This window comes from Sceloporus occidentalis, unplaced genomic scaffold, assembly GCF_023333645.1.
Source record: "Sceloporus occidentalis isolate IW3139 unplaced genomic scaffold, rSceOcc1.0.p SCAF_2, whole genome shotgun sequence".
In the NCBI taxonomy this organism is placed as follows: domain Eukaryota; kingdom Metazoa; phylum Chordata; class Lepidosauria; order Squamata; family Phrynosomatidae; genus Sceloporus; species Sceloporus occidentalis.
Genome location: NW_028316982.1, coordinates 162562532 through 162850889, shown reverse-complemented (window position 1 = coordinate 162850889; position 288358 = coordinate 162562532). Strand labels below are relative to the sequence as shown.

Here is a 288358-nt window from a genome sequence, read left to right as displayed (position 1 = left end):
TTATAATTTAAGCTGATTAATACTGTAACAAGCCTGTGTCCCTGGTTCAGACATAATGCTAAAGAAATCACTGATGGGATGTTCCCTAACTACTTCTGCTGACTGGAAAAACCAAGAAGAGTGATCCAACAGAGTGCCTGAGAATGCTCACTCATCCTTAGCGATTCTTGCTTACCATGGTATGTGAATTTGTTCAGTCAGTCCAGAGAGTTTTAAGGAATATAGTTCATTCTAAGAGGTGGTTTCACTAAAACTGCATTTTTGGAATCAATTTATTTTGCATTTTCACCTCAAATGATTTGTATAGTTAAAATCACAACTACCTCAGAGTACCTATATGCTGCTTCCAGCTTACGCAGAAGCTGCGCTGCAATTAAAACAATGGCATGTGTGCCCGTGACGCACGTGCCACCCCGAGCCGTGAGCACACACACCATTGGAAATAATGCGGCACAAGTATATGTGGATTTCCCCTTATGCGAGGGGCTCCGGAACAGACACCCCACATAAGCAGAGGGCCCGCTGTATACAGTGGGAAAAAGTGTCATTGACAAATGGCCTGGCAAAGAAACTCAAAAAGCCAGGACAAATTCTCTATAACCACTGCTATTTTTTTCTTAAAGTCAATGGGAACTAATTAACGACTCACTCTGTGCTCAGTATAGAGTACAAGATCTATTCACAGACATAATCTAATCCAAGGTCTAATCCAAGGACACAAGATCCTTTTAAAAAAAAACTACAAATGGCAACCTTTTGAATTGAGCAGGGGAAAAAAGAAGAAGATCAATCCCTCACATACCAAAAAAATACATACTTTTTCTCAGTGCAAACTCTTCTTCTGATGGTTTCCGTTCAGGTTTTCGCTTGGGGAGCAGTTTTTTCATGGTTTTTGGACTTTTGCTGAGATCCTGGTTAAATTAAAAGGGGAAAAACCACATGCACACAATAAAAAACCTATTTCTTTGGTAGCATCATAACAAATGAAATTGTAATTTGTTATTATTAACCCCGACTAACACAGACTGTATGCTTCCTTTTTTGGTGACAATTTCAAGACTCCGTTCCAGAAATCCATCACAAGAGAACTTATCTTTATTGATAACATTCACATTCTGATGGAAAACAGACAGGTGGTTTTGCGCTTTCCTTCTGGCACATGGCCACAGACAGTAGCCCTGGAGCTAACATGCATACACACACTTTGGCTCTAATAAGCAATCATGTTAATTTATAGGTCTGTCCTTAAAAGAGGGTAAGAAAGTGTTTAAAGAACATGGCAGAGGCCTGCCAAACAGACTGAGACTTCAGTATTTCATGTAGGTCCTGCCTCCATTTTCCCTTTGCACGTAACTAGTTCCCACCCCTGCCCTGGTCAAATTATAGTTTGTGCAAAACATAGCTTGCCTGATTCAGCCATAACAATGAATTATAATTAATCCAATCAGCAAGAGGGAGAGAAAATCTGAATAAGAAAAAGGAGAAAGAAGCATACAAACCTAAAACCTAGGGTCAAAACAGGTGGTCCTTAAGGGGCAGCTTGAAGCCACCCCTTCTGGATTGGGGCCACAGCAAACACATGCCGCAGCTCGAATCCACCTTGCAACTAGCTGAAAAAGGAGCAACAAAGAGCCCCTCCTTTTTGGGCCGATAAAAAGGTGGCTTTTCCTGCCTGCCTCGGCCCATGGCCAACCCGGCGGTGTGTGGCATGGAAACACCATGCTGCCCAGGTACCCAGAGGCTGGCCCATGTCTGAGCGCCCATTAGTTACCAATAGTAGACAAAGACAAACAGGTTTTGAAAAGTTAAATGTACATAAGCTAATTACTGTAAAGCTATAAGTGCATGTGTCAGTTTTAGGAGTTGCTGTTACTAACTGGGTGGTACCTTGGACCCAAAATGGACAGGCCAAATAAAGCGGCTTCCAGACACTTTGGGGACATGGCATTTAGACAAAGCATATCCTCGAAATGGGCAGAAAGTGCTCCAAGGCTGCGCAAGGCGGCTCGAAACCGCCAACAAAAGTAGAGGATTTAATCTGATCCTGCCAGCGGCCTATTCAGGACCATGGCAGTGGCCAGCTTCTGGAACGGGCCATCCAGTTACCACGGTCCCAGGCAATCAGGCTGATCGCAGCTGGAGAAGCCAGAGAGCACTCCAAGCCATGCATCTGCTTCACCCTTAATTCAATTTTACTTTTTAAATGCTTTTAAACTGTTACAAATACAGCTACAACTACCTGAGAACTGAGAAATCAAAATTCCATTTGTAATTTTTTGAATAAATAGACAAAAGGTTAAAGTTGAAAACAAAGAAAACCATCGCTATTAAACTAAAACAAGAAGTTATGTCATTTGAATGTAGTCTCCTCCACAGTGTCAAGCAGACACAGACAGCTTTCATTTTCAGGAAATAAAACTGAGAAAAAGTGGATGGAGCTTAATAATTAATACCGACATATCATCATAAATTCTTTTTCTCATAAGCCTCATTTCTGAGAAGCAGTTTCCTTCTTTTAATCCTTTGTTTTGTAATTTCCATAGATGTCTGGAAGCTGAAGATTTGGCCACATTGAGGCAACCGTCACTATGCTTTCACATGTCAGTTTATTTCTTAATCTGTTGTGATATGCATGGCAGAATAATAGAATGCATTCCTAGAGATAGAAATATCTGTACATTTTCTATATTCTGTTCCTGTCCACCGTCAAGTTCTAATATACTTGAAGATCAATTTTTTGATGAGTAAAGGCTAGCTGGCAATATAAAACACCTTGTTAAAACATTTTATTTATCATTCTAGAATAAAACGATCTACAATCCACTTTTCCCCAAATTTTTTGAAAAAAAGAATCATTCAGGAAAAACATTTCTCCCTGGATTTCTGCTGTTGCATTCTTGAGCCTTCTCATGTTTAGTGCCACAATATATAATTTTCCAGTAGGTCTCAGAAAATGTTGCTTTCTCTTTTCAAAGGAACATCTGCTAATTTTGAACTGGAAATTTCATTATTTTTATAAGCCTGCTGATTACTTCATAAATATTCGTTTTAAGGGCCATTTCTGGACTTTCCCTCTTCTTTTGCAAATCCTGCATACATGGCCTAGGGCAGCAAAAGACAGCAGGACTGTTAACAGCGAATGAAGATTATCTTTAGATATGGTAATCATCTGGTCAGATTTTTTCCTACTGTATGATCAATCAACTCAAAGACACTACTTCCCTACTTAGCACAGGTTTCCTTTCTTCCATTCTAAAAAATGTGGTTGCAGAGGAAAGTTGCATGGCAACAGAAGCGACAGGATGTTCAAAGCTCAGAAGGTTCAAAGCTCCCTCTACCCATCCACTAAAAGAATTATTCCTAAATTTAAAAGCACTCCTTCAGTAATTTATTACTGACTCAATGTTGGCTGAAAACAAGTTATAAAATTACATCATACATACTTGCACACAGTTATGAGCTGAAATGAATGCAGATTTCTAACCTGGTTTCTCATTCTCACCTCTTTGTAACAGAGTGCTGCTGAAGGCCGTAACGGAGGTGCTGGTCGTAAACAGCTCAAACTCCATGGCTTAGGAGTTTTAGGAGGCTCCAGGGGTCCCCAGTTTATAGTGGTATGAGGTGTCCCATGATGTGAAGGATGTGGAAGAGTGTGGTATACTGGAGTTAGTGGCATTTGCTTACTATCTGCATGCTTGCTGGATGGTGTTACAGGATGAGAAGGAAGCTGCCAAATGTACAAAGATTATAGGAACAAAGAAAAAGAATGATAAGAAGGAACGGCAATGTTTATTTTTTGATTCTGGACCTTCTCTCATGGGCTAGCATGGATTACTGTGTTTCATTTATGCCAACTAGCCATTATGAAGTTTGATGGAAATCCAAGCAGTACCAAGTTTGTTATAACTTACACAGTTGCCAACACTATATCAAACTATTAGATGTCATCTTGTATTAACAGCATAACATCAATAAACTGAATAGGGGAAGGACTACGTATTTTTAGGTAGCTCTCCTAATAACCATTATTTTCAGTGTCATAGGACCAATTCATATATAACCAGAACCCCTTTGGGTCAGACAAATGACACCACTGGTTTCCACACTAGTGTCACCAAACCCCAGAGAGGATCAATGTTAGCATGAGAAACAGCTGTCTTTATCCAGGACCATGTGGCTCTTGTTCACAGACATTACCAGAGTAGCATGAGGGCAAGTCACATTTGGCACATAACTCTCTAGAGAAATATGTTACAAATGCACATTGGTTTAAAAATTACTTCTTGACTTTAACACAGAAAACATGGTTCAATACACTCACCAATTCTGCTCTATCATTAAATGAAACAGGTAACATACTCCTTTATAAAAATGGGTCTAAAGGCGCATGGTTCTTACCGTGTGAGATGGCACAGAATGGGGTTTAATAACAGGAGTCCCAATAGCTGTTACTTTGGTTTGTTTCTGCAGATGGTCTACCCATTCATGCAAATCTTGTTGGTTATTACAAGATACCAGTATTCGTTCAATCATAGTTCCTAGAATCAAAACAGAAGGGAAGGGCAATAAACATACATTTTTGAACTTCTCATGTGAGCAACTCCTGAAACACCAAGACACTTTATACACAAAGCAACAAACAAAATAGAATATTATGCCCTTTAAAGATCAGTATACTTTGCCTTTGCTCTCTTCTCCCCATTATACTGCCACAAACTAATAATTTTAAAAGTGTACTTCTGGTTAAGTAATTTTACAATTAGATCTATATTATTAGAGTTTTGTTGACACTTTAGCCTTCTTATGTCCCTTCAAAAATTAGCAATAGTTGGCTACTGTATCTATGGTAAGTTTGCAAGGTCATATTTGGACCAAAAACGTAAGAGTTTTACAGGTTTTCTCCCTACTGAACAATGCTCCTCCTACAATATTGATGGCATCTCAGGGAGAACAATCATATGCATTGTGGATAGTTAGGCTTGAGTCAGAGTGTCATGATGATGTTAATTTGCTTGGCTGAGAACACAACTGCTCTTTTTGGGCTGGTGAAGATTCACTGGAATCAGTTGATTTCCAGGCATAATTCAAGGTTTTGGCTTTTAAAGTCCTTAAGGCTTTAAATCTTAAAACAGCATTATTTACCTTAATTAACATCCCCGAAATAATCTGAGAAAACTCTACTCTGGTGACTTCAGGAAGTCTTTCTGCTGGTGTGCTATTTTTATGGAATTTCCTATTTAAGAAATCCCCTGGAGTTCTTTGTTTCTTTGTTTGTCCCAGTAACAATGAAATCGATTTTAGTACTGGACTGTTGCTTGTACTTTTAAGTTTTAATTAAGTTCAGTGGGATTTTTTAAAATAATGAAGTATGCTTAGAGTTCATATTGAAAGAAGAAAATAAACACATGAGTTTTAAAAACAGATTAAATTTAATAATCAATACAATTATTACCAGTTTTCATGAGTAAAATATAAACAACATAAAGGAGAAATTGTTTGAATTGACCTGCTACTCATATAAACAAACCACTAAATGGTTCAGAGCTGGAGTGGGGAATAAATGGTCCTTCAGATGTTGAAGGACTTCAGTTCCTATCACCCTGCATTACTGAATATGATAGCAAGGTATGATGGGAGTTGCAACCCAACATGTTCTGGACAGCCACACATTCCTCACCTCTGTTTTTGGTGTTTCTTATTGTACACAATGACATAAATAAAAGCAAACAGCAATGTACAAGGACATTACCTGAAATTTCAAATGAATTTCTGTGATTTTCACTATCTTCTAGCTTTGCAATGGTCATCCCTGTCAGTGGCAATTTCCCCTAAACACAGATAGGTCACTGTTTAAATAAACTTAGGATATAAAAAAGATCTTAAATGAAAAACAAATATGAGAGATTTTCCTTCCACCAAATGGTGAGGACACTTTCTGAATGATCTTGAAAAAAGTATCTTCGTGCTTAGGTTCCACATTCTAGTCTATAATCCTAAAAGCACTTACAGAGATACCACAGCAGTCCAGGTTGATAGGCATATAATACAGATGACCCAACAGCTGAAGGTAATGGGTTGGATCCAGACTTCATTTTGGCTCATCAAAATCAGTTTAAAAAAACTTAGTCATTCTCAACACACAACCCACTAATCCTAGTTCTGATGGAATATTTTAAGTGTAAATAAGTTTGGATCCAATCCAATTTATATATCAACCGAAAACAAAACTGTATTAAAACTTATTTTACCTGATAAATAAACCCACTCATTCTAGGGCTGGCAGACAACATGAGCAAAATGTTAGGAAAGAGGAGAAGGTATCTTTCATTCTTTTCCTTATTTAAAAAAAAGAAAAGAGAATCACATACATAATAAATCAATAATCAATCACATACATAATAAAACATTAACATGAAATGTGACAAAAATATTCCAAAACATTTTTTATATCTTCATTATTAATTAAATCAAACATCTGACCTTTCTAGAAATAATAAAAACAAGACAAACAGCAGCAGCTTTGGACATTATTTGAAAGAGTGCTGCTACTACTATAAGGATTTTCTCCTAAAGTACTTTACCAGCATGATACAGACTGAGAAACTTTGCTTTAGGAAATGGAGAGAATGTAAGAGGAGCTGACCAGTTCTGCCTCCAAAGGAGCCTGAGTAAATGTGTACTAGATGCATCTGTTAAGATTATGCTAAAATGTTTTCAGTTTTTAAAAGAAAGATCCTCTCTCTCTCTCTCTTTTAAAAACTTTTCTTCAGTAATTACTCTGAGATTTGCCAACCCCTAAGAATTTTTCTTTTTGTAAACAACAGGAATCAGGAGAGTATTCAAAAAGCCAATGGAGGAGGCAGATTTACAAGATATAATTTTTAAGGAATTAGCAAAATACTTGCCAATGGAGTGTACTGCATTTCTCCCTACTACGCAACTGTCAAAATAAATAAAATTTTAGCAACCTGGGGAAAAAACTGGAAAAGTAAAACTGTCATACCTCATTACCAGCACACTGTATCATGACTTGGGACATATAGATAACATTTCCCAATGTTTTAATGTCCTCTCCTTCCCAACAGCGGATGGCTTCTGTTAGTATCTGGAGTTCAAGTTCCTTCCTTTTTCGTACTTCTTGACATTGTGCCTGTTCGATGTAGGGGGAAAACGAACGTTGGAAATGCCATTAAACAGTGTGCAAGCACAAATGCACTAGTCAAGTATCAACATTTGCACATTACTATATCTCAAGGACTTTCTGTATTAGAAAACTGTAGAAGAGTAAAGTTCTACTCAGAAGCAACAATAGCCTGGGCTCTTGAACTGAACTCCAGCCATTCTGTTGATCTTTCTTGCAAGAGATAACCATGCTGGAGCACAATGACAACATAAATAGCAACAACACCATTAGATGCTGAACTAATGTTGTTTTAAAGACTATACCAGCAGCCATCAACTCATGGCCCTCCAGATGTTTCTGAACTGCAACTCCCATAATCCCTCACCTTTAGCTATGCAGACAAATAACAGCCTGAGTGCCAGTTGCCCACCTCTGGGCTAATGCTTACTTGAGGGGATAACAGAAAACTCTGGTCACCTTAGAAGTAGCAAAAAACCTGTTGCAAAATGGATAGCCAATGGTATGTTTTGTTCTATTTATTTTCAGTGTATTTAACTCCAATCCTCAGCACACAAGAAAAGGACTAAAGGGGCAGATTGCATGCAGTCAATTAAAAGGTAGTCGCACCTACAGTCTACAAATACACAATACAGTCTGACCTTTATATCCGTGGACTTGCCATCCATGGATTTGAGCATATGCAAATGGCAAGCTCATGGGGGGTGAGGGTGGTGTTGGCAGAGGAGGAGGAGGAGGTGGCACGGATGAGGCAGAGAAGGGAGAAGGATAATGAGGAAGAGCAGAGAAGAGAAGAGGAGGAGGAGGAAGAGGAGGAGGATGAGCGGTGGCAGGGCAACAGAGGGGATAAGAGGAGGAAAAAGTGGAGGATGTGGGGAAGAGGAGGATGAGGAAGAAAAGGAGGATGAGCGGTGGCAACACAATGGAGGGGGAAAGAGGAAGAGGAGGAAGGCAGAGAAGATGAAGGAAAAGGAGGAAGAGGAGAAGAAGCCACAACAGCGGCGACAGGGAAAAAGTGAAGGAGAAGAGGAGGAAGAAGAGCGAGGAAGAGAAAGAAGGAGGAGGAGAAAGAGCCAGGGTAGCAGCGAGGGGGAACAAAAAGGAGAAGAGGGAGAGGAGGCAGGGAAAAGGAGAAAGAAGAGGTACCCCTGCTGCCTGTCACAGTGAGAACGGCGAGGCTGGCATCAGGGAGTGGGCAGGGGCAAAGTGCCAGTGTCCTCAATGGTGGTGCAGCCATCTGGCGGTGTCACCATTGAGTACTAAGGGACTTGAGCATCTGCGGATTTGGGTATTCACGGGTGGTCTGGAACGGATTCCCCGCTGATACTGATGGCACATTGTATAAATGAAAAAGGAGAGGGAGAAGGAAAAAATGGCTGTACAAGACATCATCTTTTTTCCAGTGCAGTCTCTTGGAAATGGTTGCCAGTTGTGACAGATGAGAGAGTAGTTTCAATGAAAGGAAACCCTCCAAGGAGGTTCGCTCTCCTCTTTCCCCTCTATTTCTTTTTAACCCTAGGTGGTGTTTAAGTTTCCCTTGCCATGCATTTCTTCTCTTCCCTCAAGTATCATGGCTTACCTCAGTTATAAGACCACAGGCTCCTAGGCTATGCCTTGTTGTAGTTGTGTGCCTTCAAGTTCTTAAAGCCTTATGGCAATCCTATCAAAGAGTTTTCTTGGCAAGATTTGTTCAGAGGAGTTTGCCCTTGCCTTCCTCCAAAGTTGAGAAAATGTATTTCCACAGCAGAGCAGGGATTTGAACCCTGGTCTCCCAGAATAGTAGTCTAACACTCAAGCCAACTATACCACACTGGCAATAGCTACTTACATTTATAGCAAGAAGCCTTGAAAATGGGTGAATTCCCTGATAGAAAAACAGAAGCTGTCTCTGAGGAACAGCATTCTTTAACACAGTTAAGTACAAATAATATTTTGCAAGAAATTTTCAAAAGTGTTTTTCAGCACCCTGAAGTTCACCTCACTTTCCTTGGAGATATAGAACCCCATCTCAGATTTGCCTTTCTCTGAACGACTCAATACAACTGTGTGAATGCCCAAAGAAGAGTAAGATTAAATTTAAACATTTAGCTCTGCATTCTAAATGACTGGTTTCCCATTCAAATTCTTATCAGAATCATTGGAAAGGGAAGCTTTTGCATAGGTAGGTTCAGATTGCACTAAGAGAAATCAGCACTCAAGCTAGAAGCTGCTTGCATGGAACATCACATGTGTTCATGTTTATATGCATCACGAACATCATGTTTAATGTAGGCTCAAGACTAGGCATAAGCTAAACTAAGTGTGACTCTATTAATTTTGAATGGACACTACATATAGTTATAAACACACTACATACAGTGCGCCTGCATCTTATGCAGGCACCTTTTACGTAGCTTTCAGCTTACACTGAAAGCCACGCAACAGGAGAATGAATGGCGCACGCATCACGCCGAACATTATGCACAAGTCCCATTATATCCAATGGGGCTCAAGCATATGCACCATTTGCCTTACGGGGGGGGGGGGGGCTGAATGGATCCCCTGCGTAAGGCAAGGGGGCACTGTATTTAAAGCACTTTGATACCACTCAAATTATCATGTTTCTATTTTATGGGATACTGGAATCTGTCATTTGGTGTAGTACTCAGAATTCTTTGCAAGAGAGCTCTAGCATTGTAATAGGCCTCTCTTATAGAGAATTCTAGGTATCTCAGCAAACTAGAAATCACAGGATTGCTTGCATAGGATGGAGCCATGACAGCTAGTGGTATCACCTACAATTTTTCAGTATAGATACTGCCTAAGAATTTGTGCATCCACATTCTCACTCTCAGTTGTGCTATATTAAAGGAGACAAACAATGACAACAGCCAGCCTCATCTCCTCCCATATGGATCCTTAGCAACAGCAATAACAAGTACATTTCTATACCGCTTATCAGTGCAGTTAAGCACTCCCTAAGCAGTTTACAAAGTGTAAGCTAATTGCCCCCAACATCTAAGTACTGTATTTTCTGGCGTATAAGACTACTTTTTAACCCAGGAAAATCTTCTCAAAAGTCGGGGGTTGTCTTATACGCCGGGTGTTGTCTTATAGGGCAGGTACTGAAACTTCCAAGCCGGACTGGAGAATCTGCAGTCACTGCATTTGGTGGGGGGAGCTCAAAAATGGCCGCATCCCCACCATATGTGACGATCATATGAAAGCAGCTGCCACTCTGATAGTCTTGGAGACAGGGAGGGCTGGGCAGGCAGGGAGAGCTGTCCAATCCAAGCAGGCTTTGTATACAACAAGGTTTCCTGCTAAGTACCTGCATGTCATAAGCATCTGAATTAAAATTACCATATTGAAATCAAATCTGATGGTTTTTTAAATTTTTATTTGGTGTGCGTTGGAAGAGGGGTAGTCTTATACAGCAAGTATATCCCAAACTCTATATTTTAACTGGAAAAGTTGGGGGTCGTCTTATACACCCAGTTGTCTTATACGCCGGAAAATACGGTACTCATTTTAGTGACGTTAGAAGGATGCAAGCCTGAGTCAAGCTTGAGCCCCTGGGCTGGTATTGAACTCGCAACCTTATGGTTTGTGAGTGAGTGGCTGCAGTACAGGCATTTAACCACTACGCCACCAGGGCTCTTAGTACTGGACTTCACTTGGCCAACCTTGTACATGTAGGAGTACATGTACCAGTGCTCATGTTGTGTCACACAGATCTTACTATCTTCCTTTACCTATGATCTGTCTTTCTCTTGAACCCAAATCAAAATTGTCAATGAAAGCATCAATTTTAAATTATTTTATTTTTTTAATTTTGAAACTTTTCTCCCACTGTCACATACTGTTGCCACTCTCTTGAGCTTTCATATGATATTTAGACTACTGTATTTCCTTTCAAGCACCTTTTGTTCAATGCATTACTTACAGAAAGGTTTTTGAAGGCTGTCATGGATTTCTGAATGTCTGGTCGATCTGGATGATAATCCTAAAAAATAAAAATAAAAGAGAATTTGTTCTGTCAGCCTCATGAGACAGTGACTAGCATTAACACCAGATTAAATAATCAAGATATAGTTTTCACAGCTACACACTTTTAATACAGGAAATGTCTAGATTACATCATGGAACAAGGATGAGCGAATATATTTAAAGAACCCATTTCCACAAGATTTTTTTTTTCTTTTGAGAGATGCAGATATAGGGATACTCCTTCTGTCATTACCACAAATGCTCCAGGTTTTCTTAATATAGAAATTAAAATTTAAAAACTGGCAATATTCGTGGAAATATAAATAATTGTGTGCTGCAATTCTAAAGTAATTCAAACCATGAAAGCCTTCGACTTCACATGTCAAATGATATTTTGCAACTGAATGTTGTAATGTTTGTTAAGAAATGAAAACTAACATCTCAGCCCATCCATCCATCCATCCCTTACCTGAAATGTGAATCTGTGCTTGGAAGTGAGGACAAAGGATAGGGCCAACAAATCTGATGTATTTATTTCTTGTTCCAAACAAAATGTATAGTATATTCATACACACTGTTTTCTCCAGTAGACACACTTCAACACATGTAAGCTAAAGCTTAACATCCCAAAACAAAGGAATGAGTAGTGAGTAACATGGACAAAGGAGCTGAATCCGTAGTCCTAACCAACACCTTTTCCAGCTTAGAAATAAGTCACAAAAGCCTTCCAACTTGAAGGAAAAAGATGTTTGAAACCAATACTCCACAAGCTCATCCTTGATAGATGTCAAAACCTATGTGGGCTTCTAAAAAGGCTGTTTATATTCACTTTTTTGGAAAGTACAAATAGCACTTGAACTATCAGGTATTCATCCATATTAATAGATCACTGGTAGATTTCTACAGGCTTAAAGCAAAGTGATTAAAGGGTTCAAATCGTTTAAAAATGTGGCCTTGCACCCACACTACTGGAACGTGAAAAGGAGATAGGCTAATACAGCCCACAAGTAGGGCATTTACCCATTTGGAAAAATACAACCCCTGAGGTATAATGGCCTTGAATTTTCCAAAATACGTCTTTTCCAATGTTAGAAGAATGAACAAAATTTGGAAGCAATGTATCCTTGAAATGTACCTTTAAAAAAAGGAGAAGAAAATGCAAAATCATATTTAAACTTGAACATAAATGCTGTTAAAATATACCTCCATGTGTCTTTCAAGCTCTTTGAGTAATGTGGGATATTTATCCAGCCGCATAAATGGTTTGCTCAGGCCCGTTGTCAATACAAGAATCCCAGGACTGTTGGCTCCTTTTGTTTCCATGAATTCTCCTAGCTCTTCACTTTTCATAAATGGAGTGGGGGGAGAAAATAAACAAAATAAAACAATTCAATCCATAAAGAAGTAAATCAGTCAAATTCTTCAGCAACAATTTCACTGTCTGAAAAAGGATGAAGACCAGTCATAAAAATGGAAACATACCTACATACTTATGAATTCTTAATTATTTTAAACAGAAAAACTGATATTCAAGCTTAATTTTCCTCTCCCTGAATTGCAATTGAAAAGAATGTACGGTATAGTTTGAAGTTAAAAGTAGGATTGCTAGTATTCTAAATAATCAAATAGTTCCAGTAACGTTAATCAAACAGCATATTTTTCATATTCCCAACAGAAGCTACAGTTCAACATTAACAGACTATTCCTGTTTATTCACCCAGTATTCTTCAGTGGGGCCTCTTCCCAAGCAAATGAGAAATACAACTCAAGCTTTTGGGAAGCATTTTGAACTATCAGACTACTAAAGTATCACAAGTCACAAAAGACATTCCATCCTATGAAATGAGCATACAAGTGATTAAAAAGGCTGTAAAAATCATTTTATTCCAGCTCACATTTTCACCCTATCACTTATACAATGCTATTGCCTTTTAAAAATTATTCTTAACTGTTTATAGTGGAGTTTTTTGTTGCTATTGTGAATGTACATACGGTGCTCTGAGTATACATTAATATAGAAGAGTGGGATGTAATATATGCACATAAGCAAACTGACTAGTAACTAATGTGAGAACAGAAATTTCTGACTGTTTTAAAGAAGAAACATTTTTAAGAACCACCCTGACAGCTTCATCTGGGCAGACTCAAAGTCTCCCACTGTAATTTTATCTGTCCTAGAACAATATGAAGAATGTCTAGAAAGTATGGCCATTGGTTCATCCCACTCAAACTTTTAGTACTCATGTGCACCATTTCACTGAAAGGAAGTCTCATCTGCCCACACATCTCCACAATGCCATACTTAAGGCATGCTTGAAATAACAATCCAGCACGAAGAACCAAAATTATCTGTCTCCTCCACTGGGCATTAGCAACCAGGAAAATCTATGACCAAACCTCTCTCTTCCAAGAATGGCTGTTAGTTGTATCTTTATTCGCTCAGAGAATATACAACTGTGCTTTGTACAATTTCACTGAGTGTTTAGTAATCTGGCAATTTAAACAACTATTAAAATCCAAAACCATTTAAACAGTTAAGAATCTTGTGTATGGATCATTACATTAAAAAAAAATCCTGCCACAATGACCTATCATGAACACCTCTCTCTCATCATATGAAATACCAAAAGGCCATGAGCTGAAAGTATGCAGTGATGAAAAAATTACCAGATCATCTCAATGAAAACAGGGCCTCCAACTGCTGTAAGATTAAAAAGTAAAGAAATAATAAAAAGAGACACAGGCTGTCCTAGTGTGATATTGTGCCACTGTAAATACTAGTGGAAAAGGTGATAATAGAGGAGGAATCTGCTCTCTCTCTCTGTTCCAACAACAACCAGGAGAAAGTAAACATATGAAAATAGTGCACAAAAAGTACCTTTCTCTCACTAGCATGAAATATTTTGCCAAGTGTGGAAAGAGTGATCAGTGGGGCAGATCCTGACTGGTGCTGCTGCTACTACTGGTTACAGTAAAAGAAGTCTGCTCTACATTTCCAGTGCTATACTTTTCTCCCTCTACACAGGGACTATTCAGTGAAGTCACACAGCAATACATTCAACTCCTCCTCTGCTGGGTTAAACAGACAAGTATATAGATTAGAAACCTGCTTCTAAAAATAAGAGTAACTGCTTTCTCACTATAGTGAAGAGTGGTGCAAAGGTAGAAGTTCTCTGCTCACATTCATATGGCCAAGACAATTCAATATATCCCTGGCTTCTTCCTCTTTAGGAAGTGAAAATGCAGCAACTTTTTAAAGGAATATAGATGGGAGTTACATTTTAGAAAATCTAGCTTTTAATTTTTATTTTCATCTTGAAGACAATACCATAGTTCACGCAACCATCAATATAAAAGGCTGTGCCTAAAATACACACATGTATGTGTACCACAGCTGTGGATATTTATATTTAGGAGAGAGAAAATTCAAAGAGGAACTCTGATTTACCTACACAGCAAATATTAAGAAATTAGATTAAAAGTATAGTCTGATTATAAAATAATTTGCTAAGTTAAAAAAAACTGCTATTAATTTTAAAGACTGTGTACTGTGTAGAGACTATGCATCAGTTAACCTTATTTCCTTAGAGATCATTGCATCTATAAAATCAATGTGGGTCGTTCAAGATCACAGCTGTTTTGACAAACACAATAGCTCTTTATAACATGCAGTTTAGCCTGAATGCTGCAGAGCATTGCACACTGAATCTCTTCTGTATTTAACTGAAATTGTGCATAGCAAAGAAACAAAATGAGATATACAACAGAAAATCATTTAGCTAAGAAACCAGTAGGCCTCAGGAATAATAAAGATCTACTGTAGTCATTAAAATTTGATCATCTATTCAAAACAGATCGGTGAAGTAGAGTAAGTGGGAATAAATATTATTTACAATAACAGGGCATATGTAGAGAATTGGTATAAGACATCTTTCTAATAAAGACAGATCATTACTTTACCCAAGATTTGTGACTTAGTTTGTCTAGATTTCATAACTCATTTAGAAACTGACAACCTGGCTCTAAAATGAATCCAACCTATATATAGTTACTGAAATCTAGGAAGAATGCCCTCAAACGTAAATTAGCAAATAATACACAAACAACTGGAAAAACATTTAAGGCTGCAACTTACACTTCCAATTCCGGCCTATGGTAGATGGAACATGAACTCTCACCGCTGAAGGGTTTAAAGATGTCACATAGACAATGCATACTGAAAACCTTCCGGCAAACCCTTAGCTCAGTTAATGACTCTAAGCCTTTTTACAGTCTCTTGTGCGGCATTTCTGGACAGAATGCCTTATTCTTGGACTGTTGCTTCAAGTATGACATCACCCTCTATGTTAGCAGCCCTTGGGAAACAAAGTGGAGGAGGGACAAAAGGTTCTCTGACTCAGATTCTTATCTGTATTCCGTGCTCTAGTTATCTCCCAGAAGTGTGCTTTTTGAAAGCACAAGCTTCACATTTGGAAACCTGATATTATTTTTAAAAAAGAAAGAGATAATGACATAAGAGCAATAAAGTACACCCAAATTAAGTTCCTGCTGTAGTATCTAACCATTATGCAAACTGTACTTTTTATTAAAAAGGAAGCAATGGTTTTAAATCTGACAGAGAAAGTTGCTAATTTAAAGTCTGCTGGATGAACTGCAACATTAAAACAAAGATCTACCCATTCATTTATGTTACATATTTAGCCATTTCTGCCCTTAGGAAATACTGTGTTATATTAGTGAAATGTCCATTGTTTAAAAAGACACCTGTCTTTCTCTCATTTCCCGATATTAAATTGAGGGGGTTAAAAAAACTATCAGTGTAGTATCCAATTACTGAGAGAGAGATTCTGAAGGTACTTGGCCAGTAAGACTGATGCAGACTCCTTTTGTTTCATGTCTTTTTTAGATTGTAAGCCTGAGGGCAGGGAACTGTCTAAGAATTTGTAAACTGCTCTGAGAGCTTCTGTGGCAGAAGAGTGGGGTATAAATACTTAAATAAATAAATGTAGCTCTCAACCTCAATTAAGGGAGTGAGCTTCAGAATTTCACTTTTGGCTCTCCCCCCCCCCCCCCCCAAAAAAAAACCCTCCTTCTCACTGGCAAATTTCCCCACCACTGTTTTCTCAACTGTGGTTACTGGTTACAATATCAACTACATTTGTTCAGATTCATTTGAGAAAGACTCACAACTTTGTATCAGGCATTTCTCAAATTATAATACCAATACAGTGAAAAAACAGATTGACAACAGTAACTGGTACAAAGGAATACTGTGTACACTCATATATAAGTCTAGAAATTTTAGTAAAAAAATTGACCTCAAAAATATGAGTTGACTTATCCACAAGTCAATGTAAGTACAGTGGGCCCTTGTTATCTGCTGGGGTTTGGTTCCAGGACCCCCCCCCCCCAATGGATAACAAAATACGTGAATGCTCAAGTCCCATTAAATATAATGACATAGAAAAATGGTGTCCCTTATATCAAATGCCAGAATCAAGGTTCACTATTTGGAATTTATAATTTTTTTGAATATTTTCAAGCCGTGGATGCTTGAATCTTTGGATAAAAAAAAATCCTCGACGTATCCATGGGTCATATAAAAATCCTTAATTTTGACTCCAAAATGTGCCCTCAACTTATATATGAGGTCAACTTATAGCTGAGTATAGATTGTAATTTACATTGGAGCCTTCCTATTTGTGAGGGTTCGGTCCTGTCCCCCTCACCCGGAGGATGGGAAACAACATGGTTGGTCGTGCCCAATATTATTCAGTGGGTGATGACATGTGAGTTTCTGCATCATGCCAAAATTGAATATGCAGTGTGGCAATCCTCAGGTGATTCAATCTGTACCTTGCTATCCCACTGATCCCTAGAAGGAAAAATAACAAAACACTTGTTGCCATTTTAGGTTCCTGCTTCAACGCACTTAAAACCTAGTGGGCTACAACTCATCCTGAGCTATTTTCAGGTCAAACTGCGGCTACAGCAGTCTGATAGTACTTTAAATATTATTAGTTCATCCTAGACAATCCTACAATTTGACCTTTTGTGAAGTAGTTAGAATTATCTGCCAGAGAGCTCCAATGCTGTAGCTCAGGGGTCCACGCGGAAGAATTTTAAATACCTCATCAAAATAAATATCCCAGAATTCCACAGGATAAGGCCACAAGTATGAAACTGTCATAACTGTGCAATGTAGATATACCGTATATACTCGTCTATAAGTCAACCTCATGTGTAAGTCGAGGGCAAATTTTGGAGCTGAAATTATGGATTTTGATATGACCCATGGATAAGTCGAGGGTAAAACTTAGGGACATAGAGCAAAGGATTTAAAGGATGAAGCAAAGTAAAACACTGTCAAAGAACTTACAAAATCCCAGCACACATAGCTCTCGATGCTCACTCTTAAGGCTAGGTGGATGAGAGAGTAGAGGGGACCAGTGCTTCCAAGACAGATTATACTGTTACCTTTCACCAGGGGATGGTTTCTTCTTTTATTTAAGAATTAAACTACTGTACGTACATTGACCCATGGATAAGTCGAGTCAGGTTTTTTGGGTCAATTTTTTTACCTAAATTTCTAGACTTATACATAAGTATATACAGTATACAGTGCGCCCGCACAACATGCTACTTTATATCCCGCCTTTCTCCCAATATAGGGACTCAAACAAGTGTAATGTAATTCTGTTTAATGGTTAAACCCATTTCACAAGCAAGCAGAGACACAATTGGAAGAGACAGCCAAAAAAAGACTTATTTTATTTATTTTATGCTTAGCAAAGGACCACAACTCAAAGATATAAGTAAAGGGTTCTGTCCTGGGCCCAGTGCTATTCAACATCTTTATCAATGACTTGGATGAAGGAATAGCAGGCATGCTTATCAAATTTGCAGATGACACCAAATTAGGAGGAGTAGCTAAATACTCAAGTGGACAGGATCAAAATTCAAGAAGATCTTAATAAATTAGAAAGCTGGGCTAAAGCTAACAAAATGAATTTCAACACAGAGAAATGTAAGGTTCAACACTTAGGGCAGAAAAATGAAATGCACGAGTATAAGACGAGAAGCACCTGGCTTAATAAGATTATCTGCTTTATCACACTAAGGGGCAAACAGGATTTAAACAAGAGTTAAACTAGAGAAAACCATGAAATACCTGATGTTTATCACATGACATTTCCTGGTTTTCTCTAGTTTAACTCTCATTTAAATCCTGTTTGCTTCCTAGTGTGATAAAGCAGTATGTGTGAAAGGGATCTAGGAATCCTGGTAGACCACCACAAGTTGAACCTGAGTCAACAGTGAGATGCAACAGCTAAAAAGGCCAATGCAGTTTTGGTCTGCATTAATAGAAGTATACACTTGTCCCTTCACATTTGCGGCTTTGCCTTTTGCGGATCTGATTATTCACGGATTTTATTAATATGTTCTTTCTAGGAACATCTAGGTTCTCCAGCCCAACTCTATGGTCAACTTTAATGAAAGGTCGCACTGAAAGACCTAGAGATTCCTAGAGAGAACACTCCACTAGGCATTTGTAGCTCGTCCAGCGCAATTCCGCCTCTGCCGGGCGGCCTCCTCCCGGGGTGTCGGAGGTGCGCAACTGCGCACCGCCCCAGGAGTGCCGCCCACGGACTGAAAGGGCACCGTTGCGGGACTCTTTTTTAGGCTGCTTTGGCGCTTTGCGGCAGCCGGGAGTGGGCCCTTTAAAGACCTCTGGGGGGAAGACAGGGAGAGTGCTCGCCAGGTGAGAGCGGCGAGCTTAAAAGCCGGCGTTCCGGACCTTCCTGCCACGCCCCCTCCGCCTCCTCGCCGGACTCCGCAGCCAGAGCCGTGCCTCTGCCGGGCGGCCTCCTCCCTGGGTGTCGGAGGTGCGCAACTGCGCACCGCCCCGGGAGTGCCGCCCACGGACTGAAAGGGCACTGTTGCGGGACTCCGCAGCTGCACAGCTGCGCAGTTTTTGCTGGGCTTGGGAGGTTGTGGGTTAGCTTAGAGCAGAGGATGCCTGTGGTGGCTAACCTCTGCTCTTTAAATTGCTGGAGAAGGGTGGGGGGAGGTCATGGATGCGGGGGATGCACGGGCTGGGGAGGAAGGGGATAACATCACCTTGAGCGGAGCTCCTATTGAGGTGGTGTGGGGCAGGGGGAGGTATGGCAGTGGGAGGAGGGACTTGCGTTCCAGGGGAAGGGGAGATCGATGTTTCATATCTATCTCCCTTTCCTGTCCCTCTCCCAACCTAAGGGACCTGAGGGTCACTCCAACCGTGCCACAAACCCTGTCGCTGCTCCTGTGCAATGCCAGATCGATCAACAACAAGACCCACATCCTCCACGATATGTTGGAGGACCGAAGTTGAGATCTGGCTTGCATTATCGAGACCTGGCTTGGGCCTGAAGGGGATGCTGTGTGGGCTCAGGCCCTGCCCGCCGGGTTCTCGGTGAAGGACCAGCCCAAGTTAGGTGGGCGGGAGGGGGTGTGGCCTTGATACATAGGAACACCGTGTCCCTCACCAGGAACCACATCCGACAGACGTCCTATATCGAGTGTATTTACCTGACCCTAAAAGCGAGGGACAGTCTAGGGATTCTGTTGGTGTATCGGCCACCCCGTGCGCTAACGGACTCCCTTAACGAGCTGACACAGCTGGTCGCTGAACTGATGCTGGAGACGCCCAGGCTACTTGTCCTGGGCGACTTCAACATCTCCCTCACGGCCAGCTATGTTCCATCCGGTGCAGCTCGCGAATTCATGGATACCATGGCGGCCATGGGCCTGTCCCAGCTGATATTGGATCCTACGCATTGTGCGGGTAATACTCTCGATTTGGTCTTTTGTTCTGATGCGGAAAATCCGTGGGCAGAAATAACTAATATTTCCCCCCTGCCATGGACGGATCATTTCCTGGTTGAGGCGAAAATCAAGGTCTCTACCCAGATCCCTCCCGGATCCCATCCTATTAGGATGGTCCACCCTCGAAGGCTAATGGAACCCAAAAGGTTCCAGGAAGCCCTAGAGGGACACATGGTTGGAAGTGACGGCGACTCTGTTGACGCCCTGACTGGTATCTGGAATACCGGTCTCTCGAGGGCTATACACAGTATCGCTCCCAAGCACCCTCTCAGACCCGCTTCCAAACGTAAGCCCTGGTATACGGAAGATCTCCGGGCAAGGAAGCGGGAGCTGCGACGGCTAGAGTACCGTTGGCGGAAACACCTTCGCTTAGACGACAAGACTCTCCTAGCCCAACGGTTAGAGGACTATGGAGAGGCGATACGAGCAGCAAAGAATTCGTTCTATGGTGCTCGCATCACGTCCGCGGAGTCGCGGCCAGCAGAGTTGTTCAGAGTAGTCAGAGAGCTAACTCAGCTCCCTCCTGCCCTGAACCAGATCCTTGAACCTTCTAAGGCCTGCTGTGACCAATTTAACAACTTCTTCGCGGATAAAACTTCTCGGATAAGCGAAGGTCTTAACGCTGACATTCAGGCAGAACCTAGGGTAGAGGCATCCAGAGCCTCCGTGGACTTTGTTAAACTGGATCGGTTTGAGTTGGTAAGTACCGATGATGTGGACAAGATCCTCGGAAGTGTTCGGAAGACAACCTGCTCTCTCGATCCCTGTCCCTCGTGGCTAGCAGCCCAGGGGGGACCGGCTGTGACTTTATTGTTACGCCGGATTATTAATACATCTTTGAGGGAAGGGCAATTTCCATCTGATCTTAAATTGGCCATTGTAAAACCTTTATTAAAAAAGCCCTCCCTCGACCCCCTGGTACATAATAATTATCGGCCAGTTTCACTGCTGCCATTCTTGGGGAAGGTGATCGAGAGGGCGGTTGCAATCCAGCTTCAGGCGGTTTTGGATGAAACGGATTATCTGGACCCATTTCAAACTGGCTTTCGGGCGGGTTACGGGGTTGAGACGGCCATGGTCGCCTTGGTCGATGATCTCCGTCTGGGCATCGACAGGGGAAGCGTGTCCCTGTTGGTGCTCTTGGACATCTCAGCGGCTTTCGATACCATAGACCATGGTATCCTTCTGGGGCGCCTGGCAGAGGTGGGAATCGGGGGCACTGCGCTCCAGTGGTTCCGGTCCTACCTCTCCGGGAGGTCCCAGATGGTGCAGCTGGGAGACGTGTGCTCCGATGAGAGGGCCCTTAAAACTGGGGTCCCTCAAGGAGCCATTCTGTCTCCCGTGCTATTTAACATTTACATGAAACCACTGGGAGAGATCATCCGGAGACATGGGGCGCGGGGTTATCAGTACGCTGATGACACCCAAATAATTTTCTCTATGTCTCCGACTGATGCAGTGACTGAGGATGGCGTCTCTCCTCTCGTGGCCTGTCTGGAGTCAGTAATGGGCTGGATGAGGGAAAACCGACTCAAGCTGAATCCAGAGAAAACGGAGGTACTTGTGATAGGTTCCCCTGGTCCAGGAATGGCGGTGGTTCCACCTGTCCTGAACGGGGTCACGCTCCCTGTGAAGGACTCCGTGCGCAGTCTGGGGGTGCTTCTTGACTCGTCCCTTCACCTGACTGCTCAGGTGAATGCGACGGTCAAGAGCACCTGTCATCAGCTTCGGCTTATTTGCCAGCTGCGCCCATACCTGGCCCAGAGGGACCTTGAAACTGTGGTACATGCTCTGGTAGCCTCGAGACTGGATTTCTGCAATGCACTCTACATGGGGCAACCCTTATACCAAACCCAGAAGCTACAAATGGTACAAAACATGGCAGCCAGGCTGGTCACTGGTACTTCCAGGGCCAGCCACATTACACCGGTGCTAAAAGATCTGCATTGGCTGCCGATTCGCTTCCGGGCGCAATATAAGGTGTTGGTGATGACCTATAAAGCCCTAAATGGCTTGGGCCCAGGATACCTGAAGGGCCGCCTCTCCCCATACATTCCGTCCCACACCCTCAGAACATCTGGGCAGCAACTACTTAGGGTTCCCGGGGCCAGGCTTGTCTCCACTACCAGGAAGACATTTGCCATCGCTGCCCCGGCCCTTTGGAACATGCTGCCCATAGAGCTCCGCTCGGCCACCTCCCTGGCCCAATTTAAAAAGGATCTGAAGACCTTCCTTTTTGGTAATGCATTCCCCGATTAAGATGTCCTACGGACCTCCTTCTTCTTCACTGGCAAGAGGATTGGCTAATTCGGGGCTTTTCTGTTTCTTATTGTAATGTTTGTGATGGTTTGATGTAATGTTTTTAAAGTGTTGTAAACCGCCCTGATCTGAGGAAGGGCGGTATATAAATAAAAATTTTATTATTTTATTTATTTAATTCTGTGCTCAGTGTCTGGCAGATGTCAACCACAGAGTTGCACTGGAGAGGTGTCCTCAGGTAAAAACATAGTGTTTTTATTATTTGTAGTTTTTTCACATTCCCATGGGTTCTGTATCCCTAACCCTAGCAAATGTGGAGGGACAGATGTAGTGTCTAAATCAAGAGAAGTAAAAGTGCCACTGTATTCTGCTTTGTAAGGCCTCACATGGAATACTGTGTCCAGTTCTGGGCATCGCAATTCAAAAAGGTGTTGATAAGTTGGAGCGTGTCCAGAGGAGGGGGACGAAAATGGTGAAGGGTCTGGAAAGCATGCCTTATGAGGAAAGACTTAAGGAGCTAGGTATGTTTAGCCTGAAGAAGAGATGGTTAAGGGGTGAAATGACAGCCCTGTTTAAGTATCTGAAGGGATGTCACATTGAAGCTGGAGCAAGCTTGTTTTCTGCTGCTCCAGAGACTAGAACATGGAACAATGGATGCAAGCTACAGGAAAAGAGATTCCACCTCAACATTACTAGGAACTTCTTGACAGCTGGACAATGGAACACACTGTCTTGAAGTGTGGTGGAGTATCCTTCCTTGGAGGTCTTTAAACAGAGGCTGGAGGGTCATCCGTTGGGGGATGCCTTGGTTGTGATTTCCTGCATGGCAGGAAGTTGGACTGGATGGTCCTTGTGGTCTCTTCCAACTCTATGATTCTATATACAGGAACCAGGCTCTGGTATTACTACAGATGCCAACTCAATTCTCCTGTCTCACATCTGATAGGACCTAGGATCTCACACAAAGCACATGGAATTCATTCACCTCCCATTTTCCAATCTCTGGACAAAAGAATAAGGGACATGACTCAACAACAGTTTTATGAGTACCTACTATTAGCAATACACTTGCTACTATCAATACTAAGTTGGTATGGTGACCATGACAGAATTTAAATACATACTATAAGGAACTGCAGAAGAGAAAGTAATGCAAGCTGGTCTTTTATGGATGGCCTTATATAGTCTCAGGATCTACAGGCCAGTGTCAGGGTCTACTAACATATATGAGACATAGGTCCAATCCCAGAACATACAGAATATTCTTTTTATACTAGGCTTAAAAGAGTCTAATTATAAAGATGAACAGATAAGTATTCCTTCCAGTCTGATGTTGAACTTTTGAACAATCTGGTCTTCCAGATGCTGGGCTGTATCTCCCATCATTCCTCAGCAATGACTATGTTGATGGAAGTTGCCATCAAACAATACCTGAAGAGCCAAAAAGCAAAAAAGGCAACATGGTTCATCTGACCAAGGCTCCAGTGTCAAAATCTGAGTTTACTTTCAAATATATTCATTTCAAAAGCAGAATGATTGTGGCATATTAGTTTCTACTGCTTATTCTGCATTCAGCAGGCTCACATGAAGTGAAACATGAACCTCTAAACCTCAGGAATGTAGCAGGAAGCCTAAAGGTACTTAAGTAATTATATGTCTTTTGAAAACAGAGTAGAAAATTTTTGAGAAACGGTGAACCTTGCAGTGTGCTGGCATCAGAGTTTTGAAGATACATGGAGGAAGCTAAATCAGGAAAGGTTTTACTCTCTTTTGATGAGCCACAAGATACAAAAAAGTATCAGAAAAAATGATAAATGTGCTTCCAGAGAAACCAGTGATACGCAAGAATCTATTAAACAAATTTTTCTACAGACTGTCCAAAGCTACACTAAGCTTACAATGTCATCCCATCCAACATTCAGCTGTTCAAGCCCACATGCACACAAACAACTCATCAACGCTTGAAACACAGTTCTGATTTTCTATGAAAAAATATTATTAAACTGTAAAATGCAAGTCCTGCTTCAAATAACCAAACATAGGGCCCGAACAGACAGGCCAAAATAGAGCTGCTTCGGGTCACTTTGGAGGTGTTTTTTAAATGATACACACATCTTAAGAGGCCAGGAGCTGCACTAAAGCTGCGCTCTGGTCCTTAGGACTGGAGCATGGTTTTGGCGTGCCTTCTGGCCTCTTAGGATGCATGCCTCATTTAAACAGCATACCTCCAAAGTGACCCGAAGCAGCTTTATTTTGGCCTGTCTGTTTGGACCCATAGTTTGCCATGGATTCTGCAGCAACAGATTTAACCATCCACGGCTTGATTTTTTTTTTAATTTATAAAAATGCAAACTTTGATTTTGCCATTTCATATAAGGGGATACCATTTTACTCTGCCTTTGTATATAACAGAACTTGAGCATCCACAAATTTTAGTATCCTTAGGGGTCCTGGAACCAAATCTCAGTGGATGCCAAGGGTTCACTGTAGCATGTTGTTGAGTACACTTACATATTCTTATACATGGATTCTGAAAATATTTTCTAATGATCAAAACAGAACAGGAACAAGAGCTTCTCTACTATATCAATCAACAGCATAAATAATTAGCATTCTGCTTCCCACAGCGACCAATCAGATGCTTTCGGACCACCCATACAAAGAGCTTCGGGGAAATGTTGTTTCCAGCTACTGATGTTCAGGGATATACTGTTTCTGAACATGGAGGTGCTATACAATTATCTTTGTTTCTTAAGTTGTTTAAATGACTCATAAGCCATCTTTCAAAATACAGTTTTACACAATACACAATACAAACTAAAATTAAAATAGTAAGTAATAAAAACAATAAGGAAAAAGAATCAAAATCATAATTTCAGCCTGATATTCTAACCATAAAATCTAAAAACACCACCTCTAAAAGTAATGTACAGCAGCCAAGCCACCAGTGTGCCACTCTAAATTAAAGGTAGCCTAAAATAAAAGCATTTTAAGGAGCACCCAAAATAAAACAGGGAGAAAGCTAACCACATCTCCAATTGAAGCATGTTCCACCAACAGGGGGGCACTACCCAGAAGGTCCCATGACAGTCGTCTCTACTATTTATCCTGACAGATGCCTCTATAATGTATAAACTATGTTTATAACTGCTGTCTCATACATATCTTCAAACAATTTGGTGGGGGATAAGGACAGACAAAAGAAAGTACTTCTTCAAAATAAAACCAGTTAAACAATGGAAATTGTTTCCACAATATGTAGTGATATTCACCTATCTGAACAGCTTTGAAAAGAAATTAGACAAACATATGGATGATATGATAACTAATATAAAAGGTAAAGCTAAAGGTTTCCCCTTAACATGAATATCTAATTGTAACTGTCTGTCGGGGGTGCCTCAGCTCCTGGCTACTTGGCCTCAGAGAGAGCTGTATCAGTGCTCATCTCTGTTACTAAGCCAACTAAGCGTTGTCAAAGACGGCTCTGGTGGTCATGTGGCCAGCATGACTGCACAGAACGCTGTTACCTTCCCACCAGGATTTATATCCTTTTTATCTACTCCTTTTATCCTATCTCCTATTTATCTACTTGCATTTGCATGCTTTCAAACTAATAGGTTGGCAGGAGCTGGGACTAGTGATGGGAGCTCACTCAGCCATGCAGCATTTGGGCAGGAGGTTAAGAGGCAGCAGTCATTGAGCAATTAACTCAGTCCAGTACAGTCACAGGTTATCCAACAAGACGAAGGGCAAGATAAGATGGCAGTCATCAGCCAATCCAGGAATCGTTAACAACTCAGCAACTCAGTTACAAGAGCCAACAAGGAATAAGCAAAGTCGTCAAAGCGTAGCCAGCTTAAGGTCAAAGAAACATGAAAGTAACAGATCTCCACCCAGGTAAGATAGTTGAGAACAATGAAGAGAAAACATGTAAGAGTTGCTGGGAGATTTATGGCAAGCTATTTCAAATATACATGGGGACTAATTAATTAGTGTCTCTGGTTTAACAATCTTTGGGGTAGGTGATTCTTTCACATTCAACGAAAGATGCAGGCATGTCACTTCATCCTCTGCCTTCTGGTGGGGAGCAGGGTCCCCACTTGCCTCAGCTCCTGGCTATTGGACCTCAGAGAGATTTCCATTATCAGGAGCTGCAGATTCCTGGCAATCTGCCTCTCCTCTCCCTTTGAATTGCAGAACTCTATAGAGGATGAGTAATGACACAGTATAGACGGTACATCTTAAAATAATCACTTGCTTCAGAATACAAAAGTAGGGCTTGATTACTGGATTCATCTCATACTTGCAGGCTGTCCAAAGACAGCTGATTGGCCATTGTGGGAACGGGACACCAGACTAGACAGTCTGATTGGATACAGTACTGTTCCGCCTTTCAGGTTTTTAACTTCTAAGTAAATCTGCACAGCGTAGGCTGCAATTCTATAAAGACCTACTTGGAAATAAGTCCCACTGAAATGAATAAGTAGAACAAGGACAGAAAGCTTGTTTTAGCTAATTACTAAAAATGTTCATCTGACTATTGCAGTTTCTGTCATGTCATTTTAATCTTCAAAGCTACTCCTTGCAAAATATTTCAAAGTGCATTTTTGTTGTACAGGTATGTAAAGGAACAGACATGACCAATACACTTCTGTTTAGTTACAAACACTATTTTTTTCAAATCAGAGAAAGAGAGATGAGGTGTTAACACATCACACTCCACAGAAGTACAATATGTAGATATGTGAGCACAAAAACCATGTCCCAGTGTTCTCCTGGATGTTTCCACCATCTGGAAGCAGCAGAGACTTTAGAAAGCTTATAACCACATACAGCTGATAAATCTTGGTAAGGCACAGCTCCCAATCAAAGGAACTCTACAGTTAAAAATCCCTCTAAACATAGTCAGTAGAGCTTCATGTTCAACACACAAAGGTCACTGATAATACCAGGTGCTTATTAGTATTCAAGATAGGACTTGAGCATATACCCACCTCACACCAGCCATTTTACCTTCCACACATTCACATTCAGGTGAAAGACTCAATGTATATGTGCAGTTATTCACACCTAACATCAAACATATGTATACTGTACACAGATTGCTAATCTGTATCCAGAAATTATGGCCACACAAAAGAACATATCAGTGTTCAAACAGGTTCCTCTGGTTATGTTTCTGTTCAAACATTCAAATCTGTTGAACAACAGGAATAAGGAATCTGGGGGTCTTGTGTGCCTTTTTTAAAGAAAAGGTTAAGCTATTATCCATAAAAAATACTACACTGCTACACTATACAGAAACGTATCTCAGGATCTTTATTGGAGCTTTCATTGGGCGATGATTTCTGGTAAATTCAGTAGTTCTGCCTGGTTCAATTGTGTAAAGTGTCTTTTGTCTATCCACAATAACTTATAAAAATAAAGTAAGAACGCTAATGAAATATTCTGACAATGTATCTGAGAATGTTGACTGTAATCTACAAAGCCCATGCTAAAATAAACTTGTTAGTCCTGATTGAATGTTACTTAATTCCTCTACCTCACAGCAATATTTTTATAATGAAATTAAAAAAATATTTGGGGGGGGGGGGATTTGCTGAGAAATATTTCATGAGAGGGAAGGAGGGAAGACAACAAATGGACCAATTGAGGTAATTATAAAAAGCCTCAAAACAGAACAAAGTAATAGCACAGAATGGTTTAATAAATCAGATATACATTTAAGGTATAAATCCTGTTTGCTGCCACAAAAATCCAGGCTGGAAGACATTTTCGGGTCTCATTGTGTCAACCTTAAACCTCAAAACAGCTCACAAATGACTGATGTATTTATGGATGGTATGAGCTGTAATGCTGTCCTCCATTGTTTTCTCTAGTTTGTGCTTCTTGGTCACACACTCTCATTGTTCTGCCCTTAGTCTTCTAACTCTTACAATTCTGCGTACTACAGTTCAAGAAGGATATTGCCAAGCTGGTATGTGTTCGGACAAAAGCAACCAAAATGGACAATGGTCTGAAAACCAATGGCAATGAAGAATGGTTTAGGAAGCTGATAGGTTTAGCCTGGAGAGGAGAATACTGAGATGTGACACAATGGCCATTTTTAAATATCAAAAGAGATTCTAAACATTAGAAAGACTTCCTGACAGTAAGGGCTGTTCAGTAGTGGAATATGCTACCTCAGAGTGTGGTAAAGTCTCCTTGCTTCAAAACATAATGCAGAAATAATCCAGTCTGAGACCACTTTAACTGGCCTGGCACAGTGCTAGAGAATCCTGGGAATTGCAGTTTATTGTGGCACCAGAGCTCTCTGACAGAGAAGGCTAAATGTATCACAAAACTACAGTACCCAGAATTCCCTAGCATTCAGCCAAGGCAGTTAAAGCAGTCTCAAACTAGATTATTTCTGAAGTGTGTTTTGGATCCAATTCAACCTGGCCTGAGAAAGAGTTCAGGTGCCTCAACAAACTACAAATCCCAGGATTGTGTAGGATAAAGTTATGGCAGTTAAAGTGGTGTCAGACTGCTTTATGTCTGCAGTGGATGCACCCCTTGCTTGCATGTTTTTAAACAGAAGCTGTACACTCATCTTTCAGGAATAATTTGATTGTGTATTCTTGCATAGCAGAGGGTTGGACTGGATGGTCATTGTCATCTCTTACAACTCTGTAATTTATGTAAGAGCAAAATAGAGACAAGAACAGGAACCAAAGAATTCAAATTACAAGAAAAGGGATTTCACCTAAGCATCAGGAAGAATATAGTTACTGTATGAGATGTTCAACAGAGGAATAGTCAGAGGGTGATGGACTCTCCTTTTTCAGAGGTTTTTAAATAGAAGTTGGATGGTCATCCCTCAGGAATACTTTAGTTGTGTCTTGCTGCATGGCTGAGAGTTGCACTACCTAGTCCTTACTGTCCCAGCCAATTCCATGAATCAAATCTTCCACACTCCCACACCAAAATCCTACTCAAAACTGATATCTTTAGAGGCAAAAAAAATAATAACAACAATAAAAATGTGTTCCAGGCACAGCACAAGGTGCCACACTTCATATGCTTACCCAAAGTGAATGTGTATTAGCCAATGCATACTAGCATACATGTGCTCATTTCCTTCAAATACACTTATACATTTGATCTCTATCCTTGATTTAAGAAAACTTTTGTACTGAGTACTGATCACAAATGAACAGAAACACAAAAATTATCACAAATACCTGAGCTTGTATACACACACTGAATATAGATAATTTAATAGGTGAACATCACTAAATAGAAATAAGGCAATCTCATAAACTCTTCCTCCTCTATAGCATTTCTAGATCTACATACCTATGTTCTGTAAGAACTGTTACTGCTGACGGATGGTTGGCACAGTAGGCAAGGTACAGATTTTTCATTTGTGGCATCAGATTTAGAAAGCAACCACCAACTCTCTGCTGAGTTTCAGGCAACCTGAAATAAAGTAGTATCAATGTAATTTTTAAAAACAATACCTAATTGCAAATGTACTTCAAATTCACTAAAGGTGCCATTGTTTCGGGAGCTTCAAAAGCCAGATACAGATTTTTAATGACAGATGATGGAGAAGTGGGTGAGTTATTTAAAAAAAGAGTGGAGGCATTATATGAAACTGTACACTTTTTTGTTTAGTTTTTACAAAGAAGAACCTAAAGATTTGGGGAAATATTTCATAGACTTTGAGCCTACCGTCACTAAGAACTCACTGTGCACCTGTGTTATTTAGCATGTCAAGTTCTATATATTTATATTGACGTATGCCATTTCCTTACTGCTAATACAGTAAAACCGTAAATGAAAAGAAAGATACTAGAAGCCAACCTAGACATGAGCATCTTTTAACAAATATGCATCAACCACACCAGCTGGAAAAAGACTCTCCTTTTCAGAGGTTATTAAATAGAAGTTGGATGGTCATCCTTCAGGAATACTTTAGTTGTGTCTTGCTGCACGGCTGAGAGTTGTACTACCTAGTCCTTATAACATCCCATTCAATTCTGTAATTCAAATTTTCCACACTCCCACAGCAAAATCCTACTCAAAATCCTACTGAGCACACAGTAAAGTAGAAGGAAAACCAATGCCATTCTCCCAACTGACCTAGCTACTCTTGAATGTTTTCAGACATTTCCTCATGAGCTTGGCTCACTTCTGCAGTCAGGGGAAATACCTTAAGACAATCCGGTATGATGAGGCAAGGAAGGGAAAGATTTTGTTGCTCCTGTATCAGTGTGACATTAAAAGTTGGCCATAAAATCCACTAGGTGAGCAAGTCACATGTTCTCAGCCTCAGAAGAAGGCAATGGCAAACCTCCTCTAAACAAATCTTGCCAAGAAAACCTCATGATAGGCTTGTCTTAGGGTTGCCATAAATTGGAAATAAATTGAAGGCACACAACACTCACACATCACTCCCACTTTAAAGCCACATTAGGTAGCATTCTTATTTAGAAAATGAACATCTAGTTTGGCCCTGCATTTTGTAATAACATCACCAAGTTATATATACTCACATCAGCTATGGATTTGAGCCTATTTAATTTAGTTCAAGACTGATAATATATTAATAAAACAGGTAAAATAAGGATAAAACAAAATAATCTCTTCAATATTCACTAACTCTCAGGATTATTTCCCCAATGCTTGTCAACACCCCACAATGAAAGATTCTAATTAAACAAGAATGTAGACACAAAGTTTCTTGCACGTTCTTTGTTCTATATATTGTGAGGTACCATATTATTGATTCTATCTTTGTAATTGCATAGTTCACCATATAAGGGAAGGGGGATTTTTTTGCTTGTAAATCATGTAATGCCTCTTATCATTCCCCATTATTGTTAAAGCTTTCCTTGGATATATATATATAAATCCAAAATTGGATTGAAACCAATTCTTTTCTTGTGACAGATGGTTAAATCAACATATCAGAGTAAATGAACAACTCCTTAAGGTATATCAGGCATAATTCTAAACAGTTTATTAACTTGTAAAGTATCACAGAGCACTTGATTATGAAATTATACAATACGTACTTGGTGCATTCTTCTAAAGACTGTACAAGCATTTGCTGAAAAGAACTGATTTCTTCTAGATTTCCCATTAAATAAGAAGTATCTGTAGAGTTTAACCTGGAGCCAAGCAAAGGAAAAAAGAAAATGAAGGTTAAAAACCTGTACAAAACCTCACCTCCTATAATGTAAAATACAGTTTACCATGGGGAACTCACTTCTAAACCCTGGTGGCACAGTGGTTAAATGCCTGTACTACAAGCCATAAGGTTGTGAGTTTGATCCCAGGGGTTCCAAGGTCCACTCAGCCTTGCATCCTTCCATAGCAATAGCAATAGCAATAGCAAGTACATTTCTATATCACTTATAAGTGAACGAAGCACTCCCTAAGCAGTTTACAATCTATAAGCTAATTGCCTCCAACAAGATGGGTACTCATTTTAGCAACCTTGGAAAGAGGCCAGGCTGAGTTGACCCTGAGATAGGTCGCTAAAATGAATACCCAGCTTGTTGGGGACAATTAGCTTACAGATTGTAAACTGCTTAGGGAGTGCTTAGTTCACTGATAAGCAGTATAGAAACATACTTGCTATTGCTGTTGAAACTCAGAGAATCCTCTACTTTCTTATGTGCCTTAGATGCATAACCTCTCCCCACATATCCCTGCTGCTTCACATTTGGACTCAATAAGCTGGAGAGCAAGGATGGCATAAAGTAGAGCTTCCCACCACAAGGAATATGCATTTTATATTATTCCCTCAAAACATCTGAAAGCTACTCAACAGCTCCACTATACAAACAAGTGATCCAGAATCCTCTGCAATACAGACATATTTGGAGAGCTGTTTTTGTTGTATTCTTTATCTTGCACAAGAAACCAGTCAGAAAAGTAAGCCAGTTCAGCTCAGTTAGCTAAAAGAGTGGGAATGGGGAATATAATAATTGGGCAACACTAGCAAACCAACTAGAAGCTGGGGGGGGGAGCAGCCAACATGCTACTCAGAGTGGCAGCCTAGTTATATATGCCAGCATCAATGACAGCTCTTCACTAACTGTATAAATCTCTCAACAAAGCTCTCTTACTCTCCCACGCTAAGATGTCACAGAATTTTCATAAACACTGTAAAGTTGCTATTGCATGAAGATGAAGGCCAGTTTAAACACCTGTTGTCTCCACTGTGTTTTCACAGGAAAGATATAACAATCATCAGGTACATCTCAGCCCCAGTGGTAGAAAGATCACCTACAACGGAAGGCCCTTAAAAACACAAGCTGGCTCATATGTTATGTCCAAACTCTTATAATTGCCAGCATACATATGTTCTGTTCAATTGGAAAATGTACTTACTTTTCACTAGCTTGTAATGGTCGCAGGTAGTTAGAAAGCATGGTCTGTAGTTCTTTAGCATATTCATTTTCTGTTTCTAGAATGTTTTGTAGCACCTACAATACATGAAGACTTACAATTGTAATTTTAAAATGACAGTAAAAAAAACACTAAACGTTTAACACCACTATTCTTTGTGGTAGCTTATCACAGAACCTGGAGACTGTAATGGTAGAGAAAGTGGATTGGAAGGGGCATGTTGACAAGAGTAAGCAATGGCAAAATACTGAAGAAATAAAAGAGGATCATGACGGTAGGGAAGTGCCAGAGCATATAATCTGCCTATCAAATATTAGGGCACAATCCAAGGTTAATATTGAGTTAGGCCTTGGAAGGTACTGCGTAAAATCTATGACAAGTGCTGACAGTTAGCAGAGGCAGTACTGACCGGTTTTGTTTACAGGATCTTAATTGTTTGTAGAGAATTATGACTAACTAATGTCAAGTTTAAAACAAGAAACAGTACCATGCTTTGTAGTTCTCCTTCCAGCCTTGGTGTGGCTTTGCCACAATCTACAGTCAGCACTGCAGCAAATGGAGCAATAAGAGAGACCACCATTTTTTATTCTCTGGAAAACTACGTGCACTCATAGTTCTTTCAATATCTTTGTCACCAAAAGGTTTATAGTGAAGCTCCAAGAAGGTTCAGAAAGAGTGTATGTGTGTGTGCACACAGAGAAGCGGGAATTCTCTTGGATACTGTCAATTATGGTACACCCACTGACTCAATAATTCAATAGTGAGTCCATATATAGGGAAATCCCACTGATTCAATGGATTTAGGCTGTATCTGCAGTGCAGAATTAAGGCAGTTTGATACCACTTTAACTACCATGACTCAATGCTAGGGTTTATAGTGTGTCGTGGCACCAGAACTCTGACAGCAAAAGCTAATTATCTCATAAAACTACAAATCCTCAAATTCCATATCATTGAGCCATGGCAATTAAAGTGGTGTCAAACTGCATTATTTCTGCAGTATGATGCAGCCAGAATCTAGTCAGGAGTAAAAGCAGGACTGAAATCAGCTTACAGACAAAACATACATTAAGAACAGGGCTACTCCAACAGTGAGACTTCCCTCATTTTAGATATTCAAACAGCTCTTATGTCAGTTTAAAACAAGATAGTCTGTAGCAGCCAGGACCACTGCATCCTTCAAGAACAACTATCTTTTCTTACTTTTTAAGACACCAGGCTGCTATTCTTTCAAAATCCAATTTATTACAATTATGGTACCCCAATAGTGTCTCTCCTAGTAACCCTGTGATCTTGAGATGTACTAGACCAACCACATTGTCCAATGCTGCAGTTTACAGTCTGTTTGGGACATAAAACAGTTATTCATGCCTGTATGAAAACCTGATGAAACTAGTGACATGCTGAACTATTTAAAACAGAGAATTCACTGCTTCTTTCATTAGTGTTGCCAGACGCTGTTTTATTCCCCTGAATAGGCCTATTCAGTTGAAGAGGAGGGGTGGGGAGGGAGACCATTTCTGAGTTCATTCTTTTGTTGGTAACTTGACTCCTGCCCCAAAGATTAAAATGTCCCTATTCTGTAAGAAGCACTAGGAAGAACAGATGTCACAAAGAACACATAAGCTATTAATTAGCTAGTTTTGAAAGTGTAATACCACACTTTCCACTCAAGATGCAGAAAGATTAATAAATTATATCTTGCACTGCAAAAGATGATGATGAAATGTCAGTAGACTACAACACTATCACACATAAAGCTGAGCAGCGTACAAGAAAATGTTGCACTGTTACTACGCACTACAATCATCGACTAGCAACAGGCAAAAAAAAATGCAGCAAATGCAATGGGGAGAGGATCCTAAGACAATGATCATGCAGAACCATTCCTAATGCATTTGAGTACAGCTACAGAAATATGCTAGACATGTACATCATGGCTATACCATTTTCGCATAAATCATGACAAACTATCTTAATGATCTAATTTCCAACTGGAAACTAAACTTCCTTTTTCAAAATGAAGAAACCTATCAAGAGATCAAAGGAACTATATATGAAGATGCAGAATTATTCTCTCTAACCTGAAAAGACCAAGTATATATAAACAATATCAAACTATTAATACTTTCAACTTTTTACATTTTAACTGACAGTAAACTGAGTTCCCATCAACAAACATGCACTCCAGTTTTAACTATATCTAAATCTATATCTAAACTTTAACTATATTTAACTATATCTATGTCTAAACTCTAGACCTGTGCTTATCAAGCACCCTGGAAACATCACAGTCTGGTATCCATGTGTTAATGCACTAAGAAATATGCATATAAGATCTTAGCGTGTCACTGTCAGTACATAGGCTTCACAATCAATTACCTATCTCCCATTAGGGAAAGCTGCAGAACACGGTATGTTTACAGTATCCTAGAAGGTACAAAGATCCAATTGCAATAATATGACACATTCAGCATAGCTGCAGCTCACAATTTGTTATCTCACTACCATGCTTGTTTGCTCTAATAATCACCTTTCTCTTCTTTTTTGCTTTCTGCAGATTCTGGCTGCTGCAAGACCCCATGAGAGTTCAAAGACCTTGTTCTGAAAACTCCATGACCATTTGATGAAACTAGGTACGAAATGTGAATTGCTTTCACAGACATGGTAACCTTTTACAGTCTGCAGCACAAATGAAAAGCACAGAGGGATGAATTCATCCAGTGTGAGCTATGCCTCAGTCACAAGGCATGGGGGGAAAAATCAAGTACTGTATGTCTTAATAGTTCATATGCATAGGGGTTGGACTGGATGGGCCTTGTGGTCTCTTCCAACTCTATGATTCTATAACACCCAATGTATTCCCTCCCTAAAATAAAAGCTCTCACCCGAGTGTGGTTTAAAGTAGGTTTTAAAAAAAAAAGTTTGTCCAATGTCAGGTGTAAAGAAAAAGTTATTTCAAAATGACATTTATGTCCAATTGTTAAAGGGTGTGTGTGTGTGACGCTATCACAGGTGCAACTAAACTATATAAATAAGGCAATTTATAATGCCAAAATAATGCCACTTTAAATACGATAGCTCCATAATATAGAACCCTAGGATTTGTAGTTTTACAAGGTCTTTAGCCTTCTTAACAAAGAGTGCTGATGCCTCACAAAAATGCAAATCCCAGAATTCTGTAGGATGGAGCTGCCATGGCAGTTAAAGTGGTGTCAAACTGCATGATTTCTACAGTGCAGATGCACCCCATGAAGGAGAATAACACAGCAAAACAGAACTGGAATGATTTCTAATGACCTATACTCTTTCACTCAAGAAGAAGGAAAAGCCACTATCAAATGAAAAAGTCAAGAACATTGTATTTAAAAATAATCCCAACCTATAAATGTCCACCTTGCAAACAAGTCAATGATTTCTGATTCAGTGCCACACACGAGTGCTCAAAATGCAAAAGCTGAAACAAGCCCATGGGAGCTTATCAATAGACCTATTTCAGAAAATACACAGAATTTCTATGTGTACAAAAAGGTACACCACTCCTACATGGCAAGCAAGAATTCCTCTCCCTCCTTTCCTCAGGGTGACAATGCTTAATGTGAAACCAGCTGTTCCTAATGCATACAGACTGAGCCTCTGTGTGATGAACAAGACATTTGCATGACTTGTTTCTCAGAAACCCATGTTGATTTTTTGTGATCATGGCATTCCCTTCTAAATGTTCACAAACTCTCAGTTTAATAATCGACTCTAGAATCTTTCCTGGTATTGATGTCAGACTAACTGGATGATAATTGATGGGGTCCTCTTTTTTCCCCTTTTTGAAGATGGAGACATTTGCCTTCTTCCAATCTGCTGGGACTTCTCCTGTTCTCTAGGAGTTCTTAAAGATTATTGCCAACGGCTCTGAGATTATTTCTGCCAGTTCTTTTAATACCTTTGGATGTAGTTCATCCAGTCCTGGAGGCTTAACTTCATTTAGATTACCCAGGTATTCCTGTACTACGTCTTTACTTATTCTGTGCTGAATTTCCCCTATATCCTCTGCTTCATTTTCCTCAGGTTGAGCACCCTTTGCCTTTTCTGAGAACACTGAGGCAAAGAAAGTGTTTAATAGTTCTGTATTTTCTCTGTCCCCTGTTAGCATTTCTCAATTTTCTACACGCTTTCCATGCAGTGGCCCTACCATTTCCTTCTTCTTACTTCTGCTATAGATATAACCCCCAAAAAACTCCCAAAAAAACCATTTTTATTGTTTTTAACCTCTCTAGCAAAACTGAGCTCATTCTGTGCTTTAGCTTTTCTCACTTTACCCCTATACATGCTATTTGTTTAAATTCCTCGTTGGTGATTCCCCCCTTTTTCCATTTCTTATACATGTCCCATTTAAAACTTAGCTCAATTGAAAAGTTCTTTAGAAACACCTCCCATTTTGCCTCCTCATTGGCAATGTTTGAAACTGTGCCTTCAGCATCTCCCTTTTGAGAAACTCTCGCCCATCCTGAACTCCTTTCTCTTTTAGTATTCCTGACCATGGGATCACCCCCAGTATTTCCCTACATTTACTGAAATCAGCTCTCCTAAAGTCTAGAATGGGTGTCTGACTATGCTTCTCCTTTCCACTGTATAACAAACTCCAGGAGAACATGATCACTCCCACCTAAGGACCCCATGACTTGCACCCCATTAATCAGGTCATCCCTATTGGTTAGGATCAGATCTAAAATAGCTGACCCCCTTGTTGCCTTTTCCATCTTTTGAACAATGAAACTGTTTTTCAGGGAAGTGAGGAATTTACTAGACCTTAAAATTTCCCCCCGGGTTTGACTTAAAGCAAATATCAGCATACTTGAAGTCACCCATCACTACTACAGCTCTCTTTTCTGAGTGTGTGGTCATCTGTTCTAGAAAGGCATAATCCAATTCCTCAGCCTGACTTTGGGGTCTGTAATAGATCCCACAATAGCATCCATGTTGTTTCCCTCCCCTTTAATATTTATCCAGATGCTCTCCACCTGGCTTCCAACATTCAAATCCTGGATCTCTTCACAGGTGTAAACACCCCTAGCATATAATGCTATTGCTCCTGCTTTCCTGTTTGGTCTATTTCTCTTTAAAAGGTTATACTCCATTCCAATCATGAGAGTCATCCCACCCGGTTTCAGCGATGCCTATTATATTGCATTCACTTTGTTGTGCTAGGAATTCAAGTTCATCTTGTTTATTTCCCATACTCTGTGCATTTATGTAGAGACTTCTAAGACCATGAGTCCTCCCCACTAGCTGCCTGTGTAAAGGTTTTCCCCTCCCTCTATTGGGTTTTCCCTTGCACTATTTACCTTGTTCCCTCTGCAACACTTTGAGTATTATCTCCAGCCCTTGATTAACACCTGCCTTCCAAAATACTGCCTCCCTCTGCCACTTAACTCAGTTTAAAGCCCTCCTGATCAATTTTTTCAGACTGTTGGAGGAAAAAAGTTCCTGCCGACTGGTGTGAGGTGCAACCCATAGATGTCCCCTCCCTCCTGACACCACAGGCCATCAATACTTAATTGTTTACACTATTGCTGCATTATTATAATCAAGCCTTGAGGATGGAAAAAGTCCATCTTCTCTGCAAAAACAAGACCAGAAGTAGACTGCAACACAAACCATAAACTGCTAAAATCAAAAATTATTGATAATGGTATCAGTTATTTGGACAGATTAACTGTAGGACTAGCAAACTATCCGGATTATTTAATATTAAATTAGTTGTTATTTTAGAGAAATGTAGCAATTCAATTTTTTAAAAAATATATAATTTAAATAATTATTTTTTAAAGTTCACTTTAAAACTGTGACTTCTATTTAATCCACTCACAGAGACGAAGAAGAAAAGAAAGATATAAGTCCTAAGGCAAAGAGTGATAGAGAGGAAGAGATTTTAGTATTTCCCTAGATAGGTACAAGTAGACTTCTCTAGATAGGAGCCAGTGTGGTTTGAACCACTGCTATGACTACGACTCTGGAGGCCGTGGTTCAAATCCCTGCTCAGCCATGAAAACCCACTGGGTGGTCTTGGGCAAGTCACATATTCTCAGCCTTAGAAAACCCTGTGAAAGGGGCTCACTTTAGGGTTGCCATAAATCGAAAACAACTTCAAGGCACACAACAACAAAAAAGGGTTAAACTGTGTTGTTATACCCATTCTTCCTAGTGAGGAAATTACACTGCAATTAACCTTTATGCACTAAGATGGGGCATTTCATAGTCCTTAAATTTCAGCCACTTGCCATGTCCAGGGTTTGTTTTTCTACAAACAAAAAAAGAAAAAAACTGGAACAACAATACGCCCCAAAATATCTATTAATTTGCACTACTAGAGCAGTATTTTGTCCAAGCTTTATCCCCTTGAGACCACAAATGTCTCATGCCACTTTTCAGCAAACTAAAAGTGCTGCAAAGCAGAAATGACATTGATCCCACTGCATGCAGCTGCACCCTCTTCTAAGATAAAGAGTACATTAAACTCAAATTCTACATGCATTTGTAGATTTGTTCTAGCTAAGTGCAAAACTATAGGTCTGTAAGCCAAAATGAATTTTCCCTTCTACCTTACATCATTCTCTCATTTTGCAATACTAAAAGCAGACAACAAGGATGGCTATAATGAGAAAGGAAGGTACAAGAGGGGGGAAATCAAGATCATGGCTGTGTTGCTTTCAAATATTCAATTCAGTTTTGGTAACTCCTAAAACCTGACTTGAATCGCATAAAAATGAAACAGGTCTAAAAATCCTGAGCATTACTCCATTTCAGATACATAATCAATGCTTGTGTGTGAGTGTGTGAACTGAATACTACTGGATACATGTTTAAGGGGTGGAAGGAATCTCCCAAATACTAACAAATTTGTAAGCATCAATCTTCTCCCATTTAAAATTTAAGGCAGGCTTTTAAGCTTGTGTTTTCAAGCCATATATAGTAGAATACCAGGGTTTCAGCAAGCTCTTCTTTTGTCACCTGCCTTGGAATTACAAACATAGGGGGCATGTGTGGTTGTTAAGTATAAATGGCCAGTAAGCTTCATGCATATTAGCTGAACACAAATTGTAGATGCCTAGTTTAAGATGCATACGTTCTTACAGATGATGACAACCCTTTAGGAAAACAATCTTCCATTCCTGAGCCAGAAGCTACTGATAAATTATGCAAATAAAATTCGGAGAAATATCACTCACCACATTATAATAGCTTTTGCTAATAGCAGATGTGTCAAACCCTTTTGGAGGGCTCTTTAGGGTTCCTGATTTGGGGGAGACAGGTTTTTCTGAAATACATAAAATGTTGTCACAACTGAATGTAATTTCAAAGTTCAAACACTAGAGGTCAAACAAAGTGCTCTTTTTAATGCACTTACGACAAGATTTTGAAGCACTTACTTAAGGTGTACAAAGAGTACTATGGCCTCTGAAGATAAGCATATATTTGTTTAATAAACCAAGACATCCGGAAGTCTTGCCTGCATGTTCTATCTTAAGCTACCCCTTCCCTTTTCAGTAAAACGACCATATATATTCAACTATAAGTTGACCTCAAGTATAAGTCGGGGGCAGGTTTGGGGACCAAAATTACGCATTCTGATATGCCCCATGGATAAGTCGAGAGTAAAACTTACAGGCATGTAATAAAGGAGCCAAAGGAAAACAATACCAAAGAACTTACAAAATGCCAACAGTCATAACTGTTTGTCCTCACACTAAAGATTGGATGAATTAGAGAACAGAGCGGAGTCAGTACTTCCAGGACAGGTTACGCTCTTGCCTTTCACCAGGGGATGGTTCCTTTTTTATCTAAGTGTTAAAGTACAGGTCTTACATTGACCCGTGGATAAGTCAACTCAGGTTTTGAGGGGTCCATTTTTTGACCAAAATTTCTAGACTTATACAAGAGTATATACAGTATGTAGTACAGTGGACCCTTCCCTTATGCGGAGGATCCTTCCTGAATCCCCCCCCCCCCGCATAAGGGGAATTCCGTGTATGCTCACACCCCATTGAAAACAATGGGGCATGTGCTGGCGGTGATGTGCATGCCACAGGCACACGTGCCATATGTTTGATTATTATGCGGCTTCAGCGTAAGCTGAAGCTGCATATAGTGCACCTGCGTGCAGGACAGGTACATTGTACTTACTGTAGGAAGCCTGGACTGCATTAAAACTCTGATTCCAGTATTTAAAAAATAACAACAGGACTTTGATCCATGTTTTGATGTTTTGTTTTTTTAAAAGACCTGTTAACCATAGTTTTGCAGACTGAGAATAAAATGTAACCATGGTTAACTGATGGTAATTATGAAGGACTAAGCCAAGTGCACAGACACAAAGCTCTTCCATAACTTGGGCTATTATGTCCAGGTATGCTTGTGTGATTTGAGTCAAATCAACAGGAATTTTTTTAGAATAGACGGAAATTGTAGTAATTTCCTTGTGAGGACAAATAACACATTTGCTATATTACGTAAGTAGATATCAGGGTCATAAACCTTCCAAAATAGATTTCATTCTAATTATAATGTTAATAAATGGAACAATTGATTAAAACATTGCTTGTGGTAGTTTGAGGGCAAAAAAAATTGCCTTCCACAACTGCCTGCCACTGTACTAAAAGAAAGCTGCACAAAGTGCTGGGGCTTAAATCTGCTCAGAAGCCACACCTATTTCCTAGTATGTGGGACCTACTGAGGTTGTAATACTGCAAGCGTATTCTGTACAGCTGTACATAATGATATACCTTAGCAGCTGTCTACAAAGTTCCAAGAATAAAATAAGCCATCTGGTATTGTGCTTTCATGTACCAAAAGGTAGATCAAAGAATTCATATGTATTATCTATGTGAGTTGGGGTGGGCTGCATAGCCACAAACCTTATGTATAGTTACACAGAAATCCATCATGAAAATGAAGCTAGACAGTATGTAAAGCTTCCTCATAGAACTCACCATTTGATTTCACTTCTCTTACATAATTGCTAGGAAACCATCCTGTCTTGCCATTGTGAGTTCCTTCCCACCAGCCTCCTTCTTCTACTCTTGTAACATGGATAATATCTCCTTTTGTAAAAGAAAGTTCATCTTCATTGGTCTGCTGAAAATTAAATTTTGCCCTTACCACCAATTGGTGGTTGCTGTTATCTGTCATATCCTAGAAGTGATAAAATCAGTGAAATACACAAGTTTAGGTACTTGTCAAAATAATAATAATAATAAAAAATCTTGATCAAAACTAGCCTAATGAGAGGTATAAAATAGTCAATGTAGCTGCTTCTTTACCTATATCTATGTGCAACTGTACAATTAAACATTTAGTGCTTTTGTCCCAGAATACTTATGCCTACAACTTGATTCTAACTCTTTTAGACTTATTTGCTTGCTCTAGCCCACTATATAAATGATAATTGTGAATTGTCATATGTTTAAAATTTCTTATATGAACCATTTAGTAACTGAGTCTCTACCTACCTGAACTACAGCTAAGGCTGAACTAAGCAGAAACAACTCATGTTCTAACTCCATGCTTCAGGCTATTTTAATACATTCTCTGTAAGGGTGTTCCTCATGTATAACAGCTTAAGCTGTTGCTCAGCATGTCATAAATAACATGGTAGGAAAACATAGCCCTGATCTCTGTTTACAGTACAAAAATTCTATAATTCTTTGGCCACAATCCAGGCTGTTGTACAAGCTAACTTTACAGTGTTGGGTTATCAACTGTGGTCCATGACTATGAAGTATCTGAAGGCAGATACTGACTATCAAAACAGTGCATTTTTTCAGAATTTCAAAAGTTCCTGCTACTGATAGGTGAGAAGGTAACTATCAAATATCTGTGAATCTGAGTCCAGCTTCTCACTTTGCAACACTAATTAAGGAGAGTGAAGAGAGAGAGATTTAAAAAGGCTCAACACTTACCAGACTTCGATACTGGCCTTGAAAAAGTTTTGAAGTTCTGCTATGTAGAGACTGGGATCCCAAGGAATCAAATGACTTTATCCGGTGAGAGGATGGCCTTGCACATACAGAATCACTTCCTAGCCCGATGTCTGGGGGGGAAATGACCATGCACCAAGAATTTCAGAAAGGATGCATAAGTAAAATACATGTTTGAGACAAACACTTAAATTCGATTTTGTAAAATCAAGATGTGGATGTCAGGAAGGTGTATATAAAAGTGAAATCCTCTACATACTTACATGGAAATAGGTATTTATATCCCTAATTTGTAAAGCAGATGGCACACACAGGGTGCACTGACCACTAAGAGAGGAAGACACAAGACTGGAGAGGTTCCCTATAGATAAGATAGACTCAAGAATAAAGGACATTCCAAAGAAGCTGCTTGCCTTGAGCCTAACCTCCAAAGAGTAAGGAAAATAGCACTCTGAGAATGCACACTCTCAGCCATTTCTCTGCCTCAAAATAACCTTTAACTGTAAGAATGGAATATTATAAGTGCCCTTAAATACCCAACAATATCTCTAGCTACATTCTATCTTCACAGATGTTAATGCTCTCATTAAGATGCATGATGATGCACATCCAAATCCACATCAGGCTATGCACCCAGATACACATTTAATCTAACTGTAGAGTTCCTAATCCCACAAGTGATATATGCTGCTTTCATGAGAGGATCTCCTCAGTTCCATCAGGCAAAGAATTGTGTGTATGAAGGAAGGGGGGGGAGTTCCTTTCTTTTTCATCTTGCCCTTCACCATCTTCAGGAATGGAAGAACACCAAGAACAACAAACAAGGAGGTAAGAGCAAAATACAATAATAATCAATGCTTTTCTTGGATCCAGCCCACACTTTCAAAGGCCATAGGAGCTGTACTTAGCATTACGTAGCAAATTTTGTGGAGTTCATGCACAATTCAAGACTTAAGTGTTCCTCTAGTCCCACATTGCTCCCAAGAGCAGCTGAAGCATCTTCTGTCTCTCTCCCTAAAGGGAAGAACTCAGAATTGGGACTTTGGTAACAGATGTCAGGAGCCAAAACAGAATACTTCAGAACACTTTCAACACTCAAACCCTAATAAATTACCTACTACTAACTTCATAGTTAGTGTTTTGCCATCTAACTCATGCATTTTGGTAAATTTCCTTTCTTTTGAGGAGGGAGCATTGACTTGCACTGAAATCCTTCTCGTCAATAGCCACAGAACTTGCATTTAGTCATAGAACCATTTAGTTGGGAGCACAAACAAAAAATAGAAAAATAAGAAAACGATAGAAAAGTAACGTATGTCAAATAATTGCTAATGTTATAAAACTGAACTCAAGCAAAGAAATAGCTATATGAATAGAGTTAAGCGCTTTGAAAAGTATGAAATGGATTCTACTTACCTGCTGTGACTTTATTTAGTGCAACTAAGGAGCTAAGCACCTTGTTGAAGTTCTGTCCTTGATACAGGTCATTTGCATCAAAGGTCTGGGGGGGAAAGAAACAAATACATAAGTCACTCTAGAAAGAAAACACAAAGTGTTTTGGGTTAGGGTGGGGTTTTTTTAATGCTAAAATGTCTTAGGTTTCTACAGATAGATTCTCTCTTTCTCTCTCTCATGCATTCACTAACAAATACAGATTCCAATTCCAAGCATTAGCAATGGCCTTTAAAGAAAGTCAAGGAATATAGGGCCTTCTAGATGCAATTCCTAGACCGCAAACCCTACCAGCCCAAGATAGCACAATTAAAGGTGAGGAATGTTATGAAAGGTAATCCAGTAATATCTGAAAGATCACAGGTTGAGCACCTGCTTCAAAGTCTTGAATGGTCTTTGATCTATATTATCTGAATGAATGTCTCCTTTCTCATGGACTTTTCATGCTACAGAGATGTTGGCTTATGAAAAGTAGGATCTGTAAGGATACAGAGTCAGCCATTCTCTAATCCCTTTACAGGACACATTTCCAAGTGGGGTTCATGCGTGTCTTTCTGTCCTACATCGACATGTAAAAACATGGTTATTCCATGGCTGATGAGCTAGTGGCATGGAATTTCCTGAGGGGTTAGTCATGTTAGTCCACTGTAGCAAAACTTGGAGAGGCATCTTGGACTGAAGAGACATGGGCTCAAATCCTGACACTCAGCTGTTATCTGGTGACCTCAGGACAGTCACTGCCACCCTAACTGAAACTGAAGGGCTGGGAAGATGATGGGAAAGTGGGAGCATGCACAAAGCATTAAGCTTTTCAAAGAAGAGTTAAATTAATTACAAAAGATGCTGGCAAAATACTTATTAATCAGTTTGCTTTTGGTTATTATACTGATTCTCTTAGCTGTAGATGGCTCCCATTACATGTCATCTGAACATATTAAACAAAGAGTTTTCACATGTGAGGCCTAAAATAGGGTTGGTGTGCTTACTGGCCAGATATTTTACATCTGATTCAAATTAACTGTAGTGTAGAATTAATATTAAAAAATGCAAAATCTATGTGATGTGATGACCGCTCTTCTTCCATGGAATCCAGAAGGAAACTCTATGTTCATGCACATCAAAAATAATTTCCCAAAACAAGAAAGAAAATGCCCTCTGCTTTAAACAAAGAGCTAGAAGGTTCTTTAGTGTGGAGTCAGCAAGATTACAGACACCATCGAAAATAATTATTTAAGGACATCGTGTGACTAGCACCATAAATTGAACTATTCTTGATTATATTGCAACTGGACCATACCTTGGATTTACAAATGTGCTGATGCAACATGTAAAGCTCAAATAAAATCTAAAGATGGTAAAAATAGTATTTAATATCATTTGTTTTGATTTGAAAATAAAGAATGCTTATGTCACAATATGACAAAATATTAAATTACCAAGAATTAGGTAGAATGTTTACTCATCAAGAAATACAATTTAAAAAACAAAAAGGGCCTCACTAAAGTTTTGCATAAATGCAAGCCAAAGCCTCACAGTCTTCACTTTCATTAAATGGGCATGAATGAAAGAGGGCTAAGTCAAATTCACTGAGACAAATGACACTCACTAGTCATAATTTACCAATTAATTTCCATGGATCTCATCAGGACTAGGAGACAGCATGACGTAGGTGTACAAGTGTTGGACTGCAACTCTAGAGACCAAAGTTCAAATACCTGCTCAGCCACAGAAACCCACTGGATGACCTTGGACAAGTCACACACACTCAACCTCACAAAATCCCATGGTAGATTCACCTTAGTGTCGCCATAAATTAGAAATGACTTGAAGGCACACAACAACAGGACTAAATGAGGGCTCATAATACAATAAAACTATGAACTGGATGGAAGGAGGGGGGAGATATAGCATTACTTTGTCCTATTTAGAGTACCAGGGGGCTGAACAGACCACCCCTTTCAGCGCCGGGTAGGGGCTGTGGCAACTACATGCCGCGGCTCCAATCTAGAATTTCCATGGCGCAAAAAGGAGCCAGAAAAAGCCTGCCATGCAGTTGGGCGCACAGCATGATGGCAGGATCAGGACAATTACAGTTTGCGTCGTGTGGATGCAAATATACGATGGCTAATGGAGTGCACTAAGAAATCCCAAAAGAAAATCTGTTTGTGCTTTATAGACTACAACAAAGCATTTGACTGCATAGATCACAAAAAGCTATGGAACACGCTTAAAAACAAGGGAGTGCCACTACATGTGACAGTCCTGACAAGAAATCTTTACTTAGTACAAGAGGCTACTGCTTGAACAGAATTCGTAAAAACAGAATGGTTCTCAATCAGCAAACAGGTCAGGCAAGGCTGCATTCTGCAAGCCCCTTGAAGGTGGAAGCCCCCCCAGAAGTCTAGCCCTCAGAAGTCCCATTTCCCCCCCCCCCCGGGAAATCCCACCCATCCCGGCACCAGGTAACACTCTGTGCGAAAACGCCTCTGAGTTTGGGCACTCAGTCTCCAAAAGGTTCACCGTCACTGCCCTATATGTTGAATTTGTATGCAGAAAATTTAATAAGGAAAGCAGGTTTAGACTCAGAAGGAGGAGGGAAGTTAGGAGGAAAGAACTTTAACTATATATATATATATATATATATATTATATATATATATATGCATGAGACCATATTACTACCAGAAAACATCATATACTTGAAACAGTTACAAGGAAGAAAGTGCAAGGGCTTAATGCTGAACATAAAGAAAATAAAAATAATGACCACAGAGAAACTAAACAGATTCAGCTTAGACAATGAGGAAATTAAATTAAAGAGTTCCCATACACAGGATCAAACATTGAGCAGAATGGTGACTGCAGCCAAGAATAAGACTGGAAATGGGGAGGGCAACTATGAAAAAGATCCTAAAAAGTAAAGATATACAACTCAGCACTAGAGTTAAAATTGTCCAGGCCACTGTATTCCCCATCACCATATAAAGATATGGAAGCTGGACAGGGAAAAAAGGGGATAACAAGAAAAACAAGTCATTCAAAATGTGGTGCTGGAGAAGAGTGCTGAGAATACTGTGACAACCAAAAAGACAAACAAATGGGTCCTTTAACAAATCAAGCCCACAATCTCCCTGGAAGCCCAGATAACCAAATTGAGGCTGTCATACTTTGGCCATAACATGAGAAGACAGGACTCATTAGAAAAGACAACAATGCTAGGGAAGGTAGAGGGTGGCAGAAAGAGACAAAAACCACACATCAGATGGATGAACTCTATCAGAGAGGACACAGGTCTGAGTCTGCAGGACCTGAACAGAGCAGTGGAGGATAAGGAATATTGGAGATGTTTCATCCACAGGATCTCCATGAGTTGAAGGCAGACATCAACAACAACAAATTGATCTAACAATGAATAACTGCCAATAAATTTAAAGTTAAAATGTTTAAATTTATTATTTTTCAAGTAAGAGGGTTGGGAAATAGTAATAATAGCTAGCGTTTCAAAAATCTATATGAATAATCAGTTTTAAATAAGGGGTGCTTTTAAAGAAAATCTTTTAGTTGAAACAAAGGTTTAAACCAGCCAACACTGTTACATTCTCTTTAAAACTGGACTATTCACTATAACAAATATCCTTTGCTCAGTCCTCACCAATGAACGTTACATATGATTTCATACCACCTGTTAAATTGTTTGTTTAATTCTGTTATGTTTATATAGTTAATAATTTGCAGAATACAATAAAAAAATGAAAATGAGGGGAATAATTTAGGACTATTTTATTTCAATAAATTTATTCCAGGTATGACTTATCCTGGAGGCAACTTTCTGACTTTGAACAAAGTATTTAAGACCTGCCACTTCACTAAAGTCATCCAAAAGGAATATCTGCATATCCCACAGCTATTTCAGAACGAGGTCCATGAAGTGTTATTGCCTTCACTCTCTCCCTTCCTCTTTAAAAACAAAAAAAGATTGCAGAACAAAGACCTCCATAAAAGTCTCAAGCATTGCTTGTGCTCAGAGCACACATACAGAAGATTCTCCACCAGTCCGCAAGCTGTTATACACACTTTGGTATATAAGAAAGAGAATGTATGTGTGGAGATGCAGAACTTTTTCTCTTAACTATAATGTACCAAAAACAATTCCTGTATTCATGCCATCAGTGGTGGGAACAACACACAATTCTCCATATCTGACACAAACAGATAGAAAAACAGAAACAGGCAACCATATTTCATGAATGTGCATACTCAATGACCAGAACATAACATCTTCTCCTTTTCAGTAAGGTTCATACACAAACACACAATTCTCAAGCACTTATATTTTAAAAAACTTTTAGACAAAGTAAATGCATGAAATTTCACCACCGCTAAAGCAAAGCTTTTCTTCCCCCTTGTTTACAGGAGCACTCAATATCAACACTCAAATATCGACAACTTTTAGCCTATTATTTTAACATACTAAATTTGCAGAATAAAGAACAATGTTCAGAAAACAAAATAATCTGTAAAAAGCAGATAAAATTAATATTTATGCTCACCTTCATTGTGGAATTCTCACTGGGGGGGAAAATAGCCCACCAAGCCAGTCCGTTAAAAGAAGTCAAGAAAAACAGGATGCGAAAAGTCTGATGTTTCCTGCCAGACTGAGACTATCTGGGATACTGGGAGCAAACTGATTGGTTCATCCTGATGAGCAAATCATCACCATCTATATATTGTACCTTGCTTGCATTAGTCCACAGGAAGCCAAACAATAGGATGAAAAATACAGGGTGGGGAGAGAGGAATATGTATATTTTTGTGTGTTTTATGGATGTGATTTCATGTCATGTGAATTTTTTAAAACAGTGAAAGTATACAATAGATTAAAATTAACTGCTTAACAAAGATGGAAACAAATGTACCTCTCACAATTTTCTTACACAAAAATATATTATTCATTACAACTAAGTTATAATAACTTTAGTGGTGACATAAGATACCTCAATATATTAGTACTAATGCATAAAGACTATGCAGAGAGTAAATACCAGAAGTATATTTCTGGAGTAAATACCAGGATTCTGGGAGATATATTTTTTTTAAAAAAACTTTTTCAAGCTCTAAAAAAACAAATGTTGTATGTGACCAAGAAAAGCAGCTGCCCCTCAGGAAGCAGGACTAAGAAATGTCGTTGTCCAAGATTCTGGAGAGACACTTACAGTGTTGACAACTCTATTTTCATAAAATGCACTATTAGGACCGACTCCGACTTTGTGATTCCAACAAACACCAGGCAGGTAGAACACCAAAGTGCAGACCAGCTATAGAATTGGTTTACCATACTGAGAGCTATGTTCCTACTGAAACGGGGCAAGCCTTACCTTCTGGCAAAGTGGCACAGCTCCCTCATGAAAAATAGGATATGATTGTGGATTTTTCTGATTTCTATGGCAAAATTCTGTTGGCTGGCATTTGGCACTATGTACCTTGACCTGTTTTCAGGGCTCTTTGACCTACATGTGACATATGTGCTCACGGAAAGATAGAGGCAATTTCAGCAGCGTGTCCCTGAAGTATTTATATTTAAGATACATTGGATTCAATAAATACACAGCACACATCTCAAGGCTTCCTCCTCTCTTTTCTATAAGGAACGACATTTTTCTCTTTTCCACTCTCCTGAAGCCTCCTTTGCAGTGCTATACAATATTACTAAATAAATACAAATATAAATAGACTGAATTTAAATGCTTTATTGCAGTGGTTCTCAATGTGGGGTGGGCCCCAGAAGGGCATAAGAATTGCTCACAGGGGTCTGATCCTTCCTCCACGTCTCCCCAAACTCTTTCTGTCATGGAGGGGAAGAGAAAGGCAAGGAGGGCACTTGGAGCTGTGGCTGTGTGTGAGACCATATGTGTAAAACTTATACATGTGTCCAGTACTTAATTTATTTAACTAAAACTGTTCTAATTTGAACGATGTTGTTTACTTATAAAATTTTAAATAATGAATATACATGAATGTGCAAACAAAATGCACACACTAAACAAAATATTTTTATTCATCTACTACGTTGTCAGGGTGGGTATGACATCTGGTTGTACAGTGCGCCCTTGGTTTATGCTGGGGATCCGTTCCAGACGCCCCCCCGCGTAAGCCAAATACCGCACATGCTCAAATCCCATTCAAGTGAATGGGGTTCGTGCATGCGGCGGTGCGTGCATGCCACGGGCGCGCGCCCCGTTCATTCAAATGGGATACGCCACCCCTTGCACCCCGCGCGCTCCCACGCAGCTTTGCACATAAGCTCAAAGCCGCGTATAATGCGGACGCACTGTAGATGTAAAGGGGATCACAAAGGTGAAAAGTTTGAGAACCACTACTTTATATCAAAGATCAGATTATTTTAAAGAATGAAAAATAAAAGAGTGTTCTTTTCTGTTCCTTTAAAAAATGTAACTATGTTACAGTATGAAGAAGACAGCTTTGTTTAGCTTCATCTTCTGCCCCAAACCCGATTTTTTCAAGAAACTATCTAAGAAGTCCAAGCAAGCTATCTTCTCTTTTCCTACAACTCAGACCATGAAAGAAGTTTGTTTAATTTACTTACAAATGAGTAGACTTCTGTACACTTAATATGCTGCAGACTGCCACCCCCACTGTACATAGAATCCTTATTTTAATTGGTATTACAGGAGGGTCATGGTGCAGCAAAATGCAGAGGAAGGAATGGAAATTAATAGGACAGTGAGAAGCACAGTACCAAAGGAAGCTGTAGTATCCAATGGAGCATGAAGCTAGAAAGGTTCAGGAAATCTATATTTTTCCTTGTAGCTGGATAAAACAGCTTTTGCTCTCATGCTTTCCTCCTTAATATGTCACGGATGTACTAGTTTGCCAAATGCTGCCAATGCACTATAAAAGTGCAGGGGGGGGGGAGTGGACAGAAACAAGTGTCTATTATTTTCAAATGTTATGATGGGCCCTACACATTCAGTATACATGACACTCACACACCCATGTCATGTAAAATGATTTCAAAAGCAACACACATGGGGAACAGGGAGAAGTGCAAAGTGCTCCACCACAATGACATCTTTGTATCTTTACAGAGAAAGACAGGTTCATGTGCAATCACTCTGAAGAAAGAAATCATTACAAGATCTTCAACTACCTATGTGACATGACCTACATAATTATTTCAGCATCTACATGGAAACACAGACAAGGTGGTGAGAGAAGGAGTGGAATAATAACTTGAGCAGGGATATTGTACAAAGAAGCAACCATTCCTATTTTAAACATACACAAATTCAAATTTGAAAGTACTGTATATATTTTACAAGGGTTTCTAGACACTAGAACTGGCAATTTTAGTAAAGAGTTTCAGAATAAACACATCATTCTCTTCTCTTGAAAAGTACAGTATAGCTCAGCCCTAGCCAATGTAGATTTGGTCAGAAGTCCCTCCAGCTTATCCAGTATCAATGGGCACTATCAGGCTGTTAGTCAACAAATTCAGAGGAATGATATGTAAGTAACAGAAACAGACTTGCTGTTGCTTGTCTAATAAAATGGCTTTACTCAAATTTTTAAGAAGTCTCATTGTACACTGAGAACTACAATATAAGGGAGAATTCTAACTAGACATTCCTCATGCACACACATTCATTAATTTAATGGTAAGCATTTTAACAAACAAGCCTGCCATCTCCCCTCCAATGCAATACAACCCCTCAAGAGCTGGACCACAAGACTCCACTGATGATATGGCCAATTATTATTATTATTATTATTATTATTATTATTAGTTTATTTCTATAGTGCTGTAAATGTACACAGCGCTTTACATTCAAATAATCAAATTCATAAAAATACAAAACCTGCCAATGGCATACAATCTAAACGAATCTGTGTAGTTACATGGTTTTTATTGTTGTTGTGTGTCTTTAAGTCATTTCTGACTTATGGTGACCCTAAGGCGACCCTATTAGAGGGTTTTCTTGACATGTTTCTTTGAAGGGGGGTTGCCATTGCCATCCTCTAAGGCTGAGAGAGTGTGACTTGCCCAAGGTTTCATAGCTGAGCCAGGAGTCATGTCTCCAGAGTCGCTGTCCAACACTCAAGCCACTACACCATGCTAGCTCTCTTGTGATATTCTATTTAAACTTCCAAATTAATAGTCAACTATCTTAAGGTGAAACAATAAGGTCAGAATATTTAAATAGGGTGGTACTTGAATCAAAGCAGTCAGTAATATCATATGGAATGTGAACTGATATGAAATAGCAATTTAAATATAATAGGACACTGGTACCTTTTCTCTTAACATTGTCTTAACTTATCCACTATTCTAAGGGCCAGCGTGATTTTGTGGTGTGAGTGTCAGACTATGTTTCTGGAAACTGAGATTCAAATCCCCTTTCAGCCATGGAAACCCATTGGGTAACTTTGAGAAAGTCATACTTTCTCAACCTAAAAAGAATACAAAGGCAAATCCTTTCTAAACAAATCTTGTCAAGAAAAAAACCCTGTGACTGGCCCGCCTTAGGGTCGCTAAAAGTCAAAAATGACATGAAGGCAAACAACAACAACAGTCCACTATTCTACTAACGTATATTTAAGTCTAAGAAACTAAACAGCTAAAACAAAATTAAACAATTTAAAAAATGGAATATGCATGGGACTAAATCATATTTCTCAAACACTAAAAAATTACTGCACTGTTTCTCTAACCTACACAGTCCAGGGAAAAATAACACATTCTTAACACTTTTTGACTTTCTTACAACACTGGAAGAGCTTGGTCTGCATTTTATATATAATGCTCAAACAATTTTTAATTTTATTTATTTATTTATTTATTTGCTAACCATTTTTAAGTTCTTCATCTTGACAGAAACACAAGTGCCGATAAGATGGCAAACAAGCTAAAATATGTCTTCAAATAGCAATACCCTCTCAACAGAGTAAACTACATATTACTTATGCCTGGAATCAGCATTTTTGCACTAAACACAATTATTTCCCAGATAGGACAGCATTACCATCACCATATTCAACAGAATTAAAATCATTATTTATATGTGTATATCTCTGTGTGTGTGTGTGTGTGTGTGTGTGTGTAATCTGTATCTTTCCCCTAAAGATAACCATGGGTGGGACCTCAGCCTTGAGCAAACAATGTCAGAAGTTGAATTGTCTCACATTTCTACTGTTGTTAATAAGCCTGTTTCAACAAGTTGAAAAGAACCTATAATTCTATGAAGGATTCACAAGTAGAAGCATGGTAGGTATAATTCAGGGCCAAACCTCCAGATATTATTCTACTCTAATTTCCATCTTTCCCATCTTTTCTAGCCAATTGGAATACTTGATAATTGGAAATACTTAGTAATTTTTGGAAGGTCACACATTCCCCAGCTATGGTATAAGAAATCAATATGAGGCTACTATGTTTTAATTAATTACTCTTTCATAAAAATTTGAGGGAATTTGCTAGAAATCAAAATTAGCAATTTCTAGCATTAAAGAGTCATGAACCCTAGGGAAACTTAGAAAGCTCAAGGCAAAATATTATATCAAGCATCTGTTAAGGGCGGAGGGGAGTCAAAGGAGTTCATTATGAGCCACTGCCTATGAATCAGCAATGCAGTGTCATTGCCAGAAGAAAGGGGGGAAATGCATGGTTTTTGTAAAAGAACGATATACATGGAAAATATTTGTCCTATTTTAAGTTTCATTATTAGAGCATTAGTTACTACAGGCAGACATCAGTTAACCAAGTCTCTGCAGTGAGGCTTCTTAGAAAAGACTGAATGCACCTGCCCAGCCATTCTTCCTCCTCCTTTGTCTAGTTGGAAGGTTTTTTAGCAACATCAGCATTAGGCATTGAATATTAAAACATGCCCATGTCCATGTTGGCAAAATTCACATGACTGAGATGCATTAGAGTACAGTCTAACAGTAAGGGTGACATCATCTGTCCATATGAGACAGAAAATATGTAAATAGAAAGTAGTCAAACAGAGCAATCCTAAAGCTAACCAAAGGCCAGCTGAGAAGTCTTGGATGAGACAGAATTGCTGCTCTACCAGCTGTATGGTATTTCGACCCAAGATGTTCCAGAAGGCTTGTAAAAAGTTCTGTAGGCGGAGATGTACCATGAAAAGTATGATCCCAAATGAGGTGTTCTTTGCATGTCCTAGGTCTGCAGTTCAGATAGTGGTGACCAGAGGGGATAAGCATCAGGTTCAGCAACCATGACAAAAGTAAGGTGTTAAATAAATAGGCTGATCAAAGCTAACATATTTTTATCTGCCTTTTTTTTTCCATCATGCAGCCATAGAAAAACTGCAACTGCTTGCAGAGCATGCCAACAGGATTCTGGCCATAGGATCCCAGGCCTTTTCATTTCCCACACATGTCCACAAAAAGCCAAGAACAACACTAGCCCTGAAGCCAGCACAATTTACCTTTCCTGTTGTACAGGTAAGCTGGAAAAAGTCACTGAACCCTCACAAGGGCGTGACCAAGTAGAGCAAAGTAAGGGCCACTAGCTTCATTATGAATCCTCCCAAGCACATAGAAAGGCCTTGGTAGAATTGCTCTGTAATGCTACAAAGCTGTCAACACTCATTTGCAATTCTGTGGATTAATCTTGTGACTTGCAGAGAAACAGACTCCCTAGAAAAATAATGAACTGTCAGCCGCATGGTCATCTGTCAGGGATGTTTTAACTGTTGGTTCATACACTGGCAGGTGGTTGGATACAATTTTATGAACTTATGAATTATAGTCCACATGATTACAGTAAACATGCATTGGACAGAGGACTGCATCATGTTAGCCAGTTTGCTTCTGCGTGGCTCCTCTCACCATCTGATGAAGTTAACTAATTTAAAATGTGTTTATTGTGTTATCACATCAGGACTTTTAGGTAACGGTTCCCAAGTAAGTCAGAATTTATAAACCAAGCACAAATTCTGGTTTGTAATCCTGGTTTACAAGGAACACAACAAGCCCAGAGTTTAGCCATGGATGACATGCTATCTTTCTATTTATGCTAAGTTTAGTTGTGGATACAAATGGTCTACATACAAGAGTTTACAACTGTTCAATGTAAGCCAAGTTTCACCAGTAGTGCAGCTTTCTGTTACATGCAAACAAGGCTACCACCTGTTTAACAAAGAGCTATGAATTCAGCTTTAAGAAACACTTAGATTTAAGAAACTATGGGCACAGACTCCAACAAGTACACTTCGCATAATAAGATTGGTTACAATGATTTTAAGGGACATTTTATATAACTTTTTTCATTTTTATATTTTTTTTAAATATTCAGTTTAAAATTGGAAGAAGTCTAATTCATTTGAATCCAAACAGGGATGAAGTCAATGGGGGATGAAGCCACCAGCACAAGAGACAGAGGCGATTTCTACCCACAGCAGCCTCCTGTGGTAGAATTCAAAGATATAGCCATGTTAGTCTGCAGAATCAGTATGTAGAGAGATCCTATAACACCTTTGAGACTTAATGAATGAAAGAGGTTGACAGCATGAGCTTTCGTAGATTTCAGTCTACTTCCTCAGATGCATTCAGTCACCTTCTGTTCTCCCAAATTAAAGAGTTTGGAGATTATTCAGAATTGAGTCTATAGGAAAGTGGGAATGGTGTGTGTGTGTGTGTGTGTGTGTGTGTGTGTGTGTATCAACTCTCTTTCCCACTTCTGGATAAATGTTCTGTTTAGATTGTTGTTGTTGGTGATAATATGTGCCTTCAAGTTATTTCTGACTTATCGTAATGACCCTATCATGGGGTTTTCTTGGCAGAATTTGTTCACAGGGGCTTTGCTCTTGCCTTCTTCTAAGGCTGAGAGACTGATGTTTGCTAAAGGTCACCCAGTGGGTTTCCATGACCGAGCAGGGATTCAAACCCCCACCCCAGTACCCAGACCACTACACCGCACTGGCTCCCTTGAGTCTAGATCCTATCCAGTAAAAAAAAGGGGGGGCAGCTCTCTCTGCAAACAGACTACAATCCTGAGCAACTGCACTGGCAGTGGTAAATTTGATAAAATAATCAATGCAGGGTGGGATTAACTTTTCCTCCCAATCTACTGGAGCTACTGTTAAGACACCTAGCAGAAAAGCACAGGGTATTATTTCACTGAACGACCAACAACAGCTAGGGGGTATCTTAAATTAGGAGATGACACAAGGAAGCTAAGGGCTCACATACATCCAGATAACCCCTCCCATAAAATCCAGAGGTATCGACAGCAACTCTTATATAAAACAACATATACCTCATGGTTTCCCCATATCTCTGGCTAAACAGTGAGGATTACTTTGGGATGGGGAGTGGCACAGAGAAAAATGGGGAGCACAAGTAAAATACAAATTAGGCATACTATTTGCAAGATATACAGACTGAGTCTCCCTTACCGGAAATTCCAAAATCCAAAAAAAAAAAAAATTCATGAGTAGCTGGGATAGTGACACCTTTGCTTTCTGATACTTCAGTGTACACAAACTTTGCTTAATGCAGCCTTATTAAAAATATAATGTACAAAATCACTTTCAGGCTATGTGTTTAAGGTGTATTGTTGTTGCTGTTAACTGCCCTGGAGTTGGCCCTGACTAATGGTGTTATATATAAAACATAAAAGAGTCAGAATGGCATACTGGTTTGTGTACTGGACTATGACTCTGGCGACCAGGGTTTAATTCCTGACTTAGCCATGAAACCCAACAACTGACTTTGGGCAAGTCACACTCTCTCAGCCTCAGGGGAAGGCAATGACAAACCTCCTCTGAACAAATCTTGCCAAGAAACCCCCATGAGCCTTTGGGTCGCCATAAGTCGGAAACAACTTGAAGGCACACCACAATCACAAACACAAAATATAAACAAATTTTATATTTAGACTTGGGTTCCATTCCCAACACATATCATTAGGTGCATTTAAATATTTCTACATGCAGAAGAAAAAAATAACAAAATCCAAAAACACTTCTAGTCCCAAGTATTTCAGATAAAAGAAACTCAGCTTGTGCTGATGCAACAGGCAAGTCAAGTAACTCAGAAGATTTTAAAAAGGAGACATCTAAATGGAGCGCCAGTGTGGTGCAGTGGTTTCAGCACTGGACTAGGACTACTCAGTCATGGAAGCCCACTGGGGGACCTTTGCCAGGTCACACTCTCTCAGAAGGTACAAGCCAAAGCACACTGAAAGGCACACACACCCATTGACCATTTTATGAAACTTACCACCACTACTGCAATGGCTCAGGGTTGTACTCTGTTTGCAGAGAGAGCTGTCCTTTTTTTATTTAACTGAGGTCCAACAGACAATGCAGAAATAATCCAGTTTGATACCGCTTTAATTGTCCTTGGGAATTCTTGGAAGTGCCTTTTGGGAGACATCGAGCCTTCTCTGTCAGAGAGTTCTGATGCTATAATATACAGTCATCCCTCCATATTTGCAGCTTTGATAGTTGTGGATTTTATTATTCACCGATTTGATTAATATGTTCTCTCTAGGAATATCTAGGTCCTCCAGCGCAACTCTATGGTCAACTTTAACTAAAAGTTAAAGAGAGAATGCTCTACTAGGCCTTTGTAGCTCCTCCAGGGCAGTTCTATGGTCAGTGTCTGTCAGACATCAACCACAGAGTTGCACTGGAAGACCCAGAGATACCTAGAGAGGTGTCCTCTCAGAAAAACATGGTGTTTTTGTTATTTGCGGTTTTTCCATATTCATGGGGTCTTCTGCCCCTAACTCTAGCAAATATGGAGGGACAAGTGTACTACAATCCTCAGGATTCCCTGGCACCGAGCCAGGGAAGTTAAAGCGGTTTCAAACTGGATTATTTCTGCAGTGTGTGTTTTGGACCTCAGTTGCACCTAGACTGCACCTCTTTTTTATATCTTTAACTGCATTGCTCTTTTAACATTGTGAAGCCGCTCTGAGTCCCAGTTCTGGGGAAAGGGCGGGATACAGATAAATATTATTAATACTAAGAGAGACAGTGTGGTGTAGTGGTTAGGACAGGACTCTGGAGGCCAGGGTTCGAATCCCTGCTCGGCCACAGAAACCCTCTGGGTCACACTCTCTCAGCCTCAGAGGAGGGCAACCTCTGAACATACCCTTCCCATGCTTACATATAAATAAAATGACATTATTTATTATTTTATGATAAGACTTTAAGACACACAACAACAACAACAACAACAACAACAGACACTTAAACAAAGGCATTTAAACTACACATTTGTGGACTCAAAAAATAAAAGATGATGGAGCCTACCAAAAGCTGAACAGAATGTGTTTCAAAGGCTCTATCATTATGACCAGCCACTTCAGCCCCATTCATTCAGGCAGGGGTCTCCATTCCTTGGTGCACATTCCTCCCTGACACGTGCCCACCCCCCACATTCACACGTGCAAACTCACCTCCAGGCGAAGCGTGGAGCCACAAGCCCTGAGGAACTCGCGGATGTTGCTCAGGCACTCCGTCTCTGTCCGGGGGTCCGGATAAACCTGCAAAAGGAGGAGGAGAAGCCCAGGTCAGGCTCTGCAGCTTTGCAATGGATCTGCTCCAGGAGGGTTGAACCAGGAAGTAAACACGGCGGCAGGAAATGACGTCAGGAGGGAGGGAATTCCTCCACCTCCACTCCTGGGGGGGCGGGTTCCCCCTCTTTCCAAAACTTCCCTCTCTGGAGTCCCAGGATTTCCCTTCCTTTGCAAAGCTGGCCAAAGTGTGCAAAGCTAAGCCCTTGCAAAGGTTTGCAAAAAATAGGAACCAGGGTGACCCTCAAAAGGAGGACAAAGCAGTGCCACCACATGGAGGACGTTGCAGGGGAAATGGAGGACACATGGCCAGATGGGAGCTTTAAAAAACACTCCTAGAAATGTAAATGCATGCATAAGTGTCAGGCTCCAGATGGAGGACATTTTGGCATTCCTCTTGGACAGAAAGGTTGAAATGGAGGACAGGTCCTGGGGGGAAGGAGGACATTTGATCACCAGACTATAGAAATGTAAATGCATGCTTCTTGGTCATCCTCCAAATGGAGGACACTTTGGCATTCCTCCTGGACAGAAAGGGGGAAATGGAGGAAAGGGAGGGGGAAAGGAAGACACCTCATATAAATGTAAGTGAATGCTTCTTATCATGCTCAAGAGGGAGGACATTTTGGAATTCCTCCTGGAGAGAAAGGTTGAAATGGAGGACAAAGTTCTGGGGAAGGGGGGACCTTATATTTATTATAATCATCATTATCTATTATTATTATATTTATTTGTATCCTGCTCTTTTCCCAGAACTGGGACTCAGAGGGGCTCACAATAATAAAACAACAGTACAACTAAAATCACAGAAAAGTGGCTACCTTAAAATGGAATTAAATTATTACAGTGTTACAATAAGAGTGCTTATTAAAAGAATAAAATACAGGTTTAAAAAGATAAAACTGTCCAAAGCGCTTTAAAATGGTACAACACCCCAAGCCGGTCCCTGAGCTAAAAACACTCCTAGAAATGTAGATTTGTACTTCTTAGTCCTGCTCAAAATGGAGGACCTTTTGGAATTCCTCCTGGACAAGAAGGCTGAAATGGAGGACTGGTCCTGGAGGAACATAAAGGACCTCCAGTCACCCTGAGCTAAAAACACTCCTATAAAGATAAATTCGTGCTTCATAGTAATGTTCAAGGTGGAGGAAAGTTGGGAATTCCTCCTGGACAGAAGGTTGAAATGGAGGACCTCTGTGACTGATTCCCAAACTTTGGTCTTCCAGATGCTTTTAACTTCAGTTCCTAGCATTCCTGACTATTGGCCAAACTAGCTGGGGCTTCTGGAAGTTGAAATCCAAGACAGTTGGTGGACCACAGTTTGGGAACCACTGAGTTAGAGAGAAGAAATAGATTTATGGAATGCAATTCTTTGAGGGAAAATTAAAGGGGAAACGTGGCTTCTTTCCACACTGAACCACCCACCTTCACCTTTCCTACAATTGCTCCTTTCTGCACACACACACTTCTGGTAGGGCTCCCTTTACTTTCTATGAGGTGAAGAGTTTATTTTTTAATAGATCGGCCTGCTAGCTGTGGTTAGTGAAGCTTCACCTGTTGAATTTTTACCAACTGAATCAGGCAGAGGAACCTGTCACTATTTTATTTTTTAAAGTAGCAATGTGGAACCTTTCCAAAGAATAGGAGAATAGGACTGATCTGAAGTACAATCACATAAGAAATCTACAAAACAGTGATACCTTTATAGGACCAACAAAAATGCACAAAATATATGTTGCAAGCTTTGGAAGCTCCACTGCAACATGTATTTTGCATTGTATAATGTTGCGTTGGAGCTTGCGAAATGTGTTTTGTGCATTTTGGTCAACCCCATAAAGATACCATTGTTTTGTGGACTCTGGATGTATTTTGCTCCATGGCCAACAGGGCTACCTCTGGATGTGTCATGTGGAGTGATTTGAAGGCTGCCATCTACACTGTAAAATTAATGCAGTTTGACACCGCTTTAACTGCCATGGCTCAATACTATAGAATTCAGAGATCTGTAGTTTTGTGAGCTATTTAGCCTTCTCTGTCATAGCTCTAGTGACACAAGAAACTACAAACCCCAGGATTCCATAGTATGGAGCCATGGCAATTAAAGTAGTGTCAGACTGCATTACTAATTCTGCAGTGTGGCAGCAGCCTTTGTTTCATTTCTTTCAACTTTTCTCCCCATCAGTAGTGCTATCCAGATCAGAATCACAGACTGAAACCATAATCAGAATACCATCTAGTCTGCCATCTAGTCTACACTCTCTCAGCCTCAGAGGACGGCTATGGCAAACCCCCTCTGTAGAAACTTGGAAAGAAAATACCATGATAGGTTTTACCTTAGGGCCACTGTAAGTCAGAAACAACTTGAAGACACACAAGAAACCACCATGGCCAGATCAAATGTTCACATGAGCATTTGAAATCCTTCCAGCAATAAATATTTTATGGCCATTTCTTCTGTTTCATCTATTATTTTACTTCATTGTTTTATGATAACTGTACTTTTGTTGTCTTTTTAACTCATGTCAACACATCTTGGAAGGCTTGTACTTTGGAAAAACAGAGTAATAACGGGTGGTGTATTTCTTTAACATTATTTCTAAATTATAACATATATAATGTTAAATATACCACCCATCATTACATTAATTTATAAATAATATAAATAAATTTATATTTTTTATAAATTTGTAAATAAACAGCATTATGAACTCAGCCAAGAAATGTTCTAGAGATACTGCAGCTAAATAATTTACTGTGCATGTGGCATCTCCCCAAGAACCCTGGGAATTGTAGTCTAGTAAAGAAGCTGAGAATCATTAGCCATGCCTCTCCAGATACTAATTTTCCCAGAGTTCCTTAGAGCAAGAAAGCAACTGTTAAATAATTTAAGCCTGGGTATGTTCCCAGTGTAACCAAAGGAATCAATGTACAATATTTCAGCTTAGCACAATATAGCAACAAGAGGGAGCAATGAGAACATTGCCCCTCCAAATAAGAACTTGGCTCCCCAGATTTCTACTACAGCAGTTGAGCATTTCGAAATACCATGTCAGCATCCAAATAAAACTATACAAAACATGTAAATAAAATTAAAAGGTATTATATAACCACACTTACAATACTAAGAGGAAACTTCGAACCTTTACCACTCAGTCAGCAAGAATTCTTCTCATTGATTATTTAAAGCAGGCACAAAAGAGGAAGAACAAACAGATAGCATTCATTACAAAAAGAGGGCAATACAAGGCCACCATCTATGATAAGTTGATAAAATCATTTATTGAAAGATAGCTCATACTGACAATCATTTTACCATAATTTTATCATGCATCCATATCTGGTGCGAAGTAAAATTCTCCTTATCACTTTGCAAGGCACAGATAGCTAAACTAAGAGATTACTTCTTACAGAATGAGCTCTGTAATTGCTCATTAGCAATTATAATTGTTGCTACAATTTATCTAGCTTTTCAGATGAATAAATCTTTAAAAATGTTTTTATTTATTTAGATCATATTATATTGTGCACGTCTTTTATTCTCTCAAACTGGGATCGAGGGTAGCTTTTCATGACAACAGGAGCACTCCCAGAAGTAGTTACTCATGAGCAGTCCCAAAGAGAGCAGTAGAGACTGTTTATAAATATCTACGGTTGTAAAAGCATAACCCAAAACAGTAATGTTAACCTCTCCATGACCTAAGGGATGCACTTCCTCACACTTTCTGCTTGATAAATTAAATCAAGTGCCAGCATCATAAAATCATTACAGTATACTAGTGACTGCACAAAGCCTTTGTTAATATGCTAACCTCTCCTGCAAGTATCAAGTTCGGAGACATCAAGCAACACTCTCCTCACACATTGGTACATTCACAAGACCACTCATCCTGTGTTCTCCCTATACTCACTGTGTATGGTGACTTTGCTGAGTAGAAAATTCAGGACAGATTTCAAAATGGAACATTGGGACTCACTGAGAATACTAATTTTCAATAGTAGTAGGGAATCCTTGTCCTCCTACACACTCCAAGGGCAAGGCTAGTGATGTAGACTCAAGTCGATTGACTCAGAATCAAGTCACTTCAATGACTCGACTCAGACTGCACTTGGCAAAGAATGATGCATGGACTTGATTTGACTCACAACTTCTATAATTTTAGCAACTGACTTGCTGGCTTAACTTCATCCAGAAACATTACAGAATGGAAATTGGTTTTCTTCTTTTGCTTTCATCTCACTATTTTTTACCTTCCATGAGATGGAAGCGGTACTTCACATTTGACATACAGGAAGACCCCACTTACTGCAGACCCCTGCCAAAAGTCTACTGCTTAACATGTTTGCTGTTCCCCTCTGAGAAACATGATTCACACTATGGGGGCAAGTCTTGCCTGCTGCTCCTAAGGAAAGCTTTACAAAGTTCCTCCAATGTGAAGTGGGGACAGGCTGCTGAGTAGACCTCATTTTTCAAATGCAATCTTAATAAATTGCCTATGACAGTGATGATGGTGAACCTTTTAGAGGCCAAGTGACCAAACTGCAACCCAAAACCCACTTAATTATTGCAAAGTGCCGTGTCCCTATGGCTTTCTAGTAACAAACTCTGGCAAACTCTGTGCTGGGGCAACAGCACATGTGCCGCCACCTCTGGCACACGTGCCATAGGTTCGCCATCACTGGCCTATGACAATTTTTTTACCTACACCCATGTCTTCTTGATTTTCTAGTTTTCTAAAAATTCTAGCCCCTTGACGCACCACCACCTTTTTTTCTGTTGAAGTTGGCTCCCATACTTGAGACATTATTTAGAGGTATCTTGCAGGGACTTGAGATTTGGAATAAAATATTTGGATACATCACTGGGCAGAGCTTCCTGGATAATTAATTAACTTCCTTCACCCTAATAGGGAGAGCTAGCCCCTCCCTCCAGTGAAGAAATACCAAAGTTTCAATCTGCTCCCTAAAAAAGACATGTCACCACAATCCAAGGGAGGAATCTAGAAAAGAAGAACAGCAGAACTCAATGACAATTCAATGACAACAATAATAATGACAGCCAGCAGGGTGGGCAGGATTTGTTCTCCACTACTGCAGAAAAGGAACCTTCACAGTGAGTACCAATGCTCCATGTTTGTTTGTTTGTTTGTTTGTTTGTTTGTCAATGCAGGAATGGCATCCTTGCTGTGATACCAAACCAAGTGGTCCCTCCAGGGTGGGCATAACCCACAGTAAGCTCACTAGGAAACTATCTCCAAGACATGTCTCCCAAAGACCACCTCCACAGAAGCAAACTTGTTGATTCCATAATGTTAAACAAAGGAGATGCCACAGTGGCAGCCTTGCAATTGTCCATTAGAAGCACTGCAATGCTAAACACTGCTGATGCTGTTGCATTACATACAGAGTGAGCCTTGATCTTCTCTGGCATAGTCACAGAATGACACCTATAAGCCCACTCAATACAAAACCTCAGCCATTCAGAGTGGCAGTCAACACTTGACTCCCTGTAGTAGGTTCTTGAAATGAAACAAACAATCCTACTTATGAAAAGTACAGTAGTTGTCCTATCCAAATAAAATTGGAGAGCTCTGCACACATCCATCCTATGCCAATCCTGTTCCTTCTATGTCTTGAGATCAAGACAAAAGGAAGGCAAAATCATCTCTTGAGCTCCATGAAAGGCTGAATTCATCTTAGATATAAACAATGGGTCTAACTGAAGAACCAGAGTTCTTGTGAAACACACACAACTCTCTTAAATTCAGAGACCCTTGGAGCCGAAATAATAGCAACTTAAAATATAACTTTCCATGTCAAAAATTTGAGATCCACCATCTCTAGTGGTTCAAAAGGAGACCTTAATAACACCTGCAACACCAGATGAAGATCCCAAGTAGAAAGCAATGAATTGTAGGAGGACACAATAATGAGACTCCCTTCAAAAAATTCTGAACATGACCCTCCTTGTGTGTTTATATGGGCTTCTACAGACATGTTATCCAGCCTGAATAACATGTCTGCCCTATAGGCTCAGAGCAAAGCTCAACAGTACCCAATGGACTATTTGTAATTCTAGCCAATTGATACTATGGACTCTCGCTGCTGATTACCAAGAACCCTGAACAAACTGCCACTGCAGTGAGCCCCCCAATCCCAGAGGCTGATGTCCATAATAGCCAGCACTTTCTTGGGCTCTTGAATGAATATACCCACCATAATAATCCTGGACAGCCACCATCTCAAGACAATTTGACCACTGGGGAAAACAGAAGCCACTACTGTTGCTTTTCTGATATCCTATCCTAGCAAGACAACAGACACCACTATAGAGCGATGAAATCTGGCCCACAAAACATAGTCTATAAATGCCACCATGAGTCCCAACAACCTGGCTAGTTGCATAAGGTTCAATGACTGACTACACACTGCAACTTTCTTCTCCTGTTTGGTGAAAGGAATACTGTGTGCTCCCTGGTATCTATTATGAACCCACCCAGATGTTGTAACTTCTGGGCCAGGACCAGATTACTCTTTTCCCTGTTGATCCATGGAACTCAAAGCATTCTATGGTGATCCACACATCCCCCTTTCCCTAAGGAAAGTATGCAAATCAACAGGTTGTCCAGGTACGCATCTACTCTGCGTTCTCAGATGTGCAACTAAGAACATCTCGTGAACACCCAAGGAGTAGCAGATAAACCAAATGGGAGAGTTTGATACTGATAATGAGCCTCCTAACAGGCAAGCCTGTGATCTGTAGCAGGGATGTAGGGCAATGTGTAATTATACCTCCTAGAGGTCAAGAGATGCAGATAATTCCCCCTTCCCAAATACTCTCCAGGATCATACAAAGCATTCCAAAGGACCAGCATGAATCTGAATCCTCTTCACTGGGCAAGTGTCAAAGCTTTTTGTGCTTAAAAAGCATCCCGCACACACTCAGCCTATGGCCATGCTAGGCTGTTATAGAAACCACAGCTGCAGCTGCTGCCACTGCTGCTTCCTACCTGTCTCCCAATTCTTGGATCCTGACCGCTTTCTGGGTAATAAGGAAAAACCACCGACAAAGTTGTGGTGAAAAGACTATCCCCCAGGAGTAAGTGGAGGAAAGTAATAGAGACAACTCATGTTGATACACACGTCCACCACAGAAGCCTAGTCAAAAATGGCATCAGATCCCCGCCAGAAGGGTAAATTGTGTAGACTGTGTTGTCTCTGTTTTTTTGTTTTGTTTTTTAAAGATATATAAGCCACTTAAAGAGCCGTTTGAGCTGAAGAGTGGGGTATACACGTTATAAACAAGAAAACAAATAATGATTGGTGGGGTGAGTTTGGCTTGATTTGTCAAAAGCTGCAGAAGCTTAGTGTAGGCCAGGGAAGAGCAAAGTGCAGCCCACAAGTGGCATGCAGCTCCCAGGGTGTCAAAAAAGTTCCCAAATTCCCTCTGGGGTGTGGTTGGCTGGTTTAAACCAGGTTGTTTTAAACTAAATGACTTCTTTAAAAAACATCCGTTTTGCTAGATTGATTATTCATATATTTTTTATTTTATATTTTATTCATATATTTTAAAAGTCTGTCTATATTACTGTTGTCCAAGCTTCTTACTGGAAAAACAATGACTTTTTAAAAAGAAATTAAACGTTTTTACTTTTAACAAAGTTGTTCATTGTTAGACCAGTTCCTCGTTAGACCAGTACCCAGTGTCAGTTGCTTCTTTTCAATCACTTTATTTTGTAGTGCAAGAAATGTCATTCAGAAACTAATCCTTCAGTTAATATGAGTTCAACCAAAACAATTTGTTTTAAAATAACAGGGTTTTTGAAAACAATTATTATATAAGCTAATGGCCATAACATCTGAAGTGCATTTTCCTACATAATTTTCTGATTTAGTCCTATATGGGTGCAGTCCTACATTCCTATATATAGGCTACAAACTTGTCAATATAGTTCCCAAAGTTTTATTGAAAGATGTAAATCATTTCAAAGCCTATTAGCTTTGGATCATTAGTGTTAGAAAGCATTAAAACATGGTTTATCAAACTCTTTAATACATAAAATGTTTCAGAATATTAATAAGCAGAATTTACATATTTTAATCAAAACATTAATGCAAAACAGCAAAACAAAACGTGATTTAAACCAAAATCTCCATTTTAAACAAACCAAAACAGGTTTGGGCGGTTGCTTTTTAAAAACCTGGATTTTTAAAATATTTGAACACCCCTTGCGCCCCCTCCCCCCCGGTCAAAACAATTTCTGCCAAAAATATAATTTTTTGGTTTGCCAAATGTCCTTTGTGGGGAGTAAGGTGCATTTCTATCATGGTTTCTACCCTCCCTAGCCAATTTAGGTTCAGGAGAGGTCTTTTCTGAAATGGGAAATGAAATAGGGCTTCTGTTGTTAATAAACAATCAGCTTCATTTATATACTGCTTCATACTGAACTAGCAGTGTAAAGTCCTCTCCTGGGGCTAAAATGGCCCAGCAAGGCTTTTCCCAAAGCATGGAGAGAAGGACATTTGGGGGCAAAAATGTATAGGATTTGGTGTGGTAGAGTAGTGCTGTCCTCCTGGCCCCTAGCTTTCCACAATTCCTCCCTCCCACCACACACTATAAACCAGACCTGCACAACTTGACTGTAGATGGGGGCCAAAATTAAAATAGGTTAAACTTCTTTGGGCCACAAATAAGTTTTAATTAAATATTAATGTATTAATTATTATTAATAATAAATTAATATTATTAATATTAATTCCATCCTCCTCTGCTCAGCCCTTCCTCTTACACACAACCCTCTCCTCAGGAGGAGGCCAAGCAGTGGAGAAGCCTTTAAAGCGTTCCACATCCTAGCGGCCCCCCCAAAATCATATGGTGACCCGCATGTGCCCCCCGGGCCGTATGTTGTACAGGCCTGCTATAGACTCTTATGTCAGCTCAACCTCAGGGCTTGTACAGTGTGCCCCCATCATATGTGGATGTGCTATACATGGCTTTCAGCTTATGCTGAAAGCAGCGCAACGGAAGAAGCAATGGCACATGTGCCCACTTTCAATGGGGCTCGAGCATACACGGTATTTGCTTTACGTGGGGGGGTCGTAACAGATCCCCCGCGTAAGGAAAGGGCACACTATACAATTACTTTTTAAAAATAATCCAGTATTAATGCAGCTCTAAATCATAACCCTCCCAAATGTAGCCAGTTACTGCCATAACTACAACTTAATTAGAAGTTAACTCTTTGCTATCTCTTGATTTCAACTGCAAGTAAACAAAAATAACTTAGACCAGTCACACCAAAAAAGGGAAGAGATCATCCCCCTCTGTGTGGCAGTGGTAACATAACTTTATTACTACTCAGCTATAAGCTGACCTCGCATATAAGTTGAGAATTCCATCCTCCTCTTTTCAGGGCAAAATTATGGGTGTTGACATGACCAACAGATAAGTCGAGGGTAAAACCTCAGGGCATGTAACAAAAAATCTAAAAAATAAAGAAAAGGAAAATAATGCCAAAGAACTTTAAAAATTCCAGCAGGCATAACTGTTTGTGCTCACAGCAAAGGCTGGATGGTCAAGAGTAGACAGGGGGTCAGTGCTTCCAGGACAGATTACACTCTTGTGTTTCACCAGGGGATGGTTCTTTTTTAAATAAGAGTTAAAGTACAGAACCTACATTGACCAGTGGATAAGTCAACTCTGGTTTTTTGGGTCAATTTTTGATTAAAATTTCTAGACTTATACATGAGTATATACAGTATGCCCTTAGTTACTGCAAAAGGGGATCATCAAGTATTGCACCTAGTTATTTCCAAGCTCTGCTCAGATTTCTGATATAGAACGGAAGTGACCCAAAGACTTCCAAATGATCTACAAAAAGAAAAATTGGTTATCAGTTGAAATTTGGCCCCATCAGCCAGCCATAGTGGAACTCTGGACCTTCAGGAGCAAGCTTCAGTTCACTGTTCCCTGAGCCACCAGGACAGCTGGTGTTAAAATTAATTTGATGCACATTCAGGGTATGTTCATGGCCAGCTTTCAAAGAATTAACATTGTAAACTATAGTTAATGTGAACTATTATTCCCTGAACAGCCCAAACACAGCTGTCCTGGGCAGATTATTCCTGCCATGAGCACATAAATCTCCACAGAAGGCAGCACATAGTGGCTATTGTCAGAGAAAAAGACCATATGTGTATAAATATGTAGGTCACGCCTTGTGTCCCAAATGGAAAGCCCCAAGATACTTCTGAACAACTGTCACAGAGGATACTCACACACTGGCTTTGTTATGATTGTTGGGGAAGTGAAACTGCAGTGTCTTGACAGCAACATCCAATCTGATGCCCTCCATTGATTATTGTTGTTGTTGTGTGCGTTCAAGTTGTTTCCAAATTATGGCGACCCTAAAGTAAAATTATCATGGGGTTTTCTTGACATGATTTGTTCAGAAGAGGTTTGCCTCTGCCTTCCTCTGAGGCTGAGAGCATAAGACTTGCCTATGGTGACCCAATGTGTTTTGGGTTTCATGGCAATGTTGGGAATCAAAGCCTGGTATCCAGAGTCACAATCTGTCAAACCACTGTGCCACACTGGCTCTCTTGCTCTAGGCTGATACACAGGTCAAAGACACTGGAACAACCTGCTACTGCAATCTTTGCTTCATTATCAGCTATTATCAGTTATTTTTATTGCTAAAGCATCCATGTTTCTTCTCCCGATTCCTATGTCTTTTAACACCCAGAACAAACAACTCTATCTGCAAGGCTGTGCAAATTATAAGGCAAGACACGTATACCAGAGGTTCTCTTGTTCTAGTCCAGTCTATAAGTGTAAGAGTTATAAAGAAAGTCAGCTTTTTATTAGACTTCAGACATGCTTCTGAATAAGGCAATTACGCATGTTCCTGGAATGGTGTCAGGTGCTGTGAAACTCTGACTGAGAGCTTTGTGAGCGCAGGTGTTGACTGCCTGTGACACAACATTTTGGGTCAAAGATGGAAATTACAAGCAATTCAAACTAGCAGTTTGCCACAGCAACCAGTGATTCTCCATGCTATTGTTGGAAGATCAATCTGGACCTAGTGAGGGTTGAAAAGCGCTTAGGCTGCATCTGCATTACAGAAATAATCCAGTTTGACACTGCTTTAATTGCCATGGCTCAATGCTGTGGAATACTGGGAATTGTAGTTTTTTGTGGCACCAGAGCTCTCTGATAGTTTTGTCTCACAAAATTACCGTTCTCACAATTCCAAAGCATTGAGCCATGGCAGTTAAAGTGGTGTCATACTGGATTATTTCTGCAATGCAGACATAGCCCTAGATGTCAACTGTTTTTTTTTCTTACCTTTTGACAACTTATCATTCAAGGAGCCATCTGGTCCAAATTTCAGGACCTCCCAGCCTAAGAATCAGATAGGAAAAAAACCCCTCAACACTTATTAGCCTGTGAGTCATCCATCTCTAGAAAAACAAGGGGCTCTTGGTTTGCCTCGCTTTCATTCTGGAATGAATGGTCATACGAACAACAGTAGGCAACCTGTTCTGCTGGCCGGGCTCCTACACCAAAACTAATGAATGGATCAGCAGTTGAAATTTTTCCAAGCTCACAGAGAAAGAGTTGGCAAAAAGAGCTGCATTTGCTGCTGAGATTTGGTGTGTGCAGCTGTTGAAAGAACGGCACTCATGTCAAGGAGGGGAGACGACAAAATTTACATCACACAATAGCAAGACAGTAAAGGCTACTCTTTCATACAGAAATATTATTTACAAACAACCACCAAAGACAGTCAGCAGGGGAATGTGTACTCCTATGAAGAAACTTGCCAAGAAAACCCCATGATAGGTACACCTTAGAGTCGCCATATGTCAGAAATGACACAAAGGCATACAGCAACAACAAAACTCCCAGGTAAATAGGGACTGCAGCCTCCAACACCAGCATTCCACTTTCCTTGCATCAGGATTTATTATTGAAAGATAAACAGGAGATAATACCTTTTCAACCTTTATTGCACTAACAAGCTCTTCGACACAACAGAACATTATGGTTTGCCTCAAGTCTGGAACAGAACAAAGATAAGACTGGAAGAGGGAGCAAAAGAGATATATATTCAAATATGCAAAATTATGTTGGGAAGCCCAAAATAAATGCCACAAGAATGTAAGTTGTCAACATACATTCCCCACACCCCTATGTCACCCTGATAACATGCAGAGGGGAGAGAGAGTGATGTCACATCACTGTTATTATCCTACTATTTCTGCTTCACTAGCTACTACCTGCTGGAAACAGCTAATCGCCTAATGTCACACATCTTCCACCACCAAAGTACAAGCTACAGGGGAGATCAAGACCAGTGGTGCACAGCCTGGGACTAAGCTATCTCTGCATATTCCAAAAAGACGTTCATCTGTAGTCAGTATTTCTTCACTACTATCACCACCATTGGCCTCTGCAGTTCCTCTGAAAATTCAAGGGTCCTTATGAGAAAGTTTTGCAGAGCACAGAAAAGCCTCCTGCAATCATAAACAGCTCTGTCTGGATTGTGACATCTAGTCACATTTACACACAAACTGATCTCCTGACTAATCGACTGCTGAAGCCATTCTTACAGCTCCTTACAAGGAGAGGCTATTTCTTGTCAAGGGTCCAAAGGCTTAATTCAGAACAGAAACTCGCACTCCATTTCTTCTTTATGGATCAGCCGCCCAACCCTACGCATGTTTATAGATTACGCCCTTGCTCTCTGAGCAGATTGCGTATGGTTTACATGTGGTCTACCATCCTGGCAGGTTACTGGAACAGGCTTACTTTGCTTGAAACATAAAGCAGAATTAAAGACTGTGCAGGTTATTCTCTCAACCATTTTCAGAAGCCCCATATGTTTCAAAGGGACTTATTTTCATGTAAGCATGCATACTTATTTTAAAATTTATATTTTGCCTTTCCCCCTGCTTTTACAAAAAGATTTATATTCAAATTGAAAGTACATCCAGAATATAGAATAAAAAATAGAATATCATAGAACATTACTATCATCCACAATACAAGGAGGACCAAGAGATATGTAATCCACTGTTTTTTGTTGTAGATCAGAGATGGAGAGCATGTGGATCTTTAGATGTTCTTGGACTGTAGCTCCCATCATCCCTGACTACATCAAAAGAGCATCTGGAGATATGTATGTTTCTACCCATGTGGAAGATCATCATGACTCACAATTGTATCATGCTGACCTAAAATTAGACCATTATCACTACCACTGTCCAAAGGTTTTATGCTTTTTAAGAGAAGGTGCAATAACAGAGTGTACAGAAGGGGGAAAGAGAGAGGAAAACAAATGATGACACAGAGACAAAATGTGAGAAGAATAGAGCTGCACATTATAAATAAATGAAATAAACATAAGGATGGTGCTAAAATTGGCATATCTAGGTCAAGCTGAAAACCTGTCATCTGATTTCTCAGTTCCCTTGTATAATTTTATGTTGTTGTTGTAATTTCACATTGATATACATGACACTATACAAAAATAAAACAGTAACATGGACATCTGTGCTAAAGGCATACAATCTATTTTTAAGCAATACATGGGACAGAAGGAACTACTACAAATACAAAAAACAGTCCATATATATATATATATATGTGGATATACAAAGCATGAGTAGGTATTACCACACTTTATGTCAATTGTAACAAAAGGTTCTCCCTGATAAAAACTCAAAAGTGAAATGCATTAAGTTTAACAGTGAGCCTTGAGCCTTGAAAAATTTGAAGACTGTTGTCCTAAGCTGCAATATCAGCAAAAATAAAACCATGATGAGCCAATGCCTTTGAAGCCCTTGACTAACCTTCTGTAAACCATGATCAAATTGGCTTGATGAGTATTTCTAAGTAAGAATTCCATAACAAAGGTGCTATCACTGATAAAGCCTTGGACCTCCTCATTTTCATAATCTGAGAAAGGTGAAGAACTCTCAAGTCTTTCTGCATACCAAAAAAACGAACTTTGAATAGGAAAGCACTAGCATCAAGGTTGGATCCTGCTATCAGTACAAACACATCAATACTCTGGTGTCCCCTCTCATGAAGAAACATGACCCACAGGAAACAGCCAAGAAGCAAGAGAAAGGAGGTAGGGCTGCAGTTTTGAAAAATAACTGGCAGGTTGGTGAAGATCCCAAAGTACAAGTGAAACATGTGTCTTCGACTATTCTTGGTTTGCTTCCAGAAATGACCACTGGAAGAATTATGATACAGTATTTGTATGTGCTATAGCTGGCATATCCTTTAGCCACAGTTGCCTGTCCTGATTATTGTACATGGTTTGGACTCAGGATACAATTTCTGTAATGTGAAGAGACCTTAGTCTCCTCTTCAACTGGTGATTGATAGGGTATTTTTAAAAATAAGAATATGCAACATTTCTCAACAGATTTAATAGAAAGAAAGAGAGTTGTGGATTGGGTTTTTTAAGTGGGGAAAAGGGGGAATTTACAGATTCATCCATCCAGGCAGAGGGCTTGGGGTATTTATCAATTCAGAATCTGTTTGTGGTGCTGAATTAGACTCACCACTTCTTTTGTTCTGTAGGCAGGACCAACATGAACCTCTTCATACGGGTATGGCTGTACCTAATGAATTTCACCAGTGTCAGAAGGTTAAAAGTGTTCCTTGATTTTATTCTTATTGCTATTCCAAGAGCAAATCAACATTCTAATATTTATTTATATATTCAATGGAAATTTCTTGAGATTTTAAAAATCCAGATGTGTAAGAATACAAAAGTGCTTTCCCTATCTTTTGTAATCAGCACCACTTGGACTAAGAGAATCTAGTGTAGGAGTAGCACTAGTCAGACTGTTGGATTGAAGCCATATGGTAACCATTCACACTACAGAATTACAGCACTCTTATTCCACCGTAATTGCTATGGTTCCATCCTCTGGAATCCTAGGATTGGCACTTTAGGGAAGAACATGTAGTATTCTCAGCCTTCATTCCAGAGCCTCACCAAACTAGAAATCCTAGGATTCCACAGGACACAAACATGACAGTAAAAGTGGAAAAGTAACACTATTATTTGTGTGGCAAATGGCCCCTGCACTCAACTAATCAGCCCTCAAAAGCCTGCTATACCACCCAGGATTGTTGTAATGATATAAGGAAAGGAATGTAAACAAAATAAAAATAGTTGAAGCCATATATGTGATGAAGCAGTACCACACACAGCACTAGGCTCTAAATCTAGAGACAGGGGCTGTCACAGCTATACAAATTTTTAATAATTTTCTACATGTTTATCTCACTATGTCCCACTCAGCAGAATTCAGTGCAGTTAGTCCTTTATTTCTAATATATATATTTTTCCAAAACAAAATGTTAAGGAGCACTACACACAATGCTGCTTTGAAAAAAATTGACACAAAATGTTTTAAATGGCTCTTGTTTAATGCTACATTTTTCTTTCACTTCACATGAATTAACCATATTTTTCCATCTGTCTCTCATTACTGCAATAATTGGTATTAAAACATTCCTCTGTAAGGGTAGTGTGATTTTGTGTTTACCTCAGAAAGAATTTAGTGGCTTGAAACAAGTTAAAATGACTTGGAGGGGAAAGAATTCTAAAAGCTTACCTGTAAAAAATATATTGGGACCAATTTAGCAAAAGCTAAGCATGCCTAAGTTTAATTAATTCAATGGAAATGAATAAAGACATATTCTGATTTAATTTAGCAAAACACAATCCTTTCTAACTGTTCACATATTGTACTTTTCTTTGTCAGGATTTAAATATTAGTTTAATAGAATCAAGCAAAGTGGATTGTTTATCTTTAAATAAAGTACAAGCAGATCTGATGACAGTATTTCTAATGTGTTTTAGCCACATTATTAATTTCTTCACTGCAAAATACTATCAAATTATTGTCCTGGTAAAGAACAGTACAGTACACTGTTTGCAACCAACATTGGATAAGTACCAGCCCTCTGCCCATTGGCCCTCCCTCTGCCCATTTTTAACTGTTTTATAATTATTTAATTATTTTAACTATGTAATTTGCATTTGATTGTTATTATTTTGTTGCTGGTGGAGGGGTAGGGATTGTCTAATAGTTTATTCTGTTGGATTATGTATTGATTATTATAGGGAAACTAACCTGCAAATTCCTGCCCTAGACCATCATCTGTAATGACTCTTTGGTATTAAAATGCTGTTTGATTGCAGAATTGCAGAAGTAATCTATCTAATGCAGGCAGATAAGACACTACTGGATATTTTAAGAAGGATTGTACTTTCAATTTAAAAACCTCCTGTTTGACAATCCTGCCCATTTCATGGCTATCAATTAGTCACAGGTGGAGAATCAGTGATGAATTGTGCCCCGAATAGCCTCTCTTAGTTGTCCAAGTACCTGGGGTTTTTTTCCTATGGGGAAGAGGCAAACTTTATCAGAATTTCTCAGTTTTTGAGAAAAAAAGCATCTATAATGACTAGCCAGACAATCTTAACTAAGCTTATAAAACTCAAACCACCTGACAAACCAGCCTCCTAGCATATTTTCCCAGAACTTTTTTAGCTAGGGAGTTGTTAATTTCCAAAATACACCATCATATCTTAATCTAATTTTTACACATTTTGTCTCACCAAATTACCAATATCCCCAGTTACCAATTCCTTTCTCCCTTGGGTTTATGCGCCTCCAGTGCAATACCCTCACTATCAAAACCTTCTTCCTTTATTTGCCACTACTTGCCAGCCAAAATCTTTGCACATCTCAGAATAACTTCCTCCTTAACAGAGGCATCTCATCCACCTAAGTATTCCCACCAGCTAAGTCAGCTTCTTTCTCTCAACTTTCACTGTATTCCCCCACCCATCCTTCCCATACCCTTCTCCACCAGCTGCAAACACAAGCAAATTCCACACTCCACTCCTATACTCCCGTAAATTCTCCACACTCCTTGAACACAGCTGTTTTAAAAGGAATATCTATGCCACTAGACATATCAGCTACCCTTCTGTTGGGTGTTTTGTCCTCCAGTGCCTTGGATTGCAACTCTGGAGACCAGGGTTTGATTCCTAGCTCTGCCATGGAAACCCACTAGGTGACCTTGGACAAGTCACACTCTCTCAGCCTCAGAGGATGGCCATGGCAATCCTCCTCTGAAGAAACATGCCAAGCAAACCCCATGATAGGTTCACCTTAGGAGCCTCATAAGTCAGAAATGACTTGAAGGCACACAACAACAACAACAACAACGACATCACTACCTAACCCTAAAAATGACTGAATAATTTATATTGGTTGTGACAGATATGAAGGGCTATATAGTAAACCTCAACCATTACATCTGACTGCCCTGGTCTAAAGTGATGGTCTATGGACCCATATTGGTCTACAAGCCATCAGCTGTCTGCCCCTGGAGAGTACTGTATATAGAAAAGAAATAACTGTAGCCAATGGGCACAAATACGGTCCCTGACATGCTGACAGGACGGAAGTAATTCCACTATTTTGGACAATGTAATAAGTACTGATCTTATGAGAGCCCATATGATGTAATGGTCTGATGTTGTATAAGACATTGGGAGACCCAGATTTGAATCCCCACTTGGCCAGGGTAACCTGTAGGTGGGCAAGTCACACTCTCTCAGCCTCAGAGGAATGTAAGGGCAAACTTCCTCTGAATAAATTCTGCCAAAAATTCCCTATGATATCTATCCCCTTAGGGTGGTCATAAGTCAGAAATGACTTGAAGGCACACAACAACACCTTATCGAAATTATATTGGGCACTGAGTAAGAACTATTTGAAATTACTTATTGTTGGTGACAGTGGATTACTCGGAATCCCAGTCCCACTGACCTCTCCTATTCATTCAGGTGTCATCAGAATATTGTGCCAGAGAAGAAATAACTTAGGACTCAAAGTAGATGCTAGAGCAAATCAAGCCTGGCCTCTCTAAAGGAGCCAAGATTACTAGACTGAGACTGTCATACTTGGCATATATCATGAGAAGATTAACTTTGTTGTTGTTGCTTTTAGCTACCTCTGAGTCAGTCAACCCATGGTGACCCCAAGCATGAGAGACCCCTAAGTTTCACTATCCCCAGCAGCCCTGCTCAGGTCCTGCAGAATGACAGCCTTGTCTTCCTGATTGAGTCTATTCATCTAGAGTGTGGTCTTCCTCTCCCCCTACCGCCCTCCACCTTACCAAGCATTACTGTCTTTTCTAGTGAGTTCTGATTTCTCATTGTATGGCCCAAGAATGACAGCCTCAGTTTAATTATCTTGGCTTCTAGAGAGTTCAGGTTTGATTTGCTCTAGGAATCATTTATTGGTCTTTTTAGCAATCCGCAGAATTCCAATCCAGCACCACATCTCAAATGAGTTTTCTTCCTCTCAGCTTCCTTCACTGTCTTGCTTTCACAACTATACATAGAAATGGGAAATATGATAGCATGGACAATCCTAATTTTAGTATTCAGTGATGTATCTTTACATTTCAGAATCTTATCTAGTTCCTTCATAGCCGTCCTTCCAAGTCCTAATCTTCTTCCAGTTTCATGACTGCACTAGTCTCCACACTGATTACTGACTGAGCCAAAGAATAAAAATATTTAACTATTTTGATGTCTTCAGCATCTACTTTAACATTCTCTAACTACTACGTGGTCATTATTTTTGCTTTTTAAAAGTTCAACTGCAGATCTTTGTCCCTTGACCATCTTCAATAATCATTCCAAGTCTTTGGTATTTTTTGCTAGTACTGTAATCTGCATATTTTAGATTGCTGATATTCCTTCCTCCAATTTTCACACCTCCTTCTTCCAAATCTAATTCTGCTTTACAACTGATCTTTTTTTGCACACAAGCTAAATAAATAAGGTGATAAAATGCAGCCTTGCCTGGCCCCTTTGCCAATTGGAAACCACTCTGTTTCTCCATATTCTGTCCTGACTCACTAGAAAAGACAATAATGCTCAGTAAAGTAGAAGGCAATAGGAAAAGAGGAAGACTGCATTCCAGATGGATAGATTCAATCAAGGAAGCCACAGCCTTGAGTCTGCAAGACCTGAGCAGGGCTATTGATGATGGGGTGACTTGGAGGTCTCTCGTTCATAGGGTCACCATACTAAGTTGAAGTTGACAGCAGTTAACAACAACAAAACTCCCTCGCCAACAGCAGCTCTGCCCTCTAGAGGCCAATGGCCTGCAAAGGATACAGCACTCACAGTGTACAAATCTCTATTTGTATCAAAACTTCAGATTAGGATACCGTTTCCAAAAGAATACCGTTTCCCTCCTATGTCGAGTTCACAGGGATGGAGTATTTTTTCCTCCTCAAAAACTAGTTTGGGCTTCCCGTTCTAAACTCACTCACGTCCACCAATGAACTACTACTGTAGTATAAAGCAAAGCAATATGTAGGCCAAAGTTCACAGTAGTTTATAGCAAGGGAGAGATCAATGAACCAGCATCAATTTTTCCAGAACTATAGCCAGATGAATTAAAATGGCCTATGCCAACCAGAGTATCTTGGTTCTGACATAGAATGAAACAGGCATCCTTTATCACTTGAAAAATATATTGAGCTAATGTTTAAAAAAAAACAAGAATTCAAACCATTACATTTTTAAAATTTTTACACAAGCACAAAAAAAAAAAAAAAAAACCAGCCCAACAATTTCAAGTGCTTGTTTTCCAGTTTGAACAGTGTATTATCTACACAGTATAAAGTCATAAGATACCAAACTTAAGTCATGGAGAATAACATAATGAATCACAAATGTTGCCTTGCAAATTAGGTCAGCATATGGCAACCCCCCACCCCCCAAAGAAACCTGCCATGAAAACCCTGTGATAGGTTTGCCTGTAGGTCTGAAATGACTTAAAGGCACACAACAACAATTTCAATGCAAGCTACCTGAAACACTTTTCAATTAAAAAGGACATGTTTAAATAACAGGAGCTATAGTTACTTGACTCTACCCACCCCACAATTGCACACCGCATATAGAACTGCAGGAATGATTCCATGGAGAGCCAACCAACACAGATCTTGTGAAAAACCAAATATTCCATGCAAAACTAGGGCCTGATAGCTTGTACATGCTGTCATACTCGGCCCTCCCATCAAAGAAATCAGAAATAGGCCTTTGGATTTGTGAAGACTCCAGCAGGTTTCTATCACCCCTGCAAAACCATGAGCTGTGTTAATCCACAGTAAATGGATCCCATTGGAGGATGTTAATTTCTACATTAAAAATCTTCTGTCTGTATGCCTATTAGAGCACAGCAGCTGCCTTAATCTTGTTTCTCTTTACAGAACCATTAATGCATTTTTTAAAAAGCATCTTCTCATTTAGATAAAGGGTTCGTAAAGGGTGGAAGACCTTCCTCTTCACTCCCCCAGACTGATTTGCTGAGCGTGCCTAAGATGTCTGAGATGGGTAGTGACTGATAAGGAGTTAGCTTTTAGCATATTAGAATATTATTTTAATATTCTAGCATGTTATAGTGTTTTTTTAATCTTATTTTTATTGTACAGTAGGCTCTCAGTACCCACAGGGGGCTTGGTTCCAAGACACCACACACACACACACCCGTAAATAGCAAAATCTGTGGATGCTCATGTCCCATTAAATACAATGGCAGAGTAAAATAGTATCCCTTCTATAAAATGGCAATATCAAGGTTGGCTTTTTGGAATTTGTATATTTTGAAAACATTTGCAAGCCGCGAAGTCTGGAATCCATAGATAAAAATCTGTGGGTGTGGAGGGCTAACTGTAAATGTTTGATGTTCCATCCTTTGGAGAACATAGTAATAATAACAACAAAAACAACAATAGCTCATTAAACACCAAGGAAAAGCAGACTTAGCCTCCTTCCACTGTCTGTTTATCAGATGGGGTTTGGTTTTGCTCATATTATTCTATGATTCCAGGGTTCTCTAGTTTCCTTGCCAATAACATTTTTGTGGGTCTCCCATTGTGTTTCACAACTAAACCTACGTGGTTTGGGTCCAGGTTACTTACAGGATCACCTCCTCCCACATAACCCACACCATACGCTTAGGTTCTCTGGCGGACATTTACTCCAGTCAGCCAGGACTAGGTTGGCAACTATCAGCCAGAGGGGTTTTTCTTCAGCCAACCCCAAAACTGTGGAATGACCTGCCAGAAGAGATCTGGCAGCTGAATACGCTGTATCTGAGTTTAAAAGGGTATTAAAGACCAATCTCTTCCAGCAGGCTTCTCCAGATGGTTTTTAAATTGTGAATTTTAAATGATAATTTTAAATGTGGAGTCACTTTTAAATCGATGTATATTTTAACAGATGTTACCGGATGGGGTATGTCTGTTAACTGATATCCGTGGAGAGAAGCAGATAAGAAATAAATATTCCAGCCATCCCTCCATATCCACAGACTTTTTATCCATGGATTCAAGCATCCACGATTTGAAAATATTTTAAGAATAGACAAATTTCCAAAAATAAACCTTGGTTTTGTTTTGTTTTGTTTGGGGGGGGGGGTGATTTTATTCAAGGGACACCATCTTACTGTGCCATCATCTTTAAGAGGACATGAGTTTTGGGTTTGGGGTATCCACGAGCCAAAGCCCAGGAGATACCAAGGTCCCACTGTATAATCAAAAGCAGATGATAAACCACAACACTGTAAAGTGCTAAAATCTGAAAATAATATTCTAAAAGGCTAAAAATAAGCTCCTTTATCAGTCCCTACCTGTCTCTGACACCTTAAGCACACTGAGCAAGTCAGTCTGAGGAACTGAAGAGGAAGGATTTCAGCCAAGGTCCCACTTGATCCATGAGGAGAGGTGGGAAAGAAATAATAATACAATCATTATCATCATCTAAAAATATTTTATCATTATTTTTTCCCAATGCCCAGCTTTGCAAAGCCTGCTTCTTTCAAATTAGAGGGAGATGTAAAGGAGGGTCTAAAAGTGGATCTGCTCAGCTCTGCCCCCAGCTCTTGTCCCTATGGTCCCCCCTCCATCCCTCTCCATCCTTGACAATGGCGCCTTGGCAGGAAGAAGGGGGAGGCTGCTGCTGCTGCTGCTGCTACTAGTTGTGAGGATGGAGGTGGACAAGCAAAGCAGCCTTCCCAAGGAAAAATCATCATTTCATTTCATTGTTTTTAAAGTCAGGCCTGCTTGCTGCCTTTCCAAGGGCTGGGGAGGCAGAGGGGGACAAAGGAAAAGGGCCCAGCTTTGCCAGGATCCCTGCCTCCCTCTCCCCAGGCGCGCCTCCTGACACATGATGCCCCCCACTTTTGGGGGGTCCCCAAAGAGAGAAATGAGGGGGAGTCACTTGCATGGTTTATGATCCAACCCAGGCATTTTATTCTCTTTATCCTCAGGCTCTGGAGGATGCCATGCGGGAGCAAAAGAAAAAGGGAGGAAATGGGGGTGATCCGAAGGAAGGGAGGGAGGAAGGAAGGGAGGGGAGATCTGGAAGAAGGCAGAAAAGGAAGGAAGGAAAGAAGGAAAAAAGAGATCTAGAAGAATGGGAAAAAGAGAGCAAGGAAGGGAAGGAGAGATCTGGAAGGGGGGGGGGGGGGAAGAGTTCAAGGAAGGAAGGAAGGAAGGGGCACGAAAGGGGGCATATATATCTGTCTATGTATGTCTATGTCTGAAATGATGCCTCCGGAGACATGCATCGGCCAGGCTTACTTTGTCGATGGTGCCGGGGAGCAGGCGGTCCAGCAGCCTGCAGAGCACCACCCCGTCCTTGAGGGAGGCTTGCAGGAACCCCTCCGGGTCCGAGATGCTCTTTTTGGGGGACTCCAGCACCCCGAGAGTGATCAGCCAGGTCACCGTTTGCTCCGCCGAATTCATGGCTGCGGCGGCCAGGAGGAACACCCCCTTCCTTTTCTTTGCTTAAAAATACACACACACAAAATAAAAAACAAATCCCCAGCAAGAGGAAGAAGGAGGGAGAGAGGGAGGGTGGCTGCCCAAGAGGAGGAGGAGGAGAACTGGGTCTGTATGGAAAATAAGAATAACAATCGGGGTGGTTGTGGTTCACACCCACACCCCTTCTCCTTGTCCTTCTTCTCCCCCCAAGGATCCAGGGCCTCCTTCCCCTTCTTCTTCTTCTTCACATGGAGGAGGCAGGGACCAGGGTCCTGTCCCCCTTCTCCATCTCCTCCTCCTCCTCCTCCTCCTCCTCCTTCTTCTCCATGGCGTTGCAGAGGATGACGCTCCGCTTTCCCAAAGCCACGGGGTCCAGTTTCTCCTCTTTCCCCCCCATCCTTCCTCCTCCTCCTCCCTTTTTGGCAGCTGGTCAAGGAGGGCCCTTTTTCCAGGAGAGAGAAAGAGAGAGACAGAGAGAGGAACCTGCAGCAGCAGCAGGAGCAGCCTCCTCCTCTCTTCTGCCTCCTCCTCCTTCTCCATGACATCATTGGAGAGCAGCAAGGAAAAAGAGGGGGGAAATAGAGGAGGAAAGGCCTTGGGGGCACCTCAGACCTTGCCCCTCCCTTGCCAGGGAAGGTAGGCCCGCTCCTGGGCCCTCTCCCTTGGGCCTCTTCCCTGTGCGTAAAAAGGCGCGCCCAGGGTGCACCAGGGAAGGAGTGGAGATGCCCAAAGGCCCTCAGGGTCACTTCTATGGCTTGGCATTTTTTTTAGCTGTCAATTGAGGGAGATCCAAAAACACCATCCAAGGGGAGCCCTGTTGGCCATATACCAACCCAGTGACATCCAAATAAGGATGCCTTTACAAGGCCAACCAAAAGGCACAATGACATGTTGCAAGCTTTCCAAGCTCCCCTGGCTTCTTCATCAGGCGAACAGAAGAAAGACATTGAAGGTGTTAGGCCTAGGCCGGCATTTTCTGTTTCTGGTATTGGTTCAGATGGTAGGAAAGGGAGGGCTCTCCACAAGCTGGCATCTCCCCCTATTTTGGGGCCATGCGGTCACTGGGGAAAAAGAAGATGAATCCAGCATGTCTTCTTCCATGATGGAATTCATGCTGGGTTCCAAGGAAACATCTTTGAATTGCAAATGGACATTAAAGTTCCTTGACTTTGAAAATCTCCCAGTGACTGCATGGCCAAAAAAGGGGAGGTGTCAGCCTGAAGATAGCCTTCCCTACCATCTGAACTAAAACCAGGAACAGAAAATGCAGGCCTATGACTGACATCTTCAGTTTCTCCTGTTTGCTTGATGAAGAAGCCAGTGTGACTTGGAAAGCTTGCACATGTGATTGTGCATTGTGGTTGGCCCAAGGCAGAAGATGTATTTGCCCCTTTCTTTTTTCCTCCCAGATTTGCATTCCTTAGGTCCAGGATGACCAGGCATCCTCCTTTTGCAAGGCCTGCCCTCCATGTTCAGCCTCCTCTCCAGGAGGGATTCCAAAATGGCCTCCATTTGGAGCATCACTAAGAAGCAGGGATTTACATTGATAGGAGTGTTTTAGGCCAGAATGACCAGGCATTCTCCTTTTCCAGGATCGGCCCTACATGTTCATCCTCCTGTCCAGGAGAAGTTTCAAAATGTTCTCCATCCAAAGGTCACACAATAAATGTATACAGTGGGTCATCCTTATCCACTGATTTTTTTATCCATGGATTCAAGCATCCACAGCTTGAAAATATTCCAAAAAAGCATACATTCCAGCAAAGCTTGATTTTCCATTTTATATAAGGGGCACCATTTTGTTGTGCCGTTATATTTAATGGAACTTGAGCATCCATGGATTTTGTTATCCACAGGGGCGGGGGGTCCTGGAACCAAACCCCAATGAATAACAAGGGCTCACTGTATACACACACACACATGCATACCCCACTCACTTCCATGCCAGCATTCTCTGAAAACGCCAGCAATAGATGCTGGCAAAACATCAGGAATGAACTCTTATGAACTCTTCCAGAACATGGCCACCTAGCCTGAAAAAACCACAAAAAACTAAGGATTAAGAAGCATGGATTTACATTTATAGGAGTGTTTTTAGCTCAAGGTGACGAAAGGTCCTCTCTTTTTTCCCCACGACCTGTCCTCCATTTCAACCTTCTGTCCAGGAGAAATTCCAAAAGTCCTCCATCTTGAGCATGACTAAGAAGCAATTATATTTATATGAGTGTTTTTATCACTAAGAGGCATTACTAAGAAGCACGGATTTTTATTTATATTGAGTATGTTAAGCTTTTCTTTTGGTAACATGCTACAGTACTTTTTTTTTCTTGAATAGCCTACATTTTTCGGTGCCTTGTCAACCTTCTCAGTTATGACATCTGTTCATCCTGCATAGATCTATTTCCTGTCTCTCACTAAAGCATGGTGACCAGAGTATTTACATTTATAGGAGTGTTTCTAATTTTTCTTTGGTCATGCCCTACATTTCATTGAATGTCCTCCATTTTGCAGTGCCTTGCCCTCCTTTGCAATGAGGGCATCTGGTCACCCTGGGTGAGGCAGCCTTGAAGGCAGATAAACACAGCTGCCAGGTTTCCACACCTGCTAAGAATCCGAATTTTAAAAAAGGACAATCAGCTGCACCAGCTTGCCAAATGGTTGCAAAAAAACCTGACCTCTCCAATTTGGCTTTTAGAAGAGCAAACAGGATCACCTGCCAGAGGAGCACACAACAAGACCATCAGCAGGAAAGGCAAGAGGGGAATAATTTTCCAGCTGTCAAGAGTCTTTTCTCAAACACATAGACTCACACACACTTTTATTTGTGCAAAGGATGCAAAAGTAGGCACATTGCAAAGGTGGTCAGGTGCAGTGAGCTAACAGGAATCATTGGAGCAAATGGCGAAGGACCAGGGTAAGCAGACATCCTCCTTTCCCCAGATTTGTCCTCCATTTCAACCTTCTGTTCAGGAGGAATTTCAGAATGCCCTCCATCTGAAGCAGGATTAAGAAGCATGGATTTATATTTATATGAGTGAGCTTTTCTTTGGCCAGGCCCTACATTTTTCTTGAATGGCCTACATTTTGTGGTGCTTTGTCCTCCTTTGTGGTTGATCACCCTGCGAAGGACAGCCAGGCAGATCTGTTTCTGACACCTGAGGAAAGGGAGGGTTGGCTTTCTCCAGCACATCTAGGGCTATATCTGGCACAAGTCAGATTACATGGCCAGCCAGCAGGCTGTATTTAGTACAGTAGTAGGTTCCCACATGGAAGAAGAAGACAGCTGCTGCATGGTGCGCCCTCCAGCGGTGTGTGCATCCTTTGCTCACAAGAGTGAGCTCATCGCACCAAAATAGCATCAGGGCTCTCGCATCACACTTATGTGGGAGAAGGAATTAAAGGAAAGGGAGGATGCATTTTCCTTTTCCTTTCTCCCTGGCAGCTAGGGGGCAGGCAGAAAAACCTTGAATTGTTTTTCTGGGTCACAGATCTAGGAACAAGTCTTATTTTAACATTAAATTAATAGGCAGTACTTTATCATCTTCTCTTCCCCACAAATAAAAAGCACAGATCCAAAACCAACAACAACCCATTACTGAAAATGCATGGGATCACAGATTGTTAAAACTGTTAAAATAGGCTCCCTAATCTAACAGCAATTGAAAATAGTCTTCAACAAAAACATGCATATTAGCTTACACTTTGTAAACCGCTTAGGGAGTGTTTAAATGCACTGATAAGTGGTATCGAAATGTACTTGCTATTGCTATTGCATATTGTTCATTAAAATGAAAATATGGGCATTGTCCCCTTACTTTAAAATTAAAGCAACTTTTTAATGAAGGTATTCTAATGGATTAGATACATGGGTGTTGCTGTGTGCCTTCAAGTTGTTTCCCACTTACAGCAACCCTAAGGAGAGCCTATCATGGAGTTTTCTTCACACGATTTGTTCAAAAGAGGTTTGTCATTGCCTTCCCCTGAGGGTGAGAGAGTGTGACTTGCCCAGTAGATTTCATGGCTGTGCTGGGATTTGAACCCTGGTCTCCAGAGTTATAATCCAACACTCATGCCCCTACACCATTCTGGCTCTCATATTCCTAATTATCCGAGCTCAAAAATTATATTTTTCAGGGCCCACAAAACTGATTTAAGGTAGGAGGGCTCAGCATCTGAAGGTAGGCTATTATTAATTTTGCTTACTTCAGGGTGTTCATGGTGGAGGGGTTACTTTTCCCATCCATTACTTTTGAAATCCTTAAATATTAAAACTATTCCAAACACAATGTCTACATAGATGTGCCCTCCAGGTGTACATTATAGCTTACTCACAAGCTAGGATGCAATGCAGGCAGCTTTTATTATTCCTGTGAGGGCTGAATGACAGTTGTCATTGTCAATTGACAATGGATCAATTAAGGATCTCTCAAGGCCTAGGCAGGTTCATATGGGGAGATATTTCCTGTAATGAGGGAAACTGTATAGGGCTTCCTAACCACCATTTGAATTGTGCCTGGAAACAGATCAAACTTATCTAGCAATGGGCACAGCTGATACAATAGCATTAAGTGTGCAAAAGCACTTCTGGTCACCGCAGAAACTGGGCTTCTGAGTCTTAGAGGGAGAGTAACCATGGCATACAGTGGACCCTTGAGGGTTTGGTGCCATGCCCCCTCCTGGATACCAAAATCTGTGGATACTCACTTTCCATTAAATACAATAGCATCGTTAAATTGTGTCCCTTATAAAAATGGTAAAATCAAGATTGTCTTTTTGGAATTTATATATTTTTAAAATGTTTTCAAGACATGGATGGTTGAATCCATGGATCCAAATTTTGCAATCTGTCTTTCAACTGACTAGGGCTGCATCTGCACTGCATAAATAATGCAGTTTGACACCACTTTAACTGCTATGGCTCAAGGCTATGGGATTATGGGAATTGGAGTTTGATGTGGCAGCAGAGCTGTCTTACAGACAATGCTAAATATCTCACAACAGTACAGTTCCCAAATTCCATATCATTGAAACGTGGTTATGCCAAACTGGATTATTTCTGCAGTACAGATGCAGCCTAGGAACTTTTTTTTTCTCATCTGGATGAAGCTTCAGTTTATTCATTCTTATTCAGTCCATTACTGATGCCAGACACTGATATAGAACTGAAACAGCTTCCTTGAAACTCCAGGGAAAAGAGTGTAATCAGCACACAATGGCATCAAAATTCAAATCAGATTATAAATTTTTCCACTTGTTCTCACAGGCTAAGGGCCAGTGTTATTGGTGTTGATGGTGCTGTTGTATGCTTTTTCAAGTTGCTTCTGACTTAAGGCGACTCTGGCCGCAGATACTGGGGTTCGGGAGCACACAGTAACCACACACTCCCAAACCCTAGCGTATAATAGCGGTGGCATCATGGCGGTGTCCCATGCAGCGTACAGACATCACTGTGCATCGCTTACATCACCGGTGCGCCAATGGCGCACTTGTGATGTGCGTCTGGTGCATGAAAAAGAACCCCTTTTTCCGGGTTCTTTTTACTGTGGAGGGACGCTGCACAGTTTGGCTGCTGCGGCATCTCTCTGGAAGAAAAACGGACTCTTCCAGTCCTCCCTTTCAGGGCAGTATGTGCCACACCTCTGTCACAGAGTTTTCTTTGCAAGATTTGTTCAGAGAAGGCTTTCCTTTGCCTTCATCCTGTGAGTTTCCATGACCAACAGGAATTCAAATGCTGGTCTCCAGAGTTATAATCAAATGTTCAAACCACTACTATGCTGACTCTCCATACTGAAGGTTATTCAGCGTTATTTCTCTTCTTTGTTAATTTTCTGAATCTCCCTGTGTTTCTATTGTCATCATTTTGTGAGTTGCTTGAGTAACTGAGTAAAACTGGACGGGATTAGGATGTTAATGTCATTGAAGTTCCAAAGATGGAAATAGATTTATTACGTGAAGATTTTTGTGCTGTTTAATTTCTGTGTCACCAATCCTAGAATAGCTCAGGCAGGCACATAAATGGGGCCCCTATTTTGGGAACTATTATTGGGCCCCAGCCATCTTAATCCGTTTAATCTTAATCTGTCTGGGCTCCAGCCACTTTAATCTGTTTAATCTTAATCTGTCTAGGCCCTAGACATCTCAGTCTTTTTTCTCTTTCTTGTTATGTTTTAAAATAATTTTAATATTATTTAAAATTAAATTATTAATTTGAAGTGAAATGTTTTAAAATTATTTTAATATACTGCTTGTTTAATATGTCATATTATTTAATTGTGGGGTTTTTTTTCAGATTCTATTTAGCTTAGCTGGTTTATCTATATTTTTATGTTGTAACTGTGCTGGGTCCTGTACTAGGAGAAAGGAGGAATTTAAATGAAATAAATCATTTCGCTTGCCACTTCCATTAGTTTCCCTATGATTTCACACTGACTACTTTTTCCTCAGTACTGCTAGCTTTCTTCTTCCTTTCCAAGAGATTCTTGTACAGATGAGGTGTATGAATGAGGTGGACAGAATTATCTTTACTCCTCCAAGCAAGGGAGGATTACTAGGATGTGTACGCATGCATGCAGCCCTGGCCCTTGGGAGTCATGGTGGTTAGGAACTATTTTTGGATGTTTAGGTTGTTGTTGTTGTTTTTAAAATAAATTTAAAGCAATTAAAAAGCTGTGCCTTACTAATACATGATTGATAAAGTAATACCTAATGACTATTGGGTAATTTAAAAAAATATTTCCATGCTCTCACTGCTTCTATTTTTCTTTCAGCAATGCAAATATGCATTCTGAGCTGGAACTAACCATAATGTATAGCCTTCCAACAATTCTTTTCCTACCAAAAGCTGATATACAGTGGGCCCTCCACATTTGCTTAATTTAGGGACACTGTGAAAGTGGAAAAATGACTAACAACTCCCCCCCCCTTTTTTTTTTTTTATTTACCTGTTTGAATACCTTTCTATGAATCTCTAGGTCATTCAGCACAACTGCCTGATGTTGTCCATAGAATTGCATTGGAGGACCTACAAATGCCTAGAGACCTACAAATGCCTAGAGCAGACGTTGACTATACAGTGGTGTTGAAGGACCTAGCGATTACTAGAGAGAACATATTAATATGTGAATAATCAAATCCTCAAAAGTCAAAGCCACAAATGGAGAGGACTAACTGTACTCTACTGTGATAAGCTTTATTGGTGGTAAATAATGCAGCAGATAGAAGAGAATTATCACAGTACCTTAGCTGATTGGTTTTCACATCCTCTTACAGTAAGTGGTAGAACTGGGCATCTAACTACCCAAACTATTCCAGGGTTGATGTTCAATATCCCCATGTCTGGTTATGGGTTCCTTGACTTGGGGTATATCCTGCCCAAGAGCTAGCCCAGTGTAAGATGGATTCCTACATATAATACAGAAGCAAACAAAAGAACATTAAGTAGCAGGTGTGCTAATAGCTATGAGAACTGTAGAACAAGTTGCTTAAAGGAAAGTGTGCTCCCCTGTTCCTTCTCCTGCTGCACATCTTTTCCCAGACTCAAACTGCCAAGCTAAAGGAAAGCCACCTCACAAAGGTGGTGTACAGACCGCCCCTTTGCCCAATGGATCGGGGCCTGAGCTGCCCAGCAGCCCCAATCTACTGCTTTTCCTGGCCTCAGGGAAGTGGCAAAAGGCCGCTTCCCTGCGCCTGGAAAGGGGTGTCCTTGGGGCTTCATGCCCCAAAGACACCCTGCCGCTGTCGGGGAGACAGAGAAAGGGGCCACTCGGGCCCTTTCTCTCTGCATCGCTGACGTGGCTGTTTAAAGGCCGCTTGAGTGATACGCATGGCAGAAGGAGATCCAAAACAGAGCTCCTTCTGGCGCAGCTGAAAGGGCACCACAAATGCCCTTCAGCGGCATCAAGTCGTAATGGCCGTGCCACACCGCTTGGACGTGATGCTGACGTTACATCAAAATGAACAGGGCGTCATCATTTTGTACATACTCCATACGTACTAGGGTTGCAGGTGTCAAAAAGAAACGCCCCCAGGCAACCCTAGTACGTACGGAGTACGTACAAAATGGCTCATCTGGACAGGGACAAAGATATCCAAATAGAAATCAACTCTTTCTGTTCCGCTGAACTGCTGTTAATGTTTGGCCATGGTGCTAACAAGAATTTCATAAAGCCCAGCCATGCTCACTACATCATAGCCAGTATTTCATGACAAGCTGAGAAAACGGAATATTGATCCTTCATGTTTTGCCCACAACAAGGAATGCTCTTTCGCCTGCTTCACATGTTATGGTTTTAATGTCATGTGATGCCTGAATGTGTGTGTGTGTGTGTGTGTGTGTGTGTGTGTTTGGGGGGGGGGGATTCAGCTTGCCTGTAAACAGTAATGTTGGCAACTGGCGTCCTTTCATCCAGTGACTAATATATTTGCATTCACTGTGGATGAAGGCAAGCTTGTTTTGTTGTCCAACTAGATAGACCAGAAAATCTGTTGGTAAATGAATTCTGATTTAATCCAGACTAAAACAACAAAGCAAGTTGGTAGATAGATCAAGTAAGGTAGCTCATGTGTAGTTTAAAAAATATATAATGGGCAAGAAGACACGATATACAAACTTGTTAAATCTTATTCCAGTTTAAGGAACATTCCCAGTTGCTCATACATATTTGCCATCCAGTTCAGTAGCAGAATCTCTTTTGGACACAGTTAGTTCTTAAAAAAATAAACCCACCAAATAATAATTACTTCCTGATTATTTCCCTTACTTCTTATTTTCACATGCCCAGGGACATTTCAGATATTTGTTGACATCTTTCAATCATTGCTGTAAAAGGTACCATTATCTTTACATTGTGAGACAACAGACTTGTTTGGTAATGTGCAAAGAATAATTTTTGGAGAATTGACAAACTGCCAAGTGAGCAAGTTAATATTTTTATTTGAACACTGCTTTCGCTGAAGTCTCTGGCTAGAGGGACCAATTAATCTGCCAGATGTAAAGCAAATGAAGCTCCCAATGGAATACTTTGATTCTGGAGGCACTGTGGGTGTAAATAAGATTTTGGAGACACAATGGGTGCGGACAAGTGTTCTAAAAATATTAAGGGACTAATTATATCACAAATTTAATATGGTGCCAAACAATGGGTCATCGTGGCTCAACCGAATTAGAAATCTACAGAGTTAGGTTTCTTACATCTATTTTGGGAATTCCCAAATGTACTCTCTTGGTTCTGCTTATTAATGACACTGAGATTCTACATGTCATGATGAGTGTTTAGATGTCTATTCAGCTGCTCATCAGTAAACTGGGCTATGGCAGGTGACAGATTTCTTATGTTATGCCTACATGAATTCTAACGAACATTTCAAGCTGAGGATGCATGGTGTCAGAGAGCAAAATAGTTAATCCAGTCTTGTGGATGTTAACCATTCATAATTCTTGTTCTGATGAGAGACCGGTTCTACTAGGCTCTTTCCTTCTCCAGCTGCAGGTATCAGCTGCCATTCCAGTTGGCTGCAGCAGAGGGAGAGATGGGACTGCATGGCCCATTCCATAAGCTTTGTTGAGAGACCGACTCCATTGGGCTGTTCCTCTTCTCCCTGAACTACTTTTCAATTTCATTCCAGCTGATCATTATAAGAATTGTTACAGAGAGTTCGGAAGTAAGGAGTTAAAATATAACATTGTTTCCTACAAAAAGTTTGCTTTCGGATGGTTTGGGTAGGAAGTAACAGTCGTCCTTCACATTTGTGGCTTTGACTCTTGTGGGTTTGATTATTTGCAGATTTGATTAATATAATCTCTCTAGGAACGTCTAGGACTCTAGGTCCTCCTGCATAATTCTTCTGGAAGTTGACCACAGAGTCACACTGAAGGACCTAGAGATTCCTAAAGAAAGCACTTCTCTCAGCATCTATAGGTCTTCCAGCATGATTTCAGGGTTGACTGTTGGCAGACGTTGACCAGAGTTGCACTAGCCAAGTTAGAAATTCCCAGAGGTTAAAAAAAAAGTAGCGTTGTTTTATTTGCAGATTTTCTACTTTCATGGGAGGAATCCTGTGCTCCTAACACCAGCAAATGTGGAGGGCCACTATACTTCCCTTTTTTAAATATTATGTTTTTTATTATCATTATTATACATTAAAATTTAAATATAAGCTTTCTGTGAGTCAGATGCAAATACTAATACAAAAATACAGATATCTTCCTTCAGATAACAAAGAACAGGTACCTAAAAACACACACACAACAAAAACAAAATAAAAAAGCACTTCCTTATAGTTTACCATACTAAATAGAATGCTCATGGTACTTAGCTTTACCTCTATTGCCTTACTTTCTCTCATATTCATAATAATACAAATTAAATTGCTATGAGAAATATGTAAGAAAAGATTATATTTGTTCTTTCTGTATATTATTTGAAAGTTATTAGATGGCTCTTTATTTCCTAAAAGTAATGTCATGAGTGAGATTACCACCAACAGATATCCTCTGGTATAATAGGTTATAGTTTTTAGTTACTTTTTCTAGTTTTAAATAACATTTTAGGTACATTCAGAAGATTTTTGAGCAGAATTTTAAGTTTTGATGCCACTTTTTTACCAATTTAAGGCTCCCCCCCGCCAAAGAATAAAAAGATTTTCAACATTGCAGTGACTAACTGGAATTAATCACCTTTGAAAATAGGGGAGAATGAAGAAGATGGCATCTATAACTCAGAGAGGTAGCCAAGGGGGGGGGGGGGGTCCGTGTGGTCCACCCCCCCTTCCGTTAGATATAATGAATGTTGTGCGTCGCTGCACCACCAAGCCCAAGCCCCATTATAATGGTGGCACTTAGTCTGGACCCCCCCCCTTCCCAAAAATATTGGCTACATCCCTGTATAGCTCCCCACACCAAGAGAGAAAGAGGCAGGGATGACAGGGAGCTCATTTTCCTTCCTTCCTTCCTTCCTTTCCTCCCTCCCTCCCTTTTAAATACCTCGGCATGGGAAGAATACAAGAAAATTGTCTTCCGTTCTCTGCAGAAGACACCCACTAAAGCAGAGGCCACTAAATAAGTGGTTCCCAAACTTTGGCCCTCCAGGTACTTTGGATTTCAACTCCCAGAAGCCCCAGACAGCTTGGTCAAGACTCAGAAATTCTAGGTGCTGAAGTCCAAAACATCTGGAGAAACAAAGTCTGGGAATCACTGCACTACAGGAATGATATTTTCCTCCAATTACTTTCATGGCAGGGAGGATGCACCTTGAGTGCGGGGTGCATACCAATCGAAGAGTGGTAGTAATGGCTGCTCTTTTAAAAAGAGTGGGTCCTCTTAGGTTGTGGCCACAGGAGGTGCTACGAGGGCAATTTCTGCTTTTTGCTCCTGGGCCCAGAGATGGATTATCAATGGCTTCACTGGTGCAATTGCACCAGGCATCCAGAGACTTCCTGAGTCTCTCAGTGTTTCTTTTATCATCAGTATTTTGTGAATAGCCAGACTTCAGGGAATCAGGCAGGGGATCTTACTGAGGACACAGGATTAAAGTGGGTCCACACATCAATATTTGGGTCCTGCTATCTATTATACTCTATATTTTGATTTCTTAATTTATTTTTGTGCCATTACTCCTAGTATTACATCTGCCAACCTAGCAGTTTGAAAGCATGCAAATACAAGTAGATAAATAAGTACCATTTAAGTGGGAAGGTAACAGCTTTCTATGCAGTCATGCTGGCCACGTTACCAGTGGAGTAGTCCTCAGACAACACTGGCTCTTCGGCTTAGTAACGATAAGCACCACCCCTTGCAGTTGGTTACAACTAGACATTCATGTCAAGGGACTACCTTTACCTTTTTACCTACTCCTAGTATAGCCAATGGTTGTGCAAAGGTGTGGGGGTATTTTTGGGAAACTGTTCCAGACCCCAATTACTTTAATCTGGTCTTGTCTGCCAGTTCCTAAATTCCACTACAGTTGCCAGTCACACTGAGACAAAGAAAGCCAGTATTTATAGTTCCAAGTGGACACTTTATTCCACCAATATCTGGGAATGATCAAAGTCATGTATGATTTCAGATTTACCTTTTCAGTCTCTTTCCCTTCTTTAAGGAATAGTAGGCCTTGAAGGCCCAGTTCTCTGGTTTGAAATGTAGCCTCATCTTCTCAGCTCAAGAGTTCCTTCATGCTGACTTGAACTGATGGACTTGACACAAGAGTGCAGTTCTCAACTGTGAAGGCAATCTGTTCCTTTGAGGCTACAGATGAAGAGCAGATTAAAATATTGAGCTTGAACTCAACCATGGAAACCCGCTTGGCCAAGTCACACACTCTCAGCCTCAGAGGAAGGCAAAGGCAACCCTCTCTTATCAACAAACCTTGCAAGAAAACTGCTTCCCTCATGAGTCAGAAATGACTTGAAGGCAGACAACAACAAAATCAGAAGTTACTATATGTAGGACTTTTCATAGTATTGCATAAGGAGATATCCAGTACCTCCTTTGGAAAATTTTGTTCCTGGCTATGCAGTGGTACTTGGACAGCTACTATAAGCAGCACCAGCTTCCCAGTTGAAAGAACCACTAATTAGCTGTAGAGACGTTTGTGAAAGCTCCCTCTGTGCCCATTTCTCTCTTGGCAGCTGTCACCATCCCAAATTTCTCCCATTCTGGATGAGTCTCCCACATAAGTATGCTGGCAGAACTTTCTGTTCCACTTAGCATCACAGACTCATCCTGTAATGGCAACAATTTCTTGCTGTTTGTCTCCACATGTTGTATTCAGAGGGATATTGCTATTAAACATGGAGGAAAATTTAGGTATCTCATGATCCTCTCTTAATTTGACCACCCCTCCACCCTTTAAAACTGTCAAAACCACTCACTGGCCATTATGACATTTTGTAGCTGTGGGTTATCTGTTTCAGCAAGTATTGATTTTATCTGCTGCCTCTCTACTGATTTAGAACAACAGTTTATTCACACGTAGGTTGTATAACATCCTTTGATGATTTTCTGTATGAACAGCTTCCAATTAATACATAGAGAGATCCTGTAGCACCTCTGAGACTAACTGAAAGAAAAAATTGGCAGCATGAACTTTTGTAGACTTCAGTCTACTTTCTCAGATGCATTTGAATGCATTTCCAAATGCACCTGAGGAAGTAGACTGAAGTCTATGAAACCTCATGTTGCCAAATTCTTTCTTTCAGTTACTGCTTTATCACACTAGGGGGCAAATGGGATTTAAACCGGAGTTAAACTAGAGAAAACCAGGAAATGTCATGTGATAAACATCAGGCATTTCCTGGTTTTCTCTAGTTTAACTCTCGTTTAAATCCTGTTTGTCCCCTAGTGTGATAAAGCAGTTAGTCTCAAAGGTGCTAAAAGATCTCTCTACGTACTGATTCTACAGACTAAAACAGCTATATCTTTGAAAGCTTCCAATTAAATATCTTATGTCCCAGTAAATGTGAAAACTTGGTCTGTGCCTTGAAGCTATGCTGTCTGTCATCACTTGTTGTCATGCTTTGGATGACAGACATACTTCTGAGAACTCTTAGTGTATATAAAGATACTGAGATAAAATATTTCCTCTGCCCCATCTCGGATTTGCCCCTTTTCACTCACTGCCCCTCACTCCTGGAACCTTCTTCCCCCGTGAGCAAGAGCCATCACTTCTTTAACCAGCTTCAAAATGGAGTTGAAGACCATCCTGTTCAGAGAAGCCTTCCCAGGCATTGCATAATTGTCACTTGCTATTTGATGTTCTTTTGTTGCCTGTTTTATTGAATCATTTCCTATATTGCTATGTATTTTATATGTATTATCCTACTAAAGAGGCCCCTTCCCCACCACCACTCCCTTTGTTTGCAATTATTGATTGTTTGCAATGAGATTGTAAGCCTGAGGGCAGGGAACCGTCCAATTAAAAAGATTGTATGCACAGCGCTGTGTAAATTTACAGCGCTTTATAAATAAAGGTTAATAATAATAATAATAATAATAATTAACCTAAAATTGCTTCAGATATCTCATGAGATGTGCTAGAACCTAGGAAGTACATATTTTGAAATAGAAAGATATAAATTAGGAGTGTGGGGGGAAATTCACAGTTAACAAGATTTTTGTCCAGACAAACCAAAACCAGGACAGTGAGACAACCTGTGGAGGACTCTCAAACAGCTGCAAAAGTTCATTCTTCTAGCATGAGAGTGAGGCACCAATCTCTTTTTTTTTTCTTTTCTTTTTGTGGTCATTGTATTTTCTACAGTTTCCATGAAAACTCTCTCTCCAACACTACCACCTTTTCCATTTTGATAACTAAACATATCCACTCGTCCCTCCACATCTGCAGCTTTGATTATTCACAGGTTTTGATTAATATGTTCTCTCTAGGAATCTCTAGGTCCTCCAGTGCAACTCTATAGTCAACTTTAACCAAAAGTCACACTGAAGGACCTAGAGATTCCTAGAGAGAACACTCCACTAGGCATTTGTAGCTCCTCCAGTGCAATTCTATGGTCAATGTCTGGCAGGTGTTGTCCACAGAGTTGCACTGTAGGATCTAGAGATTCCTAGAGAGGTGTTTTTGTGTTTTTGTTATTTGTGGTTTTTCCACATTCGCAGGGGTCCTGTGCCCCTAACCCCAGTGAATGTGGAGGGACAATTGTACACATAGCATGCACAAATGGACAAGCCGATTGCTTAAAAAACAAAACATCTACAATACATCAAATTCTACATATTTATTTATTTTTTATTTATTTATAATATTTAGTAAAATTTTAAGACGATACACACATATCTAATAGACATACAATACATAGAACACATGACCATATACACTTATAGACTTACACATCAACCCGTTCCACCAGCCCTTCTTAAAACTTGCTTACTTTCCCCCAACTAGCCATTTACCATCCCCTACAACTTCCCCTCTTTAAAAAAGCACCTATTGACTTTCCCCTCTTCTCAGAACATACCTTCATAAATTATTAATTAATATCCCTTGTAATGTTTTCTCATTTACATTTTAAACAAATCCCCAATATTATGCAACCTTGCCTTCATTAACATTACTTTCTATGTATAAATCGAAAAGCACATGCCTCACCTGCTAGTTTTCAAAACCATAAATAGTCACATCTCCTCTCTTTTTTCATACATTCTATAAAAGGGTTCCCAACATCAAGAAATTTTTCTATAGCATTGCCTTTAATCAAGTTGCTTAATTTTTCAGTTTCTGCAATTTCCACCCATTCTATATAATCTGGTAAATTATTTGTGCTCCAGTGCCTTGCTAATACCACTTTAGCAGCTGTTAAAATGTGTTCAATAAACTACCATGCTTGAGCAAGTCAAGCCAGAACTCTCCCTAGAAGTCAGATAATAATAATAAAGTTTATTTATATCACCCTTTCCACCAAAGGTCAGAACATCACACATACACAAAGAGAGGGACAATAAAACATAACATTATAAGGATAACTAAACTGAGACTGTTGCACTTTGAGAAGACATGACTCTTTAGATTGATAAGTGGAATCAGTAGGAAGAGAGAAAGATGGATTGTAGGTGAATAGACGATTAGATTACCAGACCACACTCTTATAGTGCTGCTATTCCACTATAACTGCTCTGGTTGCCTCCTGTTGCATTCTGGGATTTGCAATTTAGGGAGGGGGCATTTATAAGTCTCAGCCAGAGAGTTCTTGGGCCTCACTTTATCACATGGGGGACGGGACGTCATTGTCCCATCCCTATCCTGTGCTTTTTGTGTGATCGTGGGAAGGACTTTCACACTAACTTGCGCTTAACCAGATGTTATCCTGTCCTGAAAGCACAAGTGAAAGTGATTACGTGAAAGGCTTTCTCACTACATCATGCTGATCCCATGAATGAAGTGGAATTTTCCTGTGAATGAAGTGGAATTGCCCCCTCATTTCCCATCATTTTGTATTATCAGGACATCCCGTTAATGCAATTCCCCTTCACTGATGGGACATGACAGGATCAGCACGATGTAGTGAGAAAGCCTTTTGTGCAATCACTTGCGCTTTCTGGACAGGATGAGGACACCCATCCCTGTGTGATAAAGTTCTGAAATACAACCCCCAGAATGCAACAGGAGACAGCCAGAGCAGTAAAACTGGAATCATAGCACTATAAGTGTAGTGCAGTAATCTCCTCAGTCAAAGAAACCAAGGTAGTATTTGCAAGACTGAAGCAGGACTCTTGATAACAGGCTACTTGGATGTTTTTCATTCATAAGGTCACCATAAATTGAAGCTGTCTTGACAGCAATTAGCAACAAGAAGAAGATAAATAAAAGGGAATGGAGGTTTTCTGCTGATGTGTAAATGTCTTGCAATTTATCATATAAGCAACAAAAAGATACAACATTACAATTGCTTCCATTTTCATAATCCCACTTTGGGAAGGGGCAAAGCAAGGCTAGAGAGTTTACATCTTATTTGATGAGAGTGAAAATGTTTGCAGAGGTTTCCAGGAGAAGCAATTCCTCTTTCTGAGTTATTTTGTTTCCACGTGTAGGGAGGTATTCAGGGCCACAGAAATAGGAAGGGTCACAGTTCCCCAGTCCTGTCATAAGGAACTTCACACTTGTTCCTCTTTTATGGCATCCTTAAGTCCCACTAAACTCAGCTGAATTTCTTTTTGAGTAAACATGTCCAGTGCTGCACATCTTATACAAGACACATCTCACGTATTATTCAATCAAATTCTATTAAGATGAGGAAGTTACAGACTACATAGAACACTGCATCCTGGTATCCCATAAAAAAAAAAACACTGGAAGGAGGTGGGAGATCTTTTCTAAAAACATTGAAGACATGTCACATATTTCCATATAAAATAATTTCTGAGCTTTCAGAAAGGCAAAGAAGAGCTATAATACTTGTGTGGTTAACCTTTCTATTCTTAATAAACAATGTAGGCATATCATATTATTGAGAGGCACCTCCGCATTTTATTTGGGGAATATGAGAGGGCACTGCATGGAGAGAGACTGAGTTGAGTTCCATTCTAGGTGAATACATCATGCGCAAGACAAATGCTTTCAGTCAAGAGAGAAAATACTCTTCAATTAATACCTGCTTAGAATTTTAAATTTAGGTGTTTTTTGTTAAATCAAGCTACAAAAGACATTTTTATTCAGCACAAGTTGCCCAGATAAAAAGCATTAGATCTGTTGCAGAACTTGGCATTGTAGCTAGGCCTATGTATCCTTAATGCTTATTTGATATTAAGCAACTTTTAATCTAACCACAGGACATTGTAGGAAGAATGCTGGAGGTGTTGATGCACTCTCACTTGTTTACTTACATTAGTTTTCTGGCAACATATTTAAAGATAAATATAACTCTACTAAATGTGAAACACAGAGTAAAGTGATCCATGATGAGACAGTGTAGGAGGAGTGCAGGAAGGAACAGGGAGCTCATGTTTTATCTTTAAGGCCCCTTCACTCGTCCACTATTTCCCACTGACTTTTCTTCTGACTGATGAGAAAAGGTTTTTAATACATTATGGGCTAGGTCACTGGAGTACAATATAGATCTTTTTTCTGACTCATCTTTTAGCCATGATACATTTCTTAAGAGTTGTCCTCTCAAATGAATTGCTCATTAATCAGACTAGGGAAAAAACTGAAAAGCAATGGTGAGGGATAGGAAGCAGGAGCATCAATTCAGCACTTCTAACACTTGTTAGAAGACAAAAAGAAGAACCATCTCACTCTCATGAAGCCATCTTACCATTGTTCCCAGAAGAAGCAGTGGAAATCTGGTAACCTCACTATTACATAGGTTTGAAAAAAATATGAAATGGAGGATGTCACATGCAATGAAGGTGTGTGTTATAACAGCATGGTGTTGTATGCCAGCACAGAAACAATCCTTATTTCATGATAGTGTGTGAGAAAGATGAATAGAACTTGACACAGACCCCTATAGATATTACTGCAGTTATCTCACATGTGTCTTGCTTACACCAGAAAGGTTTGGTCAAATAGCAGTCTGAATTCTGAGATCAAACAAGCTCTGCATCTATTCGAATGCTTGTAAATGGAGCACCAGCAGATTGCCAGTCCTGGGTAGACAATAGGAATGGGGTAGGCACTGTCACAAGGCTCAAAGAATCAGCAGATTGCAATCCTCACCTGGAATTATCTGCTAAACCTAAATCAACATGGCTAGCATTCTGCCATGAAATAATGCCTACTGTCTTAACAATTTGCTCAGTCAGTTTAACATGTTTACTTACAAAAGATGCTTGAATAGTAGATACACATATCTGGGTTTATGGCAGTGAAGCTGAACTATATATACTAACTGTTGGCACACAAGAGAAGATGGATGAATATGTGATCAAACAGAAGGTAAAGGATGGGGGGGAAAGTGTGAATTTCACCAGCTGTACTCTAGATTAGAGATAAGTCTCAGCACCTAATAGTGCTGTGTCTGAACCACAAGCATACTTGTACAGGGGCTGCTTAGCGTAATTAGGTAATGGAATATTGCTGTCTCTTTACTGTGATGTTACACAGGTACACTCAAGCTAAGTAGCAATTAGTTATCTGCATGCAATTATTTTGGGCAATGAAGTATACAGCTCAGTGACAGAGCTCTGTACTCTCACTCTCTGGGCTAGATTTCATAATTGTGCAAACAGTATCACATTGATCTCTGTGCAGAATGTACTATCCTATTACATTGAAATCGGAACAGAGCATCAGTTTATAAGCGATACAATAAATGTAAATAACAGAATACAGCATTTGAGAGATGTGGATTTACATAACGCATGGCATTGTATTTTCTATTTCTCTTCCTACAGTCCACCCTGATAAAACCAGTTGCAGAGATCAAACAGATGAGTGATCCTCAAATATAGAATAATCTAACTATATATTACACACTGATCTCTGTTTTCAAGGACATATTGTACTATAATATAGTCTTTTTCCCTCTGAAAAGGGGAAGAAACGTAAACATTAAATTCTGCATGTGTATACTAAATGTCATCCTAGCACCTTGATGATAATAAAAAAGCTAACTCTTTACCATATCCAGGCAAGTTAAACCCAAGGCCTTCCTTTGCTCAGTCAATAATCAATTGTCTGGTGTTGTGTGTGTTAGGGTATTGCCTTCATTTTTTTAAAAAAATGTTATTTTTAATTTTTTAGAAGAAAGGAAATTAAAAAGTATAGAGAGTGTTGGAAACATTTGTATTATGTTTGGTTAATGATTTGTTTACTGCTTTTAAGGCCAACCAGGGCCTCTGAGTCATGCACATGGATGAAAACAGTTAAAACAGTAAATACACGACTAAGGGCTAATCTGGACTACAGAACTAAATGCAGTTCGACATCAGTTTAATTGCCATGGCTCAATGTTATGGTATATTGGGATTTGTAGTTTTGTGAGATATTTAGCCTCCTCTGTCAGAGAATTCTGGTGCCATAACAAATTACAAATCCTAAGATTCTATAGCATCTATAGATAAAGACAGTTAAAGCAGGATCAGACTGCATTATTTCTGCAGTGCAGATGGAGTCTAAAACACATTTAAAACTAACTAAGGCCCTGTACACACCAGCCATTAAGGCATGGGGGCGGAGTCGGGGCGTAGTGTCCTCATGACGCCGTGCGCCACTCTACACAGATCATGGCACTCCTTGAGCGCTGTGTCCATATGACTGGGCTGTGGTGTGAGGTTGCCACGGTCCCGATCCAGCTAGGAAACAGGTGGAGCGTTTATTTATTTATATAAGTTTATTAATGCTTAAGCCAAAGGCCATTCGCATAATATATATTTAAAACCAATCACAAAATTTCAGTATTGCAAAATACTACATCAGTTAATTAAATAATTAACATCCGAATCTTATTCCAAATGATTAACTGTAGAACTTTCTTCTGGCACCACACTTAATTTTAGCTGATTCTCTTCCTATTAGCTTTCTTCCCTGTCCATCTTTCATACTCATACACAGAAATAAGAAATATGATGGCATGGAGAATCCTGACTTTAGCATTCAATTATATATCTTCAGTCTTGAGGATCTTATTTAGTTCCTTCAAAGATGCCCTTCCAATCCTTCTGGTTTCTTGACTGCAATCTCCATTCTGATTAATGTCTGAGCTAAGGTATAACAAAGCTTTAACAATGTTTTCCTCAAACGCTTTAAAGTTATGTAAACTGTCTGTGGTCATTCTTTTTGCTTTCTTAATGTTCAACTATAACCCTCCCTTTGCACTTTCTTCCTTGACTTTCTTCAATAGTTGTTCCAAGTCTTCGCTATTTTTTGCACATCTTAAATTGTTGCTGTTCTTTCCTCCAATTGTTATGCCTCCTTTCTCAGAATCGAACCCAGTTTTATGTATGATACATTCAGCAGACAAGGCAAACAGGTAGGCAGGAAGATAAAATGCAGCCTTGCCTGACTCCTTTGCTAATTTAAAACCATTCAATTTCTCTATATACTGTCCTGATGTTAGCCTCTTGTCCTAAGTACAGGTTACAAATAAGGACAATCAAATGTGGCACACCCATTTCTTTAACAACAATCCATAGTTTTTCATGATCTTCACAATCAATTACTTTTCTATAATCTATAAAGCACAGGCTGATTTTTTTCCTGAAATTCTTTGACATGCTTTATTATTCTAAATATATTTACTATATAATCCTTAGTGCCTCTTTCTTTTCTGAACCAAGCTGTGACATCTGGAATTTTTCATCCCTTATATAGTAAATATCTTTGTTATACACTTTTGAGGATCATTTTTCTTGCTTGGGAGATTGATGGAATCGTTTGGTGGTTACTGCAATCCCTAGTGTCTCCTTCTTGGAGAGTGGAGTATATATTGAGCATTTCCAATCGTTGGGCCATTGTTTTATTTTTCATATTTGTGGGCAGATTTTAATTAGCACTTGAGTGGCTTCTGTCCTTTTTAAATTTTTATTAATTAATATTCTTAAAATATACAATACATATCATATTTCTATATATAAATATATTCCTACATTCTATTACAGTTTAAGAAGTTATTTTATATTTGACCTCTGTACTCCCCTTCCCTGGAGCCATTTTCATCCTTATATTCCATCCAAAATTTCAGTTCATCTCAAGGAGTTAATCTTCCATCTTCTTTTCTCAGTACTTTCTCAATAAATTCTTTCAAATCTCCTCAAAATCATTTCTTTGCCATAGTCCTTTTTTTACTTTCAATTTACATGTCAATTTATCATTAATTGCTAATTTCCATACCTCTTTATACCAGTCCTCCATTTCTACATTTATTGCTATAATTAATCTCACTGCTGTAAGTAAATTTGTTACCAAATCCTTTTCTCCTTTTTTCCATTTCTCTAAGTTATCTGATGATAACAAAACTATACTTGGTCTTCTATCTTTTTTTATATTCATAACATATTCTATTTCTAGTATGTATCACTTTTTCCCAATTTTTTAAACATATTTTTACATATTTACATTGCCACCACATATGCATGTATGACCCTACTTCTTGACAACCTCTCCATTGATAATATTCTGATCAATATTATGTAGTTTCACTGGAGTCAAATACCATTTCCAAATCAATTTATAATAATTTTCTTTAATCCGTACCGATAAATTTCCCAAATTCGATCCCATTCCTTATCACTTATTTTACAGCCTACAGTAATCCTTCTTCCCATATTCAGATATAAGTAGAATTAAGGGCAAAAAGGGAGGAGTTGGATAAGATGGAAATAAATTAAGTACAAGAAAATTTGATCTATTTAAGAAGATAATTTTTTTTAATATAGTGATATAAATTCAAAAACGTTGGCCAGGTCCGTACAGAAGAAGAAAATGGAAAGTAATGGCAAGCCCCGCCAGCTCCAGAAAAGCAGTGGTGGCATGGCAGCAGCGCCACAAGCCCCATCAGCTCCAGAGAAGTGTTGACAGTGACGGGAAAGAAAGAGAGAAGTTAAGCAGGAAGGAAGGAAGGAAAAGAAATGGTAGAAGGAGAAGGGAGGGAGGGAGGGAAGGGAAGGGAAGGGAGAGATAGCTGCTGCAAGGCAAGGCTGGGGGACCCAGGAGGAGGGATGAGGAGGAGGGTGAGAGATAATTATTTTTTAAAACAAATAGAAATACAGTTGGCCCTTCTTATATACTGATTTTTTATAAATGAATTCAAGCATACACAGTTTGAAAATGTTCCAAAAAAGTATAAATTTCAAATATCAAACCCTTAGTTTCCATTTTTTATAAGGGACACAATTTTGCTATGTCATTATATTTAATGGGACTTGAGCATCCACAAATTTTGTTATCCACGGGGGATCTTGGAACCAAACCCCAGCCTATAACAAGGGTCCACTGTAATTGAAAAATCGATCTATTGCTAAAGCAAGTCATTGCTTTAGCAATATATTGATTTTTTTATTATTTCTATTCCAAAAAAAAAAAAGAATCGATGCTGATCTGGCGTTCCCACTTATTGTGCATGCTTCAGAATTGATTCCCCCCCCCCCCAAAAAAAAACCCACTTCCAAAGTAGTGTCAAGAAATCCTAGGTTTGCCCAGCTTCTTTCCTCCTGGAATCGATCCAATGAGGATCAGAAGCGGTTTCAAATGGGAATGAAAATCATTTGCCCCGAATCCTGCTTGATAGCAAACTGGAGTGGGAATGACCCGTTTTTCTCACTGTGTGCTAATTTTGATTTAATATTTTTTCTCTGCTGAGGTATTAGTAGGGAGGAATCTACAAAAACGTTTTTTTTTTTTAATTGGGAGTGCATTATCCACATTATTCTTCTGTGACAGCCACTAGTGTACTGCTTTCTGAGATTCCAATTTGGAGAAGATACTGATCACTATAGACAGCCTAGCTGCAGATACATAGCAGGCCCCATTAGGTTACAGGAATCAGTTGATTCCTCAGAGAATCTAGCTTAATCACCTTCTTACTGCCATTATTTGGTACAACTTGGGCCTGAGTACCAAAAACTGTAAAAAAACAAACAAACTACATTTATGTTTATTACTGGTTATCTTTCTTCATGGATTTTTTTAAGAACATATATTTGCATTCAGACATAATTGCATGCAGAGGCGTAACACTCACACTTTACTATCTCCCACTAAAATTAATGAGACTTAAAAGTCTATTATTCTGCAGAATGTTCGCTACAAGTATTCCTCCTGAAAGAAGGAATACTATTTTAGAATCAGCCCATTAATGACATCTGGCAACAAAATTACCTCTCCTCAGTGGACAAAAAGGGCATTGGTTTCTGAAGTCACTATTGTACAATTGAAAGTTTGAGAAGTAAATTTGTTATCTAGGTAATGTGAAAACAATGAAGTCTCAGGAAAGGTTTTAAAAAGTGATTTAACATTTTTTTTAAAAAAAAATTATTAATGTAGTTTTCATATCACTGATATTAAAAAAGACACTTTACCTAGCCCTAGAGCAGTGATGGTGAACCTATGGCATGCGTGCCAGAGGTGGCACTCAGAGTGAAGGAGTGAGGAGACCGCCCATGATCGCGGCGATCGCGGGCGACCCCGCAGGCTCCTTCCTGGCCTCTAAGGGAAGGAGCCGGCTGGGCCGCCTACACGGGCACCCTTCTCCTCCTTCTTCCCAGCCTCTGTGGAGGCCAAGGCCCCCTCAGAGGCCGGGAAGGAGCCAGAGAAGGAGGCTGCTCGCGATTGCACGTGCCCCGCGGGCTCCTTCCCGGCCTCTAAGGAGGCCTCGGCCCCCTTAGAGGCCGTGAAGGAGAAGGAGACCACTCGCAATCGCCGCGATCGCGCGTGCCCCGCGGGCTCCTTCCCGGCCTCTAAGGAGGCCTTGGCCCCCTTAGAGGCCGGGAAGGAGAAGGAGGCCGCTCGCAATCGCTGCGATCGCGCGCGCCCTGTGGGCTCCTCGGTCCCCTCAGAGGCCGGGAAGGAGGAGGAGGGTGCCCACACGGGCGGCCCCGCGGGCCTCCTCAGAGGCTGGGAAGGAGCGGAGGGGGGGTTCCTCCATGTAAAAAAAAGTGCCCTACATTTGAAAATGTTGTCCTACATTTGTCCCGGTGTGGATGTCCTGACTTATGGCAGCCCTACCCCCGCTGCAGCTTCCGCGCCGCTCCGTGCACCATTTTGAGTTTGGCCCCCCAGTTGTCTGAGGGACAGCAACCCAGCCCCCAGCTCAAAAAGGCTGCCTACCCCTGACATAAAGCATATCACAAATATAACCTTACAATCATCTCACCATCATATATATATATATATATATATATATATGTATATATATAATTATTTCTTTAACTTGAACGATTCTGATAAATTAAGCACTATCACATATAATATATTAACTCATTCATTCAACATTAACCCAACATTAGTTACTTCCTCATCTACAACTTGTTGTAACTGTATTCATGCTTTCTTTCCTTATCTATCTCTCTTCAGATAAAAATTGTATTATTTGTACCCTCTTTTTTTTCTATCCTTAACTCCATTTATTGTATACCAAAATCATAATAACTTCTGAATAGTATATATTTATATAAACATATTTTCCTCTAAATTCATGTATAGATATACAATCACTTATTTGCTTTTCTTTCCTTTCTTTTTTATTTGAGTCGATGATTTATTTTATTTTGGTTACCTTCTCTTTTAACCTATTTCAACTCTCATGCCCCACTTTTGAGATAAATAGTTTGCCACTTTTTTAAAAAGTAATTTAACAATTCTATAATGTTCTACATGTTAAATTATTGTAACAACCATTGCAGAAACTCAGCATAAAAGCTGTTTCAGAAATCATATGCAGACATATGGCTCTTAACTATGCTTTCTGGCAGGAGGTAACATCTTAACTCCCTGACCACCTGTCCGGAAGCATCGTACCCACTTAGAGATTAGCCAAAACATTGGTCAAGTGCCAAGACAAAGAGAGAGGAAGTGTGCCTGCACATATCTGTGAACAACATAGGTTGCAGTGGGGGAGCAGGATGGAACAGACTCTTTCCCCTTCTTCAATAACAATTTACTATTATCTCATTTGCCGAGATAAAAGGGAAAACTCACAATGTTTATCTTACTACCCCCACAAAACTGCATTCACTATCCGAAAACAACATCCAAATGCATGCAGACTGCACGTTAGCTCTGTGATTTGTGGCAGAGAAGAGAATGCAAGAACAAGATGAATCCTAAAGGAGGCCTGACTGGTTGAGCCACAAGATAACACTCTCACAATTAAATGGGCTCCTTAAACAAGAATTGAACGCGAGTTCAAATGGGAATGATGTTCCTATAATCCGATTCTTGATTCAATTTATAGCCCATTGGGAATGGGGCCAAATGTATCTTTAACTTCCCTGTGTCCAAAACAACCCCCAGATTCACTTTAGTTTTCCTGAGGCGGCCATAAAATAATACAAACCTGTTAACCAGCAAGACAAGCCTTTAGTCTACATTGCCAGGGATTGTGTAAATTGCCAAAAATAATACCTGGAGACTGTGTAGTCCTTTATGTAGGCACAGAAAGTTTTTAACAGGATACAAACTAGCTTCCCAAATGGATTATGATACAGTTTTGAACTTCAGCTCCTACTGCTTGCATCTGTTCTGTTGTGACTCAGTCAGATTATCAACCCACTTTTGTCCATTTTCAGTAGCTCAGAAGAACAGCTGTGTGAGTTATGTGCCCTGCCTCTTGTATATGGAATTTCCACTTTAGTCAGTGTTGCAAAATACTTCTGTTTTTCAGTCTTGAGTCTTGTGGTAAATACTGTGGGTTGATATTATCCCCATATCCCTCTGTAGCTCTGAAATAGACTACATGCTGACAATTGTGTTGTTTCCAAACCCTTTCCTTAGTCCGGGGTGACCAGACATCTTCCTTTTCTGGGACATGTCCTCTATTTCAACCTTTTGTCCAGGAAGAATTCTAAAACTTCCTCCATTTTAAGGAGGACCAAGAAGCATGAATTTATATTTCTATTAGTATTTTTAGCTTTTATTGGGTCATGTACTCAATTTTTCTGGAATGTCCTACATTCTACAGTGCTCTGTCCCCTTTTGCAGTTATGATATCTGATCACCCTGCCTTAGTCAGGCGAGTTACAGTTTATTACTGATACTAGATTTTAAAAAACGAGAGACACACACAGTTTACCAGAATGCTAGCAGTGTGTTAATCTCTTATTTGCAGTGCTACACATACTGAAAAATATGAAAGGGAGAAGTAGGCCTCCTGACATTCGAAAACATATGGTGGTCTGGTTATAGATAACTGTGGTTTGACCACTGTTTCTTTGCACTACAAGCCCCCATTTCCTCAGACATGCTCTTTTCCTTTCACATTTTACAGTGGTAGCAGTACAAATAGCAACGTAAATATGGCATCGTAGCATGAAGTATGACTTACTCATCAGTGAAGAAAGCTTCAGATACCTCTTTTGCTTTATTTTGAAACTAGGATATTCAAATTCTCCTCCAGGCTACACCTGGAACTTTTAACCCCATGCATAACAAGCATCAATGTATAAGGAGGAGTGGAAATCATGATGATGTTGGGACTGCAGTTCCCTGCATTCCTTATTGGTGGATATGCTAGCTAAGGTTGCTGGGAATTATAGTCCAATATTTATCTGGTGGGCGTGGGCCACATGATTTCCATCTCTGGTATATGAAGGTACTGTGGTTACTTAAGTCTCAAGAGAACACTCACTGGACAATTGCTTTTTTTATATGTTTCAGAACCAAGTATTGTGAAAGCCAGGCCTTGGTGCTGAAAACAAAGACTCCCTGGTGTATTGTTTTTAAAATACATGTTTCGAGGGTAAGCATATCCAAAAATTTAACCTCCTCTAGTTTTGGAATTTCCACTTGGAAATTTACAAGTCTTTTTAGGTCAGTGTAATCTCAGCACTTGGACTATCAGTTACTTGAAACTTTTCCATTATAGAAGAAAAGCGGCTTCTATAGGCTTGCCAGTTTTTTCCAATTTTATCTGGAGTGTCTTGATGGAAAGACTCAGCTGGTGAAACCATGAGAACATTGGCTTTTTCCCAAGCAAATGCAGACGCAAGGTCTGGTGAATGTATAAAAGCAAGTTGGAAGTAAATTCCCAGAATGTGCGGTACAGTTTTCAGTACACAGATATTAATTAATCAATTAGTTGGAAGGGTTTGGGTTTAGCAACAACTCAAATCAGAAAATAATCTCATTAATAACTTATTGTTATTATTATTATTTGTATCCTGCTGTATATTTGTTTACTACTGTATAGGCTTATCTTTAAAAATAATGAATGAATTCCAAAAAGTATCATGGCTAGTTTATAGATACCAACGGGAGCTCTGGTCTTGTGTTTCTCAAACAGTTGCTGTCCATGCTCCGTTGCAATCTTCATTTAAAAGTAGAAGGACCTGTAAAAGCAGTTTGTGATACAGCACAGAACTCTGCTGTACAAAAGCTTTGCAAGCTTTTGGGTGCATCTGAATTTTTTTTCCTGATGCCAGCTGCTCTATATTATTATTAGGGTTCTCATCTTGTGAGCTCATAAAAAATTTAACTGTTTATTTATACAACTGAAGCCAAGCTATGGCTGTTGGGTTTTATGAATAGCCTCCTTGTGTGAATGCTTGTTCCACTCACACTCCACCTATTCTGCAAATATTTGAAGGAAGTAAAAGTAATGGTGAGAATTACTAATGGGAGAACAAAGATCTGACTGCACGCACTTTGAACAATAATAGGGGGAAAAACTTTGCAGTGTGTTGTTCTATTTCAACATGCCTATATTGTGGTAAGAGACAGAAGTATTGTGAGAACAGCTGTGGAGAATCACACAAAGTATAAGGGTTGCCAATGCAAGTCCCTCTAAGTATTTTGGTATTGTTTTCATAGTTTTCCATTTTCTGTTTTCAATGCTAAGCCAGGAACATGTTGAAAACTTTAATAAAATTTATCTCAGCATGTACCAAGTGCCTTTATATTACTACTGAAAATGGAAAACTACAACCAGCAGCATTCATGTCTTTGATCAGAAGGTTTGAAAGCATGTTGAAATGAAATGTTGAGGTAAATAGGGCTTATTCATTCACAATTGCAATTTTCATAATGTTCCCAGTTTTTGTCATACAATCATGCTGTTTCTAAGGGATTTTATAGAAGTCCAGCATACATGGTCTTCCGTTTAAAGGAAAGAGGGGAAGAATGTAGCAGCACCTTTGAGAATTTTTTATTTTTAGCACATGCTTCTGTGGATTTCAATCCACTTCTTCAGATGCACAGATGTTTTAAGCAACAACCGGACAGTTTAATAAATCTGAGTAGCTACATCGTTGTCAGTTAATTAATAGATATTTAAGTAATTACATTGTTGTAAATATAACTCACTAGATTTTCTGGTTTACATTGCCATTAATCAATTAATGGGTTAATTACTGTTAATGCAAACATTAATTAATTGGGGCAGATAACACTAGCATATTCAGGTTTCTTCCAAATGTGACAAGCATGCTGAGAGGTGGCAGTATTTGTTTCTGTTGTTGTTGTTATCCATCCTCATGTCGACCTCAACCTGTGGCAACCCTGTGGATGAGACATCTCTGACTCCCTGTCCTCCACTGCCCTGCTCAGTTCCTGCAAATTCGTACCCATGACCTCTTCTATAGAGTCCATCCATCTATCATGTGGCCTTCCTCTCTTTCTGCTTCCCTCCATCTTTCTTTCCTAGCATTATTGTTTGTTTGTTTTTCCAGTGAGTTGTACCTTCTCATGATGTGACCAAAGTACAACAACCTCAGTTTTGTCATCTTGGCTTCCAGATAGATTTCTAGATTGATCTGTTCTAGCACCCATTTATTTTACATCTTGGCTGTTCATGAAATCCTCAGCGCTCTTCTCCATCACCACATCTGAAATGAATTGATTTTCATCCTATCTTCTTTCTTAACTGTCCAGCTTTCATATCCATACATGGGAAAAGGGAATAACAATGGCTTGTATGGATTCTAACTTTCATGCTCAGTTACTGTATATATCTTTGCATTTCAGGATGTTTTCTAGTTCTTTCATAGCTGCCTTCTCCATTCTTAATCTTCTTCTGATTTCCTGGCTGCAGTCCCTGCTTCGATCAATGTTTGATCATAGGCATGAGAACTGTTTTAGTATTTCCTCATTGTCTAGGTTGAATTTGTGTAAATTCTCCATGGTCATTATCTTTGTTTTCTTTATGTTCAACATTAAGGTCTGTGATATTTTCTCCTAATATCATTGTGTTGTCTGCATACCTAGATACATTTAAGGGTAACTTCTCTCATAGGCCTGGAATTGTACATTTTCACTCTCCCTTTGCTGCAAGGAATTCAGTGCTGCAGGCCCTCCATTTCAGAGAGCTGGACAGTGAAGAAAGTGGAGAAGAAAATCAACTAATTTGGTGTTGGAGAAAAGCGCTGAGGATACCATGGATGGCCAAGAAGACAAACAAATGAATCCTGGAGCAGATCAGACCTGAACTCTCACTGGAAGACAAAATGATGAAAATGTGGCTGTTGTTTCTTGGCCTTAGCACGGCCCATTAGAAAAGACAATAATGCCAGAGTGAGGTGTAGTAGTTTTACTGTTGCACTGTGACTCTGGAGATCAGGGTTCAATTCCATGTTCAAGCATAAAACCCCACTGGGTGGCCTTGGGCAAATCACACTCTCTCAGCCTCAGAGGATGGCAATGGCAAAACCCCTCAGAAGAAATCTGCCATGAAAACTCTGATAGGTTGGCCTTAGGGTTGCCATAAGTCAAAAATGACTTGGAGGCGCACGACAACAACAACATTTTTAAACATTTAGAAAACTCAATTTTAAAAATTATTTCTAAATTTTATTTTAAAAACATCACATCTTATCAAATTTTCATTTTAAATCACATGAAACAATATACTACATGTAAATACAATTGGCCTGGGCCGCCTATGATATTACCATTTAAAGGTATAATTTGAATCTTGCTACTTGTTTATGTTACAACAATTGCCATTGCATTAAGTAATATATACAGTATATAGGAATTATGATTTAGGAGTAACTTTAATACAAAAACAAGCAAACAAAAACCCTAAGGATCCTGTATGGAGTTGTAGGGGATCAGGGTGACTATAGAGGCCTTCCTTTTCCAGGCCATGGCCTCAATTTCAACCTTCTGTCCAGGTGGAATTTCAAAATGTCCTCCATTTGGAGCATGAGAAAGAAGCATCGGTTTATCTTTATATGAGTGTTTTCAGGTGTTATTTGGCCATGTACTACATTTTGCAGTGCCTTGTCCTCCTCTGCGGTTGGGACAACATCTGGCCACTCTGCTCCCATTCATTCCTCCACCGCCACCTTCTTCCTCACCCAGATGACCCCAGTTGTGTCCACACTTTAGAAGTAATCTGGTTTGACACCACTTTAACTGCCGTGGCACAAAGCTATCATATTCTCTTTGAAAACATCCCATTTGACCATATTTTTCCTTAATTCCATGAAACGTACATGTAGATGCATTTGGGCCGTGTGTACAATATTGTAATTTAAGGGTATAATTTCAACCTCCCAAAACACGCTGCAAACATAACCCAGTTTGAGACCATTTTAACTGCCCTGGCCTAGTGTTGTTAGGGAATCCTGGGAATTGTCGTTTATTGTGGCACCAGAGCTCTCTGACAGAAAAGGCTAAAAATGTCTCCCAAAACTACAACTCCTATGATTCCCTGGCACTGAGCCAGGGCAGTCAAAGAGGCCTCTGAGTGAATCATTCTCTCAGTGTGTTTCGAACCAGGAAAGGCTAAAAATGTGTCTCAAAACTACAACTCCCATGATTCCCTAGCACTGAGCCAAGGCAGTCAAAAGGGCCTCTGAGTGAATCATTCTCATAGTGTGTTTCGAACCAGGAAAGGCTAAAAAGGTCTGCAAAAGTACAGTTCCTAGCACTGAGCCAGGGCAGTGAAAGCGGTCTGAAACTGGGTGATGTCTGCAGTGTGGCGCCTGGCGGGAGGGCCTCCGATGCTGGCCGTCCTCCCGCCTTTCTCTCTCTCTCTCAGGGGCGGAGTCCCTCCATGATCCCGCCTGGCTTTCTTTGTGTGTCTGCTGCTGCAGCTGAGGCGTCGGAGCAGAGTCGGGAGTAGCAGCTCCGAGGCCGGCGCCCGTTCTCCTCCTCCTCCTCCTCCTCCTCTTCCCCGTTGACGCCGAGGAGGCCTGCCTTCCCTTGCCTCCGCCTTGGCCATGGCGCTGCTGGGCCCCTCTTGCAGCCCGGAGGCCGGCTTCTCCAGCGAGGAGCTGCTGACCCTCCGCTTCCCTCTCCACCGCGCCTGCCGCGACGGGGACCTGCCGGCCCTCTGCGGCCTCCTCCCCGGCGCCTCCCGCGAAGCCCTGGCCGCCGAGGACTCCTTCTACGGATGGACGCCCATCCACTGGGCCGCGCACTTCGGAAAGGTGGGCGAGGGAGGCCCCGCAGACACTGCAGGCGCCGCAGCCGCCATCTTAGGGCGCCTCTCCCGCCGCCGCCTCCTCCTCCTCCTCCTCCTCAGCACCATTTTCCTCCGCTAGTTAGAAACAGCCCGCCTTCAGGCCGCTTTAACCGCTAGGGCATCCTGGGAAATGTAGTCTATTGTGGCACCAGAGCTCGCTCTCTCTCTCTCTCTCTGACAGAGAAGGCTCAATGCCTCAGAAAACCACATTTTCCCAAATCCACTGAGCCGAGGCAAGATAAAGCGGTCTGAAACTGGGTTATTATTTCTGCAGACTGGTTTAACTGCCCTGGCTCAGTCCCAGGGGATCCTGGGAATTGTAGTCTATTGTGGCACCAGAGCTTTCTCTCTCTGACAGAAGAGGAGGCCAAATCTCTCGCAAAAACTACACCTCCCAGAATTCCATAGCACTGAGCCAGGGCAGTTAAAGCCATCTCAAACTGGATTGTTATTTCTGCGGTGTGTTTTGGACCTTCCTCAGCATGGAAGGGAAACAAAAAAGGGATGGTTGTGGGGAGATATTTATCTAAAACGCCAGTGGGTGTTTTGTTTTGGACTCCCAAAATGCCTCTGGCTGCGTCCGCACTGCAGAAATAATCCAGTTTGGGACAGCTTTAACTGCCCTGGCTCAGTGCTATGGAATTATGGGAGGTGTAGTTTTTGTGAGAGATTTAGCCTTGTCAGAAAGCTCTGGTGCCACAACAGATTATATTTCCCATGATCCCCTAGCCTTTAGCCATGGCAGTTAATAAAGCAGTCTCGAACTGGATTATTATTTCTGCAGTGCGGGTGCGGCCTTTGTACATGTGTTTGATATCTGTATTTAAACCGAAAATGCCGGCATTTGGTTTCCTGACACTGTCCCTTGCTTTATGTTTTTTAAGTCAAGAAAGATGGAATGCTGTGGGAGTTGCTTCACAGAAAGAGGTCAGGAGAAATCCCATTAACCATCTGCGGGGGTGCCTTCGGAGTAGTTTCCAACTTATGGTGGCTCTACCATGGGTTTTTTCTTGGCGAGATTTATTCAGAAGGGGATTGATTGCCTTTGCCTCACTCTGAGGCTGAGACAGTGTGGCTTGGCCAAGGTCAACCAGTAGGGTTTTGTGGCTGAGCCGGGATTCGAACCCTGGTCTCCAGAGTCACAATTCAACAATCATTTCACTGCACCATGCTGACTTTTTCTTGCAGACGAGCACAAACTGGTATGAGCGAAGATATATGCATTTCCAGGTGTCTTATTTTAAACTTCAGGTGCTTTAGCCCACCTTGCAATATTATATTTAGAAATGGGGGAGGGAATCCCCCTCAATTCATTCTTCCCAATTTTCTTTCCACTACAAAAGGTAGCATACACAAGTCCTTCATACCTTTGGATCTCTGAATTGGATTTCCAAAGAAGATGCAAGAATAATTGCTACCTAAATAAGCTTTCCGAGAGCCAGTGTAATTAAGCTGTAAGGGGCCATTGTGGTGTAGTGCATTGAGTGCTGGACTATGACTCTGGAGACCAGGGTTCGAATCTTGTCTCAGCCATGGAAACTCATTGGGCAAGTCACGGTCTCTCTGCCTCTGAAGAAATTTTCCTAAGAAAAACCCATGATAGGGTCGCCATAAAGTCTGAAATTATTTGAAGGCACACAACAACAGTAATCAGCTTGCTGTCAGTGAGTGATAATGGTTTCCTGGGTATAGCGGAAGCTGTGACCTGCTTGGAAAAGTTACAAATGGAGACATGAATATGTTTCTCCAGGTGAGTCTTGTCCAAGGTGCCAGCTATTATTCTGCAACAGGAGCCTTGTTTTGCTTTTTTTGAGGCTTTCAGGAGTCTCCCCGTGATAGTTTCCTTAGTATCTTTCAGCACTTTGCTATATTGTACTAAAGGATTGGTCAGTGTTGGTGTCCATCCCATTCCCCTCAGGTCCAGGAGAGTCTAAGGTTTATACTACAGTTGGCCTCCACATTTGCAGCTTTGACTTTTGTGTATTTGAATATTCATGGATTTGATTAATATGGCCTCTAGGAATCCCTAGGTCCTCCAGCATGACTCTCTTGTCAACTTTGGCCAAAAGTCATGCTGGAGGACCTTGGGACTCCTAGAGAGAACACCTCTCTAGGCATTTGTAGGTCCTCCAGCACAATTTCATGGTAACTACTGGCAAATCTTGACCACAGAGTTGCCTGGGAATACCTAGAGACTCTTAGAGAGGTGTTCTTTCAGATAAAAAAAATGCCTCCCTCCTCACTTTCATGGGGCTCCTGTGCCCTTAACCCCAGCAAATGTGGAAGGTCCACTGTACTGTACATGTTGTTAAGGGATAAAGCAGGCATTTTTGCTACTACTTTCTCCCCTCAGTGGATGCCTACAGCATTTTGTGGCTACAATTTCTGTTTCTACCTCGAACCTCGCTTTCCCAAAGTCAAACAAAGAAAACAATGGAGAAATAAGCAGAATAGAGCTGTGGTTGGAGCATGTTTTGTTCTGACTGCCATCAAACAAAAAGAGTGTTTATCAGCAAAGAGGAGAATTTCTGTCTTGGGTGTTCAGTTTGAGTCTGGACATTTCCTGTCTGGACAATGAAATCTGTTATGGTCTTCTCTCTATGCCCATCAGTATTTAAGCTCAAAATGCCATGCTTTGGTGGTGGTTTTTATTTTATTTGCCTTTGCCATCCTCTGAGGCTGAGAGAGTGTGACTTGCCCAAAGTCACCCAGTGGGTTTTTAGATGGCTGAGCTGGGATTCAGACCTTGGTCTCCAGAGCTGTAGTCAGTCACTCTGTGTTTTACCTTCCCCTGTTTGGCTACTTCAGTCTCTCCCCCCCCCCCCCCTTCCTATCTTTCAAAAAGTAAGTAACCCAGAAAGACAGAAAAGTAGTTAGGGTCCAAGATTACGGCATCCCGTCTTCTATATGCTCCTTTCCCCATTAAACAAGAGATTCAACTTAATGCATTTTTGTCACATGAATATAAATCTGTCTTTCTTTCTAGGTTTGCTATACCTGTGTGTGTGCAGTGTTTGTTTAATGTTTTGTGTGTGTTGTAAAATAAAGTGTGTCCTGGGACAACAGCAGTAACCACTAGCTTTGTACTATTTTGTGCTCTTCGCTATCAAATTGGGTTTTGGGGTTGGGAGAGGACTAAATGGACTGTCTTCTGCAGTTTTCTGAACTATAGCTTGGGGCAAGTTGTACTAAGTGATAGTCTTGAGCTCTGAATCATAATTGACCTACTTCCTTTTTCTTGAGTACTGTATACAGTGCACCTGCATTATACGCTGCTTTCAGCATATGCTGAAAGCAACGACAGAAGAAGCGGCGTCATGCTCCGGAAGAAGCAATGGCACACTGCCACAAGCATGAACCCCATTACTTCTAATGGGGCTCAAACATAGGCGGAATTTCTTTAATACGGGGGGGGGGGTCCGGAATGGATCCCCCGCGTAAAAGAAGGGACCACTGTATACTCATGTATAAGTCCAGAAATTTTAGTCAAAAATTGACCCCCCAAAACCTGGGTGGAACTATCCAAGGGGAAATGTAAGTACTGTACTGTACTTTAACTCTTATAAAAAAGGGAACTGCCCCCTGACAAAAAGCAAGAGTATAACCCGTCCTTCAAGAACTGAGTTCCCTCTGTTTTCTCATCCATCCAGCCTTTAGGGTGAGCACAGTCATCCCTGCTGGGAATTTCTAAGTTCCTTGACACTGCTTTCCTTTGCTTCATGCTTTACATCCTGCCTTGAATCTCATTGTGGGAGAAAGGGGGGAATATAAATCCTTGAACTAAATTAAATGAATTTCCTTTGTTACATGCCCTTATGTTTTACCCCCGACTTGTCTACAGGTCATATCAAAATCCATAATTTTTGCCCCAAAACCTGCCTTCAACGTATACATGAGGTCAACTTATAGTCCAGTATATATGGTAATAAGAGAGCCAGCATGTAAAGTAGAGTGGTTTGAGCACTGGACTAAAACTCTGGAGACCAGGGTTTGAATTGCCCCTTGGCCATGGAAACCCACTGGATAACCTTGGACAAATCACACACTCTCAGCCTGAGAAGAAGGCAATGGCAACACCCCTTCTGAACAAATCTTGCCAAGAAAACCCTGTGTGTGGGAGGTTCACCTTAGGCTTGGCATAAGTTGGAAATGACTTGAAGGCACATAGCAACAACAACAACAAATAACAAAATATTCCCTGTCAGAAATTTCCATTTTCAGAGAACCTCTGAATCCTAAGTAAGAACTTCAAAATGTGTGCTATGTAAACCAGCTGGAAGTAGAGAGAACAGTGTCCTTCTAAGCATTCTGATAACTGTCTGTTTGGCATTCAAGCACTCAAACACCTGCAGTTTTCATTTCATTTTATCTGTTGTGGCAACAAAGTTGTTCAGTCCTGGGAGAGAGTTCAAATATCAAACAGGTCTCTGCCTGCACTTGGCAACAATAAATGTGATAGGAAAACTATTTTGTGTGAGCAGAGCAAGGTTAAAAATTAGTCATTTTGTACCCGTCGTTTTTTTAAATCAGTATAACATTTAGAATTGTTCTCCAGTTGCTTGTGACACCACATTGTGTTTATGTGTGGTTGCCTGGAGAATTTTCAGGAATATCAGCATCTTGAGTAGAATTCAGACTTGTACAAGCAGTTTCTTTGACCTATCCTGGGGGCTCTTCAACCGTATTGAGCTGATCTTGAGGATATGTAAGGAGAAGGAAATTCACTTTCCTTCCTGTTGGAAGTAGGAAGATGTTCTGTCAGTGGAAAGACTTTAATGGGTTTCATGCATAATTTCCTCCTGCGTTTGTTTGTTAATGTTACATCCAGAAATGTAAACTATAATTAGAGAGGAGATTTCTGCTGCCAAAGCGAGCACTCAGTGTGATGATTTAAGGTGGATTTACACTACAGATTTAAACCAGTTTGATACCACTTTAAGTGGCTATATCTTATGGAATCCTGGGATTTGTACTTTGGTTAGGTACTTGAAATTTTCTGCTAGAGAACTGAATTGCCCATCCCTCAGCAACAGTTCTCAAGGCATCCTGAGAAGAGAGACTGATGATCAAATCACCACAATTTAATTTTATAATATAGATACCGTTGGTATTTGCATTCACAGATTCTGCATCCATGGTTTCAACTAGCCACAGCTTGAAAATATTAAACATTCCAAAAAGCAAAGTATGATTTTGCCATTTTATATTGGGAGCCATATTTTACTACATTATATATAATGGGTCTTGGGCATCAATGGGTTTTGGTATCCACGGGGACATAGTGGTCCTGGAACTAAACCCAAGGGGATACTGAGGGTCCACAGTAACCTTACTGAAGTCAAGCAGTAGTATGCCTGGCTAATGACAAAATTTATCTAAGATTCTTAGAATTATATAAGGAGTCCCATGCACATCACTTTTAGTTCATGGATAAAAGGTAGCATACATTTTAATGTACTTAATAAAATGAATATTATTCAGTGTAATTAAAGCAGTTACATTTAGATACACATTCATTCTTGGTTTGAGCACTCATTAGATGTAATAATATCTCTGTAATGCTAAGGAATCTGAAATGTGCAGGCTTGATTAGCCTTTGCAAACAGAGCAATAAACTGTTCATTCAACAAACAGATCATAAAGCATGTACATATTTTCATGGAGCATCAGAGGATGGCAGTGGCAAATCCCTTCTGAAGAAACTTGACAAGAAAATCCTATGTTGGGTTTGTCTTAGGGTCACCATAAGTAAAAAATGGTTTGGAGGCACACAACAACAACAATGTAAACTATAGAAATAAGAGTTGTAAAAAATTATTTTATCATGATTAGGGTTATGAAAGCCTGAGAGGAAAGTGGGCAGTCCCTCCCCCCACCCAGTTTTCTCCAACCTTTATTTAAATCTTCACATTCTGTAAATTAGGATAGGCAAGAACAAAAATATCTTTATTGTAAACTGACACAACTTGCCAAATTTCTGGGCCTGATTACTTTGTTTACTTTCTCCCATCTTTGCATGTTTCCTTATCTCTCATTCTGTCATCTTCTGTCTTGCCAACAAGCTAAACCTCAGGATATAATTAGAACAGAAGAAATAAATAGTATGCAGTGCTTTTAGCAATGTGGCCAGCCATACAATAAATACGTTTAGCATCATATTTGGAAACACATTAATAATATTAATTGTTAACAATGCCATTTATAATTTGAATGCATTTGATGTGTTTCTAGAGGATGCAAGTAAAATTTTAATCTTATATTGTGGAAGATTACACATTTTTATTCTATTTCAGTCTTTAAATCCCAAGCTTTGAACCCTGTTTTGAGAACAATACAGTATTGAGTCAAACATACATCTTCACCTAAAAGACAGAAGGGATCTGGTTTTATTGTCACGCAGATGGGCAGTGGGTTGATAACTTGATAACTAGATTATGACTATTTGTAAGTACTTATTACAGAAGTAGTAAGGGTATATTTAGGAACCACTAAAGCCAACTCAATTTTTTGCCTGGTTAATATTCCAAGAGGTTCTTTTTTTAAGAAAAATATATTTTATACTCTGAAGTACCAAAAATATGCTTAAGAGCCAAATAATCTTGGCTCTTAATTCTTGCTAAAATTTCTTTCTTCATTGACCTTGTGACCTAGCTGACATGGGTGTCAAGGAGCCTAATATTTGTTGTGACTGCTTTGGGGAGTTTAGCAGTCCTGCACTCATTACATTGAATTTGTGGAAGAGGTGGAGATTCTGCTCCCTTACATCGATCTTTGCTTTGTAGGCATTCAAGAGTAGCATTTGCCACTTCTGAATGTCTTCAAAGATTGCAAAAGACTCATCCAATCGCTCATCTGCAACTAAGGGCAGCACAATATTTGGGAAAACATTATCCAATTATGCTTTGAGGTGTGCTAAAATATTGCAGTGTAGTTTGTGACAATCTGGAAGGGAAAAATTCTACTCTTGTGATTTGCAGCTACCAGAATAAGAACAGTGTTTAAAGAAGCAGCAAATGTAGTGCTGTTAAAATGTCTGATAAGTGCTTTAATGTATGCTGTGTGTCATATCTTAGGCAGGATAGAGTGGAAACGCAAAAGAAATACAGTTCCTTTTGATAAGATAGGATAAGAATTGTGGCCTTCCAGAGTTGTTGGATTGTTATTTTCAGAAGTCCTCACTGACTGGTTACAAATGGTGGGAGTTGCAGTCCAGCAATATTTGGGGAGCCACATAATTACCACCCATAAACTAAAAGCTGATGAAGGATGTGGGGTGTCTATAAAGTAGTAGACTGAACATGTGGCTGCTTCTTAGTTAATGTCAAAAATGACAGAATGGTGTGGATGTGGAACTACTAACTACAGTTGTACAGCTTCAGAGAAAGTGAAAGTATTTGTGTTGTAGCTTTTTTCCTAGTATACAGCCCCAACCAAATTCTGTCTTGGATGTTAAAAGGACTGTTTCAGAAACTGTTGAAATCACCCATCTGTTATATTCCTAGTGGAGACGATATGGAATTGATTATCAGATTATGGCATTAGTTCAGAAACCTAGTTTGGCATGATACCAGCTTGGAATTTGTTGACTCGTTAGATAGCACTGTTGTCAACCTGTTCTACTTCTTCAGCTTAATTAATACATAGGATCCTATTGCAACATATTCACAGCCCGTATGCCATGAGAACTCTCGATATCTCATTGTGGCTGTATAGGCAGAGGGATCAGGTTGCTGTTCACTTACCTGTTTTTGCCAAACTGTAGCTAAGTTAACAGATGGATTTTAAATGGCATTGAACGGTCTCCGCATTGAAAGCATTTGGAGTTTGAATACTCAGGTCCATGAACAAATTTATAATATTATGCTATTAAAATATTTGCTTTCAGTCTGGGAACTTTCAAATTATTATTCATATTACCCCAGTTGAAATAAATAAATAAAGACAAATAATACTTTGCCTTATAATACAGGCTTGCACAACCATTTGGGAATATGCACATGCTGCTGTCTTGGACTCTTTTCATGTATGCAAAGTAGGACTGAAAGTAAGAAATGTGAGCACCTGGAAAAATGGGTTGGGGGTAGAAGGAATGCTGGTTGTTTTTTCTTATGCAGTTTTTTCAAACATAAAATTGGAAATTTGGAGAAGCAAAAATATTGTATGAAATATTTTTTGTTATTAGAATAAGATGTTCCACTCAAACATGTAGTACTCTCTCTCCATCTTGAGGGAGAGAGAGGCAGGCTAGCTCCACCAGGTCTGCCTGGAAGAAGACAAGCCCTCCCTTCAGCCTCCATCTTGAGGGAGAGAGAGGCAGGCTAGCTCCACCAGGCCTGCCTGGAAGAAGACAAGCCCTTCAGCCACCTTTCTTGAGGGAGAGAGATTGTATTGTATTGCATTTTTGTTCTGTACACCGCTACGATCATTGCGGAATAGCGGTCTATAAATAAAATGTATTATTATTATTACAGAAACACTGCCAATGTTGCTGGAGAATGTGATATCAGGTTAAAGAGGATATGAAATTAAATATGTGTTTTTCCTTCTCTGTTGTTTTCTTTTAAAGCTGGACTGTTTAATGCAGTTAGTGAGAGTGGGAGCTTCTGTAAATGCCTGTACAACACGTTTTGCCCAAACACCTGCCCATATTGCTGCCTTTGGAGGACATCCTCAGTGCCTCACCTGGTTAATTCAATCGGGAGCCAACATAAACAAACAGGTATCAATTTTCACTTTTTCTTCCTTTAAGTCATATAACATAACTGTGACACTACCTTAGTTATAATGATAAATAGATACTCAGACTCCTACCCCAGCTCTGCTTTGCCCTTTTCCCCCTTATTTCTTTCACTGTTGACCTGAAACAATGCATTGTCGTAGCATAGAAAAAGAGATGACAAGTGCATCTTAGTGACATTATGTCCATCCTAGTTACTGAAATGGAAGAGAGCATGTCCATTCTCAGTGGAGAAGTTGAAAGTAGGTGATATTGTGTCAACAAGCTTTGGTGTTCTTTATGGTCTCTGTGACTCACACAGATGGTTTATCTGCACCTGGGCAGTGCATCATTCAGAACCTTCTTGACCTATTACATAAGCTTTTTGGCAGTAGCCCCAGCCTTTGTCTGGTTATCCATCATTGCCCATTCATTGTCTTCAGACGAAAGATTTTTACTTGAAGTCACATGTGCTTGATATTAAATTGTTGTTTTGCCTCCACCAGGATTATGTTGGTGAAACACCTATTCACAAAGCAGCTCGATCTGGTAGTATGGAATCTATAAGTGCCCTTGTGGCTCATGGAGCTCAAATAGAGTAAGTAAGCTTTGGGGATATTTTTGGTAGTTATGTCTAGTTCACTAACATAGAGGAATGAATACTCAAATATTAACTAACTGAGAAAAGGCAAAACAGTGGGCAACTTACTGAGAATATTTAAATTAGACATGTTGGATTAAACTAAGTACAATACCTTTAACATGTCTTATATTTTTACACATTTATATTGCAGTCACATGCATGATTATTTAGAAGCAAGCCCCACTGCATTCAGTGTAATTTACTCCAATATAAGTGTGCATAAGATTGGAGTCTAAAGCGGTGTCTGTGTCTTCACACATGAACCGCTGAATTTACTTTTTTGTTAATACTATTAATTCCAGTTTCTAGATAAACTGAAGTTTTCAATGCTAATGTCTGTCTTTAACATATGACAGACCTTCTAGTTGATTTCAGAATAAAATTTTAGGCATGCATGTCTGGTAGTTTTTAGTAGTTTTGTTCTGTTCTTGTACTTTTAACTTTTTCTTTGAAGGTTTTATGTCTTGCAAACATTCAGAAAATCTCATAAACAATGACAGCATACCGCATGGACATTTGGATGCCCTGTTCACTAGAACCGTTGAGTATAAGCTATATGGCTTATAATGATAAAGTGATATTAGCACTTTTTCTTGCAGCTAGTTTTATTATTTAAATAGTGTTCTGCATTTTAGTCTGAAGTATAATCGATATTTTAGTTCAGCGCAATAAGATTGACTGTTTGTTTAACCCTTTGGTTTCCATTTAATGAATCGGCTAATATTGAAACTCAACAGAGAGATATCTTACATCTGTACACATTTTTAAAGTTGTTCAACAAATGGTCTTGCTAAAAAAATCTGTCTTCAGTTTAATTATTCCAATAAAATCTTTGTACTTGGTAAGTATAATTCTTACCTGAAGTATGGTAATTTCTCTCCCCTACTCTAATCCATACTTTTAATGACTTTAAATGTTTTGCTGAAGTTTTCAAAAATGTGGATGCCTAAAATAAAGGCTTTTCTTATTTGGGGAGGGGGGTATCTTTAATTAAAACATGTTAATCAAAGAGTTAATAAGAATCAGGTAGCTTTTCAGGTAGATTAAAAGACTTGCAATGAAATCATTTTGAGCTTACATGTAATATTGGTGCCATACAGACAGGCCAAAATAATGCTGCTTCGGGTCACTTTGGAGGTATGCTGTTTAAATTATACATGTGTTCTAAGAGTCCGGAAGCCATGCCAAAGCGATGCTCCAGTCCTAAGGAATAGAGTGTGGCTTTGGTGAAGCTTCCATACTCTTAGGACGCATGCATCATTTAAACAGCAAACCTCCAAAATGACCCAAAGCAACTTTATTTTGGCCTGTCTGTATGGGGCCATAGTTACTCCTATATTTTCCAAGTCCCTACTTTCAGGCATTGCATAACCGATAGAAGTCTTGCAAATGCTTGCTACTTGTACCTGCTGGACATAGTTTCAAAGAAGTCGTCATGTTAGTCTTTGAAAGCATAAAAAGGAGGAAGTAAGGAAGGGGGAGGAGTTGTTTACTCTGTAAGCATTCAAAGAAGTGGGTTTATATCCATAAAATTTCATACAAAAATAAAAACCAATTAGCCTTAAAGGTACTGCTACATTCCTTTCCTCCTTCCCTTCCAGCTCAACATAAGCTAGTTTTTCTGAGTCTTTCCTCTCAGCTGGTCCCCATTTATGGCTTCATCTTAAAATAAAATATAAAGCAAGCCTGACTATCTTGAGACATTAGAACTAATTGCTTGCCTCTCTTCCGCTTTTGTAGTCATCTTGGGTTCAAACACACATTCCTTGTGGTGCTTCTCCACCCCCCCACCCCCCACTGCTGGAACGTATAAAACCCACAGAAAAATTGAATGGAGAGAATTCCATCTCTGTATTTACATTCTTCCTGTACATTAATTCTAAAGTGCATAGTAGAGTTAGTGACATCTTTTCTGACCATTTGCATCAATCAGTGTCTCAGAATTGCTTGCAAAGAGGAAGCTATGTGTGCTGTTGCCAAATAATTCAACAAGGAAGAGTAAAAGTAAGAAAGGGGGACAGAATCTTAATACAAAAAGAATGAGTTGTGATTTTACATACATAACTGAGGAAATATAGTAGGAAGGGAATGCAATGTGAATTGAAGATGAAGGAGCTGGATGTCTTCAGCTTGGTGAAGAGAGGAGGGTGCAGGATTGTTCTCTGCTGCTTCAAAAGGTAGAACTAGGTCTAATAGTTTTAAATCACAAAGAAGATAGATATTAATTGTTGTACACCGCTTTGATCATAGGAAAAGCGGTATAGAAATAAAGTTTATTATTATTATTATTATTATTTGAATGTTAGAAGGAACTTCTTGACAGTGAGAACAGCTTGGTGATGGAACCAATTGCCTAGAGAGGTAGTGAGGTCTCTTGTGGATGTCTTCAGAAAGATGTTGGACAGCTATCTGCTGGGGATACTCTAGCTGGAGATCCTGCATTGGCCAGGGATTTTGACCTGAAGGCCCAACTATGATTCTATGTAATATGCAGAGTTTTGTGCCCACTGAAATATGTTTCAGTAAACATCTTCAGGACTGAGCTTTATGAGCTCATACATTACCATTTAGCAACAAAAACAACCTGAGCAAATGGGAAAAGGTAAACAAAAGGAGGTGAACAGATAATTCACTGTAGTTAGTTCTTTGAATTAGGCTTGAATATGTTATGGAGGAAGGATATGGGATTTGCAGTGTCTTTTTACAAAACTAGATATCAAAAATTGAATAATCTGTATTTGGCAAAGCAAAAACTTCATACAAGAAAGCTGATGGAAATTGGCATTCATTTATCTCAGCATAGTTTCTGCGGGCCTACAGATACAATTATTTGCAAATTTTCTAACCCCTGCCATCAGGGGTGCTGTATGTGTTAAAAGACCTGGGCTGGTGTCCTGCATTCCAGTTATAGATTCATAATCTAGAGTTAAATGTGCCCCCCTGACTTCTGCAATTTTTTTAAACAAATGAGTGATTTGAGGGTAGGTTTTCATCTGCAATTCAGCTAAATCAAACCCCTGAAAAAAACAACAAAAAGCTGAAGGTCAAGCAAAATGATGGCCAAAAGTGACATTACATCACTTCTGGTTCATCAAAATATACTGATGTAGGCACAGAGTAAAATAGCGTTCATACCTTCTTCAGTTACCCACCCCTGCTTTTAGTGTGCTCCAAAGAGTGTCTTGAAATCTTGAACAGAATTCTTTCTCTCTCTACTCATTTGCTCCCCAAATACCCTTGGATGACTTGGTTGTGAGTTCTGGGGATTCCTTAGAATAGAGCATTCTAAATTTCCTATGATTTTAATTTACTTCTCATCTTGGAGAATGTTACTTTGAACAAATTACATTTCTTAATCAGTAGCGCAATCTCTCTCTCTCTCTCCCCCTCTCTGTCTGGCAGGCATAGCCAATTCCCATGGTGTGATATCTGAAATAGCCTTTTCATTTAAAAATTTAGAATTTTAATTGGAATTTTAATATGTTGCCTGCTACAATAGTATAAATAATTTGCAGGTACACTAACAATCTAGTTCTTGAGCACAAGTAGTACAGTGGACCCTTGTTATACGCTGGGGGTCGGTTCCAAGATCCCCCGTGGATAACAAAATTTGTGGATGCTCAAGTCCCATTAAAGATAACGACATAGCAAAATGGCATCCCTTATAAAAAATGGAAAATCAAGGTTTGATACTTGAAATTGATACTTTTTTTGAACATTTTCAAACCGTGGATGCTTGAATCCGTGTATAAAAAATCCATGTATAAGAAGGGCCAACTGTTCAACCTAGTCATATAATTATAATGCAAATGTGCCAAAAACTGCATGAGCAATTTTGAATGATGACGTCTGAAGTATAACTCTTCCAAGCAATTACTTGTCTTGGGATGTAGCCACATTGTAGAATTAAAGCAGTTTGACACCACTTTAAATTCCATGATTGTATCCTACAGAATCCTGGTATTTGTAGGTATTAGGCCTGATCCTGTCAGCTCTAATGCCTCATCAAACTACAAGTCCCAGGATTCTGTGGGATAGAGTCATGGCAGTTAAAGTGGTGTCAAACTGCTTTAATTCTGTAATGTGGCTAAAGCCCAAGACTAGCAATTGCTTGGGAGATTTATATTCAGACCCCATAATACTGCATTTAAAGCATTTATACTGCTTTAATTCCCAGTGTGGCTTAGTCATCTTTTGAGAGTGGCAGTTTCTCCCTAAAACAAAGGATACACAACAGAATGAAGATCTGGAAAGGTGATGGGGTTCTAGGTGAAGTGAAGTATAGTAGTACTCAGTTTATAGATCCCGAATAAAGGTGCTACAGTCAGAACACCCTCATTAAGTCACCTATGAGATAGTTGACAATTTAGGCATCCACTCTGAAAACTGAAGCTCAAGGGTTTTATCATATTACACCAGATATTGAGCAAACAAGCGTGAAGAGGAAATTTCAATTCACATGATCTTTCTTTTAACTAATAGTCAATATAATTCTAAAGCATTTGACAGAAAAGTTGAGAGTAGCATTTATAAAAGTTGTGTACATATCTAAGTACTATAGTATCCCAATACAAATCCCTTTGCTGAAATTGATTGCTGTGGGGGTTGGTTTTAAAATAAATACATTAAAATATTATTGGCATTTTAGTAGACAGTATGCATTTCCAGTATTTTTGAATAGCTAGGATTACATAGAATCAAATATGAATCTGGCATATTGGAATAATTGATAAATAAAATGGAGTAGTCAATGTACACTACTCAAGAGTTCCTTAAAGAAATACATATCCAAATCTTAATTGTCTTTTTCATGTTGAAAATCTTGTAATATTAACTAAGTGAATATATCATTGATATTTTATAATTGAAATATTTTAAAGATATCAATACTTTGCTTCCACTAACATTTTATATAGTACTAATAACATTCAGGATAATTTAATTGGCCTCAGAAGGCCTTTAGCATCTAGTAACTTACTTTAAACTTTTAATCTATTTCTATAAAAAGATGACCTAGAACTCTGAAACAGGAGATTAAAAGTAATTTAAAATAAATGCTGTGTTGCTTTCGCTTATGCTATTTGGATTACCTGAATTGTATATATTTATTAGAAGGCTATGCTAAATGTACCCCAGTGAAAAATATTTTGATATGTTTATGGTATCTACCTTCTCATTTTAGCTGGAGCATATTCTGTGCACAGTATGCCCAACAGACATAAACATGGTTGCTCCATTAACTTTGGTTCAGTGTTCATGGACACGTGAAGAGGGGAAGCAGGTGGTCCCAATGACCTCATATCAGTAAAAGGTTTGAGGTGTAACTTTAATGTGGATACGTATTTTTGATTATCCATTTATGATGAAAAGTGAGAATTGCGTAATATCAAATACTGTGAGCTGTATGTATTTAACCTTGTAGCAGGGTTAGCCTTGGACGTGTACAATTTTTGGTGCCATGTTTTCTTTTACCTTTCCAGCATTACACTAAATGACTCTTAACTATAAGTAACTCACATACTGTGTTAGTCATGCAGCAAAATACAACAACATCCAAAATCCACAAAACAGTGATACTTTTATTGTAGTTTATAAAATGTACATTTTAAAACCTTATATTAAAATATGCAAGATTTAGAACATAAGCCATGCTCAGTAGGAATCTTTTCACAAAACTGGGGCAGATGAGTTGGCAAAACAGCTTCATCTTCATAGTCACACATTGTGAAAAAAACATAGCTTCAAAATGCAAAGGATTATACTAAGTAGTAAGAGAATATATTGCTGCTAAAAAAAATCATAAGACAAGGTTAGTTAAAATGCTGGATGTTCTCAATTATACTGGGACAGCCTAGTCTTAATTCTTGCTTGCTAAGATTTTTTACTAAGATTCTTGCTTTGAAGATCTGGAAACACACAGCTTCATTATATGTCTAACCATGACTTGTACTACCCATAATTCAAATGTATAGGTGGTAAATAATGGTTCACAACTGCTTCTTTGCTTCAGTTTTCTTCATAAACATACTCTTGTTTCCTTTGTGCATCAGTCTCTGGAAGTAGACCAATGGCTGCAATGGGCTTGTCAGGGATATTGCATTAAACCATAGCACTTCCTTTAAAAAAAAAAATCTCTTTCTTGGTCCGTATTTTGATTCATCTCTTTGATTTCAGTTTCCATGTTCTACACTTATTTTTTTAAAAAATATATTTATTTTATGCTATAAGGAAATACCAGAATCTCAAATTCAATGCTTTTATTAAATGCTCTTGGTCCCTGTTTAGCAAAGCATTGTGGATTTCCGACACTCCATTTTGTAGTATTTCTGCCATGGAAGACTTCTTAAATATCTGAGTATCTTCAAATTCGAATGTAATACTGAACACTACAATATATTTTTTGAAACTACAAATTAAAAATATTGAGTACAGCCATTTAGAGCAGTATTAGAAGAATGTCATGATTTGTAGATTAGGAATGACAGATCATTCTTATTGGGAAAGAATCTGATGTTACATTTTAGGATTAGATGTGTCCAAAGAATATGGTACAGTGTACGGGTGCACCATACGCCGCTTTCAGCTTATGCTGAAGCCGTGCTATAATAAAAAGAATGGCATCCATGCCTGTGGCGCTTGCACCATCGCATGCATGAACCCCATTGTTTTCAACGGGGCTCAAGCATACACATTTCTTGCCTTATGTGGGGTTCCAGAATGGATTCCCCATGTAAGGGAAGGACTCGTATTTTTTACTGGCCTCATGTCTTCTGCAGGAATAAACTGTCAAACATAAACAGAACTGTGTATAAAGAGGACACAACCCTCTTGTGTAATAGCACCCAGTGTTAACATTAAAAAGGCAAAGATGAGAGACAATGAACTTGCTCAGAATGCTGAGTAATCCAGGAATGAAGAAGAGTCACTTGACCATTGAGTGTCCACAATCTCTGGTTATGGTTACGTGCAACAACAGGTTCTTAGTGGATTGCTTATCTGAATTCTGTAAATGGAGCCCCCAGGATTAGTATCCAGGCATTTGTAAACAGGATCCCTGTCTAGTGACGAAGCACCACTTTTGATCATGAATGACCTCCAGCTTGCATCTATAGTTTCATTGTTATAACTGTGCAAATTATATCATGCATTCAAGTCTTAGAACTTTTCAGAATTATGGAGTCCTGAATATAGTTTCTTGTAATTTAAAGTGGAAAGTTATGCTCTTATAACTTCTTGGGCTAGGCTTTGCCAACTGCCTGAAATGAGCAGACAGGAAACTCGGTGGCATCTCTGGAAAATAAAATCCTAGTTTATTCAACCTCTTTTGCTACTTGAACTGAATTGATTTCATTTTTAGAAAGCTATTCAAGAGATGGGTACATTATTTATCTCATTACAAGTGCAGATACAAGATTATAAATAGATTGAATATCACCAAATGAAGAGATTTAATGGAGCAGTCTTACTGATTTGTTTTTATGAACCATTACCAGAATTAAATCCATTCAAACCCAAATCTGAAAAGAAAAAATCATTTTCTTGCAAACTGACACCCTTTCCCTTGATTGGAATAGATAACTGGTAGAAAGCATTGATCATAAAGTACATCTCTGTCTCTTATAAGAACAAATCAGGCAGAATAAATTACTTTACCATCTCTCCAGTAGCCTGGAAATAAGGAAAGGGAATAGAAAGTCCAATTTAAGCATTCCCAAATAAAAATATGCGACGTAACTCTGAAATATTATACCTGGGTGAAAGGTTCAGCATCCCAAGTGCTGTGCTTGGACTATCCTGTGTGTAGTAGTAGAGCCATTTCAAGCTAATCACAAGGTCTCATGATGCCTGTGGATATGTTTGTTGTTAACCACCCTTGAGTTGATCTCAACCCATCTTCAAAACTCCCTATCCTCTACTGCATTGCTCAATTCCTGCAAACTCATACCTGTGACCTCCTTAATAGAGTCCATCCATCTAGCGTGTGGCCTTCCTCTCTTTCTACTTTCCTTCATGTGTCATAGCATTATTATTTTTTCCAAATAGGTCATGCCTTCTCATGATGTGGCCAAAATATAACAGCCTTGGTCTAGTCATCTTGGCTTCCAAAGAGATTTCTGGTTTGATCTGTTCTAGCACCCATTTATTTGACTTCTTGGCTGTGTATGGAATCCTCAGCACTCTTCTCCAGCACCACATCTCAAATGAATTGATTTTCTTCCTATCTTCTTTCTTAACTGTCGAGCTTTCATATCCATACATGGTAATAGGAAATAACAATGGCTTGTATGATTCTAACTTTTGTGCTCAGTTGTCTATCTTTGCATTTTAGGATCTTTTCTAGTTCTTTCATAGCTGCCCTCCCCATTTTTAATCTTTTTCTGATTTCCTGGCTGCAGTCCCCATTCCTATCAATGTTTGATCCCAGATATGAGAATTCATTCAATATTTCTATTTCTATTCTCAAGGTTGAACTTGTGTAGCTTCTCCGTGGTCATTATTTTTCTTTTCTTTATGTACAACAGTAGGCCTGCCTTTGCACTTTGTTCCTTGATCTTCCTTAGTAGTTTTTCCAGGTCTGTAAGGTTTTCTGCTATTATTGTGGTGTCGTCTGCGTACCCATATACATTTAATGGTAACTTCTGTCATAGGCCTGGAATTGTACATTTTCACTCTCCCTTTACTGCAAGAAATTCAGTTCTGCAGGCCCTCCATTTCAGTCTTGTGAAATAGCTTAGGTAGACTTAAGGTCAGCAAGCTCAGTGGGAACTGGTGAGGTTGGCCCTAGTAGCTCCTCATATTCTTAATAACATTGTCTACATTGAAAGGTGATGAGCTGGAAAATCATCTTAGTTTTATGTGTAATATATTTAGGAGCAATAAACATCTTTAATGACACTATGGGTAAAACATACATTAATAAAGGTAAAATTTTACATAAAAGTAAAATTAGAAGGGGAAAATCATATTTAAGTAGTAGTGAAAGTCTTCAATAATCATAGGCATTCATAAACAGAGATGAGTTCTGTTTAGGAAAGAGCAAATATAAAACATGACTTTAAAATGAGGAAAATATATAAGTGCATTTCAAGATTCATTATACACTATAAGTATCAAATCAGTAATCATCTTGAGTACATACAGTATAATAGGTTCTCGTGGGAAAGTAATCTGTTAGTGTCTGTCACAAATCCTAAACTACTTTGTGGGGGTATATCATTATTGCATCCTTAGTATTGTAATAGAACCAATGGCGCACATGTGAATTTATAATCCAAGATTAAATTAATTATATATCTAACCATGTAACCAAATGTGGCTATTTTAGGAAATAATCTCTATATGTGCAAAAGCTTAGTTTGTTCATGTGTACATCACCAGCATTATCCGATCCCATTCTTATAATTTATTTGAAATAGTACCTGTGTTAATTCCTTTCAGGGTCTCCCTCTGCTAATATCTTTATGCACAAAGTTTGATACTTGTAAATGTTGAAATTCTTGTGCTTGATCATCTCCAAGACTACAGATAATCTCAGCTCTTCTCAAACAGTTACATTCGTGGACTGTTTCTTTTTAAGTCTTACTGTTTTTTCTAGTTCTCTAAATTGTTTCAGATTTAAACAATTTTGTGAGCAGTATGACAATAAAAGCTTTTCTTGACATCTATTTTTCCTATATTTCTTCAATACTTGTATGGTATTGCCTTTATTCATACACTAGGGTTCCTTAAAATCTGAGCCTATTTTTCTGGATAGTATAATACAACTTTGTTCAAAACAGCTACAAGCACAGCATGACATACTGGGTTTTAGCCACATTATTCCTCCTATACACACACACACAGTGTAGCATTGACAAAGTAATGTATGGTTCCCCCTCAGGAAATTATTTGAAAGTTTCTACCAACTTTGGACTGTCTCCCTGATGATAGAAGTACTATTAGCCATGGAATTATTCTCAAGTTCACTGGATAAGATAAATATTCTTATCCATGAGAGCATTTATCATGTATCAAGTAATTAAAAATAAATTATGTATTAATGGAAAATTAACTTGAAATCAATTATTCGTTGTAGGTGGAAGAAAATCCCTAAATATTTTTTGTTTTATCACACAAATATTCTTCCAAATATTTTTACATTCTCATCTAGATTAATATCCAGACATTCTATGTTTTGTATTAGATACTTTGCTATAGACATTTAATGTCAATAAAATGTTTAGCACTGAGTGCCAAGAATTGTTATATTAATGTTATCCTCGCATCACACTGTTTTATAATCACGTTAATCTAACCTAGTATCAGAAGTCCTTTTTTCAGTTCTAACCTTGTCTCTAAGGATTTGATTAAAAAGCAAATAACAAAGATGATAGAGGGTTGTCTTTGGCTCTTCCCACTTTGAAGAAATATTAGATCTGATTTTATTCCATGGAGGACTAGATTTGCCTTAGATTTATGGTGTGGATTCAGTTTTAATCATATGGTATGAAATCAGAAGGCCTCAAGATAGGGGTCAGCTCTATGTATAAGCAACTAAAATTAGGTACCCTTGACCAGAGGCAGGATATTGTGCAGTCTTGTGAGCCACATGCAACTGAGGTCTAGTCTGGATGTTCCCAATGCTTTTCACAAAAAACTGGAGAATAATACTCCTGGAATGAGCCAGTTATACTAAATATAGAACTCAAAGCCTACAGAAAAGAAACACTTTATAGTCCAGGCTTTATAATTTTGTTCTAGACCAAATTTGCATTTATAGTGTGCTACAAAATAGATGTACTACACTGAGTCCATTATTTGCAAAGAGTAATTTATAGTAACCTCCGATTGGCAATATTACGGTAATTGGCCAAGAGGTCATATATTCTCTTAGGTAAGAAATTGAGTGTCCTGTTTTTATTATACCTTGGTGCTATACTATAGAAGCATAGCTTGGAACAGAACTATGAAGTATTTCCTTTTTATAGAGGACTTCAGACCACAGCTGTTGCTTCAATGCTGTTAGAGAAAGTGGTATTCTGGAATAATAGAACTGGAAATCTAGGACTCTTAGGACTAGCAAATGTTCTCTTGTACAGCCTTGTGTCCCCCTTATATCTTGAAAAATACGAAACGAGAAAAGAATTTTCTAAAAATATTTGATCAATCCCTGCCTACGATTTATTTCAGCCGTATGGTGACATTGGAGGAAACTTGGTGGCCTCTGTTAAAAGATCATGTTATAGAAATGCTTGTGGGGGATGGGGTGGCATCCTTTTCAAAACATAGTAACTAGTAGCTATCCATATTGATCTATAGAAGTTAGAAAATTAAATAGAGTCCTTATATTGAAAAAGCTGTAGGTAGATCATTTTAAAAATATACCTATTAATGTGAAATGAAAACATGGCACCAAGAATATATGTATATGTAGCAGCAACTCTATTTAGATGTTTTCCCAGTCTTTTTTGTTCTGAGCCTGTTAACAATCTCAAGATCACTTTGTTGTGCTTTCTATTTTGGATGCCAAAGGGTTAAAACTTTCAGTTTAGTATCTTGAACTTCTTGCTTAATAGCCTTAGTATGGTGTCTGAGAACCTATGAAAATACTTTTCTAATTTCAGAGATACTGTAGCAAGCAGATTTATTCTTTAATCCCATGTATTATCTTCATGTAGGCATAGTTATTAATTCTTTTTTACATGCAATTTACCAAATTTTTAAAGTAACAGAAGCCATGAATTGACAATTTGTTTCTAGTACATATCATGTTTACATTTCAGAGAACTGACAGAATTACAATGAGCTTCAGGATGAAAATCCGTGCTTGAGAGTTCGTGCTTGAGTCAGGCGCACTGTCTCATTGTTAAGGTGGTCACATGACGATGGCTAAATGATAGTGAATTATGTGCTACTGCACGTTATGTATGTTAATATAATTTTTAATCTTAATGTTGCCTGCAAATATGTGATCCCTTATGATGTAAGTTTCCTGTTTTATGCACCATTGCCCGTTTTTTAAATCAAAAGAGAAGATTCTGAAACTATAAAAACTACACATGTCAATGTTTTACAGCTACGTAATTCGAATTGACTTGATTTTTTCAAGTAATCCTAGAAAGGGGGAGCATTCCATATAGAAACTGCTGAAACTGCCACAGGTGCTTCTCCGAAAACCTTACAGTTGTGGCATTGAATGTTCAGTATCGCTTCCTTTCTGCACACAAGGCATACTGTTGAGGTATTTGTTGCGGTGATTGGTTTTAATGCTAATCTAGGAATTCAGATATAGAATATATAGATTTGCATGCTTTTTGCTTACCCTAATTGCAGTATCTATTTTTAATTTGTAAACTAACAATATATTAAAGTTTTGAGTATTTTTAAGTGGGCCTATTAGATTAAGAACTTTTTATTATCTTAGATTGTCTCATGGCATTAATGAGAAGCATTTTAAACTGTAATGCAGTGGCAATTGTTTTAATTACTTTAGGTTTTTCTCCCTTAATGTACCCTCCATTTTAAAAAGTGGAGTTTTATGTAGAATATGTTTTGTTCAAAGTATGTGACATTATAAGTGGATGATATCTTCAGGTTTTCAGCTGACCATCTAAGAATGAAAGCAATCTTTCCTATTTCCTCCTCCCTTTCTTCCTCTCAATAGACTATATGCAGTACCATAAGAAAGGAAATATTAAGTACAAGTGTCAATTGACTCAGAAGATTAGTAAAAAGGAGACTTTTTACTACATTTTACCTATTTTAAAGATGCCTTTTTGAAATTTTATTCATACCTTTGTAGTTCTCTTTAAAAAGCTAATAATAAGTTTGACTTTGGAATTTTGATGCTCCAATCACATGTATATAGGACAGCTTATTCTTTTACTTATTGCCAAATCATTGAAAGGAAGCAGTTTTATCTAACAGAGAGCAGTCTTATGGCACTTGAGACTCCTGAGGTAACAATTAACATTACATTTAGGATAAAGTTCCGTTCCTAATATATTACAGGAATATCTGCTTAATGCCTTCATTGGGAAAAAGTTCTGCTAATGAATCTGTTACCTTAGAGCTTTGCAAAATTTATATTCTTAATATTGTATGCTGCATCACTGCCATACTTTAATAGCTGGTTTATAATATTACAACAGTCTCAAATGAATCATGGCCTTAGAATGGATATCATGCTGACATAGCTAAATGGAAATTCAAAACAGAAGAAGAGTGAAAGCCACAGATGAGAAGACTTCTAGTCAAGACTAAACATAGTAATGAAGACTCTGGGAGCAACACATTGTCCAAGAGGAACATGGATGAGGCAAAAGAGAAGTCTGCTATGAATGTTACACTTAGTGCGGTAAACAAAGGTATACATGTGCATCACTATTAAAGATCAGAAGATAAAGCATTTATCTCAGTTAGATGAAGTTTAATCATGTATAGTAAACACATACAAATACCTTGAGATACAATCATTTGGATTACTAGGATTTTTTTCCTATGGTGACTTTTCTTATTTGGAAACATGCAGTTCCCCTGTCCTGCACACACATCTGTTTGACTTTTGTGCATTGATCCTGTGGCATGTATCCTGATAAGCTCTAGCATATGCTTTGTCCTATCTTAGTTGTAAGATTTCTTCCATTCACCACTGCAAGATGTTAACATCTTTTAAGACTGCACAACACCCTCTGCTTGCAAACACAGTAACAGAAGTCATTATAAACCGGACAAACCTAAAGAGGATGCTCTGTACTCATTTGCATTGACTGCTCTAGTTGCACTATTGTGCATCTTCCCTTTATCAGTGGAAAAGTGCTACAGTACCTTCCATGGAAGTTAATGAATGCTTCCTTTTCACTGTATTTACAATCTCATTTTTGCAGTACTTTAATAATAATAATAATAATAATAATAATAATAATTTGTTTTATTTATATACCGCTATTCCAAAGATCATAGCGGTGAACAGCAAGTAAGCTAATTAGCAAGTAAGCTAATTTGCCCCCAACAGTCTGGGTACTCATTTTAGCTCCCTCCTCGGAAGGATGCAAGCCTGAGTCAAGCTTGGGCCCTTTTGCTGGTCTTGAACTCGCAACCTTGTGGTTTTGAGTGAATGGCTGCAGTACAGGCATTTAACCACTGCACCACCAGGGCTCCTGTGGTTAAATGCCTGTACTTTATATAGGTAGGTGGGCTATTTAGGCATCAAACCTGGTAAGGTTTGTTTTTTCAAAAATGTTCTTTTCTACAGTTTAAAATTGTTATTCTTGAGAAATAAGATCAAGAGGCTTAAAAGCTTTTTATTGCTGTCTTTATTATCTATTACTCCCAGTTATGTCTTGATTCATATCAAAGCTCCAAGAAACCTGATCTTCTATATTTTGGCTTTAAAAGCGAGTAATCTTCTTCAAGAAATCTTTTCAGTGGACTGTTTTTCAGTCCTATTATTTAAATGCTTGAATTAGATCTTAAGTTTAAATTTCCTTTTTATAAAGCAAATTTGTGAATTCGTCCCAGGGCTTGCTGAACTATATTCATATTCCAGATGTTTGGCACGAGCAAGTTAATATAGATCTGAATAATTCATATAACCCTTACAATCTGGGCATCTGTCTTCATAAGATATGAAAACAACAACCTTCTCTTAATAGCAGTTTTCCTCTATTTTGTCATTTCTTGCTGTGAACAGGCTGAAATAAGATACCATAATTGTGTGGAAACAAATCAACCTTCATGTTGTTCTGTTCTTAAAGGAGGTCTTACTGATCTTTCCAGTGAGACCTGTTGCTCAAAATTCCAATATACTACAGTTATATATTGCTTCCTTAATAGAAGATGAGAAAGTATCTAGAAGAGGTTACAAGAAATAAAAGTTCTGAGAATTCCGTAATTGGATCATTCCTTTCATTTTGGATATCGGATGTTTCTGATTAATTCAAAATCCTTTTGTTTGAAATATTAAAAGATCCATGCTCTTTTTTTTTCATGTTTCCTTTCCTCCAAGCTTACAATTATATATTCTTCTTTTTCTTTGCCACTCCAAGTCAAATCAGTTTCTAAAATGTGTTCAAATAAAGTTATATTCCCTTCCTGTTATTCCTTTGGTAGTGAAATTGCTTATTGTTATGTATTTCTCTTTCTGAAATCCTGCACACCATTTATTCAGTTATTACTTCATAGTCAGAACTTTGATGTAACCTTTTTAAAATATATGAAGTGAAGTTAAAGAGAGTAGCTACTTCTGTTCCTTATAAGAATGTATTCCCCAGTCTTTATAAGCTTTTATTATCTCTTGTTCATATTTCCATCAAAAATTTAGCAGCCTTTTTTCTCTATGGCTTCTAGTATCTGTACTATCTTCAATACATTATAGTAACAATGGATTACCATAATGATTCCTGTCATAAGGACCACCTTGAAATGTTTTCTCCTAGCTGAACAGACAACCTGGTCTTTTGAGAGAAAAGCAGTAGCTGGATACATATATTGAAGAAGTGGGCAAGCCTCCCATTAACATTGCACTGTAGTACTTATGCACCTATTGGAGAGAGGTAGGACAGAGGAAAGAGAGCTCCTTTGAACCCTATGTTCAGATAGTTTCTTCCACTTAAAAAAAACCCTTCATTGTCTTTTTTTCAGTCATGTCCCAAGTTGTTTAGATTCCAAATGGATGTTGTCAGCTGAAATACTATTCTGCTTTAGTCTGAAATCCTACGTCAAATGAATGTGTCATTTTCTGTAGCATGTACAGGTTTGCAAAACTAAAGAACCCTCATTTAAAACGAAATGATTTCTCAAGATGATACTAGTTACTGGATAGTTAGAATGGCTACAAGTCTGGAAATGTAACATCTAGTACTTGCTCCTGTAATTTGATTCTTTGTTCCTTGAATAAAGAGAAGTTAATACATTGTTGCATCAAACAGATTAGCTGTATTCATTCTCTTAATTCCTGCTCTGTCAATTCGCCAACCTACTCAAAGGTAGCAAGTAGTATCTCTAACAGTGTGAAAAAGCCAATGCATCAGTTCATTGTATCTGGACTTTCTAGTAAGCAAAGATATAACTGCTATCCTCTTATACTATTTTTTGTGTTGACATTTTATTTCACTTTGGAGTAAACATGTAGCTTAGAAACCATGTATATATCTGATTTTCCATAGCAAATGACAGATAGAAAACTAAACTTTAAATGCATGCATCATATCTTGTTTTCAGTTTTAGGGGCTCAGAGTCTCATGTTAAATCTTCTTCTGCCCATGATCATGGGTTAAAATAGTGCATGATACTCCACCACTTATGATGTCACAAACTTTGAAGTAAGCACTGAGCTTAAAACAAAACATAAGCAATAGCAAAACAAAGGTCTGTATGTAGGTATATATGTAAATAATTTATTACACTTGGATACCAACTTTATATTGTTTTGAAGAACAGTAATGTATTTAGTGATGTTAGATTCTAGAATGCCATGGACAACCATCCCATTCTGTAATAATTGTTTTGAGTATTTACTCTCTTCAGATAATTCTTTTTTATCAAATTAAATAGCAGAGGGCAGGATTTGGATCAAGAGTCTGAAGTTTATGTAAAAGTTAGTTGCTTCGGACTGCAGGCAAAAGACATTATAGCCTTTTCAAGCACTTAAATAGGAAACATTTGCTTTTTATGGCACATAATGATTCTTAATTGTACTGCTTCCCAAACCTTGTTCAGAATGCAGATATGTGCTAAGAGATTAGTTAATTAAACTTGATAACTTACAATCTTTAATTGAGATTTGCAAAATTCTCTCTCGTCACCTTCTTAGTAAAATCAACAGCAGTCACCAGTTTTTTGTTACAGGGTATAATTCAGTATATTTGTATTGTACAGCTTGAGAAATGCCAGTGGCCTGACAGCAGCAGATCTTGCACATACCCAGGGCTTCCAGGAATGTGCTCAATTGCTCTTGAACCTCCAGAACTGCCCACTGAATAATTTCTGTAACAATGGCACCTTAAATGGGCTCCATCAGAATATGAGCCCTAATCTACTCAGTAGAGGTATAAATCGAAAAAGAGCATTTGAAGATACAGGCAGTGTTGGAATGAAGAAGGCCAGGACTGAAGGTGAGACTTGTGTTTGTATCACTTTGAATTTATTTATTTAAATAAAAACTATGATGAGGTAAACTGTAGACTAATTGGAAAATCTTGGCTCCCTGCTAAAACAAGTCATGGTGAACATAACACACCCACCCACACACCTTTTCCTTCTCTTGTATGCCAAATGGAAATTGGAAGCATCTATTTATGATTTTAAACTAACCACATTTTTCTGAGATAAGATATAGTGCAGTGTGGTTAAATTAAAATATGGCGCTTCTGATCTGGCATGTGAAGGAGAGGTAAACATTTACGGTGTGCCCTTCTTATACACGGATTTGTCATGTGCGGATTTGAGCATCCACGGATGGCAAACCTGTATTGTCCCCCATGACACACGCCACCATTGGTGACAAGTCCCTCTCCTCCCCTCCTTCCTTCCCTGCCTCCCTCCCTCCCTGCTTACCTCCTTGTTGCCGCTGCCGCCGCGGGAAAAGCCAGGTAGTAGTGTTGGAGGCCAAGAGGCCTCCAGGCCGCCACCCATCCCTTCTGCGGTGGTGTGGAAGCCTCTAGGCCTCCACCACCCACCCTTTCCCGCAGCAGCAGTGACGAAGAGGCCGAGGCGGCGGTGGCAATGAGGTAAGCAGGGAGGGAAAGAGGGAGGGGGGCAGTGGGACTTGAGCATATGTGGATTTTGGCATGCGTCGGGGGTATGTTGAAAAGATCCATGGCTGTCTTTTATGTTTGAATCAAGATTGAATGTTACATAATCTTGGCTTTACTAGTAAACAATACAGCATGAACTTAATAAAGATTGTACTTGGGAGCATAGTTCTCTGCTTGTTATGGGTCTGTAGACTACAACTCTGGAGACCAGGGTTCAATTCGCAGCTCAACCATAAAATCCACTTGTCCACCTTGGACAAGTCACATGCTCAGTTTGAAGAAAACAATGGCAAACCTCCTCTTGCCAACAAAATACCATGATAGGTTTGCCTTAGGCTACGGTCACCATATGTCCAAAACAACTTGAAGACACACAAGCAACAAAGTTTCTAAAAGTGCAGCGTATTGTTATTTTTAAGAGTCATCATGGACTCCCTTATAAAAGTGGATGAAATTAAACACTATCAAAATATTAGGATTTTATTGAAATGAGTCAGTTATTGCTCATAATCTTTAAGTTAGTCCATATGCTGCTTAGCTTTTAGCATGTGGATTTGAACTGTTTCAATGGTAATACTCAGAAGGTTTTCCTGGGAGTTTTCACTATTTTTCAGAATTTACAGAATTATTGCATGGTAAGTTAGTCCTGTTGGCAAATCATAGATATTGTGGAGAACAGAGGACCATAGACTTCACTTTGCCTGAAGCTATCTTGCAAGATCATGGTTGAGTTAAATTTTGAATCACTTTCTCAAGTTTGAAGGCAAGACTTTAAAACTATATACAGTGGGCTCTTTCCTTATGTGGGAGATCCATTCCGGACCCACCCACCCCCACTTAAGGGGAATTCTACGTATGCTCGAGCCCATTGAAGATAACGGGGTGTGCCATTACAACTTCCAGATGCGCTGAGGCTTCTTCCAGCGCAGACTTCCAGCATATGCTGGAGTCTGCATAAGATGTGCCCGCATATAACTTGGGCGCACTGTATTTATAGTTTAATTGTAACTTCATTGTTATAGTGCACACACTCAACTAAAGAGCCATTAAATAAGTTAGGAAGTTAGATATACATGTTGAAATCATCCTTTATTTTAGTTGGATTGACTTCCAAATCAATATATTTTTTGATTGAGATAGAAGTCGGTTCACATTCAGGTTCATTAATTCCATCTTTTCTCCATCGTAATCTCTGTGCCTCAAGCATTAGGGTTTTGCATCTGCGCAGAGACTCCACTCAGAAGTTCAAAAGCTGGGCTGATTGGCGGGTAGCCCCCCCTTGTGTACTGAGCATGCCCAAGTCCGTCACTGTCACTCTACCTTCAGTTCTCTTTTGTCCACTGCAAGAGAAATTTCATCTAAAGGTTTTTTGTTGGGAGTAGTCTTTATCTGTTGCTTACCATGTGGCCACCAAGGACCCGTTGCCTTGGTGCCAGTCTCCTCGCTACCAAAAATGCTGAAGGTTTCGAAGAAAGGACCTTTGACAACACCATCCCGACATCTTCGGTTCCAACAACATCTTCGACCTCGACGACTTCTTTGGAGGTTTCTACCACTACTGTTCAAGGCCTCGTTATGGAGCCCACTCCACCTGTGTTGGCCCCTACCATCTCTTCTCCCTCAACTCACGAAGTTCCATCAGTTTCCCAGCCTCTCCCAAACCTCAGGTTCTGAAGGCAAAAAAAAGCAGCCTGCAGCTCCTAGAGATGGTTCTGATACATCAGACTCTATGAAGCATAAAGAGAGAAAGAAGCATAAACATGCTAAATCCTCGGGATTGGCTCCTACAATCACCTCAGAACCTTCAGACGACCATTTCTATGCCCCTTTCGGTCCACGCTGCGGGCTTGATGCCAGGCATGCTAACAACATCGGTACCGACCATGGCCTTGCTATCATCATCTGGGACCACTTTGCCAGTATTGACTGACATCGATCCCCTTTTCCTCCTCCACCAGGAAAATCTCTGCCATCCCAGATCTTGGCTTCACCTTCATGGGCTTATCAGCTGTCTTTTTCCCCACTGCCTCCGCCATCCCAGCGCATGTCACCAATCAGATTGCATCATTCTCCAGCGATATATGCTGACTATTTGGATTTGTCCCGTTCCTCCTCAAGGCTATACTACTACAGCTTGGATTCTCCCTACACCTCGACATCATACATGGAACACTACAGAACAGAAGATTATTGAAGGGAGAGGCCATCTCCTTCCTACTGTGACTGATAGCATTGCAGAGAACTCTCCTACCGCTCTCCATATCCAGTCATGATCCCACTCTCCATTTTGGTACCAATCTTTTTGGTCCAATCATTATTACAGGTCAAAAACCCCTCCATCACCTTTCCTCTGTCCAGAATCTTGGGAAGCTAAGGTCCTTTCTCCCCCTAATCTCTCTTTGGGATAGGATGGCTGTGTTCATCCCAAGCCTCCCTGAGGACCAGAAAGCTGCTGCTTTAGCCTTCTATAATGAAGCCTTATCTCTGGTTAACCAACAGATCCACTCTGCGAGACATTCCGTCGACTGGACTTCTAAGGTGATTTCAGGAGCAGTTGCCCTGCATTGGCCCCATACAGACAGGCCAAAATAAAGCTGCTTCGAGTCACTTTGGAGGTATGCTGTTTAAGTGATGCATGCGTCCTAAGAGTCCGGAAGCCACATCAAAGCCACAATCCACTCCTAAGGACTGGAGTGCAGCTTTGGTGCAGCTTCTGGACTCTTAGTACGCATGCATCATTGAAACAACATACTTCCAAAGTGACCCGAAACAGCTTTATTTTGGTCTGTCTGTATGGGGCCATTGTTATGCATAGCTCAGGTTTACCAGCCTTACTGACAAAGCATGACGACGTGTGGAAGACCTTCCCTTTGAGCATAAGGGCCTTTTCAACTCTAAAATGGATGGATTTTTGGATCATCTTTGCAAAGCACGCCTGACTGGAAAGAAACTGGGCGTTTCAGGCCACAGACAACAATATCGTCCTCTGTATCTTCCCTGGTACCCCAGGTCTGCTTCTTCAGTGTTCTCTAGGGCCCGTTCTACCCCTTCCTCTCAATTTCATGGCACTTCCCAGCCATCCACTTCCTTTTCAAGACGACCTTTCTGGCAACAGAGGTACCAGCAGCAACAGTAGCAGCAGCCCTCCAAGAAGTCATCTTCATGGAAGTCTCGGTTTTGACCTCTCAATAAGGACGTCACCCAAACTCCAGGCAGTCTTTTCTATTCCATTTTGACTACTAATATCCAAATTTTCCCGCTTCTACAACATCTGGCAGAAGATCACCACAGATGCCTGGGGCTTGACCATCATTCACCTTGGTTATGCCATCAAGTTTTCAAATACTTCATTTGGCATTTTTCATTCCACTCCATCTTCTCCAACTCTAAAAGAGGAAGTTAGCTCTCTTCTTGACAAAGGTGCCATCCAACGCATTTTGGACAGGTGCTGACTGGATGATTATTTCTCCAGATACTTCATGGCCCCTAAAAAGGACAGAGGCCTCTACCCTATCGACCTCACAGGAGTCACCCGTTACATCACTCCACACAAGTTCAAGATGGTGACTCTTCAGTCCATCCTGCTCTTACTTCGTCAAGCAGACTGGTTTGTGTCTATCGGCCTGAAAGAAACTTATTTCCACATTGCAATTTGGCCCCAACATTTAAAGTATCTTTGCTTTGCCATCAATGGAGATCTTTATCAATGTACTGTCTTACCCTTTGGCCTTTCCAGCACCCCCATGGTTTTCACAAAATGCATGACAGTGGTGATTTCGCACCATTCTGTCCAAGGTATAAAAAAAAATTCCTTACCTGGACAACTGGCTTCTGGTGTCGTCTTCTCACACTCAGCTCTTCAACAACATTCATTATACCCTGTCTCTGCTCACCAACCTCAGCCTTACTATCAATCCTTCCAAATCTGTCCTGGAGCCAGTGAGAGCGATACAGTACATAGGAGCATCTTGACTCTCATGGCTTATGCTTACCTCCCCACACGAAAGGCCGAGTCTCTTTGGATGCACATACACACCGTCCTTCATCTATTCCACCCATCAGCGACATATTCAAAGGCTCCTAGGCCTCATGGTGTCAACCACAGCTGTCACCTACTTGGCACATATAACATTCAGACCACTTCAGGATTGGTTTCTCTCTGTGTTCAGCCACCTCTCCGACTGACAATCCAAAAGACTGATCCTTCCAATGAAAGTATGAGCTTCACGCTAATGGTGGACCATTCCTTGAAATGTTTTGGGAGGAATGCCATCCCAGATGGTCACCACAGACGCATCAATGATAGTCTGGGGAGCTCATTACAATGGTCTTGTTCAGGGCCAGTGGACTCTGATAGAGTCTCAGATGCACATCAATGTTCTGGAACTCCTGGCTATCATCAAGGCCTTCAGGGCTTTAAGAACCACCTCCACCACAAGGTGGTTCAAGTTGTGACTGACAATATGACCACTGTCTGATACATAAAGCAAGGTGGCACTCACTCTCAAACCCTTCTCAGCCTTCCTCGGCGGCTGTGGAGGTGGTGCACATTCGCTCCATCAACTCTGTTGCAATCCATCTGGTAGGAAAAGACAGTGTCTTGACAGACTCCCTGAGTCATGACAGAGCTCTTCATCATGAGTGTACCCTATCACCCAGGGCATTCATGTTGATCACATCACACTGGGGGACCCCACAGGTGGATCTCTTCACCTCTCCAGAGAACATGCAATGCACACGCTTCTGCACTTGAGCAAGCAAGGGTCAGAACTCCCTAGGAGATGCCTTCCTCCACAAGTGGTCAACACATTTTCTCTACGCCTTCCCCCCTCTTCCACTGGTGATGAAATTATTGGTCAAGCTGTTGGAGGAGAGGTTGAACGCTATACTTGTGGCTCCATTTGTCTGATCCTGTACTCTCTAAGGGCTGATATTTCCATCTCCCAGGCTGGCTGGATCTCCTCTCCCACTCCAACAGTGAAGTCTTCCACCCAAATGTCTGCAGCCTCCACCTAATGACCAGAGGATTCAGCAGTGACTCTCCTGGCCTTCTAAGGGTCTTATCAGTTTCGCATAAGAACTCCACCAAACGGTCGTACTTTGCTGAAGCTCATTCAGAGCTTTCTTCACCTGTCCAACTCTCCACAGCCTTATACTTTCTTCTTCAGCTCAGAAATGAAGGACTGGCTTTCTCATCTCTTAAGGTTTATCTCTCCGCCATCGTGGCCTACCAACCTCCTGCTTTATCCTCCGCTAAACTCTTCACCTCTGCTGTGGTCAAGAGGTTTTTCAAAGGGTTCCATCATCTCTACCCTCCAATCCCTTACTAGCACTCCCCCCCCCCGGTCACTCTCCTTGGTGCTTACAAGGTCTCCCTTCAAACCTCTAGGGTCAGCCTCCCTCAAGCTCTCCTTCAAGGTAGCATTTATGGCCGCTATCATCTCAGCTAGACAATCCTCAGAACTCACTGCCTTACGCTCGGATGAGCCTTATCTGGTATTTCACAGGGACAAAGCCGTCCTCAGACCAGACATCTACCAACAAATTTTTGTTTGTTATGGTGGACTTAAGAAAGGCCACCCTGTTTCTTTACAAAGGTTTGCAAAGTGGATTGCCCAGACTGTTGGGATGCCAGTTTGGGCTGTGCTGTTCTTTCATCTATTCTATAGTGACCTGACCTCCTTTCGTAGGTAAGCTTTTTAGTCACCCTAATGTGTGAGGCACAGAGACCACGACAGAGAAGAACAGGTTACTTACCTGTAACTGTGGTTCTCTGAGTGGTGATCTGTGCCCTCACACATACACACCCTACTTCCCCTCTTTCAGGTCTCTGTATTTTTTTTTTTTTTTTTGCGATAGAGTCAAATGGAAGGTGGAGCTAGATTGGCAGGCTTTGGCATGCTCAGTACATGAGAGTGGGTGGGGCTACCTGCTAATCTGCTCAGCTTTTGAACTTCCGAGTAGAGTCACTGCGGAGGCGCAAAAACCCTAATGTCTGCAAGATGACCACTTGGAGAACCACAGCTACAGGTAAGCAACCCGTTCTTTGTGGATATTTTCAGTTCACTTATGTTCTTGCCTGCTTTCTTGCTGTAATTAAAAACTATGACCCTTGGCTGCTGTTATTGTGCTCCTTTTTAAGTTAGCATTAAGTCTTTCTGAATTCATAAAGATAACTTGTTGAATTCAGTATGTGGAGAGATCTTGTAGCACCTTTGAGACAAAAGAAAGAAATCAGCAGCATGAGTTTTCATAGACTTAAGTCTACTTCCTCAGATGAAAATGTTGGAAAAGAACTAATCTCTATGAAAATGAAGACTTGAAATGACTTTAGGGAAAGTATGCAAGGCATGCTAAATTCTAGTTTGGTTGCAAGCCTGTAATGTTTCAGAGCATTTCATTGTCAGTTCAGTCTTTAATTGGGATCATTTTCAACCATGCCAAATGCAGCAGTGCCTGGGTTCGAGAGAGAAGGAAAGTATCTATATGTGAAATACTCACCACCTGAATTTTTTTTTAAACAGGTCAGAGTTTGGATGATTTAATACCAATGACAAATGGAGGAAGTGAAGAAGATGCTGACAATATGCATGTTGATAGAGAGTTTTCTGTTATATCAGGTGGGAGTGGACAGTTTCCTGTTAACTACAACAACATTCAAATGGTTGAAGATACTAAACTGAAGAGTGGTTCTGTTGGACCCAGAGAAATTGAAATTTACACAGTTTCTGCCATGCAAACTCCTTGTCGTTGCAAGAGTCAATATGCATTTTATCTCTAACTTTATTTTATTGCACATGTCCCAAAACTATTGTATTGCTAAAACACCTAATGGCATTTTAACTAGCAAAACTATCAGTTTTGTGGAATGTGCTGTGAGGTAGAAGGAAAAACCTAATTACAGATCTAAATATATTACTAGGGGCTGTTGCAGTTCAGTTAAAGATCTGTGTGTGCCTTGATCATACTTGCTTCTTGAACGAATATTCATAGTTGGATTAATGCAACAATTGTTTAAATTATTGAAAACTAATAGCATTGCCCAATCAGTGTGTAGTATTGCAAATTTAGCTTTGCAGATGCTAACTAAAATTGTCCCAAAGCTAGCTGGTTTGTTTTGAAATAATATATCTTTATTAAACTGTTCAGCCAAATTAATACTGAATTCCTGGTTGCAATTTTCAACTATTATTCAGAACCTTAAGGAAATGTGATCCATGTCCACGTAAAGCACAGTCTTTCACAGTCATCTCCATTTCAAGCTTTGCTAAATACACTCGAGGACACTGTTGGCCCATAAGGCTGCAATCACACCAGGGGATTTTAAAAAAACATTAGTGTCTCCAGTTTTCATTATGGCCACAACATGTAGGAAGGGGAGATTTGAGACACAGTCATTAAGCAGTGAAAGGAGCTTGCTACATACAAGGTATTGCTTGTGCAGAGCAGTCTCACTATCCATTGAAATGAATGGAAAAGAGTGAATAGAATCAGTACAAAGTTCATTATTTGGATGTTCTAAATCTTCAAATTCTGTTTTTAGAGGAAATATTTCTTATTTATGTTGTAGAAAAACATTAATCAGATAAGAAGCTAAAGTCATTGCTGTCTGATCTTAATGATATTTTAATAATATTTTTTTTAAAAAAATGAGAGAACTAATTATAATATTTTGTATCATGTTGCCTTACTAATTTCAACATAAGTATAATCACTGGAACTGTTCTCTCACATTAGTAAGAATCTTACACAAAGTTTAATAAGGTAGTAGTTGCTTCCTTACGATTTGCTTGCTGGGCAACTAAAAATATCAACTAACCCAGCACTTTTATATTTCTTTGAGGTTTTACCACTTCGTACAGAAGAATAAGCCAGGATTCCAGACTCCTGGCTGATTGTGAACGAACTGCGTTTTTGTGCATGCAGCCTCTTTGCTCATGCTTGGCTTCTACTACAGTGGACCCTCCCCTTACATGGGGGGATCCGTTTTGGATCCCCCACGTAAGGGGAAATCCGTGTATGCTCACACACCATTAAAAAAAATGGAGAGCATGTTAGCAGCTCGGGACAGCTTGCGCATCCCCGTGGTGCATGTGCCATTACTTTAATGAGTGTGTGGCTTCCATATACAGTAAGCTGGAAGCCTCATATAGTCTGCCCACGTATGACACAGGTGCACTGTACTTACATGAGCTTCTAAATTAGCCAGGAATTAAATAGTTATTGTGTTACTTGAACAAGGATACTGGCTTGTCTATCCCTTTACAATCTAGTTGTCATAAACCAAGAGCAATTATGTACTACAAATCATAGCCTGTAAAGAATGGAGCTAGCAAGTTTTTCCAGTTCAATTTCTGTTTAATTTAATGGCTGGCAGGAGGAACAAATGGACTGTGTGCACCAGGGTGAAACTCATTCATAATAAACCAGAATTTTCCAGAATCTTGGCTTAATATTCTATGCAAATGTGGCTAACATCTGTAAGCACATTAGGATAAAATATTGGCATATTAAATTATTTGAATATCTTTCCCACTTTTCTAATACAGTGAGGCCTTGCTATTTGCAGGCTTGCCATTCATGGATTTAAGCATCCACAGACACTAAGCCCTGTTGTTCCCAATGGCAGCGTGTGCAATGCGGCTGTGCATATGCCACTAAGGAGAATGGGACTTGAGGTCCTGTATTTTTCTGTATTCCCCACAGATACAAAGGTCCAACTGCATGTGAAATAGTAGAGGAATGGGTTGGTTATAATGTGGCAAAGTAATGCTGAACTGAGTTGTGAAGTATATAGATGTAATGATTGTTTGCAAAACATGATAAGCTGGGAAGCCATCTGTATATTAAGAGCAGCATGCCATTGAGCACTGACCAAGTGGAAATGGCTAGAATAGAGCGCTCGTTGTTTACCATGTTGTGCAAATCAGATGACGCTGTTACCCTGATTTGTTTCTCTTAAAAACCAGAAACAGAATTCACACACTTAAACTGGTGATTCATTCATACTATTTTAAAGAGATAAACCTAAACAGTAGCAATGTCAGGATTCACAAGATGTGATAAATCATGGATTAAGGCTGCTGGTTCGTTTAACTCCTCTTTCTGCAAGTAGATTTCTGGTTTATTGTGTCATGCAACAACATACAGCATGCATGTACTCTAAAGTTCAAAGAAACCTAGAAACCGTGTAAAATATTCAATTACCAAAAAATTCAGTGCAAGGTAGACTATTGCAATTGCTGTAATCAAGAGCTCTACTTTAGATCCTGCTATTAATTTTAGTCTCATTATATATACTGTACATATACAGTTTTATTTTTAAAAATTGTTTATGGAAATTTTTAATTATTGTACTAATTTCTACACCTAAAACAAGACCAATGGGTTTTTCTACAACACAAGGTACATGTTATATGTACTTATAAGAGTTTAGCAAATGGACAGTATATATTGATTTTTTTTTCTTTAAAGAATAGAATGGATTTATTATGCTCTATATTTTAAATAAAAGTTGATTTAAAATACTGATCACAAGACATGGTACATAATCATTCTTAATTAGCATAAGGCTTTTTGTAATCCTGCTTACTGTATGCTCAACTAAAACTTAATATGGCAAATTAATATTCACATAATTCACAATACTTTGAAGTCACAAATTTAGTTCACTTTGTGTTTAGTCAAGATACTACAAGTTTTATTTATCTTAATTTAGAAATGCATTTAGCATTTTCTGTTTCCAAAATATTGCTTGCAGTTTTTAACTGGCCAGTTCGCACTAGCCATTTCTGTTAAAAATAAAGGTCCAAGCCATTCCTACATATCCTTCCTTAACATAAACACCTACTGTGTTCAGTGGAGCTTTTCCTTGAACAAGTTTTTATAGAATTGTGTCCTTAACACATTAACCATTTTTAGCATCTTTTGCTGGAATAATGGTATATGCATTTAAATTAGGCTTTCATATACCAGTCTGATATAACTCATTTCTCAGCCTTTGTTAAACAGAAAGAGCTCTGTTTTGTTTTAAGTATATAAGCAAATTAATTTAGACCTATGTTTTGGGTCTGGACTGGGACAGGTTTGCTTTGACAAATTTATTAAAAAAAAATTGTAGAATAGTAGATGGCTTTTTTTCCCCTTGAGTCAATTTGTGGTGACAGGTCTATTTCTTAATGCAGATATGAACTGCAGTAACACCATATTGAATGCATTGGCAAATGGACATACCATCAGTGGACATTTGGACTTCACTTCCCCAGCTCAGCTCAATGGATTGAGTGCCAGGCGTGAAGAATGCCTAACATTGATAGTACCTAATGCACTAGCCTCTGCTCATAAGCATGCCATCAATGTTGGCAATAATGTTGAGGAACCAGAAAAGGTTCTGAATGCTGCTTCTGATATGTGTGGTTCTTTGCATCTAAATGGAAGCCCAAGTAGCCTTGTGTCAAACAGGCCCTCGTGGGTGGATGACTTTGGAGATACATTGCACTATGGACATTACCATGGTTTTGGGGATACTGCTGAAAGTTTTCCTGAACTTAACAGTGTTGTTGAGCATTCCAATTCTGTTAAAGTTGCACAGAAATATGAAAATACTGTCTTGGGTACAATGTATCTTTATCATGGTTCCTAAGTTGTCAATACCACATTTTTGTGGATGTCATACATATTTTGAAAAGTAATACTTAAGAAGTTAATGGGGTGGGGGTGGGAATATCATCTGAAGGATACAACAAGTGATTTTTTTTTACACATTGTTTAAAAGACTTTGATGCTTGACAGCCTTATGCTTCTAATTTTGCATGCACAGGACTCATTAGATTTATGAATAGGTGCTTTTACAATGGATTGTTCTTTTTTTAATGACAAGTTCTAGTTTTTTACTTTTTTATTTCTAAGCTATAAGCACTGTACTATAAAACTTGGTGTTCACTTTCAGTAAGCTGTTCTGAACCTAAACTCTGTAGAGCAAAGTTCAAGTTTTTATATTAGTACAGTGCAAATTCTCTGGTTTAAGACTTTCTGTTGAGACTATGGTAAGCAATATCAGTGCCAGCTATGACTATGCAAAGAGTGGGTGGTGACAGTAAAAACATCTGACATAATCTGTTTGATATTAACAAATTAACTGCTTAAAATAGTGTTTAGATGCTTCAAGCCACTTCATACCATGTGGTTCATTAGAAGAAACTGGGACTCTTTTCCTTTTGTTTCATTGGGAATATGCATGATATTTTACCATAGCTCACAGACAGAATAGCATGTTGACACTGTTCTACTGTGTATGTGAATTACAAAAAAACTGTTGAAATGTCTGGTCAATATATTTCACCTTTGTTTTACTATATGCATATATTTTGATGGTTTTTTTCTCCATATTTTTAAAGAGAAACACATTGCTTTAAGCTGTTGAAATGTTGTGAATTTCCAGCCTAGTTGCAGTGGCTGTATTATTTTATTTTTAAGCCAAATTTGATGGAAATATATTGTTTGAAGGTTGAATACATTGTTTATATATGCAGAATATCTACATGTTCACTGCAAAACTTTGTAACATTATTACTTTTGTGAATTTTGGTAAAATTAAGATGGATGAAGAAAGTGTTAAACTATAAGATGATGATCTGTTTAAACTGTGCTTGTATGTTTTTGTTTCAAAAGGGACCTTTACAATTGAATTTAAAAAATAAACTCCATCTTGCATTATACAGCAGTATCTTTGTATAGCATCAATATTTATCTTTATTATTTGGCTCCTAAACCCAAAAGTATAGTTTCAAAAAATACATTATAAATAATAAATGAGGTAGTCGCTGTCTTCTCACTATACGTCTTAGTATCTATCACTGAGAGTGTCTTTCACTACTCTGTGCCGTTCTACAATCTACATGGTTACCATCATTGCCACAAAACCAGGGTATGCTAATTCTTGATCTTGCTCACTTGACTATTTAATAGGATCATACATTTCTACTTCCCAAATTTCTCTATTCACATAACCAGTTATGTAATTTAGAATTGGCATCAATATCTAGTGCAGGGGTAGGCAACCTGCGGCCCGCGGGCTGGATGTGGCCCGGCGAGGCCTTGGGACCGGCCCCAGCCCGGTCCTGCCGCCAATTGCCGCCAGGGCCTTTGGGGGCCAATTGTCTATAGAAGCCTCAGAAACATGCATTTATATTAACATTTTTTAAAAAATCCACAAATTTTTTCACATGTCCTCCAATTTTTAAACAAAGTGTCCTCCATTAGAAAATTTTGTCCTACATTTGTCCCGGTTTAGTTATATATTTAATTTTTTTTACAATCATTTAATTATTATTTTTTTACTTCGGCCCCCCCAGTTGTCTGAGGGACAGCAACCCGGCCCCCGGCTCAAAAAGGTTGCCTACCCCTGATCTAGTGATACCTTAAAGAAGGAAAAGCTACAAATTTAGATACCAAAAAAGGGACACGTGTTTGTTCTCAGAGAAAAAAAGGGTGCCAAATGGATAAAGACCCAGGGCCTAAATCCACTCTTGACTGTGTTGCGTCAAATCTCATGGTGAGAAACGGATAAAAATAAAACTGATTAATTGGCCGCTTCCCAGAGTCACTGATCAAGAGTCAGAATCTGTATTGAAAATGAATTTAATTTTTCCAAATGGCAGTGAAACAGAGGGGTTAGTGGTACTGGAACAACAACAAGCCAAAATGAATAAAAGAACAGATAAGCCAAAACAGATGGTAAGACCTAAGGAAAAGGGGGAGGAACTGCTTAGGAAGAATTTTAAAAATGGAATTAGTTATTCAAAGAGATACCAGATCAATTTAAACAGGATGGAATGGCAAAGAACTCACCAGTGGCCACTTCGGTCTGCCATGATGGGAGGGCATACTCTGAACATGAGGGTGTAGTTTTGGTTGGGCAAGCCATTAACTATTCAGAAAGACAGGAGAGCACTGAAAAGATGATGTGCAGCTCCCTGGGCAATCAAATCTCATGGAATTAACCATGTATTTCTTTGCAAATTCCCATCCTGCAAATGCACAGACTGAGTTCTGCTCCTACTTACAAATACTAATGTCAAATGCTCTATTTGCAGTTCCACAGATATAGATAACAGTAGCAACACTTGTAGACTTTCCAACAGCCCTGAAGAAAAATAGCAGGACAACAGCAGCTTAATGTGCATCAGTCACAGGGTGCAGGCATGTCTGAAATACAAAAAAATAATTAAGGACTGGCAAATAACAGAAAGACTCTAAGCTAATATGAATTTATAACTGACAGGTTTTCAAAAGTCCACAGATGAACAAAATAATCAGCATTTCACACTAATTTAAATACTAATAATTGAGACTTAATGGCTTTTTAAAACATTTTTTCACAGCAGGGAGCAATAGAAGTTTAATGAGTTCAGTACAATTACATAATTTAGCCACACATACGGCAACTGATTTTGAAAGTCATCATGATCAAATTCAATCTCAAAATACAGTTGGACTTCAGTAATCATGGGGATCCATTCTGCCGCCCCTTGCAGATAGGAAAATCCCTATATGCTCAAGTCCCATTAAAAGTAATGGCGGCATGGCACCCATGTGCCTGCTAACACAGTTGCATGCACGCTATACCATTAACTAAAACGGAGCCTTGCTGTCCGCAGATGGTTCAATTTGCGGATGGTAAGTCCACCAATCAGGAGGACAAGCTGTACGCAGTCATTAGTGCAATGTAATAACGAGAAGGTTTTTTTCTCTAAAAACATTTCAAGTACAAGAATTTTTTTCCAAAAGGATTTAAATTTAGAGGAAGAACGTTTTATTTATGAAGAGGAGGATTCAAATGTCATACAGATTAATACTGAAGACGAGCAATGTTCAAACGCACAGATGTATACAGAAAGAAATTTGACAGATTATTTGAGATTCAGGATTTTAAGAATTTCCAAATATATTTTCAACATTGGGTTAAAAAATAAGAAAAAGATGGATCAGGAAGAGAAATCGCCTTTAGATTATTATTATTATTATTATTATTATTATTATTATTATTAACCTTTATTTATGAAGCGCTGTAAATTTACACAGCGCTGTACATACAATCTTTTTAATTAGACGGTTCCCTGCCCTCGGGCTTACAATCTAAAAAGACATGACACAAAAGGAGAAGGGAAAGGTGGAGGGAAAGGGTAAGAGGTCCAGCAGTTCCTCTCAACTTCTGAGGCCTGGACCAAGGCAGATGGACTGGAGGGAGGGCTTGGCTTCATAATGGATGGTTAATCATTTTCCAGGGAAAATACATACTCTCAAGTAGGATAATGCATATACAGTACATAGCAATACAGGAAATGGTTTGATAAACAGGCACCAAAAGAACATCAAATAGTAAGCGACAATTATGCAATGCCTGGGAAGGCTTCTCTGAACAGGATGGTTTTCAACTCCATTTTGAAGCTGGTTAAAGAAGTGATGGCTCTTGCTTGTGGGGGAAGAAGGTTCCAGGAGTGAGGGGCAGCAAGTGAAAAGGGGCGAATCCGGGATGGGGCAGAGGAAATCCTGGGCTGGGACAGCAGACCTTGACTACCAGAACGGAGGGCCCTGGTGGGAAGGTGAGGAGAAAAGAAGGTCTGATAAGTAAGGAGGGGCCAGTCCATGGAGGGCTTTAAATGTCGACAGCAGGAGCTTATACTGAATGCGGAAAGGGAGGGGGAGCCAGTGAAGGGATGCCAACACAGGAGAGATGTGGTCAGAGCAGTGGGTGGAAGTGATAATGCGTGCAGCTGAATCTGAACAGAGATTAAAGGATGGAGGTAAGAAAGAGGAAGCCCAGCCAGGAGGACATTACAGTAATCCAGTCGTGAGATCACTAGGGCATGGACCAGGATCTTGGCAGTAGAGGCGGAGAGATATGGTCGGATTTTGGCAATATTGTACAAAAAGAATCTACAAGCCTTGGCTGTGGTCTGGATCTGAGGGATACACGACAGAGAAGAGTCAAAGATAAAACCAAGACTGTGGGCTTGCTGGACTGGTTGAATAGAAATGTTGTCCACAGAGACAGAAAAGGAGTGTTGAAGGGTGGGCTTAGGAGGAAAGACAAGAAGCTCTGTCTCGGACATGTTGAGCTTCAAACGCCGATGGCGCATCCACTGCGAGACAGTTGTGAGGCAAGACAAAACTTGCTGTTCAAGCCTTGGAGAAAGGTCAGGGGCAGAAAGATACAGCTGGGTGTCATCGGCATACAGATGGTAGGAAAAGCCAAAAGAGCTGATGAGTTTTCCTAAGGACAGTGTGTAGAGAGAAAACAGAAGGGGACCCAGAACAGAGCCCTGGGGAACTCCAACAGATAAGGGAACAGGAGAAGAAGTCTGACCCCCTGCAACTACTGCAAAAGATTGGCCAGACAAGTAAGATCTAAACCAGTCGAGAACAGAGTCTGAGAACCCAAGGTCAGAAAGTATATTAACTAGAAGAGAGTGATCAACGGTGTCAAAGGCTGCAGACAGATCAAGAAGGATGAAAACAGAGTAAAGATTACCTTTAAAGTAATCAAACCACAACAATGTTTATTGATGCCTGAGGTCTTTAAAGACCACATGCACTGGAACAGGAAATACTAAATACTAAATTAAAGATTAAATACTAAAAAGGAAATTATAGCATTCTTGTCAGTGCCTCTGGTGGATGTCCAATATTAGCTTTAATTTTGCAATCTGCAGCCCCTAGGGAAGGTGACATAACTGAAAGAACCAAAGGAAAAGGGCAGATTCAGCAGAGAAAATCATATGAGGCAGCTGCTTTAGCAGTTAGGTCATCAGTTGCTGTTCAAATGATGTATCCTCAATACAGGACTAGATACTGAAGACATCAGCTCACATATTATGGTACTCTTTGAATAAGATTTAAAAGGTACTGCAATAAATAGCAGGTGCTGGAAATGACACAGTTGAATTTGCAGCAAGATCAATCATAACAACAATGATAGGAAGAAGATTGTTATGGCTCAAACACTGGGATGTGGACCAGAAATCTAGAGCCAACTTAGCAAATAGCCCATTTAGAGAAGGCCTTTTATTTGGGGAAAGGGCCTTAGAAAAAGTATTAGTTGAGCAGTATGCATAAAAGACAAGTGAGCCATCCATACAGAAAAAGAAATTAGACTAATGACCATTTTGTTATACTTTCTTTTCTTTTCGTGGAGGGAGAGGATTTGGGAAACAGAATTGAGAACATTTGGACAGGTTTTATTTCCAATTTAGGCCCGTTACAGACCGCCCCTTTGGGGCTGCTTGGCCCCTTTCTCCTCTGCGTTGCTGGGCACAGCCATGTAAAGGCTGCGCCCAGCGACGCAAACCCCAGAAGGAGCTCCGTTTCGGAGCTCCTTATTGCACCGCGGAAAGGGTGCTCTAGGAAAGGGTGCTCATGTCAGGAAGTGACGCCCCTTTCTAACCCTAATACGGACCCAGTCCATATTTTCAGGCCCATCTGTAACGGGCCTTAATTTTCTTTATAGTACTCAAGCACAATGACTCCTGCAGGCCAGTGCTAGATTTAAAGTAGCTGAATGGATTTGTGATGTGCAAATGTTTCAAGATGGACACTTTACAAACTATCTTGGGCCCCATTCCCACTGGGCATATAAAGCGGCGTATATTGCTGTGAGTCTGGATCGGATCAAGTTTCCGAGTCGTATTTGAATCAGGTCCATCGTTCCCATTACAAAAGGGAGCAATCAGACTTGGTTTTTCTTGACCCATGTTTTCATTCCCATTGATATTTCTCTGTTGTATTTTGACACAGAGTCATGCTGCAGGACCTAGAGATTCCTAGAAAGAAAATTGCAATCAAATATGTGAATAATCAAACCAGCAAAAGGCAAATCAGCAAATGTAGAGGCATGACAGTATTCTGATTCAGTAGCGAATACCATTCTAGCATCAAGGATATGAGAGACGACCTGGAAAGCTTTTAATAAGACTGATGTAGAGAGTTGGTTTCTATTTATCAGATTCAAATAGGAAATATTTTGGATTATCATCAGGATCACACAGAAAAAGATCTCAGACCAAACTCTTTAAAAAGACAAGTGGTGGTGTTGATAATTTTGGCACCTGGAGGTCAAATTTTCCAATCATCCTCATGTAAAAGTTTTTGAAGGGGGTTACTTTGAAAGCTCTTCCTACGGCTCACAGTTTGCCATCATGAGATGTGAATTTACTATTACATGCGCTGACAAACCTCCATTTGAGTGGCTACCTGAGACTTCTCTGAGGATTTTGTCACTAAAGGTAAAGCAATTTTGGTAACAATTACTTCAGCGAGAATGTCTCAGATGGTTTCTTTGTCTGTTAATCCAACATCGTGCAGATTTGAGGAGGACAATGTGACGCTGACTTTAAAGCCAACATTCATTCTGAATATATGTGTGTGTGTGTGTGTGTGTGTGTGTGTGTGTGTGTGTGTGTGTGTGTGAAAGGCTTGAATAGAACAATACACTTGTGAACTTTTTGTCCGAAACCAACCCATCAGTTGGAGAGGAAGTAGCGCTCCTCATATGTTAAGTGAGCTTTAATAATTTTATTAAGAGGATAAAGTCCAATGCGAAACCCAGAAGCCAGGTTTGTTTCCTTTCATCCTAAAACTAAGGGAAACAAAGCTTCAAAAATTATGTTGGCAAAATGGATTAAAGTTTGCATTTTCTTATAACTGCTCCAAGGTGCCGAGGCCTTGAGGAGGTATTGACCTCCTCTTCCAAGAGAGCTACTTCTTGGCACTTGCTTAAAATGTAGTCAGTGAGGTTTGCTGGTAAGAATATAAAACATTGCACACACACAGCAGCAGACAACAGATCCTCCTGCCTCCATCCATGCAGTACCTTTTTCACCTCCTTCAGACTAATAACTTACTGATATGACTGTGCTTCCTTCAAGATGTGTGCTATCGGACCTCACAGACTAAACTCCAAAGACTGAGGCAGCAATTATATAGGACTAGTGTATCCTCCCCACAAGCACATCCGTTACTCAGCAAATGCCCCACCCCCTTAAACCATGTGCTCAGGACAACTCGCAGCCAAAAAGAAACACAACCCCGCCCAGAAATTTAAAAAAACACAGTCAAAGAGTCAAGGATGACTCCCAAAACACAGCTCACCTTCTGCTCTCTCTCTTCAGAGTCTCTAGCTGCACTGTAGTGAACTCTTATTGGCTAGCTGCACCAGGCCCTTCTATCCATACATCTCATGACACCAGTATCTCTGCTTGGTCCTTTGAGTACACTCTTCCTGCCCTCCCTCCTATGAGCAGGAGGAAGGTTATTTCTCACCCAGACACTTTCACCAGCAAACCTTATACAGTGGACTCTTGGTATCTGCTGGTTTGGTTCCAGGATGCCCTATGCATATCAAAACTCATGGATGCTCAAGTTCCATTGAATATAATGGCATAGCAACATGGTGTCCCTTATATAAAATGGCAAAACCAAACTTTGCTTTTGGAATTTATATATTAAAAAAATATTTTCAATCCACAGATGCTTGAATCTGTGGATAAAAAAAATTGTAGATATGGAGGGCTGACTGTATCTGCATATGTCTATTTTTGGTTACTGCAGAGGTTGGTATTCCCTCCCTCCCAGTGCAGTGATCAAAGTCTCTCATCTGGACCTACTATAAAGCTATTGAAACACCACCATTGCAGAGCCAATCCATCCCTCAGGGAGAGCTGGATTGTCCCTGTAAGTATCCTGGCTATGTCCCTCTGGTGTATCCCAGCGGGCCTCAGAAGATGATGCAATTCCTTCATCCCCCCCGCCCCCGCCCCCCCCCCCGAAAACCCATAGTGGGGCTTGGCAGCTCTGCGGGATGGTGACAAATAGCTCAGAACAGTTCCATGCGCAGAAATGCTACTCTCCTCTGAGCCATGCACTCCAGGCACTGTGTGGTTCTTAAAAAGTACTCCAGTGGGAAAATGCGAAGTAGATCTGGGGTGATTTTCATTTCACCTGTTTTTTTTAATCTTTTTTAAAATAGTGTATGGGAGGTACCCCAAACTCAGGGACGTTGTTCAAAAACCCCGAAGTGATGTCACAAAGTGCCTACCCTGTCACTCTAGTTCTTTGTGAATTTGGCAGCAAAATGTGATTCAAAGTACTAAAATGCCCCTTCCTCATCTGACAGGAATAGTTAAAATCTCTCCCTTAGCTTGCTCTATGAGGGGAGGACATGTAGATACCTCTAGAGTGGGACCTTGGTATCCACTGGGGTTTGGTTCCAGGGAATATCAATAGCATTTACATTTCTGTACCACTTTAAAAAGTGGTTTACAAGTGGAGCCAATTACTCCAAACAAGCTGGCCTAGGAAAGGATGGAAAGCTGAGTCAGCCTGGAACCATACAGAATTGAATTTACAACATTTTGGCTGCAGTACCAGCATTTAACCACTGTGCCACCAGTCTATGGATGATGAAGTCCTATTATTATTATTATTATTATTATTATTATTTATAGAGCACTGTAAAATTTACACAGCGCTTTACATAGTAGGAATCAAAATACAATAAAATAACAATAGATAATAAAAAAACCTGCCACATGGCATTCAATCTAAAATATCAACATACAAAATTAAAACATCTCTAAAATAATGCAACAAGTATACAATGAACACATAAGCATCATTTATTGGCTTAGTGAAATGGTGCCCTTAGATAAAATATCAAAATCAAGACTTGCTTTTTGGAATGTATATATTTTTGGAATATTTTCAAGCCTTGGATAGTTGAATCTATGGATATGGAGGGGTAATTGTATTTTTTTTCTTCATTTATATACTGCTTCATACTGAACTAACAGTGTCTAAGCGGTTTATAACTCTAAGCTAATTGCCCCCAACAATCTGGGTATTCATTTTAGCAACCTCGGGAGGATGCAAGCCTGAGTCGAGTTTGAGTCCTTTCTCTGGTATTGAACTCACAACCTTATGGTTTTGAGTGAGTGGCTGCAATACAGGCATTTAACCACTGCGCCACCACTAGCTTTTACTGGTACACTCGGCCCCCGGGTTACGAAATTAATTCGTTCCGCCGCCATTTTCGTAACCCGGAAGGCTTCGTAAGCCGAAAAAGCCATAGGCGCTAATGGGGAAAAGCCGCGATTCCGTGCAAAATAGCGCCGAAAAGCACCAAAATTTTATTCGCAACCCGGAATAACCTTCGTAACCCGGAAATATTTTTTATTATTTTTTTTTCCGTAACCCGGAAATTTCGTATCGCGGCGCATTCGTATCCCGGGGTAAGAGTGTATGCTTCGGCTCACAATGTAAATTGTAACTCTTATGGGTGGGCAAGGGGCTATTTTACAACACTGTGGACAGAAAGGTTATTGCTCCCATGATATTCCTCCAAATGGGCACATCAATAGGCCACTGGCTGCCTATTAGTTTCCGGGCACAGTACAAGGTGTTGGTTATCACCTTTAAAGCCCTACATGGCTTGGGCCCAACCTATCTAAGGAATCGCCTGCTTCCATATAATCCGCTCCGTGCACTTAGATCCCCTGGGAGGAATTGATTGCAACCAGTCAGGACTAAATTGAAGGCAACCTCCCAGAGGACTTTCTCCACCATCGCTCCCACCCTATGAAATCACCTGCCAGATGAGATCCATCAAATATCCAATTTAGATAGCTTTAAAAAAGTGCCTTCCCGGAATAGCCCCCAGCCATGCAGAGACTCCCCTTACTTGGAGCATTTGTGTATTTGTACAATCTCAGCCAGGATGAGTTTTTGTCCACTGCTTTTGTGCTACACTATTGTGTTATTTTAACAGAAATATGTTGATTTTAATGTTGCTAATGTTAATTCCAGAACGATTTAATTCTTTTTTTAAGGGGGGAGGGGGATTGTATATATTTGTATTATTACTATTTCTGTATATCTGTATTATTTTAATTGTTGGAAGCCACTTTGATTGTTTATTACAAATAATTGGTATATAAATAAAAGTTTTATTTATTATTATTTTATCAAGACAGCTTTCCGTATGAAGGATTCTAGAGCCTGATTCAAACCCTAGAAAATTAATATTGTAGTGGAAGGCTTACATCATTAAGAACAACATCAATATTCAATCCATTCCAAAATGATGTAAAACAATTAAAGTATCAAGAAAATAAACGCTATAAAGCAATTCTCCACATACTTTTTTTAGTACAGTTCTACAGTATATATACATATATGTAAGAAAAAAGCTATTCCTAACTCTACACCCCCATCTAGTGGAAACAAAATATACTCAAGCTAGTTGTCTCTTAGTTTCAATATCTAGCAGAAGACCTTTCCGCATAGAATCATAGAGTTGGAAGAGACCACAAGGGCCATCCAGTCCAACCCCCTGCCATGCAGGAACTCATAATCAAAGCATCCCTGACAGATGGCCATTCAGCCTCTGTTTAAAGACCTCCATGGAGGGAGACTTCAGCACACTCCAAGGGACTGTGTTTTACTATCAAACAGCCGTTACTGTCAGAAAGTTCCTCCTAATGTTGAGCTGGAATCTCTTAGCATCCATCCATTGTTCTGTGTCCTACTTTCTAGATCAGCAGAAAACAAGCTTGCTCCATCCTCAGTACTTAAACACAGCTGTCATATCACCCCTAAACCTTTCCTTCTCCAGGCTAAACAAACCCAGCTCCCTAAGTCTCTCCTCATAGGACTTTGTTGTTTCCAGACCCTTCAACAATTTTGTCACCCTTCTCTGGACTTGCTCAGGCTTCTCAACATCTTTTTTTTAATTGTGCCCAGAAGTAGACACAATATTGCAGGTGAGGGCTGACCAAAGTAGAAAGATCAAGTTCTACCTCAGTTCAGTTCTTCTCTAGAAGAATATTTTGCTTTAGTATCAACTGAACAGCAGCAACTGCTGCAGCAGAAGGATACTCTGTCCCTCTGGCTCTCTCCACAGTGCCAGGGAGGATGTAGCCTCCCTGAAGGATAATCATGATTCTTTGGGAAGCTTTGAAAAGTTGATGAGCCCTGGACAAGTACTCTCATGGTAATTCTGACAGGCTCAACAAAGAGAGCATAGCAGAGAAACAAGACACAAATAGCAAGAGCATCAACAAATGCTAGAGGGTTTTTTCCCCTTAAGGTTAGTAAATGGCATTCATATCCACGGCATCCATTTTGGACACTAGTGCACCCACACATAACAGCCAATACATGCTCATTGAGAGATGATATGATAGCCATTGCTGTTGTTGTTGTTGTTGTTGTTGTGTGCCTTCAAGTCATTTTCAACTTATGGCTTTCACTGGGGGAAGCAGGTGAATTGGTGGGGCCAAGATTCTACAGCCAAGATCCTATTTGGTGGACAAGTGTGGGACTTGTGCCTTTGGCATCCAGAGATAGCAACTACAGTGCACCCGTGCCATACGCAGGCGCACTATATGCGGCTTCAAACTTATGTTGAAGCTGTGCAAACAACAAACACCCCCCCCCCATGAACATGTGCCCCATTATTTTCAATGGGGCACAAGCATATGCGGAATTCCCTTTATGCGGGGAAATCTGGAATGGACCCCCCACATAAGGGAAGGGCCCACTGTACATAGGACCACTGAAGTAGATATACGTAGTAATAGTGAGTATATGTGGGTGTATGTGCCTTCAAGTCACCCATCAGCTTATGGTAACCCCATGAATTTCATGGAGTTTTCTTAGCCAAGGAATACTCTGAGGTGGTTCATCTGAATACTACCTGCAAATATTGAGAAGCATGTTGCTTGGCCCTTGTTTACAGCAACAATGATGACAGCAGAATAGAAGACAAAAAAAGAGAAAGAGAAACAGATGATCAAATATCAAGATCTATTCAGCATATCTAGCCCCCGGTACAGACTTTTTTTTGCGCCGGCCTGGGGCCGATATTAGGGCTCCATAGGGCTGGGCGTCCATACGTGCCCAGTCCTTCAATCAACACCCGTGCACCATCTTGCCATGGCCCCGTCCACATGGGGCATGGCATTGTGATGCAAGGGCAATCATGTGCCCAAACGGCTCTAGCCAGACAAGAAGTCATGGTGCCGCATCGCAGCACTTATGACACCTCTAAAAAGAAGCCGCTCTAGGTGGCTCCTTTTTAGGGAGCACATTGTTGCTGTGCCATGCAGCTGGCATGTCACCAAGGGGCAAATATGGGCAGCATGGAGCCGCCTGTCTATATCCCCCCTATGAAAATAAAACAAGTGTAGTTTCAATACTGATAGATGCACTGGGAGCAATTCCAGACAGACAACATTTGAATTAAATCGTCATAGATGAAATAACAGAAGCACAGTTACAAACAATGACAGTGCTTGGAACATCCCATTTTATCTGATAGCATCTCAGTGATTTGTAGATTCTTGGAAAGAATCCAAATTATTGATGGTCCAAAACTCTAGACAATAACACCTCATAGATCATGAAGCTGAAATAACAAAAACATACATCTTCCATGTTTGTCATATCTATTTACTGTGACTTTCAGCAGCAGGGCTGAATGTACAATGCTCTCCTGTCACCTGAAGTGGGCAAAGTGCCACCCCTTCACCCATATTTGTAACTACCATTGGTCATGCCAGCTCTACATGAAGAGGTGCTGGCTGATTAAAGGAGGTGACGCTTCTTTACATCAAGAGTGGACAGTGACAACAATAAGGAGAAGTTCAGTGAGCAAGTACTGGGTGACTCTGGGCAAGTCACACTCTCTCAGCCTAAGAGCAAGGCAATGACAAACCTGCTCTGAATAAATCTTGCCTAGAAAACCCAGTGATAGGATCATCATAAAGGATACAACAACAATAACCTGGCTAAATCCCATTTTAATTGCCGTTACACAGCCACAATAACAACACCTATGCAAATTTCCCTTTTAAAACTACAGCTCCTAGAATTCTCTCAGTCAGCATGCCATGCTGAGTGTGGATTCTGAGAGGTGTAGTCTTTGAGCACCCACACATGTATGCACCCTCCCTCCTACACACAAATCTGGCACATAGGACGTGCTCCATGATTAGCTAGCAAAAGAGGCAAGGTGAAATCTCCTCGCAACACACAGCTGCTATGGTGAAGCAGATGTCCTTGATTCCTTTTCTTTTAAAATAGTTTACAGAGTCTGACACAAAAGCACTATCAGTTGAGGGACTCCGGCATCTTTAGTACGGAGAAGAAAATCTCAGAGGTAATATGACAGTGGTCTTCAAATATCTGAAGGGCTGTCATCACATGGAAGATGGTGCAAACTTGTTTTTTACTGTTCCAGAGGATATAATCCAAACCAGGGGATTCAAATTACAAAGGGATTCTGACCAAACATTAGGAGGAACTTATTGATAGTAAGTATTTTTCAGCAGTGAAATGGATTGCCTCAGAAGGTAGTAAATTCTCCTGTGTTGGAGTTTTTCTTTAACAGAGGTTTGATAGCCACCTGCCAGGGATGCGTTAGCTGTGGATTCCGGCTCTGTCAGAGTTTGGGATTCCTTCCAACTTTACAGTTATACAAGTCTATAGGTCTATATGTACGTGCTTCAACTCTCCTGTTGACTTATGATGACTTCATGATCTGTCTGTTGTCTGTTGTGTGCCATCGAGTCATTTCTGACTTATGGCACCCCTAAGACAATTCTATCATGGGATTCTCTTGGCAAGATTTGTTCAGAGGAGGTTTGCCATTGCCTTTTCATGAGGCTGAGAGAGTGTGACTTGCCCAAGGTCACCCAGTGGGTTTCGTGGCCAAGCTGAGAATCAAACCCTGGCCTCCAGAGTCCTAGTCCAGCATTCAAACCACTATGCCACCCTGAATCTCCCACCCAGAAAAACACAAAATACTGTACAGATCAAAGGATTGCCTCACAATCCTAGGTTTCATTTTAAAAAGCAAACTGAAGTATTCAGCTAAAGCACATTCTTGAGAAAGAGTTATAGTTAAAAAGACAAAGGATTTGTGTGCAGTTTAAATAAATTTGTTTGCTGCCTTGTAAGAACTGTAATTGAAAAGAAGAGGCATTTGTTGAGCAGAGTGTTTGAAACTGACTTCTGTGAGAACCAACACTGAGAGCACTGTGCTGGAGTACATTTCCTGACTGATTTGTAGACCTGAACTTGGTATAATAGTTGGAGCACTGGGCTATGACTCTGGAGATCAGGGTTTGATTCCCACCTTGGCCATCAAACCCACTGACTGACCTTGGGGCCATCACAATCTCTGTGCTTCAGAGGAAGGCAAAGGAAAGATTTTTCAAACAAATCTTTCCCCATGATGGGTTCACTTTTGGGTTGCCATAAGTCAGAAACAACTTGAAGACACACAACAATAGCAACAACAATAACAACAACAACTAACTCCGATGTACTATACTCTGGCTCGGAGAACCAGGTTTCAATTGTATTAGACTGGAGATAGCATATTTTGCGATCTAGCTAGAAAACTATCCAGTGATGTTTGCCTCATTTTTCATCACAGGGCAAAGACTACTTCTCAACAAGCTCAAAAGATTTGAACATTTACTGAAGAATTCCAAATGAATCATGAGGTTTACCAGAACTTTCTGAAATATCCCACTGTATCTTTTAAAATTGTTATTATCAATATCTATCAGGTTTCTCATAGTTATAATTGCACAGTCACCATCACACAAGAAAGATATGTGTTTAAATAACATATTCTTCCCAACTTGAACAATTGGGGCTGATTATTTAATATTAATTGAAATCTGTAACTAACTTCATTGAGCAGAGATTAAATAAATAATCTCCTTGGATATATTTGTTTAATATCAATAATTAATCCTATATTTCAACACAGCAGATCATATTGCATTAATATACTCCATCTGGAGAAGATAGTATTACTCGAGTTGCTAACCCAGACATTAATTATTACAGTACACTTTTGATTCAAGGTGTATTGCACCAATTTTTAATAAATGCATGCTTGATTTGAGATTATTACAGTGAGAAATGTATTAATATTTAAATGTATTTGATGCCTCATTTGGCACAAGTAATAACACTTCTTATATAATGACCATTCTAGAATTTTCCCGCATCCTACTAATGCAAATGAATGATTTTCATAATCACTATTATATTTAATTATTCCTGAAATGATGGTTGTCACAGAGAAAAATGTAGGAAAAAAAATAGCCTTAGCCCTAAACAATTTAAAGGGATGATAGATGTCAGCAACTAAGTTATGTAAGAAATGTGAGAACAGCATAAAATTAATTAAACTTCATTATATTTAATTACATGCTGATCTCAAGAGGCCTTGTAGGCTGGATGGAAAGATATGACTTACGGCTGCATCCGTACTGCAGAAATAATGCAGTCTGATACCACTTTAACTGCTATGGCTCCGTCCTATGGAATTCTGGGATTTGTATTTTGTTGTGTTACCATAGCTGTCTGATAGAGAAGGGTAGATATCTCACAAAACTACAAATCCCAGAATTCCACAGCATTGAACCATGGTAGTTAAAGCGGTGTTAAACTGGATTATTTCTGCACTGTCGATACAGCCTTATGATCTATTGCTAGCACATGGTGGGGGAAGTAAAATGACCTGGTCATATTTACACCATTGCAGTTTAAATAATTTTCCAGATCCGATTATCTAGAGATGATAGAGGTTGACTTTCCCTAGTGTTGTGCTGGACAACTTGCACATCTGAGCCATCTGTACTCTTGGTGGGGAATGCTTGGCCGCCATAATGACTGAGAGAGAGACTTCTCAGTACCTGCACCCACTCTCTGGAACTCCCTTCTGTGAGAAGCTAGGCTGGGCCCTTCCCTGTTTTCCTTTCATCGGTAAGCAAAGACATTTTTATGAAAGAAAGCCTTTAATGGTTAAGCAAAGACGGTTCCTATTTAGAAGCCTTTTCTGATTTTAACTATTGTGTGATTTTTAAATGATTTTATACTGTTTTAATGTTCAATTGTTTTTAATTTTTTATTATAAATATTTTAAATTTGTTGTGTCTAGAAGTCGCCTTCAGTCCCACTCTGGGAGAAAGGCACCATATAAATTAAGCAAATAATAATAATAATAATAATAATATCCTTCAAGTCCACCCAAAGGGGTGTATGAGATAGGCTGTCTCCTGCCCTGGGGATGGGGAGATGGCCTGTGCCATCTCTCAACAGACTTTCTAGCCAGAAAGGAACTGCAAGGGTCCATAAAAACCCCTGCCTTGCTAAGGAATGCTTGGCTGCCATATGTAATGACATTCTGTGAGGTTCCATGCTGCAAACCTTCAAGTATAATATAATACCTGCATGTCAGCTACCGGCCACAGTATGGGATATTCCATATCTGTCAGGAATGCAAAAAAATTAAAATTAAAATTAAAAAATACTGACTGTTCTGCTGTACGGCCAAAAGGTAGAAGGGACAACTGAATTCAGTGCTCCCTTAATTATGCGTTGTTCCCAAGAAGCCACAGGTTCCATGAAAATGTAACTGGTTTAAGGCCCACCTCTGGTGCCAGGGACTGAAATCTGCCTTCCTGGAATGGAAACAATGAATCTGCTATCTTGTTACCCAACCCTGGAACATAACGGGCTGAAAAGGTGATATTATCTGACAAGCATGTCAGTACAAAACACCGAACAAACAGCATAACTCTCTCTGAATCACTGCTTGTTGATCACCCTAACAACTGCCTGATTGTCACACCAGAAACAGACCCATCTATTAGCAAAGGCCTCCCGCCACATGTGTACTGCCACCAAGATAGGAAAAAAATCCAGAAATGGAATCAGATCCTACAAAATATCTGATCTTGCCCAACTCTCTGGCCAACACTGCACACACCACTGATCCTGGAAATATAGTCAACCCACCATGTTTTCAGCTTTAACTTTTGTGGATTTGATTATTCACAGATTTAATTAATATGTTCTCTTTAGAAATCTCTAGATCCTCCAGTGTAACTCTGTAGTCAATATCTTCCAGAAGTTGTGCCGGAAGGCCTAGAGATTGTTTGAGAGGACACATCTCTAGGCATTTGTAGGTCCTCCAGCACAATTCTGTGGTCAACTTCCAGCAGAGTTGCTCTGGAGAACCTAGAGATTCCTAGAGAGTTGGTCTCTCAGGTTTAAAAAATATTTTTTTTATTTGCATTTTTCCACTTTCATGGAGGCCCAATAGCAAGTAAAATGGCAATAGCAAGTACGTTTCTATACTGCTTATCAGTGCACTTAAGCACTCCCTAAGCGGTTTACAAAGTGTAAGCTATTTGCCCCCAACAATCTGGGTACTCATTTTAGCGACCTTGGAAGGATACAAGCCTGAGTCAAGCTTGAGCCCTTTTGCTGCTATTGAACTCACAACATAATGGTTTCTGCGTGAGTGGCTGCAGTACAAGAATTTGACCACTGAGCCACCAGGGCTCCTGTAACCCAGCAAATGTGGAAGGCCCACTTTATACTCCAAACCAAATATAGTCAGATGCATCAGACTGGACCGGTAGCCCCATTCTGTGGCTCAAACACTTCTTGCCTTAGTTATACCCCATTGTATGCCTTCGTGAAACTACCCATAGGCATAAATCTTGCTTCATTCCATTTGTAATTCTAATGCAATGGTGTGGGAGCCTGGCCCCAAGTATGGCCCTAGCTAACCAGGCACAAAATGCCCTACCTAGTGACACCACTTGCCATGCAAAATTCAAGTGCTCCCAAACAGCTTGCAGTTCCTTAAGGGAACACTTCTGCTGATTTAGTAATAACTCTATTCTACATTTAAGATTTAGCCATTTGTCAGCTGGCAAGCATAAGATGTCCCATACCAAGTCAAGCTGAATGTCCAAATAAATCATCCTATTGCTGAGCCGTCTTGTCCTCAGCTAATGGAATCCCCAACTCCCTCAGTAGTTCCTGGGGTGTACTTAATAATTTCCCATAAGCAGAACTTCCAGCAAGGCCTATTAGCAGAAAATTACCCAGGTAATGCTTTACCATGGGGTGCACATCCTGTGTTTTACCTCCCATTCCAGGAATCCACTCAAAGTCTCAAAGACAGAGCATGCAACTGAACATCCCATGGGCATGGATTTGTCTACATACCTAACACTATTAAACTTAAAACTCAACAAGGAGAAATCATCTGGGTCAGGGGTAGGCAACCTTTTTGAGCCAGGGGCCGGGTTGCTGTCCCTCAGACATTTGGGGGGCCGAAGCCAAAAAATAAATAATTAATTTAGAAAAAAAAATTAAATATATAAATAAACCAGGACAAATGTAGGACAAAATTTTCAAATGGAATACACTTTTTAAAAAAAAATGGAGGACAAGCAAAAAAATTTGCTGATTTTTTTTAAAATGTTAATATAAATGCATGTTTCTGAGGCTTCTACAGACAATTGCCCCCCAAAGGCCCCGGCGGCAATCAGCGGCAGGACCGGGCTGGGGCCGGTCCCAAGGCCTTGCCGGGCCGCATCCGGCCCACGGGCCGCAGGTTGCCTACCCCTGATCTGGGTGTACCAACAGCATACAGAATGGATATCACACTTTGCCATGAGTGCCCCTGACCCACAAGATCTGATCAGCTGAACCACATAATCAAAAGATACATAGCGAACAGAATAATGCTTAGGAGGAATGGAATCATTGACTGATGATCCCTTAGGGTAGGACAAATGGTGTATTAGCCAGTATTCCCTCATAAAAAACCAATTCAACCAAAGCACAACACTCACAACAACAGCAAATAAGCAGAACCATCCAGAGCAAAGACATACCACAATTCAGTTCTCCATTCTCTGTTCTCAATGGGCAAATGAAACATAAAAAGTCTGCATACACCTTTGAAAACCCAGTAGGAAGATACAAAGCTCTCTCAGAACATATTCCCAGGGTTGTTACATGTTAACAATATTGTTGTTTCAACATTAAAGGTTGGAGTCCTTCAAAACAGGTAAGTCTACATAGATGGCATTGCTATATAGAACTATGTGCTAAGAAAGAAAGAAATGTCCATGTTTCCAGTGCAAGGACATTTCCCTCTTTCCACTGGGAGCCATTGAAACCCCAGGCACTAACATTCTCAATTCTATAAGCATGGACTTCTTTGTCCCAGGTTCTAGGAATTGATATACAACAAAGCCTCTTTGCTTTCCTTTGCTTTAAAGTGCAAATGTACTCTCAGGAAATGCAATAACCCCATAAAGAATTCTTGCATTTTTTAAAAAAGATACTATGTTCCAAGTGATGAATGATTCAAATGCGCTTTAAAGTATAATACCAGTAATATTTGTGTGCAGTTTTCAGTTGTCTGTTATCATTTATGGTGTGTGCGTAGAACACTGTCTTGACATTTCCATGGGCAGTCACTTGCAACCCTTAAAAAGAAAAACAGGCCTTCAAGCATGACAGTGTTTGATAAATTGCCAAGTGCCTGTGCCTAACACTTTCAAAGGAAAGCATGACATTTTTAAAAATTAACTTTAAACCAAATTTCTAAGTTACCCAATGAAAGTCTGATCTCAAGTCAGATTGCCTGATTTTGTTTTTAGATCCATGCAGTCAGCCTGAAGATTGAATTCTTTCAAGCATTATGAAGGAAGATTGCCAAGGACAGTACCATGGCCCAGTTGATTTCAAAACCATTGTGAAGTGTTTACAGCTTCTTTTTCTTTTATATGTTTTCCAAAGCATCCCTAACTTTGCACATCATATATGTCTCTATCCAATTAAAAACATGTTCTGGTTTTGAATGGGTGCACTACACATACTATGCCTTGGATATACGTTTTCTTCCAGATGTCAAGTTTCTTCAGTGATCAGAAAGCTTTCATGGATGAAAAATATCCTGAAATGTTGAACGTGCTAAATAGCTGCCTAAATACCCTAAAGATCCTGTCTGATCTTGGAAGCTAAGCAGGGCCAGCCCTGGTTGGTACTTGGATGGGAATCCACCATCGAATACCAGGTGACTTGAGGGCATATGCACACAAATAGTTGCAAGGCAAGTTAACAGTAATCCATTGTCTACATAATCTGTAAACTATAATGCAGTTAAGAAGTTGGGACAGGATGCAGAAATTTCTGAACAACTGTAAATTACAATTCCCAGGATTCCTCAGAGATGGGAGAGTATTTTAGTTAAACTGGTACACATGGCCCTCCATATCCACAGATTCTTTATCCACAGATTCAACATTCACAACTTGAAATTTTAAAAAATCCAAAAAGCAAACTTTGGTTTTGCCATTTTATATAAGGGACTACATATTACTATGTCATTATATTTAATGGGATTTGAACATCCATGGATTGTGGTATCCAAATCCCAGTAGATACCAAGATCCCACTGTATCAAACTCATTAAAATTTATAAAGGGAACCAAAGAAAGCAAAAACCATCTGAAAATAGTTTTATACATGATAACTGTGGATAGAACGGTATTCGCTGGTCAATGGAGAAACCCAGAGATTCCCTCAATAGATGAATGGCTGTTGAGAACATTAGATGTAATAGAAATGGACAGATTGACTGTCTATTGAAAAGAGAAGACAATCAAAGAGGAGGAGGACATATGAAAACCATTAATGAAATACTGTACAGAAACATGGATGTGGACATAAATAAAGATTGTTGGTATTTTAAAAAAACAGCTAGGTGTAAATTGGGGGGGGGGGTAAAATAGAAAAACACACAGTTTGGAAGTAAGATAATAACAATTTAAAACTCTTTTTAAAAAAAGAGTTGGTAATGACAGACAAACAGAATGTCAGGAGAGAAGAACTGTTAAGAGTGCTGATAAAAGGTTTAATCCAATATGAATAGCAGAAGTTCAACTGAGGGGGCAGGGGGGCTAAATGGAAATGTATTTGAAAATGACTATATATTGTTATAATATGATATTGATAAGATGCCAAATAATAAAAACTATTTTTAAAAAAATATATAGAGGGAACATCCTGTAAATAACTTTCTACTGTGCTCCTGTTTTTGCAGCTACTGCATCCCTACCAAAAAGAGAAATCTACCCCTCTGTAGAAGTGACACATTCTGGCCCCTACATTTTGCCTTCTTCATCAGGCAAAGATGTTACAGTTCATGCAAGAGGAAAAATGGCATGGTTGTTGTCTTTTGATATGCCTCACACCTTCTCTACAAAGATTTTTACACAGCATCATTATATCGTTCCTTTATCGTCCCAAAGTGTAGTGGAATCATCTTAACAGATAGACGATTCCAAAAGATTTTCACATGAGGCTGTTAGTGTTCTTAAATCGTTGCTAAATCGTTCTTAAATCATTGCTGTGTCCAGTGTGTGAATGTAACTGTTTTGAAATCGTTTTGTAATATTTATTGCTGAATTCTGATATATCAACGTTTTAAGAACACTAACAGCCTCATGTGAAAATCTTTTGGAATCGTCTATCTGTTAAGACGATTCCACTACACTTTGGGATGATAAAGGAACGATATGCTGTGTGAAAATCTTCTATAATATCAAAACAAACAACATGCAGACCTGTAACCTAAGTCATCTTGCCTCCTGCATCAACTGTGCCATCTTTGACTGTTAAGGAAGCCACTGAGCTATGAAAGGTAATGTACAGTCAGTCCTCTATATCCACGGATTCTTTATCCATGGCTTCAATAATCCACATATATAAATTCTGAAAAACAAAATTTGATTTTGCCATTTTATATATGGGATATCATTTTACTATGCAAATGTATTTAATGGGACTTGAACATCCATGGATTTTGGTATTCAATGGGGGGGGGGGGGGAGTTTTCAGGAACCAAACCCAAGGGCCCACTGTAATAACTTGTCCTTCCGCCTTCTGAGTGGCCTAATAAATCCAAACTCCAGTGGATATTATGGAGTTTGGATTTGGTTTAATCATCCACATGGCTCCCTCCACAATATTTTTTTTATTATTTTTTGGACTTAGGAACATTGTTAAAAATTCTTGACATGACAACGTCGCAATACATTACTTGTACATATAGGTCCAACAAAAAGACAAAAAGTGACTGCTGTTTTTTCCACTCATTATATCCACTTGGCAAAATGTGTTGTTGACTGTACGGGTAGGAAAACAGTCTTGAAAATAATGAACAGTGGTTCCAGAAAACAAGCTCCTGGTGCAACTGTCCAAAGGCACTGAGCAGTTATTCCATAATTTCTTCCTTATTGCATGAAAAAAGCAGTGAGGAAAAACCAGCAAATTTACACATAGATGATGTGGACATTTAGATGCCTCGTAAAATATTGAATTCGAAGGAGGAAGATCCACAGTAAGAACCTTGCTAAAATCAGTCTATGGATATTAACTAGCTCTTCTAAATCAGGATATTACAACACACAACTGTGTAAATTCATCTCATTTCTAATGTACTGGTTAAGTACATTAAAACATTATTGGAGCAAAATAACATTTTTACCCAAACCAGTGATCATATAGAACTGTACTAGATCTGATTATGATATAATAAAAACAAGCCCTGTACTTGGAATATATCTCATGCATGGAGCAGGTTTAAAAAGAAGCTTACAACCCAAGTCTCTCTTTACACACTACAATATTTTGTAATGAAGACTGAGAACATAAAACCATATTAGAAAATATTGATACTGCAGGGTGAAAAATTGAACAAAAATATCCAAAATGCTAGGGACCAGGAGTGTTTGGGATTTTGGACTTTTTCGCATTTTGGAATACTTTCATACACATAATGAGATGTCCTGGAGATTGGACCCAAGTCTAAACATGAACTTCCTTTGTGTTTCATATCACCTTATACATATAGTCTGAAAGTAATTTTATACATAATATAATATAATGTATAATATTTTGAATAATTTTATGCATGGAACAAAGTTTGTTTACACTGAACCATCAGAAAACAAAGGTGTCACTATCACAGCCACCTGTGAAAAAATTTTTGAATTTTAGAGTATTTCAGATTTTGGAATTCCAGATAAGAGAGACTCAGACTGTATTTATTTATCATTGGCATAGTACATACCGCCAACAAGTGGTGGGCTGGCAGCAATTTTAGGGTTAGGGACCACGCAGCAACCACATGGTCCCTAAGCTTAATACGCCGCGGCAGCGCCATTGTGACATAAGCGACCATTGGTGTACTCGTTATGTCCGCCAATTACCCCCAACAAGCTGGATACTCACTTTAGCGACCTACGGAAGGATGCAAGGCTGAGTGCACCTTGGAGCCCCTGAGATTAAACTCACAACTTTGTGGCTTGCAGTACAGGCATTTAACCACTACACCACCAGGACTTTAGTGGCCAGCTGCCTCAGGAGTAGTGTGGGTGGACAAAGAAACAGAAAGGCATTTTGCTTCCCCGCACACCGGTACATTGGGTGACACCAACATCAGTGATGCCACTGAAGTCAAGTAAGTTCAAGATCACGATAGCAGGATATGAGGAACTCCTCTGCCTATTTCCAGCAGCCGTGTTAGTAAGGTCTCAGTCTCCTCTCCTTAGACGCAAGTGTACCTCTTCCTGGGTTCTCTGGGGCCAACTAAAATTGAATATTCCAAATACAATTACAATTAAGTCCTACTAACAAATTAGCAGCAATACAACTAATTATATATTGAATTTAACATGTATAAACTGTCTGCAAAGTTCCAATTAGATGCGAGTGTAGGACTTGATTGCAGGACTCTTCTGCCTCCACTGTTCAGTTATATTCCAACATTTGGATTCAAATATTAAAGATTAATATAGATATTGATGGGAGACCTAGCATGGGGTAGTGGTTTAGGTCTTGAACTACACTTGTGGAGACTAGGATTCAACTCCCAGGTCAGGTATGAAACCCGCTGGGTCACATGCTCTCAGTCTCAGGGGAAGGTGATGGCAAGCCTCCTCTTAACAAATCTTGCCAAGAAAACTACATGATAGGTTCACTTTAGGGTTGCTCATAAGTTGTAAATGACTTGAAGACACACAATAACAACAATAACAACAACAACAACAACAGCTATTGATATATACACAAAATAGAAACAAATGCAACATAGAAATTACACTACAAAGAATTTACTCTTTTGTTCCCTCTTAAATACACAACTCAAAGTCAAAGTGAAAAGGGCCTTTCCCTTAGCCCTGGCATCTGCTGCTCTCCTTTTCCTTCTGAAAGTATAGTCCCTTTCTTAGGGTTTCTCCACCTGCTGATCCAAACCAATATTCAAACAGTGGAAAGATAATTGCACCCACAGAGATGGTACAGTACTACTTCTCATTTTTCATGACATGACATTTCTCATATTCAAAAGTCTGAGATTTCTGTAAAAGTCTCCCACACAGTTATGTCTTAACTTCATCAAATATAAAGTCTCTTTTAAAAATTGGCACAGATTTTTTTCCCTGTGTTAGCTCTGTTTCATGATTCCAGAAAATTAACAAGAAAGAAGCAGGTAAGCTTTAAATAACATTTTACAGAGCACAATAGAGCCCTCACTTCTATTCATCTGAAATCTGACAGCTTTGAAGAAATCATAACAGGCAACTGTGGGTCCAACTTTCTACCAATTTTGCTGATTTTTTTTAATCTTGGAAATTTTATTAAGTCTTTAATTAATTTATTAATTATTAAAGCTTAATTTTCAATTCATTTCAAGAAAAATACAAAGCATAACAGCCAAGGAAGTCTCAATACATTTTCTCCCCAGAGATGAAAAGCACCAAGTTAACCTTAATAAGAGAGCCCAAATGGTATAGTGGTTTCAGCTTGGACTACGACTCTGCAGACCAGGATTTGAATCTCTGCTCTGCCATGAAAACCTACTGGGTGAGCTTGGGCAAGTCCCACTCTCTCAGCAAATGCAGGCAAATGCAAACCCCTCTGAACAAATCTTGCCAAGAAAACCCTGTGATAGGGTCACCTTATGGTCACCATAAATCAGAAATTACTTGATTTCCTTCATATAAACCTTAATTAACATTGAATAAACTTTTTCTATTTTTTACAGAGTATGATAGAGCCACGTAAGATATAATGTTTGCTTCTTTGGTTATTGAGGTTTTTTTGTTTCTTTGTTTGTTTGTTTTTTGCATAGAAGAAAAGAACCTGGTAAGCCTTAATAAATATTTTGACAACAAAGCCAGGTAAACCCTAATTTTTTCGGCCTTGAATGGGAGGGAAAATCTTTATTTTAATCTCAGCACCAAAGAGCCAGATAAATCCTTCCTTTAAAAAAAAACAAAACAAATTGCTTAGATCAATTCAAAACAATTATATTTTGTCTAATCTGGAATGAGGTCCTAATCTGGAGTCAGGATTCAGAGATCTGAAGGCTGATATCTCCTATTGCCTGTAATAGGAAATACAAAACAGACAGAACCTTTGCCCTGTTTGTCAGCATTGGGTGCCACTGAGACACTGGCAGGTCTTCCACGTTGCAGAAATAAAGCAGTTTGAAATCACTTTCACTTTAATGGCTCCATCCTGTGGAACCCTTGGATCTGTAGTCTGGTGAGGCATTCAGCCTGTTCTGTCAGAGCTCAGATGCTGCATCACCAAACTAAAATCCCAGGATTCTGTAGGACAAAAGTGGTACAGCTAAAATGGTGTCAAACTACATTATTTCTGCAGTGTGGACACACCTTTAGTAGCCTATGAAGAGGGTTTATGTCTGCCCAATTGCAGACAAATAGGTGCAGCAATGTTTGTGTTATCAGCCTTTAACTTGTTTTGCTGTTCTTTTAAATATGGAACTGTCAATCACTTATTTTATTTCTTGACAAATCTGGAAGAAAGTTGGAGGCAACATTGTCTCTTTTAATGGCATCAAAGCTACTAAATTTTAGATTAATAGACAGACTTTCCATGTGGAGAGTACCCAAATGGGTACATGCTCTACCTCCCTTTATTTCTTGTGGACCAGGAAAATGGCTTTGAAAATGACAGCATAGAGAAGGCTCTAGGTAGTAAATCTGTAATAGTTCAAAAGGATATGTGCAGTAATTCCTGCAGAGGGGGAATCCTTCAATTTTTTGAAGGCAGGGGGTGATTAGTTTTCTTTTCCTTCTCTTACCACTTTTTAAAAAGACAATTGGTGTGAAAATGACAAATGCCCTGCTACCAGAAAGTTTCTAGGTTTCAGAAAGCTAGATCAGAGAGTCCTGATGTTTTAGAACCAGTCTGAAGTTCTTTTTAAAAAATAAAACCATGATCCATGACAGTGATGAAAGGAAAGAGGAAGGTTAAAGTTACTGTCCCATCCATTAAGCAAGGCAGTTGGAGAACTCATAAAATGTGCCTTAGGATTAGAAAATGTATCTGTTAGTCATTTGGCTATTCTAAAATAGCTGTTTTTCACAGGCAGGAAATGCTAATTATGGTGCCAGTCTACCTTTCTGAAGTATAAAGCCAGCATGAAGTTTTAACTGCGATTTCACTTTGGGGTTGTTCCCATTAGGTGAAACCCCGCGTTCTGAATTGAATCCAAGGAGTGGCGTTCCTATTAGGATCCGATTTAAACCTAGAACGGTTCTAGAGCAACCCGCAACCGTCCCCACTACAAATCGAATCATAGAGCGGGATAGAAATTTAATTCGAGCTTTCCTCATTTAACGCGTGTTAAAAAAACACTAGGGTCCGACCTACGTTTTTCCATTGAATCGAGTTAGGAACCGGAGTATTTAAATAGGAACGACAGCCTTTGAATCGTGTTAGATGGATGGGAGGAGCGGACTGCGTTGGGGCTGGCCTTGGGGGAGTTGCCCTTTCTGTCCCCATCTGTCATGGCTGTCGCCATTTTTGCTTCCCTCACCCCTTTGTCCACTGTGGTCTTTCAATAAGAGATAAGGATTATTTTTATTTTTGCAACCTCCCCTCTGTGTGGGGAGAGCCCATTTCTAACGGAGGAGAGGCAGGAAGGGAAGGCTCCTCTCGAAGAGGCATTCCCTGCCCGCTTGGGCTCTGATCTCGCCCAGACAGGGAAGGGAAGGCTCCTCGCGAGGAAGCATCTGATCTCGCCCAGGCAGGGAAGGGAAGGCTCCTCGCGAGGAGGCATCTGATCTCGCCCAGGCAGGGAAGGGAAGGCTCCTCGCAAGGAGGCATCTGATCTCGCCCAGGCAGGGAAGGGAAGGCTCCTCGCAAGGAGGCATCTGATCTCGCCCAGGCAAGGAAGGGCTCTGATCAATGGGGGGGGGGGGATAGAGCCTTTCTCCCTCCCTTTCTCAAATGGAATCTGCCTTCTCCTCCAACCCTGGAAAGAGAATCTTTGGGAAGAGTGCTCCCTCCCTGCTTTTCCAGCAGCCTCCTTCATTGATCTCTGTGCTCTCTGAAGGGATTCTCCCTGGCTGTCTTTTGGGAGACATGAAGAGGGGATGCTGTCATGGAAAACCTATCCCATAGTTCCTCTGGAAAAAGCTTGGGTTTCTTAAATTCGCTTTTCCAGCAGCCTCCCCCATTGATCTCTGTGCTCTCTGAAGGGATTCTCCCTGGCTGTCTTTTGGGAGACATGAAGAGGGGATGCTGTCATGCAAAACCTATCCCATAGTTCCTCTGGAAAGAGCTTGGGTTTCTTAAATTCGCTTTGCCAGAAGCCTCCCCCATTGATCTCTGTGCTCTCTGAAGGGATTCTCCCTGGCTGTCTTTTGGGAGACATGAAGAGGGGATGCTGTCATGGAAAACCTATCCCATAGTTCCTCTGGAAAGAGCTTGGGTTTCTTAAATTCGCTTTTCCAGCAGCCTCCCCCATTGATCTCTGTGCTCTCTGAAAGGATTCTCCCTGGCTGTCTTTTGGGAGACATGAAGAGGGGATGCTGTCATGCAAAACCTATCCCATAGTTCCTCTGGAAAGAGCTTGAGTTTCCTAAATTCGCTTTCCTAAATTCGCTAAATTCACAAACAGTCAATGAAATGGAAACGATGCCAAAAGATAAATCGCTTCCAAATATTCCGGATTAATGTTACGTCATTCTGATGTACTATTGATTGACAGCTCCAAATAAGGTATAGAGGAGAAGAATCGCTTTATTTAAACACCGATTTCATGCCAAGTAGGAACGCTTGCAGGTAAAAACTTCAATTTAAATAACCAGATGGGAACGATGAACAAAGCGATTCGGATAGCGGGATAAGAACAGTGTTATTTTGAATCGATTTTATTAAAAACGTTGTATTTTAAATCGTTTCAAATCTTAAGTGGGAACAACCCCCAAGGTTCTGTTAGCTTTGCCAAAGCATTCTGAATGAGCCCAATTGTGCTCTAAACTGATCCACATTCATAACAGAAAATCATATAAGACTTTATCTTTTTCAATAGAATTGTGGCAACAGCACAGAGGAAGCCAACAAGTCTTTTTAAAACACATACACAACACACAGATAATACCTACCTTTTGCCTGATGAAGTCTACAATGGTTTCTGCTTCTTGGTCAGGAGTTTGCTGGCAGTAAATCATTTGCACTTGCAGGAAAGCAGTCCCTCCCTTTCCCCTCAAGATGTTGCTGTTGCTGCAGTAACATCAGTGGTGGCAATTGCAACAGAGTCCGAGATTTATTTTCTAGGACACTGCTTTGAAAATAAATCTTCTTCATTTAGCTATTCTACACTAGAATAAAGGAGCAGGAGCTTTCACAACAGAGTTTCCTGCTTACTGCTGGTTGGGATAGCCACTTGCAGCCTCTCTAACATTTTTTTTAGGACATTACCATAGGAGCCCTGTTCTCGCTGCAATTGCATCAGATAATAGAAATGGAAATATACTGGTTTCAGAGCAGCCATTATTACACTTCTTCACATGACTGGGGCTGCTTCTACCATCATACTCTATTCCTGACTCCCTCTTAATCCTGCCTCCTTGTCCTATGACCTACCCAGCATGCCTTTCAGGTTATTTTATGTTTATTTTCACTTTTTGTTTTTGTATAATGCCAGAGTTTTGCTAATGTGATTTAAGTTTTAAAAGAAAATAAATAGAAAATAAATATATAAAGGGAATCATCCTGCTTGGGAATAGTAGAGGGAGGGGCACGGGGAGAGGAGGAGACACTGACACCATGTGAAAACCAATTTTGCAACTGCCCTGCCAGTGACATTTAGCACCTGGAGACTAGTGTGATGTTTCCCCCATCAATGAAAAGGGATGCCCTCACCATACTTTGAGGACATAGCAACTAGGGTTGGAGGTGTCGTTTGTGCAATAAGTATTGCCAAAGCACCTTTTTCTGGGTCTAATTGTGTTGTCAATGCCACTTGTAGTAATCTCGATCTCTATTAAAACAAGGCAAGAGGAGGGAAATAAAGGAACTGTATAACATCATAGTAAACTTGCTAATTATCATTCAGATCTCATTGACACTGCAGGCAACTTGACCAATCATCCTTAAGACCTCTTCAGTGTCTTTGGTCACTATTAGCTCTGGATGTTGTAAGGCCTGGTATGAGCATACCTTCTTTTTAAAAGGAACAGTAGTCTAAAATCTTTGATGTAAACTGCAAAGATACACCTCTGCTGTTTGTGGTCCTCCTTCCCCCTTCCATAGTAGCAGAGAGGAGGAGTTAGTAAGAAAGGGATGCAAAGTGCAAGGGAGAGAAGGGAAGACATTAGGTAGAAAATCAGAAGAGATGTGATGGAACAAGAGATAATAACTTGTCCCCATTCTGACCCTTTCTAGAATGCCACAGGTGCCTAGTCTTGACTTTTAATGTAGTTGCAAGACTTCTAGGTACAGACCAGAAATCAATGGATAAATCCTTGCTGAAAGGCAGTTTTATGGGGCTAACAGAAAATTGGCAGGAAAGAGTGGTGGGCTGCTCTTGCCATTCCACAGCCTTTTCTGGTTCTGGTGGAGCTACTGGCCAGACAGTAAAGAGAGTCTCTATGAAAGTGCTTGTACCGTTTGCAACTACGTACCTTTGTAAAAATGGATTCTCAGCTCTGGAGGCTATAACCGGGAAATATTGTGCAAGATTTGATGTCATCAAAGAACACGGAGTTTCTCTTTCTAATATCACTCCCCATTTCAGTAGACTTGTGCTCAGAAATAAGCACATGTACCACATCAAGTATAAACACTGTGTTGAGTTGGGTATTGAATTTATTGAAAAAAAATGTTATACAGTGAGGCCTCCTTATCTGTGGTCTTGCCACCTGTGGATTTCAGCATCCGCAGATGGCAAGTCCCCGTTTGTCCCCAATGGCAGCATGTGCACACGACCATGTCGCCATTAAAGACATCCCCCATTGTTCCTAATAGAGGCGCGACCGTGTGCATGCACTGTCATTGGGGTCAACAGGGGATGTTCCTAATGGCGGCACAGCCACATACACAGGACTTGAACGCCCACAGATTTTGATATCCACAGGGAGGGGGGGTCCAGAGCAGATCCCCCATGGATACCAAGGTCCCACTGTAATTTTAATGATATTTCCTTATAAAATGTTAAAATATGAATATATATAAATTGACAAATGACAATATGCCCACCAAAAATTGAAATATTTGTATTCATACACTAATTTGAGCAGGGGCAGCCTGACATGTGCATGTAGATGTAAAGGAGGTTGTGTGAGGGGTGGGGGAAAGGAGAATTGGAGGATCACTGTCTTAAAGTATTGTCTCTTTCCTGGTTCCCTCGTATCCTTTATTTTACTGCTTCCTACATGGTCCCAGCAAAAACCACAGGGTTAAGAGTTTCAGTATTCAGTTTCCTTGGACAATTGAGAGGCTTTGGTGTTGTGTCTGATGTAAAACACAAGTGGACTATTTGCATGAAGACCATGGCCTTCAAAACTGTCCTTATTACTTGTGAGTTCAAAATATTTTAACCTTAAAATTAACTAATATTCCATACTGTAATCATTAACTAAACTAAGTGGTTTGAAACTTGTGCCCTAAACAATGTAATTCCCTAACCTTGAGTAACTAACAAAAACCAAGAAATAGATTTTTACAAAAATCCAAAAGATATAGGCTTCGTGTAAAGAACTAGCATTGTATCCTGTTTCATTAATTACTTAATGTCAGTTAATTCTGGAATTAAGATGATGCTGAAATTCCAACTTCAGGCAATCAATTAAGTTAAAAAATAAAATTGCCACTTTGTATTAGATTAATTGATTTTAACTAATTTATCCCTATCTCTAGTTTTCCCCAGGACTGTCAACTTATTACAGAAAAACTAGTGCAGTTGGGGCCTGGCACAAATAGTAGGCCAGAAATTAATTATGGTCAGAGAGGGAGACTTCAGGTAAGGAAGTGACTTGGAGAAAGAAGGATCAAAGGGCAAGAGGGAAATACAAAGTTAGGTGAATGTTTCTGGATATGTGCTTTTGTGTTGTTCGGTGGATTACCATCAGTTGACCCTGATGATCCTTGCTGCTACTGCATGCAAAAGGATGAGTTTGAGTTGCCCTCACAATTTGCTAACCCATGATCATTCCTGACTAATCCAGTCCTTTTTACTTCCAAGAAGGTATGCATAAAATGAATGTTTACTGTATAGCCTTTTGCCACAGGCACTGCACACCACAGCGAGCACAAGCCCCATTACTTGCAATGGGGCTCCAGCATACACGGTTTTTGTTTTATGCGGGGTGATCCCCTGCATAAAACAAGGGCGCACTGTACATTGCTTATATTCACCTGTGGATAAGTCAACCCAGGTTTTGAGATCAATTTTTGACTAAAATTTCTATACTTATACATGAATATATACAGTAATCTTTCAAAAGTAGTTTTTTAGTTGGATTGATTATTTAATGCTTTTTTTAAAAAAATCTACTTGTTTTTAACTTATATTGTAAGCCATTTTCAGTCCAGTTTCGGAAGAAAGGTGCTATATAAATCAAATATAAATAAATAGTTCATATATTTAGATTTTTCAGAGGAGGAGGGTGAATAGCAAAGTATATGCAATTTGTTATCCCCAGTGACATCAGCTGCCCTTCATACACCTAGGTGACTCTAACTCAGCAACTGGAACAGCAAGAATGGCAGCTGATGTCCCATGAAATGTATGCCACACTGTGAGCTAGTACAATTATTATTTCCCCATTGATGCCAGTCCTTGGAAAAGTAAGTTTTTCAAGCTCTTCTATTCAGTTATATTGTTTCTGCACCATCGAGGTGAAAGCAAGAATTGAGGTTACAGATTACTCTTTTATTACAGTGCTATTTTCTCCATAAATCTTTCAGTGCCCTTCCTTGTGGCCAAGATCATCTCTCTGTATTTATACCAAGGGATTTTTTTCCAAATGCTGAGGCTATTTGTTTGGAATTTTTTCTGCTAGAGTGTTTTAAATGCTTTTTCACTTGCTGGGTCCAAATTCATCTCTATGTAGCCACTATACTTTAACATTGTCTCTAAAACCAAGGGGCCACAGGCAATGGCCAACGCCAGCTCCTAGAGAGCAAAAATGCATTCTTGTGGCTATACTATTTAACTAGTTTTGATTACTTTCTAAATGCAAGCTAATATTAGACCAAACACTGATCACAAAGTGGGTTTTTTGGGCTATGTAGCCATGTTCTAGAAGATTTTATTCCTGATGTTTCCTAGGTAGAAAAACTACAAAATAACAGTAGCTGGATTTTATTTTGGCAACAATGAAAATCTGAACATAATACGCTGTGGAAACAAATGTATTAACTGTAAAACATTGTAAATGTGATGCTTAAATGGACATTTTGACGTGTTGCTGAGGACATGGTTGTATTAATACATCTCAATCAAATAAATAAATACATCATTTTGTCACTTTTAAAAGTTCATGTATACAAAATTGGAATTTGGTCCTGCTTTAATCTTTATTTCTTCCCATCATTTTTGTACCTGCCTATATATCAGTGTGTTCAATATTTCCGTTCAAGATAACAGTAGAGGAAAAGTAAGAGGATTCCTTGATCGCGTTAACAGACGTTAAATGGGTATTTATTTCTCTGACATTTTGCTAGAATCCAAATCGGCAGCCAGAAAAGCTAGTGTTTGTTGTGAACGTATAAAAATTGATCCCCGTAGGGGGAAATTACATTGCTTGGGGAAATCTTTAAACCACTACTATTTGTCTGATTATTTTTTTTAAAAAAAACCTTTTTATAATTTGATGACATTACAGCTCTCACTGTGAGATAGCATGAAGAATGGAGAAACTGGAGGGGAAAATCACAAGGTATATTCCTGCATGGTGAATCTTGGATTGGATGGCCCTTGTGGTCAGGGAGACCAGACATCCCCCCCTTTCCAGGACATGTCCTACATTTCAACTTTCCGTCCAGGAGGAATTTAGACATTTCTTCCATTTTGAGTATGACTAAGAAGCATGAATTTATATTTAGAGTTGTTGGCTTTTATTTGGTCTTACGTTTTTCTTGAATGCCCTACATTTTGTGGTTAGGACATCTGGTCACTCTGCTTGTCATCTCTTCCAACTCAATGATTCCTGTTAAAAAGTTCAGGCATTATCACTTGCCCTGATTCTTTTGGATAGAGAATAGAACAAGTCAAAGTACTCATTAGGCGAGTGGTAGGAGTCCAAAGCTGTCCAGAACAATTCTTGGAGTGCATTTGAATCTAGACACTAGGCTACTTCTTTCTCTATCACACTTTTTCCTCTAAGGATATTGCATGACTGTACTGTCTGGAGCCTCCTCGTGAATCTCTACTGTTTATGGCCTTTGGGCCATAGGCTCCCTAATGTAGCTTCTTGATCAAAATTTGAAAAAATGATAGGTGTGATCCGGGTTTTGGCGGGTGTAACAGGCACGACAGAAGTGCTTCTTCCTTTCCTTGGCAGCCCCTTGAAAATACTACTCAGTCAGGAGACCGGCTGAATGGGGTGAGCTGTGTGTAGGTTTTTCAAAACTGGACGGGGTACTTTCTGTTCATGGTAGGCACACCCAGGATCCAATCTCATAATTTAACAAAATCTGCTAATCTAAATAGCCAAAGTAATAACAGTTTAACTGGACAGAGGAAAACCTTCCAAGGCTTTATCTGGTCACCCAAAGAGGTAATGTGCCATTGGTTGCCTCTTACAAATCCAGTTAGAAAAAGAAACATCCTTCCTTGAAGCCAGTTGTTTAATTCTTCTAAAAATGCTGCAGAACCCCATTGATTCCTCTTTCGGGCTCATGTCAAACCCAAAATAATTTACTCAGAATCCAGTTGTTACAGTTGCAAAGTTTTGAGCTTCCTTTTACCTTGCTAGTGGTATCACATTCACCCGCTTGCTGGTTTTCTCATGGCAGTGATGGCAAGCAGGGCCTTGGAGATGCAAAAGTTATGTACTTTTCCTGCACTGTATATTCCTTATATAAAGCACCTTACTCCAATTGAATTTGTTCCTCAAAATAACTATATGGGACACTGCAAGAGAAGACACATAGCAATGTTGAGAGAAGGAGAGTCTTTTCAATTAGAGCAGTAATTCTTCCCCAAAGAAAAATATGAAAGAAGCCTGCATCTGTCTTCATTTGTTCTTGAGTCAGTAGACAGAATTCACATCTATTTTAAACATAAACCTTTTATGGTTGCTACCACTAATTCTTTTTTTACTCTATAGGGACCAATTTTTTAGTATGGGAAAGACTTCAGATCTCTGGCAGTTACTTTTACCGTCAGATAATTTCCCAGAGGTACAACCATCAGGTAGAAATATCAGTAGAGCCCAGCCACGTTTGGGGGATCAGTCCCTAGCAATAATCAGCATAAATATATAGTTTATGCCTTCATCTGATATCAGTACATTTGTTTTATGTGGCAGTACTCTGTTACTGTAGTATTTATTCTCAGGAAACCTGTTGGAATGGGCCTCCCTGCTGTACTTTGCTCATGATGCTGTTATAATAATGCATATCGTTCCAAGTACCATCACAGTTAACACAGATCTACAAGAAGTAGGAACAGAAAGATTATTTGGGGTTGTGTCTTGGTTGAAAAATAGGTTTCCAAACTTTGGAAGGAAAAAAATTGGGGAGAATAGAGTTGTAAGAATTTTGCAATTTTTACCTGGTATTCACCCATAATGAAGTATTGGTTTTTGGTGGTGGGGCGGATTATTCTCAGAAAGATAGATCGAAAGCTCTTTTTTTTTCTACTCAAAACCAGCAATTGTGTATGACAAAAAGTTTCACACAAAAAATTATCATGCTAAAACTAGCAGTCTTGCACTAAAAAATAGCCATATGGTTTGTTGTGCAAGATTACAGTTATTTTTGTGTAGAAACCAGCAACTGTGCATAAAAATTGACTGTCTGGAAGCTGGGGATATGTTTTTGTACAAACCCTCACAATTTTCATGTACTTTCCTCCTTTATTTCTGTGCAGAATAAGTTCCCGAATATGTCAGAATGTGAATACTGGGTGACAGCTAAACAAAAATAATAATAATAATAAATCTCTGCAGCATCGAGGGCGGGGGTGGTGGTGGTGGAGGATCTGGAAATTATATCCTTACTTATGAGACTGAAAATAGTCATATATTTACATCCCTAACAAGGAGCTAGCGGTGTATCTGTTTCTACTCCTGTCATCTTGAAAAAAAGTACTCATCCCTCCATATTTGCGGCTTTGATATCTGTGGCTTTGATTTGTCATGGATTTAATTAATATGTTCCCTCTAGTGATATCTAGGTCCTCTAGCGCAACTCTATGGTCAACTTTAAACTAAAAGTTGCACTGAAAGCCCTAGAGATTCCTAGAGAGAATATTCTACTAGGCCAGTGGTTCCCAACCTGTGGGTCAGGACCCCTTTGGGGATCGAATGACCCTTTCATGGGGGTCGCCTAAGACCATTGGAAAACACCTATTTAATTACAGTTATGAAGTAGCAATGAAAATAATTTCATGGGTTTGGGTCACCACAACATGAGGAACTGTATTAAAGGGTCGCGGCATTAGGAAGGTTGGGAACCACTGTACTAGGCATTTGTAGCTCCTCCAGTGCACTTCTATGGTCAGTGTCTGACGGACGTTGACCACAGAGTTGCACTGGAAGACCCAGAGATTTATAGAGAGGTGCCCTCTCAGGTAAAAACATGGTGTTTTTGTTTGCAGTTTTCCACATTCACGGAGGTCTTGTGCCCCTAACCCTAGCGAATATGGAGGGACAAGTGTATAACTAAAATTGAAAACAATTTATATATAAAACAAGAGCTCCAGGTCCAGGCTACCGTTGAACACCCCTGAAGTGACAGCAAGAGGTGGTCCAAATGAGATTCTTCAACTATTTAATGTGAATAAAAGCAGAATTAAAAGAAAACTAAATTAGGAATACATATGCTGTGGCACAGCTGCCCTTCCTTGTTCTGAATCCCAGCATGATGCTGTCGATAAAAGCCTGGATATGAAGGTAGCAGCAAAACACATCCTTTGGCAATTACAGGCTCAACTGGATAGGGAAGAGGAGAAAATCCGGTCAATATAATTGGGCAAGGAGGAATTGCAAAGAGGTGGCAGCAGATGCAGTGAAAGGAAAAGCAGAATGATGGCTATTTGGCATTGGGGAAGGAGAAATACAGCAGCAGGATGTGTGTGCACAAGCACAAGTTAGAAGGGTGGTTAATTGCTTAGGAATATATGTATACAGGAATATACAGGAATATTATTCTGTGTATTACTATTGCTTACATATAAAGCAGCAAATGTTTTCTAACTGCTGTACAAGGATTTAAAAATAAAACAGACCCTGCCTACAGGCTTAAAATCAAACAGATACAACTTGAAAAGAAAACAGAATAGGGAGGGAAGAGAAAAGAGCAGGAACATACAAACAAGATTATCCAACTTCTTTAATTTATTCCTTAATATCACTGCTGTACAATTTTCATACATACAGAAGGAAATGCATATTGGTTACACCATGGCATGTGGATGCATCCCCAATTATAATACAGTTAAGTGCAACTCCACTTGAAAATGTACATTTTTACAACTTATACAAAGTAAAGACTGCTACTCTATTATCTGTGACAGTATAAAGCTTTGATTTATGTTAAGTTTCATTACTAAACCACTTCCTGGTTAAATACAAAATATACTAAATCATTTTAAAAGGCCCTTGTGGTACTTGGCCAATATATAAAATATGTTGTGTAAAATTTAACCTTTTTGCATTTTTAAAAAATAAGCTTGTAGCTGTAGTTAAACATATTACGGAGCTGCTAGACGGACACACTTAACAGGAGCCATTCTCTAAGTTCTTACATGCTACTGCGCATCATCAGATGAGTTTTGTACCCCGCTCTAAACATATCCCTTAGAAATAAGTCTCACTGAAAACAATGAGGCTTAATTCTTAGCAAGGTATTTAAAACAGGGCATAAGGCTGTAACCTTAAACCATTTTTCTTTTCTTTTTGGAAATTGCAATGTGTGAAACAGGTAAGACCTTGTTCCAGGTAAATGGCCCAGAGTTAAATACAACTTAAGCCCAGTAAAATAAATGGGCATAAGGATTGTATGCTCTTTTTTGGGAGTGTGGTCAATTATGTTCAGGATAAATTTGTAGTGTACTGCTGCTTCATTTAAAGAGACTACAGAACAATTTGCTGGAAAGATAAACGGCATTCCCTCTATAAAGTAAATTGGAATGCTATCCAAGACGTGCTGACTATCTACATTTTCATGGGCAGAGTGTTACCAACTAGTACAGGCATATTTTTCACAAGATGAATCCGAACATTACACGTTAACTTTTATTACTTCACTGTATGCTTTGGCCCACAGACTGTTTTTTGTTAACAGCCATATCAAAGGGGGGAAAAACAAGCATTTCCTTATTGCCACCCCTATTACAAGAATGGTTTTGATTTATAACCTCCTTAAAAAATATACATTTTACAATCCTAGTACCCCAACAAAAGGTGAGACAGAATAAATAAATGTTTTCATGGCCCTATTCTCCTCTGATTTAGAAACTACCTGTTGTAAGCCCTTTCTTTTTTAGATTTTTCCAGTGCTTTGTCCATGGTTTTCTCATTTTCTCCCCTACATTTTGGACAGTACCACTTGCCCTTTGGTTTATGATTGAGTCCCACACATGAGAAGTGAAACCATTCGATTGGGCACTCATCATTATCACAGCCTATCATTTCTCCATAGGAGACCTGATTACAGAGGCAATAGGTTGGCTCATTGGGGTCAATAGGGAGGTCTGCTGGGGAAGCCTCTCTCTCTGCTTTGGCCTTAGATCTCTTCTTTTTCTTGGAGGTTTTTGCTTTCTTTTCCTTTGGAGTTCCTGAGGTGATATCGTCATGATCATGATTATTGGACGCATTCTCCCGGTTTTCGTTATTTCTTTGCCTCCTGGATCGTTTGTTGTTTGGCTTCTCGGCTTGACTGATTGTCTCATTCTTTGACTTATCTTGATTAGCTTTGCCGCTGTTTCCAGTGGTGTCATTAGTCTCTTGGCAAGTCTCAAACAGTTCTCCATGACTGTCAAGTTGCCTTGTTCTGTTCTCAACAAGTTCTACCATTTGGCTGACAATCTGAATCTTTTCATCTCCCAGCTCTTGACTCCGGATCAGTGCTCTCTGTATACAGTGCAACATCCTCCTCTTCTGTACTGCATCCGTCTCCCGTTTGAATTTTTCATAATAATCATCCAGTTCTTTTAGAATCTCTGTGAAGAAAGGATACAACATGTTATTTATTAGCCTTATATGTAACACAGCAAAACAAAAGTTTTGTCAGAGATTTGGCCAAGGGGGAAATTTTCCAAAACCTCTCACAGTCTAACTAAAGCTGTGATTTTAAGTATAGTCACTTGAAAGCAAGATGTACTTAAGAAATATATTGGACTGGTCCCACAGGAATGTAGTTGTATCTTGAGATTTTTTGCAGAGGTTCTAGGCCACATCAGCTGCAGTCTAGTTCAGGACTATGATATATGCCATGGTATCATAACCATGATATGACTGAGGCTTGGGACATGAAAAGTTCTTTCTCTTGTATCTGAAGCAAGCAATGGCTGTGCTTCTCCAGAGCGGCTTTGGGACCTGCTCAGTTTGAATGAATGCTTTGTTTGCATTCTGTTCATTTCCCTTCTGCAGCGTAACAAATTATTCCTGTTTCCATTTTGCCTCTGGCAGTTTTAGTTGTATTTTTGATACACATTTCTATTTCTTAGGTGCCCTTTTTATCTTTTCTTAATTGACATGGCAAGAAAACATGTGTTAAGCACAGCTATATTTAAATTATGTTTCAGTGTGCAGTATTTAAGTGTCCATAGGAAGGCAGTTTTATTTTGAAGCAAGCCTAATTGAAAACAGTGGGAACGTCTTCCGAGTAGACAATGAAGGACAATCTTATATATGCCTATTCAGAAGTAAATCCCCTTGAATCCAGTGGGTCTTGTTGGCAGCCGAAATTACATTCAACCAGTTTCTCTCACATGGTGGCTATTAGGACTAATTCCCACTTTTTAAAGGCCTGTAGCTCTCCTCTCAGCCTAGGGTTGCCAGAGTGAAAAATGGAAGGGCTCCTGTACTTTTTAAGGTGGTGCAGAAGAGAGAATGTCAGCAGGTGTTGCTTTCCATACAGCAGCCATTAAAGGTACAGAAGCCCTCCCCAGTTTTCACTCTGGCCCATACTGGAGAGGAAGGGGATCACAGAAATTGCTAGCAAAGTAGCTTAAGAAGGCCATAAGTCTTGCCCCCTTTTAAGGCCTTCTATGCAGTGGTTTCAGTGGTTTGACTATGACTCTGGAGACCAGGGTTCAATCCCTAGCTTGGCCATGGAAACCTATTGAGTGGCCTTGGGCAAGTCACACTCTCTCAGCCTCAGGGGAAGGCAATGGTAAACCTCCTCTGAACAAATCTTGCCAGGAAAACTCCCCATGATAATACAGTGGACCCTTGTTATAGGCTGGGGTTTGGTTCCAAGATCCCCCGTGGATAACAAAATCCATGGATGCTCAAGTCCCATTAAATATAATGACATAGCAAAATGGTGTCCTTTATTAAAAAATGGAAAATCAAGGCTTGATACTTGAAATTTATACTTTTTTTGGAACATTTTCAAACTGTGGATGCTTGAATTGTGTATAAAAAATCAGTGTATAAAGAAGGGCTGATTGTAGATTCACCTCAGGGTTGCCCTAAGTCAGAAATGACTTGAAGGCACCCAACAAGAACAGTCCTTCAGAAACCCCTTGCCTTATCCAGAATCCCAAAATATGCCAAAATACCCCCAAAACCTTTTTCATGGGTGACTGAGGGAGGGACACCTTTGCTTTCTGGTGCCTCAGTGTACACAGACTTTGATGCAGGCCCAAAGGGATTAAAAGTATTGTATGCAATGAACTGCAGGCTATGTGTATGAGGAACTTAAATGAATGTCGTGCTTACAGTTAGGTCTCATCTACTTTGTATGTATTCTTTGTACCTTGACTGCTTAATTAGATGTTATTGTAGCACGGACGGGGGTGATGTGTGTTTTAGCTGTGTGTTGTATGTTATGCTGTGTTTTACTCGATGTTGTAAGTATTATTATTACTATTATATTTGCAGGAACCTGTAGGGGTTTGCTCCTGTCTTTTGTGGCCTGTCTCCCTCATACAAAATGCTTGGGACCGGAAGCGTATTGGATTTCTGGATTTTTATTCTATTCAGAAATCCCAAAGGCTTCTGGTCCCAAGCATTTGGGATCAGGGAGACAGGCCACAAGAGACAGGAGCAAACCTCTACAGGTTCCTGTGGAGGTAAGACTGGGGCTCCATGACTGGCCAAACTGAGAGCAGGGGGAGGGGCGGCAAAGCGCTGGCCCCGCCCCTTTCCCAACGGCAGCCTTCAGTCGCGAGGCCCAAAGGGCGGGGCCGATAGATGAAAAAAAAAAGCACTCTTCTCTTCCCCCTCCTCCCCCTCCCGCGCGCGACGGCGTCATCTACAGTTCCGAGGGGCGGAGCAAAACTCCAGGGAGCGGGAAGGGGAAGTCTATGCCCCGCCCCCTTTGTCAAGCGGGTCCCCACACCCCGCCAAAAGGCATTGGTAGAGGCTCCTGTTTGTCAGCTCCTCAGCCAGCTTTTGTCCCGCCCACTCCTCTTGAAGGGAGAGGAGGCCACGCCCCTTTCCCTCCCGGAGGAGGATGCCGAGTTTACGGGCTCCATTGTTCTTAGAAAGGAAGTGGGGCGTTAAAGAGTGCGAGTGCATGCGCGCTCTCGAGGGCGGGCGCGCTCTCGTGTGGTTTCCTCCCCCCCTTTCCTCTACATCCGTCTTCAACCGAAACGCGAGGACCCGAATCCAACCAGCTTGGCCAATCAACTCCTATGAAGTCCACTTACAGCCCGCCTCTGTTGAAACCGGCCAATCAGATGGGAAAAACACGCCAATAGCCCGCCCTCTCGCTAAAGAGCATTCCTCACCAATCATAAGGGAAAGCCCCAACCGAATCTCCGCCTCTTTTAGTACCCGCAAGCCAATCAGGCGCTGAACACAGAACGATGGGCAGCCCTCGTTTTTCACACCGACCTGTCAGTCACCGTGAGCTTCCAACAACTCGGGAAGCCAACCCTCCACTAAACAGCAGACGGGGCAGCTCGAACTATTACAACAAACCTCCCCCCTGCTGCTTTAAGCCCCGCCCCCTTCCACCATTCGGTTTTGTCGGCGTCACTAGGAGGCCGAACCTCTGTGGAGAATTCAGGGGAACGAATCATTGCGCGAGAGGGCGGGGCCACAGCGGTTTTCATGAGGGAAGTTCCAACCAATAGCGGAGCTCGGGGGCGGGGCTAACACAATGACGGGAGGGTATAAAAGCAGCTGCGACGGCGCCTTTTACTCTCTTTGCTAGAGCTCAAGCGCAGAGGCGCCTCCCTCTAGCGCAGTCGAGTGCTTACAGTGGGTTGAAATGCCCGCCCTTGTCCTTTAACAGTGTTCCCCCCTCCCTTCTCGACCGGCCATTCACACCCTCAACTTAAACCCACACATCCCCCTCTTTATTCAGTCCCCCATTTCCTCCTCCTCCGTTTACTCAACGACATCTTTAAAAACTCCTCACACCACACAGAAGGTGTCTAGTACTTGCTGCTTTCCCCTCAGAACAACCCCCGCTTCCTTCACAAAAGCCTCGCCGTTTGAGGGGGAGGAAAAAAAGGGGGCGAGTTTCAAGTGCTCTTTTGAAGGTGTCACCTCCACGTCCAGACGGAGCACTCTCCCCAAACCCCTTTCCTCCTCAGCCTCCTTTTTTACCTTTCAGCGCAGCACTATACTAAGCGACAAAGGACCTTTCTAAGCCCTCTCTGCGCTCACTAAAAACACCACCATTTCTTTAGCTTGCGGGGCCGGCTGAGGAGAATATGAGGGAGAGACAAACACAGCCATAATAGTTTTAAGGAGAAGGAAGGAAGGCAGGCAGGCAGGCAGGCAGGGGGGGAGCCCTCAGTAAGCAAGCACCACAGCCCCAGCCCACACAGCATTTTATATAATCTATTCCCCCACGCTCCCCTCCCCATTTAAGAAGCAAATCCCATTGAAGAATAACGAGGGATGATGATGATGATAATAAAAAAGAGGGCACGAAGAAGGCAACATGCCCAGCCCTCCCACCCCTTTTCCCCTTCTCAGTCTGATCCACTCTCCCTCCCTTCTTTACTAGCAGCACCCTCTTTCCTACTACATCAGCCATGGCGAAGAGGAGAAACCCCTCAATGTTGTGGGTGTTAATAGTCGCCCTCCTTCCTCTCCCTGGAGCCCAGATAACACAAAACACACACAACACAAACACACACACTCTTCTCTCTTTCTTTCCCCCATTTCTTCCTTCTCTTTCTTCCCCCCTTCCTTCCTTCTCTCATTCTTCCCTTTCTTTCCCCCTTCCTTCCTTCCTTCCTTCTTTCCCAAACCAGAGAAAGAAGCAGCAGCAGCCGCCTCAGTGCCCCATGCGTCCCAGTTCCCCTGCCCCTCCTCTGCCCCTACTGTTGCAGCCGCCTTTTTGTGTGTCTGTCTGTCTGTGTCTATACAGCATTTATTTTTATTTCATTTGTACCTAAAAAAGCTTAAAATGCTAACCCTTCCTCCCCTTTTGTTCCTCCCCAAAGGAATACACACACACACACATATATATATAGGGAGAGAGAGAAAGATTTCAGAGGAAGAGTATAGATTGAGAAAGAGAGTGGGGGGAGGAGGAGGAGGGAGGGCTGCACTGCAACCATAGCCTTGCTTTTTAATATATATATGTGTGTGTGTGTGTGTGTGTCCTCCCTCCTTTCCCTCCCCACTCTCTTTCTTAATCTATACTCTTCCTCTGAAATCTCTCTGTTTTCGCAAAGAAAGAAAGAAATGCAAAAGCTACCATTATTATTTTGGAGAAGGGGAAGAAGGAAGGAGAGGAAGCACACAGGAGGAGAGAGACCCATCTCTGCAGAAAAGGCAAAGCCCTCTGTAGCTTTTACATACATATATACATACATACATATAGGAAGGCATTAAAGGGAGAGAGGAGGGAGAGAAAGGGGGGAAGCCCTTTCTTTACCTTGGTATTTGGCGTCTATTTCCCTCATCAGGGAGACATTTCTCTGCAGATCGAAGGGCAGGGATTCGATGGAGTCCATGTAATCTTCCACATAGTTGGCTAAATGGAGCTGCTCCCCTCCGTTGGCAGGGTTCAGCATTTTCATCCGGGCGAGGGGGAAAAGGTTGTCTCTCTCTCTCTTTTCTTTCTCTTCTCTCTCTCTCTCTCTCTCAAATGGGAGAGAGAGGAGTTTTTTCTTCCTTTCCAAAAAGCAGCAGCAGCAGCAGCCACAGAGGCTCTCAATGGGAACCAAAAAGGACCACCACTAAAAACAACACACAAAAAGGAGCCAGAGAGAGAGAGGGATTGAGGCTGACTGTGAGCTACATCAGGAGGGTTGTCTTTTCTTCCTCCAAGTCCCAGCCGCCGTAGCAGCTGATTGAATGGCTGTTGTCGTTGTCGGCAACTAGTCCTCTCTCTCTCTCTCTCTCTCGCCAAGGCGGCGGTAGTAGGAACAATCAGAGTGGATCCGAGTGTGTGTAAAGTGTGTGTACAACAGGGAGGGAGGGAGGGAGGGAGGGAGGTCTTAAAAAGAAGAAGAAGAAGAAAAACCCAGACCCACAGAGACTGGATCTGCTGCGGTGGGAATCAAAATGCGATATAAAAAGAACACCTGGCAAAGGAAAGAGGAGAAAGAGAAGAAGCAGCTTCTCTGGCGCTGCTATGGTTCCTCCCGCGGTGTTAATGCAGCCTCTCTCTCTCTCTCTCTCTCCGCCGCACTTGATCCAACGTGGAAAACCCAAATACCAGTTTCAAACACTTGGGAAACATTCAGCCCCGCCACCCACTGCGCATGCGCACCACTCCCATCCTCCTCTCTCCTCCTCTGCTCTGCCCCCTCCCTCCCTCCCGGAACAGAGGCTGAGCAGGAGCCCCAATCTGCCCCCTTTTCCCCCTTGCCTTTAAGGAAAAATATATAGTACAGTATATACTATATATATATATATATGTGATATGGTTGCATCCCCACTGCGGAAACAACCCGCTTTTGACGCCGCAGCTCTCCCTGCTGTGGAGTCCTGGGAGTTGTGTTTTGTTGTGTCTCAACGTCTTGCATCCACACTGGAGAAACAACTCGGTTTGGCACCGCTTTACGTCTGTCTTGGCTCAAGGCTATGGAATTCTGGGAGTTGGAGTTTGTTGTGGGGTCCAGAGCGGAGCACTGAGCCAGGGCAGTTAAAGCAGTCTCAAACTGGATCCTTTTCTGCAGTGTGTTTTGGACCGAAGATACTTAAAAAATGAACCTCGCGGGGCATAAAGTTCTTGGGACCTGAGTCCATTTTGGAGCTTGCCTTGCTTAGACCACCCTTACATCCCCTCCCCCCCCCCCCTTCAGTGCAGGGAAGGAAGTGAGGGGAGGCCTTGGTAGCTCCATGGCTGCTGAAGGGTGCCTCCTCCTCCTCCTGCTTCCTCTCTCCCTCTTCCTTCCTTCCATGCCAAAGAAAGCAAAGCCAGGGCCAGAGAGGGAGATGGGGCTCTGCTTGGAGACCTGCGGAGGTTTATTTTATATTTTTAAAAATAAAGCAAAACAGCAGGGATCCTGCAGCACCTTGGAGCCTCACTGGAAGACCTTTAGCATGAACTTTCCTAGACCTGAGCCCACTTCCTCAGATGCATTTGGGAATGGGAGCAGCATTTACCCATGGTTTTTGCCTCTGGTGCCTTACTAGACTGAGCTCTGGACTTAATGGGTACTTGGTCCAGAAGGGACTTCATTTGGGGCTCCACCTCAGACAGGAAAATGTCTTTTTTCTGTTTCAGTATCTGTTTCAAGTCACAAAAGTAACTTTTTTATTTTATTTTTTGGAAGTAAATTACAAATGACTTGGGCCAGCCTTGGGTGTTTTACATCACCAAAGTAACTTCATTATTAGGTACATTATGAGGTAACTTTTATGAGGCAAATGGATGCAGAAGCTACTTCCTTCCCTTATGTCTGTATTATGTGCATTTATGTGTAAAGCTCATGCTCCCCACTTCGCTCTTTCAGTGAGTCTCCAGGATGCTGCCAGTCCCTTTGCATCCCTATTTTCAACACTTAACATGGTTTTTCTTTGCATTATTTGCCTTGAAATTTGTGGCTGGGGTCGCCCCTTGGTTTATTTGCCCAGATCCCCCTCCCCATCTCTCCTCAGTTTGCAGGACTTTTCTCTCTCTCAAAGGGAGAGTTAACAACATTTCCTTCCCACTGCATCAATAATTGCACTCCCAGAAAGACAGCCTTCCTGACCAATCAGGCCTCAGCTTGTTCCCAGCCCCTCCTCTTTGCCATCCAATAGTGAGCCACATAGGTTCTGATCCCGGAAGAAAGAGAAGCGTCAAGGAAGAGACAAGGCGCATGCGCAAATCTGATCCACAGGCGAAGAGAAAATGGAGGACACGGCGAAGGGGAAATGAACTACGTTTCCCGGCAGGCTTTTCGTCTTTCGGTGCTGCTACGCATGCGCCTGGGTTGTGGCCATTGCAGTTTCAGCCGATGTAGTCCCAATTCTTTTAAATCCAAGCACACTCAGCTGCAGAAAACAAAAGGAGGGGGACATGGGTATAATTGGGAGAGAAATGTTTCTATCCCATCTGGCCAAAGAAGGGGAAGCTTGACTGAGTTTTTATAAGAAACAATAATAATAATAATAATAATGATTATTATTATTATTATTATTATTTATATAGTGGCATTCATGTACAGGGTGCTTTACAAGCAGAATAAAACATAACTATTCCAACAGTGAAATAAAATGCAATACTAAATACTAAAATAGAAAAAGTCACACACATAAACACAAAATACAGAATAAAACAACATAGCACAGACAAATTATTGTATGTGTATGTATGTATATATATATATGTGTGTGTATATATATGTGTGTGTGTATATAGTGTTAATCTGAATTGTATGTTTTAGAAAATAAAAATATATTTATAAAATAAAAAAACCCCATCCCTTCCTCTCCATAGCCCTTTGGAATGATAGGATTTGGTTACAATGCATTCTCTGAAAGGATTTTTTTTGTGAGTGTGGTCTTATGGGAAAGGAGAAATGTGAGGAAATTAAGCACATCCAGAAAACACAGGCTGACAGGGCTACCTTGGCTGCATCCGCAGTGTGGAAATAATCCAGTTTGACACCACTTTAACCGCCGTGGCTCAGTGTTTTGCAATTCTAGTAATCATAGTTCTGCGGGACCTTCTCTGTCACAGAGTTTTGGTGTCACCCACAACAAACTACAGTTCCCAGGATTCTACAGCATTGAGTCATGGCTGTTAAAGGAGTGTCAAACTGGATTGTTTCTGCGGTGCGGATGCAGCCTTAGCTGTAGGGTGTATCTACATTGTACAAATAATGTAGTTTGGCACTATTAAGTGCTGCAGCTCCATCCTATAGAATCCGGGGATTTGTAGTTTTACTAGGTCTTTAGCCTTCTCTGCCTTTGGGCTGGTGCCTCACAAAACTGAGAAGAGGCAGGAAAGAAACAAAAATTATCATCATTATTCATTATTATTATTCTGTAGGATGGAGCCATGGCAGTCAAAGTGGCATTAAACTGCATTATTTCTACAGTGTAGCAGTGGTGTCACCTGGTGCAGTAATTCATGGTGTCGCCCCCCTCATTGACTTCCCATGTTACATCCAATGGCAAGCCTCTCAATAAATCTTGCCAAGAAAACCCCATGATAGTTTCACCTTAGGGTCGCCCTAAGTTGAAAATAGCTTGAGCATTGCTCTGGTGCCACAACAGATGACAATTCCCATATCTCCATAGCATTGAGCCACAGTAGTTTAAAGTGGTATCAAAATGGCATACTTCTGCAGTGTGGATGCAGCCTGTGTGGGATTATTTTGTGGCAGTCAGGGGAGGGAAGGAAAATCCTTTCCCCTGAGGCACTTCCTTGTTGACCTATCCCAAGAAGAGGGATGGGAAGAAAGCTGTTTTCTCATGAGGCACAATTTCCTTCTCCTCCTGTTTCAGAGCCAGGGTGAAAGAGGGGAGGAGCGATGCCAAAAAACACAGAGCTTTGTTGTTTTTCAGATTTTGTTTAACTAAGGTTCTTTCCTCCTCCTTTTTCTGGATCAAGCAACTAGGGCAATCATGTCTATAAGATTTAGTTCCCACCTCCAGATCCCACTAGGGATGCATCCGCACTGAAAAGATAATCGACCTTGGCACCACTTTAACTACCATGACTCAATGCGATGTAATTATGGGAACTAGTTTGTTGTGGCACCAGAGCTCTCTGATAGAGAAAACTAAATGCCTCATAAAACTACAATTCCCAGAATTCCATAGCATAGAGCCATGGCAGTTAAAGTGGTGTCAAAATGGATTATTTCCGCAGTGTGGATGCAGCCTAGAAGTCCCTTTTTTAAACCTTGGGGCCCCCAGTATGTAATTTATTTGGTATTTCTGCACCCAGCCTCCTACCATCCCATACCACCACAGGCCACCCTCAACGTTGTAAATGAAAAAGGAGTTCCTAAACAATGCCCAAAGCTTTGCCAGAAGATGCAGTCGGCCCTTCTTATACATTGACTTTTTATACACAGATTCATAGTATATCTTGATTTCAGCAAGGCCTTTGACAAGGTTCCCCATGACATTCTTGCTTGTAAAATGTGGGCTAGACAAGCTAACTGTTACATGGGTTTGTAATTGGTTGACTGGCCGAAACCAAAGGGTGCTCAACAATGGCTCCTTTTCATCCTGGAGAGAAGTGACTAGTGGGGAGCCACAGGGTTCTGTCCTGGGCCCAGTGCTATTCAACATCTTTATTAATGACTTGGATGACAGAATTGGGAGCATACTCATCAAATTTGCAGATGACACCAAATTAGGAGGAGTAGCTAACGCCCCAGAGGACAGGATCAAAATTGAAAATGACCTCAATAGATTAGAAAGCTGGGCCAAAGCTAACAAAATGAAATTCAACATGGAGAAATGTAAGGTACAGTCTGTCCTCGCCTTACGCGGGGATCCGTTCCGGATCCCTCCGCGTAAGGCGAATTCCGCCTATGCTCGAGCCCCATTGGAAACAATAGGGCTCGTGCGCGGCAGCGCAGGTGCGCGCAGGGCGCAACGGGCGCGCGCGCCCATTCAATTGAATGGGATGCGCCGGCCCTTCCGCCCCGCGCATGCCCCGCAGCTTGAGTGCGTATGCTCAAGGCCGTGTATGGTGCGCCCGCGTATGGCGCGGGCGCGCTGTACTGCACTTAGGGTGAAAAAATGAAATGCACAGATATAGGATGGGGGACACCTGGCTGAACAAGACTCCATGTGAAAGGGATCTAGGAGTCCAAGTAGACCATAAGTTGAACATGAGTCAACAGTGTGATGAGGCAGCTAACAAGGCTAATGCAATTTTAGGTTGCATCAATAAAAGTATAGTGTCTAGATCAAGGGAAGTAATAGTGCCATACTATTCTGCTTTGTTCAGGCCCCACCTGGAATATTGTGTCCAGTTCTGGGCACCACAATTCAAAAAGGTCATTGAGAAACTGGACCGTGTCCAAGGAGGGCAACTAAAATGGTGAAGGGTCTGGAAACCATGTCCTCTGAGGAAAGACCTAGGGAGCTGGGGATGTTTAGCCTGGAGAAAAGAAGGTTAAGAGGTGATATGATAGCCCTGTTTATGATAGACATGAAATCCACTGGCTGACCTTAGGCAAGTCACACTCTCTCAGCCTCAGAGAAAGGCAATGGCAAACTTCCTCTGAACAAATGTTGCCAAGAAAACCCTATGATAGGTTCACTGTAGGGTTGCCATAAGTTGGAAATGACTTGAAGGCACCAAACAACAACAAGCAAATCTGTCCTATACTGATCAGGGAAAGGAAGGCCTTTTCTCATTTGAACAGATTGGGGTAAATAAATCCTATTTATTTAAGTGTTGCCTTGAAATGGTTTATACTTTATTACACTAAAAACGATTCCACTCTTTATTCCCCGTTATTCTACTTTTGTCAGACTTGACTTGGGATACTGTGTGATCAGCTCTGGGCACCACAGTTCAAGAACAATACACTCATCCCTCCATATTTGCGGCTTTGATATTTGCGGATTTGAGTATTTGTGGATTTATGTTCTCTCCAGGAATATCTAGGTCTTCCAGTGCAACTCTGTGGTCAATTTTAATTAAAAGTTGCACAGAAAGACCTAGAGATTTCTAGAGAGAACACTCTACTAGGCATTTGTAGCTCCTCCAGTTCCCATGGTCAGTGTCTGTCGGAAATTGGCCACAGAGTTGCACTGGAGAACCTAGAGATTCCTAGAGAAGTGTCCTCTCGGGTAAAAACATGGTGTTTTTGTTATTTGTGTTTTTTCCATATTCACAGGGGTCTTGTGCTCCTAACCCTAGCGAATATGGAGGGACATGTGTATTGACAAGCTGGAACATGATCAGAGGTAGCCAACCAAGATGATAAAATGTCTAGAAACAAAGCTCTCTCAGGAAAGGCTTTGGGATATGGTGATGTTTAGTTTGGAAAAGAGAAGACTGAGAAGTTTATCACACGAAAGGCTAAGTGTCTAAATCCCATGCAAAAACGGGATTTAAATCTAGGAAAATTCCCACAAAAACTGGATCGTTTTCACATGACATCATGGGCATTGAGCATTAATGCAAGAATAAACTGCACAGAAAGTGGACAAAATCGACTGCTTTTTACCTTTGGGATTCTCCTGAAAGTAAAAAAATAAAAATAAAAAAGCAGTCAATGTTGTCCACTTTCTGTGTGGTTTATTTTTGCATTAATGCTCAGTGCCCATGATATTGTGTGAAAACGATCCTACATTTGTGGGATTTTTCCACTTTCAGTACGCGTTCATATGTGATGTGTGAAAATGATCCCGCTTTTGCAGGATTTCCCTGTTTTAAATCCCGTTTCTGCACGGGAAAAAACCCTGTGGTAAACTCCTGGGTGGTAACACGATAGCTATATTTAAATATGTGAAGGGATGTCATTGTAGAATAATGCTTCTCAGGCTATTGATGTGGGCAACCAACAATTATTATTTTTCTCAGTGTGCCATAGACATCAGCTCCAATGGTTTCTTTCTTTCCTGGAAATGCACCAGGTACCACCACTTTGACTAGCACTGATGTTGGAATTAGATCTCTATGACTCCGGAAATTATAACATGAATCAATGAATTTAAATTGATGCTAAAAGTTTGCTGACTTGGGAACAAACTGCCTCTCCTTTGGTTTTTAAATGGAGGTTGACTGGCCTCTATCTGGAGATTGGCTGGCCATCTTTCAAGAGTGCTGTCTGTTTTCCTGAAAGACAAGGAGTTGAATTAGATGGTCCTGATGGTCCCTTTCAGCAATGTGTCTCCATGATTTCCATTAGCTGGGTCTCTCAGTTTTCAGCACTTAATTTTAATAAAATATAGATACAAGGAGGCAAAAGCACATAAAAGAAAGAAGTAGAACTGGATCACATCTGCCTGAGAGTGAGTCTCATTGAACTTGAAGGTACCTGGCAAAGCTTTGGCTGAGGCAAAAGGTGATTTTCGAATTTTAGCCAAGGGCTTCTTTAAATTGGATAAGTGCTGAAGGTGAACCTCTTCTGGACCATGGGTGTCTGTCCCACAATCTGGTTGCAGAGCAGTGTAGACCATCATCTGGAAGGGCAGGGGAGTAGCGTCATCTTTTGCGCTAAGCTGTAGATGTGACGGCATTTAATAAAATAAGTTGGACTTATAAACAACAATAATACCCATTAATAAAGTGGGGGGTATTCCAGCATGATAATTAAAGTGCTTTATTGCACTTGTGATTTAGGATCCTTGAACTGAATAGGGTCTAATAGTGCATTACTCTAACTGTAAAAGAAAAATACTTATGAAATGCAGATTTGCAGATTGAAATGCATCTGGAGATGCAGTAAAACCCCATGATGGGCAAACAGTTGAAAGACAATCCCATAAAGACTTCATGATACAGTGAAAACAAAATCAAGAGGATTCTGTGAACTAGTCACAGAAAGGACTAGGCATTTTCAGCCAACTTTTGGATGCAATCGACCAGAAAAAGCAACTGCTCTGTGGCCCATTTCTAAACAAGTTTAACTGCACAGCCATCTATATGCATGTTTGCTCAGAGATTAGTCCCAATGTATTTAGTGGAACCAGTCTGGATTTATAACCAATATAAGCTAGACTTTACAGTCTCCGATTAGGAAGGGCCCCCAAATCTCTCTCTTTCTCTTTTTTTTGGAACCCAAAATGTTGAGACTCAAATATTTTGGGTAAATACTATGGGGCTTCTTAAAACTGATATAGCTTAAGGGCCCAGCATGTCTTAGTCTAGCTCTAAATGCCGTTTCCTCCCTAGCAAACATTTATTTGTTTATTTGGAGTATTTATACACCACTCTCAGAGCGTTTAGGACTGCAGCCTTTCAGTTTGATGGGATTTATTCCCAAGTAAGCATGTTTAGGTCCTCTCTCTGGGATGGAATTATTATTAGTAGGGTCGAAATAAGCATTGCAAAAATTATGAAGGACTTGAGTGAATTCAGAGCTTAAATTTAGTTTGAGGTCACAATCCTGTTCAAATACACAGCATGTTAAGTTTTATAGCACACTATAATTGAATAGGTCTAACTTCTCAGTCAATATGAATAGGACTATAGTTTTTTTCGGGGGGGGGGGGGTTGGGCTATGAGGCCGTGTTCTGCAAGGGTTTATTCTTGACGTTTTGCCTGCATCTGTAACTGGCATACTGGCATGGAAGAGAATACTGGCATGGAAGAGAGTAGGGTATGTATATGCTGTTGGTTGAGAGGAAGCTATTGGCATGTTAATCTGTGTGTTGTTTTGTTGTTGAAGGTCTTGCCATTCAACAGCAGAATACACAGATTAACATGCAAATAATCTCCTCTCAACCAACAGTATATACAATCAACCCTCCTCATCCATGGATTTTTTACCCACGGATTCAAGCATCCACGGGCTTGAAAAGATTAAGAAAAATCATAAATTCCAAACAGCAAACCTTGATTTTCCATTTTATATAAGGGACACCATTATGTTATGCCATTGGATTGAATGGGACTTGAGCATCCATGGATTTCGTTATCCACAGGGTGTGTGTGTGTGTTGTGGAACCAAACCCCAGCAGATAACAAGGGTCTCACTGTGTGTGTGTGTGTATATATATATATCACTCTCTTCCATGCCAACCTTCTGTGAAGATGCTGGCGAAACATAAGGAATAAGCTCTTCTAGAACATGGCCTCAGAGCCCGAAAAACCCACAAAAAACTATGGATGCTGGCCATGAAAACCTTTGACTTCACAAATGAATGGGACTGCTTCAGAGTTCTGACCAATCTCCAAAAGAGTACATAGAAAAACCTCCATTCCTAAACATGGTTTCTCACAGATGCAGACTGCAATCCTATTCCCATTCCCACACTCTCTCGGCCTAAGGATGGTCATAGCAAACTCCCTTTCTGAAGAAACCTGCCACAAGTTGGAAAGGAAGGCACACAACAAGTGTCCAAAACACACTTGATCCCTATTTAAATATCCCTGTTTAAATATTTGAAAGGATGGCTTATCGATGATGGAGCAAGCTTGTTTTCTGCTGCTCCAGAGACTAGGACCCAGAACAATAGATGCAAGCTACAGGGAAAGAGATTCCAGCTCAACATTAGGAGGAACTTCCTGAGAGTAAGGGAACTCTTCCTTGGAGAGTGGTGGAGTCTTCCTTAAGCAGAGGCTGGATGGCCATCTGTCACAGGGGATGCTTTAATGGAGAGTTCCTGCATGGCAGAATGGGGTTGGACTGGATCAGGGCCCTTGGGGTCTCTTCCAACTCTGTGATTCTATGATGGAGTTGGCCTTGTGATTGTTATTATCTGTGCTGAGGCACCTTGGATAAGGCTTGGGAAGCAGAAATGGGGGAAGAGAAGGCGGCCTCGGAGGTCGGAGGAGGAGGAAGAGGAGGCTCCAGTGAAGGCCCTCCTCCTTCTCCTGAGGCCAGGCTCTGGCTGTAGCTACCACCGCGGAGGCTGTTCCTACAGTCGGCCAGGGCTGTGAGGCCTCCTTCCCTTCCTCCTCCTCCTCCTCCCAGTCACGCTGGAAGCAGCAGGAGGAGCCCGAGCTGGCCCTGGTCCGCCTCCTCCTTCTTCCCTCCCTTCCAGTTCCAGGCCCCGCTGCTGCTGCTGCTGCTGCTGCTGCCGCCGGGCTATGCAGCTCTGGCTCTAGCTCATGGTGGTGGTGATGATGCAACGCTTAAGTCTCCGGCAGTGCGGATGGGCTTCTGTAGCGGGATGGAAGCGGGTTTGGCGCAGGAGGGAGAGCCAGTGCTGCAGCGCTATCGGCGCCGCGGTCCCTGGGTCGAAGTGGGTGAAGCCCAAGGGCCAGGAGACCGGCCTCCAGACCTACAACAGCCTCAGCAGGAGCAAGGAGCCCCTCGTCCTGGGGAACCCCCAGGTGGTCACTTGGTAAACAGGGAGATCAAATAGGCTTCTATGCTTGCTTGCTTGTTTGCTTGTTTCAAGGATTGATATTCGAATGGGCGTCTAAACCACAACAACCCCATATATATATATATATATATATATATTATATGTAATATATATTATTATGTATTATAAATTCTTATTAAAAAGATAAGGTATTTACCTTTACCGTTTTAATAATAAGAACTTATAATACAATATATATATATACACACACACACACAGTACACACCTTTACCTTTTTAATAATATGTATAATTTATACTATTTATATTATTATTATTATTATTATTATTATTATTTTCTTATATCCCACCTTTCCTCCAATAACATATTAATAATGTGACTGTGTGTGCGTGTACACACACACTATATTGGGAGAAGTGCAGGATATAGGAAAATAATAATAATAATAATAATATAAATAGTATAAATAGTATAAATAATATAAATTATAAATATTATTAAAAGGTAATGGTGTGTTATTTATTATAAGTTCTTATTATTAAAAAAGTAAAGATATAGATAATATATATACAGTATTATGTATTATATGTTATGCCTTGAGTCCCTATATTGGGAGAGGGGCAGGATATAAAACAACAACAACAGTAATATAAATAGTATAAATTATACATATTATTAAAAAGTTAAAGGTGTGTACTGTGTGTGCGTGTGTATATATAATGTTATGTCTTATAAGTTCTTATTTAAAAGGTAAAGTATTATATAATATGTTATACCTTGAGTCTCTATATTGGGAGAAAGGCAGGATGTAAGAAAATTATAACAACAACAACAATAATATAAATAGTATAAATTATAAATATTATTTTAAAGCTAAAGGTGTCTATATATAATAAATATTGTATATAATATATAATTATTATATATTAGTATGTATTACAAGTTCATAGTAATAGAAAGCTAAATGTATAGATATTATATATATAAATACAGTATTATATATTATATGTTCTGTATTATAAATAGTATAAATTATAAATATTATTAAAAAGGTAAAGGGGCATGTGTATGTGTGTGCGTGTGTATATATATATATATATATATACATACACACATAATATTCTGTATTTTAAATGTAATAATAATATTATTATTAATACTATGATTATTATTGTTGTTGTTATTTATTCTGGGATGTCAGTGTTTAGGGACAGGGAGACCTCTGCTTTTGCTTGGGTGTGTTTCTGCTTTTGAGTCGCACACACAGCTCTTGTTAGGTGCCTTAAAAGAGTCCACTCCAACTTACAGGAGCCCTACTGAAGGGATGCCTTGACAAAATTGGTTCACATTTGGCTTGCCATGGCTTTCCTCTGAGGCTGAGAAGGTGTGACTTGCCCAAGGGATCACCCAGTGGGTTCCCATGGCAGAATAAGTATCTCAACCCTGGTCTTCCAGACATGGTGACTGGATGTCCTATGTTCCAGAAAGGAGGACATATATAATATAGGAATAACACTACTATAAATGTAAATTCATGCTTCTGAGTCATGGTCAAAACAGGACTTTTGGGAATTTTTCCTGGGCAGGTCTTGGAAAAGGAGGACATCTGGTTACCCTGCTCCCAAAGTCTTGGTCCAAGGTTCAAACAATGACATCAGACTGACTCAGGCCTCCTCTTTGTTGTTGTTGTATATGCTGTGAAGTCATTTCCGAATTATGGCAATGCCAAGGCAGTTTCATCACAGGGGTTTCTTGGCAAGTTTCTTCAGAGTGGGTTTGCCATTGCCATCTGAGGCTGAGAGAGTGTGACTTCCCCAATGTCACCCAGCGGGAGTCGAACCCTTCTCTCCAGAGTCATAGTGCCAACGCTGAAACAACAACAACAACAACAGGTGGGAGTCTTTTTGGCAGTGAGGGTGCTCTAAGGGTAGAGGACCTCATCTGCCGAGTTTCTGGTTGTTAGACTGTATGTCAAAGTGAAAGAACCTTGTCAGAAGAGGTGGCTGTATGTTGTGAAGCTAGCTAAATATTAACAACCACAAGTAACTGCATAATCGTTCCTGGTTGTTAAAAACTGAAGATAAGTAAGTTGAATAGGAGATGCTGTCTAAATGCTAAAATGGCAGGGTAGGGGAGAGCTGAGCCAATGTGATGTTTGAACATTGGACTGGGACTCTGGGTGACCAGGGTCAAAATTCCTATTTGGCTATAAGAACCGTGTCTGGGTGACCTTGGACAAGTCACACCTTCTCAGCCTCAAGAGGAAGGCAGTGACAAACCACCTCTGAACAAATTTTGTCAAGGAATCCCTTTGGTAGGGTTGCCATAGGTTGGACTTTGAAGAAATGTAGCAAGAGCTGTGCTACTCAAAGTGGTGGTCTGTGAAGACTGTCCAAGAAATAGTTTGTAGCCAATGGCACAAATGTGTTGTGGGTCTCTGACATTGTGTTTGTGTGTTGGGAGGGAAGCTTGCCACCCATCAGATAATTTAAGAAACACCAGTGCAGAATACACCCAAGTAGGGATCGTGAATGATGATCAAGTAGAAGGAAGGCCCAGATCAAGAGAATATGGCTAGGGGCTGAGAAGTGAACCCAGCTATAGGGAGAGTCAGCTTTTGGCTATTTCTTCAAAGTAGAAATCAGGCAAGGACAGGAAGATTTAGGCTGGGGTGGGCATTTGTGATGCATCAGGAATTTTATTTATTTTTTCCTTTAACTCACAACTTGCACCAGCCCTAGTCAATATAGCCAGTGTGAGAGATTATGGGCAGGGTAGTCCAAAGATACCTAGAGGGCCACAGTGGCCCAAAAGTCAGAGAGGCTTCTGTGAAAGAATTATGTTCCAAATGAGACCTAAAGTAGGCTCTGAGACCATCAGCCATCTATTTCTGGATAGTTTGTAGTTGTAGCATTGCATCTTGGACACAATACTGTATAAGCAATGTTCAGCATGGACTGTTGGACTTGTGAACCTCCCAAGTGCCTCTTCAAAGTACCCCTTTGCAAACCACCATTTACTGCCATCTTTCTTCTGTCAATCAGTGTTGATATGATTTTTTGTTGTTCTTGTTATTAATAGGTATAGTTGTGGACCAACTGTGTATGACCATGCACACCTTGGACATGCTTGGTATGTTTTTATGCTTTGCTTATTTTTATTGACATGCATATCCTAGCAACTAGGCTAGACAGAGAATCTAATACAGCTCTTAGTCTATTAGCATATGGGGTTGCCTATATTCATAAAAATAAGTCTTTCAGACTTTAGAGGAATTAATTTTTTTAAAATAAGAAATCTACCAACAACATGGTTGCTGGCCATGCTGGCTGTGGGCAAATGAGAGTTGTAGTGCAGAATATTAACTTTGTAAGAGATCTGCCTATTTCAACACAGAGCAGGACTTTATTGAACTGAAAAGTATAACTTACAAGTAAGTGTAGTTAGATGAATATGTGCTCAGCCATGAACACTCATGCGTAACCTTGGGCCATTCACACTCAGCTTAAAAGGAAGGCTGAAAGCATAAAATTCTCTTTGGAGTGGCATACCTCCTCCGAATAAATATTGGCAAAACAACCCTATTATAGCATCTCTTACTGTAAGTCAGAATTGATAGAAAGGCACATAACAACAGTACCTAGATAAATCCAACTGAGGCATAAAAGAGAAGGTAGAAGATTGTCAGCCCCACATGAAGAAGATCTCTTTCTGAGATCTAAAATATGCATTAACCCTGGTGGAAGGATTATGTAGAGTTTTTTGCACTAGGACTTCACAAGCAAAAATACGCTTAGCTCCAGCATTTCTGTCTCTTATCTTAAAGCCAACCCATGTTATAACCCCATATAATGTTTAATTTAACTGTGGAATTTGCTACCATGAAATATTGTAATGACTCCCAATTTTAAGGGCTTTAAAGGGGGATTGGAGGGTGGGATACTTGGCAGCTATTGTCATGATGTGTGCATTTATGTGTTGCTCCTCTCTTCTGCCAGAGACACTATACTTCTGTATTATAATTTAATTTAATTTGTTTTTTAATAATTTGTTTTATTTATATACTGCTATTCCAAAGATCATAGCGGTGAACAGCAAGTAAGCTAATTAGCAAGTAAGCTAATTTGCCCCCAACAGTCTGGGTACTCATTTTAGCAACCTCGGAAGGATGCAAGCCTGAGTCGAGCTTGGGCCCTTTTGCTGGTCTTGAACTCGCAACCTTGTGGTTTTGAGTGAATGGCTGCAGTACAGGCATTTAACCACTGCGCCACCAGGGCTCCGATTATTATCATTAGCAGAAATTGCTGGAAAGCTTGCAGAGAAATGCCCTTGCAGTTATGTCCCCTTGTAGCCTTCCCACAGGCATGCCATTGGCTGCTGTGTGAACAGAGTGCTGGACTATATAGGACTTACATCTGATTCAGCATGTTTCTCCAAGAAGAGTAGAGCAATTTTGTTTGCTCACATGGCCTGTCCCATTTTAGCACAACAACACCTGACACCTTCTGACACCTTTAAGGCTAAGATTTATTTCAACATGAACTTTCATGAATTATAATCCACTTCCTTTGGTAGATAGGATATTCGAGTTCCAGGTAAACATATACAGTGTACAATGCACACTATTAGCATCAACTATTAAAAAATGAGAGCCAGCATGGTGTAGTGGTTTGAATATTGGACTATGACTCTGGAGATCAGGGTTTGATTCCCCACTTGAGCATAAAAACCCACTGGGTGACCTTGGGCAAGTCATACCCTCTCAGCCTCAGAGGATGGCTATGGCAAACTCCCTCTGAAGAAACTTGCCAAGAAAACCGTATGATAGATCTGCCTTAGGGTCACTGTGATTTTTTTAAAAAAGACTTGGAAGCACACAGCAACAACATTTTTAAAATTGCACAGTTGTTCTGCCAACTGCCAAAGCACAACTCTATCTGGCAAAGATGCTGAGTGGACAGTAGGCCTGCTGAAGGTGTGTTGAATCCAAATTCCATCTTCCCTGTATATATACACAGATCTGATGGAGAAGGCTCTTCTCCTGTCAAGCATATGAGTGTAGAAGGTAGAGCAACAATGAGTTCTGAGTCTTAATTGTTTAACAATAGTAGTAAAATGACCCCCCAATCTAGATCTTCATATCCTGAAACCTCAGAGTGCTCCTATGGTAGCTGAGTAGTGGATTTTTGTGTAGAAAAATAGGGAGTAGCATTCTGTTTAGGTTTTAGGCTCAGAATGGTTCAATTCCAAGTGTGTGCCTTTTGTACCAGGCTCTGGTTGTATGCTTGGAGTCTGGCCTTCCCTGATTTACATTTGTGCTACAATAAATCTATTAACTTTTTAGGTACCACAGGATTCTGTACTTCTAGCACACTCATGTTGCAGGTCTCCTCATTCAAAGAGGCTGAGAATACCTGATCCAGAGTTTAATGTTGGATTATGCAGTATCCATCAATGCAGTAACATACATGCATCTTTTTTTTTACAGCTCCTATGTTAGGTTTGATATAATTAGAAGAATATTGACACAGATGTTTGGAAAGGAAGTGGTCATGGTGATGGGAATTACAGATATAGATGACAAAATAATTAGGAGAGCCAATGAGGTAAGTTCATAGTTCTGCTTGCGGTGTAATTTTTGAATTGGTTTAGCATAAAATCCATTGGATTAGGCAACAAAGTGAAACTGATCTTCCTTGATCTGTGCACAAGTTCTAAAATTTTTGAATACTTGGAAGAATGACCATTTGCTTTTGTGTCCCTTCCTTTTATTTTCCTTTAACATAAATGAAAATGTGTACTAGACCCAGAGCAAGGTAATGAGTTTGAGGGTGTGTTGTTGTTGTTGTTGTTGCACGATCACTTCCTAGGGCCATCACCTTTCTCAATTAAATCAGGATTTGACTAAAGTAGCTAATTGGTTTCAAAGCATGTTGAAAATTTCAAGGTATTTTCCCATTATGTGGCACAACATTACATGCCCTAGATACCACAGGGCCAGAACATTCTTCTCTACCTACTTGTTTCTTCATTTAAGCCAGTTCTGTTGATGTATCTTAGTCAATTATTCAATCTTTTTATTTTCTGCAATGGAGTTTTTTGTAAGATACTAAGCAAGTCAAGTATATTTTATGCTAAGAATTCTGGAAATATTAAAATGTAATGATTAAGCTGTTTAACTGTGTAGTGGCTCTTGTACCCTGAGGAGATTCACTTTGTTTTCTACCACACACAAATATCTTATATGCTTTGAACAGCTATTTGTTTCCCTGATCTGAACTGCTGGCACTCCTTAAAAGAAAAGTTTGTTTCTGAGGTGATCCCAGGCCAAGATTATATTGACAGCATAATGATATCATGTCATTATAGAGACAGATTTGGTCATGTGCAGAACCTCACTCTGAATAGGCCTGTGGGTGCGGATGTGACATAGCCAAAATGAAATTAGAATGAGTGAAATCCTTCTGAATGGATAATTCCTCCCTGCCCCTTTCAGACTCCTGTCAAAATACATGGGGTGTGTTTAACCATCCCATTTTGGATCAACCTGTTGTGTAGTACTATATGCGTTTTTCTCATTGAATGAAATATGTAATAGTATAAAGTATTTTCAGAAATGTCTGATCATGTTGTGTGTGTGTGTGTGTGTGTGTGTGTGTGTGTATATATATATATATATATTTGCTTACAATGGCACAAGAAAGCTGTCACCTGTTATTCCTGCTTTACAACATTTGAGGGTATACTTGAAATCCAAGTAAAATTTAAATGAAGGTTGTTTTTAATAAAGATCACTTGTTCTTCCTGTCCCCACCCCTTGACATGTAGGACTGGTATCTCCTCAGGCGAGCATTTAATGAGGCTTCTTGGTTTTATTTTGTACCTTTTCTCTCTCTCAGTAAGCTGTTAGTTAACCAATCAGCCATCTTATATGTGATTTACCAGTGTGTTCCTTTTTTTAAAAACAGATCGGTATATCACCAATGTCTCTTGCCCGTTTTTATGAGGAAGATTTTAAGCAAGACATGGCTGCTTTAAAGGTACAGACATTGAATCTGATAAATTGTTGCTCTGAAAAGAAAAGGTGGTTTTGTTTGTTTAAATTGATGTTTTGGCAGTAGGAATCCCCTTCTTTGGTTTGCTAGGCATTTTTTGCTAATATAATAATAATAATATAAAATGTATTTTTATCCCGCCCCTCTGTGCAATACAACCAATATGTTCTGAACACAATATGTTCTGCCAAATTCAACTATCAAGTTGCTGCGTTATTTTAAAAACAAAAACAGAAAAACACATTGTTGTTTGGGTATATCTTAAATATGCTTCTAATAATCTGCTTGATTAGCCCAACATTAACCTCCAGTGTTGATAGTATGAAGACTGTTTGCCTTTACGTTTTCATAAATAAGGCTCACCCTTTGCTTTATCCCAGAATCACTACCTGGTAGTTACTAAATCAGTATGTTTGCACTCTCCATCATGAAACTGGGCTTGCAGTTCAGAACTCATGGAAAAAACATCTGGTTTAATGCCTTGTTTTGTCTCAGTCCCCTGCATTTTGTACCCTTGAGCCTGATGAAGATTTTTGTAGCATTTTAAGGTAACAAAGTATTTCAACACATTTGACTGTTTCTATCAAAGGGATTGCTTAGCTGTGCAATCTGGAGTAATAACAGAACATTATTTTTTTAAGGTTCTTCCTCCTACAGTCTATATGAGAGTGACTGAAAATATTCCTCAGATCATTTATTTTATACAGAAGATCATTACTAGTGGACATGGCTATGCAACTTCAAAAGGTAGGTCTTTTAAACTGTAGAATCAGTTGTTATGTGTGATATATGTGCATGTCAGATTTGCTGTTTTTGCTACTGTTTTTGCCTCAGTTTGACAACATCTGCTCCACCTGTTGAACAGCAAATGCACTGTACTGCACGTAGTCAGGAATGACTTGTTTTTCTTCACTGAGTTTGTAAAATTGTTGACAGACCATATCAAAGGAAGCAGTGAGAGGCAGCTGGCAATTTTGCTCGTTTACCCACAGCAGCCACTTTTTCCTTCATTGCCCCTTGCTATACCACAGTCTTGTCTGCTTTGATTCCCACTTGTTTTTGCCTCTCTGTCTTCTTTCCAACCCTCCCAAACTGAATCCTGACCAAGGCTTAAGACCTCAGTCAGGAGATGTCTCTGACAAGGATGCTGGGAATAACAGAAATTCCAGGCACAAGGGACCATTTTAAAGCTTCGTCTTGGCATTTCTACTGATCAAGGCATTATTATTAAAGAAATTGTTACTGAGTGTCCATTTTCTCACCCACATGGTTCATAAGTGATAGTTTTTGGGCTATCTAAAATCCTGACTTTTGGATTGAAGTGGAGGTGATTTTTAAAAAGCAGAGAGTAGATTCAGAGTTCCAAATGTACTAAATTATTAGTCAATGCGGTTTCCAATATGAATTGTTGGTTTTGGTTTATTGATTAAATTACATGTGTCTCTTTGTCTCCCCTGCATGTCCAAAAGATAGGACTGGGTATTCATTTGAACATAATTTCTTACTTAAAAATGCATTGATTGCTCATTTTACAAAGCAGAACTTTGCAGAGTAGCATTTCATCTTGATTTCTGCTGACAGTTGATGTTCATGCTTGTTAGGAGTATGTTCAAGAAACACAATAGTCCTGATCTGATCTTCCTCTCTTCCTCATTTGGCCCATGGGCAGTTCACTTCCCTCAGCCTTGATATTGATCTGTGCTGGTTGTAGAAGGCATGAGGTGCCTCTGAACCATAATTTCCTAATGAGGAGCTAGCAGATTGCCCTGTTCAATCTCACCAGAACTTGGAAAGAAGAATAACTTTTCAAAGTGATTAATTCCCATTCCTTGTTGAACTGTTCAGAAAGTTGTTTGTTTTGATTATTTACAACAGTGTTTAAACAGTTACTAATTGCATTGCATTTGTACTATATATTGCTGTACATTCCATTACTTCAGGGGAAGGACTCCCCTAGAATTGAAAAGCAAGTGGCAAAAAATCTTAGGGAATTTTTGTTAAAATACCTCCAGAAATACCCTTAGAAAGTCAGTAACTCTAAAATGGGGTGGGCAAAATTGGATCAGAGTGGCAATCATTGGAAAGCTATGCAGCTGCATTAGCTGACAGATGACTTTGAAAGGCTGCACCTCGCTGTACCTGCTGCTGCAAAAAAATCAGAATAATTTTTGTCTCCAAATGTTCCCAAGGAAACCTAAGGAAGATTTTCACCACATTTTTGGCCTTTACTGGACCATTTTAGGCCTAGTGCATACCTTTTTTTGAACAACAGGAACTGAGTGGAAATCCTTTCCTGTTCACTGCCAGACTCAAAAAAATGCCTATTATGATCTGGAAATAGGAAAACATAGTGGAAATGCTCCTAAGACATATAGGGTAATTTGAGGGCAATTCTTTTTGCCATTTTTTAATTCTGCAGAGGACAGGGGGCCTCCAGACATGGTGGAAATTCCCTACACACTCATAGAGCCATTTAGTGGCAGAAAATAGACTTCCTCACCCCTGCCATAGATGGACTGCCAACTCTGGGCAGTCCTAAAACAGCATAGGCAAAGGTAAAGAATGCTGGGTATTGCAGTCCAAACATATGTAGAAGACTATAAGATTCATACTCCTGCTTTTATAAGTGACTTGGAAATGTTGCTTGAGTTACCAGTAAAGTAACTGTAACCTTGCTAAAAAAAAAATAGAATGTCCCAAGAGTGATTCATTACATATAATTAGGATACATATAACTTTCAAGCTCTGGTCTGAGTAGAGGTTCCAACATAGTGGCCTGGTTGTTTTATGCGTGAAAAAGAACCATATGCCCACAGCTGCTGGCACAAGTAGGTTGTGTGGTGCCTTGAATGAGTAAGTGTTGAAGAATTTATGGATTGTGCCATTTGCCAATAGACCAAATTAACTCCTGTCTTTATAATACAACCAAACTGTTTACTTTCAACAGGTAATGTTTATTTTGATGTCCGTTCTATGGGGGACAGATATGGAAAGCTAGCAAATATATATCCTGATAACCGAGAAGAACCAGGTATGTTAATGAGTACGTAGAATTGAATCTGAATGCCTCTGCTTAATGTGCTAATTGGAAGTTAAGTGAAATTAGAAGAGATTTGAAATTTGCTGGTGTATGATATATTTTAATTCAAGTTGACAGATGCCTGAGACAAACAGTGTATTCTTTAGGCTTTTCCTATATTATAAACAAAAGCTACAGTACATACAAAGGAAGTCAATCCTGTTAACAATGGGATAGACAGATTCCCAATAACGTCCCCCCCCCAAATTTTAAAACAATAATTTAAAACAAAATTTTTAAACATTTACCAGTAGCAGTGCTCTCCGCCTCTAATTGGCTATTTAGGTGCATATTCCCCCCTCTCCTGTTTTATGCCTATATAGGTCTTTTTTCAAAACTGGAAGTAACATGTCAGTCACTTTCTGTCCTGGAAACAAAAACCCATACAGGTCTTTAAATGGATAAGGGAGCCAAAATAGGTATTTGAGGGATGCAGCTGGCTGGGTGCCCAGCTATTTCATTTTCTGGTGAAATTGTTTTTTTGAGATGCATAGAGCTATAGAAACTCACAGATTGCATGAAGCTTGCACAATTCAGTTTCTTCACCCCTGGTGTAATGCATGGCTACTGGTCAGTTTTTGTGTGGGAACCACTCATGTCAATCTTTGCAGAAGGAAAATTCCTTGCCAGCATTCCATAAAGAAGCAGTTATTAAAAAGTCAGAATTTTAAATCCATATAGGATGTCTAAGGTCCAAAACACTGTAGCAATAACCCAATTTGAGACTGCTTTAACTACCCTGGCTCAATGCTAGGGAATTCTGGGAACTGTAGTTTTGTGAGACGTTTAGCCTTTTCTTTTCTTTTAAGCTTGCAACATGTTTATTATGCATTTTGGTTGGCCCAATAAAGGTGTCATTGTTTTGTGGATTTTGGATGATATTGTACTTTGTTATATGGCCAACACAGCTACCTTTGGATGTCTTCTATTCCCCCCCCATTTATTTATTATTATAAGACAAAAGAATTACATACGTATACAAATATCACTTAGTAAAATATAACAGTGAGAAAGAAAGAGAAAAAAAAGCATTGAGTCTGTCTATCATACATCATTACAGTTGACGTTTAGCCTTTTCTGTCAGAGAGTTCTGAGGCCACAATAAACTACAATTCCCAGGATTCCCTAGCACAGAGTCAGGACAGTTAAAGTGGTCTCAAACTGGATTACTGCAGTGTGTTTTGGACCTTTGTCTGCTGCCACACTGCAGAATTAATGTAGTTTGACACTGCTCTAACTGTGATGGCTACATACTATGGAATCCTGGGTTTTGTAGTTTGTTGCGGCACCAAAGCTTTCTGACAGAAGGCTAAATATCTCACAAAACTACAAATTCCAGAATTCCATAGCATTGAGTTATGGCAATTAAAGTGGTGTTAAACTGCATTAATGCTGCAGTGTAGATACAGCCTTAAATTGATCTGGAGTAAAAGATGCCTTGGAAGAGACCATGGCACAGTGTTTGAATGCCTGGAATTAAAATAGTCACCTAGTGCTGGCTAGGTGGATTGACAGTCTAAACAGAAATTGGAAAAGACACTTTTTTTGGAGAACAGTTCCCACAGTGACTTACTCAGCTTGGAGAGATTCTGGGAGTTGTATTCCAAAATGTAGTGTGTGTGTGTGTGTGTGTGTGTGTATTTTGCAAACTCTGAATCTGAGTTGGTATAACTCAAAAAAACAAAAACAAATTGCAGTGATAATTTTTATCAGACCAACCAAAAGTGCACAATATATTATGCAAACTTTCAAATCTCACAGGCTTCTTCATCAGGTATGTCTATTAAAAAGCCATTTTAGGGTAAGGGAGGAAATGTAACTGGTATAAATCACATTTCCTCCCCACATACATCACCTGTTGCCTACTCAGAATGCATATGCAAAATCATATTCAATATATGTGTAGATTGCAATGATAATTTCACATTAAGTTTTATAATGGGATAATAAAGTAGTTGAACCATGACCACCACAAAGCAGAATAGAATATTAGAGTACTGATTTCATAGAAATTATTTCAGAACTTGATGCAACATGTCTTGGCTACCTCCATGCCTGGTGTTTGTCACATTCACACATATGCCATCATAGGTTATTACTTGTATGCAAGGTGCACACTGCTTCCTTTACCAAAGTGTTTTCAGTATAAGGAAAAACACATTATAGTTTGCTTTGGCAAATGCAGTAGATATAGCTTCATTTTTAATTTTGTCTTCATTCATGTGTCACCTCTTGTTATTGGCAGCTGATAGTGATAAGTCTCACATGAAGGATTTTGCTCTTTGGAAGGCAGCCAAACCTCCAGAGATGTGCTGGGATTCACCCTGGGGGAAAGGAAGGCCTGGCTGGCACATTGAATGTTCAACCATCTCAAGGTCAGCTGGTCTGGAATTTTTTATTTGTTTTTTTTCCCTTCCCAAATATGTGGTAGAATGTGCTATTAAAAAAACTTTTTTATTTTTAAAATCCTACTTCATATTTTCTTTCTAAAAAGCAGTTTAATTCCAACCATTTCTGGCCCTTACATTTGGTGCAAGTAGTTGTGATAAATGAAGGTCCTCACAATTGATGACAGCAGAAGGATAAGTACAATCTCTACACCATCCTAGCCCTCCTTCACAAGGAGTAGCACAAATAGTAAGAAAGGCTTTGTCTGTGTTCCTACCAAATGTGCCTGTGAAGGCAGTGGGACCAAAATGAGGCCTTCCAAGATGCTGGACCCTAAGGCTCAAATGGGAAGTTACAGTCCTCTGATATCCTGGGACACAAGCCATATAGAGCTTTATAGTCCATAGCCAGAACTTTAAATTGCACCCAGAAATAGACTGACAGCTATTGGAGTTGTTGCAACAGGGGAATCATATGCTTCCTTTAGCCAGCTCTAGTTAACAACCCATAGCCCTGCTGAAGTGCCTGATCACTTTTCAGAAGCAGCCCCATGTATAAGGTGTTGCATAAATCCAAAGGAGATGCAACTGATGCTCTTTTGTGTATGTATGTATCCTTTGGGAATCGACAGTCAGGTGTAAACTGACTAACAACAGATGACAACAATAAGGAAATGTGCTTATTGGTTTTGAGAGACACGTCTCACAGTGTTGAAACCAAACCATAAACTATAGTTTGTAATGTGTTTCTAGGAGATTTTTTACACCACTCTAGAAACAGAGAAATGCTTAGGAAGACTTCTAGGGCACATGGCCATGAATGCTGAGCAAAGCAATCAGTTTCTTTTGGATTTCATATATCTATATTGAAAGAACAGGGCGAAGGTGAAAGGAAGGAATTTCTAGGCAACGGGCAGGCAGATTTCTTAGTGGTATTTGCACATATAACAATACCTGATGTGTTCAGCCAAGCTGATTGGACTGATTTTTTTTTTGCAACACCCCATTTAAAGTGACTTCAGTTCTCTGCTTTATACTTTAAAAATGTGGCTCATAAAGAATAATAAGAGAAGCAGGCTATGACACAGTTTAAAACAGGTCAAGTAAATGAAGGTGGTATGTTTAGTGAGGAGAATGACAAGAGAAAAAGGAGGTAGGTGCAAGTCAGATCAACATACACATTTTTTGTGGAGCAGGGATTGCTGTAAAAATGATTTCAGATACTCACTGAGTGTCTTTTCTACTGAAGACTGTGATATCAATTAAACAGTTGTAGTCCTCCATAGGTTTATGTATGTGTCTTCAAGTCACCTGTCGACTTACGGTGACCCCAAAAATTTCATAGGGTTTTCTTAGGCAAGGAATACTCAGAAGTTATTTTGTCAGTTCCTTCCTCTTTCTTTAAAAAATATTTCTATTAACACATCATTTTCTTACCAGTTCCTTACTCTGATGCCAACAGCACCTGGTATTCATTGGCTATCTCCTATCCAAGTACTCACCCTGTTTGCTTCCAAGGTCTGATGTCTTTAGGCTATTTTAGCCATTCTTCCATAGGTATTCATGCTTTATCCCATGACTGTCTGGAGTTGGTTGCAAGATTCAGATTTTTAGGGCTAATATTAAACTATTTAAGGATAAGAGTAGAGCCATCTAGAGGCAAACAGAAATATTGCAGCAGCCAAGCAAATAGCTCAAATCTATATGGTCTCTCCAAATACATGGAAGAGGAAGCCATTCACCTATATCTCCCATCTTAGCTACTCCCTTCACATTGCACACTGTTGTTTTGAGTCCCAAACAGTTTGCTCAGAAGCATACATTGATGTTAACTTTTACCATAATAAATAAAACTGAACCACAATACTTCTGATATATTTTGCATGTGCCATCTTGGAATGTACCAATGTCTGTGTGGTCCCTGAAAGAGGGAAATAATATTTGTGTATATGTATGACAAACTGAAGTTTATTGTCTTACCCTGACTCCTGTTACTGTACTGTAACCTGAAAATGCATTGTGCCAGCCAGCTGATTTTCTTGAATATCTTTACTCTGCAACTTTTTAATGCATTCCCCTTTATGCTTATTCAGCATGACATCAAAGCATATTGATAAACTGCTGTGAGCATTCTGCTTTAGTACACAAAACCTAGAGCTTCTTGATTGACCAGTGCTATAGCATAAATTCATTTTTTTAAAAAAAGCATAATTTACTCAGATAATAAAAAAGAAAATATATGAAGCATGTGAACATTGGATGCTGTCCTTTAGTTTCTCATGGAAATGTTTAAGCAGTTTTCTAATCCAAAAAACCTAATTTCAAGAAAAATGTGTTTAATATGTTGCAAATGATAAGTGTGGGCAGATGCTGTAATGCTTTGAATCCATTCCAGCCTTGGCTCCTAGGTGTTCATCACAACCAGGAGTTTGGATATATTAGTCTTGTTAATTCATGTAGTTATAAACATTTCTGTGTTTCTGGTCAGTCCAGCTTGCCCCCCCTTTCCCCCCTCCCCCTCCAATTATTGAATATTATTTTTTCAGTCTAGTGTTTGGAGGACATTTGGATATCCACACTGGTGGAATAGATCTTGCATTTCCCCATCATGAAAATGAAATTGCTCAATGTGAAGTTTATCATCAATGTGATCAATGGGGAAATTATTTTCTGCATTCTGGTAAGTTACAGTTTAAATAACCCCCTTTACATTTTTGTTGTTGTTATTGTGCCTTCAAACAATTTCTGACTTATGGCAACCCTAAGGCAACCCTGTCACAGGGTTTTCTTGGCATGTTTCCTCAGAGGGGGATTGCCCTTGCCATCCTCTGAGGCTGAAAGAGTGTGACTTGCCCAAGGTCATCTAGTGGGGTTCCATGACTGAGCTGGGATTCAAACCCTGATCTCCAAAGTCATAGTCTAGTGCTCAAACCACTACGTCACACTGGCTGTTCTTTTTATTTTAGCTTCCTTCTGTTTATGGGTCTTAAGATCCAACAGGAGTTTTTCAAGTCTTTCCATGAAAGACGGAAAGAGGTTTCAGTAACCTTCATGTAACATCTGGTAGTATTATATCGTCTCTAAAAGGGACTGCATACTCCTGTTGACACTCATGTAAATATTGCTTGAGTAGAATAATAATAATAATAATAATAATAATAATAATAATAATAATTTATTTTGGAGCTGATTATAGTTCTTTAACCAGAGATGAAAAGGAAAAGATGATGAAGTTACGTGGAGTAATAAGACTTATTTTTATAATTTTATTTATTTTAATACTTTCGTTTGCACGTTCTTATGCTTCATAAACAAGAGTGGGTGCTTTAAAATTCCTACTGAGATAGACTTGGGTTTTTTTTTTTTGCCTTTATTCCGTATATTCTGGGTGGTAGGAGAATGGAGTATTTAACTTTTCTTTTTGCTCAGAAGTTTTTTTTTAAAAAAACCAAATCAACTTGCTTTTGTCATTTCAGGACATCTGCATGTTAAAGGGAGTGAAAAAATGTCAAAATCACTCAAAAACTACATTACAATTAAGGTACTATAAACCACTGTAAGTATTTTATTTTAGATTTGAATACTTCCAAGCTGACTTCCACTCAGAATACTGTTACTGAAGGCACCTCAAAAAGGCTATGATCTGTGCAAGAGCACAGGTTGAGAACTGAATCCTATTTGCCTGAATGGCTGTCTAGGGTAAGATAGCCTGCTAAGAATCCAGAGGCTGCAAATTCAAATCCCTGGTAGGCCTTGTGGTCTTTAGATCAACATACAACCCGGTATACACTTGAAGTTATCTGTTTCTGAAAGCTAAGCAGGGTTGGGTTTAGTTAGTCCCTAGATGAGAAACCACCAGGGAATACTAAGGATCTCCAGGAAGGACTAGGAAAGAATCCTGAAGCCTTAGAGAGCCATGACTGCCAGTCTGAGTTGACAGGATGTGACTAAATAGACCCATAATCTGACTCACTGTAAGACTTTTTGCAGGAACAGTTTCTCAATATCCTAGCACTGAAGCACACTCTGCACTCTCAGGTCTGCGCCAAAGGATTGGATTACACTCCAGAGTAGATTTGGGAGGTGCATGATGGATGGGGTGTGGGGTAGAGGGAAGCAGCAGAGGAGAGGAATAGAAAGTCCCATGGTTGGTTAGATAGAACTCTTGGAGACTAGCAGTGGGAGCAGTGCCTACTCAGACATGACTCTCGATTCAATGGGATTTACTCCCAAAGGTTGCAACCTTAGTGTCAAAGAGCACTACACTTGGTGCCTAAGAAGATTTTTTCTTTAATCCTTCTTCCTGCAGTGGAGGTTGTGGTGAAAAACAAGAGGTTATTTCATTGTATCTTTAACTCTTTGCCCTGAAGCCTTTTGCTGACTGGGCTTTTAAACTCTTATTTATTACAGTACATTTTTTTCTTGCTCTTACTCCAAAGAGTTAATGGATTTTTTCTCTCTCTACCCCATTTGTAATCTCTGAGTTGCAGTATAACATAATTCCTTACACATAAAAAGTATTCACCTCTCTTTGGCTTTTCCACATACTATTGTGTTACAACCTGAAATTGAGTTGGATTTAATTACCATGCGATGTACGCAACATGCTCAACACTTTAGGTTAAAATACATTTATTGCGGCATGGAAGTTAATACCAAAACAACCTGGAACTTGGATGCATAAGTATTAACCACCAGAGTTAGTAGTTGATAGAAGCACCTTTAGTAGCAGTACAAAGTCCTCTTGGGTAAATCTCTATCCACTTTGCTCTATGTGGATTGTCCCATTTTTGTCCATTCTTCATGGCAAAATTGCTCCTGGTCCCCACTGTCAGTGTGGATGGCCACTGTTAATATACTGTAACTTGGATGTGTTGCCATCTGATTGAAGTTTGGGCTTTCACTGGACCATGCTAAGACATTCAAGTTCTTGTTTTAAACCATCTAATGTTAATCTCTTTAGAATCATTCTGTTCAAAGGTAAAAAAAACTGTCCCAATTCCAGGTGACATCCAGACTCAGACAACCCATCCTATGTTTGGCTTCATCCATATTGTTTTCAATCCTGTGTCCTGGTCTCAGTTGAAGGTGATGCTGCCACCAGCATGCTTTACCACATTGATGGCAGTTTCAAGGCAATGTGCCCTGTTGGTTTTATGCCATATGCAGCATTTCGCAACAAGGCGAAAAAGTTCGATTTTGGTTTTACCAGACCTGAGAAACCTTTCCTGCATGTTTGCTGTGACTCTTAGTGTCTCTTTGCAGATTCCAAATGGGATATGGGATTGTTTCAGTAACGTTTTTTCCCCCTGCCTCTCTTCCATAAAGACCAACTTTGTAGAGTATTCAGATGCTGGTTGTCCCATGGCTGTTTCTCTTATCTGAGCTGTGGATCTTTCAGCTCTTTTAGAGTTACAGTTGGCCTCTTTGTTGCCTCACCAACAGCCTCCTTATCTGACTACTGAGTTTTGATGGATTGCCTTCTCTAAGTGGAGCTGCAGTTGATGCATATTCTTTCCATTTTGTATTAACTAATTTAACAGTGCTCTGATAACCCAACCCTGATTGGTGCTTCTGAACAAATTTCTCTTGGTATTGTTTTTATAGTTCCTTTGTCTTCGTAATGCTGTTTATTCAGATGTGTGTTACACTAAATGTTGTAACCTTCCAGACACAGATATATTTCATCTGAGATCATGTGGCCCTGGAATTTCACAAAGAAGAGTTCTGGAAACAGTGGGTCACAAAATAGCTTATTTAGATGTGTCACAGCAAAGGGAATAAAATGCTTATACAACCGACAAGTTTCACTTTATTTTTGTGTACTCAGCTTTTGGGCCATTATAAAAATATTTCATATCCTCACAGTGTTGATTACCTTCACAGTGTCAAGTGTACGGATACAGATATAGTGGGCTCTTGGAATCCACTGGAATTTGGTTCCAGGACCCTCTGTGGATACTAAAATCAGTGGATGCTGAAGTCTCATTGTATACAATCATATAGTAAAATGTTGCCACTTATATAAAATAATAAAATCAAGGTTTACACTCTCTCTCTCTCTCTCTCTCTCTCTCTCTCTCTATATATATATATATATATATATATATATATATATTATTTTTTTTCTCAAGCTGGGATGGTTGAATCTGTAGATACAGGATCCCTTGATCTGGAAGGCTGACTGTATTTTGTGCCTTCAGAGTGTCAAATTGCCAGTAAAATCAATTACAATTCCAAGTTGTGACACAAAAAATGTGGAAAAGTCAAAGTGTGTGTGGGGATAATTCTGCAAAGTGCAGCATAGTCAACAGTTAGTCCAGTGCATTCTAGGATTGCAGTTTAAGGCTGTACTCCTCTAGACACTTAGCTTGGAGTAAATTCTAAACATAGTCTAGTTATGAATAAAGTTAGGATTACTCCATGTAAGAGCTCTTGTCTTACTAAAAATCAGTCTTAAAACATCATGACAGAGTGAGGAATTTAAGATGCAATCTTCATGGTCCAAATATAGCACCTTCTTCACTATATTATAAAAATATTTACATATAATTGGAGTACAGATGTAAGGGAGAGCCAGTGTGATGTAATGGTTTGAGTGTTGGATTATAACTCTGGAGATTAGGGTTCAATCCCTCATTTGGCTGAAGAAACCAACCTTGGGTGAGTCACTATCTCAGCCTCTGAAAACCCCATGACAGGTTCAATTTGGGATTGCCATAAATCGGAACTGACTTGAAGGGACACAACAATAACAGTGCAACAGATGTAAGGATGCATTTCCTATAAGCAAAGGTTGCTTTCTCTTTAAAGATAAGGATTTCTTTGTGTCCTTCACGCATCAGTTTTTTGTTTTAACTTTGAGATGCTTTTCTCTTAGGCTAGTTTGTACATATGGTAACTTATAGATATTTTTTCTTTTATAACCATCTCAATCCTCTCTTGAAAGTTAAGTTTCATTCTACTGACCCACACATGCTTCTGTTGAGTCAAGAGACAACTCCCATCTAAAAATCTGCAAAAGGACTGCTTTGCTTTTTGTCTTCCTGGTTTGAAATGAGCAGATTCCAAATACCTACTGAAGCATACTTTCCCCTTTCTGGAATTGTGCTAAATACTTTCAGTCAAGTTTAATTAAATTTACTAACAGGATACAGTAGGCCCTCCACATTTGTGGGGCTTAGGGGAATAAGATTCCTGCGAATGTGGCAAAAACGTGAATAACCCCTCACACGGAAGCCAGTTAAAGGGATGGGTGGACAAGAGAAGAGGAGCAGGCATGTGAACTCTTCTTCTTCCTCTCACCCTCCCATCTCTAACTGGCTCCCTGCCCCTTCCCCGGTGGGATAGCTGTCTTCCTCAGACAGCTATCCTACTGGGAAAGGGGCAGGGGGATCAATCCTCCCCCTTTTCCTGGTGGGATAGCTGCCTGGAGAAGACAGCTATCCTACTAGAAAAGGGGCTGGGTTGGCACATGCACCCTTCCTGGCTGTCTTTCTCCTGGGCTTTTCTCCTGTGGGGAAAAGCCTGGGAAGGAGTTGTAGTAGTAGTGCTCGCACACACAGCCATGACCTTGCAAATAATAAAAACTGTGAGTGTCAAAGCCGCGAATGCAGAGGGCCAACTGTACTTGTTGGCAGAAATCTATATATTTCTCCACCTACCCTCATATACTCTGTCTCAGAAATGAGACAAAATGATAGAATAGTATTGTGTTAAATGGAAAAAGTGGTTTGAGAAAACAGTTAAACACTAGCTTCACCATAAAGTAATAAAGATATACACCATATTCAGATCTTGGTTTTGATACTTGGAGCAGGTTTCCACAACACAACAAAGCAAGAAAGTAGGAGAGCCCTGGCTGGTTATGTGGTGGTACATACTACCTGTACACTCTCTTGCTGCAGAAGCAGCTGAGCGAACCACAGAACTTCTTAGTTTTGTAGAAATGGGATTCTGTTTTGTAATCTTAAAAAGTGTTAGTGCATACAAGAAAAAAATATGGTAGACGATGGAAGTACTGTATATAACTAGAGGAAAGTGATTGTAAATCATATAGGAACTATGTTCTTGTTATATCCCTTCAAGTTTATCATAGGGGTTTCTTGGCAAGATTTTCCCAGAGGGTGTTTGCCTTTGCCTTCCTTTGAGGCCAAGGGAGTGTGACTTGCCCAAGGTCACAGTGGTCTTCCATGGGAAATAAGAGATTTGAACCCTGGTCTTCAGAGTTGTAGTCCAACACTCAAAGCACTGCACCATGCTGGCTTCTCCAGGGATAGGTACCATCCTTGAATATTTATCCATTTTGTAGTCTCTGTATTCAAACTTTTATGCAGTCATGAGAACTAGAAGCTTGCTTTATTTACTTTTAAGGGAAAGCTCAACATTCCTTGTCATTGTACCAGGTTCTTCACACAACTCTCTTGCTACATATGTAAAGAAGATTATTGGCACCAGAAGTCTATAACAATAAAGAAACTGGAGTTTTGAGAAATGTAGAAAGATTGGGAATTGTGTGTCTGATAATTCTTCCATTGAAAACTCTGCCCCGAACCCCTTGCAATCACACACCTGTGCAAAGAAATTATCCATGAACATTGTGGTTTCCCTTCCCATTAAAAACTGGATGTGTGCTACATTTTAGTATAAAAATTTGGAATCCTGAGGTCTCTTCATACAATAGTTGATGTTCTTAATGATCATGTCATAATTGTTATTAGAGTGAGAGTTAGAACTTACTTCTTCTTTTTATCTAGGATTTCCTGAAAGAGTTTTCATCTGATCAGTTTAGAATGTTTTGTTTGCGGAGCAGATACAGGTCAGGTAAATCAAACTCATATGACTTGGGATGGGACTATATGACTTCCTGTCCATGCCACAGTTGTAAGACAAAGGTTTTGTACATTCATCTGTATTGTTTTGAAATTTCTGTTTTTGTTTCAGATGGGGTTTGTTTTGTTTTGTTTTATAGTTTTGGAGGTACCTTTGGTATATTTAAAAATTTTTTTTCATGAATCTTAAGATTTAGCCCAGGGTTGGCTAAGGGGAGGCAGAAAGAAAACAGTTGGAAGACTAATATCCCTTTCTATTTTTGCATTATTCCTATGAAATAGATTAAGGGGGTATGTGTGTGTGTGAGACAGAGACACAGGTCCAAGATAACCCAGCATTTTACATGCTGGAGTGGAGTATTCCTACTGTATACTTTTAATAGTTGTGTAGAGAAGGCAATTTTACCAGATGTTGTTCATCAAGCATCCAGGGAACAAGTAAGACATGCTCAAATTTTCTCTTCTAAACACTTATTAAAGGTAGATGAGCCCCTTTCATGTTTTTGTTCTGGTAACTCTATTTAGAATGAGGAAGAAACTACAAAATCTGGGGAGATACTGATGAATGATATCCAGGGAAAGAGGGGGTCTAATAACTGGCAATCTGGGAACCACAGAATACAAGATTGCTGGGTTCATTTCTGGTATATTTTCTGTCTATCCCAGTTGACATTGTATAACTTTAGGAAAGAGAAACACATATAGTTTTAGTGTTGTGTTTGGTGAAATGAGACTACTCCCCAGCCACCTCACCATTTCCCCCATTCATTTGCTTTGTAATCAAGAGATAACATGGGCCGGAATGTGATGAGCACAGCTGTTCATTTTGTGTTTGTTTAAAACATTATTTTCTCTTTGTTTAATAGTGCTGAAATTTTAATGTTGCCTTGTGTAACTCAACATATATGTGTGTGTGTTTATTTAAGCTATAGAATACAGTGACGACAACATGAGTGATGCAAAGAGTATCCTGCAGATAATCTGTTCCTTTCTGAGTAGTGTGAATGCCTATATGAAAGGGCAACTTCTCTGTGAAGACATTAAGGAAGATGTTCTGTGGGAGAGGTGAGTGAAATGGCTGATTTTATCATTTGTGTGTGTATGGTTGGCCTGGTCTACCCATGCAGGTAACAGAATGTGAAGAAGCTACCGCTTCTGACACCCAAGAATTCCCTGGTATTCCTTTTTTAAAAGCCTATAAGCAAAGCTAAGTCACCTGTCAAATAGAGCGATACAACATATTAAAAATAATTTAGATTTTAAAAACTATACAAAAACAGAAATCAAATATAAATATAGATGTTGTTTAAAATTAAACAGTTAAACAATTTCTAAAGTTAAAACGATTGCAGTTCATTTATATTTTTTAAACAGCCACAAAACAGCACAGGTCACCATGAACATCCATTCCACTCAGTTTCTAAAAGCCTGATGGCATAAGAATGTTTTGACTTGCTGATGGAGGGGGAGTGAGGAGGGAGCCAACTTGGGCTGCATCCACACTGCAGAATTAATGTAGTTTAATCCCACTTTAACTGCCATGGCTCAGTGCTATGGATTTCTGGGAATTGTAGTTTGTTGACAACAAACTACAGTTTCCAGAAATCCATAGCACTGAGCCATAGCAGTTAAAGTGGGATCAAACTGGATTATTTCTGCAGTGCAGATGCAGCTCTAGCCTCCCTAAGGAGGGAATTCTAAAGCCTGGGAGCAAATCAGACAAGCTTGAGAAGATGGTGGAATAGAGAGAAGGGCCTCTGTTGAAGATCTTACTGTTCCATTGGGCTTGTAAACATACATACAGACCTAAGCTATATAAGTTTGTCACTGTACAAAACAACATTCCCTGCAGTGCAGCTGATACCTCAGGATGGAACCGTGGCAGTGAAAATGAAATCCTAGTGGTATAATAGTGTAGTGTGAAAGTGCCATGTTTTTTATGTTATTCAAGGACAGAGATTTAAGAGTTTTCACACAATACAAAGGAGGAAATGTAGGACTGACGCAAAATGTATAATCAACAGAAAAATCGCAACTAGTTCTTGCTTTAGGTGGATGACATTGGACTGAATCTTGTTGGTAGCCCTAGCTAGAGTAGAACCTTTGAATCACCTGCTGAATGGTGAGACAACACTTAACAAATTTGTTGATTCATCTAGAACAATGAATAGAGTCAGGGTCAAGTATACATTCATATTATACATTTTCATGTGCTGGCTTTAAAAATATTGCAGGTGTATACGTAAAAACATTATACGTGAAACAGCTTTTATTTTACTGTACAGAAATGAGGCAAGCAAGTAAACTTGTCCCAAAACAGCCAGCCCTAAAGGGGTGGTGTGATGCTGCCCCTTCTAGTGCCAGATTGGGGCTGCGGCAACCTCATGTCAAGGCCCCAATCCGGCTAATTGCCGGCTCAAAAGGAGGTGTCAAAATGCTGTTCCTTTTTGAGCCAGCCATAGGGTGCCTTTTCCACTGCCACCACAGCTTTGTGGTGCTCTTGTGGCATGCGGCGTATAAATGCCATGCCATTGGAGTGCAGCAACGCTGCCCGCTGTCTGGTTGGCTGGGTGGTGGGATGCCAGCTTGGGGACAGTGTCGGGGTGTGTGCCATCTAAATGCCACGTCCCCAAGCTGGTGCTTACTGCCAATCTGTTCTGGCCCTATGTCTTTTCCTTCTTTCTTCTTTTTTTAAAAACTAAGCCTCAGTTTCAGAATCAGCACAGTGTAGTGTTTTGAGCATTAAACTACAACTCTGGAGATCAGGGTTTGATTCCCTGCTCAACCATAGAAACCCACTGGGTGACCTTAAGCAAGTCATACACTCTCAACCTAACAAAATCCCATGGTAAATTTGCTTAATGGTTTCCATAGGTCAGAAATGACTTGAAGGCACACAACAACAAAGGTCTCAGTTTAAAGAAATCCTAATCTGTAAATAGTGTGTGTTTTGATTAAGTGCTAAAATATACACATACTTGTATCATGCTTTTTCAGTATGCACGTGGATCACCACAGGCTTCATCTCCAAAGAGGGATTTTGTCCTATATGTGTGTGTGTGTGGGGGAAGCCTCTCCTAAGAAGTTTTTTTAGTCACTTGCATTCAAAATAATATCTTAAAAATCTACTGCCAGTTTATTGAAGGACATTTTTGTAATTGGTGAAAAGGTTTTTAATGAATTATGCTACTTGATAGCACATTGATCCTGTTATTCAGAAATACATATCTTTCAGTGCTAGCAAAGAGTGTGTAGGGATGCAGACATATTTAAAGTGTTCTATTCCCCCTGTTTTTATTTGCTTGAGTTGTCTTGTTCTTTAGTTTATTGTGGGTTTTTGGGCTATGTGGCCATGTTCTATATGAGTTTATTCCTGACGTTTCGCCAGCATTGGTGGCTGGCATCTTCAGTTGGCGAAACGTCATGAATAAACTCATATAGAACATGGCCACATAGCCCGGAAAACCCACAAAATCTATGGATGTAGGCCGTGAAAGCCTTCAACTGTCTTGTTCCTTGTTAATTAGCAGAAACTGGTTTTTTTAAAAGGTCATATAATGAAGCAATCATACATCATTTCTATTGATTCACTGTGGGATCATGAATCAAAATCTGTTCTATCATATTAAAAAAGAGCCACATTCCCCTGGATAGCAGCTTCAGATTGTGCATAATTTCTTTCCCAATAACACATAAATCTCTTATATTCCTCAGGAAATAGATTTACCTTCCCTGAATGTAATATAATACATCATCTTCAATACTGTTCATGTCTTCCACATTTCAATGATTACTCTAGCCACCAATAATTTGCAGTTAGCATGTTTGCTAGCAAATGAAATGTCTGCTGTTCTAGACCTGTCAATTCCAATTCTGGTCGGTATCCCCATAGTGCAATACAAGAACTGTTACTACTTCCACTCCAAGAATGGCAAGAAAAACTACATTCCTCCACTTCTTGAAGTGTGCATTGTGGGAGTGCCCACCAGACATAAATGACTCACATATTCATGTCTGCATTTCCACAGCTTTATTTGCAACAAAACATAGCGACTTCAAAGGTTGAAGGTCTAATCTAGATCTCTCCCTACCATTTGCTTAAATCCTAGTCACATACAAACAGTCACAACTGAATAGCCTGTGGCGTGGTAAGCCACAGAAACTAAGGCCATCTCTGTGCCAGTTTAAATGTGGCTAGGCATATCTGGATACAGACCTGCTGCCATCATATTGAGTTGGCCCTCAAGAGTGTGGGCGTCAGTTAATTGCTGTTGTAATGCCAAGTGCCCCCACTTACTAATATAGTTCAATCAAAAAAAGCAATTCCAGTTTTCTTAAAATGGCTGTGTAGTTACTTTTAAGTTGCTTCTTTAAAAGCTTGAGTGTTCAAAGCCACTGGCCTGTGGTACAAAACACAGTGTCCTCTTCTCTATCTTTTTATCCTCACAACAGAGTATAAGCCAGCACTTGAACTATGTGATATTCCTTCCCCCATCACTGTTTAGTGAGCCCGCATAGCCCTTAACTAAAAGGAAGTTATTTTGTAGGCAATTAAAATTAAATTAAACTAAAATTACAGTGCAGTGTACATGTAGCTTCATTATATGTACTAACTACAAGCAACTTGCTATTAGTAAGTAGTTGTTACTTTGAAGTGCTGGCATGTGCAAGCTGCAGTGGACAAGCAGGCTGAATCTTGTGTTGGAAGACTATGCAGAAAGCAATACATCATCAAGAACTTTTCTCATCTTAATAAACAAAAAACACTGTCTATTAGTAACACGCTGTCTGCCAAGTGGAAGAATTTATCCGATAGTGCTCAGTATCTCTCACCTCAGTCCTGCCATTTTAAATTGGTCACTTGCTATAGTGAATTGACTTGGAGAGAGAAACATTCCAGATTGGTTACAGGCTTGTTGCCGTAACTGTTGTGATCCTGTAAGCCATTTCCAACTTATGGTGACCCTAAGGTGGACTCTCATGAGGTTTTCTTGGCAAGATTTGTTCAGAGGAGGTTTGCCATTGCCTTCCCCTGAGGCTGAGAGAGTGTGACTTATTGCCCAAGGTCACCCAGTAGGTTTCATGGTTAAGCAGGGAATGGAACCCTGGTCTCCATAGTCATAGCCCAGCACTCAAACCACTACGCCATGCTGGCTCTAGTTAGACCTAGACCTGTTCAAATAAATGGAAAGCTAAGCCAAGATGACAAAACTGGGGCTTTGTACTTTAACCACTTCATGAGAAGGCATGAGTCATAGAAAAGAAAATATTGGTAGGAAAATTAGAGGGCAGCAGAAAGAGAGGAAGAGCACACGCCAGATGGATAGACTAAATCAGAAAGATCACAGGCATGAATTTGCAGGACCTGAGCAGAATAGTTGAGGACAGAGGATCTTGGAGATGTCTCATCTGTAGGGTGCTATGAGTCGGGGCTGGCTTGAGGGCAACTAGTAATGACAACAATGTCCTTTGTAAGTATCTTAGTCCTGTTGGTTAAATCGATCATAATGTAGTGGTGCAAATCGCACCACTCAGTGTGTAGATGTGCAATTGTTTGTGTAACCATTTGCATAATGAGAGATGTGTTGGTTACTGCCCTTGTGCTGACTCTGAAACTGCAGTGGGCTTTGCACCAGCTCTATGACATTGGACATAGGCCATTAATGTTGCTGCTGCTGCTGCTATGTATCTTCAAGTCATTTTTAATTAATGGCAACCCTAAGATAACCTGGCACAGGGTTTTCTTGGCAAGACTATTTTAGAGAGGATTTCCTGTTGCTTTCCTTTGAGGTTGAGAGAATGTGATTTGCCCAAGGTCACCTGGTAAGTTTTCATGGTCAAGCAGGTGTTCTTTAAATATGAATAACTGGGTCCAACTCAAAGCAGCTCCAATGGGTTTTTGAAAGGAAATGTAAAATGACTTTCAAATGTTATTTCTTGTCTTTGAAAATATGTCTAGCTACTAGATGACAGAGCTTCATAACTCCTAGTGAGGAGTTAACAAATAATTATTATCTGTTGTAAATTGTAGCTTGATCCTTCCAGTGTTAAGTACTTCCTTCCATGGTGGATGAAGCATGTACCTAACTTTTGCCTAGTGAATTTATTAATGTCTAACATGACTGTGCACCAAATGATGGTAGAAATAACATGAATTTTTCCACCTAGAATATATTTTATCAGCAGATTGGTGTCTTAATTAAGGTTTTGATACTTTTGTCTTAAAATTCCTCCTCCTCCTCCCCCTTCAAGGCTTGCTCACACTAAAGCAACCGTAAGGGCCGCCTGTGCCGATGACTTTGACACCCCCAGGGCTGTTGGTGCAATTATGGACCTCATTCACCATGGCAACAGACAGCTTAAGGCCGTCACTAAGGTAACCCATTAGGCTACAAAGATCAGAAAGCGACAGTTGTCTACACTTTTGAACTGACAGATCAGTTTATTAGTTGATTTAGTGGAACAGGCAGGAAAAAGGGGCAGATGAATTTGCCTCCCATGGCAGTGGTTTATATAAACTGCCTTTCCAAACAGTTTAAAACTGCTCTTGTTCTGCTTCAGAGTGTCCATCTCTTGCTATGCTGTGTTTCTAGAGGGCTTACTAAATGATTTGCTTCTGTACTAGCTTTGTCCATTATTTACACTGTCTGTTTCTGTGTTTATTCCTGAAAGGCCAGATGATACACCTTTCAAAGCCTGTGTAAATTTGCTCTTCCTCATTCTCCCAGCATCAGCAAGTGCTGGTTTATTATAATGTAGATTTGAAGAGATACCAGTGCTAATCTTCAAGTGCAGTTGCAGTGCTCAGTTTTCAGGTGGTGATGGGCTAGCTCTCTTGTCACACCTCACTTGGTAATATGGCTTTTATGTGGCTGGTGAATATGTTGAATCCTCCTCCCAGGTGCATACAAAATTTTCAGCTGTCCTTTAACATGCACACATACTTGGCTGGAAATGTGGTACAAGCAAGGAGATTGCCCCACTCTGCCTCCTGCTTTTCCTTTTGTCTTTTTGTTCCCATTGTGATGACAAGCCCTGTAGCCCCAACTGGGATGACAGCAAGAACTGCTGTGCCTTATTCCTGCTAAAGAGCAGCTTGGTGGATCTCATGGTAGCAGCAACAAAGCACCAACATACAGGATGGGGAGACCAGATAACAGCTCCTGAACTTGGAAGCCCAAACAATCACGTTGAGGGGATGCTTTATTCACTTTCTTTACTCCACCAGAACCTAAGCAAAGCCCAGCAACAGCAACCAAGGAGAAACTGGGAAAAACCTGCTGGGAAATCCACTTTCCTTGCTTGCATCCAGATGAGAGCAACAGCAAATGTGCTGCTGTTGATGTGTTGGACTGGACAATGTGCAGTCACCACTCAACAGAGCAAGCAGTTTACATTAAGTAAAAGAGAAATGTTTACCTCCAGAAAAAGCATAGGATATGCCAGGGAGGGGGCAGAAAGAGCAGAGATTTGGCAGAAATGGGAGGAAGGGCAGTGAGAAAGTGGAATTGACTTCCTCTTTCTGCAGAACATTTTCAGGGTCTTTTAAAAAAGACATAGAGGAATGAATTCTGGTTCAGTGGTGTCTACACACACACCTATTACATCTCATCCTCAGTGGCTGCATTGCATTGGTTATTAAATGAGATCTGATAGTCAAGGGGTGCCAAATACTGTGTCTGAGGCCAAATTCCAATTAGTATTTTGAATGGTGTTGACTTTCCTGAAATTTGTGCTTTGAGAAAAGTGGGCTTCACTCTCCTTGTCAGTGTCCTTTTCATGGCATGTCTAATGGGTTACTCTTAAAGGGTTACAAATTGTAGATCACTGAATTCTTAATTTCAGTCACACTTATTAAAAAATATCTCTCAGAGGTGCAGCTGAATAAAGTGAATCTCTACTGCTGTGGCTGTATATCTGATAAATGTATGTATGTGTATACATACAATTATCTGTGATAAAAAGAAAATAATGTAATTGGGTACTGGATTGGGAGGACATTGTTGAACCATGATGTATATATTAACTCAGTCAGTATCTGTTTGCATACAATCCATCATCTCCAACATTGTTATTTCCAGTATCTTGCCTGCTGTTATATCGATTTCCTGGAATTGTGATCTTCACTAAGATATCTCTGCTCCTTGCTCTGACTCTTAGCTTACCTTGCCTGAGGTCCATTTATATAATCAAGGTTGTGTTACATAACTTCCCATGGGCTGCTCCTCCTGTCCCCCTCACTGCCTCCAGTATTGCAAATATAATAATATTTCATGAAGATTACTTGTATTCCCTACCAGGAGAAAGCTAGATTATGAAAGCCCTACAAATTGTAAAAATCAAATGATGTCATGTTTGCTTGCTTTCCTCATCCAAACTAGTCTCTTGGTGACATAAATAGAGTCAAGACTGCAAAAGCTGGCTTCCTTGCCCAAGGAAAGCCTAAAGCCCCATTTACAGTTATGTGTATGTACACCTGTGTAAACACACACACTTAGCTTCTCCTGGTTTCTAAGATTGCTTAGCATGATTAATATACTTTCAGCCTTGTCTTTGCAACCATAAAAGCTAGAGAAGTGTGAAGTTCTTAAAGGGAAAGCTGATTTTTGCCAGTTCTAGACCTTGAATGCATTAGTAGAGTCCTTAAATAGGATTGCAGAATCTTATGAATGGGAGACAGCTGTTCCTCTGTACATTACTCATGCACAGCCTGCTTATGTAGCTTTTCTTGGTTGGTGCAGAGTGTTAAAAGCTATGTATTTGGCAAATGTGAAGAAAAAAATAAAAGACCAGAAGCTCTGCAGGCCTTTCACTGAACAGTGTGTATTTTCATCCCCCGCCCTTTGCAGTAATGAGAGCTATGAAGGGAAAACACAATGGTTTAAGAAAGCCACTTTCTGTGCCAAATATTGTCTATCCACATCAGAAATACAATTTATATTCCACCCTGCTCACATATAGGGTATCTCTTGTGCTTTTAAAATATCCTGGCAATACAGCTTTATGGCCAATTACTGCAGTTAAGAGTTTCTTGCTGTTAAAAAAGAAGAGGGTTTAGGAAAGGTTTCAGATAATGAGATTTCTGCAAAGCTGCCTTCTGCAAGCGGAGAATGGTTCCCTTTCATCTTTTGTTCATGTGCAGAGAGGCGTTGGTCACCATCGTGAACTGTTATAGTTACATCAGCTCTTTTGTATGTATTTGTATGTGCTTTTGAAAGCAGGAAACTGGATCTCCTCGAAGCGGTGTTGTGTTTGGAGCCATTGTTTCCTATATAGTGGAATTTCTTAACACAGTTGGGATCACCCTCTCTGAAGCAGAGGTAAGAGAGTACTGTAAAAGCGTGTTCATTGTAAAGGGAGACTCCAAGTTTTGAACAAACAGATTGCCTGTGACCCTTCGTGCTATGTAAGAATGAGTCCCCTTTATCCCAGATAAGTGTGTAGAATCATAGGAGACTGACCACTGTTCAGTCCAGCCAAGCAGTGTCTCTCTTCTCATCAAAAAATATTTGTCCTGGGTCATGGTCAGAAAACTGAAATCCTCCCCGCCCAGAAAGCGTGAACCTGAAACTTTGCATGTAGATCTTGTTGGGAGCCACTGGGGACATGCCTACATCATGGGTGGGCACCTATGTGGGAGCTAGGGCTAAATCCTCTCAACCCCCCTCCCTCTTGACAATAAGCTCCCATACCTCCATTTTCTTCTGCAGTCCCTTTCAAAATGGTGACAAGAAGTGGTGGGACCTCAATTACTGTCACTATTTTGAGAGGGACTGCAGAGAACAATGGAAGCATTTGAGATAGAAGGGGTTCTGGGATGCTTGTGGGTGTGGGAGTATTTTTGTGGGTGGTTTGTATATTTGAAGGACTTTCTCCATGGTTTAGGACAAAAATTGCTAGAAAATTAAGTTTTAATTTTATTTTATTTTTAAGGACAGTTGGGGACCTTGTGGGCATGGTGGCCACAAAAGGGATCCAGTTTGCCCTCCTCTGGTCTACACAGTAAAAAAAATGTATCTGTACTATCTCCCCTTTTCCTGCTGTAAGGGAAGTTTAGGCTGTTTGCTGTGACCATTGTTACACACAAAAGATTTTGTTGTATTTGAAGTGACTCTCAGTTGCATTGCAGTGTGGGGATTCCACACCTTGTCCTGTTGTATACCTACTGCATAACTACTGTATATACTCGACTATAAGTCAACCTCATGTATAAGTCGAGGGCAGGTTTTGGGGCCAAAATTATGGGTTTTGATATGACCCATGGATAAGTTAAGGGTAAAAGTTAGGGCATGTAACAAAAGATCTAAAGAATGAAACAAAGGAAAACAATGCCAACCAATTTTCAGAATTCCAGCAGGCCTGTTTGTGTTCACTGTAAAGGATGGATGGATGAAAGAAGAGGGGTGGGTGGGTCAGTGTTTCCAGGGCAGATTACACTCTTGCATTTTGCCAGGGGATAGTTCCTTCTTAAATAATAGATAAAGAACACTACTTACATTGACTTGTGGATAAATCAACTCAGGTTTTTTGGGTCAATTTTTTGACTAAAACTAGACTTATACATGAGTGTATACAGTAGCTTCCTATGTGGCGTTGCATGTTGGGTTTGATTTCAGTTTTATAACATGCAGGTTATTCCAGAAAACAAACACTCAGCCATGCTTTGTAGTGTGATAGATGAATTGGTAAGCTTCCGAAGCAAAGTGCGCAATTTTGCCCTCGCTGCACCTGAAGCAACTGGTGGTCTGTCTGCTGAAGAAGCAAAACAGCGGGAGAAAGAGGAAAGACGGCGACTATTGCAGGAGAGAGCTCCCCTTCTGCAAGCATGTGACAGTCTGCGTCAAGACCTTTCTCTGTATGGTATCACTATAAAGGTTTGTCTCCTCCTCTGTCCAGGTGCTGCTTGCTGGACATTTTGAGTATGTCGCCTCTGTGAGTTTGCTTTGGTGCTACTTTTCTTCACTCTGAGCAGGCAGATCGCATGTGTTGAACTGCAAACTGAACAGGAGGAACAATGTTTTACACTGAACCATCACATTCAATCAAAGCAAACTGTCCTTTTGTAAAGGCATGGGCAAAATGTGCTCCCTCAAACCTGTTTTTGTGGCCCTTCACCTGTCCAGACTAGCCAGATCACTTTTTTCTGTCCCCCCACCTCCCTGATGAATTGTTTCTCCTAGAAGCCTCTAGGAACAGTAATTCACCTTTTAAACAGGTTACCAGATAACTGCTGGCTTTTCAAAACCAGAAGCAGATTTCAGCCACACTTTTCATTTTAAATTTTGGGGAGTATTTTTGATAGCCTTTGTATCCCACAGTGAATTCCAGAGGCAAAAACTGCCCCCCCATGCCATGCAGTTGCCCATCTCAGTTCTGTTCTAAGCTACCCCACGTGTTGGCTCTTTTTGTTAAGTAGAAGTGAAGCTCTTGAGCATTAGGAAAACCATGACAGTTCTGAAGTCCTGTTGGAACATTTAAAGTGCCCAGACATGCTTTTGTGATAGAGGCAAAGAGAATGGTATCAACTTACTTGCCCTCAGTGGTGGTGAACCTATGGCACGTGTGCCAGAGGTGGACCTCAGAACCCTCTCTGTGGGCATGTGTGCTGTCACCCCAGCACAGAGTTTGCCAGAGTTTGTTACTGGAAAGTCAGAGGGACTTGGCACTTCGCGATAAATAAGTGGGTTTGGGGTTGTAGTTTGGGCACTCGGTCTCTAAAAGGTTTGCCATCACTGCGGCCTATACATACTAAGGGCAATTAATTTTAAAAATAATAGTTAAAAAAGAGAAGAACCCTGAGGGTAAGGTTTGATTTTCTTATTGGCCTGATATAAGTTTTGGGAGAGCGCTTTCACAGTAAATCTGAATTGGTACTGATCTTCTGTGAGCCAAGAAGTATATGTTGTTACTAATAGCCGAGTCATTTTTTTTAAAATTTTTATTGTTAAAATAAAACACAAACCATATCAATGCAGAGCATACACAAATGATAACAAATCTCAGGCAAACGAACAAACAAACAAAGAATTATACAAATATACAAACAAAACAAACAATAAACACATGTACTAACATCTTCTCATTCGTACTCGTTGATATCTTTATTCCTAATTCTATACCTTCCTTTCTTCCTTAACCCTCAACTACTTAAGTTCTATCTCCCTTCCTTCTTCCATCCTTCTTCACCTTCCTATCTAACTTACTTCTTAACTCCTACTCTCTCTTCTCTTATCTACTTACTCTAACCTTCTACACATACCAAATCTTTCTAAACCTTTCCCTTCTATCTCTCCCTATTATCTTCCTTCACTCATTCACTCATCTTCTTTCACACCTCTGACTTCCTTCCTACTCTTTTCTGTACTGTACTTGTACTTATTTGTCTTTCTGATAATTTTAGCTGTCTTATATTTATAGATCCTACAACCCCTTTTAGAGACACAGTGGACTTATTATACTTATCTCATGTATCTTTTTTTTTCCTCCATTGTTATTATCATATTTTATATATTGTTCCAATTCAGTACTGCTACATTACCCCATTTCTGATTTATAAACCTGATAACATCTTTCCAGTCTTCTTTTACTCGTTCTTTATCTTTACCTCTCATTGCTTGAGTTAATAAATCCATTTCTATCCCTTCATAAAGTTTCATCAGCCAGTCGTCGATTGTCGGGCAGGAATCGCTTTTCCATTTTTGCGCATAGCATATTCTTGCTAGTGTAATCATGTAAAATAATATTTTCTCCTCCTTTCCTTTAACTTTCTTCTCAAATATCCCTAAAAGATAACTTTCAGTTCTTAGCTCTATCTTTTTCCCCATAATTATACTGATGTAATCATTGATTTCATTCCAATATTTTCTTGCAACTTTACATGTCCACCAACAATGATAGAATGTTCCTCTTTCCTTTTTACATTTCCAACACTTATCATTATGTTTCTTAAACATTTTGGCCGTTTTTACAGGTGTAAGATACCACTGGAAGAACATCTTATAGAAATTTTCCCTAAGGTTTTGAGAAACTGTAAGATTATATATGCTGCTCCACACTTTTTCCCACTGTTCCATAGAGATATTATAACCAATTTTTTTTGCCCACTTTATCATATGTTCTTTAACAATTTCATCTTCCATTTCATATTTTAACAAAATTTTGTATAACCTTCCAATCATTTTATCTTTTTCCCCTAATAATATTTCTTCCAATTCTGATTTTTCTTGATATGCATTAAAACCATAATTCTTTTTATCTTCTCTGAATTTTTCCATTAATTGTCTGTGGACAAACCAATTTATAGGACCTTGGTTCCCTCCCAATTCCTCTCTAGTTTTTAATTTTAATTCCTCCCCTTGTTTGTTTAATATATCTTTATATCTAAGCCAACAACCTTCATTCATCAATTCTTTTCTATGAAATGCTTCTTGTGTAGAAACCCAGTCTTTCATTGATGGCATTGTTCTTCTCTTATACTTGTTCCAAACCTTAATTAATGACTTTCTAATACAATGGTTTTTAAACGTTTTATTTTGAGTGTCCTTACTATACGCCAAATAGGCATGCCAACCATATAACATTCCATCTCCTTCTAATTCTAACAAGCTATCATTTTCCAATTTAATCCAATCTCTAATCCATAACAAACAACTAGCTGCATGATATAGTTTCAAATTCGGTAAGTTTAGTCCCCCTCTTTCTTTAGCATCCTGCATTACTCTAAATTTAATTCTGGCCTTTCTCCCTCTCCAAATGAATTGTGATAGATCTTTTTCCCAATTTTTGAAAATCTTCTCCGAAATTATTATTGGTAAGGTCTGAAACAAGTACAGTATTTTTGGCAATACCGTCATCTTAATGGTTGATATTCTACCTAATAGCGAGATTTGCAGTTTATTCCATTTGATCAGATCTTTCTTGATTTTAGACCATAATTTCTTATAATTGTGATCAAATAAGTCATTCGTCCTTTTAGTTATTTGCAATCCTAAATATCTGACTTCTTTCTCCACTTTTATTCCTGTTATCTCTTCTAATTTCTCTTCTTCGGCTTTACTCATGTTTTTAGTCATAATTGCTGACTTTCCCTTATTGATTTTACATCCTGATACCTCACCAAATCTCTCTAAAATTTCCAATATTTTAATACCATTTTTGACAGGATCCTCTACAAATAGAATAATATCGTCGGCGAATGCTCTTATTTTTAGATCTTGTTTATGTAATTTGATCCCTTTAATTTGGTCATTTCTTTTAATTTTTTTTATAAGTATTTCGATTACTAATAGAAACAGTAAGGGGGAAAGGGGGCATCCTTGTCTCGTACCCCTTTGAATTTCTATGAACCCGGTTTTTTCTCCATTTACCCGAATTTGTGCTTTTTGGTTACTGTAAATTTTCCTCATCCAATTTAAATAGTTACTACCCACTTTAATTTTCTCCAACAGTTTTAATAATACATCCCAATTGACGGAGTCAAAGGCTTTTTCTAGATCTAAGAAGAACAAACCTATTTTTTTCTTGTTATGCCGATCATAGTATTCTAAAGCATTAATTAAGATTCTTGTGTTATCCCTTATATTTCTATATGGGAGAAAACCTCTTTGTTCTTCTCCTATTAAAAAAATAGAAAAACAGATGGGGAGGTTGACCTGAACATAACTGATTACATAGTTTTTTTTATTATTATACAGTAAGCCCTTGGTATCTGCTGGGGTTTGATTCCAGGATTCCCCGTGGATACCAGAATTCATGGATGCTCTAGTCCCATTATATACAATGGTGTAGCAAAACGGTGTGCCTTATAAAAATAAAGGTTTACTTTTTGGAATCTATATATTTATATATTTTAAAAATATTTTAAGCCATGAATGTTTGAATCCGTGGATAAGAAATCTGTGGAGATTGAGGACTGACTATAAGGTGTGGAGCAAAACTTGGGAAAGTTATTTGGTTAGACTATAATTCCCAGAATCCCCTAGCCAGACTGGTGACTGGCTATGCTAACTGGTGATTCTAGGAATTGTATTTCAGAAAGTAGCTTTTCAAATGTTTTAACAAATATTTTAAAATATGCAAAGAGGCCTTACAGCATCTTTTAGACTAAGGGTCGAAACAGGCCGGCCCAAAGGGGTGGTGTGATGCCGCCCTTGAAAAAGCCAGGTGGACGCTGCAGCAACCACACACCGTGGCCCCACTCCAACTTTTTTCCAGTGCAAAAAGAGGTGGCAAAATGCTGCTTCTTTTTGTGCCGGAAAAAGGGCAGCTCTTCGGCCTCTCCGGTGCCTTTTTGGCACGCCTGTGGCATGTGGTGTATGAACGCTGCACCACCACAATGCTGCCTACCATCTGAGCAGGTGGCATGATACTGGCTTTGGGGTGGCATCAAGGTGTGTGGTGTCCATATACCACTGCATACATGAATACGGTTAGCTTGTCTAGAATACAATCCTATTCTTTCTCAGTCGCAGCTTTATTTCATTTTTTACTGCATATATACTGCTATAGCTAAATACTGAAAACCTGTGTTTTGCCCTCCTTCACCATCCTCCCAGTGCCAATGCAGCTTAAAAAACTTCTGGCTAGACAGAAGACCAGGAGGAAATCAGGGTAAAAAGACTTTCTAAAAAGGAGTGTCTTTAATAGAGCTTTTGAGAACTAAAGAATGCGCCTGTATTGTTTGTTAAAAAGTACAAGTTTTAATCCCTTTTTTGGTTTTATTTTTGTTGCACACAGGATAGAAGCACAACCTGTACATGGGAACTCAGAGAGCAAAGTAAAGAGCTGGAAAAGAGCTGACGTATGAGTACAGATGGATTGTTTTAAAACAGTTCTTAATCTTCCTTGAATTGTTAGACTTCATATTGAAGCAGCCGAAATATTTCTTGTGATTTTCTGCTTTAAAATTGGAAATCCAGAAGCCTTGTCTGTTCTTTGTAAAGACTGGTGGTGAGGGTGGCTGCCAATCTATAGCACTGGCTTTTCTATGTTTCTGTTTAGACCACCCATAACCATGTATGCTTTGCCACCTGCATAAGAGCTAAACTGTTGCATCCAGATACATTTTTTTTAAAAAAGCAACCTTTTTCAATAGTGAAATTACAATTGCTAGCTTAATGGCACAAGAGGTGAGTTGTCTCTCTGTGTTTTAATCTTTAAACTAGTAGTCTGCTGGAAATGATGCATAAAGGGGTAGATGGCAGTTTTGACATGCCTCTTAAGTGTTGATGCCTTTTGAAAAGCAAATTTGAGGACAGCATGTCTTATAGAAGTAAAATTAATTCTAAAATGACAAACATCTGGGAGACAAAATGCTCAGTCATAGATCCTTCTGTAAGAATGGGAAAGTTTGACTGGGCAATGTTAATGCATATATCACACAAATGTTTTACTATATCATCTTTTCAGCATTGGCAAGTTCAAGGGTGTTTAAAAACTTAAAATAGCTGGTATCCCGGAGTCCTAGGAAGATCTCCAAAAATTCCTAGTGGTAAAAAAATTCTGTAGGGTGCAATTTTAGTTTCCAGGATGTTAACCCTTTTAAAGGAAACAAAAATATGCAAGTATGAAAGTTAAACTTGTTAGACCTCAGCTTTCATCAGCAGAACAGCAAAAGTGTGGGTCAGACTGTTTATCCTAAATCTGCCTTCCTAAAGAATAAAGACTTACTCCAAAATGACAAACATGAAAATTGTAGTTTAAAAACAAATAATGACTTTAATAAATACAGTGTGCCCGCATCATATGTGGGTTTGATATACAGGGCTTTCAGCATATGCTGAAAGCCACGCCGGAAGAAGCCTCGGCACACCCCAGAAGGGGCAATGGTGTGTGCGCCTGTGGTGTGCGCACTGTGGCACTAGCCCCATTATTTTTAATGGGGCTTGAGCATACACAGAATTCCCCTTATGTGGGGGTGGTGGTCCGTAACGGATTCCCTGCGTAAGGGAAGGGCCCACTGTACATAACAAACTAAATCCTATCCTAACTTGTGATGGTTTGGGTATAGAGATGAAATCTCACCTATCTTTAATATAGCAGGGACTGTTGACTTCATTCAGAGGAGACTGCTACTCTGAATGAGACTGAGAAGAGACTTTTTATTATCTTGTGAGTCTGTTAAACAGTATCCAAGAGTGAGTGACCAAGACATGTTTAGGTAGAATGAGACAGACAGAGGGAAGTCCTTGTCTATCTAAGGAGGGAAAGGAGAATGCAATACATAAATTTTCTAACAAATTCAAATATGCTTAGGAGACCTTTTCCTTTGGATCAAAACTACCCTTTAAACTAATAACACAGGCTTGCAAAATTGAGGGACAAAAACTTTAAAAAAATGTATGCTGGTCTTATAGGAATTTGGTGTTTGAAATCCAAAAGTGACCTCAAATCTGCTTATCATGTACATATTTTTCATAACTTGCTTTGATTTGACTGAATGAAATGATCCTTGAAAGAGTAAGATGACTTTCAAAACACTTTACTGATGTGAGATACAAAAAACTGTTCAAAAGCACTAAATAAAATTGCACTGGAGCATCAATGTCTACATTTAATCAAAGCTGACTAACAACTGAATTGATAAAAATATCAAATTTGTGAAAGAACTGGGTGATACAACAGTTTTATTGTGTTTTTCAAATTCAACATCCCAGAATACATTAAAAACAGATAAAATCTTAACAAAAAATGTTTTCATCGCAGGACTGTGTAATTTTGGCCGAACAACTATCTCTCTAATGAATGAAGTTCAATTCTATAAGAACAGGTTGTGTACTTTTAACTGTGGCTCTTTGAGTAGTCTTCTGTGTCCTTGTGTAAACAGGACCTGCACTAGCACAGTGGCAGGGTGGATAAAAGTGATTTTTTTAATTGAAAAAACCCATAATTTTAAATTAAATGCTTTTTGAGGAAAAATCTATCCAAAGGTAGTTTTCTGTTCAAGATACATTATGGTCCAAATGTTATTCATCATGAAACTGGGATCAGTTTTTAATTAAGTAACACGAGAATGTATATTCATGCAATGTTAAAGTTTTTGGTAAATGAATTCCATTAATCCGCTCAGTGTCATACTCTTCCAGAGGTTTCTGTAATATTATTCTGCAATTGTTTTGTCTACAGGATGTTACAACACAGATGCTTGGGTTCTCAAAACAGTGAATTTGTGTCTGCAGAGATCACTATCACATTGTTCTTTTTGTAAATCTGTGTCCACAGAATCAGCCCCTTCTTAAATGCTAAGTTTCAAAACATTCAGTGGGATGGGAGTGGAATAAATCTACAGAAACGAAGTGTGAGGAGGGAGGAGCAAACAGTAAAAATGAAAGTGAAACCTTTATCTTTCGAACTTTGGGTGTATAGCCTGAGTTGTATCATGTTATTCTTTCCCTGGAGGAGAAAACCTATAATGGCATTGGCACCAGGTCATAAGAAACTCAGTTTGGGAATATTTTTATGAAATTCTTCTACCTATCAGTATGGTGAGCATATTTAAATTGTTATTAAGATAATGATTATTTTTCTCCATCCAATAAATTACAGCAGAAAAAAATGTCCAAATATGAATGATTAACCTATTAAACTGGAGATAGATATCTACAATCTCTTTCTAATAGTATAAATAAATCAGTATATTTGTACATAGATAGATAAAATTTATCTAAAAAAGTATTCTAAAGATGAAACCACCTGGTTCTAATTTTTAAGATTATACCAGCAGGAATGAATCTTTGGTAACTCTTGAGGTGTATAAAATATGTATTAAGTTTATAGCAAGGAAGAGTGCCCTTTTTGGGGGAGGGGGATTATATGATTGAGTCTTTCTGAATAGTGGTTTAATTGATTTAAATCAAATCCACTCTGTGCAGCAGTAATTGTCATACTCTAGTAGAATCTGAGATTGGAAGCACTGCTGATAAATGTCGGATGTAATGCTGCGGCCAGTTGGACACTGATAATCATGTTCCCCAAAAAACACCTGTAAACAGTGCAGCCTCAGAAACATGGCCATTTCTTTTGTAATTCATTAAAAAATTGATAATTTTCCTTCTTACATGATCTATACATCTATATGCGTATCTTACCTAATTACCTAATTACATATATAAAATCAGTTTCAAAATTACACTCTGCCCTTGCCTTACGTGAGGGATCTGTTCTGGACCCCCCTCCGTAAGGCAAAAAGTACATATGCTCGGGCCCCATTAGTAGGGTTGCCATATCCCGCCGGGGGGCGGGACAATCCCGGTTTGGGCGGTGCCAATCCAGTCCCGGTCCGGTTTGGCGCCCAAACCGGGACGGCTCCGCCCACCGCGGCCACCTCAGCCCCCGCGGCGGCTCCAAGGCCTTGCTGAGGCCTGGGAAGGTTCTCCACGGTTGGAGCTCCAGCCGCGGAGACGCTCCCTCCCGGGCCCCAGTGAGGCCTTCGAGGCGGCTCCGCGGTCGGAGCTCCGGTCGCGGGGTCCTCCAAGGCCTGCGCGAGGCCAGGGAGGAGGAGGAGGCCACTTCCCACCGCGGCGATCGCCGCGATGAGGAGCGGCCCCTGCCTCTTTCCCGGCCTGGGAGCCTGCTGAGGCTTCCTCCCAGACCGGGAGGAGGAGGAGGACGCTTCCCTCCGCGGCGATCGCCACGATGAGGAACAGCCTCCGCCTCTTTCCTGGCCTGGGAGCAGGCCTAGGCTCCCTCCCAGGTCGGGAGGAGGAGGAGGAAGCCTGGCACCGTGGCGATCGCCGCGATGCCAAGCTTCCCTGCGCCCTTCCCAGCCTGGGAGCTGGCCTAGGCTCCCTCCCAGGCTGGGAGGAGGAGGAGTAGGACAAGGTTTAAAAATCTAGGACTTTTTTTTTAAATTTCCTAGCCAGGAAATTTTTTCTAAAAAAAAAAAAAATGTCCTACATTTTCAAACCTTGTCCTACATTTGTCCCAGTATGGAGGTCCTCCATTATGGCAACCCTACCCATTAGATATAATGGGGCTCATGCTTGCTGTGTGGCCATGCATTTGCGCCATGGGCGCACGCACTGTTCTCCTGGAGGCTTCCACATAAGCTGAAAGCCGCCTATAACAAGCCTGCGTAAGGCGTGGGCTCACTGTATATACATTTCTATTTAAATAAAAATTTGCACCTTACCTCTCTTCCGAGCATAACTGATAATTCGTTTTCGCAGACAAGCTAACCAGTATTTGGGTAAATGAATACATTCCTTCTAAATTAATGAAATAAATAATTCTTCCGATATACTCATGATATCTGTGCCTTAAATTAGCCCTCTTTCTTGATCATATTCTCTTTAACTCTGTATGATTCTAAGACTGGAGTGAGAGGAATCTTAGCCTTAGTCCATATCTTAAATCCCAAATTATCAAGTCATGAGTTTTATGTATTTCATAAACTTAATCCTCTTCATACATTTTTGCACCCCCCCCCCCCCCCGCATTTTACAACAGGCTCCCAATTTTTGTCTTAGTTGAACTATGTAAATTGATTTTTGGTGAAAGTCTGGAATGGAAATTCTCTCATGTCCTTAAGTTTTATTATCCAATCTTTAATTTTAGGAATTTGATGGAGTTTCCCTTATTGTGTGTAGAGAAGTCTTGTTGCTGAAGTTATATATAAAATTATTTTCAGCTACTTGTCCTCTACCTCTTTATTAATGAAGTGCGTCATATTGTCTAGATAAAACTCAGGGTTGGTATGTGGTGTGCTTTGAAGAATTTCTGCCATAGTAGTTTCAAATTTTCCTCCAATATTTTTTAGCTAACTGGCAATTCTACCACATAGAGTATGAACCATTTTTCCCATGACATTTCCAGCATTTGTTATCAATATATTTAAATATTTTTGCCAGCTTTAATGGTGTTAAGTGCCAGCAATATAACATTTTATAGTAGTTTTCTTTGAGGTTTTGACAGTACATTTATGCATCTTTTTCCAGGAGCTTTCCAAATGATCCAACTACAGTTGGCCCTTGGTTTTTGCAGGGAATCTGTTCCGGACACACACACATACACACCTGCGTAAATGGAGGCTCGCACATATTCAAACTGCATAGATTTGAATGGGCACGCCCCCGTGCGCACAGCCTGTGCACGCATGCCATTGAAAGCAGCTTATGTTGCCCCTCTTGCAGGCAATCGAGGGCGTTGATCCGAGATCCGCAAGTTAGGAGGGGCGACTGTATAGCATGCTGTACATAATCACTGTATCGTTCATAGCTACTTGTTCTAACTCCCATTTCAATAAAACTTTATAAAACTGCTATTTTCTTGCTTCACCATGATTAATTCAATCTTTTCTTCCTCCAACCCCTCTAATTTCAAGTCTATTTTGAATTTGTCAGATAATTGTGAAAGAACCACCACACATTTAGATCTTTTCTAATTCTTCTCTGGACATCTTACTTCTTTCCTAGATATCCTGATTAAGGAACAATGATCTGACTAAAACAAAGGAAGAGCTTCATTTCTACTTTAAAGGGAAAAAATGCAAGGAGATAATAGCAATGAAAACTGTTTGGGATGTCAGTAAGAGACACATTCATCAAATTAAGAGCAGAAAGGATGTAAGTGAATGAAAAAAAAAGCAAAAGATTGTGGAGGAGATTCAACAGAAGGGAAAGGAAGTAAGAATTAACCCATCTAATAAAGATTTAGACTTGGACATAAAACTATTGCAAAAGGAATTAAATGTTGAAATAAACAGTGAAACTGAAAAGAAATTAAGACTCTGTAGACAAAGATAGTTTGAGCAGGCAAACAAATGAGGGAGATGGTTGCCTCAGAAGTTAACGATACAGAAAAGAGAATAACAAATTGACTGTAAAGGAAAATCGTACACAAAACAAGATCATATAAAGCAATATTTTGTGAATACTATTCTAATTTATATAAAGATAAAATGAGAAGAGCAATAAATAAATAAAAAATAAAGATATATTTGGAAAAACAAAACATTACTAAACTGCCTGAAGATCAATGGAAGATATTACATGCATTTAGCACAAAAATAGAGATCTCAGTACTAAAAATATGAAAATTAATGAGACTTCCAGGACTAGTTGGCCTTTCTAAGGCGGGGTACAGACGGGCAGGGGAAGACATCTTGGAGGTGTATTCTGCTGAATACGGAGCCTCCAGACCGCCTGCCCAGGGGGCGTGGCTCAGGTGTATGGGGCTTCCACATGGGGGGCAGTGAAGACGCCTCACCTGGGGCCGTTTCTGACCCGCAGTTTCCATACCGCCACCTCGGAGGACGCTGCAAAGAGAGAGGCAGCTTCTGCACGGGCGGCCAAAAAACGGGGCTTTTTTTTTCTTTTGCCGGCTGGCGGATGCGCAGCTGCGCAGCTGCGGCGCTCAGCACCGGCGGCAGAAAGCCTATGTGCACATTTAAAGCGCCCAGGCCCCTTTAATTAATTAATTTGTTTTATTTACACTTTTTCCCTCGCCCTGCCCAAGAACAATGGTGGTCTCCTGCCAGCTGGTGATCAGCTGGTGTTGGCATCCTTGTCCGCTTGCACGTTGGTAGTGTCACCAGCATCATGGATGTCTCCTCTCCTTTGGTCCCCATGCTCTTGCTGAATCTGCAATGCACAGCCACAGCTGTCGCCCCTGCCACCGCTGTCCCCCTGCCATCCCCCATCACCTCCCTTGTACATATGTAAATAAAGTTTTAGGGGTTTTTTATTGTTAGGTGAAAATGGCACAGGAATGTGTGTAGGGGTTCACTTTAAATTCCAAACTTTCCCCAATTCTAGCAGCGCATGCGTACATGTTGCTCTAGGGTTAGGGTTAGGGTTACGAGCATTAAAATAGAGTGCAGCTGTACTGCAGCTTCCACATCTGCTTGGCATCTGACGCTCTAATTAGAGCCTCGGTGCAAACTGCGCATGTTCCAGGACCCCGACTCATTATGCGACGCAGCAGACACGGAGTTTTTAAATGGGCAACTTAAATTAGCGGCGTAACAATTCTGGCGTACCGGTGCAGCAGCTTATAGACGGAGCTGTGCAGTTGCGCAGTATATAGAAAAGAAGCGGGGAAAAGCAGCACCTTTTTAATGCCGCTTCTTCTCGCTTGGGGCATGCAGGCGGTGTGTTCATGGCGGCATTCAGGTAAGGGCCGTCTGAAGGCTATACCTTCATGACGTCATGAACACACCCCTTTTTGCCCGTCTGTATCCCGCCTAAAAGAAGGTATACCAGATTCTTGGAATACAGCGATTATATTTAAGGGAAGGATATTAAAAATCCAAAGCATTACAGACTGATATCACTTTTAAACTGTGATTATAAAATCCTGACATCAATCTAAGCGGAAAGACTTAAAAAAAAATAGAAACATGGTTATTTCTGTATTGTAAGGGATGAGTGATGATGTCTTGAACTGTTTTCTTGTATGTGCTGCAAGGATGTTAACTGCAGTGAGCTCCCAAGGACCACTGAATGTCTCTGAAGTTGCTAGTTGCAGCAAATCCAGCCACAGGAAAATAGCTGGATGTGTCTTCATTCATTTCACTGCTCTCCAACCACACAAAAATGGCTGAATTGGGGTGGACTGTGCTGTTTACAAGGTGAACATGTCCAGAGGAGGGCGAGCCAAATGGTGAGAGGGCTGGCAGCCATGCCCTATGAGGAGCAGTTTAGGGAGCTGGGAATGTTAGGCCTGCTGAAAAAGTTAAGGAGCAGTGGATTCAAACTAAAGGAAAAGAAATTCCATGTAAATTTCAGGAGGAAATCCCTGACAGGTAGAGCTGTTCAACAGTGGAATAGGCTCCCTCAGAGTGTAGTGGAGTCTCTTTCTTTGGAGGTTTATAAACAGAGGCTGGATGGCCATTTGTCAGGGGTTGCTTTGACTGAATTCCTGCATGGCAGGGGTTGGACTGGATGGCCACTGGTCTTTTCCAACTATGATTCTATAAGGGTTGGGGGTGATTTTGGTCATTGCATGGTTGAAAGAGTTCTGACCTATAACCACAATAAAAGTGAGTTGCAATGGCATAATGCTGACTTACACCATTGTTAATCATTAACAAGACACCAGCCAATATATTTTAAACCACAGAAATAAAGAAATTGAAAGTGGAGACAAAAAGACATAAAGGAAGTTAGACACCTAACGAAATGAAACCACTTCCAAGAATGCTGCTCTCAGTGGAGAGAAACTAAATTGTGAAGCCCACTAGGGCTACTCAGCTTTAGAGTATTATGATGGTTGCTCTGGAAGCAGAACCTTTTCTGTGTGGCACCAACCATAAGAAATATGTCTGTCTTGATTGAATGTAAATTACTTCTTTATAAATAAGAAATTTATACAGTGTTGCCTGCATTGATGTTCATGATTTCGTTAATAGCTTAAGTGAGGTTTGAGCTGCAGCACCTGCATTCCCTAATTTTTTCACACCTGGTTCCATGCAAATTGTATCCAACCCAGCAAAATTCTGACCCCCCCCCCCCCCGGATGTTTATCAGTTTGTCTTCTTCTGTCTTAAGTGTCAAGTTTGATCTAAAGTGGTTCACAATAGTGTCTTCTAAAGCAAGAAATAAATCTATGAAGTCGAAGGCTTTCATGGCCAGCATCCATAGTCTATGTGCTTTGGAGAGTTGATGGATTGGGCACAAAATCTTATTGTATTAATCTTGCACTACACCAAGTTTAGTGATTGTGATTAAGCATGTGTATTTGTACAGCGTAACAGTTGAATAAACACAAATAATACCGATGCAGCAAATTGAAGTTGAAGCACTGTTTTCCATACCTTTCTTAAAATATTTCGGGTTATGAATCCTCTATGGATGTAGTTAGTCTTGTGCTCCTGACTAGCTCCTGTGAACCCCAGTTGGTAGTAGCTGTGGTGACTGGGAGTGGCGAGGCTTGTAGTCCCATATATCAGGAGGGCATCAAGTTGGAGAAACAGCTTGCCACTAGAAGCTGGCTTATTTATAAAAAGTTTCTAGATGTCAGAGAAATTAATAGAATATGCATACTGGGGCTTGTAGTTTTTGCCGCCTCTAGCGGCAAAATGGTCTGCCCAGCTAGTGGGCGACCGTTTTTTGCCTCAGATGCTGCTGCAAATAACCACCCGTTTCTCCTCTTTTATCCTCCCTTCATTGGCTCCCCTTCCGCATCCGGTACATGCTTTTGTTATTGACTTTCAAAGCCCTCCATGGATTGGCCCCTCCTTACTTATCTGACCTTCTTTCTCCTTACATTCCTACTCGCACCCTCCGCTCTGGTAGTCAAGGTCTCTTGTCATAGTGTAGGACTACCACTGCCCCCTCTCGAATTCGTCCCTTCTCGCTTGCTGCCCCTTACTCCTGGAACCTTCTTCCCCCACATGCACACCTCATCACTTCTCTACCCAGTTTCAAAACTGAGTTAAAGACGATATTGTTTAGAGAAGCATTCCCAGAGGCGAGCCCCTCTCTGACCCAGGAAGCCTCCTTTTAACCATCCATTAAGAAGCCAAGCCCTTCCTTGTCCATCTGCCTTGGTCCAGGCCTTGGAGGTGGAGAAGAACTGCTGGACCTGATCCCATTCCCCACCACCACTCCTTTCTCCTTTTGTGTCGTGTCTTCTTAGATTGTAAGCCTGAGGGCTGGGAACCGTCTACTTAAAAAGATTGTATGTACAGCGAAATAAAGGTTAATAAATAATAATAATGATAATGATAATAATAATAATATTTGAACATTACTGGGGCTAACAGGTCAGGTACTTCACTTGTTTAAAAAGGCAGTCTGGCAATTTTCATGGACTTCAGGGAAGGGGATCAAATTGGTTAACAGCACTATTCTTAAAGGAGTTGAGTGAAATGCTAGAATAGGGCACGTGTGGAGCTATAGAAGCACTATTTTTCTGCAGAGTTTGACACTTCTTGAGCTATGAGTTTCTTTCCTGTCATCTTTCATTTGTGAGCCCTGTAAGTAAACCCCATAGGCTTCAATGCAACTTACTTGCAGGTAAGTACATACAGCCTGAGCAATGTATTGATGTGTAAATTATAACTTTATTAAAAGTGGCATCATTTCTATTGTATAATTTTATCAGTTAGTTATATTAAATATTTATATTTTCTAGTATAGAATGCATGTGACACATGAAGGTGTTTATCAGGTGCCTATTCTCTCATTCAAGAATATTAGTACAAGAGTTTAAAAAGAGTAGTCGGCATTTCAAGTCATAAGATTTTAAAATAATGCCAAGAGGTAGTTTTCAAGCTATATCAATGAAACATAGCTCAGACTTTGGAAGAACTATCATCAGGGCTTTATGAGATCATTCTTTTAGGGTTCTCAGAGTTGCCTGGTACTTCTTTTCCTTATTATTGTGTGCGTTCAAGTCAGTTCCAACTTTCAGCAAACCTTTCACTGGGTTTTCTTGGCAAGATTTGTTCACAAGTGGGTGGGTTGCCTTTGCTTTCCTCTGAGGCTGAGAGACTGTGATTTGCTCAAGGTTACTGAGTGGGGATTCCAATGCTGCTCTCCAGGTCATAAGTCCAACTGCATCACACTGGCTCTACCTCAGAGTTAACTGGAAGTCTTCCTCAAAGACAGAAATACACTCTTCTTGGCATCATCTGTGTTTGCTGTGAAAGCCTTCAGACACTATTTAGTCTGAGGAAATACTTTCCTTTTTTAATGTTACAAAATACTAAGCTGAATAAGAGACACTACAAATCAATGAAGAAATCAGGTCAGGTTTAGCCTGGCATGCCACATTTTTCCCCGTTCTTAAAACTGGAATTATCTCCCTATAACGTTCCTCCACAAGGAGTGTGCCTAGCTCCTCCATCACCAAACCTTGTGCTAATAATGTTGAGATTGAGATCCTGCCTTGTCATTTTGAATATATTTGTGTTAACACACACCTATCTATATATACACTTAAGCACTGTGCTTCTGAATATGATTAATTTGAGAGCAAGAACAGGGGCATACTGTTCCACCCATAGTCTACTTACAGGCTTTCCATGGGCAGCTGTCTGGCCACAAGAAACAGGGAAGACACACATTGTACTTTTAGGCCACCAATGTACATTTGGATTCAAGACCACAAGTCTCTTAGCTGCATGCTACCAGTGTTCATGGTAGCATGAGGTAACCTTGACCTGATCTAAAACTGGGAACACGGTATGGAAATGTAGGTTTCCATTTATTTTTCCTAGTTTTGATGGACAGACCAGCATGTAAACTTAAGCAGGAAAAGGGTTTGAATCCTTTACTTGCACCATTCTGCTTCTGATCCTCTGGCACATGAAAAGAAAACAGATGACTCACATCTGCTGCAAAAAGAAAGAGTAATGTTCTTTCAGATTTCTAAAATAATTTGAGTACTGCTTTAGAGAGGAAAAACTGAAACAACAGAATGTGTCACAAAATTGTTTTTAAGGGAAACAGAAAATTGTTATTTTCTTTGATGAAAGATTCATTTGCCCAGGCCTTACCAGTTCACTGAACAAATACACACATGCACCTTTTAATTTGCCATACTTTATTTTCTTGAAAAAAAGAAACTGCTACATCTTCAAAAAAAATCAGTTTTAAAATTGATACACTGGTGAACAATGTGTTTTCAACTTCTGTAACAATTAAAAACGCAGATTCAACTCTATACTGATGGTTTAGTTCCCTTTCAAAAACTCAAAAATCGTATTTGGTTTCCCTAACAAGTATAATCGTAAGATTTTTCTACTTTTAGATACTGATAGCTCAATTATAAATTTTAAAATCTATTTTCTAATGGTTCTTGCTGAGGGTAACTACAGTACAATTTTTCACCAACAGTTAGTATCCTCTTTATTCCAACAAGACAGTGCTGTAATGCAAAAACACTGGGAGTTCTAGCAACCTGCTCTGTTATTGCAATATACTGTGCTCAAGCCTTTATCCTTCCTTTACCTACAGGACAGCAAGTATGCAGACAGTATCACAGACTAATCAGAAAATGGTAGGTATAGATCCCATGTCCTTATAGAGGTCTCCCTTCCACTTGCAAGCTATTTGCACTGGACAAAGAGAGAGACTAGAAGAAGACATGAGAGGAAAATGTGTTTCTCTTTCTAACGTCCTGTTGGGCTATTGTGTGCCTGCACAGACAAAGTGACTTTAGAGCACAACTGAGAACTTCCAAGAATTTGACAACCCCACTGCAAGCTGATCATGCATTGGAAATAAATATATTTTGCTTAAATATAGGTAAACTCTGGTTAGAGCCAAGTTGAACATTCAGGTAAAAATACATGCCAGCCATAGTTTGTAATACTAAAAGTAAATGGAAGGCTCAAACCAAAGAGCTATCCTCCACTTATATATTCAAGTGGCATGGACTGTACCTTCTTTTTCTAATTTGAGTTGATGCACTGAATTTTGATAGAACCAACTAATGGAACATTACATTAAAAGAAAAATAAACTAAAACAAAAGCATTGTTCTGAGGTAGTAGTCACAGTGCATCCAAATGTTAGCTGAAAGCACAATAAATTTATACAGAGCAACCGTCTGGCTACAAGAAGAAAGTAATGTTAAATGGTGTCTGGCCACATGGTAGCAAACCCTAATAAGAACACTGTCCATAAACAAAAGGGAATGCTAGTTTTGAGATAGAGACTGTAGACCAAGGCTGCAGTTGTCCTTACACATACTTGGGAGTAAGTCCCAGAGAATTTAGTGGGACTTGTTTCTGAGTATGCAAGTATGGAAAGCAACAAGCTGCAAATCATTCAAGTAAAAATAATGGGGATTTTGTCATAATCTTCCTCTGTAGTCTTAAAAAAACACCACTTAATGAGATGGGATTTCTTAGGTGAAAATATAGTGCATAGATCCTACAAAATGAATGTTGTACCTAGCAAATGAGAAAAACTAGCAGAGCAGAATCGAAGCAGCCAAAAGCTGCTTCTTCAATGCTGTTACTAATATGCTATATGCTGGGGTTCTTGACCTTTTGTTCCGCCAGACAGTTTGGACTTCCATTCCCAGGAGTTCCAGCCAATATGGCTAGTGCACAGGAATTCAAGGAGCTGACGCTCCAAACATCCTGAGAACCACTACTCTATGCCATTATACTAGGAATATGTTTCTCCTGAGCTCTGAAAAACCACCTCTTTACCCCAGTGCTCCTTGACTTTTGACCTTCCAGGTGTTTTGTACTTCTGCTTCCATAATTGCAAAATATTGGCCACACTGGCTAGGACTGAAGCCCAAAACATTTGGAGGAGCGAGGACTGAAAACCAGTGCTCTACCCTGGACACTGTTCTGGGCTAACTGTTCTTCATTAATGTTGTGTAATTTAAGAGCAGTGCCGTTGCCTTTTGTTCTTTGCTGGTGATACCAATTACAAAAAAATCTACCTATTTGTGTATCACTACGATCAACAGGAGGTGATTTTTTTTACAATAGTATAAAAGTATGAGGGGCACTTCCTGTCAGTTAAACCTGTGCAAGGACTATGTGGGTCTTATGACAAGAGCTGCTTAGGGTAAATTTTTCCTGAATCCTTCTCTTTTTTGTATAACTCTGATCACTTTTGGCATAGGCATGCCTGGTTTATTTCCAAATTATCATGTTCTAAACCAGCTTTGAACAGTAGACGAAGCTTTACTACATTTAGCTAAATAAATCCTACTTTCACATGTCACTTCCTATAGCTTTTTAGTACTGTTTTTTTAAAGGTTAGTGATGCCCATCCCTCCCTCTCTATCCCATGAAGCAAAAAACAGTGCCCTTCTACCTAGGACTCAGTGGCAATTTCGCATGAAGTCCTTGTTCAAAAATGGCATGTTTCAAAAGCAATGCAATCACTGTGCAGAATTTGAAACCCTGTAATAAAACAAAACGAGATGTCCTTGATGTAAACCAAGGAACTAAGATGAGGTGGTGAAAGAATATTATGACAGAATCCAACCAAAGTCGAGTACCTTCAAATCCTGTTCATTTCAAGAAGTGTAGAATCAACATTTCTTCCACTGAAACCAATGACACTCTGGCTACAATCCTGAACAGAATTACAGGGGAGTAAATCACATTGAATTCAGTAAGTTCTTTATAAATAGAATTTGTAAGTGCTGAACTTCAGTTTATTTTCATATCGTATATCAAGTGCCCATTTTGCTGCTAGTACACACTTAGTTTATTGCTCAATAACCTGTGAAATAGAGCAGAGGAAATACTTTCAATTTAGTTTTATTATATTATAACATCTGCAACTACAGCTTATTCAGCCAAAAAATGTATTCCAAACTCTTTAAAAAATATCTACAATTTTTCTATTTTTAAAAATAAATGCTACCTAATATACCAAGGCTGCTAACAGCACTTGAAAATGGGTGCATTATGCATGGATATCCTATTATAATTTCCGCTGCTGTCAGTGTTGTGTTTTAACTTACTCATCTTCTGCTTTGGTCTTATGTCTCAAAGAGTTTATTAAATGCTGCTCCAATTTCTAAAATCATGTCAGAGGTTGTCATAGACCGTCCACCTTTTTGAAAAGCTTGGTTGTTGCACTGCCTTGTAAGTGAACACGCTCCAAATGCAGCCACTAGAAAGGGATTTTGACTAAAATGGAAACAAGAATCTCAGTTAAAATGGAAATGTATACGAGTATACTATAAAAATAATAAATAATACAGCGCGCCCGCGCCATACGCGGCCTTGAGCATACGCGCTCAAGCCACGGGGCGCGCGCAGGGTGGAAGGGGCGGCGCGTCCCATTCAATTGAATGGGCGCACACGCCCATTGCGCCCCGCACACGCCGCCGCGCACGAGCCCCATTGTTTCCAATGGGGCTCGAGCATAGGCGGAATTCGCCCTACGCGGAGGGATCCGGAAAGGATCCCCCGCGTAAGGTGAGGACGGACTGTAAAACTTATTTTTATCCTGCTTTTCTGTGACGAGACAATCAAAGCGGCTCACAACACATTAAAATATCCACATTCAACACTGTCCCAAATCCCCCCCCCCTTATAACAGGATTAAACATGATACAATTAAAATAGGAGATTAAAATATCTATTAATAACACAATAAAAAGAAAAAATATAGCAAGGACAGAGTGGTGGGCTAATACATGATGTGAGGGGCAATCATTCTGTGGCCGGACACTTTTATTCAGGAAAGGCCTACTGGAAGAAATCTGTCTTTACAGCTTTTTTAAAGCTGTCTAAGCTGGCAATTTGATGGATCTCGTCCAGCAGGCCGTTCCATAGTTTGGGAACAATTGCAGAGAAGGTCCTCTGGGAGGTAGCAGTTAGTCTGGTTTTTAAAGGCTGCAATAAATTCCTCCCAGAGGACCTGAGGGTGCGGGGTGGATTATATGGGAGCAGGCGATCCCTCAAATAGATTGGGCCCAAGCCATGTAGGGCTTTAAATGTTATAACCAACACCATGTACTGTGCCTGGAAACTAATAGGCAGCCAGTGAGGAGATTATAGGACAGGTGTTATTCAGTCCTTCCATTTTTTCCGGCGACCAGCCTGGCTGCCATATTTAGCACTAGTTGAAATTTCCGGACTAGGCACAAGGGTAGCCCCATGTAGAATGCATTACAGAAATCAAGTTGTGAGATTACCCCACACCTTATTAACAGCAATTTCACTGAAGAACTCATTGTCTAAAGCTGGTCAAAATACCTTGATTGCCTTACCCATTTGTTTTTTCTGGACCAGCAAGGAAAGCCCAGTGAGCTAGAACTCCAAGAGAACCTGAGAGAAGGTCTCCTTGTCCACCACACCTTCTGCTGCTTCCTTCATGACTGCATACAAGCACTGTAAGACAGAAAGGTAACAGGTGGAAGATGTTAAGCTTCTCTTTAGTATAGCTTGTGAGAGACAAGAGAAGTGTTCAGGAAGTATATATAACAAGTGCAGTAAACTGGTACATCAAATTTAGGATGACTTCAGAGGAACATGAATTGAGATTAATTATTACCACTGAATCATGTTCTATGTAAAGTTGATAAAGGGGTGTAAGTTTAATGTTTCAGGATATTCTCGCAGATTTTTTTCAAGATTTTGAACTGCCTGGGTGAATAGCCAAACAAAGACAACACAACTCTTTTTAAGAAACTTATAGAAGATGCCTTGGAGCACAATCTTTTGTCTAGGAAACAAATTAGTCTTTTTAAATACCATATTTTAGGAATGTATGCCTACCAAGTATTTTCCATGTGTTCAGTCACTCTTACTAATATGATTACCTCATATGGTAATATCAGCCAAGTATCCTACATATATTACCCTTATGCTTCTAGAATTTTAATGGTCAGCTGTCTTTAAACAGAAGGAACGGTAACATATGGTCACATACTCAGAGAAACATCATCATATTCACTCTGTGTTTCTCCTTCCTTACATATGCATACTCCCTGTCTACCAATAAGGCTCTTCTCTTCCATCCTATGTGACCTACTGGACAGAGTGATGGTGTGCTGACCATTTATTTGTTTTCAAAAAGCAAGAAAGAAAATCCCTATCTGTTAAGAGATATTTGGGGACAATACTGAATGAACAATTTCTGAAACAATCTAAAAATACTGTATAAGAAAAAATGAACTTTTCTAGCAACAGAAAACTATAGAAGTACATATTTGTCCATCATCACAACAGAGTCTATTGCTTGTACTCCTGTAGGTACTATAAAAATAGTAGATTTATTTGTAAACAGCACATTTTAATATCTTTTATCAACGTGCCAGTATATATTCCTATGAAATATCACTTGACTTAAAAGCCATTATCTAAATAAATTAAACCTTACCATTTTATCTAATAGTATACTGTGGCAAGCACTAATGTTTCAAATGGTGCTTGGGAGAAGCAGAACAAACTTGAAAATCCAGGTCAAAATTAAGTTAACAGCCAAACAAACAAACCAACAACAAAACAAACCACCTGACAATTTGTTTATCTTCTACGTAAACATGCAAAATCTAAGCCTTGCTATGGTACAAGTAGGAAAGCCCTTCCTCTCCCCATTCATTCCCACTCTCCAACTTTTAATTGATCCAGTAGAATTCCAAGAGCCAGAGGATTCCGCAGTGTAAGAACTGCAGTGTGACCATATACAGTTAGGCAGGCCTAATTTGAAAAGGATTATGGGAATAGTATTCATTGTTTCCACAGTAGGATGAGATGGTGGTAGAGAGTTTGCTGGATTGAGTGAGAGATTAATTACATATTTACTTAGTAGTCCCTGTCTGTTCAGAGGGACTTGCTTTCACAAGCTCAAAATGGAAATCCTTAAATGCCATACTTGTTCCCTGAGCAAATGCACATTTATATTAGGGTTGCTTCATCTTCTCTAGGAATTCTCCACCTGATCCTCCTGTTGGGCCATGAGGAATTCTGTGCATAGAAGGTAAGATGGTACTTTACCTAAACCTACTTGAAATCAAAACTATTGAAATCAATGGGACTACAGTCACTATGAACAGAAATTACACTGCTTTCAATATGTCTACCCTAAGGATCACCAATTTGAATCCAAATCATTATCTACTCTTTTTAAAAAGTATGTTGCAGGATGCTATGTGATTAACTGGTCTATTCTGCTACCAGCATCTATGGGCAATACCTACGAAAGCACTGTGTGTGTTTGCTATGGCATATTAAAAGGAGTCATCTCTCTAGAATTTTTCTTTGCTAATGATTTATTCATTTCTGTATCATTCTACAAATCGAATTATTTAGGACCAAAAAACAAAGCCCACAAATAAAATAATAACAACCCCCACCCAAACTTCTCTTTAGTAATGAATCTTTTATTACAATGCACCCACGCTATACACGGCTTCCTGCTTACGCAGAAGCCGCATTGCCATTAAATGAATGGCACGTGTGTTTGTCATGTGCAGCCGCGCTGTGAACATGAGCCCTATTATACTGAATGGGGCTCAAGCTTACGTGGGATTTGCCTTATGCAGGGGGTCTGGAACGGATCCCCCCACATAAGGCAAGGCTCCACTGTACTATACAATTTTATCACATGCTTTTTTAAAAAATAGCTTCAGTAGCTAATTTTGTGTATCATAAAATCTGTTCTTTCTGCCTGAATTTAGTATTGACCCGTACCGTATTTTAATCTATTTTTTTACTTACACTGATCGAAGTGTTCCTATGTTTCGACAATCTCTCTCCTTTCAAATTTCTTTAATATATACAAGTTTATGTTTTTCCACAAAATCTATCCATCTGTTGGTAAAAATATTTGCTGTGTACTTCCTTCACATACCTTTTTCTCCATCTGAAATAAGATCTCGTTCTCCTTTTTGAACAATTGTCAAGTTTCCAAGGACCTGGCAAAGCCTAAGCAGACATCCATGATGGTCATTGCTATCTACAGGGTCTCTAAGCTAAAATAAAGGGAAAGAAATCATACAAGATACTTAGATGCACTGTTAGATGGCTTGAAAGATCTCTTTTGCTAGTATTTTACGCACATACTAAATCAGAAAACTTGGAGACAGGGTTAGTATCTCATACATATTACATTTCAGTATTGGTAACATAAATGGTGCAATATTTATAGGGACAAAGTTAGAAGAATTAACTTGAAGTACTTAAATATAGATAGACCTGCATTTTAAGAGTAATTTGTTTCTGAATTTATCTTGTTCATCTAATATCAACTAAAAATTAACTTACCATAGCTTCATATAATCTGCTAAATTCCATAGCATTTGGGGTAAGAATAGCTCGAGGGTAACCCTGAATAATAGAAGGCTGTTGGGCAATAAGCCATAATCCATCCTGTTTAGGACAGCAAGAGAGAGCCATTTACTGAGAAGAATAACATCATATGCACAAGCAAATAGAAACATAATACTTACAGCATCAATTATAATAGGAATTCCTTTGATCTTGGCTTTTTCAATAATACCCTGTTTAAAAAAAAAGGAACTATTTTAAAAATTGTAGCTTCTAATAAAAAGATGAAATCCTATTCTCCTATTGTACAATGGAATCCATTTTAGATGAAGGTGATCTAAAAAACTTTAACAAAGAAATAATGCCAATATAAATTAGATTTTAAAAAATAACTTGTATTCAGATCTGAAGTGATTTTAGTCATATTTAGTTTAAAAGCAGGGATGAATACCTTCACATATTTCACAAGAACAAACATTTTCAAATTTTCTCCATGTTTGGCAAGATTGTTGTTGTTGTTGAGTGTCTTCAAGTCATTTCCGACTTATGGTGACCCTAAGGCGAACCTATTTTGGGGTTTTCGTGGCAAGATTTATTCATAGGAGGTTTGCCATTGCCTTCCTTTAAGTCTGAGAGCACGTGACTTGCCCAAGGTCAGCCAGTGAGTTTCATGGCTGAGCTGGGAATTGAACCCTGGTCTCCAGTGTTGTAGTCCAACCACTACGTCATGCTGGCTCTCTACAAGTGTTTTATTCTGAAACCTGTTTGGGTGAAATTTATGTGCAAGTTCATCTACAGATGTAGTTGGGCATTTCTGTTTGATGTAGAACTTCCACTTTTAATTCAAGGTTGTGGAAGTGGAGTTGTGCATGTGATGCCGCTGCACATGTAGATGTTAGTGGATGAATGTGCATTTGCCTCTGCATCTGGTGTCTTGCTTCAGTTGTATAATGTTGCCAAGGGTTGTGCAGCACAATTAATGCATAGCTTCAAGTGTAAAGATGTACACTATGTAACCAATGAAGATCTTAATCGTTGTGTTTTATATCCTTATGACCCTATTCATTTTCTTTAAAAAAATTTATATGTATTATTTTACACTAAGCTACTGTGAGTTCCATTCACCAGAGACAGACCAACTATATAAATAAATGTTTCTGCGTGTACGCGCGTTCAAGTCATTTGTCAACTTAAGGTATCTCATGGATTTCACAGGGTTTTCTTAGGGAAGGAATACTCAAAGGTGCTTTTGCCAGTCCATTCCTTTAACATATAGCAAACAGCACCTGGTATTAGTTGGCAGTCTCCTATCCAAGTACTAACCAGAGCTGACCCTACTTAGCTTCTAAGATCGGGCGTGATCTGGTGCCTTTAGAGTATTTAGGGAGTAAATAAATAAATAAATTCACTGTTAGGGTAAAAAGTATAATGTCACTTTGCTTTCCTGTAGCTAACTGGCTGAAATTCTATTTTGAACTACTACCTCCCCAGTTTTTTCAAAATCTTTTCTGACCACTGGAATAGAAAACAGTCTCTGGTCACTAGTTCTAGTACTGTATTCTAACTCCTAGCTCACAATTTAATATTTTATCTGTCACAACAAACTCAAAAGAATTTCCTTTAGACTGTAAATTAAAGTGGAATAGCAATGCTTTAAGAGTGTAGTGTGATACTATCTCAAGCACAATGACTGTGGAGATCAGGGTCTGAATTTGCACTTGGCCACAGAACCCCGCTAGGTGACCTTGGGTGAGCCACATTCTCTCAGCTTCAGAGGAAGGCAAAGGTAACCTTACTCTGAACAAATCTTGCCAAGAAAACCCTGTGATAGGGTCATCTTAGGTTTGCCATAAATTGGAAATCACTTGAAGGCACACAACATCAACATCTCCCATTTTCCTGTTCCTCTTTCCTATTTGCACCTCAGTTCATGCCAAAGTGAAATATGGTAGCCAAGCCATCTTTGTTTTACCTTGAACTTATTATTTTTCTCTTGAACGTATGGATGACTTCGACCAGGGGCATTGACAAGTCTAGGCCTGTTTCCCAGACAAATTACTTACTGTTCTGAGTGCCAGTCAGCCATTATATCTCACCGAGTAGTAGGCTAGACTCTACATGCCCCTTCCCCAAAGCCTGTGGTCACTTTTATTTGCTTCAGCTGCTGCACTCCATAAAGACAAAGGCACTCCATAGCCTTCATATGACTGGGCAGCAGCTGCCAGTCTACTCATATTAAGACTTTGGGCAAGACTTAGGAAGCCCTATATATAGTTTCACACACATGATGTGGTCTAGGTCAGAGGCAACCACTACTAAATTAAGTGTTTCCACCACTGAATTCTGAAACAGGAATGTGTAGCCAAGTGACTACTGGCTGAGGTAAAGCCCTTCATTATTTCAAGCACCTAACAATGCCCATGCCTCCAGGGAAGTCCAAATTTACAAGCTCAAGACCAGCAGTCTTTTTATGTAATCTGTGAGAGTATCACACAAAAAACAGGTTTCATAAACTCCAGGTGCTGATTCTCTCGTATTATTGTTCTGGGTTTTTAATATCAAGAGCTATGTATTCAAAACAGAAGTATTATGTTCATGAAAAGAATATGGGCAGTACAATAGAGTCCTACTGAGTACGATACTGGAGTCCAAATTACCTTAGCATTCTCAAGCAGGACATCCTCTCTTCCCAATCCAGGTCCAATGACAACTGAGTGTAATCGTGGTAGCCACTTTTCCACTTCATGAACAGCATCAGGACTATCCCTGAAGAGGGGAATAGAACAGAGAATAGCAGGTTTTCAAAGGGTGGTTCCTGCAATGCAAGCACATGCACCTTTTTTTCCAATTTAAGTCTGGCCCTCTTCCAAGGAAATCACTATACATGTTTCCCCATACATAGAGAAGCATATAGATTGTGTAGTGTCTTTCCAGAAAATATGCACCATCATGCTCACATGGCAGACTGTAATATACCCAATTGCTCTTTGAAAGAAAAAATTTGCCAGGTGGTTGTCAATTGAGGCTTAAAGGCTGCAACCTTCTCAGATTATTACGAAATAAGTTCCCTGAGTTTACATGTGAGAAGCACCCTAACCTGTACAGCTCAACAGTACAGGCATACCTCAGTTAACTAAGCCTTTGAAAAAGAAGCTTCTTTTTACACACAACCAGCCCTGCTTTTTTTCCCCCTTATTCCCAATCTTGCTGGAGGTTTTTCACCAGCTTTGGCACTGGTAGGATGGTTAAGGAAGGCTAAACAATGCAATAAAACTTGAAAGGTAAGTAGCAGCTGCCTCTGGAATGTTATACTGAGTATGTGACTTCAGCAAAACAGAGAAAAAAGGAAAGTGCCAACAAGACTGCCTCATCAGCTACCCCAGGATGCTATAAAACAACAATCGCACAGATCTTTAAGTTTGGCCACCAAAGTAAAATTACAAGAAATGTGCAAGGTAAAAGAAAAGGTAATTCCTGGATGAATTTTAAGGAAAGACTTTAAATGGTCTTTACAAGGTTCATTTATTTATGCAAAATTTGCCTGACCTGCTAGTTTCATTTCACACACGAATCCTGATAGCTTTGGGGGGGGGGGGGGGGAAATGCTGAAACATGTTGAATTGCCCTTATTTTCTATCCCTATCCTTTCCACATTATTTTGGTCAAATTTTCTGTTAAAGAAGTAATGTGCTGGGACACGTCTAATTTGTTAACTGAGGTATACCTGTTCTTATGTTTCAATGAAAATAGGGAACCCTTCATAGCAAAGTTGTGTTCTTTGAGAACAAGCCTATACAGTCCTCCCCTTTTATTGGCAGCTGGCATTAAATTTAAGGTAATTTTTGTTTTCACTGACAACTACCAGAGATTGAGGGGGAGAGAAGCAATCATTTTCTGTTTTAACCAAAGAGGATAATAGTATTATGTGAAAGGAGACATCCATCTGCTTGGGACATTGCAAACACTAGGAATGGGAGAAAAATTCCCATATGAATGGAGGTAGCATGAATGGGCTAGCATGTCTCCTTTTTTCTCTTTAAGGAGAAGAAAGAAGAAATTTCCATATACAGCCTATTCAATCCCCCAACCAACCTTACCCCATCTTCATATCCCTGTTTGACATGCAGCTTATTTTGCTAGTGTGCAATATCATGTAACTGGCTGCCATGGCTGCTTCAGCTTGTATCCTGGAACTTTTAAAAGGCATTTGCATGTGGTGGATTGCTTGTTTTTGGTCTAAGATTTTGGAGTTCAGAGTTGGATTCCCCGCTTGGCCATGGGAACCTACTGAGCCAGACACTTTCAGCCCCAGAAAACCCTGTGATAGGATCAGTCAAAAATTACTTGAAGGCACACAACAAAAACAACAACAACACACTGATTAATAGTTTGGATACAGCTTTGACAGTGAGCACAGTATGTAAAGCTGAGACTGGGATTTCAAGCAGCACCACTTTTGGGAGGAAATTGTTCTGTACCTTCAAGTTGTTTGACTGATGGTTACCCTAAGGTTAATCTATCACAGGGCTTTCTTGGGAAGATTTGTTCAGAGAGGATTTTGACTTTGTCTTCCTCTGAAGTTGAAAGTATGTCACTTGTACAAGGTCACCTAGTGGGTTTCATGGCCAAATAGGCATTCAAATCCTGGTTCTCCAGAATTGTAGCCCAACATTCAAACTACTACACCACACTGGCTCTCTTGGGAGGAAGTAGCTGCCATCATTTGCAACTTAACTGAAAGCAATCCTAAGGGTGTAGCCACATCGCAGAATTAAAGTAGATTGATACCACTTTAACTGCCATGCCTCTGTCCTACACAATCCTGGGATTTGCAGTTAAAGTAGTGGCAAAGTGCTTTAATTTTGAAGTATAGCTACACCCTCAGTCCCATTGCTATATAAAAGGTGTCTTAATGGTTAAAAGCACACAACAGTTTAATTAACCAGACACAGCCTCCAGTGAAATACAAAGACTTCCTGCAACTAAAATGTAATAGGCATGCAGCATTTCTATATCAGACATTCTAAAAAACCCACACAAAACACCATGCATACTGTGCCCATCCAATAAACCAGTTTGCTTTCAATATTACAGATCATGAGCATACAGATCATTAGCAGACATGGGTACCCAAATGAGGGGATATGGCACTTGGATCCCAGCTTTGAACATGAGGTACTCCTTAGACAACTCCAGACCTTACTTTTGTTAAAGAAAATACAAGGCAAAAAGCAAGATAGACAGCAAGGATACGTACAGAACTGGATGAACAATCAGCTCTGGGCTGTAAGATTTGATTACACTGGCTGCATCTTTGGTACAAAATACATGGGACAGGTCTGCACCCTAAGAATGATAACATATAGTTAAATATTTGCAACCCTAGTGCTAAACCTAGTGTAGATAGCATATGGCTGACAAGAGCTGGGGAGGGGAATTTTCCTGCAGCCTTTGTCCCCCACCTAAATCAACCCCTTCCCATTTCTTGGCTGAAAAAACACACTGGGACATATATGCCGTTTCAGGCTGCACCCCACGCCAGAAAATACACCCCCCAAAATACCTACTAGTGATTTCCAGTTCCTTCAGGGTCTGCAAAAATGGCAGTACTAAGATATGCTGAGAGTTTGGAAACTAAAAAAAACATTCTCTAACCTTTGGAGTGTGCCCAACCCCAAACAGTCTGCAAATTTCTAACAAATCTCTTTCATATATGCCTATTTATTACCCTAATTCCACAACATTCTAGGGTTACTAAAGAGTATATTCATCCTGCTTCCAAAAATGAGTAAATGAAATAGCAATTTATTTGTAAAAGCAGTTATCTAAAAACCAGTTAACTATCGTCTACATATTCAGGTTTTACCTATTTCAAGTATACGCAAACTTTCATTGGTGAAAGCCAAACATGTTCATGATACAGGCTTCAGCTCACTGTTTTTATGGGCTTAGGTGTGCTTATCCTGGTTGCATAATGACCAATGTTTTCAAAGCAGGGGTGGTAATCATATTCCAGATATTGTTGAATTGCAACTGTCAGCAGCCTTAGCTAGCAGACAGTAGTGAGAAACGATGGAATTTCTCTCAAGATGACAGGCACAGCTGCTGGTAAAAGATCAGGAAAAAACTCTTCTAGAACATGGTCTTACATCCCAAAAAACCCACAAAAACTACCGTAATGATGGAAGCTGCAGTAGAACAAGAAATAGAAGGCAGTTTGACATCTACTTCTGCTTTAAAGGTCTAATTCATGAGATGTTTTTTGGGGAAAACTTACCACTTTTAGAGCTGAAATTGCAGCAAAATATGGTGCACCAGTATACCTAAAAGTGAAAGGGGAAAGCTCAAGTCAGGAAGTATATTTACTTTTCTATCACCATGGCTGACAAATTGGGATGAAGAATAACAAACATTCACTCATGTTTAATATCTATTAACTGCAAGTTTAAAACCAGAAAATTATATTACTACAATGCAGTGCCAATTTTCCCAGAAAAGACTGGAGTATTAATAATCAAGTTGTGTAATGAATTAATATGGACAAGTGTAAATTGATAAAACCACATCAATTTCTTGGCTTGTTTCCACTGATCACTCTTAGCTGGCAATCTATGACTTAATCCATGATAACAAATCTAACACACTCCTTTCACAAAAACAAGATCATCATTTCAAGTTTCTCATGATAAAACTTAGATTCTCAAGATGCTAGCAATAACCAGAATCAAAGAAGAGGAGCCTCTGAAGCCACACTTTCTCCATCCTTAATTCAAGGATATGCATGAATGTGAATAAATATTTGTGTACTCATGTTCTTCCCATCTCGCATTACAAAATCCTAGATTTTTTTACTTTGTTATACAAAGTGTATACTCTTTGTTCCAGTAATATGGGGTGAGAATATTTCTCCATTCAGTTTTTTCCCTTTCTAAATAAGTCACCGTTTCATCATATTAAATATATATCTATATATATCTATATATATCAAAAAACAGTAACAAGGAAAAAACCAATGAAGGTGTTAGTAATGAATGAGGCAAGCTTGGCAGTGACAGATAAGTAATTGATGTTTTCATGTCATCAATCCTAGGCAGTGTGTGTGACAATAGAGTAATAGACACTGCTTTAACCGCCATGGCTGAGTGCTGTGGAATGCTGGGAACTGTAGTTTGTTGTGGCACCAGAACTCTCTAACAGAGAAGGCTAAAATCTGAAAAAGTACAATTCCCAGCATTCTACAGCACAGAGCCACAGCAGTGAATGTAATGTCAAAGTGCATTATTTCTGCAGTGTGGATGCAGCCGGTGTGGCACAAGAAATTAAGAGGGAGGACTAGTAAAACACTAGTGATTCAGTAGCATCCGTAGTTTTGTTTGTAAGGATAATAAACATTTTCACTTACTCTTGGCAACCTCCAACAATTCCTATTCGTCCATCTTGGCCTTTATGCTTTTTGGCAGTTAGAGGAGGAATAATGTTTCGCACCAACTGAAATATATTCTCCATTTCCTTCATTGAATGAGTTTTATGCATTGAAAAAGTTCTTTCTATAACTGAAAAAAAATTCATTACTTCAAATAGGAACGTTTGAGAACATGAATATAACATGAATTTAAATTAAAATACTAAATAATCATTGTTGTTGTGTGGCTTCAAGTTGTTTCCAACTTATGGAGATCCTAGGGTAAGTCTATCATGGAATTTCTTGCCATGTTTCTTCAGAGGCGGTTTGCCCTTGCGATCCTCCCAGTGGGTTTACATGGCTGAACCAGGATTCAAACCCTAGTCTCTGGAGTCACAGAGCAAGGCTCATACTACTACACCACATTATCTCTCTATATCTGAATTAACTTGATGGCCCGGTTTACACTTCATAGCTCATTATTCAGGAGTCCCATGTTACCAGATTACTCCCACTTGTAGCAGGAGCTGCTAAACAAACTTTTGATCCATGGATTGTTTAACTTGACAAGAGCCAGCATTCTGGTTTCTTCCTCTCCCAATAAGCCAGAGAAGACCAGATGGGATGAAACAAGCTAGAGCACTGGCTCCTGTGAGGTCATGGTCATGCCAAATAAACCCACTGCAAGTGGGAGCAATTAGCCAGTGTGCACTAGTATGGAGGCTCATCCCTAACGAGAAAAAATTCTTCCTCATTCCTCTTCTTCTAACACCCACTTTATGTTATGCAGACATCCCAACACCCACACAATCCCACTCATTACTAACAGCATTTCAGTAAATCTTATGAGTTTCTCTTTATTGGATTTTTTTGCTGAACGATGTTCCGCACCATCACCACCTAAGCAAGCAGTTATAATAGAATTTCTGAATGTAGAAGGAGATCTTTAGGCCATCACATTCAGGCATCATCTTTCCACATTCCCCAAATGGGCAAAATCAAATGCTTCTGGAAGCATGGGAAGAATTCTAGGAAAATTCAGGTACACATAGCATCCTTTCCTGAATGTATAGAACCTGATAGCTCATATCAATTACGTGGCAGTCCGAGTCAAGTGAGAAGAAGCATGGTGTAGTGGTTTGTGCGCTGGACTATGACTCTGGACCAGGGTTCAAATCCCATCTTGCCCATGTAAATAAACCCCGCTGGGTTACTTTGGGCAAGTCATATGCTCTCAGCCTCAGAGGATAGCAATGGCAAACCTCTAAAGAAACTTGCCAAGAAAACCCTGTGACAAGGTTGCTTTAGGGTCACCATAAGTCAAAAACAACTTGAGGGCACACAACAACCTTGTCAAGTATTCTGCATATTTGAATTTTAGGAAACAGAAGTACCACAGATCCCTATACAGACCCACATGAGTCTACAGTGTGCTTGAATCATACGTGGGGGGCGGCTTTCAGCATATGCTGAAAGACGCATTGGGAAAAGGGGCAGCGTGCCCCATAAGGGGTAGTGGTGCGCCCCCATGGTGCACATGTACCGCCATGTGCACAAACCCCATTCATTTAAATGGGGCTCCAGCATACGTGGAATTCCCTTTACATAGGGGGGTCCGGAACGGATCCCCTGCATAAAGGGAAGGCGGACTGTATTTAGAATTAAATCCCACTGAATTCAGCACTTACTCCAAGATAAATGAATATTAGATTTTAGCCTCAGCATCATTTGAAATGGCCTCAACATATAGGAGTAGGAAAAATATTGTAGACATGTAGGCTGGAAATTTTAAGAACATTAATAGTGCCAATTAAGTTTTGTACTTAAAGTGTATTCTGCTGCCTAAATCAATAATGTCACCGAACAAACACCCACAAGCATCCTTATTTGTCATAACCTACCCACTAGCTATGTCAAAAAGGCAAAGTGGGGTATAATAACTCCATATGGAAAGTATCCCTCTCCCTCCCCATCTCTCCAATTTCACTTGTTGAGAGCCAATTTTCACAACAGAATTCAATTAACTCATACAATTGGAAGAACAGCATTGATCTCACTGCTGTTAAGCTTGGGCTGGGGTTTCAACCACTTAAATCTCTAACTGCAAATCAGAAAAGGATTAAAATTGTCTCAGCTCACTTTTAGGAGAAAAAGCACTGGCTTTTTAGTCACTCGTGGGTTTCATTTCAAGGTCCAAAAATGAATAAATTCAAGTCAAGCAATGCAAAGTTAATCCTCCATATTTCTGAAGCCTTGATAATTAATCTTCTAAATGAAAGTTCAAATTATACAATTAATTGCTGTCAAATTAATGTTCTTCATTAACGTATCTGTTGAAGCACAACCAACGTACTTTTAAAACAACCAAATTATGCTTAGTTGTCACAATCAGAGAAATCTGACAAGGGCCATTAAGTATCTGTAGAGGGGGAGTGAGCATACATGACAAAGTCTATAGGGGGAATAAACCCTCCTGACAGATGGACAGTAAAACACTTATGGAAATCCCACAGATTCTGTAACTGTAAGTCTAACAGCTGGATAGAGGCATCAAGAATTTTACTAGAAATGTAATAGGTAACCTAAGCTTATGCTTTGCATACTTTACTTAGTAAATATAGTCCTCTTCCAACATTACACAGACACCTTAGCATATTTTATTCTGCTTGTGATCTTTTTATTTTTTGTAATAAAAAAGGGTTTATTACTCCCATGACGAATAACAATAGTGACACCTGCTAAATCCATGCTGGATCTCTTCAGGCTTCCAGTAATGATGGCACAAACTGCATGGATACATTGAGATCTTTCTAAACAACCACAAGAATGAAGACCTTGCACAAAAGGATATACACTAACATGAATAAATGTTAGACCTTATAAAGTGCTATATGGAAAATTGTATTCCATGGATCTGATCTCAAAAGAATGTAACTACCTAGACAAATCAGTGATACCCCTTGACTGTGAATAGTCAGAAAAAGTAGAAACAGCAACACTGCTGCTACTGCCATCCCCATTCTTCCTTAGTACATACAGAACTGATGGCCTTTAATCCATATTCAAGTCCATTTTCTAAAGAATTATAGCTTTTCTTACCATTTCCCCTAAACCGAATAGGTGGTCCCTGGAAAGATGTCACTGCTCCCTGGCAAGTTTCCAGGAAAGAAAGAAATAATGGTACCCAATTGGCACAAATTTAATGCTGCCCCCTGGCATATCAGACAAAACCCATCACTGGTCGCCACATCAGATAGCCTGAGAAGCACTGCCCTAAACTACTGAGTTTGGCAGTATTGTCTCCAGGCATTGGCATAAATTACTATTCAAATATGCTGGGAAGTACAGCTCCACATTGTCTCGGCCCAGAAACAGATGAAAGGCCCTCTCTCCATCCCAACTTCCACTGCCCCAGCCTTGAAGGGAGAGAAGAAAAGGCAGTTTATGCTGGAACTGATATTCTCTCCCCACTGCCACCCTCTTTCCTTGTATGTTGTTTCTTTAGATTGTAAACCTGAGGGCAGGGGACTGTTTTTTTCTTATAAATCATTATGTGCAATGATGGGGACATATAAATAAATGCAGTCACCCCTCCAAGTCCGTGGACTTGAAATCCACGGACTTGGAAATGCACAGAGGGGCAACCGCCATTAACGCAAATGGGGTGCGCATCTGTGGCTATGGGGCTTGAATATGCACACACTTCAGAACTCGCAAGGGGGAGTCTGGAACGGATCACCGCGAGCTCCAAGGGCCAACTGCAAATGATGACAATAACAATAATAATACATAATTCACACTATAGATTAGATAAAGTGATTGGAAAATCAGTTTGATATAAGCCTTTGAGGCTCAAAAGCAAACTCCAGTATATCCAGAATATATAATGAAACCATTTCCCATGTAGATTAGTTACATACGTCAGAAAAGGCAGTTAAAACACTTGGAAGAGGATGACTTATTCAGTACCACAATTATTCAATATATGCTTCTTCTATCATATGAGTACAGAACCAGGGGCCGGCACCTTCTCCACATTACCTACTTCATAGTGATTTACTCTGTGTCCAGTGAGACTTAGTTCTAATCTATACTGCAGAAAAAAATGCAGTTTGACATCATTTTAACTGCTATTGCTGAATTTTGGAATTTGTAGTTTTGGAAGAGAATTAGCCTTCTCTATCAGAGAGCTTTGGTGCCACAACAAATTACAAATCCCAGGATTCCATAGGATGGCGCCACAGCATTTAAAGTGGTGACAAACTGCATTATTTCTGCAGTGCAGATTAGGACTTACTCACTAATAGGCATGTTTAGGTTGTAAAGTACAGAATACACACACACCATACAAATTGGCTTCTCAATCAGGAGACAGTAACTACAAGAGGTTGAGGAAGCAGACTGCCCCCCAGCCCCCTGAAGGATCTCTGGAGGACCACACCATCCACCATCATCCTTCACCCCCTCTTCCAGTTTAGAGGACTGGGGAAAAAAAGTATTTGTTCAAATTACCTAATACAGCAGTGAATCCCAACTTGTGGGTCGGGACTCCTTTGTGGGTCGAACGACCCTTTCACAGGGGTTGCCTAAGCCCATTGGAAAACACATATTTGCATGTAGCAATGAAAATAATTTTATGGTTGGGGGGTCACCACAACATGAGGAACTGTATTAAAGGGCCACGGCATTAGGAAGGTTGGGAACCACTGCAATACAGTATTCCATGCTGGGGGGGGGGGGCGCTATTGGTCATTTCACCACATTTTCACATATTTTTGCTCTCCCCTAAGAAAGACCTGTATAAGCTGCTTTTCCACCCTGATCAAAACAATTATTACATCTGATCTTGAAAACAGCAACAGAGCAAAGATGGAAGCAGGTATTTGTACTGTATTCAGAATAGCAAGATAATAAGCATATATAGTATATATGTTATATATAACATGCAATACTACTGTCATCAACAACAATATGGAACTGGGCAGGAATGTGAAACCTGCTTCAAGCCTTGTGAGGGAGACAGATGGACCAAACAGCACTTGCACATGCACAACACACATCCAAACTATTTTCAATATATATTCAGGCACTTCTGTGACATACTAAGGTCCCACAACTACTGGTTTCTTATGGTAAAGGGTCTATGACATTATAAAATCTGAATTCCCTGCCTTCCTGATAAAAACTATGATTACTGTACTGCAATACCATATAAATGAACTAAGGAAGCTATGGCACCTAAAGACAGCTCCAGGACCACATTTTTAACTGCACTCGAGTGTAAGTTTATTAACCAGAAAATGGGTTCAATTCTCAAGCCACAATTACAAAATTTTGTTTCTGTGAAATCTTGCATTCCTTCCATACCAGAGAAATTGAAGATTTAACAGAAACAAAATTAAAAATGTCTCATGACTCAAAATTTTGTTGGTCAGTTACAAATGAATAACCTAGAATTATGTGCTCATGACCTTTCATATTCACAATCCCTATGAAGTCCCTTGTTTAGGGGACACAGAGACCATGGAAGTGGCCCAATTCTCACTTACTAGGCAGCAGATGCTGCAAGCAATGATCAGAGCTTATGATCAGTAGAATACCTAAAATATTTATTTTAATTGCTACTAAAGCAGCAAATCCCATGTACAGAAAAGGGAAAAATGTGAAAATTATATGCAAAATCCTTGAAAACCTTCTAAAATTATTTTACCACTATTTTAACTATCCTTTGTAACTGCCCATATGGATGCGCTCTACTGCAGAAACTATTAAGAGAAACTATTAATTCCAAAACAACAACAAAAGACTAACCATCAAGCCATGTGGTTTTTATTATCAAAATAAACAGAATGGCCCTTTTAATCCACTACTGTTATAACTGGTTGCTCTACATAGTTTTAAAAACCTGAGCCATGCAAATTGTTAAGCCATTGCACTCTACCCCACAGCAATTCTGTAAAACACCAGAACCTTAAAACAAATCCTATGCCCAAGTAAACTTTTATAATCCCAGCTGAATGCGTTCATTCATTTTGCAAACATACCCCAGAACGTCCCAAGATTAATTTTGCCGATTTTGGGGATTTTACGACCAATGGGCACACACATCTTAACTATCTGATGCAGACAATGTTTATGCAATAGAGTCAAGTACCTATAGGTGGAGATAAAGTTGTCATAGAATTATAGTTAAAGTTATCTCCATAGGATCGGTGATTTGATCTCTGTGAAGGATTGCTTGGTGCATACTGTGACCTCTGTGATACCGTAGAGGAAATTCCTGATAACATCTGTCCCAACATCTGCAACATCTGGAGCTCCCTAGCATGCTCAGCTTCACGTCGTTTTTCCTCAGTTTTAAGTCGCTGCTCTTCATATGTGTAAAACTTCTCTTCAGTATCCATGCTTTGTTGCAGAAATCTCTCCATCATTTTGTCCAGTGTTAAATTTGCATGCCGTTTTTTTGATCTTTTAGCCTGAGATAATAAGGGTGGTGCATTGGTGTGAGCATTAATTTGCTTAAAACCTAAAACAGAAGCAAATGTGTTAGTTCTTCACATTCTGAATAACTATACTTAAAGGATGTTAAGTGTGAAACGTGTCTAATTCTACATTGATAGAAATTCCAATTTAGCAACAAGTTTGTATATTTTAAGCCAGTTATTTCAAAATACATGATCTGTTACTTTAAACCATATGGTAACCCTGCTCAGCTTATGTGCTAAGGTTTTTTCAGACACTACTTTTGTATTGTTATATTGGACAAAATAGTAAGAATTGAAAAATGTGCCTATATTATCTTTCCAAGGACTTGAAAGCTTTCAATAATCAGATAAAGGATTCTTTAATTAGGATGCAATCCATTTATTAGAGTATAACCCCCACTGCACACAGTGGGACTGGCCTCTGAATAAACACACACAGGACTGCATAGCTAGGGTACTTTAAAAATATACATGCATTAAATCATCTAAGTATTTAAATTAAGTTTTCACAGTGTTTTGTTGGAGTATTGCAGATAATTATCTAATTCGCAGTTTTAATCACCTACTTCTAATCTGCATAACAAAGGGTGCTACTGTAAACGTTTCTCCTTTGGTATTATTTATATGTAAAATTTCGTTCTAAGTGTGAGTTAATTGGCTTAGGGGTGTCAGCTTTTGAAACCAGATTTATGAGGAGATAGGAACAGTTTAAAAAAACCTTCAAGAGTGCGTGCAACTTTTTAAAAAATAGGGATATACATGTACAAATGGTAAAGAGATCAGTACATACACTGTATTGCTCCTTCTATATAAAATGCATTTAAATTTGTTTGTGTAAGTGATCTGTCAAGATATGAAGAGACAAATCAAGATTTTGTTTTTCCTGAAAGGATCAGAGGTTGAGCTGAGGGCCCTTTGTCTGGCCTGGGAACCCCAGTAAATCTCTGATCTCTTGATTGTGTGATGTGTGAATGGCACAATGCCTTCTGAATTGTGCAGCAGTACTATGAAAGAATGCTGGTGCACATGAAGAGAACGTCTCTCAAGTGTCACAGTGCTTTTAGTCTTGTTGCTAATGTGTAACACTTGAACATGCAGCTGATGCTCCCTGGTTATGTTCCTTGGGGCAATTATAATATAAAGCAATGGGAATTCATTAAAAAAAATAAAGCCTATCTAGCAGTATCGAACTAAGAGGCATTAAATAAATGCTAACAAGAGCCTAGTGTAGAGCAGAACATTTCCAAAGGGATGATGAAGAAGTGCCCCCCTCCCATTTGCCCAACTTAAAGTTGTGTGCAACTGGAAATGTGAGCAGTAGTGATGGTGGGGACTGCCTTCCTTTGTCTAGACAGGAACAAAGGGGAGGGGCGCAGAAAGAGAGGTCAATGCAGTAACATTGCAATTTCCTCCCTCAGGTGCATGTGCGTAGTGACACGCAGGCGAGGACAAAAACACACTCTCCATAAACTGTGCTACTAACAAATACCTAGCTGTGGCAATCTGGAAAATCAGTATGCCAAAGGATCTTGCAGCACCTTTGAGACTAAGGGGAAAGGGGTTGGCGTGAAGCCACCCCTGAGAAAGCCATATTGGGGCCACAGCAACCACTTGCTGCAGTCCCAATCTGCCTTTTTGTGCTAGCAAAAATCCATTTTTCCTGCCCTGCCGTAGCTTTACAGCACTCCTATGGTGTCTAAACGCCGCTGGAGCGCCCAGAAGCTGGCCCACATGTGGGCAACTGGATGGCGTGAAGCCAGCTACTGGGCAGCTTCAGAGCATGCGGCATGAAAACACTGTGCTCTGAAGCCGATCAGATGGCGGCGCAAAGGAACTGTCTGTTTCACCCCTAAAAGGAAGAAAGCACCTGGTAGCATGAGCTTTGGTAGGCTTCAGCCTACTTCCTCAGATGCATAACTCCCAACTGAACACCTTTGTTTTTTGGAGGGCAAATCCATGTTTAGTCAGTGCAGAAGTATACATGTTTAGTCATTAGTGTATTCTGGAGGGCAAATCTGCCTTAGTGTGCAGCTTGGTTAGTGCAAATCACACCTCTTTAGTCCAGAGTGTATTTTGAGAGGCAAATCCCCCTTAGTGTGCAAAATCATATGTGTTTAGTCCAGAGGGAGTTCCACTGAATACAAGGATTGCAAGTGAAGTACACTGGTTAAAACTGAGGATTTTACTATGCTCAGAAGTTAAAAATTATAGTACTGAGAGCAAAGGTTGCCAGGATGATGGAATTCAGGTCATGTCAAATCCTCTGTTTCAGAATGTAAACAATCTGGAAATGGCTCCTAACTTAAGTTTCTAACCGAAATAAAAGGAAGTACTGCAAGAGTCAGTTTGGTGACAGTGAAACAAAACATACAGATAAAAGATTGTGTGATGGATGGGTCACCCGCGAGGGATAGGAGACGTATGCTAGGACACCCAATGAATATACAGGGGTGTAAATGTTTAATTCAAATGTAACCAAGGAAAAGTGATTTGTGGTTCTCTTTGTTCAAAGTACTGTGGAAGCTGGGTTCACTTTGGAATCAGGGTCCCAGTTAATTTGGGTAATATTTCCTACCAGGAACAGCTGCAGCAAAAAAATTAAACATGTTTCCTTTCCAATTGGTTCCTTGGTCTCCCTGCTCTTTGGTTTTAAATTACACTCATCCCTCCATATTTGTGGCTTTGATTAGTATGTTCTCTCCAGGAATATCTAGGTCCTCTAATGCAACTCCATGGTCAACTTTAATCAAAAATTGCACGGAAAGACCTAAAGATTCCTAGAGAGAACACTCCACTAGGCCTTTGTAGCTCCTCCAGTGCCATTCTATGGCCAGTGACTGCTGGGCATTGACCACAGAGTTGCACTGGAGGACCTAGGGATTCCTAGAGAGGTGTCATCTCAGGTTTAAAAAAGAGGGTGTTTTTGTTATTTGCGGCTTTTTCCATATTCACGGGGACCTTGTGCCCCTAACACTAGCGAATATGGAGGGACAAGTGTATTTCAGTTTAACAGCAATATTGGGTGATAAACTTTGGGCATTTCTGGGTTTTCTCCAATTTAACTCTCCTTTAAATCCTGTTTTCCCACAGGATCTCACTAGTGTGATAAAACGCCTTAGTGTGCAAAAGCATTCCTGTTTAGTCAGGAGTCTATGTATTGTGGAGGACATTGAGAAACTGGAGCCATGTGTCCAAATGAGGACGACTAAAATGGTGAAGGGTCTGGAAACCATGTCCTCTGAGGAAAGACTTAGGGAACTGGGGATGTTTAGCCTGGAGAAGAGAAGATTAAGAGGTGATATGATAGCCCTGTTTAAATATTTGAAGGGATGTCATATTGAGGAGGGAGCAAGCTTGTTTTCTGCAGCTCCAGAGAACAGGAGCCAGAGCAATGGATGCAAGCTGCAGGAAAAGAGATTCCACCTCAACATTAGGAGGAACTTCCTGAGAGTAAGGGCTGTTCGACAGTGGAACACACTCTTTCCTCAGAGTGTAGTGGAGTCTCCTTCCTTGGAGGTCTTTAAGCAGAGGCTGGATGGCCATCTGTCAAAGGGGATGCTTTGACTGAGAGTTCCTGCATGGCAGAATGGGGTTGGACTGGGTGGCCCCTGAGGCCTCTCCCAACTCTTCGATCCTATGCAAGTTTAGTAGGTGCAAAAGTGCACCTCTTGAGTCCGGAGTGTTATTTTGGGAGGCAAATCCTGTTTAGTGTGCAAAAGCGTGCATGTTTAGTCCAGAGTGAGTCCCGCTGAACACAGGGATTGCAAGGCTTGGCCTCTAGGGCTTGGGAAGGAGGGGTCAAGAGGTTGCAATTAAATCAGGAGCTAGTGGGGGGCTCTGAGGCGGCCCCCCCACCACACACGCAGCCCTTCCTTCCTTCCTTCCTCGAAGTAGACCCACCTTCTCCGGGGGGCAGCGGGATGGCGAAGGGCGGGCACTCCACCTTGATGCCCCCGTGGTGCCCTGCGTAGGAGGAGCACTCCCCGGCGGGGTCTCCGTGGAAGGGGTCCCTTGGAGGGGGGGACTCCGCCTCGCCCCCTTCCTCCTCCTCCTCCTCGTCCTCCTCTTCCTCGTCCTCCTCCTCAGCGCCGCGAAGGAGGCTCCCATGCGGGGCTCCGAGGAGGCTCCCATGCGTGTGGCTGCCGCTGCCCCCTCCTCTTCCTCCCCCTGCCATGGCGGGGCTCAGGGCCTGCTCCCCGGGGCCCGCGGCGACGGCGGCGGCGCTCTCTGCGGCGAGGCCCGGGAGCCTGGCGCGGAGGACGCGGTCCATCTCGTCGTAGTACTTGCAGATCTTCCTGGCCAGGCCGCCGTTCTTCTGGAGCCCCTCTCGGGCCTGGAAGTACTGGCGCTTGAGGCCCTTGATGCGGATGCGGCACTGCTCCGGGGTGCGCTCGAAGCCCAGCTCGGCCAGGCGGCAGGCCACCTCCCGGTAGACATGGCTGTTGCGGAAGTTGCCGTCCAGCGCGCTCTGGACGCCAGACTCCCCCCAGATCTCCAGCAGCGCCCGCGTCTCCAGGTCCGACCACAGGAAGCCCCGCGTGTTGGGGAGCATCCTGGCCGGGGACGCAAAATGGCCGGCACCCGCCGCCCTCCAACGGACCAGGGCCGGAATGGCGCCGGGGCCACCGAGGCCGCTACGTCTTCTGGAGGAGCGGCGGCTGAGCCTCCTCCGCTGAGGCGCCCGGCCCAGGCCTCATCCGTCCCTCCTCGCACGCCGCCCTCTCGCTCTTGACCAAGGCAGACACACAAAGGGCGCCTCAGCGGAGGCGAGGCCGCAGCCCTTCCAGCCGCTCCCTCGCCTCAGGCGGCGGCCACTCGACGGCGGGCGCCCCTCGTCGCCTAGGCCCCTGCTCGCGCGCCATGCCCCGGAGGCCGACACTAGGCGGCGCGCGCGCGCCCTCCCTCCCTCCCTCCCTCTGCCAAGGAAGAAGGCCTGCTACTGTCTCGCTCTTCAGGAGGCCTTTTGGACTCCAACTCCCACAATCCCAGGCTATTGGCCGACGTGGCTGAGCCTTCTGGGAGACGAAGTCCAAAACACCTACTGGAAGGCCCGAGTTTGGGAATCACTCGCAGTGCTCTTTAAGGTATTTTGGCACTCCAGCCCCCACAATCCCGGGCTCTTGGCCGACGTGGCTGAGGCTTCTGGGAGATGAAGTCCAACATTTCTTAAAAGCGCACGCAGTTTGGGGGGCCACTGCTCTGAAATACCATTTCTGCCAAGGGGCCTCTGAGGAATAATAACCCAGTCTGAGACTGCACTAACTGCCCTGGCTCGATGCTGGGCAATTCTGGGAACTGTAGTTTCGTGAGACATTTAGCCTTCTCTGTCGCAGAGCGCTCTGGTGGCAGAAGAAACTACGCTTCCCAAGAATCCCTAGCACTGAGCCAGGGCAGGTACTGGATTATTATTTCTTCAGTGTGTTTTTCGACCTTAATTGTGTGTTTCCCTGCTAGATATGGGTCTACTCAGCACTGCAGAGCCCTGCAGTTTGACACCATAATGATAATAAATAAATTCCATGGCCACGGAAGCTGGGATTTGTAGTTTGTTGTGGCCCCAGAGCTCTCTGACAGAGTAGGCTAGATATACAAAACCACAAGTCTCAGAATCCAATGGCACAGAGCCATGGCTGTTGAAGCGGTTTCAAACTGCGCTACTTCTGCAGTGCAGATTAGAGCTTGATCTGCTTCCTCGGTTTATGTGCTACTACTTCTTTCGCACAAGAGCTTTCCACCTGCCTTTGCCCCCCAACAAGGGTTGTTAAAACCGAACCTGTCACTTAACCTTTATCCTGACGTTCTCATACACAAGTGGCTTATATAGGTCTGCCTCTGGACTCTCCACTCCAAACGCGCATCTGAGGAAGTAGGCTCAAGTCTAGGAAAGCTTAGGCTACCAATTTATTTCATTTAGTCACAAAGGTGCGACAAATCCCCCTGCATACTTCTTTCCCACAATTAGTCCCAAATATGCAACAAGATAGTGGTAATAATAATAATAATAATAATAATAATAATAATAATAATAATAATGTATTTATTTATTTCTCATCTCTCCTCAAGACCCGAGGCAGGGCACACAACATATTAAAATACAAAACACAACTAAAAACACATAAACCCACAGTTAAAATGCAACACTTTAAAATCATTAAAATATACTCAGAGTACATATACAATTAAAAAGTCTTGTTTTAAAATTGACTGGCCAGGCCTGCCAAAGGAGATACGTCTTTAATGCTGTTTTAAAAGCAGTCAGCATTTTCAGCTGTCGCATCTCTTCCTTCATTTCCCAAAGGACCTGAGTGTACAAAGAAACCTTTGCAAGCCTTGTACCGTGTGAAGCTTTGGCTGCCCAAAGCAAGAGAAGGAAAGGATGCCTTTTAAAATCTGGCAGCCACCTTGGGTCCCTTCAGCATATAAATTAAGTAAATAAATAAATACCTTTACAAAGTGCCTCCCAAGCTACCTGATGTGTGTGAGTTGTGGCAACTGTTCCTTTCCTGCTGTGCAATTTGGACCCTTGGCTTCTACAATTATTTATTCCTTTTCAAGAAACTTGCCAGGAACAGACAAATGATATCTCTGTGGACCAGCGCCAATCCTTGGACCAACACTCTTAGCAGCACTGTTTCAAGGCTCCCGCTACAATGACTGTGGACTCATCTGCACTGCAGAAATAATGCAGTTTGACACTACTTTAACTGCCATGGCTGAGTGCTGTGGAATGCTGGGAACTGTAGTTTGTTGTGGCACCAGAGCTCTCTGACAGAGAAGGCTACAAATCTCAGAATTCCATAGCACTGAACCATGGCAGTTAAAGTGGTGTCAAACTGCATTATTTCTGTAGTGCAGATGCAGCCTGGGCTGAATTTAAAATGTGAGATGGCAGTGGAGGGGGATGTCCTTTTATTTACACCAAGAATAAAAACAGCATGTTGCCGCTTTACATGAGAATTCAAAAATAAAACATCCCCCATGTAATAATAATGAGAAGGATGGGCTCATAATAAACTGCCAAAGCACTCTAGTATTTCTGTTCCACCCAAAGTACACAAAATACACACCCAACGCCAACTGTTTGTGTTCTTCTGTTTGCTAATTCCCAGTCGGCTTTCAACAGCAACCACAACAGCTACACAACTGTAGCAAAAACACCTTTAAACCACAAGTACTTTGTACAGCAAACTTGGCTGCTGCCCTATTCTCCAGGAGGCAATTTAGAGGTCTATTACAGCTCAAGGACTACTGCTAACATTTTGCATTCAGTTAGCAGTAAGCAAGTGAAAGGGAGCTGTTATGCAGTTCCTGCCAGAGGGCTTTCTAGGCCATATATATATATATATATATATATAATAGTCATGAATTATAGAATCACAGAACTATACAGTTAGACTTGGCTGTGGAGTCCAAACCTCCCCTCCCTTAATGCAGGACCTGCAACTACACTATCCCCAGTAGGTAGCTGCCCAACCTCTTTTGGAGGAAGCCCAGAGAAAGAGACCCCACCATCTCTCTGAGTCATTGGTCCCATGGAGAAATCAACCAATTTTCTGTATCTGTGAAATGGGTCATGCCACTTGCCTTCAAGTCCTTTCCGACTTATGGTGACCCCTAAGGTGAGCCTATCACAGGGTTTTCTTGGCAAGATTTGCTCAGAGGGGGTTTGCCATTGCTTTCATCGGAGGCTGAGAGAGTGTGACTTGCACAAGGGCACCCGCTGGGTTTCATGGCGGAGCAGGGTATCGAACCCTAGCCTCCAGAGTCGTAGTCCAACACTCAAACTACTACACCACACTGGCTTTCGTGAACTGCATCCAGAGATAGCCTGCTCATTACTTGCAGTAATGTTTAATGGATCTAGTTCACTGATACGCCCAGCATTAATCATGGTGTACTGAAGCCAACTTATATTTGGGTCAAGCCTTTCCTGGGAAACCTTTCCTGGAATTGAGAGTGGGTGGTTTGTTCTGTGGGTCAAGGGCTGTCTGTCATATCTGGAGGTGAGCATAGATTCAGGGCCTCCAGAGAAAAGACTGCAGTATTGTTTCATGCTCCGACAGATAACAAATCCTTAACTCTTCATACATATATATCCCACATATTGTGAGAACCACACGGTGGGCGTTATTTTAGGTCAGTGTCTGTAGCGTGGTTGCACAAGCAGATTCATAGGGAACACCTGGCATGTTATAAATATGTAGAGCAGCGTGGTGTAGCAGTTTGAGCACTGGACTATAACTCTGGAGACCAGGATTCGAATCAGCCATGTAAAACCACTGAGCGACCACAAGCAAGTCACAGTCTCTCAGCCTCTGAGGATGGCTATGGCTGACCCTCTCTGAAGAAGCAAGAAATCCCCAGGATTGGATCGCCGCAAGCAGGAAAGCACCTGAAGACATACAACAATGTGAGAAACAAACACACATGCGCAAACCTATAGCTATATCTGAGTAACATTTATAACATGGTATTTATGACATAGGCATTTACAGCATAACCCACCAGGTGCTACATATGAATCTGCTTGAGCTCGCTGCTACAAACACTTCCCTGGAAATAAAGTAATGCCCACTACACCCAACATAACAAATATGCATAGTAGCACTGCGTTGTGCATTTTTCCCTGCCTTTTTAACTAACAATAGAATAGAAAACCCATCCTCACCTAAATGTCAATCCTTTCAGCAAGCAAAGGCAGGTCGGCTGCAAGGAAACAGCCCAAAGAAGAAGATTCCCTTTAAGGGTCCCCTAAGGGAAGGTTGACCAGGGGTTAGGGTTGCCATAATTGTCCACTTTTACCAGGGACAAAATGTGGAACAAATTCAAGACCAAACTGTAGGACAACTGCAGGACAAAACTCAGCCCAAAATGTAGGACATTGAAGAAAAATGGTGGACCTTAAATGTCCTACATTTTGAGCTGAGTTTTGTCCTGCAGTTGCCCTACAGTTTGGTCTTGAATTTGTCCTACATTTTGTCCCTGGTAAAAGTGGACAATTATGGCAGCCCTACCAGGGGTCCTCCTTTTCCAGGGCCCGTCCTCCATTTCAGCCTCCTGCCAACTCCAAAATGTCCTCCACTTGGAGCATGACAAAGAAGAACAAATGCACATTTCTATGAGTGTTTCTAGCTTTTCTTTTTCCCAATTTGCTCGTGTCCTCCATTTCTTCCCTGGAACGTCCTCCATTTTGCAGTGCCTGTGTCCTCTTTAGGAGGACTCCCCCTGCCTGTATGCCCACTCCCCTTCTTCCCTGTCTGGAGGGAAGGCGTGGACCTGGCCTATGAGCAGGTGCTTCCGTACCTTGGCCATCCTGCTGCAGCCAGAGCACAAGCGCCGCCGAGGCCAAGGCCACCACCACCGCGCATGCGCCCCTTCCCCGAAGCATCCCCGCTGGGGCCCTGCCTGGGCCAAGCGCGCGCCACACTGCCTCGCGCTCGCTTACCCAGCCGCCGCACTAGGCTCCAGCGCCCAGCCAAGCCTCCCGCACAAGGCATCGGCGTTCCTTCCGGGTCCGAGAGCCCTAGCCTAGGCCGGAGGGACCCGCCCCCTCCACCACTCTTCTTGCCCCGCCTCTCTCCCTGACGCAGCCAATCCTGGCCCTCTTCCTCAGTTGATTGACACCTAATGTATATAGGCGGGGCGAATGGAGAGGGGGCGGTCCAGACTCTCTCAATGTAAACTGATGGAGGAACATGGCTGCCTTGTTCTTTCCGCTCAGAAAAGGAACCATGGTCTCACCCCACTAACTGACCCTCTCCTATACCACTCCATTGTTGTTGCTGTTGCTGTTGTGTATCTTCAAGTCATTTCCAACTTAGGGAGACCCTATCATGGGGTTTTCTTGGGCTGCATCCACATTGGAGAGATAACCCACTTTGGCACCGCTTTAACTGCCCTGGCTCAAGGCTATGGAATTCTGGGAGTTGGAAGTTTGTTGTGGGCCCAGAGCGGAAGTCACACTTCATGGTCGTGCTCAAGATGGAGGATGTTTTGGAATTCCTCCTGGACTGAGGCTTGAAATGGAGGACCTAGACTGGAAAAGGAGGATATCTGGTCAACCTGGTCTCCAAAGTCCTAGTCCAATGCTCCAACCACTACACCACAATGGCTCCTGATACACACACACACCTTCCTCCACATTCACATTCGCTGGGATTAGGGTCACAGCATGCCTGTGAATGTGGAAAAACGGCAAATAACAAAAACACTATGCTTTTACCTGAGAGAACACCTCTCTAGGCATCTCTAGGCCCTCCAGTGCAACTCTGTGGTCAACATCTGCCAGACATTGACCATAGAATTGCACTGGAGGAGCTACAAATGCCTAGTGGAGTGTTCTCTCTAGGAATCTCTAGGTCCTTCAGTGTGACCTTTGGTTAAAGTTGACCATAGAGTTGCACTGGAGGACCAAGAGATTCCTAGAGAGAACATATTAATCAAAACTTGTGAATAATCAAATCTGCAAAAGTAAAAGCTGCAAATATGGAGGGATGAGTGTATGCACACGCACACACACACAATCCTCCGTCATGATTTTTGTACTAAGGTTACTCATAAATCATAATCCCCATATATATCACTGTAGGTAACGACAATAGTTGTGACATAACTAGCAGAATTAAAAGTATAAATTACTATACCGCACGCACAGCCGAAATGTATTTACATGTTTATAGTTTCATGTGATCAAAGTGAAAATTTGGCAAGATGTGATTTTTTTAAAGGAAAATTAAAAAAGAATAAAAACATTAACATTTATTTTTTAAATTAAAAAAAAACATTACAATTTTAATTTTATTTTTTAAAATAAAAGCCTGGGGCCTCTCATTTCTCCTCCGACTGAGCTTTCCCCCACTCACATAATCTTTTCAGCATTTTAAAAGGATCCAGGCAAATGCCACTGTCTATTTCTGCCCAAAGAGAAATATTTGGGGAAGGTGTCCCCTGGTGTGCCCCGCACCCCCCTAGTGATGCCCCTGGCTTTCATATTCAACAAAATTTGTTTGGTACTTAAAGACAAATTGTTAACACACACACACTTTACACTCCCTGGTGCTTGTCCTATTTGTCCAGACTTGCTCTCACCCATTTCAAGGGCATTTGCTTCCTAGTATTCTGAGCCAAGATGCAGCTCAGACTACAGGAAGAACCTGTTTTGTTTTAGTTTGTTTTGTTTAGTTTCAGTGACACAGAGCTCTCTCCTGGAACTGAATAGCATAAAAGTACCTTTGAGTAGCTACAGACCTACATAAAAACTGAATTAGGAGACTTACACATGTGTGTTGAGGGAAATTGCAGTCCCTTTGGCATTTTGGGACTCCAAAACCCATCAGCCCTGTCTACCATAGCCATGGGTGAGGAATAATGAGGACTGCATTCCAAAAGCCAGCGGAACATTCAAGTTGTGCTCTCCCTCTCTTTCACACACACACATATACTCACATAGTACACATATACTATGAATAAGAGACTGCCAAGAACTCTGGTCTTCCAAAGTCAAGGCCATGGCAATAGGAATAAGAATACAGTAATAGGAAAAGTAAAGCAGCATTTTCACCTTTTCCAGCATTATCATGATGAAGTAATATGTAGTAAGTAACTTTAACTCGGGACTTTTTAATCTGAGTGAGGATTCCAAAACACAACCTTAGCAGGGGATAATCATCACTGAATGATTATCTTCTGTACAAAGAATTGTGATTTACTCAAGAAAGGCAGCATTCTAGAACTAACAAAGGCAAAATGTTTCTCCACTTTAGAAAATAAGCTACACAGCTATGGTCTCAAAACATTGGTTTATGCAATTATGATTCTGGCAGTGTTCTCTTATGTGGTATATTTTTTTAGAAGCTTTGCATTACACATTTGTTCCTTCCAGCTATCTGTCAGAATATATTCCATTCATTTTGCTCCCCACAGAAAGTTGAACATTCTCAAGTAGTGGCTCATGCACTCTTGTGTAAACTTGTAAATAAGATCAATGTGCACATTTAACATACAAATATTTAGCAATAGCAAGTGCATTTCTATACAACTTATCAGTGTGCTTAATCACTCCCTAAGCGGTTTACAGTGTGTAAGCTTATTACCGCCAACAAGCTGGGTACTCATTTTAGCAGTCTACAGAAAGATGCCAGGCTGAGTTGACCCTGGAGCCCCTGACTAGAATCGGACTTACAACCTTGTGGCTGTAAGTGAGTGGCTGCAGTACCAGCATTTAATCAATGAGCCACCAGGGCTCCTTTAGTCCCACAGGCACTGCAGCTTACATGGCTTTGAGTGACTCTCTTAGGCAGCTCAGTACCATTCATTAGCTAAATAAAACCCTTGGGCTTAAGCGGGGTTGATGCAAATAGTTAAGCAAGATCAAACTTAAGAGAATGTCCCAACACAAGAAAAGTACTAGTGGTCAGGCTCTTGTTACATGCTGGAGAACCCAAACAAAACCCAAAGTGACCTCCAGTTTCTGTTTTAGTTCATTTCCAGCTGATTTGTTGTTTTTTGGTGAGAGGGGGTCCTTACTTTTTGCCAAATGGTGACCCCAGTGGGAGTCTGCAAAATCAGGGGCTCCAGTTTCCCGGCTTCTACCCTAAACATTCAATTGCACAAAATCAGCCACATTGCATCCACACGTATAGGGGTCGATGTGCATAGAAATTTACTCAACAAACAGATACTTGGTGTATGGAGAGTATTTATTATTCTGCTCCTACTGCAAATCATGATCAGGTCCACTTCTAAACAGTGACACTAATGGTGGACACCAGTGGTTGGACAGATTAAACCTCCCTTGTTTTAAAGAAAATATTAAATCCTCCCCTGATGCTACCTTATTGGCTCCAATATCACAGGCTTCAAAACCTAAACTGACTAGGATTTATTCACTAGAAAAGCTGTTACATTATGGCACATGGTTAAGATGCAGCTGTCAGGATAAAACTCAAATATAAAGCTCCCTCCTCTTTACACCCCATTAATATTGCTGTCTTGTCAATAAAGTGAACAAAAAGCTACATTTTACTGAAAGCTCGTTAACTTAAAAGAGAAAGTGCTGTCGCCGGGCCCCGAGTCCCTTCAGGAGGAGGAGGCGGTCCCATGGGTTCCATAACTCAAAACCGGAGACAGTAATATGCTGCAAGTGACTTTAATAACAACAAAATAACCAAACCGCAAACACTTGGCGGGTTCTTTCCACCGCGCCTTGCAAACTTGAAACTGAAAGTCCTCCAAACAAACTTAGAGTCCGGAGTAAGACCACGTGACTTAGGTCTCCTCGGTTCCCGCGTCCTCGTGGGCGGGGCGGTTGTCTTGCCGTGGGCTGGGAGGTCCCCTCCTACCTACAGGCCAGCATCTACCTCGAATGTCCCACAATAACCGAGGACCAGGGTGAAGCACTGGCCGGGCCTGATATGGCTCAG

General features: G+C 40.2%; 5 protein-coding genes across 22 annotated transcripts in view; 2 read left to right on the top strand and 3 right to left on the bottom strand.

Moving 5' to 3' along the window:
• LOC149319207 (rho guanine nucleotide exchange factor 7) overlaps window positions 1–82001 on the bottom strand; it is a 121798-nt gene extending 39797 nt beyond the window's left edge. For 4 of the 5 annotated variants that reach the window (XM_089511276.1, XM_089511278.1, XM_089511277.1 and 1 more), the window contains exons 1-17: window positions 81341–82001; window positions 58513–58599; window positions 44026–44110; window positions 42592–42722; window positions 41623–41824; window positions 39862–39950; window positions 32621–32715; window positions 31297–31392; window positions 29573–29695; window positions 12314–12452; window positions 11067–11126; window positions 7004–7150; window positions 6249–6335; window positions 5750–5828; window positions 4399–4538; window positions 3503–3727; window positions 818–911 (exon numbers count right to left, since the gene is read on the bottom strand). In XM_089511276.1, coding sequence (XP_089367402.1) covers window positions 818–911; window positions 3503–3727; window positions 4399–4538; window positions 5750–5828; window positions 6249–6335; window positions 7004–7150; window positions 11067–11126; window positions 12314–12452; window positions 29573–29695; window positions 31297–31392; window positions 32621–32715; window positions 39862–39950; window positions 41623–41824; window positions 42592–42722; window positions 44026–44110; window positions 58513–58599; window positions 81341–81505 — 2044 coding nt within the window. In that variant the 5' untranslated portion in view covers window positions 81506–82001. Of the gene's footprint in view, window positions 1–817; window positions 912–3502; window positions 3728–4398; window positions 4539–5749; window positions 5829–6248; window positions 6336–7003; window positions 7151–11066; window positions 11127–12313; window positions 12453–29572; window positions 29696–31296; window positions 31393–32620; window positions 32716–39861; window positions 39951–41622; window positions 41825–42591; window positions 42723–44025; window positions 44111–48610; window positions 48723–58512; window positions 58600–81340 lie in introns of those variants that run through there. The other variant, XM_089511279.1, reaches the window with a different exon arrangement.
• Window positions 82002–112428: 30427 nt separating this feature from the next.
• On the top strand, window positions 112429–151851 carry LOC149319206 (ankyrin repeat domain-containing protein 10-like). 2 transcript variants are annotated; one of them, XM_089511274.1, is made up of 6 exons: window positions 112433–113000; window positions 121602–121754; window positions 122258–122349; window positions 139252–139487; window positions 146654–146749; window positions 150314–151851. In XM_089511274.1, the coding sequence occupies exons 1-6, from the start codon at window positions 112791–112793 to the stop codon at window positions 150769–150771; spliced, it is 1245 nt and encodes a 414-aa protein (XP_089367400.1). In that variant the 5' UTR covers window positions 112433–112790; the 3' UTR covers window positions 150772–151851. The 2 variants fall into 2 exon arrangements, with proteins under 2 accessions (XP_089367401.1, XP_089367400.1); XM_089511275.1 differs by lacking the exon at window positions 146654–146749 and having other exon boundaries at window positions 112429–113000.
• A 36046-nt stretch (window positions 151852–187897) lies between these two features.
• LOC149319205 (inhibitor of growth protein 1) lies at window positions 187898–195159 on the bottom strand. Of its 8 annotated transcripts, none has more exons than XM_089511265.1 (2): window positions 194583–195159; window positions 187898–189732 (listed from the first exon to the last, which is right to left on the bottom strand). In XM_089511265.1, the coding sequence occupies exons 1-2, from the start codon at window positions 194725–194727 to the stop codon at window positions 189029–189031; spliced, it is 849 nt and encodes a 282-aa protein (XP_089367391.1). In that variant the 5' UTR covers window positions 194728–195159; the 3' UTR covers window positions 187898–189028. The 8 variants fall into 8 exon arrangements, with proteins under 8 accessions (XP_089367391.1, XP_089367397.1, XP_089367398.1 ...); XM_089511271.1 differs by lacking the exon at window positions 194583–195159 and adding an exon at window positions 193298–193318; XM_089511272.1 differs by lacking the exon at window positions 194583–195159 and adding an exon at window positions 193107–193129.
• Window positions 195160–204830: 9671 nt separating this feature from the next.
• Window positions 204831–245700, top strand: LOC149319204 (putative cysteine--tRNA ligase, mitochondrial). 3 transcript variants are annotated; one of them, XM_089511264.1, is made up of 15 exons: window positions 204831–205072; window positions 208139–208189; window positions 210546–210663; window positions 212026–212097; window positions 212754–212859; window positions 215060–215143; window positions 217437–217566; window positions 220125–220258; window positions 221055–221119; window positions 226335–226401; window positions 227336–227474; window positions 232662–232785; window positions 235631–235729; window positions 237041–237283; window positions 242145–245700. In XM_089511264.1, the coding sequence occupies exons 1-15, from the start codon at window positions 204837–204839 to the stop codon at window positions 242205–242207; spliced, it is 1731 nt and encodes a 576-aa protein (XP_089367390.1). In that variant the 5' UTR covers window positions 204831–204836; the 3' UTR covers window positions 242208–245700. The 3 variants fall into 3 exon arrangements, with proteins under 3 accessions (XP_089367390.1, XP_089367387.1, XP_089367388.1); XM_089511261.1 differs by having other exon boundaries at window positions 237026–237283; XM_089511262.1 differs by having other exon boundaries at window positions 235628–235729.
• Window positions 245701–256046: 10346 nt separating this feature from the next.
• LOC149319203 (ATP-dependent (S)-NAD(P)H-hydrate dehydratase-like) lies at window positions 256047–284480 on the bottom strand. 4 transcript variants are annotated; one of them, XM_089511257.1, is made up of 12 exons: window positions 278838–279791; window positions 274607–274978; window positions 268453–268603; window positions 267328–267373; window positions 266308–266396; window positions 263708–263816; window positions 261233–261283; window positions 261048–261152; window positions 260635–260755; window positions 258050–258170; window positions 256793–256961; window positions 256047–256548 (listed from the first exon to the last, which is right to left on the bottom strand). In XM_089511257.1, exons 1-11 carry the CDS (start codon window positions 279487–279489, stop codon window positions 256811–256813), a joined length of 1968 nt encoding a protein of 655 aa, XP_089367383.1. In that variant the 5' UTR covers window positions 279490–279791; the 3' UTR covers window positions 256047–256548; window positions 256793–256810. The 4 variants fall into 4 exon arrangements, with proteins under 4 accessions (XP_089367383.1, XP_089367384.1, XP_089367385.1 ...); XM_089511258.1 differs by having other exon boundaries at window positions 256047–256398; XM_089511259.1 differs by having other exon boundaries at window positions 274607–274928; window positions 278838–279149.
• Between the last annotated feature and the right edge of the window lie 3878 nt (window positions 284481–288358).

What these genes read in the sequence shown, in the direction of transcription:
- LOC149319206 (XM_089511274.1), top strand. Translation starts at nt 112,791, where the DNA reads ATGGCGCTGCTGGGCCCCTCTTGCAGCCCGGAGGCCGGCTTCTCCAGC. An exon ending in GAGCCAACATAAACAAACAG is followed by an intron (nt 121,755 to 122,257) that starts GTATCAATTTTC and finishes TGCCTCCACCAG; the next exon opens with GATTATGTTGGTGAAACACC. An exon ending in GAAGAAGGCCAGGACTGAAG is followed by an intron (nt 139,488 to 146,653) that starts GTGAGACTTGTG and finishes TTTTTTAAACAG; the next exon opens with GTCAGAGTTTGGATGATTTA.
- LOC149319205 (XM_089511265.1), bottom strand. Translation starts at nt 194,727, where the DNA reads ATGAAAATGCTGAACCCTGCCAACGGAGGGGAGCAGCTCCATTTAGCC. An exon ending in AATAGACGCCAAATACCAAG is followed by an intron (nt 189,733 to 194,582) that starts GTAAAGAAAGGG and finishes CTTTCTTCACAG; the next exon opens with AGATTCTAAAAGAACTGGAT.
- LOC149319204 (XM_089511261.1), top strand. Translation starts at nt 204,837, where the DNA reads ATGGTGGTGGTGATGATGCAACGCTTAAGTCTCCGGCAGTGCGGATGG. An exon ending in GCGGAGCAGATACAGGTCAG is followed by an intron (nt 226,402 to 227,335) that starts GTAAATCAAACT and finishes TGTTTATTTAAG; the next exon opens with CTATAGAATACAGTGACGAC. An exon ending in TGTATGGTATCACTATAAAG is followed by an intron (nt 237,284 to 242,144) that starts GTTTGTCTCCTC and finishes TGTTGCACACAG; the next exon opens with GATAGAAGCACAACCTGTAC.
- LOC149319203 (XM_089511257.1), bottom strand. Translation starts at nt 279,489, where the DNA reads ATGCTCCCCAACACGCGGGGCTTCCTGTGGTCGGACCTGGAGACGCGG. An exon ending in CTGATTGTTCATCCAGTTCT is followed by an intron (nt 263,817 to 266,307) that starts GTACGTATCCTT and finishes TCCCCTCTTCAG; the next exon opens with GGATAGTCCTGATGCTGTTC. An exon ending in TCCTGCTTGAGAATGCTAAG is followed by an intron (nt 261,284 to 263,707) that starts GTAATTTGGACT and finishes TTTTTTAAACAG; the next exon opens with GGTATTATTGAAAAAGCCAA.